The sequence below is a fragment of the Pseudochaenichthys georgianus genome, chromosome 15 (assembly GCF_902827115.2).
Source record: "Pseudochaenichthys georgianus chromosome 15, fPseGeo1.2, whole genome shotgun sequence".
Classification (NCBI taxonomy): domain Eukaryota; kingdom Metazoa; phylum Chordata; class Actinopteri; order Perciformes; family Channichthyidae; genus Pseudochaenichthys; species Pseudochaenichthys georgianus.
In genome coordinates, this window is record NC_047517.1 from 31,574,616 (window position 1) to 31,820,754 (window position 246,139).

The following is a 246,139-nucleotide window of genomic DNA, read 5'->3' on the forward strand; positions in this document are numbered from 1 at the left end:
TATTTCATCAGCAGCAGCTGTCAGTCTCTCGTTCACAAACGCTCTGAGAAGCAGCGGAGAAGACATGTTTAAAATGTTTAATGTTAGTGTGGAAGATTGTCACAAAGACTAGAAGAAAGGTTTTTTTACAGTCGATTTCCTACGGATGTAACGACAAACCACAGAAGAAGAATGCTTCCCATGGATGCAGCTGCCCCCTGCAGGACAACATGTGTCATTACCTCTAGTGTCGTTTACCAGACGAGGGCTTTTACTTTGAAATTACTACCGAGAGTTTCGCCCCGTTTACTAAAATTAAAAAGCAACACAACAAACCTCTGAGTCGCCTTTCTTGTAAATGTTTTGTATTTAAAAGTGATACGAAGGTACACTGACTCGTATCGTTTAGCTAAAACTAATGATTTCGCGAAAGGTATAAACCGTTTTAAAGAAGTTTGAGCTTTCTCGTACACCGTAGATAACCCGGAAATAACATAAATGACCCCAACCCATGCCCCAATCCTAAATCGTCTCTTGTCAGATTTGTGTCCTTTTTTTTACATTTTATCGTCGGAAAGTGAAATCTATTCATCACATATAGAAGGTAAGGTAAGCTATACACATGTGATTCACTATTGTATGTCTGTTTTATGTATTTAATTATGCCATTTTAAAGCTGCCCTTGGACTGTACCGTTAGCAGTTTAGCTAGCTTCACATTGTACCTCAACCAGATTGTTAATGTTCGCAAACATTAAGCATTATTCTGCTCTAAAACAGGATCATTGTCGCTGTCATTTTGAGGTCATATACTGAATGAGTTCGTACCAGGACCTATTGGATATAAAGTATAATTTAGACGATATAATGATGACAGTGTGAATGTTTTAGCATTTTACTTGACATTAGCAGAGGTGGAAAAGGTACTCAGATCTTGTACTTAAGTCAAAGTAGAAGTACCAGAGTTTAGGAATAGTCTGGTACAAGTAAAAGTCCTGCAATCAAAATGTCACTCAAGTAAAAAAAGTATTAGCATCAAAATATACTCAAAGTACCAAAAGTAAACGTACTTATGATGCAGATTAGCCCATTTAGAATAATATATTATATGTTTTGATTATTATTATTGATGCATTCATGTGCAGCTAATTTTAATTACTTTGTATGCTGCAGGGTGGCTAGAATGAAGGTCCAGGGGAAACTAAAGACTTTTAAGTACTGTTTATGTTTCACATTGTTAATCCAAATCTGTAAAGGTATTAAAGGTCACCTATTATGCAAAATCCACTTGTTCATGTCTCTTCTACATCAACATGTGTCCCCTCTGTGTAAAGAGATTCTGGAAGTTTCAGGAAAAAAGATTCTCTCTCTTTTTGTCCTGATCCATTTCTATAAAAACCTGTCTGAAAATGAGCTGATCAGATTTTGGCCACTTTATGATGTCATAACGATGTTCTGTCTTGTGTAACCATCAGCCAATCACCAACCAAGTTACCAAGGTATTTTAATTAAAATACTCAATAGTGTCAACTTATTTTGTAAAGCAGATTCATCGTTTTTGAAAATATTTGATATATTGATGTGGCGAATTTATGGTAAAAAATCTGCTTATTTATTCTCCCATTACAATAATTTGGAGTTGTCTTTATTTTAGTCCATCTGGTGAAGTACATTTAGAACCTTAATTTGTGTAGGTTTATACTTGGTCTTCTGACTCCTGGGGAAATATATGACTCTACCTGCTAGATGCTGCATTATGTACAATGGCTAGTTGCCTTTTTTTAAAACCTTATTTGATGAAAACTGCTCCCTGCTGGCTTTGAAAACGAGAGATTAGAGGGGACCAGTACATGCCATAAAACCAAAAGTGTGCATCTGTGGTAGGGCTGCTCGATTATGGCAAAAATCATAATCACGATCATTTCGGTCAATATTGATATCACGATTATTAAATACGATTACTCATTGACTTTGAAAACATCAATTTATTGAACTTAAAAAAAAATAAAAAAAATAATTTGAACTATTGTTTTAACAGTTGATTACCCTGAACTTGAACTCAACTGCAAAGTATTCAGCTGAAGCCACATCTTTTTCAACTTCCCCACGGCATTTTTCATATAGGGCAGGCAGTGCAGATCTGGTGAAATGATGCCGAGATGGCATCGCGTAACGCTTGTCCATAATGTTAGCCAGTTGCTTAAACCCCTGGTTGCTAACCGTGCTAACTGGGCACATGTCTGTCTATATCTATGTAGAATGTGATGGCATGTGTTATATCTTTGTGTCTTTGCGAGCTGGTTGAGTAGGCCGTTGCACTGTAAAGCGCAACTGAAATGATGACGTTTAAAAAAAAAGCGGGCCGAACCAGCCGTCTGTGATTGTCCAGAACACACAGGTGGCCAGTCCACCCCTGCTGCACTGTACCTTTTTTTGTTCCAAGTCTGACTCCTTAAACCCAAAGTATTTCCAAACAGCGGAATTCGTTTTACCTTCCTTGGTCACAAGTTGCTCTTGGTCTGCCATCTGCCAGCGCTGAACTCACAAAAACTATTGTCACTCACAACCTGGCCGAGGGGGCTTTTAGGGAGGGGCGAAAGCGCACGCAGCAAAATAATCGTTTTATTTCGATTACGTTGTTTTCGTAATCGTTGCAAGCCAAAATCGAGATTAAAATACGATTAATTGCACAGCCCTAATCTGTGGGTTTGTCTCTCAAAAGCTGGATCCCCTTTCACACAGTCATGTGACCCATTGTTAATAATAAATACTGATTATAACAGCTGTCAACTGTTTTATGGTTACACTGTTTACACAATAACCCTCGTAACCCTGGGGATATGAAGCTGTTGATGCTCTGAAATGTATTAAAATCCATGACTCAGTGTGCCACAGGTCAACTATTAGTCACTGAGCATGGAGCTATATTTGGAAAAGAGTGTTGAGAGGGAATAGATGATACCCTTTGTCTTTGTGCGTTAACATTATTCGATCAGTTGAACTTTCACATTAATCTATAATCTAATCTTACATCACTTCACTCGGCTCTCATGGCATTATTTGCCACACGGTCTTTATTAGAACACAGTGGAGTGGGTAAGATCTTGAAATAGGTACATCTATACCTTAAATCAAGAAACGATTTTGAATTGAATCGTGACGTCAAGAATCAAATCAAAATCAAATAGTGAGATACTGAAAGATTCACACCCCCAGTGAATGGCTTGAACATACACTAACATGTTACTATGGTGACACTGTTAAGTTATATTTCTGTTCGTGGTTTAGAGCGACAAAAATCAAGCTGAAGAAATGGTCTCATTTCTCTTTAAGTGCAAATTTTATGCACAACACGAAGGTCTCCGCACCCTAATGACCCACGGGGGGGGGGGGGGGGGGGGGGGTTCTTCCTTTTTTTTCAGAGCGCTGTGCCCTGATGCTTCTTGATCAACATCTCATCACTCTTGTACTTTTTGTAGCACATTACACCTCAATCACTCTTAAGTGCAGGCTGAATCTCACTCCCCTTTTTTCTCAGTAAGGAGAGCGGGGTGATTTAGCCTCGGGTTGTAAATTCATGCAGCCTTGATTGTTCTGTACAGAGTTCGATCTGAAGCTCCTGTGGTTTCGGGGGTTAAAATGCTGCTGACCATGTACCACAGTGTTCCCGGTTCAAATCCAGCTGTGAACACTTGTTGCTGCTCTCTCTCCCTCATTTCCTTTCACTGCTCCACTGTCACCATCTATTAAAGGCGTAATATCTCAGGCTCCTGCTACTGCTGGCTCACTGTCATGATTTACTCGGACAATGTAACAAAGCCATTGTTAATGTTATTACTAACACCTGTGCTTTTCCTATTGCGAGTCAAACTGTCTGCTGTGTAAGTGCCTTTTAATACTGAAGGCTTCTATATATTTATTCATCTATAAATCTGCAGATGGTTTTGGAATTAAGTGTTTGGTTTATAAAAGGACAAAAGGTGAAACATGTCCTCAATTTCTTAAACTCCAAGATTGTTTTGTCTGTGAAAAGGAAAAGGAAAGCAGACGACATCTGTATTTGAGATGCTGATTTCAGAATCTTTGGCCATGTTTGCATCAAAGATTCCTTCACTTCTTCTGTACAGTTGTTGTGCTTATTCTGGGTAAATGTCTAGAACCACTTTCATTAAAGCCATCACTGATTTCTTAAAAACTATTTTCCCTTTTTCAGAAATAACTTGCCACCATGTTCCTCACCCTGATGCTTCTGCGGAACAGCATCCCTGGGAAGCAGTGGATTGGAAAGCATCGTCGTCCACGGGCGGTAACGTGGCAGATGACACGCAACACGGTGAAGCACCTGGAGCGTGAGCGGGAGAACGAGTACTGGATCAGCCGGCCGTACATGACCCCGGAGCAGGAGTACTGCCACGCCGTGGAGCGCAGAGCCCAGAACTGGATCAAGATCAAAGAGGCAAAGTTCTGCAATTTCCCCCAACACAAGCGCATCGCGGATCATCTGAGTCACCTCAATGTCACCAAGACGTGGTCAAGTTAATGCGAGCGGAGATGGGACTGTCTTCACGATGTGACATATCGTGTGTTTGTGCAAGAAAGCTGGGTGTCATGGAATCAAGACTTTGCATGTCAGTTGAAAAGGCACCATGAAAAGTCAAGACTCCATCCGCCTCCGTGAAACAAATGTGTAATCTTTTTGTGTTTTTTGTTTTTGTATCAGTCTGAATCTACCCTGCAACAGGACTGTAATAGCTCCACACTCAGTGATGCTCATTGGATAAAAACTGCTTAACATTAACACACCTGATCTGTGGGTCCTTCTTTCGGCTCTTGTTAAATAAATGGGCTTTCAAGTCTCCATAATTATACGAACTACTCAAGTGTGTTGCATGAGATAAATGTAGGAGGAATTGTGTAAGAAGTGTGGGGAGGTTGGGGCAAAATTGTCATTTTATTTTTTACTAAGGGTCATTTCACTTTAATAGATTTGTTCTTACTGCCAGTAAGCCAATTGTAGCTGAAACTAGACTGTTTAATCCCTTTTTGAAGTTAGAAGATCCAATACATTTTCCTTATTGGATTCTCAAAGTAATACTATTGGCGTTGTGGGGAGCTAACGTATGTTTAGAAGAGATAAGCAATGCTGTGATTATAATAGTCTTTACTTTAAGTGCAATGTGCAGGATTTTGACCCTCAATGACAACCTTAGTTTTACTCATGCATGATATTGTGTCGATAGCTTGTCAGATAACAGTTATTGCCATTACATTACCCCTTTTGCGTTACAACACTTATACATAACTACAGGAAGTTGATTATCCCGCTTTTACTTTCATAACCTTTTTAAGGTTTTTGAAAGCTAGTAGGCATTGGCACCATTTAAAACACACCTCCTAGCTTTCCAGTACACTTACTTGGGTATCAGCCTTTAAATAGAGCCTTGAGAATTGGTCTATTTTGTCTTTTATTGATAATGCTTAATCACTGTATGATAACACAAGGGAAATATCCCTTTCCATTGCTGGACCTAAACCAATATGTGCACAATACGAAGTTTAAAAACGACATCATTGCTCATATTTTTTTGTATTGCTTTTACAGTAGGACAATCATGCATTATCCTGTGCTTCTCTGCAGCACACAGAGCCTGATGGTGTAGCCATCCAGTCTGATTTACACCACCTGCAACATCCGGTGAACCCAGTGAACAAACTGATGGGACATAAAAACACAGCTGTAAGATTATTCTTTTGTTGCAAAGAGTATTTTTAGGGTGTGATGTTTTGAAGGATATATTGTCACCAGGAGTTTATTTGACGTACGTCTTAGTATGGGCACTGCAGGGTCCAACGTATTTGAACAGGATTAATGAGCATGTGAAAACGTGTGGTCTTTTAAAAATGCCAATTCTACTGCAGGAAATACAAATCCTAATTTCTCGGTTTTGCTGCACCTTTGGGATTTCAAGAACCTGAATGTAAGAGACTAATCCATGAAAAATTAACTAACAATCCTCCTGGGTGCTCTGCAGGAAGCTTTCCTGACAGTTTTTCTGTTTCATAGAGTTTGGTACACTCTACTGAAAATGTTAAACACAGTTTTAATCTGCTTTTCCGTGCCTGAATCCTGCACACTGTCATTTAAGAGATTAATTGTTAGTTAGACGAGGTTTTCGAGGTTTAGGGACTGAAATATTGTGTCACATTTCGCTGGAAATAATCGACAATTTGCAGTCATTTCCTCCTCTGTTGTCTTTGGATTTTTCCTCCTGCCCACCGGTCTTCAAGAAATTGAAGGTTTGCATCAGCCTCTTAAAACCAGAAACACAAAACAGAAGAACACAAAAAGAATAAAGAGGTGATATAGTTGACAAGCATAACAATCCATCATCGTGTTTTCCTTTTTCTACGACATACAAGATCCTTAATTTTGAATATGGAAATATCAGCAACATTTAGACCAAGTTTCAAAAAGGTAAATGCACAAAGGTTACTTAGTAGATTTGTGATTTGAACAATATATAATCCAATGTTTTTGAATCAAACTCTTAATCTATAAAGTAATATCTGTAATTGTTCAGATCTGCAATCGTGTGTAGTAAAGTATACAATATTCCCCTCGTAATGCTCGTGTAGCAGGTGCATACAGTGATAGAAAAGGACAACATGAGTAAAAGTAACTCAATATCTTTCTTTTTTATTTGCCTTAGTAAGAAATTATTTCATCACAAGGCATACAAAACAAAATAAACACTTACATATATAAACTAACTACACAACAGTCAACAAATGAGGAAAATAAAAACAAATAAAGAAACATTAACTTATAAGAACAGCTTTACACATAATGGGTACAACACTAATCCTCATGCGTATATTAATCGTCAGATCTGACCACATTGTCATTGTAAATATCAAAGTCTTACAGTACAGTACATTTATTTTAAAGGAGTCAGTGAATTAGTAGTCAACCCCTTGTTTCCTCCGGCAGATGGCGCTGCAGGTCGTGGTTGGGGCTCCATGCAGTGGAGCAGAGCCCCGACCCCTCCTGCGCGCTGCACCCGCCCAGGCGTTGTTTTCGTCTCCTGGATGATGAGGTGCGTAAAAAGGCGCCAACGCACCGGGCTGAGGAGGCACACACACACATCTCCTCTGCAAGAGCATCCACGCAGCGCCTCAGGACTTCAGAGACCATGAAGACCAGCGGCAGCTCGAGGAGTACAGATTCACCTGCAGACGACTGAGTGAAGAGGCAGCATGGCGGGGGGTCGGAGGGGACTTGTGGCCCCGCAGAATACTTTTTTGGAGAATATTGTGAGACGGTCCAACGGTAAGGATGAGGATTAATATGCTACCTTGAAATTAAAGTTAAAACTGTAAAACTAAATATATATGGTGCATAGATATGTGCATGGATTGCTCGTCAGCCTGTCTAGAGAAGCCACTTAACTAATTAACGAAATTAGAACAACGATGGAGGCTAATTAGCGATCGAGCCATTACCTTCATGCGCATTTAAAAGTTCGTTATAAACAAAAACTTCAGTGTTAACACATTTCCATTCATTCTAGTTAAAATATTCAGTGCGTTTTCTGACAAATCTCCTGTTCCCAATACGGAGTCTACGAAGCCAGTACAATTCAGACATTAGACATTAGAGGTAGCCTTCTACTGATTACATAAAGCCACTGGAAGCCTTCATTAAACAATGAAATGGACCAGAAATATGCAAACATAATCATGTGTAATACTTATTTATCTCTAAAACAAGTTATGTCAGAGATCAGCTTGTGCAAAGACACTAATCCATTTGTTTTTATTCACCACGATTTCCCCCTAGGCTATTGGTGTAAATGAAACTATTAAGCTTTTGTTCATATTGTCTTAGATCAGCTAATGCTTTATTAACTATCCCAAGATAAAGGGGTTGGATCTATTAGGGGAAATGGATGAGAATGGTTGAATTGTTTTCACTGTATTGGATTTTATCTTAATTCATAAAAAAAAGCAGTTTGAAGCACACATTTCAGACCTTTGTTAAAACCAGTGGATACAACATATCACAGAAGGTAGGCTAACCACAATGATGCGTTACTCATGTAACATATGTTTATTTATATACTTTATTGTTCACATGTTAATGTTTTTCTTATAACTTGTTTTGTACCTGAGATGCATGGGATTCATTTATTGGCCAATTGGTGCACAATATGGGGTTCAGAATGTGAAGCAGATATACTACCTATGATAGCTGAAATTTAGCAAACTTTGATAGAAATCTTGCAGTGATTTTGGAAATATGAGTGTCGGTAATCCTTTGGCTATGTATTATAAGATCAATCTGAAGTGACAGGACCTACTGGAGAGTTATGACACTGGACAGCTAGCTGTGAAACTAAACCAGCACACCGTGTGCGTTTCTGTCACGAACAACGAGACAATTATGGACACACACCAGCTCATTGGCTATGATTTCCCTTTTTAATGGGCTATAGTCAAAAATAGGTTTGGAGGTTCTTTCCTATAATGTATAATCGTGTCCCGCAGAGGTATGCCACACAAACTTGTGTGTGTTTGTGTATACACGTTTGCTCCACATATCTCCATTAAAATGTGTTATGACAGAAGGGAACAACGTTTGCGGAAAGGGTGAATATGTCTCTAGAGCCAGGCTTTCTTTAGATGAACAGTGTGAGAATCTGAATCCCTAAAGTGAATAATAAATAAATAATAAAAGAAAGGAAAATGTAACCTTTAAAAATAAAAGCACATGCATATGTTTTTCCTATGACCTTGGTCTCTCCCAAGCTAGAAACAAAAGAGCTAAGGCTATAATCTGCAGGATGCCACTGAGACACAGTGGATTGACACAATTGACTTGTGAGAGACCCAGCGGTGGGTGGGCGTTCACAGACGATGAGATGTTCCTTTATTCCTTTCTTTCAATGTTCAAAATTATAGCGCTTACTTTTCTGTCTCTATTTTGGATTTTCATTTTGGCTCTATTAGGTCACCGCCTAAATGTAACTCTACATTAAAACAGAAGTTTGTTGTTACATAATTGTATGTCTTTATGTATTGGAGGAAATGCATATAGGTGCAACTTTTAGCAATAATGATAACTTTGTTCCATTATAGTGTTTGTGAATAAGGCCAGTAAACTAACCTGGGCAATTTAACATTAATTTCACCCATCTTTAGGTTATCAGCACATTGGATGGGTGTTATCAATGGTTATCAGCCTCATATGGGTAACAAGGAGCCTGCTGCACCTGCTAGTAGGTTTGGACTGAATGGTGGAAAGCAGTAACAAAAGCCATTTAAAGTCTCTATCTATAACTAAATTATGTCATTAATCAATTTGTTTTATTATTTTCCACATCTAAAGGCCAGACTTCCAGCCATGGTGTTCGTGTCCAGTATGAAACCCAAACTTAATTTGTTGTGACTCATTACAATGAACTCTAAGCAATTAGAATGATAAGTAACAACTGAATACAGTCGGACATTTGGCCGTATTCAGTTTTTGACCACCTAACATGCTGTTTGTCTCAGTGAAATCCGCAAAACCTACATCTTGTGGGTCTTGTTAATCCTATGTAGCTATATGGTGATGTTTATTCAGAGGTGGAAATGTTGAAAGGTAAGGAGCAGCAGGAGAATGTCAGTAGGAAGATAATGAAGGCAGTTCATTTTGCCGGTGAAGCAACAACTATGATGGCTCCAGTTGTGCACTATCCTGTGGTTCTGCTACTGCATATCCACAAGGGACCCTTTAAATTCAATTACACCTGCATTTACTAACTGTGGCAACTTTAGGGTTGCCTTAAAGTTGCAAACACAACATTGACATCTCACCTTTTAAGTTGACAAAGCAATATTGGCATTCATTGAATTTGTGTGTCTTGCCAAATTCAAGTCAAATATTCACTCAATTTCAGCTGTGTTTTGGCTCTCTTACCACTCCTAAGGGAAATATCTTTCTCTTCTCTGTCTCTTTAGCTGATAAATGCTTCAATATGTTTACCAGCTTGTCACTTACTGTCCCTGACTGCAGTTTGCTGCTGAGCAGGTAGGGTACAGTGAGATTTAAAGCCTTTTTTCACTGAAAAGAGCTTCCTGCTGCAGCCAAAAATAACCCCATGGGTGCAAGAGTGAACCAAACAGTTAAGTTGCGGCCCAACAGCTAAACAGTGAGTTGAAAAAGCTAATTAAATACATATTATGTTGATTTACATTGATTCAAATGACTAAGTTTTGTAGTTATATGAACTTTGTAGCTCTATGGAGAATTTTTGCTTTGCTTAGCTGATTATTTTGGCCTTTCCAGCATCAAAATGGCCGACAAACAAAGTTAGCGACTACATTAGCTTAAGGCGGCTGAATATTAGCGGCTAAAGAACAAAGTTTCTCTCAGAAGTTGGTAAGAAAGCTATAAGAAGAGTGCATATAAGACCTACATTCATCTGTTGGCCAGAAAGATGATTTCAAATGAATGCCAAGTTTCACCAAGTGTGCTGCATGTAGTATCTGTATGCTAATGCGTTAGCCACAACAAATAATGCTAGCTGTGTGTCAGCTTGTTTCTGAGTTGATCTGCCCCTTAGTGGCTCAAAAATTATAAATGCATCCTTAATTATCATAAGTCTACCTTAATAGTAACACTTATTTCTGTTGAGCTTACGGTTTTTTACGAAACAGCTGTTATTCTCACGTTAGCGTAGCGATAAACAGTGAGGATTGCCAATTCACAGTGTTGTGTTTATGTTTTTGGTTGACATGTCCATTATTTTTTGTCTGACACTCAACCAATATTTCTCACTGTAATCTTTTAACCTTCTTTCTTTTTCAAATATTTCAGTTTGGACACTGTCACATAAACAGACAGGTACTATACAGTTTAGTTTGGTGTGCTGCTTATGTTTTCTTGACAGTATCTTTCTCTTTGTAATGTACCACTAAATGTTCTATACCAAATGATGTTAATTTACCAAACACTTAACTAATTAGACATGTTAAGATTAATAAATAATTTGTTTAAATGATATGCAACACAGCAAATCCAGGGCTAATTATAGTACTGGAGCTTTGGACTTTCTTCAAGTTTAACATTCATCTGATCATTGTAAAATAATACGTTGGCATGGAACGTCTCGTGCTTCATTTGTCGTCAGTTTTCTCATGCTTGTATTTGTCATTTCAAAGTGTTTTTATTTTGTGTTGACTGAATATTTTCTGTGCATTCACATGTAATATGGGAAATGCTATTTCTATGTGTTTTGTGCAAGTTGTTTTTAACTCCTTCTCTTTCAATCCCAGCTTTGGGAATTTCCATGCAGGTTTTATTATTTTTTTGGTTTTACCCCCAGTCATCATCACATTTACTTTCCCATTTAAAGCCAGTACATTTTCCCTTTGTTTTCCTTTTATTTGCCAATTTTATGTGAATGGATATTAGATCGTTTAACTTTTAGATATTTTTAAATGTCAAAAATAATCCTGGAAATCAATCTACATTTTTTATCCCAGGAATGAACATACACAAATAAGTTATGCACATTTTGGAATTGAATGGCATTTATTTGATAAGAAATATCAAAATGGCAAAAAGCTGATTAATTTGTCCATGAAGTCTTGCACAATTGTCCTTTAAAGTACCACTATACTGCATTAAAAGAATGTTACATTTTAAGCTTTAGTATTTTCATGTCTAAATTACACTCATAATCAGTTGCATATTTTTACAAAGCAAAAACTGAACAGTGGAATTATTTGCATATTTGTTTCAATCATACTTAATCCAAAAAGCCAGTAACCAAAACCGCTGGCATTTTCCTTTTAGTTCATGAATAATGACATTTAAGAACAAATTGGAGTTTAAGTAATGACACAGAGTAACAATAGTTGATGTTAATTATAAAAATGCTTAGTTTTTGAGAAAGGCTGAAGCAAAATACAAATGATTCAATGATCACTTAGGTTTATTAACATTTTCGACCATTCATATCTTTGCTTGAAGGCTTTGCTAACATTTGAATATGCAAAATGTGCCATATGATAATTAATGTACTCTGTTTTCATGACATTTAAAAATCGATGACCACGGCTATAAATATTTGTAGACTATCCTGTCCAATAATGGAAACCTAATTACTTCATACTATCAGCAATAACTCAGACTATTTATCACAAACACAAGTACTCACTTGTTTCTCCCACACACTTCTGAAACGGCGAGCTAAATTACTCTCAGTCTACATGGGAAATGTAGAATCCCAAGATGTTCCTTCAAAAATGAACAAGGAAATACTAATAAAAAACGTCAGGTAGCAGATGTACGGATGTTTACTACATAATAACACAAATCTGTTTGGCCTACATTTGTGTGCCAGTGCCCCATGTGGAGTGTGTAATGTGCCGTAGACTATCATGGACATTAATGAAACTCTTTGAAGTGTGAGGGAAACATTACAAAGCAAATGTGCATTTAAAGACATTTATTAAATAAACATTCAGCAGTATGAAGGAAAGTTAAATCATTAGTTTTGAAAATGAGGAATTTGTCTCAAGAATCTGTGAAATATTATTTTCAACAATAACACATTTTTTTATGCCCCAATGTTTGCTGTTTAGTTATGTCCCGTCATTCTTTGAAAACTCTTGCAATGTTTATTTAGTTGCAGCTCCACAAAATCTTTGATTTTAGATTGAAAAACCCTTTCCCTACCCAAAACTACTTTGATATTGTTGAGTTTTTAGGAAATACTGCAACCCTTCAAGTGTATTCACCCTTCATTCCTGTTCACTTCTAAACAGATACCAACTTTGTCCTGGGAAACGCTCAGATAGTAGACTGGCCCATCGTCTACAGCAACGATGGTTTCTGCAAGCTGTCGGGGTATCACAGAGCAGAGGTGATGCAGAAAAGCAGCACCTGCAGGTAGGAACAATGTTTATAGTTCACAGAAACTGATGAGAGAGCATATAAAACACAACTTATAAAGTAAAGTTTACCAAAGACTTACTATACGATACTAACCCTTTTTATATTTCGCTATATTAGATATAAGTTCAAGATTAGCCAGTGACATTATAAGAAGTTGTTTTGGCTAACCTCAAGCTGTCTTTAATCTAGATGAGCCTCATCTTGGCTGGCAAAGCTAAAATAATCATGCTATTAGTGAAGTTATACAACAGTGTCAGAGAGAGGATGACTTTTTCTACAAGTTTTTTTTTATCTTAAAAGTGCCTGCAGTAAAACTCTGTGTGGAGGTTTCATTTAGATCCCTGTATCACATATAGAAATAGATTCTTGCTGCAGTGTTAGGTTTCTTCTGAGAATTCAATAGGTTTATGTGTGCCACTGTAGAGGCCATTTTCAAAGCTATGTATCTTTTTGAGTGTGTTTGTATTTGCACTTCTTAACACCAGGCGGAGCATCCTTATTTAGAGGTAATTGGGAGAGAGAGTTATTCGAGGATGATAACCGGGTGCAGGTGTGTGCAGCTCTTCACTTTGCTCCAAGTTCCCTGTGCCAGTGCGTGTTTCATGTCCGTGGGTTTGAATCCTCTATGGAATATTTTGGCTTATTTTAAGAGAAAGGGATATGATGCTGAAAGTTCTCATTGCACAAGTGCAGTGTTTTCAGTTTTTCATGTGATTCTCGTGCATAATGCCGTATTAATTATCACAATGAATGGTGAGCTTAGGTATGATGTTCACCCTGTACATCATGTGAGATCAGTGTGTTGACATGGTGATATTTGATGATGAGCATTAAACACAAAATACAGCTGATGTGGATGTTATTAGTTTAGCAGTTCTTTAGCATTATGATGATGGTACCAGATAAAAAAGCTAACAATGCGGCAGGAATGATTCTGAGAACCTGGAAATTAGTAAAAAATGTTGCACTTTCTGTACCCTTGTTTTGAAGTCAATGGTTTTTTTTAATGGGTTTTGTTGAAGCTTTTAAGTGTCTTAAAAAAGGCGTTTGCTATGAGACTAGAAAAAAGTCATAATGCCGAACAGTAGTCAATCTTGATCTCAGTGGTGACGTTGAAGGCACAAAGTGTAGTTCATTCATAGCCTAAAAATGATAGTGTTCTTTTGTGAAAATGATTTGCTGAACAAAATAATTTCAATATTGAAAATGTTTGTTTCCAACAGAGAGCAATCATCCAAAGTTAAAATCACAATAAAGTATTCTATATTGAAAATAACGAGAATACCACTCACAATAAGAGTTAATACCATCATTTCAGTAAGACAGTTAATTAGTCTTTATTTATTTCAAAGAAAGAAACCAGATGAGTAAAACCGTAATCTGTGATGTAATCAGGTTGTAACAAACTGAAACTGCTGGCTGACAGCGTCCCGGGTGCTCTCTCCAAAACTACTCACATAAAGCAATACAAGGGAATCTAAAATGAGTAGTCTACTTATTCAAGTGAGTAAATTGTGGTCTATTTTGTTTATTGTGCTGGTAAAAGCATGACAGTAAGCACTATATTAATAGGATCACATGGAAACAGTTGGTGCTGCCAGGATCCGTGGGAGATTTCTTGTGTTGTGGGAGATGGCGTTTGTCACAGCCAGCACTGCGGCTATTACTGATTTAGACCCCCGGGTCCCCGAGCATAAGCTTCAGAAGACTTGCCAATACAAATATTGAACAGAGTGTGTGAAGATTAATTTTAGTATTATTTTTAGGTTGCTGTGTGGATCACCGTCTTGTGTTTGTAAGAGGAAGGGAACATACGTAAGCTCTATTGACTGTAATTGAGATCCAAAAGAAAAATATTTATACTTTTTTTTCTATATAATAATAATAATAATAATAATTCCTTACATTTATTATAGCGCTTTTCCAGTGCTCAAAGCGCTTTACAGATACACATTACACATATTTTTTATACATGCAATGGTCACTGTGGACAATACCCACAGGAGCAAGTTCAGGTGAAGTGTCTTGCCCAAGGACACAACGGCTTTACAGACGCAGCAGCGGCGGGTTTCACCCCTTGATCTGATGATCATTGCACAGCGCACTGCGCCACACCGTCCATCTTCACGCCTCGAAGTCATCGAGGCGCTTTTACAAGTACACATTGATATTATACATGTACTGTGGACAATACCCACAGGAGCAAATCCGGGTGAAGTGTCTTGCCCAAGGACACAACGGCCTGACGCAGTGGCGGCAGGAGCGGGTTTCGAACTGGAGTTCCCCAGCACCCCCCCTGATCTGATGATCAGATGCACAGACCACTGCGCCACCCATCCCAAAATTGTTTTGAATGTGTAAATATCACCATACACTTCAGCAAATTACAGTTTACTTTGCAGCAAGGCACATAGGCCCTTGACATTGTGTTGGAGAGCACATTCAATGACAGTGAATACAATCAGAAAACAATCATATTTTATTGATAAGCTCCAGACCTTAAAATGAATTAGTATTAAAGATTCCATTTTCTTTCAATTTTGAATCAAGCTAAATTCTCCAAATTACATCCGCCTCTGTTTTGAAATATATTTTGGTTCCTTTCAGACAAAGGTTTATTATGTGTTATACCTATTTGTCCTAAACATGTTGAACAGTAACTAAGTACTTTTACTGAGTACCATTTTGAGGTAGTAAAAGATCTTCTTCCAACACTGAATGTGGGTTATTTATAAGTAGGTTTAATAGGTATAATTAACCACTTTTATTATTAAAATACACCTCTATTCCATGCAATTATTTGGTCTTTTTGAAAAACGTTATAAGTAACCGCAATAATACAGACATCTGACATGAGTGTGCGCTTCCAGCAGAGCCTCATCATGATTGTTAATCATACAAAATTGAAATAACATAGATATACAGTAAACTGTTTGTATCAAAGAATAATAGTACAAAGAAATATGTAGAAACACAGATGCATAATGAAAACAACAAAATCTACATATTTCTATCTACAATTATCTCAGTGATGGATTTTCAAATCTAATTTATAAGAGAAAAATACTAATCGGTGAAAATCATAATCTTTACCAGAGTAACATGATGTTTCCCTTTATCAGCCGGTGCATCTGTCAACACTATGAGTACATCATATTTTGAAAGAGATACGTTTTCAACACGGGTAGTAAATGTTGACCATGTTTTGCCATTTTTCTGTGAAGTACTGAAATCTCCTCCCAATTCAATATAAACTCATACTGGATCCACTGGTTATAGGAGGGCTCATTTATCTCAGTGAAACAATACAAGAGGGTGCCATTGCATTTTTAAGGAGGCAAGAAAACATTTGGTCTTTCTTTTTACTGTCAAAAAAACATCTCCATGAGTTTGATAACGAGGCCATAAAACATTCAGAGTGTGGATGTTTCTGAGGATGACTCGAACTCAATCTCCCCAGAGAGTTAAAGTCTAATATCTCTTCCTCTTCTGTTGCAGATGTGTGTGGATCAAAGATGTTTTTTCCTCCCCAACTGCTCTGTCTCTTCTCAATTATTTATATAATTCTTTACTGGATCCCGTAAACATACAGGGACAAACCTGTGGGAATTGTTCGCGCATGACGAGAAAGTCATTTGAAGAATCGTGTTTTTGTTTTGTTCTCTTTCTTTGAAGAAGGACATTCATCAGTGATATTACACCAAGCACGGTCTGAAGAGCCTGTGCAGCGTCAGGATGTGGTCTCATTAAATGTAGCCGTCCTTTTTTTTATTTCATAACAAACTCAGAGTTATATTTAGATCCTGCTGGAACAGGCTGCTACTGAGGGTGGCGGTAACAAGCAAAGTGAGATGAATGTCTCCGCACCGTGCTTTAATGTGCTCATGGATGCTTGACCCATCTTCAGGTCTAATTTGTTTTTTAGAGGTGCTTTCGCTAATTAGACTTCAGGCTGAATTTTGCTTTTATTATGCCATCAGGATACATTTCATTGAGTTTTAACCCACCTCTACTTCATATTTAACACAGTATAACTCTGCGATATGTGTCTATAAAGGTCTATACATAGCACTGTCTGCACAATTTAAGTATAACTATAAATGGCGAATGTTGGGAAAGCATCCAGAAAAATATTAGAGGAAAACGTAGATAAGACATGAAAAGGTGTCATCAAAGAAAGAAAAGAACGGAAACAAAGTACCACAGTGTATCCAGGGAATACTTGACGTCTAACACAATATGATAATCACTCATTCGGGCATTTCTCGCCACATTACAGAGTGGGCACGCTTGTCCAATGTGCCGTCGCCTATTAAATATTTAAATTGTTATATCCCTTTGTGTCTTCCAGCTTCATGTACGGGGAGCTCACGGACAAGGACACGACGGAAAAAGTGCGACTAACATTTGAGAATTATGAGATGAATTCGTTTGAAATACTGATGTATAAAAAGAACAGTAAGTCGCCATATGTGAGGAAACTAGGAAAATGTGAAGTTTTCCTCCACTCTCTTGTCATGCAAATGTATTCCGCGCTCCTGTAACGTAGTTCAAAGGAAGCCCAGCACATTTCTACCTCTGTAGAAATGTGCTAATTGGTCCAGAGCCAAACCTTCCTTTTGAATAAATATAGATGTGTGTTTCCATCTTCCCCTTCTGCTTGCAGGTGTTACAGGAAAACACGGGCAGCTTTAAAAGTCCCTTTGCAAACTGTGCAATACTTTTTTGTACTGTTCGTGAACTCACTGTTATTTCCTCTAGCGGTGTGGTACAGATCATGCCCTGAAGCTCTTATTTAATGTGGCCCCATTATGCTCATTTTCAGGTTTCACATTAGTATGTTGTGCCTCCACTGTGAAGCTCTTCATGATTCTCATACTGCCTGTGCTGCAGCACCTCTTTTCACCCTCTGTCTGAAACCAGAGCCCAGTCTGCTCTGATTGGGTAGCTGGCTTGCTCTGTTGTGATTGGTCAACCGCTTAGATATGTCCCGCCCCATAGCCACGAATATGTATATCAAGTGTATACAGTTAGTTGGAGCGCTAGCCAATAGAAGCGCGAGTGTTACATAGTGATTTTTAACGAAAGTAAACAAAGTAGTCCAATGGAGGCGTTTCAGGCAGGGGGGGAGTGTGTGGGAGAGAAACTCCCTCTGAAGGGAACTTTGGGACTTAACATCTATAAAAACACTCTTCAGAAATGCCAAAAAGCAACAAATAGGGCCGCTTTAATAAGAGAAGAACCATGTGTTTGTATATTCCTGTTTAGTATTGTCAATTTCTGTTCCACCTTTCCAAATCTGTCATGTTCTATAACCCTGTTGATTTAAAAATAAAAACAAATGAATATAAAAATAAGCAGATGATGCAGCTGAATATATATTTCTGTTATTTTTATGCTTTCAGGAACGCCGGTTTGGTTTTTTGTGAAGATTGCTCCAATACGAAACGAACAAGAGAAGGTGGTCCTGTTTCTTTGTACGTTCAGTGACATCACAGCCTTTAAACAGCCCATTGAAGACGATTCCTCTAAAGGTGAGAGTCAACAGGATTCACTCGTGTAACTTCATGCCTTTTATCAGAAGAGGTCGCTCTGAATCTCCCAATGAAAGTTATATCCACTCCATTGGGATTTAAATATGTAAAATGCATTTATATGAACACTTCATGGCCCCTTCAATCCTTTAAAACTACATTTGCGAGAGGTAGAGGTAAAGTTTTGTTGGCCACCGATCATCATCCAACCCTGTGCATTGTGCATCTGCTCGGGGGAAACACCCACTCAGTGAAATACACAGCCATCATGATGGTTTTCAGCACAAAATGACTCACTGGACCGTAAAAGTGTTGCAGCCAAAACAGAACACGGATCAGTACAACTAAAAACAGGCCACAGTGACAGAAACAGGTTGTGGAATTTAATGAAATGGAGATTGTAGTTCAGCATCAACAGGTAGCTGCTGTCGAGGCTGTTGCACTCTCTCTCTCTCTCTCTCTCTCTCTCTCTCTCTCTCTCTCTCTCTCTCTCTCTCTCTCTCTCTCTCTCTTACACGGGCCATCGCCTGCAAGCAAAACTAACAAGCACCGGTTTGTGCTGCCTGAATAGAGAGTGGGCCTGAAGTGAGGCAAACACAACACATCACATACACCAGGTTAGGACTCTTTTTTAAATCATGGAGGCAATCTCTTTTTCTTAATAACAGATTTCCTGCTTAGTCAAACATTTTAAGGAAAAGGACATTTGTATATAAGATTGCAAAAAACACAAAAAAATGAAAACTAGCTGAAAGACACATATACAGCTTCATTGAGCTAATTGGAAACTGCCTTTAATCTCCTAAAGAAAGATTAACGATATGCATTGAATGAAAAGAGTGATGTCTCCGGTTCTGCTGAAGTGATTTGGATCATTTGTTTTAAACTGGCAATGAAAATGTGACAGGAATGCAATGCTAAATTGGTTGCCTGGTCTTTTTGTACAATCAGTCAACATTATTTGAATACACCAGAAAAATAGATATATATCACAGGGTTATTTTATTTTTATTTTTTTATTTATCCTTTATTTATCCAGGAATGTCCCATTGAGATACAAGATCTCTTCTTCCAGGGAGTCCTGACCAACACGGCACACAACAAGTTTCAACATAAAACAATGATTTATGATTTATGACCTTGATACAAAGGCAAATAAAGGTGTGGAGTAGAATAGAAGCTTGTAAATAAAACCTTGATGGATTTTCACAGGTCCTTGTTAAAGACTTATTACTGCTCTACTAAACATTAACACTTAACATAAACAAGATCAGTTACAGAACATGCTTTTTAAGAAGCTTAATTTAAGGTAATTTACAGATGCATCACTGTCTTTTCTCTCCTTCCACAAATCGTGTAGCTCGAGCGAATGTAAAATACCAGAAACTATTTAAAAGTCATATCGTAATATTGTGGATACTGTCTGTGCTTCTGATCCTCAGGCTGGGGAAAGTTTGCCCGACTGACTCGAGCGCTCACCAGCAGCAGAGGAGTCCTCCAGCAGCTGCAGCCCACAGTGCACAAAGGAGAAAATGTCCACAAGCACTCCCGCTTAGCTGAGGTACATACATGAGATTTTTTATTTATCACTTGATTCCGGTAAAACAAATACTGTTATCTGTTTTATGACCTATAAATATTCATGTTGCACTGTTGGAGGAGCCTGTGTTTTTCATTGCCATATCTACACTGTAGCTAGTTGCTACTGTGCACATGACAATAACTCCTTGAATCGTTTAATAAGGACACTTAGTCCAGAACCAAGGTTTTTTGATATCATAAACACTTCTGTCCATAGTGTGTGTTGCACTCCTGAGCTCTGTGAAGTGTCACCACCTAAATACTGTATATTAATAGCACATACATCTGTTTATAGTCCAGATATTTATATATAATTATAAGAATATATCGGTTCCTGACATCAACAAAGCATCTGTTAAATAGCACGACTGGTAGGTTTAAAAAATATAAACAGTATTTTTGCCTCTTGTTGTTTATATTTAACAATGATAATAATAATACATGACACTTATGTGACATGACGCTTTGACAGAGAATAGCGCAAAAACGAAGAAAATACATAAAGAGACAAACAAACACAGAAAAGGGGGGGGGGGTGGTCAGTGGTTGAATGCGGTGTTGAACAGGTGGGTTTTGAGTTTTTGAATGCGGTGAGGGAGGAAGAGTATGTAGGGGTAGGGAATTTCATAGGGTGGGATTTAGTCACGTGTCTGTTTTTGTAAGTATTCCTGACTCACTGTCTTTCGGCAGGTACTGCAGCTTGGCTCAGAAATCCTACCTCAGTACAAACAGGAGACCCCCAAAACCCCTCCCCACATCATCCTGCACTACTGCCTCTTCAAGACCACGTGGGACTGGGTCATCCTCATCCTCACCTTCTACACGGCCATCATGGTGCCCTACAACGTCTCCTTCAAGACCAAGCAGAACAACGTGACCTGGCTGGTGGTGGACAGCATCGTGGACGTCATCTTCCTCGTGGACATCGTTTTAAACTTCCACACAACGTTCGTGGGCCCCGCCGGCGAGGTCATCTCGGACCCCAAGCTGATCCGCATGAACTACCTGAAGACCTGGTTCGTTATCGACCTGCTGTCCTGCCTGCCGTACGACGTCATCAACGCCTTCGAGAACGTGGACGAGGTGAGTGCTGAGTTTGGGCTGAGCGAGTATTTGATTTTTACTCCAAGAAAGAAAGACGTGATGGTTTTATATGTCCTTCATGCCGAATATCTGCTAGTTACAGCTTCTCTGACGGGAGGATTTGCTGCTTTTCTTTATTTTAGATGATTGAAACTGAATATTTTATGGTTTTCAGACTTTCGCTCAGACATAAAAAGTCATTTGAATTCAAGTTTGGGAAAATGTGAGCTGGCATTACTCTGAGATATTAAGCAGATGTATTGATATGGAGCAAGTTTTCTGATTGAGTTGATCGCAACAATTTTGATAATTGATTATTTGTCTAGCCATTTTCTAAGCAATAAGGCCAATCATGTCTTATTAAATACAATACAAATAGTTTTTTATTTATCACTGTAAATGTAAAATATCTTTGGGCTTTAGACTTCAATACAATACAATTTGAAGAAGTCAACATAAAATGAGGTCAATAGCAAACTGCATTTTACGATTACTGTTTAACATTTTTTTTTTTTTTTATCCCAACACAATGGAGAGGCTCTTCTTCTGCTCTGTCTGCTCAGTTGTTTTGCAACCTAATTGAGACAGAGCTACAGTCCTAGAGGGGATCATTTGTGAGGTGACTGACAGGTTATTAGGTTTCCATGCAGACGCACAACCAGACGTAATGACAGCGACAATCAGACCCTGTTCTCTGGTTGTTTTATTACAGTGACAGTGGAAAAACGAGGTAGGAATGAGCAACATAATAATATGCTTGTTTGTGAATTCTTAAATGTTGGGCTGTAATGAGGAGTGTTTGCTGGAGAGCCATCACAGGATCTTGAGATAATTGGCACATTTTAATTGGGGAGCGTTACATTATTAAACAGAGGCGACGTTCAGACCTCGGCTGATGCCCTAAAACCATTAACACCTAACGACAGCTGACAAAAGGGCCGAGTCAGGATTAAAGCTGATGTTTGTTGTGGCGTGTGCTGCAGTGGGTTGTGCGTAGGTGTTGGGGTCAGGGGGTCACAGGTTCAAACCCCACTGCAGTCAGCATGTCGTTGTGTCCCTGAGACACTTCACCCCGAATTGCTCCTGTGGGGATTGCCCACAGTATTGAGTATGTAAGTCGCTTTGGATAAAAGCGTCTAACATGTGACATGTCATGTCATGTAATGTAATGTAATGTTGTGTTACCATAACTTTTGACTAGATACATTACAGTACACACACTTGTGAGAAAAAGGGTGTTGAGGTTTGCTGTAAGTCTACATTTCCTAAGGCAAAAAGGAAGAAAACATGTATTAGTTGTTTATTTATGACATACTATTGCTTACATGCATTTGCGTCATCAATATTTAAAAATATTGTATGTGTTGTATGCTGATAAAATCTATTTATAATATTTTTAACTAGTTGGCACATTAGATCTCCAGCTGAGTCTGATGGAAATGACCCCTTAGTATGCAACCTTAGCTTATACTGGCATTTTAAACTAAATAAATTACAGTTTTACAATTTTCTTTTATGAAAACTGAAAGTCTACATTTCTCAAGCCAAAGAGAAGAAAACATGTATTTGTTTTTGATTTATGACTAACATTGCTTGCCTTGATTCGTGTCTGTTTACCCACTGAAACAATTAGTCATTTAAGTGATTTGTTGATTAAGGAATCAGTTAATTTAAATTGTTGATTGTTTTGTGTTCATCTAGCCAAAAGGCCAAACATGAATGGATCACAAATGCATTAATGTTATACACAAAGTAGGGAAACTATTTTACGTGTGTTGAGAAAATGTATGTACAAAATATTTAGCTGGTACGTACATATCTCCAGCTGCGTCTGATTGAATATATTACTAGATACATTCAAATGTTACCATATTCTTATGAGGAAAAAGAGTTTGTGTCACTTTGCCAAAAGTCTAAATTTCCCCTAGCGAAAAAAATGAAAACATGTATTCGTTTATTTGTGACATTATAATGCTTGCCTGCACTTGTGTCCTCAATATTTTTGAATATTCTGTGTTGTATGTTGATATCATAAAATCCATGTTCTAAATATTTAGCTGGTACGTAAAAAAAATTCTCCATCTGCCTCTGATGGAAAATATTCTGTACAGCTTCTGAATCAGATCGAAATGTTCACATAAACATTGATTAAATGGAGCCTCGGGGTCCTGCACTTGCTGGTTTTCATTCTAATAATGCATCATTGTGTGCCTGTGTGTGCTTCAGTGTCTCATGATGTGTGTGTATTGTTGTGTCTGAGTGAAATGCTGTGAAAGCATTAAACGACGTGGTCGGTCACACAGCGAGCAGCACAGTGTGTGTCGGCTCTCAGGGGCTATCCGGTTGCACTACGTAATATGAAATGCTGTTGTGAAGCTTCAATACAAAACAAAAAATAAGTGGTTTGTCGGTGGGCTGCAGGCACTGAGTTGTGTTTGGAGGTCCAGCATGTTGTTGCCTTTCTAGTCTTTCAGCGCTTCAGCATCCTAAACGCTGACAAAGTGAAGCGGTGACCAGAAGCAGTTAGTGCTCAGCAGGAGGGAAAAACAACAAGCTTTAGTGATTTCAAAAGATAACGCTGGTGTTATTTGATATTTTTAGCATGCAAACAAAAATAAATTCAATAATAAGTAGATGTTAAAGTGAGCTTAAAGGGGCCCTGTTATGCTAAGTTTCAGGTTCAGAGTTGCATTGAAAAGCAAATGGGCTACTTTCCTCCATGAAACATTCGGCGAGCTTATTTTTTTAACTGTCGCCTAACCTGCATTGTTTACACCCATATGTTCTTCTACTCTTCTCTTCCTGCCTTTGCTGGTGCAATACTTCATATTGTGACATTACCACCCCTAATAAGAAAGAAAGTACAAAAGCTTTGCCACAAGTTTGTTAAAAACCCTAGAGAAATCCTACAAAATAAAATAAAATATTATACTGTACAATTCATTTTCACCAAACTAGAGCTAACTGCCATCCATCATGCTTTGCTAGATAAAGATCCCCTTTATAGCAAATGAGAAGTAAACAGTGAGTAAGCGGACAATCTGTCACAGGCCCGTTGTAGTTCATTCTTGGCAGAAGTGTAGACAGCAAACCACTTCTCTTATCAGGTTTAGTGTGAGGAGCTACAGTACCTGGCACGAAAGAAAATTGCGGCCATGGCATTGTTTCTGAGCTGGAAATATGGCCTTTGTGATGAAATAATAAGTCACCCAGCCCAACACGGTAGCTGCTAAATGTTTTGTTGACAGCATCGCAGGGAACATTAAGCAATATCAGGATTTGGATACTCAGAAAAGAAGTGTTAGCAGTATGTATTGTTGGAGTTTTTAAATATATACATTTAAATAAAAGAGAATGCATCAGCTTTATCCCATATCATGTATTGGCTATTTAGACTTGATGCTATCAGGCATACTATATTGTGTTTACTCACTGAAACAACAATATTAAGGTGCTATTTTTTCCTCATACATACTTCACCCTCTGTCCGAAACCAGAGCCCAGTCTGCTCTGATTGGTTAGCTGGCCGGCTCTGTTGTGATGTCCCGCCCCTAAGCCTATATGTAAAATGTGTTGGCGCGCTATCCGATGGAAGCGCAAATGTTACTTATTACGATGCAGACCATTTGCATGCACTCCTATATGACACACGACAGGAAAGCAAACCCTACAAAGCATAATAGGGTCCCTTTAATTAGAAATTAACAATTCTGCGACTGATAGTTTCTTGCATCCCGACACTTCACATTACAGCGTCTTACTATTTCTTTACTGAGAGGGTCACGTGTATAATTAGCCTTTTATAACATTATGAACACATTAGCTGTGAGCCAACATGAAAGATGACCATCCACTTCCAGGATAATTTTCCAGTCTCTGCAACAACTCAGTGACTCCAATTTGCTCCAAATTGCTTTGAGGCGATCCGTGGCCTGGGTAAATGAGAGCGGGTAAACAATCGGCTGTGTTATTAAAGCGGGAGCCCCAACATTTTGCCGCAGCTACAGACCTTAACGACTGACATGAATAACTTTGATGGCTGTTTTCCCCCCCAACAGGTTTCCAAATAGGGAAGGGGAGATCATTAACGAGGAGCGGCTGTCAAAGTTGTTCTTGGCTATCTTAAAGCGTCACCTCGAGACTGACTGAAGCTCGCTGTTATCGTGTCAGCTTCTAATGAGTGATAACCTAAAACAACAAACAACCCGCTTCATGTTGCCGCTGACAACGAGTCAGTGCATGCTTTGGTCACACTGCTCATGCTCAAACACAGATCTCTTCATTTGAAGCCTTTTATTGAATATTGATTTTGTTTATTCATCGCTTACCACTGATCAAGTGTCTTCTCTCTTACTTGTGCTTCGTTTTTGTTTTTTCTTCTTTTTCATCCGTTCTGTTTGCATGGCCCCCCACCTCTTCCTCTTCTGCCTGTATTCATGCATGGGACGTGATGGGAAGAATTGGAACCACCAAGCTGTCACTCAAGTAGGCTCCAGTTTGATTAGAATATGATTATGAACAGTTTTGTGTTTTATTTCACATGCTCACTTGATGAACACCTTACATTTACTCTCCATCACGCTTTGATAGTCCCACATTTCCTCTTGCACCCACATTTCAGCTGTGGCGCCCGATGAGAGTATGACAGCAGAAGCATCAATGCATGAAATAAGTGTCACGAGAGCAAGTTAAGATTTGCGCTGCTTGTTTTTTTTTCCTGTTAAAGCTTTTCATTGCCAGCAGATAACATCTATCAGATAATGTTCTAGTACAATTTGAAAGTAGCGTTATTAAATCTGCATGAGAGCTGATTCAGTCCTCACGTCAGCACTAACAAACATGTCATTTGTGACAAATGTACTGCGGCAACAGATTCCAAAGTAAGAGCCATCCAGGCATTAGAATTGGATTTATTAGAAGGAGTCTAATAATACGGCATATTTTTTAACTTTTTTTATCAGCTAACTAATTGGGTGTCAGTAGCTTAAATGTATGACCTCTCATTATGATGTTTAAATTGGACATTATAAAACACATAATCAATTTCTCAAGTTCAAAAAACAATCCCACTTTAGATCACTTAGTTATCTTATCGAGTAAAAGTAAAAATGCATGACTTAGGTAATGGTACCTTTTCTAATATAAGTCAGGTCATTACATTTCTTAAAGGAGTGCTTTGGCATTTTGGGGGATATGCTTATTCACTGTTTTGGTGCGAGAAGGAAAAGATTAAATATATATAAAATATCTGATTTCTGGGCAAGTCATGAGTCCATTCGTTTAGCAAAACGAGTGTAATGAAAGGGAATCAAACATGTGGCCCCGTTGAAACACCAATTGTTTGTGCATGAATGAAAATTAATTATAATGTTTTCTGCACTCTAATTCGAGATATCAAATAATATGGAGCATATTGATGAACTGTCCTCAGTTTGATTACTGCCCTTTTAGCCTAGCTTAGTTAGCAGGGGGAAACAAATGGCTCCTACATCACATCCCATAAAATCGCAACACTGTTCCCCAATCTCTGTATGTTGTATAAACTAACGCTGGAGGGTGTATCTTCAAACCTCCTGCTGGCAATTGCTCTACATTAAGAGAACGATTGCTCACCTATCACTTAGCAACAAAGCATATTTCCCAGATTGTCAAACAACGCCTTTAATAACATTTATTTTAGGCTACATGAACTTCTATCCCACCTGGTGTTTGCAGCAGTACTCTTAAAGTCGATGGCTCTGGTAATCGAGTTGCGTTGCAGCTCAGGCCTGTAAAGTGATTTTGAAGAAGCCGAGGTGTCTAGCAGGCAGCGAGATCAGATCAAGTGACAGCAAGCGCTGCAGTTGTACTCGCATTGCAGACCACAGCACATTAGCAAATCAATACCCTTCCCAACGCACGCACGCGCACACACACACACACACACACACACACACACACACACACACACACACACACACACACACACACACACACACAGAAAACTGATGGGACTGCAATTGTCTGTTTGAGTGGGTGTTTCAATATATTCATTTGAGCTGAGTAGGCATTTATCTGCCGGTTATGTAAGCGCCAGAAGTTGTAAAATATCATCACATTGCAGAGAAATGTTTTCAAGATGAACTCAGCATATTTTGAATCTTAATATATTGTGTACTTCATCGTCTTGAATCTTGTTTCCATATTCTGTGTTTGCTGTTCAAATCACATCTGCTGTAGTTTCGCACATTTTCACCAGATTCTATCAAATGTGTTTTTGTTTCACTTCATCACTTCATACATTATGTTCACAGCGTGTTTCATTGCTTCTTTATCTTGATGAAAAGAGATCATTTGGAGTTAAATCAGATTAGTGTTATTAATTAACAGTTGTCCTTTTATGCGTATGCTGCTAAATCTGAAAAAAACCCAGCATATTTTATTTTGTCTACTATGTTAGATGTCTTGTAAAGTATTTTTTGCTCATTGTTTTAATCCCAATGGTAAATGGCCCGGTCAGAGCAGCAAAGTCACTCAATAATAGTGAAACAAAGAAGAACATACGCACACACAAACAGGTAGAGGGGCACAATAGAAGAATAAAAACATACATAACTACACCAGCAAACTAAAACCGGTTTTAAACTGTATAAAAGCATTTAATACATTTGTAATACCATACTATATTTTAAGGGTTAATAATGTATAGATATAATATATATATGAACAGTTATGACTCCTCCTGGTTACTCTCATCTGTAGTTACATGACACAGGTACTGGATTATTTATAATTACCAACCAAACACTTAAGGCTAATTTATAAATGTCTTTACAGCTGCGTCAAACTACTTTATAGTGTGTTATCAACTCTTAATATACTGTAAGGCTTACATGCCAAATAAAGCGACTTAAAGTTGTATATCTGAGCAACATCATTTTGGTTTAATTAATATACCTCCAGGTGTTGGACAGACACAGAAAGAAAAATCTCAAGTATTTTAAATATACAGTATATGTTACACTTATATACACACAAATATAAGTTTTGTTTCTGATTTTCTCTCTGCCTCTCCGCTGTGAATGGTGTTCCAGGGGATCAGCAGTCTGTTCAGCTCTCTGAAGGTGATCCGACTGCTGCGTCTGGGGCGGGTCGCTCGTAAACTGGATCACTACATCGAGTACGGGGCGGCGGTACTGGTGCTGCTGGTCTGTGTTTTTGGACTGGCCGCTCACTGGCTGGCCTGCATCTGGTATGTTCATGACATTTATTTATTTAAGATAAAATGGACCTTTATTAATCCCCTCGGGGAAATTCAGTAGTTTAACAGCAACAGGGTAAGATTGAAAAACAGGACAGCACAGATTAATACAATTAAGGATCAAATCAAAGATACAAATTAAAAATGATAACTAACTATAAAATAAGAAATGAATTAAAATGCACATATATACATATTTGGTCATGTGCAAATATTATTTACATGTGTGTGTGTGTGTGAAAACAGTGTGTATTTGACTTCTTACCAATGGTGGAGGAAGTACTCAGATATTTTATTTAAATATGCAACCCATGTCCCTGGGCTTCGGCCCCGCTGTGGTTTGATTCTGACCCTCTTTCAACACTGTTCCCCAAACATTTCCTTACTGTAAGTACAGACATTTACTTATCAATCAATCAATCAATCAATCAATCAATCAATCAATCAATCAATCAATCAATCAATCAATCAATCAATCAATCACCTCCTGCTATAAGAGAGATATAATATTCAGTATAGATAATGCACTTTATATTCAATACAGGGATTTCTAGTTTTCATTATACTGTTGTCAGAAAGGAATCAAAAACGTATAAGGATAGTTACGGTACGTGTGCAAATACATTTCATAACACATGAAAGACTGCTACGTTCTAATAGCGTAGCCAATTAATATAATGAGGCAATTGATAAGGCTAAGTAATGCATTCATTAGCACTAAACATGCTTGTTTTTACACATCAAACTGTATGTTTTGGTACCTTACAGAAACAGTTTTAAAGGTTTCAAGGGAATCAGTTTTCCCTCATTAATATGTAAATGTTGGCGTGCAGGCCTCAGTCTAATCCGATCATCTACTCATCAGGGGGCACGTAGAGTGGAGGCAGCATACGTTGATTTATTATGTTTATGGGAATGTCTAAACACAGACAGATGAAGATGCCACCATGAAAACGTAATGACGTGCATACATAAAAACAAGGGAAATGTGCTTGATAGATGACCATAAATACATTTTCTTTGCAGATGGCCGTTTATGTTCATTGTGTGACGTTCTTCCAACTACGCTCACATACAAACAGTTGACCCATCCCTCATAAACAAAGATTACAAGACATATTAGAGTAAAATATTCATGACCACAACATTATGTGCATCTATCAGATGTTAAAACAAGTTAATATGCAACATTGGATGTGGTTAACAAACTGGGCTCCAACAAGAGGCTCTGACAAATATCATAAACATTGAATAAATCAAACTTTAATAAATTAAGCCGGTGAAAACCTCAGACTCAGATTCAAATAAAAATAGCTCCTGAATCTTTCTCTCAAGGTGGCTTCTGTGGTTGGCATGGACACAAGCCCAGCGACAGCGGTGTTGAGAGGAGAAGCGTCAGCAGGATTAATCATGAACACTAAGATATGAATTAAGAACATCGAAATCCTGCCACACAGAATTGTGGTTATTTTCTCTTCTTTTTATGTTGCTTTTTTCACAAGCAATACTGTTGAATATTACGTCTTCAGGCCCCTACAATTGACTTCAAATAATCTGATGAGTGAAATATGTCTTGCAGCTAATAGACATGCCACCTGTGAGAGAGAAACACGTTGGACAGATGTGTTTGTCAAACACCTGAGAGTATTTCCTGTTGAGCCTCCCACAGCATTTAGTTCTTCTGTAGACTTGTATACACTAAGTAGAACATTTCATTAAATATATTTCGCTAATGCTTTTATTAAAAAATAAATAATAATAAGTGTATATGTGCCAAGGTGGATTGTGAACCAATGAGATGTAGTCTTTTTGACAGAAGAGCAAACACCGGACACCTAGTTGACCCTTCTTCATATTAAGGGAGTAGCAAGATGATTGACAGTATAGTAATTGTGAAATTCTTTAAAAAAGAGCTTTGTTCAAGTTGTAGTTATGTTTATTGTATTGGCTTTAACTTTTTATGCTTCTGTTGTCATTGTTGTTTGAAACATGGATAACTTGTCTTCTCACTGCAAACTAAATCTACACATGAGTACAAATAAATGACCCTGAACCTGAACCTGAATGCATCTCTAACACATAACTCATTATTGGTTTCCTGATCACTTCTGGCTCTCCAGGTTCAGCATCGGTGACTACGAGGTAATCGATGAAGAAACAAACTACGTGCGGATGGACAGCTGGCTCTACATCCTGGCAGAGTCGGTGGGAAACCCGTACCGCTTCAACGTCAGCGGCTCAGGGAAGTGGGAGGGCGGGCCGAACAAAGACTCGGTGTACATCACCTCGCTCTACTTCACCATGACCAGCCTCACCAGCATCGGCTTCGGAAACATCGCCCCGACAACAGACGGAGAGAAAATCTTTGCAGTGGCCATGATGATGATTGGATGTGAGTGGAGGCGTTTTATCTTTCATCCAATGTAGCAGATACATGATGCATGAGAAGTTAAATATGCTCTTTAAAGCCACATTCCACTGAGGTAGATGAATAAATGAATTATGAATTGAGCCATCGAAGTTCAGAAAATAGAACTTTACAGATGATTAGCTGAGCAGTATTTCTAACTCTCCTCTAAACCTGAATATGCTGCTAAATTTGAATGGAGCTCAATGCCAGAACTATTTCATTTACAATTTCATAGGCCTGTGTTTACTTTCACTGCCTACTAGCTACTGTACAGCATACATAACAGGAGCATTTCAAAGAGGCCCTATTATGCTTTTTGGGGGTTTTCCCTTTCCTGAAGTGTGTTATATGTGGTCTCATCACATAGGAGCGCAATTTCATGTTGCTATTTTCCACGGGTGCATTTGTTTTTCTGGGTCTGGCAAAAGCAGATTGCTTTCTATTCTCAATCCCACAAAGCTTTGATTGACTGATTGAGTTGTCAGTGAACACAACACCAGACTTATTTAAATCAGTGACTATATCAAAGATGTTGGCATGTTTGAAACAGCTACTGCATCACTGATGTGACCATTTTTACAGAACAACTCCTACTGTAGCTTTAGAAAAACTGAAGCATTATAGAGAAATACACTGACTTAATATATGGCACATTCATTCAATGTCAAATTGAGAAAGCTGTCATGGGTTTTAAGAACTTACGTTTAGCTTGTACCAGTTTATTTTTCAGTCTCATCTACACTGCTGTCATCTCCAGTCCGTCCACTTTGATAATTTGACATATACAGTTCAGCAGGAGCTTTTTTATTCTTGCCTACATTAGACTCATTACATCAGACTCCTGTGTGACAATGTGCTGAATAATTAAGGTTTTTCTGGAGCGTAATGCATCGCTCAAACGATGCAGACAAAGCGGTCTGAAATGTCACAAAAAAGCTGTTGAAACAGTGAATAAGACAGCTCCTCCCCAGAGTATTAGAGGAGCATTTTAAACATATTCTGTCGCCTAATGGCTGTTTTTAAGATGTATATGTGTTAAAAGTTATAAATAGGAACAAAAGAGTTATCAAAAACAGTAATATATCTGAGGAAAAATGACATTTAAAATATGAACAATGTCTGTTTATGTCACCTAAGAATTAGCCAGTTTTGCTGTAGGCATGGTTAACAATATCTGGATAACAATTCAGTTAAAAAACCTTCTGCCTCTAACAAAAAAACAGAAATGAAGCAGGCAGATTCTCACAGCTTGCCCTTCTTTCCACATCTCAATATTAATCATTTATATGGCATCTTCTGCGTGTGCAGCGCGTGTATTTATGTGTGACTGAACGCGGCGGCGAGCAACACCTCGAAGCAATAACTGACCGGAGGATACATTTTGCACAGTGCTCCCTGCGATCCCGATGCAATCACTCCTCACCTCCCTTCTACTTTTTTCAGCCCTGAGAAAAGAGCATGATTTCCCCCCCCCCCTCTATCCCCCCCTCTATCTTTTGGCTGCTCAGGTTTATGAATACACTCTCGTGGGAGAACTGGCAAAACTCATCTGCAGACTTGTCTAAGTGTAAATCTCTCATTGTGAGATAAAAATCTGAATATTTAAATGTATTTTTCTCTCAAAACGCAGACTGCTTCGGGAGGGTTCAGTTGTAGATGCTATCTACTGTAGTCTATGGCTGTTCTCTATGAAATATGGATGCTCTGATACTGAGCTATTTTTACCACAAGCGCTGGATCGGTGCTGGCAGTAGAAGATCACAGTGTGACGAGGGATTGGGGAGAAGGGGGGGGGGCTGTACATATGTCCTGTTTCTATGGTTACTGTTGGCCTGGGGGTGGAGTTTCTGACAACTGATTTGTAACTGCCCCTCGAACAAGCCAGCTGTTGGATGCCCAGCACGATGAAGTTCTGTACGTCAGCAAGTAAAGGGCGCTGTTGTGGAGAAGATGAAGCACCACTCCACGGGCCCATTAAGTTTCCTTTGTTATAACATCATGTGATTTTTCAGAGAAGTGCGCAACGCCGTCTGTGCACCGGCTCGAGTCGTCGAAAAACTTTGGCAACTTTGATATTTACTCTTTTTTTCCTGTAGTGAGTTGATTAGGTTTTCGTGCACGTAAATGGTCTGCAAAGGCTACAATCACAAAGTTTATCGAACATTGTGACATCATCATGTAACCCTCGTACTCCTTTTGGCTAGCGCTCCATCAGATTGATAGTGATGGCATGAGGGGCAGGACATCTCTAAGCGGATGACCGATCACAACAGAGCCGGCCAGTTAACCAATCAGAGCAGACTGGGCTCTGGTTTCAGACAGAGGGTGAAAGAGGTGCTGCAGCACAGGCAGTATGAGAAGAATTAAGAGCTTTTTGAACAATAAAGCGTGGAGACATACATGTCACAGCAGAGGCACAAGGAACATATGTAAACCTGGAAATGAGCATAATAGGGCCCTTTTAAGGTCCATTGGCGAATGAATATATTTATCTAAGGTGCGTACAATATATATTGAACCACAACATAAAGCTTTTTTTAAAAACGTTTTGTCCAAGCCATGCACCATGTTCCCTGTTTCCAGCCTTAATGCTAAGGTAACGAGCCTAATGTTTAAAATATGAGTGTTAAAAAATCTACTTATCTAACAAAATAATATAATGGGATGTCTCAAATGTGAAACATTTGTTTGTTAGTAAGTAAGTCAAACTTTATTTATATAGGCAAGGCAAGGCAAGTTTATTTATATAGCACTTTTCAACACAAGGCAATTCAAAGTGCTTTACAAAAAATGAAAGACATTAAGACTTAAAAAAGAAAAGCTAATAAAATAAACATTAAAAGAAAAAAATACATGGATAAAAGTTACAGTGCAGTTTAAGATATGAATAGTTCAATTAAAAGCAGCGACAAAAAGAAAAGTCTTCTTGCTGGATTTAAAAGTAGTCAGAGTTGCAGCGGACCTGCAGGTTTCTGGGAGTTGGTTCCAGATATTTGGATCATAATAACTGAACGCTGCTTTACCATGTTTAGTTCTGACTCTGGGGACAGAAAGCTGACCAGTCCCTGAAGACCTGAGAGATCTGGATGGCACCCTTCTCAACACGGATGTACAAAGTGCTTTACAGTACAGTACACAGGACACAATTCAAAGTACAACTATAAAATGTAGAATAAAAGGCATAAAACAACAGAAGGTAACACATAGGATAAAACACGAATGAAAGACAGCTACTAACTCACCTCCTCCGGTGACCCAAAGGCCTGTCGGAAAAGGTGGGTCTTTAACTGCCCCTTAAAAATCTCTATTGAGGCAGAGGCTCTTAGTTTCTGGGGGAGTTCGTTCCAAAGCCTTGGGGCCACCGCCTCAAAGGCACGGTCCCCCTTAGTCTTTAGCCTGGTTCGGGGCACCCTTAGGAGGCCTTGCTCAGAGGACCTCAGGGCCCGGGTTGTGCTGTGAGGGTGGATAAGGTCATTAATGTAGGCTGGGGCTTGGCCATGGACAGCTGTATATGTGAAGACCAGTACTTTGAATTGGGTTCTGAGATGGACAGGGAGCCAGTGCAGGGCAGAAAGGATCGGAGTGATGTGGCATGTTTTTTTGGACCGAGTCAGTAATCTGTATGTATAAGTATGATTTGTTTCATGTTAGAGCATTTTAATTTAAAGCATTACAGCCAATTTTGACATGTGTTAATAGCTTGACTTTAAAACAATGTATACAAATGCAGCGTGGTTGGTGTAACCTGGATAGTATAGAACAATTATGATATATAGTGTATTATTCCACTTGCTCTGGGCTGCAGGACTACAACAATCCTCTGCCGTTGATGCTCTCTGAACGTCAAAATAAATGAAAGCCATTTTTCATTGTTAATCTGTTTTTTAAATCAGGTCAGGTTGTACTCAAGCAGCCTATTATAAAAAGCAGACAGTGCTTGAGCTCAACGTCGCATTCATCGAAAAACTTGGGCATCCTCAAGAAGAAATCATGTTAGATTTAATTGGCTCTGACCTTTTTAAATAACCTGTCTTGATCTGTTAACCTGCTAAATTGTGATGCCTGCGGATGGGTTACAAACGAGCAAATTCTTCGTGTTTAGATCAAGAAAATCATATAACACTAGAAGGCTTGATAGCATGGCTGTACAAGTGATGGGGATGAAAGGATGAAACCTGCCGTCATCCTCGTCCGTGAGGAGCACTTTTTAATTAGCATTATTCCCTGTGCAGTTCTTCAACTCTTTGATTGTGCACTGTGAAATAAACAAACGCTCACACGCACAAATGCATGCACAGGTTACTGTCATCATCCGAGGATAATTGAAACGTGTGTCTGGCATGTTTCCTCTCCGTCCTTCGGGCTAATTAGAGCTGCAGAGCCGAGAGAATACTACACTCTCGCTGCAGACATCTGATCGCTTTGATCCGCACGCGCCAGCTGTTGCACCAGCTCAACCACCTCAGATGCACTGCTGTGCTCTTCCTTTATTCCTTCTATCACTTTGAGACATCCTTATGTATTACAACTGCATGGCGGTGGAGGTTTCTGCACATCAATACAGAGCTGTAGTTATAGATTTTACCCTTGGCGAGAGTTTTGTGGAATTTGTTAGAAGGCAATGATGAGAAGTAATTGTTAATATCCCACTGGATTGATCCAAGTGCTCACCACATAAAATAATATTACTGTAAGTCTTAAGGCACATTTAGTCTGATATATTATTATTAGATGTAGTTTATATTTCAAGGCCAACAGTGCAGCGTTGCAAAGATTTGTACATTTGAATGTGCATGAACCACAAATTGGAGGAATATATATTTTGTCGCTGTCAACCACGTTTTGGGAGACTTTGTGTCCATGTAAAACAGTTATTTAATTTTTTTAAACCTTCATTTGGAGTTTTTTTTCCTTGGGAAGCTCGAATATTTTTTTTTTTAATTGTTCTGCAGTCTTATGTGACCCTGGGTTTATAAGCCTCTTAATAAACATTTCAAATTCCCACAGGATGATTTGGAAAAATGAATACTTGAAGAAAATAATTGACCTTAGTCGGGCTGAGCCAAACACTGAATCCCTACAACACATATCCAGTGTCTATCAGATCTTTAAATGGACAATAAATTGCATTTTCACATATTTTCCTTTTCACATTTCTTTTATGGCACACAATCCAATCCAATCCAATCCAATCCAATCCAATCAACAAAGTGCTGTACATCAACAACTGTATAAAAACATAGCATAAATACATAAAAACAGACGGGACATGACACAAATGTAATACACGAGACAATGAAACCAGATCAGAAGCCACCGACTGAAAAACTCTCCTACAGTATATGATGTAAAAACAATACAAAACACTAGTAAGGTAACAAATAAATAAATAAAAACCACATTTAACAGCACAAGTGTAACCTGGTATGTACAGTAAAAGCCAGGGGAAATAAGTGGGTTTTTAAACGAGATTTAAAGACAGGCAGAGTTGGAGCAAGTCTAACCTGGAGGGGTAATTCGTTCCATAACTTTGGAGCTGCAACAGCAAAAGCTCTATCTCCCCGATGCGTTCGCCTCGATTTTGGGACTTCCAGAAGGAGTCTGTCAGCCGACCTCAGTGATCGTGTGGGTGTGTATGGTTTTAAATGATCTGCCAGGTACGGTGGGGCTAAAGCGTTCAGGGCCTTGTATGCGAATAGCAACATTTTAAACTGTATTCTAAATTGGACTGGTAGCGCCAGTGTAAAGAGGCCACTACAGTCAACCATTCTTCATGAAGTCAACTCAATACAAACAGCTAATAAATCATATGATTTCATATAAAAATCAGAATTTTACTTTCCTTCTTTGTATTTCCCCAGCCCTTCTTTACGCCACCATCTTTGGTAATGTGACAACAATCTTCCAGCAGATGTACGCCAACACAAATCGCTACCACGAGATGATTAACAGCGTGCGGGACTTCCTCAAACTCTACCAGGTGCCCAAGGGCTTGAGTGAAAGAGTTATGGACTACATCGCCTCCACCTGGTCCATGTCTCGGGGCATAGACACTGAAAAGGTACGTCAGACTGCGACTTCTTTACTGGTCCTACTGCAGCCGGTGATTACTGGTTGTTTCCTAATTTTCCTGATGTTTTAAAAAAAAATGTTTTAAAGGTTTTTACATCCATTTGGGATTGAAATATCTAAGTTATAACTGCACGTAAAACCACAACAACTTTCTGGATTGAGTTTCCTTTGTTTAAACATTTTCAGATTTGTTGAGAAGTGAGCAATGCCATCTGTAGCATCTCTACTGTAGCTCAACGTAGCATTCATCAAAAAACGTTGGCAACTTTGAAATAAAATGTGTCCTACTTAAGGTCCATTGGGGATGACATATGTTCATCTTAATTGCTAAACATATACTCTGCTCTTAAAATCACTATGCAAGTTATTATTGTACTTTTTAACTTTTGGTCGAAGCAAGGCTAAGTCTTTCCCCCTGTTTCCAGCTATTATGCTAAGATAAGCTAACCAGCTAAATGTTTAATGTGACATTTGAGTAGTATTAATCTACTTTTGTGTTTTTTCTTGTGTTGTACTAACATCATGAGAAAAGCATGATAGCAGTGATACCCATTTTTCAGTTGTTCTATGCTAGTAAACCTAAAAACCTCACCAGAAATTAAAGTCATTTTTCATTGCTTATTTGTTTTTTCCTAAAACAGGTCAGGTTATTCTTAGGCAAACTTTAGCAGCCTATCATGAAAATCAGACAGTGGTATGGCATTTATTATGGCACAGTAACCATCCATCCTACTGAATTCAGATGATGCCAAAATTATTTGAGTGTGTGGAAATTAACCGTTTAAATCTGGCAGCAGATAAATTGAACTGGCGCCGCTCTGATTGATTCGAAGCCAGAAAGCATTCATAACGCTGCGTACCATTTAAATCCACCTGTCCAAAATCCAATCATGGAAAAAGTTGTATTATTTCACCTCAAATTTGAACCATCACTTGTAACAAGGTCTGGATTTTGTCATGGGGAAATCTGTAGTCAAAATCAAACTGTGATAATTATTGTGTCTCCTTTATATCTTGCACTGCATCTATGTTTTATTTATTTGTCTGGCTTCCGGCTACACTAAAGGGTCTAAAAATGGCGAATAATCCCTCTCTGCTTGACATTCATCTTCAAAGAGATTTGTTTCAGCTCTGCCACAGCCTGCCACCCTGGTGATTAGTAGGTGTGCTTAAACAACATTCTGCCACTCTGTGACACTCAGCACAGAGGAGGTGGGCGTGTGACCTTTATATGAAATGATACAAATTATTCATACTGGACATTCTTACTTGAGACCAAACCAATGGGTAAGTGGACTTCTAATGAAGTATTTCCTAAAGCAACTGAAAAAGAAAGAAGCTCCAAATCAGCTAGTTGAAAACACACCTAAGTTGTGACAGTTAATTAATTATTTATTTAAAAACAGCAATACTAACTTCTGAAAAACTTGCGTGCAGATACTGCAGACATTAATTGGAGACTTCAGGGTGCATTTGTTAAATGAACTTCAAGGGCCCTATTATTCATATTAGTATGTAGTGTCTCTACTGTGACATGTCTCTATGCTTTAATGTTCAAAAAGCTCTTTAATTTTCTCATGCTGCCTGTGCTGCAGTACTTTTTTCAGGGTGTTTCTCAATGTCGAGGACGCTTCCTTGGTAGCACATTTCTTCAGAGTCACTTGCTTCAGAAGCGAGGCAAGAATACTTCCTAGCCTCGGAAAACGAAGAATTGTGGAGCAGGTGTGCGTCATATGAGAGACCCCGCCTTAAATGGAGCGTGATTTCCGCCAAAGATTTGGAAATTGGTCCGTGCGCAAAGCATTGTGGGGATTTTAAGACCGCGGAGTCTACATATGTGCAGCCTCGAAATTTCTCGCTACGAAGTACGCTGGCCTCGGTAGAATTCCAATTATGCTGGACATTGGAACAGTCCTTCGGCGGCACTCAATGACGTAGTATGCTTGAGATAGTGGCTCTGGAGCAGCCTTACTCAACATTGAGAAACACCCTCTCTGTATGAAACCAGAGTCTGAAACCAGAGCTCAGTCTGCTCTGATTGGTTAGCTGGCTGGCTCTGTTGTGATTGGTCAACCGCTTAGAGATGTCCTGCACCTTAGCCTATCACGTACAATGTGTTGGAGCGCTAGCCATAAAAGGGCAAGTGTTACCGATGTCCCTTTGTTACTGAAGTAAACAAAGGAGTCCAGTGGGCATTTCAGGCACGGGGGTGGGGGACCAGACTAGGGTTGCCAGAAACTGACCATGATCAAAATCGATTATTCGGCAGCCCTGGCGAATAATAATAGATTAATCCCCCCCCCCCCAGGGAGAGGAACAAAAAAAACTCAGACAAAAGGAATTCCGTTGTTTTCTTTACTGGAGCATGTTTTACAGTACAAACAAAATAAATGACAAATAAACCAACATCAACATGATGTTGGTTTATTTTTTGTTATTTTCTAAAGTGCCTGCCATTGCCTTTTATTTGGAGATGCGCTATGCACGCACAATGTATTTATTGCAATGCTGCCATTATTAAATACAGGCTGCAGCTTGTATTAATAATAGCAGCATTGCAATAAATATTATTATAGCAATTTATTTATTGCAATGCTATTATTAATACAGGCTGTAGCCTGTATTAATAATAATAGCAGCATTGCAATAAATAAATTGCGCGCGCATCTTCAAATGGATGCACTCAAAATGCATTGTTGAGGTTGAGCTGTGATAGACCAACGTCTTTTCGCAGAGCTTGCATTTAACTTCCTTTGCACTTGTAAGTTCGAAGTAGTTCCACGAGGAGGAACTCTTTTTACCTGCTGCTTTGTTCATCTTTAGTCGCACGTGTGAGGGAGAGTGGGGGCGGGGGCGGTGTGTAGCGTGCTGCAGCAGCAGTCTGCTCTGCACGCAGGCTTCCTCCAAGTTTACAGTAAAACAAACTGGTGGTGTGACCAATGGCCAATTACAATTATTAATACTATTATTAGCATTAGTCTATATTTTGGTTGAAACTAAGCCATACAAAAATTAAAAAATACATAAATAATAATAAAAAAATATATAAATAAAATCGATTTTTAAAAATAATATTCGATTATGGAGACTGTAACGAATATTCGAATAATCGAATAATCACTGGCATCCCTAGACCAGACCAGACCATTTACTTCTACAAGTAAACTCTGAACATTTAGATTTATTATATATGTACTGGAAAAGAGTATCCAGAGACACATGACATGTTTAACCCTCCTGTTGTCTTCGGGTCAAATCTGACCGATTTACTACTTTCATCAATCATAACTTTTTGGTTTTAGATTCGATTGCATTAAGGCTTTATGAAATCCTTTACAGTAGACATTAAACATTGAACATGAAATTGCTGATCACCACTTTTATTGAATTTTGGATGATTTAGTCAACTTTGTAACACCCATTGTGTTCCCGGTCTCTCTCACACACACACACACACACACACACACACACACACACACACACACACACACACACACACACACACACACACACACACACACACACACACACACACACACACACACACACACACACACACACACACACACACACACACACACACACACACACACACACACACACACACACACACACACACACACACACTCTAGATGTCCCTTATGTGCCCAATCCCCCCATGTCAATCACACATGGCACTCACAAACACACACAGAACAATTTGACACATTTCCCGCTCTTACAGTATGTGCCCATCCCCCCACATGGATCACACCTGGCACACGCAATACATGTTCAGTATCTATTCTTTGTATATTTACTGCAGTTTTTCATGTATAACTGTAGTCTGAGTTTGAAAGGGTGTTGAATGAAATTTGGTGATGATTAATGTTTTTTGTGTTAATGTAATAGCAGTTAAAACAGGACCGGTCAAATTGACCGTGAACACCAAAGTAAGGGGGGGAAAACGAAGACAATAGGAGGGTTAAGATTCAAACAGCTCTTGTAAGTAATATAACTTTGTGATATAAAGTACATAACATATATTTTTACCTCTTTATGACTGTAAACAGAATAAAAGAAGTCAACATTTTTTACTGCAAAATCCCAATAGGAGCACAGGGCTTCTTCTCTGCTCAGCTGTTATAAACAAGGCAATTAAAGAAAGAAATGCTGTTATATTTCATTTTAGTGAACCTGTAAAAAAGTGCACACTGGCCAGGAAAAATATTATCAACTATATCACCAACAAACCAAAACCCATTACTGTAAATGGACTGCATTTATATAGCACTTTTCCAGTCTTTACACTTACACACTTCGTGCCATCGGGAGCAACTTGGGGTTGAATATCTTAAGGATACATTGAACCATCCTTATCATTTCTTTTTTTATGCATGCTTAGGTAACATTAAGCTGTCTTTGGCTCTTTTCTGCTGTCACAATGTCAATGTCCGCTCTGTGGGACTAATAAAGGTATTCTGATTCTGATCCTCCCTCACAGTTGCAGCCTCTTGCAAGTGTTTAGTATAAAGAAATGTGTAAAAATGTCCGTTGATTTCTCCCAATCTCAGTGAAGTAACAGGCAGAACACCCACATATTGTACATGTGAGATTTGTTTGAGATTTTGTTTTGTTTTTGACTGAGAAATAAAAGTCTGATTCTACCATAATAGCGATGTGATGCCCCACGTGAAGTTTTCCTTCTCTAAATTAAGTCATGGCAACAGATCATAACTCTATGATCGCCTAATGGGACAATAACAAGTATTCAAGGCTTTCATTGTCATTCGTACATAGCTACAGTGTAGTTATGTCGATGATAATCTTAGGTCCCAGGCTCCTCCAACAGTGCAACACAATAAAACGGATCAAATAGTGCAAGTAAATACAATAAACAATGCACGATTTTCTTTGAGCTCTTAAATATAACTCATTATTATCTGATGAGAGACAAATCATCACACAGCTCTCTCTCTCTACTCTTCAGGTGTTGCAGATTTGTCCGAAAGACATGAGGGCAGATATCTGTGTTCATCTCAACCGGAAAGTTTTTAAAGAGCACCCGGCTTTCCGCCTGGCCAGCGACGGGTGTCTCAGAGCGCTGGCCATGGAGTTTCAGACCATCCACTGCGCCCCTGGGGACCTGATCTACCACGCCGGGGAGAGCGTGGACAGCCTCTGCTTCGTGGTGTCGGGGTCACTGGAGGTTATACAGGATGATGAGGTGGTGGCAATTTTAGGTGAGTTAACATTTCATGCTGTGAGACTTTTCAGCATTTATGGCATAATCAATAATGCAATTCAGCACTTATGTTTATTTAATGAAAGAGGCGGACACCTTCTATTCCCCCAGCTGTCCTGCCCTAGATCTGCTCAAGTTTCAGAGTATAAAGTTATCTGATTAAAAAACAAAAAAAAAGTGACAGTGAAGCAGAGATCTAGGATGCAGATGTTCTGCTGCTACAGTACCTCACTGATGTCTAAATGTGTTATCTTCAACAGCAGAAAAAATAGCAGTGATGATGTCGGAGAGAAAAACATTCAGTCAAACTGTCCACGCACGGGCACACTGTTTTGCATCATAGTTACAACATTTTTGATGCTTAAAATACGCCTTTTCTTCCTTTACATGCTGTTTCGGGAAAACAGCTCTTTGGTGTTGCTGAGTCATACATTCAGGATTTGAACAAAAATATGTTTGTCACAGTTTCAGAATCTGCTCGGAAACATTTTGAATACAGACTGGATTATAAATACATAGACACATACCACAGACCCGGCGGCAGACACACATCTGTGGGCGGGCATTTGATTTACCAGGTCTGGCCCACCCCGACACTTACATTTCCCGGGAAATCTGAATTGTCAACGAGGGGGAGGGCGGTAGTTAGACGCTCGTGATTTGTCAACGGGGGGGGGGCGGCGCGTTCGTGAATTGTTGTTACGGAAAGAGAGGGGTTTTAGGTTGCCATAAGGCTGTTGACGGTCTTATTATACATCGGTTTTGTGGCACATTTGTAACGCTGTGCCTTGCTGTCACTGAGGAACTGCACACTGCTAAAGCAGCCTCCCTCTCCTCTGTCATCATCCTTTTGGACCTGTCTGCTGCATTCGACACGGTGAATCATCAGATCCTCCTTCGCACCCTCCAAGAACTTGGAGTTTCAGGCTCTGCACTTTTCCTCTTCACCTCATACCTCAAAGACCGCACCTACAGGGTTACTTGGAGAGGGTCGGAGTCCGACCCTTGTCAATTAACTACAGGGGTCCCTCAGGGCTCTGTTCTTGGTCCCCTCCTCTTCTCCTTGTACACAAACTCGCTCGGATCTGTCATTAGCCCGCATGGTTTTTCATACCACTGCTACTTGATGAAACCCAATTAATCCTGTCCTTTCCCCGCTCAGAGACCCAGGTCGTCGCACGCATCTCTGCTTGTCTAGCTGACATCTCTCAGTGGATGGCTGCTCACCACCTCAAGCTCAACCTTGACAAGACTGAACTGCTTTTCCTTCCGGGAAAAGATTGTCCCACTCTTGACCTAACAATCAACATCGGCACCTCTGTTGTTTCCCCGACTCAGACTGCAAGGAATCTGGGTGTGACCCTAGATAACAACCTGTCCTTCACTGAAAACATCGCTGCTACAACCCGCTGCTGCAGATACACGCTTTACAACATCAGGAGGATACGTCCCCAGCTGACCCAGAAAGCGACGCAGGTTCTGGTCCAGGCTCTCGTCATCTCACGCCTAGACTACTGCAACTCCCTCCTGGCTGGTCTACCTGCATGTGCCATCCGACCTCTGCAGCTCATCCAGAATGCAGCGGCTCGTCTGGTCTTAAACCTTCCTAAATTCTCCCACGCCGCTCCTCCGCTCCCTTCACTGGCTTCCAGTAACTGCTAGAATCCACTTCAAGACAATGGTACTTGCATACCATGCTGCGAATGGATCTGGCCCTTCCTACATCCAGGACATGGTTAAACCGTACACCCCAGCACGTGCACTCTGCTCTGCATCAATCAAACGGCTCGCTGCACCCTCACTGCGAAGGGGACCCAAGTTCCCATCAGCAAAAACACGTGGGTTTGCTATCCTGGCTCCAAAATGGTGGAATGAGCTCCCCATTGACATCAGGACAGCAGATAGCTTTTCAACTCCACTTCGAGCAATAGAACTATTAACAAAGCACTTATATACTAATAAAGCACTGGCTTATCTAAAGCCAGTTGAGTAGCACTTGAAATGTTTTTTCTCTATGAAACCTGATGTATTTTGTTGGTCGAACGCACTTATTGTAAGTCGCTTTGGATAAAAGCGTCAGCTAAATGCAATGTAATGTAATGTAATGTGCGCAAGCACACAGGCAAACTTGAGCGCACACAGGGGTGAGAGTGAGAGAGAGAGTGAGAGAGAGAGAGTGTGAGAGAGAGAGAGAGTGTGAGAGAGAGAGAGAGTGAGAGAGAGAGAGTGAGAGAGTGAGAGAGAGAGAGAGTGAGAGAGAGAGAGAGAGAGAGAGAGAGAGAGAGAGAGAGAGAGAGAGAGAGAGAGAGAGAGAGAGAGAGAGAGTCAATTTCTCTTCAAAATATAATTGATTGCCAGCCTCCCTTGTCGCTGGCTTGCTAGCTTGTTGGTAACGTAACTGATTTCTTCGAATGTGCCTGCATCTGGCACTGAGTTGCCATATTCCTTTTGTGAGCTCTTTTTGTTCGTGAACCACTTCCTGATATCCATTGTTGCAGATAAATATAAATGATAATATCCAGACTAACCTAGCAGGAGTAAACTGACAGGCTGCTGTGCCACATCTCACTTAAAAAAAAAACAACACACGACTCAACCCAGTGAAAAACCACTCTCGCGCGCAGACTTTCATTCAGACTTTCATTCAGAATTTGATATTAAACTCATCTTTAAACATAGTTTAATACAAAATAAATATTAGGACAAAGCCCTGCAAATAACAACAATAAACATAATAATAAAAACATTTAAATGTTTTATTCAGCCCTGATTAAAACAGCAGGCCCAAATCCTGGATGGGCATCTAAAATAAGACACAAACTGATAACAGTATAATTATCATTAGCCGGTTCTAATGCATATTGATAAGTAAAGAATACAAATAATTGCTAACTGTTTTGACCTTTCTACATCTTTCTTTATCAGTATTCAGAGGACATGTTTGTTTGTTTGTAGCCTTTATTTAACCAGGTGAAAGCCCCTTGAGATCAAAAGATCTCTTTTTCAAGGGTGACCTGCAGAAATAACAATTTCCCATGTCTACACTGGCTAAATCACAGCACAGTATTGTCGTCTTGGCAGTTTTGTCTAATCTAATACTGTCCTCAGTCTGCTCGACACACAGGAGATCTAAGTGTTATTTATCATTAGCACCATCTGGATAGCAGTCAACGTGTTATTGCTTTTGCAACTTTTTTAAATTTTGTATTGTAATCAGATGTTTTCAGTCATGTAAAAAATTAATTCATAAATATTTTCACACTGTGTGAGAAGCTGTTGATTTTGTTGATTACATTGAATCATAACACTTCATGTTTATAAGTTATAGTAAAAAATATCTCTCTGGAAGTCTCACTTGAGTGGTCGATTGCGACTGTGTTGCTAATGCTTTATGAGTCTGTTGTAGTTTATAATACAGTCTATGGTTGTAAGCCATTAATAAAAACAACTTTCAGGTTGCCAGGTTGTAAAAATACCCTCCTTTAGCATGGCACTAGATTTTTCTGAGATGTGTTGACAAAGGAACGAGCTAGCAAAAGGAAGCATATTTTATTAAACCTGGCAACCCTAGAGTACAGTAAGTGACCATTCCTCATTAGATAGTGTTAAAACCTGCTGGTATAACGTCCCCTTTATTTCCTCCCAAAGGACACATTTGTGTTATATTAAAGGAATTGCCGCTTCAAAAAAGGAAAATCACCAAAGACACAGATTTACAAAAAAAACAGCAGGTTGTGAAATAAGTTTCTTTTTACTCAGAAAATAAAAAATTGCCTTAAGAACTGCAGATGGTATTTATCACAACCTGGGCCACCCAAGATGTCTTTTAATAAAAGGCATGATGTATAATGCTAAAGTAAATGGTTTGTCAATGCTAGTCGTATGTATTAATCTCCTTTTTGCTAGTACCTAGTTTGAACTCTTTCTCTCTCTGCAGGTAAGGGAGATGTATTCGGGGATGTTTTCTGGAAAGAAGTGACTCTCGCTCAGGCCTGTGCTAACGTCCGAGCTCTGACCTACTGCGATCTCCACGTCATTAAACGCGACGCCCTGCAGAAGGTGCTGGAGTTTTACACCGCCTTTTCAAACCACTTCTCCAGGAACCTGCTGCTCACTTACAATCTGCGAAAGAGGGTGAGTGAATTTTAAAATAACACCAAGAAAGAACAAATTAGAATTCACTCAGTTCAGCATTGGGCTTTACACAATTCTTTTCAATATCTGGAGACTTCTGCTCTCTTTCAACTACAGCTATTTTCAAAATACTTGTTAGAGAAAAAAAGCAAGAAAAAATGGCAACTACAGAAAGGTAGTAAACATTCTGCTTTTCAATTAAAGTTAATTAGATTTCCTACTCAGTTTGATCTGTTACTGTGCCTCTGATCAGACCATTATTTTTAATGAAGAGCTTGAACTTTAAGTTGATGTCCTGCATCTCGTTTTTATTTGGTGTCATGACTCATAATTGCTGCACTGCTTTTTGCACTGTGCGTCCCAAAGGTCACATAGTAATATGTGTGGGGGAGTGCAATGACTGCCTGTCTTTCTACAGTTTCTACAGGACCAGCTTTTTTCTTTCTCTCTATGTTTAGCTTTAATGGCTGCCTCTTCTCATGTTAAAGGAAGGAGACTAACATTATGTGAAATACGTTTGTTGCTAAGAGTTAGGCTAGAAGATTTATAACTGCTCTTTTGTTTGTCAGTTAAATATGAAGCTGCAGCTAGGAAAAAGCTTAGCTTAGCACCAAGACTGAAAGCAGGTGGAAACAGCCAGCACGGCTTTGTCCAAATGTACAAAAATCCACATACCACCATTTTGGAAAAACTCAAGCAGGGAAAAGCTAACTGCCTCATAACTTACAAGCGACAGCAACGTAACTTCAAATGACGGCAGCACTGATCATTGATTTTCTGTAACTTTCCAAGTCTGTTCGTTTTCTTTTCCATTAACCACTCTATAATCACTGCAAGAGCCCAAACCGTTTTCCTGTTAGTGGTTACTCCATTTGTCTTCTTCTGCTGTCCAGCACTCTGTCTTTTAACCTCTTTCCTTCTCCTGCCTTCTTTTCCTTTTCTTTACTGGGGACAGTTCACCCATCATGAATCCAAAGTGTTGTGCTCTATACAAATATAAATATGAATATTCAAAAAGTATTCCACAGTGTTTTCTGATGGACACTAATGTTTGTTGTCCACAGCTGATATTGAATTTATCTGATTTTTTTGTGCGGATTGATAGACCGTCTCTTGATCCTCCTTAGCGACGGTCTGTTCTTCTTAGCAACAGTTTGTAAGTGAGAATTAACAACATCTGAAATGTCCAAATTGACCAATCCGAATCAATTATTCAACTAAGCCGTGTAATAAAAAGTGTTATAGATCTTATTATGAAAGAAAAGCAACAAGACAAAAGGTGGCTTCTACCAGAAAGATTGAACACACCGTTTTAGAAAAAAGGTACATTTGATAGATTTAATACCAAAAATGAAAACAAATCTAGCTGGGCTCATACACAACACATGCAAAAACACAGTTCCATTAAACAGCCATTTTTTATAGCCACTCTTCATATCCTTTAACCAGAAATTAACATCTGTGATCAACAACTCAAGTGTGGCTACCAATCGTTACCGCATGCATAAGCAGGTTAGGCTGCCCCAGAGAGAACAAGTCAGATTGAATTGCCTGCATATGAAGAGGCAATCTCATCTGCTGCATTAAAGTCTCGATTCACCAGGGTCCCACTCTACTGCAGGGAAATCCAGAGATGGATTAAATAAGGAGCCTAACGCTGCCTTCAAGGAGCTTGTGAGGTTGTGTGTACGTCCTGGGAAATCCGACACACGATATGTTCGACATTCAAGTCGTTCGAGTTATGAGAACAGTGTTGCTATGAGGCTGAGAAGGAGAATAGATGTTGTCGGGCCTTTTTAGAAATGATGAATGATTTTGTATTTATTGCATTTCAGTGCCTTGCCCGGTATCTAAAAATGGGTATTTTTCTTGTTCCATTTTCTATCAAAAAACTTCCACTTAATAAGTTGGTTGTTCAAACACTAGACTCTTCTCAAGAACATATCAGTCAGATATCCTCCGTTGGCTTTTATGTATAGCTGAAACATTTATCTTTTACAGTTGTCTTTTAAATGTTTATAATATTTAAAATTAAATAATTAAACCCTGAAATATCGATATTGGCCTCACTGACCACTTTATTGTGTGTGCACTTAATGTGAAGCTACAGCCTGTTAGCTCAGCAAGGTTGTAAACTTAAATGTATTTTTGCTGAACCTGTTGTTGATCATTGCGCCCCCTACTGGCAGGTTAAGAGCAGTCAGTTGTTAATGGCGGAAAAAAAGCTTAAAAAGCTTACAACACAAGTGTCCATTAGCAGTTGTGTGTTAAGCTAACAGTCTAACAGTGTGTGTGTTTACCCACGAAAGCCAGAGGCAGGATATGAACTTTCCCTCTGTGTTGTGGGAATAACCTCTTTAAAGGAGACATTTACACATTTTGAAACATTGGCTTGTCTTCCTCACGATCTGTAGAATCAGTGAGATGAATACACCTGTTTATCTAACTCATTTTTTTCTGTTTTATACTTCAAGAGATTAAATTGACTTAAGGCCCTCCAATGCTTGTATGCTTGCATTATATAAAAGAAAGTAAGAGATGGTTTTTGTCATTGTGCTTTACTCATAATATCTTTAAATCCTTTTGTAGATTGTCTTCCGAAAGATCAGTGATGTGAAACGTGAGGAGGAGGAGCGACAGAGACGTAAAAATGAAGCCCCTCTGAACTTGCCACCAGATCACCCTGTAAGGAAACTCTTCCAGCGCTTTCGGCAGCAGAAGGAGTCGCGGCAGGAACCTGAAAAACTGGCGGACCATGACATCGAGAAGGGCCCTGTGTACGTGGACATCCCGATTGCCAAAGCAGCCGTCACAACCACCAGCATCGTCACGGTGACAGAGAGCCCAGCAACACCTTCATCTTCTATGCCTTCATCTTCAACAGCACTCAACTGCACTCCCTCAGACAAGGCGAAGCTGCAGGTGCCGGTCCTCGTCTCTCTTATCGGGGGCCGGGTCTCAGAACCGGTCAAAGTCAAAGGCTGGGGTCGCTTCAAGGAGTCCATGGCCAAACCTGACAATTGGAACAAAGTGTCCAAAGCCGAATCCATGGAGACTTTACCAGAACGGGCCAAGGTGCACGAGTCACAAACGTCTCTAAAGAAGACAGACTCTTGTGACAGCGGCATCACAAAAAGTGATCTGCGCCTGGACAAAGTGGGCGAGTTTCACATTACGCCCCTGGACCGGAGTCCCTTGCAGCCTCCGGAGACCAGGCACGCCTTCTACACCATCCCGGAGCAGACGCTACAGGCCTCGCTCCTGGAGATCAAACTGGAGCTGAAGGACGACCTCAAGAACCTGAACGTTCGAATGTCCGGCCTGGAGGCGCAGCTCACAGAAGCACTTCAACTCCTCAAATCGAGGAGATCAAATGCTGACTCTCCACAGCCACTTTTTGACATTTCTCGACCTGCTTCACCAGAACTGGACAAAGAAGACATCTTCTCTTGAAGGAAGGTACGTTAACAAATCAGGTTGACTCTGAATCAGCTGGAATCCAGTAATATCCAGATTACTTGGATAGGCTGCAATGGATGCACCATTTAAGTTATCAGGCAACAGTGTGGTCTTCAAGACGCACCGGCCTTTTATCATAGGGGTGTACCCGACCGTTTACAAGGCAACATCGTGTGGAAAAGTCGCGGGTGTATCCCAGAACTTGTCGGAGAAAAACCGAAAGATCGGGAGGTCATTCAAACACTGACAGCTCTATGTCTGTACATAAGTTTGGTTTATTTTTCCATCGCACTATAATGGAAAAATAGCTTGAGCGGTTTGATATTATCTCAATTTTGAGAGCGTCAGTGGAAGACCAACGTTATATCTCTGTTTTGAAATGAGTAGAAACAGCATGACCCACTGGTTTGTTATTGCATCATTTGTATGGGTTTCTTTGCATGTCACATAAAGTAGGCGCGTGTCTCTAAATTGCAGATGGTGCATATTTAATTAATTAAGGCCACAGCGTGAGCCATTTGCATTATTTCACCATGACAGCGGGAAAGCACAGTCTTTCCAGATGTTGTAACAGGCGCAAGGTAATTTCCTCCAGCAATTGATGAACTCTTCTTATTAAATCAACTGCCAGGATCATTTTGAATAATTCAACAGATAACTCTGGCCGAGCAATCAGATTTTCAAAGACGTCTTTTAGCAGAGCTAACAATTCCTATAAACCATGGGAGGATGAATGGCACCACATGATCCATCTTTTCTGATATCTTGTATTTGTTTTTCTTGTGTACAAACACACATGTATGTACTGTATGAGAGCCATGAACTTCTAGCTTTGTTGATGCATAATGTGATGCAGATGGTACTGATAATGGCTGTGGCCCTTCCCTTATTTTAAAAACTGTAAAGTTATGAATGCTCTTTTGCACAATATTTCTTAAATAAAATGTATTTATTGCTAAAATATACGTGCAGGTTTGTTCATGTAAGCAAACACAAAAGTCATTGGAAACTGTTATATTGATGAATTTTCTGGGGTACATTTTCCCATTTGTTGCACCAGTTAGCATGCATGATTACTTTGTGTCTCTCTTCACATTCACTGGAGGAAAAACACATCATCCCATGATGCCACCAGACACAAGTTGACTATATTTAAGGAACAAAGATGGTGAAAATGTTCCGGCTATGTGTTTGCAGTGCAGGTGATTTGTCTTTGTATTTGAAGCCAATATTTGGAGAGAACATCTACTTGCGTCCGGCTTACACGAACTTAACGTTCCCTAAATGTGCATTAAAACTTGGCGACAACCGAAAACACCAGACTGCTCCTGCTTACACAGTGTCTCACCAACAATGTTCAACTACAAGTCATTTCATGTATGAATAAAGGAAACAGCAGGATTCTAAAGAGATAATATACCACTTTTTGTTCTTTATCAAACATTTTACTGTTTTGGGTAATTATTCAAAAACAGACTTTTAATTAACTGAAATACACCCAGGCATTGTTTTCCAGTCATGATAAATAACATTGTTTAGGAAAAAGTATACATGTCGACAGCAAGTGGGGGCGAAATGTCATGTATTTTTCTTTAAATTGTAATTTTTGTTTAACATTTGAACACAATGCAATTTCACCACAAAGGAAAAAGGTATTAACAGAGCAACACACTTATACAGAAAACAAACTGGATAGCATTTATATTTAAATTATTATTTTGTCCGTTACGGAAACCTTTCAAGTCCAGACAAAAGATACATTTCTAGTAAAAGTGAGTTCTGTCTTCAAGCAATAATAATAATTGTGCATATTAAAGGACAATTTGAATGCTAAAATATACGTTAAGGCTCTTTAAAATTGTGTTTTCTGTTTATAAAATCAATAATAATTGTGCATATTTTACTGATACAGAATAATTTTAGGGTTAAAACAGCAGTTCAGGCTCTTTAGCTTTGAATAATGGAAGAAAGTCTAATAATATTCAGTAAATATGACTCGCTTTTGCAGTTTTATTCACACCAGAATAACATAATTGAAAGTCTGGAACTTTACCGTCTATACCGTCTTACACAAGGCAAAAATATAACCATCATTCTATATTATTTATTATTCATATTGATAATTTATGTTCCCTGTGAGACTTTTCTCTTATCAAGACCGGACAAGCTGAGACAGCACGACTCAGAGAGAAAATACGCTGTTTTGTTTTTCTCCAGCACATTCTGTGGCTCCATTTCCATCAAAAATTCAGCTTACTTAAAAATGCATGGGCATGTCATCACAGAAGTGAGAAAGCATTTGGTTTAGAGCCAGTGTTTGTCTTTATAGGTCTGCTTTGACAAAGAGTTTTGGTGGTAGAGAGACGGTTTGATTCAGAGAGGGAAAAGTACTAAAATATTTTTGCTGTGACCTCTCTATCACAGAGAATTCATAAAGCTGCTGATAACACCAGTTCAGAAATCAAACAAGAAATAAAAGGGCATACAGTGTCTGTGAGGAATTCAGTCACATATCAAACGTATGTAATGCTAGACAGTCTTTATCTCAAATTTGACATCAATAAATCTACAAATGTGGTAAAAAGGGACTTCTTCAGTTATTGGGATTACAATGGCACTTAATTCAGACACACAGTGACATGAAACAGACACATTTAAATCAGTATTATACTATGGTGAAACATTTTTACAATTTTTAAATTGAAAAAACTAAATTATTTTAAGTGTTAATTTTTTGGGTTTAATATTACATTTTTTCAAATCCATTATTGTTATGCAGATAAAGTGTTTACTGTTGTATTTACAGTCATGCTATGTGTATGGTAATACAAAAACATAAAAACACACAACACTAGCCTACAAACTAAAAAAAACACAACAACAAAAACAGTATAAAAACAATCTTTGAGAAATGTAGAAATGTAACATTTTTCATAAAAATGAGGTGGGTTTGAAGTTATATCTGAACGACTTGGCATTAATAAAATCTAGCACATCAAATGCATTACACACACTACAAGCCAAGCACATTGTGCAGCACATCAACGTTTTTAGAATTACATGAAGGTACAGTATTGTTGGACATTCTGGGACGTCCATATTTGTTAACAATAGCTCTGGAGCAAGGCGTTGGCTAGCTCATTCGCATAAATAAGCTGGGAAAACGCTTAGCATTGCTCAAAGTTCAAAAGCACCCACCAACACATCTAAAGCTCATTAATTAACACACTTTATCTGACTCTGTAAATCCAAAATATAAAAGTTATGTGTTGGTAAGCGTTTATAAACTTTGGACAAAGCCAGGCTAGCTGTTTCCCACTACTTCCTGTCTTTATGCTAAGCTAAGTGTATTAACATACCGTTCTAGCTCCGTATAATGCAAGAGGGAAATAAAGTTTCACATCTAACTCTCAAGGCATGTGAAGATATGTCAAACCAATCCTTCAAAAATAATGACTTTCTAGGGCAAGTTAGTTTTCTTAGTCAGAAGACAGTGTAGAAAGTGAGTTAAAGCTTTCTCTTTTTCTGAAATTAGTGAATAGTAGGCGATGCATGAAAGCTCGGGACACACTTTGAGTCAGGATATTTTGAAATATTTTACAACAGTTAAACCACAACTGTTTAAAATAAAGTAAAACTAATGAAAAATGTTTTAGCTTGCTCTGACTTTTCATAATATACCAACAACAATGAGGTGCTGAATGTCATTTCAATATTATTTTTGTGATTCAACCATATTGAACCTGCATGGAAAAGAATATCTAATTTGTATAACAAATGACAATTTAATTGTTTTCTTAGAAGTTAGTAAAAGTGGGATATTTTCATATTAGCTAAAATAGTTTACTTCACTAATGACACTTGTGAATGACACCTGATAATATTTGTGAAGTTCAAGACACAAACAATGAATTTTAACGTTCTGTTCTGTGACTTACTGTATTATTCTATTATAACGATGCATTAAAACTGTAAATTCCCAATTCTTTAAGTAACATTTTACAGTATCAAACAATAACTGAACCAGATAAAACAGATTCTTCACAATATAACAAGTCAAAAAGATGAAAGGTGTTCCAGCTAGAAATCTGATTTTGTACCACTATTTGAATGCAGCCCTGCAACAAAGATATGGCATGTTGAGAGAACTTCCACCTACACTTGTTTTCGAAAGGCTGAATGTTTTTTTTACAAATACTATAAATATACATAACTAAAATGGGATGTAGGTGCACTCTAAAACTCAGAGACAAGATCCTTGAAAGCAATATGTAGTTCTGTGCTGTAACAAACAAAGGTCCAAGTCGTAAGGAGAACTATGAGAAACCTTTTACAGTATACTGTACTACGACTTCATTACATTTACCCTTAACATATTAAACCTTTGATTGCTACTGAAAAGCATGTAACACTGTGCCTTCATAATATTGCCCCGTACTCCTTATCAAGGCCTGCAGTGAGAAAATTACTCCTTTGAAACAATTTGAACACAGAACTATTTTTGTGGTCAGCAATAGGAAGCTGCCTGGTTATAAAAACCTTACACATAAATATATATATGCACAAATAATATTGCAATGTTTAGATTCTTATGAAAGAGAAACATTTTGTGTATGGTTTATGTAATATGCTCAAACACATCAAATGATGAGAAATGTATTTATTCAAGCACAATGGGAACTCTTTGTTATGAAATGTGACACACTGTACTATTCATAATAAATATTTTATACACTGTAGCCTGTCTTTTGTCTTTGGGGAGTGCATGCATCCATTTATCCGTCAGTCTTTGTCTTTCAGCTCCCCTGCCACTGAGAGCTGGGAAAGTGAAACTCAGCAGGTGTTTTTCTCCCGCTGATCTTCTCACGTCAGATTAACCTCGCAGTTTCGTGCTAATTTAAGAGGATTCGTTGCTGAACCCCGCTTACATTGATCCTACTTATGTGCCACAGATATGATAATCCCAGGAGAACAGAAATCAACTAATGGAGACACTCGAGGCTCGCCACAAACAAGATGGTCCAGATTTAGTAAGATTTAAGTAAGTAATATTGTATTTATAGTATATAACACCAGGTTTATAGATAAATGAATGGAGGACACAAATACAAAAGACGCAAATTAATTACAGCTCCTACACAGGGATAAGATAAGATAAGATGTACTTTATGAATCCCAATTTGGGAAATGTTTTTGTTGCAGCAGCATAAAACAAAACAAGGAATTGCACATAACAAATTAAAAGAATATAAATAGAACAATTCTAAAATAGAAACATCACAAAATAGAACCAGCATTAGAGAATAAAACAAATATACAGATGACCGTGAAGATAACAAATCTATAAACTGTCTGACAAATAAAAACACTATTGAAGGGCCAATTTTCTGTTAACAGAATATACACAATATAAGTAGGATATTATTTACATCAAGTGTGCATGGGGATCACGTAGACATGGGATTTGAGAGTTGTTTTATTAAAAACGATTTTTCTTGGGCCACCAAAAAGTGCCTATGTTGACGCAACTGTGTTAGATAGGGGAAGACAGAGGGGATGACATGTGGCAAATTGTTCCCTGTTGGATTCAAACCCTGTCCCTCCACATTGGGACCGAGCCCCAGTACATGGGCTGCCCGCTCTACCATCTGAGCTATGCGGCGGCCCTTGGATCGTTTTTTTAAAGCAGACTCAGCTGATCTAACAGAGGGGAGGGAGACAGTTCCAGTGGCATGGGGCCCTTACGGCAAATGTGCAATCATACTTGGATTTAGGGATGTCTGAAGTTTAAGTTCTAGTCAAAGATCAAATCTACGTTTCTCATGGAGGAAGAAGAAACATTAGGAGCCAGAGGGCCGATGTAGGACTTCAGTTATTATATCTTCGGACCGTGTATTAAAAATGATGATTGTAAAGAGAACATAATGATAAATTGCTCTTTAAATAATAATGTATTGAGAGCCAAAAGAGAATAGTTCAATTGTAGGCGTCAGTAGCTCAGTCTGTTGAAACTTGGCTATTAAAACTGTAGCAGTGCAGACTTGTAGCTGGAGTACTGCCAGTTTGCCTCCTGGGTGCTGCCGAGGGGTCCTTGAGCAGGGCACCAACTGCTCCCGTACACCGAACCATTGGCAGCCTCTTCGCTCTGACACCTGTTACGGTTAGGGCCGTACGGTGTGTATTTGGTGATGCCATGTAAAATAACATCAGATCGAAACACATCTTAATCTTGGTTAAGATATCAGCTCTTTGTTGTGACCGGGTGCCACGGGTGGCACTTGACATGATCATGTGTCAGTTATCTAATTGCATATCAGTTATCACTGGGCATGTATCTTTAAAACTGTAAGTACGCATATTGTTCAGTTAAAGTATTGGCAGTGGAGACATTGCTCTCTATTTGCTGTGTGCCTCTTCTGCAAAAGATGAGACTCTGAAGGACAACCCTTGTTGACCAGTTATTGCAAGAATTTCAACCACAATGCTTTATTCCTGCTGATCAAGATTACAATTACAGACCTTTGCAGGAAGGACAGTTCACAGATACACACAGGAACATAGAAACATTGGGAACAGTCAATTGTTGTTGCTGCAATAATAATAAGAGGGCCACAGGCAACATGAGTGTGTTGTTAATGATGAATCAGTCAGTAATGATTTAAAAAACACTCGATCTGAAATGTATCTCCTTGGATGCCTTGCCCTGGAGATGTTTGCTTTTCAAACTGTTCACTGAATAGTAAGAGGATCAGATAGTTTTTGCCACATCACACTTTCTAAGCTCAAAAGACCAAAAACAACAACACAGATAAGCCTTTCAAAGCAGCTTTCGGTTACTTACCCAGACATGGAGTTTGTCTTCAAAACTGTTGACTATTTAGCCATCCCCCACTGGATTACAGACTCAATTATTTATTCTGCTCTGAATTTAAATGTGAAAGCTTTTAAAATGTGTAACTTGTCGTCAAAGCTGTTCATTATGTTCTGTTGGGGTGAAACTAAACTGAATTGGTAGAAATTAAGTTAAAGGATTTTGCAACCATCACATCAATTCATAATCACTGGGGACAGCCTCAACCTAATGACTCTGAACAGAACTGCCAATTCATATTAAATTAAACTGCAGATTCTCTTCTCGACTCATAGATCTTTTGGTGTATAATCATATAAATATACAGTAACAATGTCAGTGTAGTTGATCAAATTCAGTTTACAATAATAAAGCAGAAAAAAACCATTTCAAAAATAGTTAACGATTATTTTCCTGTCGATCGTCTAATTGGTTAATTGACTCTATTCAGGCTTTACCCCTCAATTGTTTAGCATCAATTTCAACCTCTCTTAAAAGGAAAGACTTGTGATATTCTTTTCTTTTTTTATGTCTATGAATCCCAGCTCTAACCCTTTACTTAAGCTAGTTGTCATGCCTCAGTTTCTCAAGTACAGGGCAGTAGGTTAACCCCTTTAAAATACCCCACAACATTCCTGACTTGTTTGGACATAAACACAGCTGGGACATGAACATGTGAATTAATCGTTTCATCAGGTACAGGATGGTTATCCGTCATAAGATAGATGGATGGATATATATATATAATGACTAGGCATTAAACAGTTGAAAAAAAATAGAAGCGTTGTGTTGTTTTTTCCTTTTCTGCATTCCAGTGGATAAATGTCATCTATCATTGTTACTGTGCTGAAAGAAAAGTTAGTAGTCCATCAGAAGTGTTTAGAAAATACATCTATACATATTAGTGTCATCCTACTTTACTTAAATTGCATCTGTAAGTGGAATAATGACATTGATCAGGTTCCCTGCTGCTCTATTCAGCATTCTGTGCCTTTTGTTTACCTCTGAATAAACAAACGCTTTAGTGGCGAGATGGAGGATGGTAAATTAGAAATGAGCATTTCTCCGGCTTACCGCACCACTAAGCAATACTTTATCAAAGTCATATAACCAAACAGATTTAGGGTCCATATTTGAATTTACAGTTTCTTTGAATAAGTGATTCAGTGTAGTTTATTGTGTAGAAAACATGCTTTGACACTGTCAGGGCTCATATTGGAAATGCCCTGAATTTGAGTCAATTACATTTTCCACGAAACTCCTCAGAGAGAATCCGCAGTGATCCTTTAAGTCTTAGCTTACAGGCAGATTGTGCACGGCCTTGCATGTTGTAAAAGTGTCTGCTCAGCTGCACTTCAGCCAGGTTTAGGACGCTCTGTGGAGGAGAGCCAGGTGTGCCACAGAGCCTCTGTCTGGTGAGGACAAGGCTCCGGACTCAGCAGGTCGCATTCGGGGGATTCTGCCTCCGATACAAAGTCAAGGTGACTCATGGTGGGCGAGAAGTCCACTCCAGTCCAATCTGAGCAAAGCAGTAGAGGAAAGCCAGCATAGGCAGGGCAATGGTGGACCAACCTGAAATGTAAAGAAAACAAATGTACTCATATAATTAATTTGTAAATGATTAGACGGCTATGCACAGATGCTTTTTGGGGGTTACTAATTTAAAGAGCATTAAAAAATACGAGATAATTGCAAAATTAGGTAATCAGTTTATCCGGTTTTATTATTTATCGGTAAGCGTTTGATTAAAATGAATTTTTGAATTATTGTCTTGCAGCAAATGAGATAAAATGATCAAGAAAGCAGTCGTTTCAGATTGAATAATACAAACAAAACCTGTTCTATTCATTTTTGTAGACTACTTATGTTTCAACCTAGGAAGAGTTTAGTAACTGGTGGAATAACCCTGATTAACAATCTTTCATTATTGTTGGCCTCCTCTTCATTTGTTTGTCACATTGCTGTTGTCTGACTTTTTGCCACTCCTGGCAAAACAAATTCAAGCAGCTCGGCTTTGTTTAATGGCGTCTTACCATCCATTGTTGTCAGGGGTTTAGAGAACACAAACATTTTCATTTTACTCAAACATATATCTATCAATAGTAAAACCAGATAAGTGATACATTTGCGGTGGTCTCTCCAGAGCTGTATTTCACAATAGCTTCACCGACAGGCAGTAGTAGTTTGCCTAGTTATCCCGGCTCTTCTGTGTTGTTTTACAGTTATTCCTTTTTTCTATTTATAGCAGCGTCTTGGTTGGTCGAGCTGGCAGGTACAGTAAGCACAGCTGTCTGCGCCTCCTCCTAAACTGGCTTGCCTCCAGATTATCCCAGCAGCTTGCACCTGCACCCACAATGCTTTTCAATGGTCTATTCTTTTCCATTCATGTCAAAATCTCATTCACATACACACAGGCTGCTTTGTGCACAGCTGTACTGTCCAGCTCCTGTCTGCGGGAGAGAAAGGTTACACCGGCTGAGCCTAGAGAAGCATCTTTTCCCCTATGCATCTTTTTGTGCTGGAGGAAAGCTTTGTGCTGTGAAGTACTGCTACAACACAGACCTAAGTATGCATAACAATAGCATACTTTTTTTTTGACATTTTACATGTTCATAAGGAATTTGTAATATTATGCATTTCTGATATCTAAATAAATCATACAACGCCTTTTAGTTTGTGGCCCTTCAGGTGTTTTATATTTGCATATGTTTCATTAAAGCCCTCAGTGTTCAATATATTGTCCATCCATCTGATTTAAAGCTAACAGAGAAAGCAGAACTTTAAGAAAAAGCACACACAACTAGTAAAATGTGAGAACCTTGTGGTCACAAATGAGAAATCGTAGGATCTACTTGACCTTTTGGAACAAGTTTTTGCTGCTGCTAATTACTCAATCCTGGCAAAGACAGTGAAAACAATTACATCTCCTTCAGACTCATGTTACTTTGACTCTAATCAACCACTGCTGTAATTAAACCAGTTTCTCTGCCACTTGATTAACAGAGTGCTTCGTGTTCATGTGAGGGGGAAAGACCACGTGCAGAGGCAACTCAAAACTAATATCAAACTGCTAAGTGATCAGAAGGACTGTGCTACTTGGTATATTTTACATTATAATAGCCTGAGAAAACAAGGACTTGCAAATAAGTAAATGTGAGGTTTCCTTTGCCATTTGAGTCTCTGTTTGTCTGACTTATCATCTGTAATTTGGGATGAATCGACATTAATCATTTTTCATCTGTTCATGTTTCCTCCAGGAAGAACTGTGTTTGCTTTAGTGACCCATGCTTTTTCATCCTTTGGCATCATCAGGTCAATGTTGTAATTTCACTGTTTATACATCCTGTATATGTACACAAGACAAATGACACACCCATCACCCTTAGCTGGATTTCATGTTTAGTGCTAGTAGCTAATGCTAGCCTTTAAACCACTAATTTATGAACAAAAAGTAATAAAAGCGCTTCTCAACAGTCTGCATAAAAACGTTTTAATTCTAGCTTTCAAAATGTGCTGTTATGATTCACACTTTGTATTTAATACTACACACTGTCTACTAGTATGATACCATTTTAACAACTCTGTGACCCAGCATTATGTCTCTAAAATAATCACACATTGGGGCTTCTGGGTGGTATGTGAAATAACAAACCCATATCCTTACAAACATATAATTTAATCATGTGTACTTGTAAAAGCGCCTCGATGACTTCGAGGCGTGAAGATGGACGGTGTGGCGCAGTGCGCTGTGCAATGATCATCAGATCAAGGGGTGAAACCCGCCGCTGCTGCGTCTGTAAAGCCGTTGTGTCCTTGGGCAAGACACTTCACCTGAACTTGCTCCTGTGGGTATTGTCCACAGTACATGACCATTGCATGTATGTGTAATGTGTATTTGTGAAGCGCTTTGAGCATCTGGAAAAGCGCTATAATAAATATAAGGAATTATTATATAATACTATAAAGACCATTTTTCTTAGATGGTGAAAGAAACATTTATCACCAGAGAAGTCAAAGAGTGCATTTATGCTACTGCCTGCACCAGTATAAATCGCAGACAGGCTGATTTAAAAGCATTGATCTCATGTTAATGAAGCAAACCAGCGCTAGCCCTCGGTGGGATATTATGCAAACAAGTAATGGCTACAGGCATTTCTGGTGGATCCATTACAGTTCAATTTAAAAGTATAAAATCTGTACTGAGGGAAAAGAAACACGATTAATAAGTGGTTTGTTCAATGGTCTTTTTAAATATTTTAAATAAGCATCAGGCATTGCCCTTTTTGGATCTTTATTTTTGTATTTGAAATGGTCCAAATGATCTCCTTAAAGGCAAACGGAGATTCACAGTTTAGTTTCTAGGTCTAACTCTGAATAATTTACAATAGAGATGGTATTTTATAACACCCTGCTCCTATTTTTAGGTTTCTCTTAACTTATTTACATCAAGTCTACAGGAAGAAGCATAATGTTCCACACAATTTGCTGTGAGGCTGAAAAAAAACTAAACTGCTGACTGGAATATGATCTGCTTCGGGCTGTTTAGGCATCATTTGGAGAGGCCCAAAGACTGTACGACATTAACAGAACATAAATGCTAACGCTGTTCTGGGTCTGCTGGATGTGTAAACAGACAAACACCAACTTTATAAAAGTGTTTACAGCTTGTTTCACTTCCCCTGTTGCCAAAAAAACGTAAGTCTGCTTTAGAAATGACTAAACTAAGAATTCAGCATTAAATAAGAGTTATTGTTGATACGTTTATATCACTCTATTATACGGTGAAGTATCAGCACTGACTCCGTCCCCGACCCAGCGGCGTCTGCAGCTCAGACTGCTTATCACGAGGAGGCAGGCTTTCAGGAGGGCCTGCCATCTCGCTTTAGGTACCAAATGAGCCAAATAAAGACACAGCGGGTGAAACAGGGACTGGCACAACCACTTCGCAGATGTCTCTCCATCAGGAGAGTTCGCCCATACAGAGGCACAATTAGTCCCAGTACAACCCGAGCCTCAACATCCACTGAAAACACTGCGTAATATCGTCACTTTTTAATCGGTGTATGTATAAACTACATGTATGCGAGTTGTCTCTTATTTTAACCATACTATTTTTAGCTGCTTTCACTACTGAAGGAGAAGTTGAAATGTACTACAATACAACTCACAGTACCTTAAAACATTTAGAAACACATTAGGGTCCCACAATATGAAGTTTTTATTTTAACATTTAACATAGAAACCTTTCAATGTTTAACCAATATTATTTTTTCATTGGTGACTTTTGATTTTTGTTTAATTTTCATGGAAATATTTGCCTTTAATTCAGCAACATATTTGTTGAATACATATTTGTTGTATCATAGAATCATAAAGAGATCAAGTCAAATCAAGCAATCTGATTGGTTCTTAGCCGTGATATACTGAGAGTATACCACGGGTAGAATTGTAAGTTACTTTTCACAACAAGTCAGTATCCCTCCGCGTCTGCGAAAAACAGTATACCGTTGGGCTGAAAAGCAAACTGCCTGCAGTTTGCTTTTCAGACTGGAGCAAGAAAGCATCGGGCCGAACCACGCCCCTTAGCTGTGATATAATGAGCATATACCACGGCCTGTCGTGAGCTATTGCTTAATTATAATCAAGCAATATAGTTATTGCGACACTCAACCAAGTTGTCGAATATTTTCCCCTTGACGTGCAATCTAAAGAATTTTATAAATGCCAAAATCCTGCTTACTAAAAAGCACATAGAGTTGTAAAAGCTTTGTGGAAGTGGATTTACCTTGAATGAAGACACGCTTCCAGAAGATTCTGCCAACGTGTATCCCCCCGAGGAACACCAGATTAGAGAGGATGAGCATGGCGGTGGAGAAGGCAGAGAGAAGGGCAATGCAACGCCTCTCCATCGCCGGAGAGACATTTAGCTCCTGGGAAATCAGTAAACAACAAAGTGAGAAACAAAAGATTTGCAACGTAAATCTGAGAAACTGAGAGCCGTAAAGTACTAATGAACTCTGCAACCATAAACTAGAAGAATTACAATGTGCCTTCAGACTTCATTAGAGGCCAAAGAAGCAAGAATAGCCTGAACATTTATATTGTTAATGAATTGGAAACAGACTTTAACTCACATTAATGTTGGCCGTACATGCCAATTAGATATGACAGTCTCTCGTCTGTACTTACTGCAGCAGCTCCAGGCATTATCTCATCAGTTTACATGACCCCTTTATTTCTAGCTACAGGAAATGTTTCATCATGCTCACACATCTGAACCGTCAGACTTGAATTGGAATCCAAACTCACAACAATGGAGTGAATGTAAGATGAGGCAAAGACAGACTTCAGTGTGTTTTCCACCACAACTCCGGCCCAATTCATCAGGGCCCAGTATCGCAAGTAGTCATGGCCGCCGTGCCACAGGCAGACGAACCCGAACGCAAGGCCAGTGGATAACATTTGGTAAAGAAGACCGTGGCGAGAACCTCCCAGCGGCACGTAGATGTATCTGGAAACATGAGTACATAGCAGTAAAGAATACATCTCTAAACACAATCAGAATCAAGCAATAGCTCTTTAAAGGACCCCCATTATATTATTTTTCAAAAATACATTATAGGTAGGGCTGCTCGATTATGGCAAAAAAAATCATAATCTCAATTATTTGCGTCAATAATTGATATCACGATTATTAAAAACGATTATCCATTTACTTTGAAAACATCCATTTATTGAAAAAATAAAAAAAAAATGTGAACAGTATGTTTTTAACAGTTGATTACCCTGAACTTTAAGTATAATTCAACTGAAAAACCAATAAAATAAATTAAAAATTAAATTAAAAAAAATTATATTAAAAAATAAAATAAAAAAGATAATCGTTTTATTTCGATTATGTTGTTTTAAAATCGTTGCATGCCAAAATCATAATTGCAATTAAAATACGATTAATTAAGCAGCCCTAATTATAGGTGTCAGATAGATCTCTGAAGTGTTTGGCTCGAAATACCAAACGGATCACGTGGACGGTGTTACCTTGGCTGGTTATTGGCTAATGGTTACACAACCCCAAAAAACCTTGTGACATCACGAAGTGGCCAAAAACTGATCAGCTACTTTTCAGACAGGTTTTTATATTGATAGATCAGGACCAAAAGAGAGAGGATCTTTTTCCTGAAACTTTCTGAGTCTCTCAACACAGAGCGGACACACATAAAAGACATGAAAAAGTGCATAATAGGTGACCTTTAAAGTAATGACCTGGCCAACACAAGGCAAGGCAATTTCTTGTATACAGCACACTTCAAGGCAATTCAAAGTGCTTCACAAAAATGAACAACATTTACATAAGAAAAACATAATGCAATAGTAACTCTTTATAAAATGACAGCCATTAAAAACCAATATAATAAAATAAAACAAGCTAGAATAAGATGGGTATACAATACAAGAATAAGAGTTACGATGCAGTGTAAGATATACAAAGTCTTGGGTTTAATCAAAAGCAGCGGCAAAAGAGAAGTCTTCAGCCTGGATTTCAAAGAAGTGAGAGTTGCAGCGGACTTGCACTTTAGTTTGTTCCAGATGTATGGAGTATAATCACTGAACGATGTTTGGTTTTGACTCTGGGGACAACAAGCCGACCAGTGCCAGAAGACCTGAGAGGTTTGGATGCTTAATACTGTAGCAGAAGATCAGAAATGAAAGGGAAAAAAACAGGGATGGTAACAGACAGATCTTTTGTGAGGGCAGGACACACATACTAGAGAAGTGAAGTTGTAAATGGCCCCACATTGCACCAAAGAATTGCAAAGAATACTCATGTTCATGCCATGTTCTTTGGTTTTTGGTCATCATTGCTTTGACGTGTGGTGCTAAAATAGAGGCACTTGGACCAATTTGCACCAAAACCATGACACATAGTTAACCCATTTTCTTTGTCAAATTGATTGTTGTCTTCCATAACTCTAGTGAGGTCTTGTTTTGGTTGGGTAATGTCTGATTTCAACATATTGGTTAAAAAAAACAAGCAAATATATATCTCATAACCCACTACTGTGGTTTAAATGAGATTACACTTCATGCGTTGATAAAAATAGCCCACATGATGCGTATAATATCCCATCAATCAGTAAAGATTGTGGTGCATGCTGTGAAGAGAAATGGCCTCAGATATTGAGAGAAGCTCCTCTGTTTCATGCTGAATCACTCCAGCACACTTAGAACCAAACGTCACGTTACAGTATGTCTTGCTGCTGAGCTGGGAACTAATTATCTCAGCCACCCTGTGGATAATCAATGTTCCTGACTGAAAGATGAGCCAGCATTTTCTGAGCCTTAAATAGAGTGGCTAGCTTGGATGCAGGATGAAAGTAGAAACAGATGGAGAGGAACCAGAGTGTTAGGGCAAGAGCAAACTGAATACCTAAACACACTGAGAACCCATCCGTCTATCTAAATTAGCGAGATGTAGATGGGTCCTAAACAGATGGTAATCAAACGTTGAGCATTTGGAGATGTACATGAATGTGTGAGTGAGTAATCCATTTGTTATGTAACACTTTACTATTTCAAGCAGATGGTGCAGACAACATGCAGACAAGGTTCAGAGACTGGCAGGAGGAATTAGTCGTGCAACTGTTATTGTCACTGTCTGTGCTCTAATAGAGAAACACAGTGTACTTTGTTCCTTGCTTTAAAGGGCAATAATTATGCTAATATGTCTAGTTCATGCATGTATTCTGGGATTGCACTAGAACATCTTTATAAGCTTGTATATGTTGACAAAACACATTATTTGTCTCTTTCTGTCTGAATGTACCTGTGTCCACCCCTCCGTCTGAACACTCTGTTTTAATGGCTGCCTCTTAAAGCCCCCCTCCTGGAAAAGCCCAGTCTGTGGTCCGTGATTGGCTCTATGAAAAAAAATATGGTGCGTCTTTGGAAAAGGCAGTTGCTAAGTCGTGGGTGGAAATACTTACATGTGAGGCGGTCTATTCTAATGAGCGTGTATGCGACATATGAGGGGGGAAAATCTAAATATGTATCGCGTGTTAAAGGGGCCATATTATGCTCATTTTCAGGTTCATATTTGTTTTTTTGCCTCTTCTGTGACATGTCTCCACGCTTTAATGTCCAAAAAGCTCTTTATTTTTCTCGTACTGCTGCAGCACCTCTTTCACCCTCCGTCTGAAACCAGAGCCCAGTCTGCTCTGATAGGTTAGCTAACTGGCTCGTTGGTGATTGGTCAACCGCTCAGAGATGTCCCGCCCATTAGCCTATCATGTACAATGTGTTGAAGAGCTAGCCAGGAACATGGGTGTTATGTAGTGATGTCACTATGTTACATAAACAAAAAGTCCAATGGAGGCATGTGTGTGGGAGAGAAATGTAGCCGTTACAGACCATCACCAAGCACAAAAACCCACTACAGGTAAGGGAAAACACAATATCCCATTTAAAATCCCTTTTTTTCTGACTCCAATATTACACAGAGGTGAGGTTTTATGATATAAAGTTGTTACAGTGAGAATTAACAGAAGCTTTAGCTGTAATCAAAACATTAATAAGAACCAGGTAATAATTTGTGAAGAAAACTATCACATGATTTTTGGTGCTCCTCAATATTTGTGCTCCAGGTCAAATGTAGCCCACTTCCTAGACTGAGTTTGGTCATTTTGTCATAACATGTCCCATGTAATGAAAAAGTGACTTTTAGCAATGTTTTGTCATCTTTAAGTGCAATCATACCCCTTCCAGGCTCAATCCAAGCCTCCACTTATTCATTTTCACATATTTTCTCCCAGATCTCCTCATTTATAGCAGCAATAACTCCACCATTAAGAGCTCTTTAGTTGTCTGGTAAGTGTTTGAAACAGAGAACCTGAGCAGAATAGATGCAGAAAGCCTTCAGGAATGGTGAAGAATGAGCCACTTAGCTGCCCAGGGAGACGGGGTGACAGTGAGTCATGTAGAGCACATCATTTAACACCTACGCTCTCATCTAGCGCTCTTCAGACAATTTCGACAGAATTTCAGAACTCCATTAAAACCTCTTTAAAAGCGCTTTCACTCGAAGGAACGTCGGGGCATTGTGTCATGTGTATCATTTTGCATCAGCAGTTGCATAATTGCAAGTGATGCCATTAGGCGGGAGTTCAAATGGAAACTAGCATTTGCAATTTACATTTGAGGGTTTTTTGCCGATTAATTGGAGCCTTTTTAGCCATCTGATATGCTGAATTGAATACTAAACTCATCTTTACCTTCTGAAGAGCAGGTGTACATGTACGTCATAAGTGTCAACACTAAAACTAATTAGCAAACACAAACCGAGACAAGGGAACATTTTACACCGGATAGCACTGTGTTTTCTGACAAGCGTGCAACTGTGGCATCGCCTTGATGTAGCAACCTGCCTCTAGCAAGCGGACCATAACCTCCCAATAGGCTGCGTTTATCCAAGTGTGCATCATTAAAAAGCAGACAAACTAATAACAGCGTTGTTTAAATTACAAGTGCGCAAACACACAATGCTCCCATTACGTATGCACATATTAAACAAGGAGGCATTTCTCCAGGGTGCGGAAACGGTAACACAAGAGAAGAACTATTCACCAACAACAGCCAACCTCATAATCATGAGAAAGCCTTCATGCAAATGAGGCGTCCTCGTCCATTAGGATAAAACATGCAGGCAGGCAGCTGGAGAGTGGCACCTTTTTAAAGGTTATTCAACTGACAAGTTCAATGCCCCGCAGGAAACAAGCTCTTAATAGTAAGTGTGCGATTAATAACACATACAGTATGAGTAAACACAAGCTAGATATGCAGATAGACGGATAGATAGACAGAGATAGATAGATAGACGGATAGATAGACGGATAGATAGAGATAGATAGATAGACAGATAGATAGACAGATAGATAGATAGAGATAGATAGATAGATAGATATACAGATAGATAGACAGATAGATAGATGGATATATATGTAGATAGACAGATAGATAGACGGATAGATAGATAGATATATAGACAGATAGATAGACAGATAGATATGTAGATAGATGGATATATAGATAGATGGATAGATAGACGGATAGATAGATAGACAGATAGATAGACAGATATATAGACGGATAGATAGATAGACAGATAGATAGACGGATAGATAGACGGATATATATGTAGATAGACAGATAGATAGATGGATAGATAGATAGACGGATAGACAGATAGATAGAAGCTAGATATAGACAGACATACCGACATACAGCTAGATACTGTAGAAGGATACTATAGATCAGGGGTGTCAAACTCAATTTCATCACGGGCCACATCAGCATTATGGTTGCACTCAAAGGGCCGGTTGTAACTTTAAGACTATATAAAAATACATATATAAATATTTTATATATTTAAAATAATGTATTATATTACTTTATTGGATAGGGTAAAAGCTTCATAGATAACTACGTCTGAAAGAAGAAGTCTAGGGCAAATAAGTGCAAGTCTCTTCAGTGAGAATGTCACAAAATTATTTTAAAAGAAAAGCCAAATTCTGAAAAAAAAGTTACAGTTAAAAAGAAAAAATCTAATGTAAGATGCATTGTGGGACATGTAGTTTATGGACATCGTGAATCTGTAAATCGGCCTGTAACCGTATAATAAACATATTACATTCTTTCAGAGCTCTTGCGGGCCACATGAAATGAAGTCGCGGGCCGGATTTGGCTCCCGGGCCTTGAGTTTGACACCCCTGCTATAGATGGATAGATTTTTAGAAACTAGATACAGATAGACAGATATATTGATATATAGATATAAGAAAAGATTGATAGAAAGGTAGATATAGAAGACAGAAAAACCGACAGATAGACAGACAGATAGACAGATAGAGGGATAGATAGATTATTCAAGAGTTGTTATTTGATTTAGATAGCATTTTTACATTTTAAGTAGTCATTAACATCTGAATTAGTCTGTCCACCACTCATGAAGTGCCTCTTACCTGATGAGCCATCGATACAGACCGGTGTCAAAGTGCCTGAGAGTGAAAAAAAGAAAAGAAAAGAGAAATGAATATTGAGTCTCACATTTACATAATAATAAAGCACCGAGTGAGAAACACCTGAGAACTGGGCCTTATATAAACATACAGTATGTGTGCATGCTCTTTGTCATTAAGATGATTAGACAAAGTGTGTTTTTGTGTTGTGCTGCAAGTAAACTGAGGCTGTTTGCGAATTATGTCAGTGGACAGCTTTATGCATTCCATCAATGTTGTCAACATTGACCAGCTCAGCACACGGGGCGGATTGGAGTGCATCGGTGTCAGCATATTGGTCGATCCGCATTCTTACTGCAAAACCGAATGCACTGCCTTCCATCTCAATTGTATGTGCTCTGAGTTAAGAGAGCAGTTCCTCAATGTTAATGACTAAAGGAACAGAGGATGATTGCTGCAAGAAAGTCTTTCCTGCATGGTAATTGCAAACCATAAGGGAGACTGATTTTTCTCACAGTTTCTCACTTGCTTGCAAGCGTTTTGAGCACCAGGAAAAGCACTTTATAAATGTAATGTATTATTTTTATTACAGCAGCACTGAAACAGAAACAGCTTTATTGCCAGGTAGGTTGACACGTAAGAGGAATTTGACTGCATAATGTTATGGTATCAAAGGAAGTCTGCATTTACTTCCATGTTGGTTCAGTCTAAGCCTTGTTCATACACTTGGTCAGTTGCCAGTTTATTATCATTTTAAAAAGGATGTTTATTTAACTTTAATACAAATGTATCATCCACATTTTCAAATTCACTGTGTGCTATATAGCTTCACTATTATATTTCGGAGGATGTAGTTTGTGATACAGTTAAGCTGTAATATATTATACTAAGAGACATTTGAGTTATTTAGCATCCTCTAATAAATGTAATTAGGGTGGACAATGTAATAGAAACAGCTGTCAGTTTAATGAAATACAGTTCAACAGCTCCACAAACTGAAGCATAAATGATCATGCATTTTAATAAAGTTATATTCAAGGTAGGATGTTGTATTACAGTCGACTGGTTTTATTGTATTCAATGAGCTGGTAATGGTGTATATTACACCATAGTTCACAGTGTGTCACCTATTTTCTGTGTGCTAAATATTTAAACACAAATGACACAAAATGTTCCCCATATGTTTTACCTGACTGACCTGAATACTATTTAAAGCAGTGTCTTCGCTGTCTCTTGCTGATTAAGGTACTTTGTCCCAATATAACAAGCAGTACTGCAATGTGTGTGTTCCTTTAACTTGAGCAAGTGCGACCCCTTCAGCATGAACCAGGCATCGTCCTTCGCTTGGAAGTGAACGTGTTAAATGAGCTTCATCACATTTTACAATTACCATGACATTTACTTTTAAAGACGTAGGTGGGACAGAAATAACTGTGTATGTTGTGTGTGTTTCGACAATCTCATGCTTAATGAGTGTAGCATAAAGGAGGGACAGAAAACGTGGAAAATAGCCCTTTTCAACCTGCACAGGAAGGGGAGGAGATACATCAGACACACCTGTGAGCAGAGGGAAGGGAAACATCTAGCAAAAGCATGGAGGAGATCAGAAAGTAAGGAGAGCAAGGAGATAACTACGTTTTAGTTTCTGGAGATCTCCGCTTATCCAAATGACTAAAAGTGACATATATAAAAGTAGGGTAACAGTTATTCTATGTAGCAGCTGGATTTCCTGGGATTATAATGTAGTTATCCTGGAGCAGGTTTGGATTAAGCTTTTCTAACTCCCTCTTTGACCTGCTGTTGGACCTAAAGTAAGGTATGTCTCCTTCCTGTCTCCAGACTTCTCATATTCTCCTGCTTCATGTTAATGTGCCCTCAGCCTAATTGCATCTATTTTTGCCCTTTCCCTGCTCATGGCTCCATGGACAGTTTATTTAATTAAGGGACAATTGATTTCCGCCTCATTTGAAGTCGGTTTTTCGTTGATTTAATGGACAAGAGGCTCACAACTGTTTGACATTTCATTTATTTCGATTATTATGTGGTTTAATGGAGAAATATTAAGTTAAAAATGTCCGTTTCCTTTTTATCTCGTCTACTTCTGTAAAAGGCTACCAAGGTGATCTCTCCAAACGATTTCAATCAATAGTTTTGAATGGCCTAGGACTATTCTGATGTCTGGAGCCCAATTCTTACTTTGAATATTCAAGTAAAACCAAGACAACAATATAATTAGCTTGACCTAATTTTTTTACTGAGAAGATCACAGAATATTTTCCTTTTTGTCCCACATTTTAAGTGGCAATCTATTTGGCGATTATTCATTTTTTTAACACAAATGTTTTTCTTTTCATGATTTACTTTCTAGACTACTTAGCTGTTTTTACTTAACAAAAAACAACATCATGTAGCCTTCAAATGTAGGACCAACCCCAGCAAAAAACAAACCATTTTAGCTTGAGTCTGAAAGAATGATATAATGTTCCTGGTGTAGAGGTGACCTACAGTATTGTTCTGATTGCCAGTAATGACAAAATGACACAATTATCGGGGCCCTGTCTGAATCTTATTGCAAAAGCACAGTGAGCACTTGAGGCTCTTGACATTTCCTTTTCCTCAAGAATACCAAGCATGCTAGCTCTCCTGTCGCTGAGGGAATGCTGCGGGACCAATATAATAGCACATTTATGTCAGGGGTAACTAGACTTGTTTCTGCAGCTTGATCTTACCTCCACATCCCTGTGAAACTGTACATGATGCTGACACAGCCAGGGAGCTTTGGGGGAACTAGTTGATCCATAGAAGCCAGCATGGATGGAAAGCCGAACAGAACCAGATACTTCACAAAGAAAAACTGGACAAGGGCCAGCGCCAGACCACCTGTGAGAGGGGGGAAAGTAATGTTTATTATGTAAATGATCAAGAACAGTGCTCTTTAAGGATAGGGATAGTTGTATACTAAGAAAAATAAACAATGACTGTCAAACTGCTCAGCTCACTTGATTAATTATTGAAGTCTATTGTATTGGTTGGCAATGGGAACAGCAGCTGATGTACTATGTGCTACATTTGAAACCCTAATGAATACTTATCCATAAATAAATTATAATTGTATGAGAGTTCCTCAGATGCTTTTCAGACTGCAAACCACTACTGTGGACTTTATTTTAGAATAAACTGGGCCGTATAACCCAAAATCACTATATTTGCGTGAAACGACTTTTAAAATAATACACCCTCTATTATAAGAAAGGGAAACCCTTGTTTTAATAAGGAAAAAAGGGAGGAAATCTCAGGAAGAGCAAAAAAGGAGGGATCAATAGGTAGAACTTGGCAAACAAAAGATTGTGCTGATATGTAATAGCTGCTGAGAACAGTTATGCTGAATTGCAAAAAGGAGGCCAGTAAATTATAACGATTCAGATTCTATACCTGTTTATGGCGACGAGGGGGCAGACAGTACAACGGCGAGTGAGTAAATCACTGTATTAATTCGTGGATAAGTAATAAAACTTGAAAATCCCAGAGGAGCTTCACATCTAAAATAGGATCAACACAAGACTGTGCATGCAGAGTATTTACGACCACAGCGTCCTCCTGAGTAAATCACTTAAAGGTCACATGTCATGGCCATTTCTACTGATCATAATTCCATTGTTGAGGTCTACGAGAATAGATTTATATTGTGCAATTTTCCAAACTCACATTGGTTTCTCATACAGCATCTCTGTGTAGTATGTGTATTCACTCGCTGTCCTAAACGGCTTGTTATTTCTTACATTTTGGAAACAACAATGTAAAATCAAAAAAATACATTATCAACAAACACCTATTCTGTAACTTTATTTAAATATTAACACAATCACACCACAGAGCATGACAACTCAAATCAAGACCATTAAGTAAAACTCTTATCGGCATATCTGACTCTTAAAGCCAACTAAACACTTTGGGGTAAGGGGGAGTAACATGTTTTAAATTCTGCACCTTCAAAACATCTGTCTCAAGTGGCTGGTAAACATTAAAGCTAAAAGCAATGTACATAGCAGCCAAACATACACACGGCATAAACACTTACCCAAGGCCCAGGGAGGGAGGATCTCTAAGTATGTCTCATTAGATTGGATGGAGTGCATGTACATAACATGGATCATGTATTCCGCGAGGCACCACCACAGTATGATTCGTCCTGATCTGAGCACCAAGTAAATGACACCAGATTTGTCCCCGTCGCACTCCTCAGCAGGCCTTTGCATCTGCAAATGCAGAAAGTGAGTTGTTGTTAAAAGTTGCTGGTTGCATCTTCACTACAAAAAGAACAACACCAGGTTTTTAAAAAGAGCAACCATGTAGTATGAATATAAATCTACTCCAAAATTGGGTATAAAAACAAGCAGGCATAAAAAGTTAGTATTATAACAGTGGATCAAATGAAGGGTTAGCTATTCCTCTTCAAATCTGGTAAAAATGTACGTTTCAATTTTCATAAATGGCCCACCACTGATTGTCTATGTTTTTAAAAAGGTGACCTGAGATCACCTGCACTTAGGAGCAGCAATCAGCCGCCTCCAGACAGTAACAAGAGGCAATTTCAACAGTATAATTTGCTTTTGTTTACACTCTTACCTGCTCAGTGTAGTCTCTGTACGAGATAATGGGTCCATTGTAGAAAAAAGGATGATAGAAGGTGTATGAAAACAACCAGCCGAGCTGCACAGCTCCACCACCGTCTGCAGGGCTCCAGCAATGCTCCAGGCTGAAGCTGATGAGGCGAAGTCCACAGACAGCGACACTGAAGACGAGCAGATAGTACTCCTCCTCGGTCTTATACCAGCCTCTCTGTGTAACAAAGAGGAAGGCCGATTATTTGTTATCACATTCCCAGGGAATCCTTATATAATAGTGACAGTCTGACACTAAATGTAGATATGCTTTTAAAAATAGTTCTTATATGCTTATAGATATGACACATTAAAAGGGGAACATTAGCAGATTACAGCATAAAACTGGTAATGAAGATCTGTCAAGACCTACTAATAAGCATATGATTGAGACACATTTTAATTAGGTCTGCTTAACAGCATTGGGAATTGTGGTTAAACACAGGACTCAGTCTGTGTGCAATCGTGTTTGAGCAAAGGAGGCAGATCTTTTGAAGCATTTACAGGTCTGTCAGGTCTATTTCACATTTACAACCATTGTAGCATAGTTGCTGGCTATAACCATGTTGATGTGTCAGCTAATGTGCAGTTAAAGGGTATTTATAGGATTGTTCTACACCTTCCCAAGTCAATTCAAACAGTGTTTACCTTCCAGCTGTAAATACAGTAATTGGGCAGTCAATCAGCTCATAGATCCTTACATAACATGTATCATGTATCATGCAAATCAAAACCGGAGGAAGATAAAACAACCCTAAATGTACTAAGATAAAAAATAACCAGTGTTCATAATAACAGATAAATTAAGACATACATTGAATTGAGTCCTATAGTCAAATTTAAACTGAATTCAAATATTGTTTTGTCAGTCAATTATCATTGTTGTGTGTTTACATGCGTTAATCCTCAGATATTACTGGAAATACCAAGTGTAGTATCCTTTCAATAAAATGCACTTAACTTTTGTCTTATAACCGTATTCTTGTTATTGTGTGCCCTCTTGTGTTCTTTGAAAATATGACATGCAGTGAAGATTAATGGTAGATGAAACAGTTGGTATGCATGATCAAATTTAAAATAAAAAATGGACAGTATCGTTGCAACAAAGAAATGGTAAGTTCAAGTGAATTTGATCAAGACATATGACAGACTTTGCACCCTATCTTTATAGCTTATTTTTTGTAGTAGATTCACATCATATTTTAATACGTTTTATCCTTTTAAGGACCGACTGTATTTTTCCTTCATTACAAGTAAAATAGTAAAGACACATTTAAATGTTTCTGCTATGTAAAGATGATTTTTAGATGTCATCCGTCCAAAATCAGGAACAAATAATATCCATTTGACATGCAGCCTACCTGGATCTCTTGTAGTGGATGGATGTGAAGTGTGGAGAGCAGCAGAAGGTTGCAGCACCATGACAGAGCAGGCTTTTGTAATTGGGCCAGTGAAAACGACAGGCCCACATGTACCAGCAGCACGATCACACCTTTAATCCCCAACACACTGCTGGCTGCTAAGAGGCCATATATGGTGAGTGCTGGCACCCTAAGCTGTAAAAGAAAACCGTAAAAAAAGGATGTTGCATTGAGTCATCTCTTCCCTGATAGCAATATTCCACTTCACAGTTCGGTAGAACTTTCCTACCTTGGGATTAAAGATGCTGGTCAATCTTGATATCACGCCATGACCAATTAGAGTCCACAGCAAAGACTTCTTAGCCCATTCAGTCCAGAAACTCCACTCAAAGTCAGAAAGGTCCTGACAAAAAAAATACTTAATTATGGCACTCTAAATCACACCTTAATTACTTTTATTAAATGAATGAATGCCTTTCAAAAACTTGAAAAACTAAACTGAAACACACTTTAAAAGGCTTTCCGTGACACATAATAGTTTGTCTCACTATAAACTCAAAACAAACAGTGAGATGCACAATAATGTGGGTAAAGATCGGGCTTTAGATCAGTCATTTCAACATTGAACTTACCCTTTTAAAACCCTTGACAAGGCCTTTTTCCAACTGGAATCCTCTCTCTAATCCTGCTTCATGATCTGAGGTACAAACCAGGAAATAACAGTTTATATTTTCTTAAACTTTTAAAGTTCATTGAACCATCATACAGATGTCTGTCCATACCTTACCTTTGGAGAACCTGTGCAGTTGGTAGAAAGAGTAGAGATGTGAGCCTAAGGACAGCACCCAATATGCAAGGATCTCTGTCCTTGGCAGAGGCGCCAGTTGAGCCTTTGATTTAGATGTCATCAGGGGAAATCGCTGCTATAGTGCACCTATAATGAAGAGAGTCAATTTATATCCCGTACAAACATTAATTAGCACTAACAAAAAGAAACATACAATATATCACATAAATGTGGTATTGAAATCTGTTTTTTCTTTCTAGAAAAAAAAAAAGTTGAAAACTCGATCAAACTGAAACTGGTATTCTTTAATACATTAAACAATTTACGATTATATTTCCCTTTTTTTTTAACATTAGCAGCATCAACCGGAAACTCTGGGAACATTTCTCAACATCAAAAACAAACTGAGGTAAAATTGCATTATAGCCATATTAGGTAGGTAGTTAGATGTAATGGTAGATTATGTTACACTTTTAATACAAGTTATAAAATGTTAAATGGTTTCTGCTGTTGACACAAGTAGCCAATGGCTACATAAACCTGTATAAGATTAATGTGCTGTGTGTACAGTGGTGGAATGCACATTTTATATAGGCTACTTGTATTTTACTTAAGTAAAATGAATACTAATCCATGCAATTTATTATTTTAACCCACTAGGCAGATATATATTTAGAGGAAATAAAGCACTTTTCAGTCCATAACACTTATTTAGTAACTTAGGTTATGTGCAGATTGTTTCATGTATATGAACTAACTAATATGAATATTATTGTTATAGATTACAGAAACGTTAGTTTAAAACAGTCCACCATTTTCAGCTGCTGCATCTGTACTACTTTTGGTATTTTAAGTACATTTTGGCGCCAACACTGGTTCTTTATAATAACATTATTACTACAGTACTTTTACATTGTATTGTTGCATTACTTGACTTTTTCCACCACTGATATGTATAATTGTCATCGTTAAGTACAGCATCGTCGGGAATATGCCAACCGGTTGGCATGGCAATCACTGCCGTTGCTAGGTAACACTGCACCCAGCGGTTGCTGCTGACTACGACGTACTAGTTTACACGGGTAAAATAAAGTAGCGTTAACTGTTCGCTACCGATTCCACTGTTATCGTTTCTGGGCATTTTATTGGCGTTTGAGAGAATTACGACACCACTTAAACCTAGTCGGCGTGTGTCTTCATGTTGTTGTGCTAATTTGACCATTATTTGTATTCCCAGTTTGTTACTGCGGTGAGCTGAAAACTTCCGTAAACTCTCCAGTTGGAATGGCAGTTAGCTGACGTTAGCTAAGCTAGCTAATCACGTTAACAAGTTGCAGTGTTACCTGATACTACTGCACCGCTGTCCATCGCAGTGCTGTAAAGTGTAAACAGCACTGTCTGAAAGCGCTTGGACCAGAGGAACATAACGTTAGAACAATCCGACATCCAACATTCAGAGGTAATGATTTCTTCTTCTTTTTCCTTGATTTATGCCATGCAACAACTTTTTAGAGCATGACCGCCCCCATCTGTGCAGGAGTGGCTTCATTATGCCAGGAAAAACATGCTGTAGTCAGTGGTTAAAAAACTCAGATATTGTCCTTTACTCAGTGTGGTGACAAATAACTAAGTACATTTACTCAAGTACTGGACTTAAGCACACATTTGAGGTACTTGTACTTTACCCGACTATTGTCAGTTGTTACTGCTTCATACTTCCACTCTACTACATTTGGGAAGCAATTAGATGTATTGTTCATATTTGTTTACTAGTTTCTTTATAAATTCAGATTTTGACACACAATAGTAAACAATTTTACAAAAATTAAATATCATTATTATTAATATAACCATCAAAAATTATATTTAAATAACTAAAACCATGAGTGGGTTAACAGAAAATGTATTGGCAGAAATTCTGCTAACATTATTTATACAGTTCTAGCTTCTTGAATGTGAAGATTTATTTTAAAATGTGTTTTGTTTTCTCTGCAATGAGTACTTTTACTTCAAATACTTCAATTACATTTTCATAATCATACCTGCAGTGCTGCACCACCACACCCCTTCCCGCTGCCTCCGCTCATCAGAAGCCAACCTCCTATCCATCCCCACCCACATCAATCACCGGACCTGGGGGGACAGAGCCTTCTCCGTCGCTGCCCTCTCCCTCTGGAACTCACTCCCACAACCCATCAGAGACTGCACTGACCTCACCACCTTCAAAAAACTCACCTCTTCAATCAGGCTTTTAATGTGTGATTGTTTTTGTATTATTTAACTTTAACTTTAACTATATATTTATTTGTTGTTTCTTCCTTTTCTTTTCTCTTCACTATACAGTATCTGTAAAGCGTCTTTGAGCACCTGTAAAAGCGCTAACAAATTAAATCTATTATTATTATTATTAAATACTTGTACTTAAGTACCATTCTCGATGAAGTACTTTTACTCAAGTAAGGAATCTGAATACTTTTTCCACCACTGCTTTAAGAAATACTTAGATTTTAACTCAATGATGCCTATTTAGTCATACAAAATTAAAAATGTATAAGGATCCTACAACTATATTTAAAAAATAGTTAATAAAATTGGTAAGGATTTTTACATAAAACCATTTCTTTTGATATTTTATTCACTCGACAAGATAATTGTTTCAGTTTTAAAGGGTTTATTGTGGAGAAAGTGTTGGTAAGGTAGGGTGAATGATCAGCATCATCATTGTAGGGTTATCACAGTTCCACAAATAAACAGAAATCCCTAACAACAAAAAGACCCTGCATGGTAAATAACAAATGTGACATGACTGTGCTCAACAGTAAAATAGCCTAAATATATCCTTCATACTTCATTAATTCTTTCAAAATCTGCAACTTCTCCCCACAAACAAAACTTTTCTGACAAATCAATTGTTTTTACTAAACGTATAGACTTAAATAAACGTTATGTTTCATCCTCACACAAGCTTTTTTATTTGCCTTAAAACCACGTACAGAGCAAAAAAGAAACATGACCACATTTCATATACACTTTCAGTTATCCACACCGAGGGATCAAATTCATGAATATAAGAGTTAACTGTAAGCTCTTCTGTTGTGTACAAGCTTAACGTGTTTGCAAGCATTCATGCAACGTCAGTGTTATCACAGTATGGATGTTTCTTCACAGCTCTTCGGTCTCTCCATCGAAGGGCACGGCATCTGTCTCCATATGAATGCTGCCCGGCTCACCGTTGCCCACCCAGCCGATAGGAGTGCGGTTGAAGGAAGGCCGGCAGCCGATTTCATGCTGGTACACCATCGCGGGTTCAGGCTCCTCTTTGGCCTCAGCTTCTGGCATCTGGAATTTCAAGAACTGATTGGCCTTGTCGAAACCGCCAAACGGCATGGCAGACCTAGCAAAGCAAGGTGAGAGGATTATTGAAGCCTCTTCTTTTCGAAGAACACCTAAAAAGTCAGGCCTGGCGGGACGTACCTGTTGAAGCTTTTGTACTTGCGCAAATCCTTTGGATCACAAGGACCAGCCATTCCCCCTTTCATAGTCGCTACCAGAATTTCATCCCCCTTCATGGCCTTCTCCCATGGCGACACGTACGACTTCAAAATACGCATCGTCTTAGATGCATCATCACTTCCACCTCCTGTGAAGAAAATATCCACGACTAGAGCATAAGACACTCTCAGCTTAGTTGGTAACATTAAATAAAGTTTTACAAATATGTTCATAGATTTGGGCTGGTTTCAGTAATATTTGTGATGTTGAACAAAAAAGTCTCTCCAAGAGTTTGGAAATGTTTGACTATGAAACAGAATCTTTCTACAATAAAAAAACAAACATGGTACCTACCTTTAAGTGGAGACCACACACTGTCTCCTTCTCCACCTTCTTTCCCATGGTCGCCCCCACCCTGTCCACCTGCCCCTGCTCCGTCTCCTGCTCCTGCTCCTGCACCTGTTCCTGCACCTGCTCCTGCACCTTTGCTTCCAGGCTTGGGAGGAGGCACTGGAGCTCCTCCTTTGCCGTGCATCCCTACAAAATTCAGTCCAACCTGTTTGCTTACAAAATGTCCACCAACATTTATGATGTCACCTCTCATCTGACCTCCCAGAGAGGGAACAAACTTCTGGAGGTCGTCCTGAAAGAAAAATCATGGATATATTAACCACGTGACATCATTTACTAGGTTTTATCTTATAAAAGTTAACCCTGGAAAGGCTTTACTGAGAACTCTCAGTGAGCATTGTAGGCTTTATCTTCTGCCAGTCAATCTGAATATGTATCGAGCTGGTTTGATTGATCAATAATTATCTAAGGGTTTTAAGATCAACTTTAAAACAAAAAAAAATCAAGTACATTTTTGCTGTCCTACTATTATGTTTCTTTCAGACAGCTACTTTATAATATGAATTAAAACAAGTATTTAATTAGGACAGATTAATGTTGTAAAGTGACAAGAATGTGTGTTTCTTCAAACATTGCAATACGTTTCTCTGTTGAATGTTGTGTGTGCTATTCAAATTGTGTCGTATATTTATAAATCTTTTTTAATTAATTGGATTTTGTCATCCCCTTAAATTTTAATCTCACCATAGCCTCACTGCTGAAGATGTCAGGGTTGTTCTCGTAGATGAACCTATCCACTCTCTTCTGCCTCATCCTGAACATCTTGGAACCTTTGTTGTTCTGCAGGGAAAGCTCCTCCAGCATGATGTCTTTGGGAGACCTGATCTTTGTTCCCAGGTCCAGCTCGGCCTCTGGATCTGACTCATACTCTAGGTAAGGAACATTTGAATAAGTGTTACATTTACAAATGTCTTAATGTGGAACTAAATGTTGCCAAGTAGTCTGGGTGTCTCTGTAGTGATATGCAAAACACAAACAAAAAGTATTTTAAGACATCATTTTATGTTAACATGAAAAAGCTGCAGTTAGCATATGGAAAATGTAACTTTATGCCAACCTTACCATCCTGAGTGATATGTGTTAGGTCGGTTATGATCTTGGCGAGATTTTTCCGCTTGTTCGGCGGGGCAGGTTTTCCCAGAGGCATGACTGGAGGGTCAGGAAAGACAGGGAGTTAGCAGTAACAATATTATGGTTCCAAATGATCAAATGTAATGTCAGCGATAGAGCGTTATCAAAGTGAAGCTCTTTCCCAAGAAACAAAATAAAAGTAGCTTCTCAAGAAAACATTTAGTTATTTAGCAATCAATTTAATATGAATAACATTGTTTCTATTTCAATATGTGTGTTTCCATGTAGCAACTTGAGGAACCCGTGCTCAATGTCATTTATCCTATTCGAAGGAAAAAATTGACGGTAATGGGACTAAATCTGTGTAGGTACAGGTTCACTCAAAGGTTAAAATTAAATAACGGGAGTGTTTATATATTTCGTTTCTAGATGCATTCCACTCAATAAAAAAAAAAGAACATACTGCTTTACTTCCTTGACCATAGTACAAACGTATCTAGATCCCTCTTTAGTCGCACCACCTACAGCAGGGCTATTCAATTGGCGGCCCGCGGGCCAAATCCGGCCCCGGGGTGATATTTACTGGCCCTTGGAGTATCATGTTAAAAAGTAATCTACTTCTGTTTTTTTAGGGGGTTTTTGTTGAGTTTTTTTTAAAAAGTGCCTTTATTCCAGAGAGGGTGTTAAATTGAGAGATAGAGACGAAGACATTGCCTGAAAACTTCGGCGGGCTCGGGTTTCGAACCCACCTACTAGCTACTGTAGTGACAACTCCTGTCATTTATTGCATCTGCGTGAATGATTAGATAATTTCACCTAAATTAAATCAAATGAAATGATGTTGATGGTTAAATTAGCTTCACATGTAGGCCTACTGAGTTCTGAACTTGCCATTTAGATCTAGAAAGGGGGCTATGCTGTTTGATTTAATTAAACACAATATACGCACTCCACTCTGCTGTTGTAGTATTTACTGTATCTGAAGCTCTTAATATGACTGCTCATATTTCAAGCCATCTTTTTCCCGGCCCCTTGCTTTGGATCATTTTCATCAACCGGCCCCATTCCAAACTAATTGAATAGTTACCTACAGCATCAACAACCCCTAAAAGTGAATCTACAGGATCTTAATGTATCAGACACGCACACCGTTCAGAGGGGCCCTGCTCCTTTTTCAAGTTCAAGGGAGATGTCATTGCCCTCAGATTCCCCACGTTCCCAAGTGAAAGAAATGTCTGCTCCAAAGGAAACCTATAGCTGAATGTTTGTTTCAGATCTGTTTGGGAACAAGACCTGTACACAGACGAGACAACATTAACCAAATCAAAATGTGCTAGTGCCATTCTACGGCAGTAGAGGTAAAGGCCTCATGATCATAAAATAGCATCTGATCATATTCCCAAATCTGCGGCCTGCATGGGAACATGTAGAAGGGGCAATTGAGGGCATTACTTTACACTCGCATATGACGCGATATCGCTCACCATTAAATCCCTATAACTTTAACAACCATATTTCTTACAACCTGTGGATCCTTCCTTTTCTAAGGATATTCATCTGGTGTTATACATTATAGTTTATTTTTTTACAGTTGTTTGTCTTCTTATCGGATAGGCACCTTCAGCTCATAACAGTTTCTTTAAGACCCAGTCGTGTAGCAAAACATCACATCTACTGACTGTAACTCAACCCACTGCAGCTATTGCTATTTTTAACTGCTGTTTCAAGCCAAGACATTTAAGCGACATGTAATGCCGTCATTTGGCTAATAAATAGGCTTGACACAATCCTAAGGACACAACTCAAACCTCCCGAAAACAATTCTCAGTGAATGTTTGGACCGCTCTCAAAACACAAGTGATAGAACGAGTTGCTGCAACTGTTAATGTGAAGGGTTCTGGACACTGTTATAGTTGCCTTAAATAATTTCTAACTTAGCCTTGCGCTCAGATGTACCTCCCCCCCGTTAGAGATTGGTAACACCATATCAAATCTTAGCAACGCCCACCAAGAGGGATGGTCAGCACATTCACCCATTCCTCTGGTCATTTTAAGACGTACGATGAAAATGTAAAAGCAGCAAAGTGACTCCTTTTCTCTTAATCATTTGTGAAATCAAAAATATTTCAATCAAAAGCGAGCTATAATCTGGTCACTGAGTTGTTGAGCTCCTCTTAGATTAGATTCTCCGAGCTCAGCTGCTCAAACCACACCATTTATGATTGGGAACATCTTAATTGCCTCTCTCCATTTTTGTAGTAGCCAGAATCCAAATCCAAGTTGTATTAGTAGAACAAAGAACACCGATGGGATGCAAATCCACTCACCGGGTTATTGTTGCAATCCTGGGAGGAGAGACAGACCTATAAATACCAAACAGAGAAGAGGAGACTCAGGGCCCGATGCTGGGGATCTGGATCACACGTTTACAAATCCCTTAGTGCCTCTGAACCTACGTATGGCTAGACCCAGTTCCAGGGAAGTGCAAAACCCACCCTTCACTCAGATGACAGATCTTTCAGAGGGATGGGGGTGTGGGTAGCAGCAGTGTTGGTGTCAAGACGGGAGGAGGAGGAGGTTAGGATAGGGCTTGGGGGGGCAGAGGCAGGGGGGAGTAGTCTCTGTTGGCCAGCTGAAAGTGCTGATGGGGGGAACAAAATCATTCTCACAGATGGTTCAGAAGCCTATATTTAGTAGCAAATAACGAGGGGAACAGAACTCAGCTATAAGATCACCTCAAAGGACTCTGGGGGCTGTTTAGTGGTACACACAAGTACACAGTGCAACGTTAATGTGTGTATATTAAGACCCTGACAGTTTGTGTTTCAAAATGAGGGTTGGCCTCTTTACTCCCTGCATTTCTCCAACCTGACAGTAGATTGTCACATTTTCAGTTTCTTTGAAGCGTTAACTTACTGGACATGATGGGCATGTGACAAATACATTTCAGAAACTCTAACAACGTTGGCATGGCTTGATCAGATTGTGCAAGTGAATGCAAGGCACTGAGCATCATAAGACCAATAACCAATGTAGGCAACACACGTCTTGTCCTGCAATATTCTTTGTTACGTGTTCATAATAGAAGCATTTCAAAATCTGCAACCTGAATGCAGAAAGAATTTCAAAACTTGATTGGCAATGATGTGTCCACATTTCCTCAGCAGTACCCTTTGCCCATTCGCCCTAGGACATTCCTACAAGAGGGACAATAACTTCTGTTACCTCAAAGCTAGCAATGTATTCTACACCACTATTTAATTTGCTAATTTCTGTATATTCCTATGATATTAGAAAAACAAATTTTAATTCGAAAAATAATGCATAACCCATATTTCAATGAAGTATCATATATTATTGTTTACTTCTAAAATGTCATGTTTATATACTTTATATTTCAGAATTTTTAGATCTTTTCAAAACATCTTAATATTTTTTTAATCAGTTCAGTTAAGTAGAAATTACGTATTTTCTTCTATAAATAGTCCCTATATAGAGCCCTGTGAGTACGCAGGTTGGGAACAAGATGCCTTTCTGACTGCATGCTCAGACATGACTCCGCAGCACCACTCTGTGGCAGATGTTAAATCATGGAAACGTGACTTCTGAAAAAGACCACTCCATGACTTACGCTCCTGAATTAGGTCCTAAAATGGCAGGCTCTTCACCTAAGACCCCACCCAGGGACTTATGGACTTTCATATACCATACAAAGGTGCGTGAAGAATCTATTCCGCTCAACACAGATTGAAGTTGAAGGTTTCAAATTGTTTTTATTCTTGAACAAATACAAGCAATTGGAGGCTCTTAGGCCCCTATTTTCTGAGGTAATAAACTGAAGTGGATTATTAAGTCAAATATAGACTAACAACACATAGATGTCGTGTGATTTAAAAAAACTGATGGATCCAGTTTCACTTTTGCTCGGGACATGGTGTTGCATAACGCTGCCTTTAAGCCTGAATTGTCTACAGAAAACCTATTCCAGGTTACTATTCACAAAAATGCATCTGTAACTATCAGGGTCAGTTCTCCATTAAAAAAACATGAGACTGAATCAAAAAGTGAGGGGAGTAACGTCAATTTAAGATGAATTTGAGTAAAGGCAATCTGATTTCTTTACTTTAAGTATGTTGTAGGTAACTCCTCTCTCTCTCTCTCTCTCTCTCTCTATATATATATATATATATCAATTCACGCACATTACCTGACCTTTTACCCCAACAATGTGGCCCAGCCTGATGTCATGATCTTCTAAATAAAGAACTAAAAACAAACCTAAGTATTAGGCTCACCTGGCTTGTCAGAAGGCAGAAAGCCTTGTTGCTTTATGAAACGCTAATCCCAATTTATAAATCTATCACCTGAACACTGTGTAACATTTATTTAGTCATGTGCAGAATGTCTCTCAGGTGGTTATTGTGTTTTGACCCTTTAAATGTATAGTTCAACATACATCATTCATTCTTTTAGTCTTTTATTAAAACTGATTTACATGTAACAGTTTCATTAATATTATCATTTACTGCATGCATGTACTGTACACAAAAATAAAAGGGCAGTATCACACAATTGCAGCAGAGGGCAGTGTAAAATAAGAAATGTTAGACAACCAGAGGGCTTTCAAATCTATTTGTATTCCTCTAAAAATGTCTCGTCTCCTAGTCAGTATAATCTTCTAAGCATCAATAACATTTAATCAAGTTATATTTAATCAACCACATTTAGAAGCATACATTTATCATATTTTACACCTCAAAATAACTATGTCCACATTTTCCATGGCCATACTAGTATGAGAACAAAAAGGAAGCTAAAGAGAAAATATATTTTAAAAGTGATAAAAAATAAACAAAAGTATCTTCCAAAGAATTCCACAACTGAAAACAACAAATACATTCCTTTGTTCCTTACTTGTTTAAATTAGCATACCTAGTCTTTCAAGGTATATAGCCATTACAGAAACCATTGTTAATAAAAAGACACAAGTTTGTGCCTCAGTTTCTTTAAATCAAAAACATCATGTACCAAACGTTCCTGTCCTTCTGCTGTTAACTTCTTAAGGCTGTGGGATTTCCTAACTATGTACAAATCAACCATGAATCCCAATAACAAATGGACTTATGACCACATCCGTTATCTGCCCTACCTACAGTATATACTGCCTGAACCCTTCTCCACAGCCTCTTCTTTCTTGAACCCTTTTATACATTCTGGTGCCTGTCATTCAGTTAACTTCCCCTTGCACCACATCAGATTAAATCATAATTAAACAAAACCAAATACACATTCCTTCATCTGTGTTATTTGTTTAATAAAGTTAAGAATTGACATATAAAGATCACACGGTAACTAATGAGGCTCTGGTGTGCCTAATGGAAGCTATGATATCCAGTGACAAGTGTACATTCATTGACAGCCAGGGCACTTGTTGAATGTGACCCATGCTGAAAAGATGGCATTTATCTCTGGCTATAGTGAGCAGAGGTGTTTGACACAACCTTGCTTAAAGAGCAGACGTTCACATATTGTTTCAATGTGAAAATCAAGGAGTTTACATTTTTTTTTTTACAATTTTCAGCTGGTCATGCATTATTTAAACCCCTGTACAAGTAGGCATTATTGTTGTTTTTTTTCAATGCTGCAAAAAAACAGGGGTAAAAATACATTTTTGGGCACATCATTGAGTAGGACATGCACTGAAAAACAGAATTAAATGTTCAAAGTTAGATAAAATAAATAAGCCTGCAACCTTTGCTTTATGATCCCCCATCTGTCGACATACTACAACATTTTTCTCAGTGATTTTAATCCTATTGTCAGAATCGCAATAATTCATTTTCAACATCTTTCAGACATTTCAAGTTTCAAAGAATATTTCAGTACAGGCTCTGTTTAGATCTGCTAAATAAGTAGAAAGAGATCTCCAGAAACCTTACACAAACCTCCCCCAGGACAGGCATATGGTTGACTCTACAGCATACATTATATGCCATTATACTCTATTGTATTATTGTCACTCGGATATATGTGTGATTAAATGTGTTAGCAGCAAAAATAAACTTGTTAAGCAGCATTTTGAAAAGGAAAAAGATGTGTATAACCTCATTATTCAAGTTCTAACTTCAACGGCTTCTTGATTTCTGGACTTGAATGTTACTTAATTACTTTTACAGCTGAATTTGAGACTTAAGTAAGCTCATGTTTATTTATTCGTCACTATTGATCAATGCATTGCCCATAGTAAGTTGTCAAAGCCTTAGCACAACCCAAAACCCCAAAATATTCAATTAACAATGACTTTAGAAGAGAACAACTGAATATTGTCACACAGAACTAATGGATGTTTGGTATTTTTAACTTAAACTATGAAAGAATTTGTGTATCACAGAAGGATGTCATAGTGACTGATTTCCTGGTTTTCACATTGCCCCTGGCCTCCAGACATGGGGCTTAATGCCTCCCTTGGTGGCAACAAAACGTGGTTTGGGTGCCTGAACTGGGGCGGGCTTGAGTGACGGCAAAGAGGCAAGAAAACTGAGATCAGGAGCGCTCTGGAACTGCTTGGCTGACTGGAGCCCACTGGTGTATGATACTGGCATGTAAGGTGTAGGGACTGCAGGGGGCAAAGGGTGTTGAATAGGGGCGGCAGAGAACGTTGGGAGGCCAGGCAGTCCAAATGGTTGGGAGGGTGTTGAAGCTGGCATTTGGGCACTGAATGGTGCTGGGTTTGGAGCAAAAGGAGCAGGAGGTGGGGAGATCATACTGGAATAAGAAAAACGTTCTCCAAGGCTAGTGGCCGAGCGGGGTGCAATGACCTGGGGAGCTAGAGATGGAGCAGACATTGGTGTTGGTGTGGAGAATCGTTTGACCTCAAAAACACGAGCTGTTTTGATGGGGATCTGCTTAGGGGGAGATAATGAGCTGCCCACCATTGTTGCTGTTGTGCAGTTACCGTACTGCAGCTGCTGCCTCTGGGCCTGGTAAGAAGGCATGGCTGAAATATTAGCATCACTGCCCCCATAGTTGAACATGGCAGAATTGAGCTGGTAGGGCTGCCTTCTCATGACATCCAGAGCTTTGATGCCCTCTCTTTGGGGGGCACCTCTACCCATGCTTTCTGGATTGCTTGTATTCCTTTGAGGCCCTGTAGGGATAGAGGGGGCCAGGAGTGGGTTGTAACCAATGGGTGGAGGAGCACGGACATTTGGGGAGTATTTCCACTGAGACGCAAGTGAAGGATTGTTGGAGAAGTCAAGGGATTGGGCTGCATTGTGCGAGGCCACTACCTGCTGGTAAGGCATCTCAGGTGGGTTATCAACTACATACATACCCATCCGGCTCTGTCTGCGAGCAAACAGCTCGGCCCCCTTACCCCCTGCTTGAAGAAACTGTGGGGCTTCATGGATGACCCTAGGCTTGGGTGCAACTGGAGGAGGTGCTTTTCCCATGCCAGCCTCACCACTCCTCTCCTCCTCTCCTGCATCGTCAAAGGTATCGTCAGGCGGTGGTTGGACATATTTGTGTCGGGTGGACCTGTCATCCAGGTTCTGCACCATACACAACAACTCAGGATTGGGGGAGTGTTTCTTGACCTCTGGCACATTGAACATAGGTTTGGGTTTGCCACCACGGCGTCGAAAGTCGTTTAATATTCCTGTGCGACCTAATGGACCAGGAACTGGGGTTGGAGCTACAGCTTCTGGCTGATAGACAACCGACACTGGGGCCATGGGATATTGAAGTGGACTTGGCTGAGCAACTGGAACTTGAAGTGGAGGCGCTAGGGCAACTGGGTTAGGTGAACCAGGGTATTGATATGCAAGAGGAGCTGGGGCTGAAGCCATTGGTGCTTGTTGAGCTGTGGGCATTGAGGGCACATACACTGGGACCCCAGCTACAAATGGAGCTTGGGAAGCTGCAGTTATTGCTGGTGATGAGTGCATTTTCTCTTCAGAGGTGGAAACGGCTGGATGGTAATAGTTAACAGGAACCTGTGGTGTTAAGGGAAAGGGACCTTGAGGTACAAAGGATGGCTGAATAAACACTGGTGGTGGGCCAGGGGGGAAATATGATGTGGCATTCATGGCTAGTTCAGAGGCAGTGGAGAATTGTGATGGCATGAAAGCAGCTGAGGCAGGACGCTGGCTCGTCTTTGTGACAGAAGGTCGGAACGCTACAGGGGCAGTTGCCGCTCGAATGCTGATAAAGCCAGGAGTAAAAGGACGAGCAGTTCTATTGAGAACATTACTTGATGGTTGTTCTGGTAATGGTGTTTCTGTTGGTGGTGCAGGTTTGTTCAGAACAGTCACTGAGGCGGTGGCTGGTTTGAGGGCCACAGGTGGAGGGGACATGGTAGCTGTACTAATGGCCGAGTAGGATGGGTCCCCATTAGACATGCTATAGGTTGCAACTTGACCTGGAGCCTGAGCCTGATTTAGCTGAATGGCTCTTAGGCCAGGTGGTATCATCTGCTGAGGCTGGAGGTCTGGCTGCATCTGTGGTTGAAACTGTGAATGCAACTGATATGCCTGAACCTGCCCTTGGACTTGAGACTGTGGAGGAGCCTGAGGTTGTGCCGCCTCTACCTTCTTGGCATGCTCAGCAGCCCTCTTTCTCTGCTGCTCAAACAACTGGGCGCCCTTGCCTGTAGTGTGACTCAACCCTGGACTTGAAGCATCCTCTGCCCTATCCACACGACCTTCAGTGCCTGCAGTTGCCCTCTTCTCCAGCATATCCAAGTAATCACTATCCCAAGTTGGGTCAGGAACTGCAGAGAAGCCATCCTCATCAAACTCTGATTCGCTGCCAGGGAATACCCCATCCTCCTCTTGCGAGTCCTCACACCTGTCCTCGTCCACACTACCAAAACTGGTGAGTGTGTACTTCTTGGAGCGCTGACGCCTCTTTTTGAACATCAGCACCCCTTTGGAGTGGGGGTTGGGAGCATCAGTCAATAGGGACGCAATTGTTCGACACTTGCTTTTGGCTTCTTTTACATGCTTGTCTTGCAGATTATCCCCTCGGTTCAGTTCTGCAAGATATGAAAGCCATAGCTTTTAGGAGCTGTTACACAATAACATGTCATTAGTACTAGTAAGGTCAGATACATTAGATTAAATATTTAAAAAGAACTGAATCTGAAATGAGCATGTAAACCTGTCTTGACCACCATGCCTTCAACAGGCATTCATCCCCTAACGTGCAACAGAAGCACTTCCTGGAAAATGCCCTGCATGCCTTCAGCTTCTCACATTAGCTGGGGTGAAGGATACATTCGCACATTATTAGTCTTATGTACTCTGACATCCAACCTAGCGAGGACTACCGGCAAGCTAGTGGAAAGTTGCATGTTGTAGGTGACTGGAAGGAGAACTTCAAAGTGTAGTCACAACATATCTTTGAACTTGTTATGGTATTAAGAAGATTATCATAGATATCCTAGTTATGTTACCCTAGTATGAACTGCCACATGAAGGGAGTTCCTAATTTGTCTAGGACAGGGTTCCTAAGTAGGACATTAGAATGTTAAACCTTCTCTCGTGGCAAGAGAGATTTACAGGAATACATATATTTAAGTTCTTAAAACAGCCCACTGCCTTCAAATAGCCCTGCTCTGTCCTTTTTCTTGGTGCTCGTTATGGATGATAGACTGCATGACACGATGTAAGAAGAAAATGTAACGAGTTGTATAGTAAAATAAAGGACAGTGGCAATAGAAAACAGAAAAAGAGAAGAGAAAATGAGAGTATGCTTTGCTACTTGATACCTAAAAGCAGCTGTAAATGCCCTTCAGTACTCCTAGAATGATCGCTGGGGTTTTCCACACATAACTGAAGGTACAATTAGTAAACCATACCATTCAATGCCCTTTTGCCAGACTAAGCTTAGGTTGACACCATTTATGAATGTTTGGTTAGAATGTGGTTGACTGATCAAATGACAGTATGACACCGTAGTTTCTCTGATTAGGACAATCAAAGAAATTTGATTGCCATTATTCCTAATGGCAATATAATAAATGTTAATCAATTACATTTTTTGGGAATCAATGGTGAATCTTCTTTAAAACAAGGCGCTATCTAGCTCTACGATGGGGTTTAATAGGGAGTGTTTTGTGAACTATAAATGTACTTAAATGTACTTTAAGCTGAAGACTTTTCTTTTTGTCGCTGCTGGCTGAAGACTTTTCTTTTTTTCTTTTTGTCGCTGCTTTTAATTGAACTATTCATATCTTAAACTGCACTGTAACTTTTATCCATGTACTTTTTCTTGTAATGTTTAATTGAACTATTCATATTTTAGACTGCACTGTAACTTTTTTCCATGTATTTTTCCTTAATGTTTATTTTATTAGCTTTTCTTTGTTTAATGCTTAATGTCTTTCATTTTTTTTTGTAAAGCACTTTGAATTGCCTTGCGTTGAAAAGTGCTATATAAATAAACTTGCCTTGCTTCTTACTTACTTTTAATTCTTGAACCAAACAATGTTACTTATCTGGAATGTGTACTTAATTGAGGAAACTATGTGATGCACACTCGGTCATGATTTTTCCTCAGCCATACTTACTAGCTTGTTTGGCCTTTTCCATGTACGTGGTTGTCAGCTCCTCATCAATGGGGTTATTCACAGGACCCACCATGGGTACAAGCTGGCTGCGGGATCCCAGCAGAAGTGCCTCTTTTGCCCTCGCAGGGCATACCAGTGGCACTAGAAAGCCACTGTCCTCCTCTTGTACTCCATCCCGTGTCCCCTGGTCATCTGCTGAGGAGATGATGGAGGAGGTCTCAGTGGATGTCTGGGAGGACCACAGTCCTGGAACAGGGGGCTGGTAAATCACCTCCCTCCGTGCCACCCCCGGTAACCCTCGTTCTCCATCTCCCCCACGTCCATCCAACAAATGAGGATAAGCATGTGTATCTGGAGCGCTGTCATAGCCACTCATCTCTGATGTCTCCCCGCCCTCTGGGGAAGCTCGTCCTGATGGTTTTCCTGGGTTGGGGTTGTTGGGGCTGCGCCGTTTCTGCCTTCTCTGCCTTTCATAGCCGGCCACATCTGCATCACTGTCAGTCTCACCGTAGTAAGCCTCACTACCAGGTGGAGATGTCAAACCACTGGTTATGGAGGAGTGGCTACGGTGGATTTCACGGACGGGTGCATGGTGTGGGTGGTTGGGCGACATGGCACGCAAAGCAGCACGGTACTCTTTGTCTATACGGGGAGATGGGGCACGGGTCACAAGCACCACGGACTGAAAACCAGCTGGCACCCTGCAAACAATTACAGGGTTTAAAATATTGATGGGGCCATAGTTAGATGTCTTATATGTACTTGCCTAAATCCTACAGTAAGTATGATCTTAGCACAAGCAGAAGAAACATTTGTTTGGAAAGATATTTGATGCAATCTCAAACTATTACAATGGGGGGGGGAATGATGGGTAGTCACTAGAAAGAGTTGTTTTGTTTTGTTCCTCTGACCTTTTGACCCGGATGTGTAATATCCCAGAGGAGCTGTCGATGAGATCCATGGCCTGGGCATGAGATAGCGTTCCACATGGCTGATCATTGATAGACACCAGTTCATCAGCCTCCCGAAGCCCAGCCCTGCATGCCTTGCTGCGTTTACGCACCTGAACAAGTAAATAAAGGCACAATTTCAAACATTAGCATAGACGACAAAACTCTAAACAAAACATTTTTTTAAGGGGTATATCAAAATAATGTTGGGCATATGGTAGATCCTTTTTTTCGTTTGAGGCATGATTAAGATCAATCTCATGTCTCGGGACTTGTAATTAAGGCCAAGTTTTGGTTTGAAAAGCTGTTATGTACAGTAGTTATTTAAAGAGGATATAAAGAGAACTGCTACAAACACAAACACTTCTTTATTTTGTTTAGCCTTTGTAGCTGAAAGGATAGAAAGAAAGCCTGACAAAGCTATGCTGATGTCTTGTCTTGGCTTGTGACGGTGACTGACAGAAAGCAGCTTTTGTCCTGACAGCTTGAACTTGCTGCAAAGATATGCCACATATTGCAGCTTGAGTAGGGCACTCGTTCACACTTTAACTGGGAAAGGCCAGCCAGCAGCCATCTTCATTTGGTGCTTTGCTATTTGTGCCGGAGGTCTTTCAGGACCATGGCGTAATGCCCACCCTAAATTGCAGGTCCGTGCAAACCCTGTCAACATAAATTAAACAATCAATTCAAACCGATATTTAACAATTTTCAAAGAAATTGACGACAGTGTTGAATGCACTGTGAGGGCACTGCTATGTGGAAATTAGCATTGTATGTTAAATTCAATAAGGAAATGTTCAGGTCGACCAAGTAAGTTTTCTTTCCAGCTATTCTGGTTTGCCTGTAATGAAATCCCACATCCACATTTAGCTAAGCCTTTGAAAGTGGCCTGTGTCTGCATAATCATTCAGTCAGTCACCTTGTGGTTGCAAGTCATAACAGTTATAATGCCCTTACACACACACACACACACACACACACACACACACACACACACACACACACACACACACACACACACACACACACACACACACACACACACACACACACACACACACACACACACACACACACACACACACACACACACACACACACACACACACACACACACACACACACACACACACACACACACACACACACACACACACACACACACGGTCTGATACACAAATACACACGGGCTGATACACAAATACACAAACTAAACACACGGACACGCGCATGAAGACCCACAGGCACAAACCCAGGTCTGACACACTGGCTCTTTCAGTAAAGCCTCAAACTGCTCCGCACCTGTCAGGGATGGTGTAGTATAAGACCTGACAAGATTACACTTTCCTGCTCTCAGGGGTGAAGAAGCACTCTGTTTTGGATGGTCATACAGAAGCAGCTGTTGTCCAGCACCATGAAGTTAATATAGTGTCCTCCTGTGGCTCTGTGTACATATTACCATATTCTGCATTTGAGTTCTGAGCTGAAACATTTTGAGTTCTGAGCTGAAACATTTTGAGTTCTGAGCTGAAACACACACCTTGGCTGAGCCCGTGACATGCTGCTTCTTAACCAAAAATAGCCACCTGTAAAAGTAGTTCTGCTCAGTCAACAATTATTGAAAGTGTGTGTGAATATATGCTTTGTGTCATACAGGTGCATCTGTGCAGGTGTACTGAAACATGAACTACCATAACTATCAATAAGATCTCTTTATATAAAGATGTCTTAGAGGTGAGAGTTGGCCAATGACTTTTGAAACGGGAATGATAAGGTTGATCCAGGAGCAATGGCTTTTCCTATTTTTCCGTCAACCTGTTAAGCTTTCTCTCTCAGAAGTACTATTATTTGCTGCTAATTAATACTTTAATCCAGTATACATTTCCCCTTGCGCTTACATGTTAATATTTGCTTTCTCAAATGGAGATCAAAATTCAAACCTGGACTGCTTCGTTGGTGCCAAATGTGGGGACCAAAGTAATTTGCTTATGGTAGTAAAATTAGCTGAGAGTTATAAGGTTAAATATTTCCTTTGCATAATATTCTATTTCAGAGAATGTCTTTAAACAAGTTGATATCAAAGTTCTTGTATTTAATCTTGGAAAGCATTATGGTTTTAGAATCTTACATCACAGACACCAATGTAGCTTGAGTCTGGCCTGGACTATATAGATTTAAACTGGTCCAGACTTGCATGACATGCATTGCTCACCTGTGAGGTGTCTAGTGTTACAACAGTGTTTCCAGATCAATCTCAGGTAACCTGCCAGCTCTAACATGACCGAGCATGGCTGGAGTGATTTGAGTTTCTTAGTTACGTAGTGGAAACTAGCTTTTTGAGTACTGCTTATGATCACTGGGGAATGATGTGTAGTATTGAATTAGCTCCCCACAAACAATGACCTTAATATTCCTGAAATCTCTGCTATAATGTGCATATTTCACTGCTCAAATCATAACTGAAAAACAGCCAGGAAGTAGCTAAAAGTTTCAATTATCCATTTCGAAAATACACATTTTCAGGTTTATATGACTCTAATGTCAAGACAAATGTAAACTTCATGCTTTTAACAGGAGAAGCAGCTTTCAGTCGAAGATATGCCACAAGGTTGCCCTCCGCTCCCAGCTGAACTGGACGTTTAAAGTTCAACCAATCAATAAATCATTGGTGCGCCTCTGCATGAAGACCGATCTCAAACAAGTCTCACATTCAGGCCCCACACCAACCTGCATGGCAGCCAATATTCCATTCCAACTTTGTTCATAGTTTTTTAAATCTCCACCTAATATATCCCAGCCGATGCTTCACTTCTCTCTATAGAAACTGATGAATATAACAGTTTTATTCTTTCCATTTAGCAAACCATGAAATGACATATTCAGTCTGACGTGCTGATTACCTTGGCCACCTGCAGTGGTGTCTGATGTTCCACACCTCCCTGGAGACGAAAGCCCCATGGCGCTCCACCGGACAATGTAATTATCACTTCCTCTGCAACCATTGTTCTGCTCTCTATGTCTTTTTTTAGCTTTTCTTCTTTTTCTTGGTTATTTTCCACTCTTCTTTGGTTTTTGTATTTTGTCTGGGGGGCCCTCAGTATGTTGGCCCCATATTCAGCGGTCAGGGCCCCCTCAAAGAGCTCTGACGTGCTCTTTTTCCTGCCTCACTGTCCGGACGCTGACTTCTCTGTGAGTCCAGCTCTAAGGCCAATGCTCACACCTGAACACAATCACATGCACACACACTTCTGTGCGCCCACCCATACACAGAGTGGGCCGACCATCATAGCCAAAGCAGAAGGAGAGGGAGAGAGAGAAATATGATGGGAGGGGGGGGTCTGGGTCTGCTTACAGTGAGGAATGCCTACCCCAAACGAGCGAGGGGAGGGTCCAACGCAACACTTGTCCTGTCACTCAGACCTATGCCACTGGGTCGCTGATAGCCCATCCAAAAATAGGGCACCACCACCACCTCCGCCGCTTTGCCTGCTCGTCTGCAGCCCAAGGGAAAGTTAACATTCAGAACGTCCAAATGGCAATGTTCCATATCAGGCTTTACAACATTCAAGTCATGATTAACCTTTAGTAGGGTCAAAGTAAATCTCAGGGCTGTGACATGCAATGAAAGAAAATATCGCTCTTGGTCGTAACATTCAAATATCCTTCAATTTACACCAAGGGGGGCCTACTAAAATGAATGATGTAGGCAATTCATGGATTGACATTGGTGCCGGTTCACCTGCTGAGGCTGATGTGTTTCCTGCCAGATCTTTTTGAACTAATTACATTCTAAGCTGTCATCATGGAGCCTTTAGGATACATACGTATGCAAGCTCTGGATGAACGGCTTGCTACACTCAAATATGTCTAAATCCACAGTGACAAGTACTATGAAACAACATGCTTGCAAATGATGATGTTTCTCGTTATAGGCAGATGCTGATTCGTCCCACAACCCATTTACATTTATCCACATTCTTACAACAAGCCAAACTCTTAGTCGTGGTGGCAGATGTGGACACTATGACAAAGACATTTAAGCTAGGCACAAAACTAAAAGTCTACATCCAGGCCTGCAGCAGTGATGAGATTATACTAAATGCTCTAAATTACTATTGCTAACCAGATGTTGTGTTTTTTCATTTAAATATGTATTTATAAAAATCAACAAACACCTCAATCTCCCCTGCACACTTAGTGTCAGCATTCACTTCCTTTAATTATGTTGTATTTTCCATTTGTGCATTGACAGGCCTTTAAACCTGTTGATAGCGGCTAGATCATCCCCTAGCTGGAAAGGCAACGCTGCCATTATCAATGCTGCAAGAGGTTACCAATGATAGCTGAACCCTTTGGCAGCTTCGCTCTGCAGCTGTCTCTAGACCTCAGGATAGTAACCAAGATCAGTCCTGGGTCAGATATTCGCAGAAAATGTCACCCTGTCTTCCTTAATATGATATCTAACAGTTAAAGCAATTGCCCAGCCACACACATACTACATATCCAGTTTATATCACATTGGTATATACACAGGGATAGTGAAGTATCAGATATATATCTGGACAAACATGTTGCTGAAGATCAGTTGTGCCAACTACTCCCCCTAGTGGTTAAAGGTAGACTCACTGTCGGCCTCCTTGAGCATTTACATCTCTTTTTACTGCTCAGACATTACACTCTTTAAGTAGTAACTAGTAGCTTTTCATCCTTTAGTTGTTGAACGTTCTTTCAACAGATTTTAAAGAAGCCTCTCATCTTTTGTGTTGGATGTTTTACTTTAACAGTCAACAGTCACATTAAAACAGTTACTAAATCAGCCTACTATCACCTAAAGAATATATCTAGGATTAAAAGACTAATGTCACAGCAGGATTTGGAAAAACTTGTCCATGCTTTTATCTTCAGTAGACTAGACTACTGCAATGGTGTCTTCACAGGTCTCACTAAAAGATCTATTAAGAAGCTGCAGCTGATTCAGAACGCCGCTGCTCGAGTCCTCACTAACACTAAGAAAGTGGATCACATCACTCCTGTTCTGAAGTCTTTACACTGGCTTCCTGTGTGTCAAAGAATAGATTTCAAAATACTGCTGCTGGTTTATAAAGCACTGAATGGTCTAGGTCCAAAATACATTTCTGACCTCCTGCTAAATGATGAACCATCCAGATCTCTCAGGTCTTCAGGGACTGGTCAGCTTTCTGTCCCCAGAGTCAGAACTAAACATGGAGAAGCAGCGTTCAGTTATTATGCTCCAAATATCTGGAACAAACTCCCAGAAACCTGCAGGTCCGCTGCAACTCTGACTACTTTTAAATCCAGGCTGAAGACTTTTATTTTTGTCGCTGCTTTTAATTGAACTATTCATATCTTAAACTGCACTGTAACTTTTATCCATGTATTTTTTCTTTTAATGTTTATTTTATTAGCTTTTCTTTTTAATGACTGATTTTAAAAGCCATTTTCTTAATGTCTTTCATTTTTTGTAAAGCACTTTGAATTGCCTTGTGTTGAAAAGTGCTATATAAATAAACTTGCCTTGCCTTTAAACCAACTTTTACACTACATGAAAATCAGTTTTCAGGATGCACATACACTAGCCTGCATGTCACCACATGCACAGATCATATCTGCCTAACATGTTTTCAGACATGAAGAAACACGTCTGCAACAGTGTTTAAGCTCAACAAAGACTTAAAGGTAGGTAATTCACTTCAGAAACACGTGTTGTTATATTCCATGGAATGCTCTTAACATCCCGATAGCAATGAATATATTAAATGCTTTGACAATAAATACATTTATTTTTTTCGGCTGCGTACTTTCAATTTCTAGCGCACTCGAGCTGGTTTCTCCAAAATGACATGCCCTACCTTTAAGTGAAGTTTTGGTTGCAAATTCTAAAATGTCAAACACTAGATTAAAGTGAGTTTACAGACATTTCTAAAATCATCGATTCCCACAGTCCAAAAAACCAAATTGAATTTCCTCCTAATTCAGTTTAGAGAAACTTTCTGAGTCTGAAATCAAAAAATATTTACCAATGCCAGCAGAGACATTTAAACTCTAACAATGAACAGACTATATTCAATAACATACTACTGCAGCTAAACCAAATACAACGTGTTGTTTTATGTCAGCGACTGTTTCTCTGTCAAACTAAACTAAGACACTGCATTGCAGAGAGCAGGAAGAGGTCTGCCAAGTCATTCTGCCCTCACAGAAGTTGGCTGTCTTTCAAGAAAAGTAAAAAGGTCAACATCCATCAGCCTCATGGCATTCCCCTGTGGCTCCATTATGTTTTTCCACTCCATATGCTTTCTATTGTGGCATCAACATGAATTAAAGTAGTGTGGAAGGGTTCAGCGATGACGGATGTGGCTTTAACACAGGAACTAGCAGAAGCTGAGTGTTTTTTCCAGTGAACATGGGCAAACTGTTAAGTGAGGCTTGATCCTTCTCATGTTCCCCTTGTTAATCAGTTTGTGTCAGACTATCTTTCCTCTCAATGTTTTCTCTTACATTTGTCTTTCTCTGCCTTTTGCACCATTTTCACTATGAAGAGCATCCGACGCTTTCTTCTCTCTCTTTATCTCTCTGTCTCTCATTTGTCTGTTTAATGACTCGTCTGTTGGGCAACTTGCCTTTCCAAGATGACCCTGACAGACAGGTTTGTTAAGCGGCAGTGGGCACAGACCCAGTGCCCTTTACTGAGGCATCTTTGCCAGCCTGGTAGACACTGCCAACCCTGCCCACTGGGTCGGTGAGGTGAAAACGAGACTGAAATATTAGTATGTCAATAATAATATAAGCTGAGCATTTTTTTTAAACGTATAGGTAACAGTTGTAAATAGAATCGGGGTCCTCCATGGCATATTTATTGTTGTATTCCCCCTCTTTCTAGCTATCAATCTGCATGCAATACACCTTAAATCCTCATGGTGGTACCCTCCACTGACTGTACCACATTCATACTGCACACACACTGAACTTGTGTGATCCCTTTCATTTTTGATGAGTCAAAGCTAGCACTCACCCTCCTCAGGGGAATGTTTGATCGGATGGAACAACCCAAGGAGCTGTAAGGTGGAGGGGAAAAAGTGTACCAAAAGTTTGTGAGTTAGTTTGACACAAGGCCGCCACCATCCTCTGTGTGGGAGGTTTGATTGATGTGAGGACACTGGGTGTGTCCCCCACCCCCTCAGTTTCATGTTGTCAATCTTTCACTGAGTAAGGTGAGGAGAATGGAGAGTGGATTGAGTTTCAGCTGGCTGGAAGATGATCCTCAAGTATTTCAGCAAAGCCACGGCCTCCGTCTGCGTCACCTTCAGGGCCGATGGGAACTGTTAGCGTGATGTCTCAGAGTTCGGTCTAGACTCAGGTCACACTGTCTGTGTGTGTGCTTATTTGTATGTCAGTAGTATATCGTTTTAGATGATCAAACAGTAAAGGAAATTCTCAAGTCTCATAATCTTAAATTAATATAAAAAATGGCTCTTTGTTTTTCAATGTTATAATAGGCAAGTCCTTTTCAGATCCACGTTAACACAAACACACACATGCTCAAACACACACAGTCCCACACTTAAACTCCAGCCAAACAGAGTGGCTCCAGACTGAGTGAGTCACTAATTCATCGTCATGAATAAATCACATTCACTGCTACTCTCTTGTACTCTGCAACACTGCCTTTTCTAAAACACTAATACGCACCAACACACACACATTGTACACCCTGTACAAATTACGCACTGGGCTACAGCAGGTTGCATCCTTTGCCCTACACACTGACAACTTTGCTTCACTGTAAAGTGCGTTAGTGGATAACCGAGTGTCCTCAAAAAGCCTTTCTTTCAAACTTTTTTAATGTTTCTTTTCTTTTTTATTACAGTGAAGCTTTTCATTCTGCCATCTGCTGACAACACAGTACACAATCATAGTAAAACATAATCTATAACATGAGTTTTCGCTTGTATCACTTTTCCCTTTTTGACCCTGACAGACAGTTGATAAACACAATACCTTGCTCTCTGCACTCCTCAAGAAGCCATTTGTCACTTGTACAGCCCCCCCTCTCTCCTTCCCTCTCTTAGCAGTAAAGAGGAGTTCATGTCACCCTGCATGTCCCTAAGGCAAACTGATGGCTACACCCAGAGACCCAGATGAACACACAGGGCAAGACAAAGTGACTGCTCCTTTTATGCCACTTTGTTTATGCTGTACTCTCTCATCTTCTTGCAAATGATGCCTTCCCCGTCTCACTGTAATCCTTCTTCCTTCCCCCCTTTACAGCATCCCTCTTGTCATTTTTACTTACTGCTTAATTTCTCTTTTTTTTCCTTTTACTGCCTCTTTTTCTCTCATTTATTCAGTCTCATGTTCCTCATGTTTCAGCCAATTTTTTTATCTAATCCACTCCCCACTCCTCATAAAATGTATCCCCCCTCCTTATCTCATTGTTATGTTTCCCTCCCTTGCCATATATCAAATCTCTCCAGCATACGCCTCCATTCTCACTGTGTGCAAAAAGCCTGTTAAATTTCCCACAGGGTAAAGCAACAACAAAGTAGGAAATGGATGTGTATGTATCAGAGGCATTGATTTCCTCTCATTATAATGGGAAGGAGATGGCAGTGAGGTGAAGGCTAAAAGGGCTTTGGTCGATACATTCTCATCACAGAACACCGGATGTTCCTCCCTAGTCGGATCAGTTGTATTGCCCGGCACACGCAGTAATTGTCAGCGGGTGACTCTACTAATTGAGCAGTATCAGGCAACAAAAGACAGATGACGGGGGTTATTTTTCATCAGGGATTTCCAGTATAGTTTGGAATATGCAGTACGGGAAATCACAGTGGAAGTACAAGCTGTGGTTCCTATAATATAATTGTAATAGGAGCGGCAATCCCAGTATGGACTTGATGAGTAACTTGTTCACTTTTAAGGAGTTTTTAAGAAAAATCGTTAACCTTCGGACAGGCAAGAGATCAACAAATGAACTGAATTAAATGCCAAACTATTATTTTAAGGCCCGTCTGTTATCGGTGCATTTATGCACTAAAGCTGTTTTACTTTGCCATCATGAAATGTTAAACTCCCTCCTGTAATGTTGGCAGTGAATACAGATTGAGTTTGTGTTTTATAATGTCCGGCTATACTGTAGACAGTATAGTGTATATACAGTATACAGTACCTGTCTGGTGTGTGTGTGTGTGTGTGTGTGTGTGTGTGTGTGTGTGTGTGTGTGTGTGTGTGTGTGTGTGTGTGTGTGTGTGTGTGTGTGTGTGTGTGTGTGTGTGTGTGTGTGTGTGTGTGTGTGTGTGTGTGTGTGTGTGTGTGTGTGTGTGTGTGTGTGTTGCCCAGGTCTTCCCAGCCATGGTGTGAGGCGCCTGTAAATACAGAGGAATGTAGCAGGGTACTGCAAAAAGGAAAGACTCTCTCTCTCTCTCTCACATACTCACACATGCATTACCTCCACCACCTTCTTGCCCATCTTAGAGACAGCATTTTGTCTCCACCCACCACAGAAGCTGGCACAAGCTCAACCCCATCTCACAAAACCAGGAATATGCCCCAGAACAAAAATGACGACTCTCACTTAATGGGCAGATAAGACCTTCGGACGAGCTCCTCGGACACACAGATCTGGCCATTTTCTGCACTCGCGATCTGGAATGAGATTCACGGACTGCTGACGAAGCAGAAAAGAAAACAGACAAAATCAGACTTAAGTAGATATCTGGAGATGAGGGGAGGCTTCTGCTCTGTGCTGTTCCTGGTGATTGGGGGGACCTTGCTTAGTGGTTGCCTGGGTAAACACAAGTCTACGGATGGCAGTTTTGGCAGAGATGGGGTGAAAAGAGCCAGGCCCCCCCACCTCATCTTCATCATGGTGGATGACCAGGGTTACGGAGACATTGGCTACCATGGCTCAGACATCCACACTCCTGTGTTGGATAAGCTGGCAGCAGAGGGGGTCAAACTGGAAAACTACTACGTGCAGCCTATCTGCTCCCCCTCTCGCAGTCAACTCATGACAGGGCGGTGAGTAACTACCTCATTCTTACAATAATATTACGATGTGAAAAGGATTCAGTTACCGCATCTACTCTCGTATGATGGGATTATGCGCAGGATTTATAGGCTTTTTGTCTTTTGTTTACATCTCTAATGGTCTATTCAGTAATGGATGGGCCGCTTTCAGAACAAGAAAGGCCGTCAAATAAAAGCACCAACAGTAGTTACAAGATCAGATACTCAATTATTTATCCTGTCTAATCACTACAACAAAATATACTCAGATTCATGGAGGGAGATAGAAGAAACAAAGAGAGAATTCCCACTTAATGGAAGAAAAACTTTATTTTAAGTCTCATTTCTACAAATAGTTAGATCAAGATGTTTTGTTTTGTTTACTTTACAGTGTGTATACTGCTGGAGAGGTATATCACTGACAGCTGTCTCACATCATTACATAATCGGACTGATCTTTACGAGTTTCAACAAAACCCACAGTAAAATAAATCATAGCTCTTTGCAAAGCACCTTGTACATTTCAGTCTGTTCTGTTGTTTGATGTGAGTTTTTGTTATCTCTGCTGATTACTGGACAAATGGCAACATGAACAACACCAACATATGTTCAGTGCAGATTAAAGAGCTTGAGGCATCTTGCAGGTAGAAAGGTACAACAAAAAAGATCATAACAGTGTACTTTTATTTATATATAACATTAGTCTGTAACTCCTATTGTCTTGAGGCTGTGTAACAATATTAGTCAAGGATGCAATATTTCTTGAATCATTTCCGAAATGTCCCACTATTGTGTTGTACATATCTTATCAAGACACTTGCCACTTGTCTTACCAGCTACCAAATTCACACCGGACTCCAGCACTCGATCATCCGATCACGTCAACCTCTCTGCCTGCCTGCGGACGTCCCCACCCTCCCAGAGCGCCTGGTGGAAGCAGGATACGCCACGCACATGGTGGGGAAATGGCACCTGGGCTTCTGCAGGCCGAGCTGCCTGCCGACCGGTCGGGGCTTCCAGAGCTTCATGGGAACTCTGACTGGCAGCGGAGACCACTTCACCTACCGGAGCTGTGACGGAGCGCAGGCTTGTGGATTCGACCTGCATGAAGGAGACAAGCCTGCCTGGAAGATGGCTGGCAACTACTCCACCCTGCTCTACGTAGACAGGTGAGCATCAAGATCAAATGTTGATCCCATGTCTGTGATGCATTATAATTATACTTATAATGTGTTGTTATTCGCCTATAGAACTGTATAATAAAAGTACTCATAATTGTTCATAATGCTTCTATAAACTGCTATATAATTTGTATTTATGATCGCTTATAACTATGATTATACAGTGCTAGGAGCTAATTGTATCTCAGTATGTTTATAATGCATTATGAACATGCGCATCCTAAAAGTGTCACCAACAACGTATAAAACCTTCCCCTGTTCCCTCTGTTTTACCAGAGTGAAGCAGATCCTGAGGAGCCACGACCCCCTCAAACCGCTCTTCCTCTATCTGTCCTTTCAGTCCCCTCATACACCCCTGCAGGTACCAGATCACTTTCTGCATCACTATGACTCTCAGGGCAATCGTCTCCGGCGTCACTACGCAGCCATGCTGAGCTGCCTGGACGAAGGCGTTGGAAAAGTAGTTCAGGAACTGAAGACGAGTGGGCTTTACCAAAACTCAGTACTGATCTACTCCTCTGATAACGGAGGGCAGCCACTCTCTGGGGGGAGCAACTGGCCGCTAAAAGGTGGGAAAGGAACCTACTGGGAGGGGGGCATCAGGGCTGTGGGCTTCGTCCACAGTCCCCTCCTGAAGAAGAAGGGTGTAGTCAGCAGAGCACTGATCCATGTTTCAGACTGGTTCCCTACATTACTGGGGCTAGCCTGGGCCCCGCAGTCCAACCACAGCCTAGACGGTCACGATGTGTGGGAGACCATCAGCAAGGGCTGGCCTTCCCCTCGCACTGAGATCCTTTTCAACATTGACCCAGTCTCCAGGAAGCCCGGGGAGCCATATGACAAGGCGTTGGTACTCAATGGATTTGGGATCTGGGACACAGCCGTAAGGGCAGCCATAAGAGTTGGAGACTGGAAGCTTTTGACAGGAAATGTGGGTGACGGGGACTGGATCCCCCCACACGCTCTTCCCGGTGGTCCAGAGCGATGGCAGAAACTGGAGAAGCGCCGCAATGAGGTGGGGAAGTCAGTTTGGCTGTTTAATATCACCTCTGACCCCTACGAGAGGTCCGACCTAGCAGAGGTTCATCCAGAGGTGGTGAAACATCTGCTGACTCGGCTGGCAGAGTACAACCTGACAGCTGTGATGCCTAGGAACCCACCAGACGATCCCATGGCTGACCCTGAGCTCCATGGAGGGGTGTGGAGCCCCTGGCTGGGCCTGGAGGGACAGGAGGGGGAGAATGGAAAGGGGGATGGCAGAATAGAAAAGATGATGAAGATTAAACACTGCAAAGTATGCAAACTAAAAGCCCTGTTCAGAAAGGTGACCTCACGCCTGGAGAGGAAAACATTGTTCTCCTAAACATCTCATCCAGAATCAATTATTAAATGTTTCAGTATGCTTCAAATGAATTTGAACACATCTAAAGGTAAAAATGTGAAAAACAGTTTTGAATGGCCACAATCAGGGGGCAACAAATGATGCGTTGGGACACAATCTATCAAATGGATAAAATGATAGGCAGTTAGTAGATAGTCTCTCCTCAAAGGCAATCATGGGGTGTTCTTTGGTTTTGTACGATTTTGGAAAGTTGCAAGAACCAGTGGACACTTTACAACAGGGGTGTCAAACTCAATTTCACCATGGGCCACATCAGCATTATGGTTGCACTTAAAGGGCCGGTTGTAACTTTAAGACTATATAAAAATGCATAAATAAATATGTTATATATATAAAATAATGTTATTGCCTCTGCATTGGATTATTATCGGACAGGGTAATAACTTCATAATTAACTACGTCTGAAAGCAGAAGTCTAGGAAAAATAATTGCAAGTCTCTTCAGTGAGCATGTCACAAAATGATTTAAAAAGAAAAAAGTGAAATCTTGAAATAAAAGTAATTCTGAGAAAAAAGTCAAATGAGAGATGCATTGTGGGACATGTAGTTTGTGTGCTTCTGTAAATCAGCCTGTAACCGTTCTTTGCAAGCTCTTGTGGGGCCGCATAAAATGAAGTCGCGGGCTGGATTTGGCCCCCGGGCCTTGAGTTTGACACCCCTGCTTTACAACATCATACATTTGTTGGAGCAGGGTTTTCTGATGGTTTCCAATAATCTAATTCCTTATTTGAAGCATATGGAAGGCTTTACCAGGAGGATCTGAAATGGAAAAGGTGGATGGAGACACAAACAAAAAACCAGACAAGCCTGCAGGTCAGATAGACGAGATAGAGCCACGATCAAATACTGAAAGTCGGCAGATAAACAGGCAGCCTGATAGAAAAGCAAACAGGGCTGAGCAGGCGGACTCACTCAGTGTCCTGCAGCCAAACTAAAGCAGGGTGACTTTCAGCCATCGTAACACAGCGTTGGGAGCAATGTGTGTGTCATTGTGCATATATGCCAGTATCCATGAATAGTTTGAATAATACAAATAGAGTTTGTGCCTTTGGAAATGAGGCCTGAAGAAATGGAGGATGACTTCTCAATGTCTCATCATTCTGACACAAAGACGCCTGCGAGGGGCTGTTTTGGTCAAATGTCATCTTGACTTTTTTGTTTAGGGGCTATACTATTCACTTCTGAGATTGAAAGACCTCTGACCGCAACACGATATCCAACAGAGGTCAGTGGCTGATACTATCATGTAACCTGATTTAAATAATCTAAATAAAACCATGTAAGCAAAAGGCTGGCTCTGTTGTGATTGGTCAACCACTTAGGAGATGTCGCTACCCGTAGCCTATCGAGTACAATGTGTTGGAGCACTATAAAAGCTCAAGTGTTACATTTTGATGTCACTATGTTACAGAAGAAAACAAAGGATTCCAATGGTGGCGTTTCAGGCAGGAGGGGGGTGTGGGGGAGAGAAACTCCCTGTGGCGTGACCTTTGCAGCCTACTTAAATGCACAAAAACACACTACAGAAAATGGGAAATCCAAAAAGGGAAAAATGTTCAATGCTTTATTAGTTGACCACTCTTAAGGTTAGGAAGACATTGTGATAATGCATAATAAATGAGCTCCCCACTCCCCTGTTGGCACTGAACATTGCAAATGGACTTGGATCGTGGCGTGCAGACTCATCCAATATGAAAGTAATTGTTAGGTTCACTGTTCTGGGAAAGCCGCCGTTTTGGGCTCATGCTGTTTAATTGGGCGTGATGTATCTGTCTGCTGGAGATGCTGCTGCTGTGCTGTAGCTTAACAGAAATGAATCATAGGCGGTGCTGCTTGGTCGCTAACGACACGTAAACACAGTAAACAGCCTCAACATTGATCTGATTGTTTCTGATAGCAGCAGCTCATTCCAGCCTTTAGCTGTGTGTTTCAATACGTGTGTGTGGATGGAGACGTGTTTCTGAGTGAGTGTCGGCAGCAATCCCACACACTGTAGCAACAGCGCTGTAGATATCTCCCTAACGGCCTAATAATGAATATTCAACTGTCCTTCTTATTGCTTCCTCCTCCCTCCCCGCATGTATCCCTCAGCTCTTTGCTCATTCCCTCTGCACACCACCCCCCTTGTCTTTCTCACTCATTTTGCTCCTCGTCCTACTCACTTGTTTGTGCTCATGGAAGATCGAGTTAGAAGCATTATCCATGTTTTTGCTCAGAGCTCTGCAGTGTACAGTTAAATAAAAAGAGTGGAGGGGAAAAGAGAGAGTTCCCCAGGGGGGGGGGGGGGGCTGTAATGTCTGAAGTGCTTGGAGATATGATTAAAATATCTTGTTCTTTCATAAAATCCTTTTTGTATACATAACACACAACGATTCGTTTTTGGGAATGATATATTAACAAAAGCCTTTTAGACCTTGTACTTATAATTGTGAACATTTCTTAATGGACATTCCTTTTTTCATCAAACAAGCGGATAGTTCTCTCAGTCAGCCAAAGAGTGATGCACAAAGAAAAGGAAACAAACAAACAAACAAACAAACAAACAAACAAACAAACAAACAAACAGATATCATGTTCACTATATTCGGTTTGGAAAGGTTACAGAAATGATATAGACTTGTGCGTCGTAGAAACCATAGCATAACAAAAGCACAGAGATAGAACGTGTCCACACTTAGAGACACACTGCCCTAGCAATGCAAGAGCAGTTTCTCAAATACCAGGAGAAACTCTATGTCAGTGACCTCCATCCATCTTTATGAGCAGTACTGGAAATCAAACAACTGGAGGCTTTCTTTCCCAAAGAGTCTCCATCTGCACATAGTTCATGACTTATATGACATCACTCCAAGGAGCATTGAAGCTGAAGGCGCTTTGTTCACCTCGCATATATATATATATATATATATATGTGTATGCAACAGACACACACAGAAAATACCTCACACGGTGTAAAGTAGTGATGAGATTTGATGAGACTGCTTTGGGTTAACAGTCGAAATGTTGCTCAGGGACGCTCAGAGCCCCGTACATGTGACAATCGTTAGATGCCCACACATCTGATTCCCAGTATACAGTGATGGCCCGCAGAAATAAGGCACCGTCAGAAGATATAAATCACGGAGGAGGTGTAACACACACACACACACACACAAACACACAGTGCTTTCCAGTACGTGGGAGGGAGCTGTCATATCCACTGTTGGATAATCAGTGGAAGGTAAGGCTAACTCTCTCTAGATATTTGCTGAAGTCGTGAACACAATGGGCTCAAGAAACTTGTTTTATTATCTTCAGATGGACATTGTGTTCCAGACATAGCAAAGCCACATTTCTCATTCGGTGAGACAGGGTGGTTTCAATTACGCAATGGGGACACATTTGCTTTAGATTCTTGCACCGTAAATGGGAGCCCATTAAATGCTGGATGTGCTATGAAATGCTTATTTGGGACCAAGTTAGTAATTGACAGAGGAAGGTATTAGACCCATTCTAATGTACTCTCTGTGACATACTATTCCCAAACTGTTGAACCGAAGGAGCTGTTTCAGGGCAGATCAACAGCAGATAGGAAGTGTTGACCTCTGGGCGTTGTGCTTGGTATTGACAGTGGTCACTCCCTGACACACACACACACACACACACACACACACACACACACACACACACACACACACACACACACACACACACACACACACACACACACACACACACACACACACACACACACACACACACACACACACACACACACACACACACACACACACACACACACACACACACACATACACATACACATACACACATCTCAAAACCATAACAGTCGAGTGATGTTACTGGTCAGTGAGAGCAGGGAGAGGCTTGTCCAAAGATACGTAGAGCAGCCGAGAGCCAAGTTGAAAACATTCCTGCAGAATGAGTCACTCCCCTTCGGCCTGTGTGGCTCCACAACACTGCTGTTAAAGTTTCATCGCTGCGAGGAAGTTCACAAATAGTCAATTGTGTGCATTAGAGACGTTATTATGAGCAGCATGTTCGTTTTTCTTGTGGGACAATTAACAACCTTATTATTCTCACTATAGATGATGACCTCACATAATCAATGTAATGTACAGTATGTAACTCAACATAACAATTGAGCAATGTCTCGGGGGTTTTGGGGATTTTAGCTCTTTATTCAGCCATGCCTGGACGGTTTATTCTTCAAATGTTAAATAATGCAGTGTCATGTGATGAGGTTGTACAGTACAAACAGAAAGACAATACAGCGAGTTATTACTAATAAGAGGCAATTACTTCATCAAAATGAAGCCTGTTGGTGCTATGTGGGTGGTAGAGGAGGATGATACTGAATCACTGATCACTTTATATCTTATGTATGACTTCTTTAAAATTCTTTAAATACAGCAGAGATTGCAAGATTACTCACAGTTAGGCTGAAGAAAATGTCTTTAAAGTACATTATATTCCCTCTTTCCTAATCATTCCTTTTCTATGGTAGTTTGTCATTCTCAGGCTTCTAACATACTTACTTGAAATACTCAGAGTTAGACATTTAACAGACCTCATAGGGGTTGTGTTGTTCTTGTGACACAGGATTTCCAGTAGACACTGCTTCATTTTCATGGTATACAAGTCTGAAAGCTTGAGAATGGCCCTATTACCGCCCACCCTTCAACCTGCCACTGCAGCCTGTCCAAGACTCCTGTGACGGGCACATCACCAAGAAACATAGCAATTCAGCAATTAATACCTGCTGCACCCTCGCTCGTTAGGCTTTCAAACGAAGCGACTCCCTGCAATTATGTCAGAGACTGGTCGCACTGCTCCTGTGCTCACTGCAAACACTCATTAAGTGCCGGCAACATTGTTCCAGATATAGACTCACAGCTCAGCGGCAAGAAGAGAAAGGAGGAAAAGAAAGGAGATGCACATGTTTGCATTTTCACATATTGAAGGGCTTAGGGCTCTTTTATTTAGGTAAAAGATAGAAAAGTTGCCCAATGTTTGTCTGTTTTATATTGAAATGCACATTACCTTTTAGTACTGTCAATTGCACTGTTTAGCAATGCTGGCAACAGGGAACAGGACCAACATGCATACACAGGAATAGTAGAAAGTGACGGGTGTTTTTGATCATACATTTGAAACTAACATGGATGAGAAGTCCTTAAACCTGGTTCCACAAACCTCAGTCGATATTGCCTATTTACACCCCAAACCACAGATATAAATTATTTTTTATTTATGTCTCGAGCCGGTTAATTAAAGTCCAATATTCACTTTTGTTGATGCTCCATTTTGGGTCTCCTCCAACTCCTGAGGGGTGACTCTTTAGCTGCTAAATGTTATGTTCACCAGCTAGAGGCTTAATTAGTCTGTTGCATTGTTTGCGTACAGTGGGTTTATAAAGATAAACGGAAACAATGTGAAGCAAAAACACTAAACCTCAAATGTTCATAAGAGTGTCTTAAAATTGCTCAAAGCTTGTGTGAAATTTGAACATGTGCGAGAGCAGTACAACTCCATCTGCATTTTAACATAATGTAATATAATGTTACCAATATACTGTTTCATCATATTGGACTAACTAAATATGTCTATCTTAAATCATGTGTAGATTAATCATTGCTGTATCTGACCCAAAAATAAATGTATGAATGTGAGAGACACAGTAAGCACATCACTGGAGAGTGCAGCTGTAATCACCCACACACACACATACACACTTAAACATGGTGCCAAGAGGATATATTAATACCCTTCATGAGATATTCATGAAAGCTCAGATAAACCTTTACAGTGCAGCAGGCTGTTACATAACACATATAATTCCCTGTCTCTTATACAATAATGCTCCATCTTACAGTTAAAATCCCTAAAACTGCACACGAGTCAGATCGAAGCCTCGACTCCCTGAAACAGACTCTACTCTGGTTACTGTGTGGTGAAAGTGAGAAGATACAAAACATGTATTTCAATGATAAAGCTTTGTCAGCACTATGGAGGCAGATTCACTGTTAATAGATAAAAAGTGAGGTATGTGCATTTTTCAGTAACGGTGAAAGCCTATACAAATTCAAGATCATTTTTCTGCTAATTTAACGTTTTTAAGATGTAGCTGTGCAATCATAATCTGTGGAATCAAGCGTTTTTCCATATACAGTATATCCTCAGTCTGATGTCACATTGCAATGAATACATTTGATCCACCTTTAAAAATAAATATGTACAATTGTTTTGATAGCACACTGAATGCGTCTTTTTTTATGATTATTGTCATTTGCAGGTTTCTGTTATATATTTGAAACATCATTTCGTTGTTGATTATGAATTACCATGAGTAATAAACAGCAGAAGTGTTCAAATTATATACACTACTATTGTATCCTGGTTCAACATTTTCAGCTGTGACTAACGCTCCTTTTTTTACTAGGCCCAGATTAGGAAATGAAAACCATAATACAGTGAGCATGCAGCTCATTGCTCTGTGCCAATATTAAAATATTGCGGCATCACATCTCACTACATGGTCTTCGAAGGATGCTGCTCTTTTCAGCTGTTCTGGAGTCAGCTTTACCTTTGTGCACATATGTTGAATATGAAGGGAGAGAGGGTGAAACTGAACTTGGATCTGTGGCTTCTGCTACACCAGAAAAGATCTCGCGTGGTTTACATCCCACCTACACCACTACTGCCAAAGAGGAGAAAGCAGAAAGAAGTCTCACTCTGTCATTGTTTTCTTGTTAGAGAATTCCAGCATTTAACAAACTGATAAAAATGTGTGTGTTTTACGATCACATGCTATGAATAACAGACCAATGAAAGCAGTACAGATTATAGACCCTTGATGAGTTAATAACATATTTAAATCAATAAAATCATTTAAAAATCAATATTTGGTGTCAAATTGTTGGTTTCTTTAAGTAGCTGTATGCAGTAGGTTTAAGACTTGGTTTAAGACTAAAAACTGTTTTATTTGCACATTTCTGATTCTGATCTAAGACGAAACATAGCAAGCATGCATGCTGCAAACATCAAAATGGTTTGAGTAAAACAAAACAAAATCAATATAGCAATATGGTTAACGCCCACCTTTGGAATTTCAATTTCCAATTATTATTTTTAAACACAGTGTGACTCATTATCTTAATAGAGGATCTTCGTTACTACAGCTCCCCCCACCCCCTCTCCTCCCTCCCACTCCCTGCTCTTCTCTCTGAGCTCGAGCCTCTCTTCCCCTCTCTGCTTCACGAGTTCTCCTCCCGAAACCTGCGCGAGACGGCAACTGAAGCGCGAGTCTATTCCCCCCTCTCTCCCCAGTCAACATGTCTACAGTTCCACTTTCGACCAGATTCACTGACGAATATCAGCTGTTTGAGGAACTCGGAAAGTAAGCGATCGCCACCGCCGCTGCTCTTGTTGCATTCTGTCTGTGTGTGTGTATCCGTGTGTGTGTGCACGTTTTTCTCCTCTGCTGCTGCCATTGTGCGCGTTTACTTCAGTGTTGACAAGGCAGGAGAGGGCTGTCAAAAAAACAGGGAAGCGTAGGAGAGCAACATTAAGCTGTAGGCAGGTTCATGTTAGCGCTTAAAAGGCTTGTATTTAATCCTCAATGTGCATTTAAAGCTGTATTGCCCCATTGTGGCTCTCTGTGTAACCCGAAAGGTGTGAAACATCCGCGTTTAGGACCAACTTGTTTGTCAATTAACTGCAGGTCGAAAACTCGCTTTGCACGCAGCCGTAGCCTGGTGGCGTCCTCGTTGCTCCTGTTCAATCATTCAGCTGTTTTTGTGCATTTCTAAGCAGACTGCAGGGTTACTGTGTCAAAAAGAAAACAAGGCTCTGCTGCATACAAGACTACACATATTGGTTTTGCGCATCGCACATGTACTGCGTCCCGGATTAGGACACATAGGTTACAGTGCAGCCTCTTTGTAACATCTAATCTCTGTGTGTGGTTTATAGAGCAGCTCCACCTTCCCACACAGCATGGGTTTAAAGGAGGCGTCTGTGCAAAAAAAATGGACAAGAAGATACAGTTGAATGTTGAATGTTTCAGTTTATTCTCCTTTACTCACGTCTGCCTGTGAGCTAATAACTGTGTCCTTTCACCATGAATAAAGCCCCCCCTCTCCTCTGCCAAGCACTAGTAGCCAGGACCTCTTCTCAGATCTCATACACAGAATATCAGACTGATTCAATTATGCATTTGGCTTCCTTTCCCCTCTCTTTAGGTGCATGCCCTTAGTGGGTGTCAGGTTCATGCACTTTCCCCTGAGACACACAGATTTGTGTTATGTTTGAAGTGGTTTCACTGATCTGTCATCTTTTTTTCTTCTGCTCCAGGGGTGCCTTTTCTATCGTCCGCCGATGCAGCAAGAAGTCCACCGGTCAGGAGTATGCTGCGAAAATTATCAACACGAAAAAGCTGTCAGCCAGAGGTTAGTACAGTGGATATTCACTCGGTGTGGCTCGGCAGATCACTCGAGGAGTCACATGAATGTATGCACACTGAAAGCTGCTGTCCACTCCGCTGTAGCTGCTCAGATGTCAGTTCAGCTGCAGGTTTGCTACGTTATTTCCTGAAAAGCTGCAAACCAGGCGCTCTTTCCTCCTTCTGTCAGCAGCGATTCCTCAAAAGCCACTTGGCAGAGCTGCTGTGGTTAAAGTTGCAAAGCTTCAGAGGGCTTTACCAGCTGTCTGCAACATGTGTTGGTTTGTTATGGTTATCAGTGGTCACCAGCTTGACCGTTAGCCTAACATATTCTCCACTCACACAGCAGCACCTAGGATAAAGGTGCATTCACATGCTCCTCTGATGATGTGGAAACAACGCTACAAATAAGATGAGTTGGGCTACAGTATATTGGGTGACATAGCATGCACCTATAGAGAAATATCAACCATAAATATTTTAACTTTTCCACTGCAGTGGCGATTCTTCTGTGATCTTGTGCAATGTTTATATACCGTTACTGTAACATCAAACACATATACCTGTTGCTTAGAGAGTTACACCACAAGTTGTTTATGCTATAACTTTTCTATCTTATCTTGGTATCTATGAGGACACCAAATAACTCCCCCAATCGAATATCATTTTGCAAATAACACGAGCATAGAAATGTACATGGACTATTATTATTAACATATTTATTGCCTCAACCCAACATTGACTTTTGTCAGCCATGTTTATCGGATGGAGCGTTTGGGGAATTTTCCGAGTTGGGAACTCATTTTTCTGAGTTCTTTCAACCACATAAATGCAACATGATACGATCACGCATGATAGCCACATTTACAGAGTGACTCCACGTTCAACTTCGACCTTCTGTACTTACCCTTACGTGTGAGCGCACACTTGGCGCCGTGTTTGGATCTCTCTTGCATTCAAGAAGCTGATTGGATGTGTGACTCAAGATGATTATTATACAGCCTCCAGGGAGGCGTGTGGCGCAGTGGGTAGAGCCTTGGTGTTGGCATCAGGGGGTCACAGGTTCAAACCCCACTGCAGTCAGCATGTCGTTGTGTCCCTGAGACACTTCACCCCAAATTGCTCCTGTGGGGATTGCCCACAGTATTGAGTATGTAAGTCGCTTTGGATAAAAAGCGTCTAACAAGTGACATGTAATACACGATTAGCATAAATTGGGGTTAACTATTCCTGTTTAATGAGGTAATATATCCAGCTAGGACTGTCACTTCAAAACATTTTCAAAAAAATGGGTTGTATTCAAAAACTTTGATGTCCTAAATTGTAAACAATTACTTCAGACATAAACAGGAAACTAGAAAATTACACGGCGTGTGTGTGTGTTCACATCCAGCAGTTAAACTCATGTTGAAATATCACCACCTGTGCTGCAATATTTGCGGCAGATTTGTTTTCATTGTCGTGTGTGTGTGTGTGTGTGTGTGTGTGTGTGTGTGTGTGTGTGTGTGTGTGTGTGTGTGTGTGTGTGTGTGTGTGTGTGTGTGTGTGTGTGTGTGTGTGTGTGTGTGTGTGTGTGTGTGTGTGTGTGTGTGTGTGTGTGTGTGTGTGTGTGTGTGTGTGTGTGTGTGTGTGTGTGTGTGTGTGTGTGTGTGTGTGTGTGTGTGTGTGTGTGTGTGTGTGTGTGTGTGTGTGTGTGTGTGTGTGTGTGTGTGTGTGTGTGTGTGTGTGTGTGTGTCAAAAGGTTGAGTGATGATATGAAGTGCACATCGGGGCCAGTTCTGGACTGACAGGGCGGCTCTTTTCCCCGGGGGATGCAGGCTGAAGTGCTCCAACGCCCCTTCCCCTCCGTTCTCTGTAAACAAAGGATTGATTTGAGGAAAGATCTTAAAAACCCTTCTCAGCAGGCGATTGGATCTTGTGTGTGTGTGGGTGCGTGTGTGTGAAGGGCAATATTGGCAGTGGTCTGGAGCTATAGTAACCCGGCAACAGCAGGGGTGAAACTCTTCATCCCATAGGCTGTCTGGCAGAGAGACCGTGTGTGTTTCTCTGCATCGTGGTCACAATTATCACACAAGCACACACACATAGACGACTGCTCTTTTCTCGCTCAAAGCACAGTTACACACATTCTTCTCTCACTTACTGAACGGTTCTCACACTTAACGACAAGGCCTGTCTGAATACAGTCTCATATTGTGAAATGCACGCATCACATTGGTCTCTCCCTCAGTGCAACATCCTGAAATGTGCTGTTGCAGCCAATGTGTTTTTGACACGCACAAGAAGCATGTTCTCACTGCCTGAAACCCCCCACCCCCCACGCTTACACCCACGCATCATGCCAGTAGTGAAAGAAAGGCAAAGAGAAATGAGTCACTGTGCCTTCTGTTAAAGACCCATTATGGTTTATAACATCTTCCTTCTAATTTTTATAGTTCGGGATATTGTTTCTTTAGGTCATGGTAATGTTGTTCTCATCAAGTTCATTGCTAAGATCTGGGATGAGGCAAGAAGGACGAGCGTTCCTTATTACCCAAAACATCTGTTGCCCTATCAATCAATACACTTTCTGCAGTTTTGTGCCTATGGCCCTTCACTTAATTTGATTCAAAGATCCTAGCTATTATATAATCACTTTAAAACTGTCAGTTGTCAACATCAGCCACAGTGTCCTCAGTGCTGCGTAAATATTCTTTAATCTGGATTAATCGTTTTCCTTTTATAATATTCTCCGTTCATTTGATCACTATTTATCCTTTCCAATTTGAAATGTGTTGCAGCAATATGTTCGCACATCTGTTGCAATCACTTCAGGTGCATTGTTCTCACAGCTGATAAGAAATGATGGCCCAAAAACAGAGACTACACAACCCAAATAAAAAAACAGGTAATTTAATGTAACACAGCAATGTGGATTATGTTGTCTCCATGCACGTACAAACAAACAGATGTTCACAAATGCTTTAAAGGTACATCCACACACATCTCTGCCTGTTTGCATACACTACACATACTATAGTATCGTGTGTGTGTGTGTGTGTGTGTGTGTGTGTGTGTGTGTGTGTGTGTGTGTGTGTGTGTGTGTGTGTGTGTGTGTGTGTGTGTGTGTGTGTGTGTGTGTGTGTGTGTGTGTGTGTGTGTGTGTGTGTGTGTGTGTGTGTGTGTGTGTGTGTGTGTGTGTGTGTGTGTGTGTGTGTGTGTGTGTGTGTGTGTGTGTTGTGTGTGTGTGTGTGTGTGTGTGTGTGTGTGTGTGTGTGTGTGTGTGTGTGTGTGTGTGTGTGTGTGTGTGTGTGTGTGTGTGTGAGATTAAGCCCTTTTCCTCTGTGGCTCGGGGAGGGCACATTGGCTGGCGGTGAGGTCAGCGATTATGGCTGGGTCATGTTGCGTCACATCCATGCGCAAGTCACTCAAGCAGATTCTCACACACGGTCTGTCACTTCCACTGACATTCGCACACGCGTGCATCGACTCAGACACATTGTTAAGAACACACTGCATTAAGCAACTGTTGCAAATTAAAGGCCATCGACTAAAAGTCCTTTTTTTTCTAATACCAATGCTTTTTCTCATTAATGTACCTTGATAGTATTTTTCCTGTAAAAGTCAGTTTTGTTGGTAAAATCTTAAAAAGTGTTAGAGATTACACTGAATGGGTTAATGTTTGAGCATGGCGTGAAAGAATGGGATCCAGAACTGTTCAGATTAAACATAAGCGAACTGAAAAAAGCATAGAAATCAGCAGCCATCTCAAAATCATAAAAATACATCATAGTTAATATTGCGCTTGATATGCAGAACTTAATGTAAAACACTTTTAAATTGAGTGTTGTATTTACTGATGGGGCAAATTATTGATCTTAATCTTCTGATACCTGCTACTCATGCTGTATGTGTTAATGTTACTACAGTACAAAGGTATTGATACTGAAAGTGACTTTGTTATCAGATTACAGAAGTAGATAATGACTATTATTGTTAGCCTGAAGCAACAGTGACTGCCTGATAGCATTTCTGTGAAAGAGAAGTTAAGAAGGGAAGTGTGTTCTTAAGATTATGTGAACTTGTGTTTTGCAGACTGAAGAGGGGGAGATAGTGATACAGTCCTTTTCTGTGGCTTTTGTGATGATCCATGACATCTGTTCATCTTGTGTAGATGGTTTGACACAAAGATAAAGTACCAGCAAACAGTGGTTTGGTTTGAAGAAAGATCATTTATAATCATGTTTGTTACAGTAGCTCATCTCATTGAATAAAAACCAAACCTTGCATATTGACACATTAGCTAGTCTGTAATTGCTTTTGCCCTCTCAGCTTTCTCAGTCTGCCACTTTCCATTTATGGAGCTCACGGTCATCACCACTTCTTCACATGTTGTGCTTTTACTGCATCCACTGAGGAAGAGGTTCTAATAATAGTTATTGTAAATAAAACAAAAACATACCAGTGGGTTTTCAACATTGAAAAAACACTCAATCACATATGGCTAACATTTAGAAGACATTCAGCAGTTTAAAAATGGGGATTACTTTATCATTCAGAAGTGAGAAAATGTTCTCGCTTTCTGTTCTGTTTTTAGACTACAAATCAATCAATCAATCAATCAATCAATCAATCAATCAATCAATCAATCAATCAATCAATCAATCAATCAATCAATCAATGTTTATTTATATAGCCCAATATCACAAATGTTATATTTGTCTCAGTGGACTTCACAGTGTGTACAGAATATCAGTATGACAATACGACACCCTCTGTCCTTAGACCCTCTGTCCTTAGATCCTCTGTCCTTAGACCCTCACATCGTACAAGGAAAAACTTCCAGAGAAAACCCCACAGTTTAAAGGGGAACATGGGAGAACCTCAGGGAGAGCAACAGAGGAGGGATCCCTCTCCCAGGACGGACAGACGTGCGATAGATGCCGTGTGTAAATAGGTAGATAGGTAGATAGGTAGATCAAATGTTTGGAAATGGTAGATCAAATGGTAGATCAAATGTTTGGAAATGCTTGTGTCTATAATAAGAAGATGAATCCACGAGGATGTCAACAATCCTGTGGGAGCCCTCAGGGAAGTAGTATGATGAGTCAGGCAGGACCGCAGCAACAGGATCAGCCACAACTCAGGATCCCGGTGTAGATAGACACCAAGATAAACTCCTAAGGAAACTTTGGCTTTTTAATTGCTAAATATTTAACTATGTCACCAGCTTTTCTTAAAATGATGATCGTGAAACTTAATATAAAGGAGATGCCGGTTCAGATAAGAATCCATCAGATAACTCTGTGAGGCAGATAGCCTGTATATAAGTTCAGCTTTTACTGATTTATTTCTAAATTATTTAAGTTCTCCCTCTGTTTCCATACATCACCTGAGACGATGAACCGTTTCCATATTTATATTTAAAAATGTAAACATGTTCCAGCTTTGTTGTACTGGCACTTCTCACATTTTTTCATGTAAACATTTACATTATTCACATGAACTAAACAATACATTATGTTATGTCTAACAACTTTAGTGTCCAAAACCGAAGTCTTCCTATACGGATATGACACTTCATAGCCTGAAGCAAGTTGTGTATTTCTAAGTTGGCCTTTTCTTTTTAGTTGCAGGATTCCCTCTGTACATCTGAAACATTCCTATTAGTTGTTTTCGACAAACACCATGAGCCAGCCATTAGATTCATCTGGTACAAGCTCAAGGGACTGTGTTGACAGAGTTGCTAAAGGTACCAGTAAGTAGATAAAATACAAGAAAGTGAGTCTGGTTTTAGTTAAATAAGTAAAACCTTACAGTCGTTTAAAAGACTGTCTGACTATACAACTCAACACTACATCTGGGCTGTTCACTTTCTGAATTATCTACGAGGAATGTGTACTAGCATGTTTTTGATTGACAGATATGATCCAAGTGCAACCTGGATTAGCTTTTTTTTTTTACTGAAGCCATCGTCATCAACTTTAGAAACATCGAAGAAATATTATCAACAGAGGCTGAGTGCTGCCAGAAAGTGGCTCTTGAACACATAGCAAAGACTTCAGCCAACTGTCATGTACGTTCTTTACCTGCGTGAGAGGAAATATCTCTCCGTACTTGCTGGATTTGTCATAACCACAAAACATACAGTAGAGCTGCAGATTTACAAGCCGTCAATCTGATATATACATTAAACCTAAGCCTCGTTTACAATCCGTTTCACACTGATCTTGCTCGCCACTAAGCTCATTCCAGATGGCCATGTTGTTGTGAAAATATCCGTGTATTAATCAGATGAGATGAGGATAAAAGATAGAAAGTCTCTGGTTTCCTGGTGTACTTCATGTACATTTTTCGTTTTGTGGACAGATTCGCCTTAAGCTGAACAGCCAGTCAGAATGATTCCTCTCACAAACGGACTCCGCCACCGATTTAAAAATGCTAAATCGGCTGAAATAACATCAACCGGTGCCTATGGTGCAGGAAACACCTCATGAAAAGTTGGTGACACACATCAATTACCCAACAGATCCCTCGGTGAATCAAGGCCTTAATACTTAATATTTGATTGAAAATCAGTTAATTAAATTCCGGCACTGCATTGAATGTAGGTCACCCACGTTTTGGCAGAGCTCAGAGCCGAATACACAATCACTGTAGTCATGCAGTTGCGTAGTAAATGGAGGAAAATAGACCTGAAGTGCCACGTTGAAAACGCAAGCTATGACGCGCGCCCTGTAGAGACGACTGGATTGGTTGAAATTGGGGCTTATCTGTTCCGTCAGACTCATGTTAGAACACTTTAATGCTTTTTGTAGGATACACCGTTGACTGAGATCTAGCTTTGGCTGTTTGTTTTTATTTTTAGCCACAATTATGTGTCACCTATTGTCTCAAACTGTGAAGTGAGAGTATTTTTACCCTGTTATTAAATAAGGCCTTGTGATGTCAGGGAAAGAGAGAAAAAGAGGGGGGGGGTGGAGGCTGGCAGCACTTGTCCCACTGTTGAATTATTGAGGTACAAGACTGTTCTACTCTCACTGAACATGGACACGAGCAGAGGAGTGGACCCTTGGACTCCTTTTCTTTCATTGCCTCACCTTCCTGCTCAGAGACTGCACCGACCCCCCCACTTTCAAAACACTGACCAAAACACACCTCTTCAGACTGGCTTTTAATTTGTGAATTATGTTGTGTTGCTGTTTTAATATTTATTATTTTATTTATTTTATCAAACCACTGTAAAGCGTCTTTGAGCACCAGAAAAAGCGCTTTGAAATTAAATGTATTATTATTTCATATTCCCTCAGCCTCACTCCCTTCCTTTCGTGTCTCTTTTGCCACTTCCTCTTTCTAGTCATTTCCTGCAAGGCTGACACTTCTCAGGCTATGCAGACTCATAACTTGTGTGTGTGTGTGTGTGTGTGTGTGTGTGTGTGTGTGTGTGTGTGTGTGTGTGTTGTGTGTGTGTGTGTGTGTGTGTGTGTGTGTGTGTTGTGTGTGTGTGTGTGTGTGTGTGTGTGTGTGTGTGTGTGTGTGTGTGTGGGTGTGTGTGTGTGTGTGTGTGTGTGTGTGTGTGTGGTGTGTGTGTGTGGTGTGTGTGTGTGTGTGTGTGTGTGTGTGTGTGTGTGGTGTGTGTGTGTGTGTGTGTGTGTGTGTGTGTGTGTGTGTGTGTGTGTGTGTGTGTGTGTGTGTGTGTGTGTTTTCAAGCTTTTGGTGGGCTTGCGGTGCTCCCGCTGGAGGCTGATTGACAGAGAGCGGATAGAGTAGCAGTGCAGCGCGGTGAATGTTTAATGGGACCAACTGTGAATATTTGATGAGAGGGAGAGTCATATGGAAAGAGAAAGATGAAGATATGTAGAGAGAGTGAGACGGTCAGGGTCTCCAAAGCAGAAGTAGTACAGTGTAACACTACTGTAATTAGTGTTATCCTTTCCACAGCATGTAGCCCTTCCTCTTTCCTTATCGAGCGTTTGAAACAACACACTGTTTTGTGTGTGTGTGTGTGTGTGTGTGAAGGTTCAGTGTGTTATTCCAGGACTCACTTCATTATCTGCCCTGTTTTTCTCTGTCATCTGCTTATCGTTATGCCCCTGTCCCAAGCATATGGCACCATGTGGAAGCCAACTTGAATACAAATGTAATCAGCCATATACTGTAGTGATGGACAAGGACACAAAATGCAATTTTATTTTAAATTTTTTATTTTTAAGTGAGTATAACTGCAACAAAAACAAAGATGCAAGTAAAAAGTCACAGCAAGGCTTGTTTTATCACACCACAGCCAGAAACTGGTCATATTTGAGGAGCTATAACCAGTTAATTGTTTGCTTTAAAAACAGCATTATCCATTAGTTTATTATAAAAGAATGGTTTTAGTTTCACTTCCTGTTATTTGAGCTGTTTACCAAAAGCCAAACTAGTTGAAACTGCAGTCAAAAATTCCTTGTTTTGCTCAACCAACAACCCAAAAATGATTGCCAATATTCAAGGGTCATTTATTGTTATCCTGCTATCACACAAGGAAAATTACCATTGATAACATTCTAAGGATTAGCTTTTGGTCAATCGAGTGTCGTCGATTTATCCTGACAAAAAAAAAAGTACATTTAGCCCTACTGTGTTTACACTCATTCTGCCTGTGCTTATCACTCCATGGAAAGTAGTGAGTCGTTTTAAAGGGACCGCTGCCTGTTAACATTTGATTACATTACATTAGAGGATCTCAGGTGTGTGTGGACACACATTAGTGTGTTTGAGTCATGCTGGAGGTCTTTATTCATCACATGTGCAGCTCTCAGAGTATCATTGACTGAAATACATTGCACAGACTCCAGTGTGCAGATTCTCATATTTTTACTTCCATTGCTTTTATCTTGCGCAATAAACATTCTCATTTCCTAATAGCTCGTTGTCACCCTTTATTCTGCAACCGTAAAGTAAGCAGACGTTGTTGAATGCACTGTCTGTGTTTCTGTCGATTCACACACATCAAACTCACAGTAAGTTGTCAGATGGGTGTAGTAATTACACTCTACAGGTGAGCAAGGTGTGAAGTAATGCTGTTCTCCAAATGGAAAGGGTTTATATTAAGCTTATTTATTGCGACAGTTGGAAGATTGAAAAAGCAATAAAGCAAGGCGCGCACACATGGGAGAGGCATCCAGCAATAATTGTGTGTGTGTGTGTGTGCGTGCGTGCGTACGTACGTGCGTACGTACGTGTGTACGTGTGTGTACGAGGACAGAGTTCAATAAGATAACATTTGGTGGACCACCTGCCAAGAAGCTCAATTTGCTAAATACAAAGTATCATCTTGTGTGTGTGTGTGTGTGTGTGGTGTGTGTGTGTGTGTGTGTGTGTGTGTGTGTGTGTGTGTGTGTGTGTGTGTGTGTGTGTGTGTGTGTGTGTGTGTGTGTGTGTGTGTGTGTGTGTGTGTGTGTGTGTGTGTGTTGGTGTGTGTGTGTGTGTGTGTGTGTGTGGTGTGTGGTGTGTGTGTGTGTGTGTGTGTGTGTGTGTGTGTGTGTGTGTGTGTGTGTGTGTGTGGTGTGTGTGTGTGTGCGCAATACTCTCACCCTACACCAACTGTCTCAACATTTTTAATCTTTTAGTCTGTTGCCTTCACTTTTCCACATTGTTGTATATGTCTTTATAATGCTATGGTAACACGTGCAAACATTCCCTGCATCTGATCTCAATTTACCTCCAGTATTTTTTGAGAGGGTAGATTTGTAAAGGGTGGATTAACGGCTAACTTGTTTGGTGCGGTTAAAACAAACTCTTGTTGTGTTTTTTCCCTTTTTAGTTTTGTTTGTTTGGGCTGGTATAAAAACGTTATCGACAAAACAGCCAGACAGAGATCACATGTAATAGAGGGTCTCCGAAGTTTCAGTAAAGTGTATCCATGTAAGGAAGGAAGTGTGTAAGGAAGGAGGCATTAAAGAAAAAAGGAAGAAAATCAGGAGGGAAGATGGTAAGGAAGTTAGTAAGTAGGGACTTAAGTAAGTTATCTAGACAGAGTAAGGTTATCAATTGTTTAAACTACTCCTAAGTATACTTATTTTGCATTTGAATTATTAATCTTTCCATATATCTGATTTACTCCCTTTTTTCTATATTTTAAATAATCATTAATACATTCCTGAAATCATGAACAGTTACTATGACCAGCAGTGTGTGTAAGTGTGTGTCTCTGCAGCTCCTCTGACATGCCAGAGCATAATCCAGTCCTGATCACACACTCATTCTCACGCTGTCAATCAAGCAGCCTGTCTCCATGGAAACGCCTATCTTGCATGCATCTCATCATTCGTCACACTTGAAAGCTAAGATTACATACACTTGGTCACCACACATATTCGCTGGGTGTCGAGTACAATGAATCGTGACAAAGTGCAATTCAATGTGTGTATCCCTAGGACTCTCGGGTGTCGGTCGGGAAAAATATATTTTTTTTAGAGAATGTCTTAAATATGACTTTTGGTTTACTTTTGTTTTGAAGGGTTTCATCTGGCAGCAGCCACTAGTCCCATCAGTGGTTACATAACAGAATAAATGCCAGAGTAGGAATATCGTATCTCAGGCCTCTATCAGTCATTAGCTTATATGAGTTTGATGAATAAAAAACCCAGTTTTTCTTGGCCCATGTGAGTTGTCTCAGTCTCAGTCTGTTAACTAGGGTTGGGGAGTAGTACAAAGCCTTTCCTGGCTCTCTATTGTCAAATATGTTTGATGCATTGTGGGAGTTGTAGGCACCTGGTTGTGAAAGGATGGGTCGGACGATAAATTATAGCTTCTGAGCAGCCACTGTCAAACCAACAACCATATATTTAACAGTGGCGAACCGTCAGGGCCTTCAAGGTATTCAGAGAATACCCTGGAACACTTGGATAAAACAAACAAAAAATCGATTTAATTATATAAATAAAATGTATGTAAAAGGAATAAATGAGAATGGTATATCTGTGTTGTTGATCTGTAATATTACAGTGTTACGTTGATTTGTTTGTCCTTCTCGGTCCATGCACTACGCATTTCAGTGGTTTTGTGTTAGAAAAAAAAGCAACCAATCAGATATTTTTCTGGGTAGAATAGTCTTCAACCAAGGCATTCTTTATCCTTGATAGAATACCCTGGCCATTGCACTGAATGAGAGCATACCTTTGGATTGACAGTTTGATCAACCAATCATATATTCAGGGATGCAAACTTGTCACCTTTCGGCGAGATTCGCCGTTTTGAATCCAACATAGGTCGTTTGTGTGATTCAGGTAGATCTGCAATAAAAATATGTTTTGGGTTATGGGGGGGGGGGGTCTGGGACCCGGAGTAATCTGCGGCCGCGAGCTGTTATGTGTCATCATGACACGTATGGTGTTCTTTTTTATATATATTATAATGAATGTTCGAGTCTTCCTGCCTGTCGGCTCTGCTGCTCCGCGAAGATGGTCTAGCTTCAGCAGCTACATTACCTACGGGTGCGTTCGTTAATATTAACTGTGTGGTCTGGAGTCACTGTGGCACAGACTGGACCGCTGGTGAACAGCTGTTAGAACGGGGCGTTCAGGTGTTCAGAGCAGAGCTCCCTGTCGGAGCGGCAGAGCGTGATGTGAAGTGAAAAATGTTTCTGTCGCAATATTATTTAAGGAATCGTTGAGCTAGCAACAGCGGTAATTAAAGTTTAAAAGTCTCAAAAATGCTACAACTGCTGTCACAAACTAGATGAATGTGAAGTATTTTTTTAAAGGAGGATGAAAGCGTAATTAAGGAGCACTATTGGAGTGACTTTGATGGTTATTGGACTCAGGATTAATTCATTTGGATTCCCGCTTATCCAGAAAAGCCCAGTTTGGTAAAATGATAATCTCGATTATTTGGGTCAATCAATGATATCACGATTATTAAAAATGATTATCCATTTACTTTGGAAACATCCATTTATTGAAAAAAAAAATGTGAACAGGTCAAGATGATATTGTTGCGGAATTGTTGCGAGTACGAGCTGCATATTTCCAAACACTGTTTCTACTTTATTTAACTTTTACTACATCACTCTCCTGCTCTTATTTCACTGTCAGCTCCTAAGTGTATTACTTAAAGGTGGGGTAGGTAATTTTGGAGAAACCAGCTCGAGCGCGCTAGAATTTGAAAATACACAAATACAATCTGCCACTTCCTTACAGAGCCCCTCCTCCAACACACACGAACGCGCACATGACCAATGAGGGCACAAGATAAGTTTGTGCACAGATACGGCTTCCACAGATGAACATTTTTTATGGATTTTTTGTCAAAGCACTTCAGATATTCATTGCTATCGGAATACAACAAAAAGTGTATCTCGAGCCGGTTTCTCAAACTTACCTACCCCACCTTTAACGGACTGTTCTGTGTCCAACATGCACTTTGCATATGTGATAATTGTATTGGTGTGTGCTTTCGACTGTTATATAATGATACATGCAGAATCGGGAAACTACAGCGTCATGCTCTTGATGCAAAGAACAACACACACACATGAAAGCTTAAGCACAGACATCATGGTGATCTCACTACATATTTGTTCACCTTTTGTTGAATAAGCACCCTTTTATATTTCTTTACACAAGGCAAATATTTATCCAAAAGAATGTTTGACCAGCACTCTCACTTACGTCTGTCTATAGTTTCCCTTTAACAATGGACACCTGCCTGCTGGCCAACTAAAACCATTTGATAATCTCCACTAAAAGATGCTCTGCAGCTTTAACAACAGTTTGTAGTGTCCCAGTATAATTGTTCAATGGAGACGAGTGTATGGCTTCATCATTTAGTTGAAGTGTGTACTCCTGTTGAGTACACAAAGCACTGGACTCGACTGGCACACCACCAACACAGTTTGAGCGTTTGTTTCTGCTTCCAAGGTAACAATCAAAACAGCCTTTCAAAATAAAAGTCTTCTCACAGTAGTCCTATTGAGGGCAGACTGGCTTAACACATTTCGGGCATTCGCCTGAGCAGCGGAGCAGATCCATTAGTTAATTAGCTATTTTCAAATGTTAACTTTCTGTCATAAAGTCCTTGCAATAATGTGATTATATTTGTAAATGAGATGCTGAATATCATTTTGACTATTATTAGCAACTAATGAAAGCAAGTATTAAAGGAATAATGTGTTTCTGGCCTAGTTTTTAAGTTGGTCAGTCCCAACACCTAACTGATCGTTTATTAAAGATAGCTTTCTGCTGTCAATCAGTCGGGACAATCCAGATTTAGAAACATAACCAGACGCCCATGGGTAGGTTTTATGAAGGCCTTAGTGCAATGAAGACAACCTCCACTTAAACAGCATTGAATTGTAATTATAAAATGAGCTGCAACATGAACTTAGTAGTTTGATGTCAGGACTTTTTCCAATGACTCATCTCATTTTTTATTAAAAAAACAGTAACTTGGCATCATATTTTTCTCCTTATTTTGGTAAGATTAGCTGCATGTTTTGGTATGAATTCAGATAATCCAGTACTTGCCTTTAACTTTTTGTATTTTATTTATGTATCTTATTTAATCCGGCTGTCTTATTGACTATATAAATGTTTCCAGGTTGTCTGCAAATATTAGTTTAAGTCAACATTCCTTTTTGCATGCATTACCAAGCATTTACATTTTTAGAAATCTAAACAACCAAGCAATTACTCTTAATGAAAATAAAAGCAAACACTAGTCATCTATATCTCCGGATAGATGCCATGATATACTTTACATGTGAGCATAAAATTAATTTCAACCTGTGCTTAAATTAAAACAAATTTGTCAGAGGAAAGTATAATAATTAGTGGTGCACCCAAAAAATATATTGTATATTATCGGGGCTATTAATACTTTTATCGGGTTTATCGGGATGACGTCATAATTCCTAATATCGGACCGATAATTATCGATAATATACAATATATTTTTTTGGGTAAAAAAAAAAAGAAAAAAATACTGCGGTGTGGGTGGATTGGGGTGAGGGGCGCTTGTTTTTCACTCGGCTCCTCCCGTTTTGCCAGTACTGTGGTATTAGTGGTTTAGGAAGAGGGGAGTTCTTCACCAATCCAGCGCTCCCTAACTCATGCCTGGCTGTGACGTAAATGGCGTGCGGCCGTGAAGCCAGGACAGTAAACAAACATGTCGTCGGTGGTATGCGACTATTTCAAAGTTTCAGAGTTAGATAGTTCGCTTGCTATTTGTATTAACAAATGCAATGCAGAAGTTCCACGAGGAGGGAAGAAGGCAACGAGCTATAATACTTCCAAACTGATTAGTCACCTGAAACATCGCCATCGCTACGATGGTGTGTTAAAAGCGTACGAAGACGCCTGCGCTGCTAAACTAGCGGCGAATCCAAAGCCAGCTGCGAAGGCACCGGGGCTTTTATCTATCGACGAGGCTTTTGAAAAAGGCAAGAACTTTATTTGGGAAAATAAATATGGTCACTTTGAAGAGTCAAAACTGTTCTTGGCTTTGTTTTGTTCATAGTAGTAATGCTCATGTCATTTGCTCACTACTAGTCTTTTTTTACCACCAGGTGTGCAAAAACTACAGGTACATTTAATATGTATATATTATATTATTATCGGTATCGGTATCGGTCTTGAGAAGCAGGAAGTTATCGGTATCGGTCTTGAGAAGCAGGAAGTTATCGGTATCGGTTTCAAAAAACCGATATCGTGGATCCCTATGGCTCACACAGCTCATTGCTTACACAAAGCGTTGTAACCCTGTGTTTTCTCAAGTTAAGCCAATACAACATTACATCCTTTGTGCTAAGACAACAGAAGGACTTGTCCAACAAGCTCCAAAACAAATATCAACGTTATACATGCTTGCTAGTTGGAGCAATCCAGGCACCTAAAAAGTAATGTCATTATTTGTCTTTGAGTTGGATTAACTTGCAGAGGCTGTATATCCGCCTCTCAGCTGTCAGACATGATCTCCGTCAGCTGTCACTCTGAACATAGCTCTACTGGCTGCATTAACTTTGTGTCGTATCTGGATGTTTGTTCATGTGTCCCTTCATGTTCTACATAAAGTACTGGCAGTTTCTACACACAATGGGAGCCATTATCCCTTCTCTCAGGGAATAACCGAGAGATCAGTCGGTGTGTGTGTGTGTGTGTGTGTGTGTTTGATCACCTCTCAGAGCCGGTCATTGTCAGGGTTGAAGCCTGTCTCGCTGCACAGCCGCTCATCAGTGAGTATTTATCACTAAGCGAGGATCAAGGCTGCTCTCTGACACATGAAGGGTGGGAACCCGGGCTCTGTTATTTATGTGCAGGAGCAAAGGTGCCAGTATTTGCCTCCAGGTCTATTCTTAGAACTCATTTGGGTGGAATTATAATGACACGTTTTTTTTTTTACATTCCTCCTGCCAAGTTCTTGTCTGAGCTGCAGGAATAAACAGGCAGCATTGTTGGGAACGTTTCTGTCATACCTTGAATTCTACAGAAATATCAGCTATTCAAATATAGCCACACACAAACAAATGATAGGTGGTGTTATTAAACAGCCAAGTAAGGAAATTGAACATTTTAAAACCTTGCTCAATGTCTGACTCTCCCTCAACGTTTTAATATAAGTTGCTCTGAATAAAGGATGTTTGCCATAAAAGTAATAACTATTATAGAAGGCAAAGATATCTTGACCCCTGCTTCAAAAAGTGAATTAATTCATTTTCTTAACGAGACATGAAGTTATGTTTTCTAAAATACAGTTCAACACCATGGCATGCTTCTGTCTACAGTAATACAGAAGATGATTGACGCAAAGCATGCTAGTGCTAAAATAGCTTTCTCTATTAGTAAAAAATAAATAAACTTAACTCATGAACTTAGTCCTTTCTCGACCTAATGAACTGAGCATTGTCCTGATGTAAGGGAGCAACAGGCTGATCGCTCACACAGCTCTAATACTGATAATAATATAATAATACTTTAAATGCACCTAATGACATGTGGCACGGCGAGCTGGCAGCGTGGTTGTGATGAAGTTAATTTACCGTTAATCTCATGATGTTTTAGCCTAGCCACAGTGTAGAGGTGACGAGGAGAAAACTAGACTTGTAGCAAAGTAAGAAACCAAAAGGTGGCTGCTGTTTATTTGTAGATGTGTTAACACTTTTGAGAACGTTGTGATGTCCCTTTTTCACTTCCACAAGTGAAATGACTGTCCGTCTTTTACATGAAGACAGACTTCCGCTTTTCAGATCCATTATTTAAAAGGACAGTGTTTTAGTTTGGAGGACAAAAATAATGCTGTTTTTTTTCTTCTATTTAGATCTAATGATTAATAAGGATCACAAGGGATTCCATAAAATACAAGAAAAACACAAAAAACTCTTCACTTAATTTCTTCACTTTCATCGGGGGAGCGTTTGGTCTCTTGATCCAACTATTTTGTCCTGGACACAATTTCTTGAACTCTATGGATTGCCCTGGTGATTCTCTTTTATTCCAGTGCTACTAAAACGTCCACATCTCCATTTGTCCAACACTTATTGTCCCTTATTTTGGTTTCGTCAAAAACTCCAGGGACTTACGGATTGGTTAGCCCCTCCCAGCCCTGTTTTGTGTATCCCAGCATATGTCTTGATTATCCCAAAACAGCAGTGACCTATAACCCATGTTAGCTGGTGTGTTGTTCATACACATGATGCAAATACTCCCCTAGAAACACATCACTCATTGAAAGGGCATTTACTTTAGAAAATGCTGTATGCCTGACAGGAAAAAACATACTCTGTCCAGAAACCTGCAGCAAGCCTGATGTTGTCTCAGCAGGTCAGCTGGGGTCAGATTATTATAACACTCCCTGCCAGCCACACCCAAACTGCCTGGAGACCGTTTGGTAACACTTTACATAGAGTTAAAAAAAACTATACTGTAATGTCTTAATAATTTGAAAACTAGATATAAAGATTTCTTTAGACTCTTGTGAAAAAAATGTATGTTTGATACACATTTAAGAGACTTAAAATATAATTACATTTCATTTGAAAGCACGTCTGTGCCTCAGTACGGCCTCATAGAGCCGTTAGCATGGCTGCGGACACTTATTTCTATTTTTTTCTGTTTTTGTACGTCTTTTCCATCTCTTTGCTGAGTTGTGGGCGTCATTAGATCTGACTCTGGGGTCCAGTAGAGCAGAACGGTGGTCCGTCTCTGTCGGATTATCACACTGCAGAAAAGACGAGGGAAGTTGCTTGTCGGTCGGGGGGAAACGTTTACAGTTCTTGACAATTTGGTGTTAGTCTAAACAGCTTTTAATAGTTGAATACAAGTAAAAAATAGAAATACCAAACTTTGACATTATTACCTACAGATTTAAGATTGTAAATATTTTTGTTTATACCTGCGGGAAATTGGATTTTGGAACAGCTGGTCCATTTTAGAATAAAATCAATAAATAAAAACATATTTATATAAACATAGAGAACTTAAAATGTGCACTTGGTACTACAATACATGATGGCAATAAATATGTAAAATGTGTATATTTATTTATGTCTATTAATAATGATATTAATGCTGAAAATAGAGTATTTAGAATATTTCTTTATGAAAATGCAATATATTAATAATCCTAAATGATATGAGTCGGAGCAGAGCTTAATAATGAATGCGAAGTAATAATAATAATGCATTTTATTTATATAGCTTTTTTTAATGCATGGTTAATCATTCCTCATCATCTCTAGTCCTTCTGGTGATTTCATCGTTATGCGTTTGTCTCTGATCGGCGACCTGATCCTCAGCGCTGACCCCAGACTGACCTCTCAGTGACGCAGCGTCTCACTCCACTCACTTGTTGATGGAGCAATGTCTGACAGGAGGTGGAAATGATCAGTGTCAGAAAATGCCTCAACTTTCTCTTTCTATGTACGCCTCCATCTGTCTCTGTTCCTCTGCCTCTCTCTCTCTGTGTCTCTGCTCGGTGGAGCGGGGCGGGTCAGTGTGATTCAGGGCTGTAAGCCGGAGAAGGATTGGATCTATTTTTAGTTATGTCTGCTCTCTGGGCCACGCTGACCCGCAGTCTCTGTCTGCCGTTTTTTTTTTTATGTTTCTGTCAGGCTGTCATTCATTTATCTCATATCAGTTTGTCATCCTTTTGTCCTGTACCCTCGCATAGCAGGATACTTCTCTCTAGTGTTTAACAGGCTCTACATCCCTGAAGTTCTCCTGCAGCAGCATTTGTGAGGCGCTCACACACAACTTGTTTCTATAAAATGTTCATCCAGCCATCCTCCTTTTTTCTGGATGAGTGTACAGTATATTTCCTATGGTTACCCACACATTGAGCCTGATTAAAGAGGCAACTAAGAGTATGTACCTTTTTTGTATTAATCAGTCAATTGATTTGTGTATAAAATGCCAGAATTATGACATAGGTCAATTTAAGATACTTGTGTTCAATTAATGATAATAATAATGTTTTTAATGTCTCAATGTTTCCAGCCAAAGATTTATATCACAGCTATATAAAATAAAGAGAAAACCAATATTGGAGCCTTGATAAGTTACTTTATTGACATTCTAAATTGTTGTTGACAACGTTTCTGTTGACATGAGCAGATACAGTAGTACAATAAGTGTATTGAACTCTGTTTTCTATCAACAGAACATTGAATTACATGTCTTATCAAATGCCAAACCAGCTTCTAAATTGAGCGAATTTGCTGCTTTCTTTTGTCTTATACGAGTGTAAACTGAGTATTTTTCAGTTTTTGACTTTGTCTGGGTCTTGGAAAATTTCATTTTGCTAATCACTCACCCTCATATGTTTGCAGCTCTGTGTTCATTTTTCTTTCATTTTGGCAATTTTTCTTTTTTTACTTTGGTCAGAGACACTCCTCGTTTCATCCACTGTGTTTGTTTATGAGAAAACTCATGGAATAGGGCTGTCAAAGAGTTGTGTGTGTGTCCTTGGTTGTGTTGTTTTTGCGTGTGTGTGCAGGTAGGAAACAGAGCTGAGAGAGCCAAGCTTTTAGTCGTGCTCTCAGCGCTGTTCTCATTGACTTGTCTGGAAAGTCACTAAAGGCATAACATGGAATCACTACTAGGTTACCTAATGGCTTTGCTCGAAAGAAAAAGACCAGAGTTGGGTGTAATAATATTACTTTTGTCGGTAACGGAGTAGTGTAACGCGCTACTTTTATAATTCAGTAATCACACTAGTTACTAACATTGCCTCGACACGCGTTACTTACTAAAAATCAGTCATAATCACACTGACAGACAAGAGGGGTTTCCGCCGCAGGTTTATATGTACGTAATCTGCGCGTCCACATCTCCACGTGCAGTGCTGCGTAAACATGGCTGAGTCAGCGATAACTTTCGAGGGGTGGAGGTATGCCCATTATTTTGAGTTTGTCCGAAGAATAGACAGGAATGTGACGGTGAGGTGCAAACTGTGTCCAGGTCAGAAGCTGTTATCCACTGCGGTAAACACCACGTCAAACCTCAACACACACCTGCAAAGAACACATGCTAAAGTGAAGCTACCGCACACGCTATTTGTTGTTTGTTTATGTTTATATCACGTAGTCTGTTCGTCTTCTCTGTCTTCCGGTTGTTGCCTGTTTTGAATGACGAATACACACTACCGCCACCTGCTGGTAAGGAGAGTTATTGCCACTCACGCATGCACAGTTCGTACGTGCTCGGCGAGTAAAGTAACGAGTTACTTTATGTAGAGAGTAACGAAGTAGTGTAATATACTTAAAAACTTAAAAGTAATATGTAATATATTACATTTTTTTAGTAACGACCCCATCTCTGAAAAAGACACACACACACACACACACACACACACACACACACACACACACACACACACACACACACACACACACACACACACACACACACACACACACACACACACACACACACACACACACACACACACACACACACACACACACACACACACACACACACACACACACACACACACACACACACACACTTCAGCAACTGTAAAGCACGGATGCACTCTAATGCAATACGGTAGCTAAAGTGTAAGTATAATTTTAAAAGGGAAAAAGCCACACCTGTATAAGGTTAATGGAACCTGTAAACTGATTGCATATACTTTAATTGCCCTTTATTATATAATATGATTCAATAATAATCTGTATCGTAACGGGTGTAAGGTGCATGCAACACATTTAACAAAAGCAGCCATGCATGAGTGGCTTTATGATGAGGTCTTTTCAAAATGGAGAAGCTGCTCTGTGTGCGCTGGTTGTGTCAGCCGCTCATCATGCTAATAACCGGCCCTGCTTACGCTGCAGGTTGCCATGTCGGCTCCTATCAGCAGATGGAGAACGGTACATACCGACCGCGGCCTTTTGTTGACGCCGCTCTTTCTCTGACAGTGTTGGATATTTAAACAGACTGGTGGTGGCAGTTATAACCTGTGGCATGCATACTGTAAATAATGTTTTGCTATTACTGATAAAACTCAATAGTGTTTCTTTCATTGGCACTGCTTCAGGCTTATTTGGGTTACTGGAAGTTAGGTGCAACTAGAAGTAGAAGAAGATGAAGCCATGTGTTTTTTACACAAAATAACCACTTCTCACCAAATAACAATGTCCGTATTCTGGCTCTTTTTGTGTTCGTCCAATGTTTACTCTGTGCTCTGTTAGTTGGCATTTATTGTCAAGAATTGTTGTTTCCTTTCCCCCTAGGCAGAAGTTAATTGATGTACTTGGGTGTGGGGGGTGGATCATTTTTCAAACTCTGGATGTGGGCTGAAAGAAGCCATTTATCCCTCGATCCATCCATCTGATCAGAGTTTCTAGATGAGGTCGTAAAAAGGGGAAGGCAGAATGGATAAATGAACATGTGTCGCGCCTTCGCTCATCACTCAATCCAATTGGGCTAATATAAGTGCTGTGTTGCGCTTTTCTTTTCTTTGGGAAGCTTTAAAAGGGATGCATGCTTGTAGGTGGGGATTGTAAAGGCAGGCTGTTATTTGAATCACTATCTAAAATATCAAAACACTTTCACTCCATTTCTTCCTTTATAATTAGCATTGTAGAAACCTCAATGATGATCTAAAAGGTTCAAATCTGCCTATTTTCAAAAGAAATTCACTTTCAAAATGCTTTTAAAAAGTTCTCCAGTTAGCGTCCAAAACATTGTTGTTTTGGTTTGAAATGTAGAGTGTAAGACTCCCTCCCTGTAGCCACTTAATAATGTTATTAAGCTCTTAACATTGGGAAATGTAACAGTGTATTAGGTACACATAGCTCAAAGTAATATAAGTCATGATGCAACAGTCCTACTTTCATAAAGTGGATGTTCAGTTTTTGTTCAGCTATTGTATTGCATTACAATGAGAGACGTTTAAGTCATTTGGCCTGGTTATCAACAACTTGGGGGACGGTGCAAGATGTAGGTTACTTGTTACAGTACTAGTACCTAGTTTCGGATTTTTTTTTATTAACTCACTGTATTTTTGGTGGATTTATTTTGGTTTGTTGAAGCTCAGCCTTCATTTCATTTTATTTGCTGTACTTTGAGGGCCTTAAAAGCCTAATAGTATGTGATGTGTGATGTCTGGGCTTGATAATAAACATACCCTTTCTGTTGGTCTGTATAGAGAAGAACATTATATTTTAGAACGATAAACACTGCTATTTTTAACGGTGTTAACTTCTGTGTTTGACCCCGATCAGCTCCTGTTAAGCTGCAGTCATTTTGTCTTGTTTTTATTCTTTTCTATATTAATTGTTCTTTTGAAGCCTGTACTTATTCTCTCATCTTTCTATTGAAACTCCTCATTCAGTTTCGAGTTTCTCTAAGCAGCCGGCTGCCAAAACTGTCTGCCATGTGTCAAGCATAATAAAGCCGTCATCTCGGGCCGGCTTTGAAAAATAGGCCTATTTTAGCAGGATGATCTAACTTCTAAGAATACATGCAGACAAAAGACAAAATAGCCCATTATGGCTCTGAGAAGAAGGTTGAAGAATGTCTGCAGGATGCTTTGATTTCTCATTCTGTGAACAAGCTGGTCAGATGTGTGTGTAATGTCTAAGCAAAAGTAGAATATTGAACTAAACAGGATGGACCTATGTTTTCAGAGACATGCAGGATACAAGCTGCAGCTGATTGGCTTACAGCTGAGGGTCACAGGTTCCTGTGGGTCACACTGAGGATAGCAGTCGTAAGCCTCCCTGTGTTTTCCTGCAGGAACTTGTTGGCGGTGAAGGATTCGATAGGAAGTCAATGCACAAACCTTTATGCCGCTAACTATTTTAAAGCTAATATAAATCTGTCAATGCCTGAGTCTTCTAAAAATTCTAGCACACTCAAGCTGGTTTCTCCAAAATTACCTACCCCACTTTTAAGGTGAGCATACTGGTGAGCATACTAGATCAATAGTAGAAAAGGTCCCTCACTCTGGATAAGGTCAACCGTATCACTATAGTCAGTGTTCGTGCAAAAGACTGCATTTGCTGTTAAGGAAGGAAGTATTTCATCTTCACTTTTCCTTCCAGTTCCTGTTGTTGCAGCAGTCCAGGGATTAGAACAAACTGAAGCCTTCTCTAACCTTCGGGTTAGCTCCAACGTATTGGCTGGTGTCTTTGATTTCATTAGTCCAAGTTAGTTGTTAGTTGTCTTTGTGAAGGATTTCTGGTTTTGACCTGCGTACTGTGTACCTCCAAGTGATTGATGGCTCTGCCTCCAGTCTAGAACAGCAAAACATGTGTATATCACCTCAACTCGATTTCTTTCAACTTTATTTTGCTAACTCCCTCAATGAATCAACAAACATCACTGCAGTTTGGTGACTCACCAGGGTTGAACTTTGCCAGTAAAAATATGTTCCCATAACGAGTTTCAACAAGTCAACCACTTTCTCTTCTTTTTCCCTTTCCCAAAAGGTCTCATTGCATCATTATTGAATGTTCTTTGAAACCATTCATCGTTTGCTCTAGAAAGGGACCGATTGTCAGAAATGACTATTGCCATGTTGAAAATTATTTCTAGTCACCGTACCAATTGATATCTGTAATCTGTCATGAGCGACTATGGATGTCCAGTGTCTTTCCCGCTAGGTCACGCACGGAAACAAACAAAAACAGTGCACCCACGTAAGCGTCTCATCTGTCCCCTGAGACCAGCTGCTGGTGGGTGGGAGTGTGTCCAGTACGAACCTCACCTCTTACACCCTGCAACCTGCCATCCGCTGCAGATATCTACTGTATCAACACACACACACACACACACACACACACACACACACACACACACACACACACACACACACACACACACACACACACACACACACACACACACACACACACACACACACACACACACACACACACACACACACACACACACACACACACACACACACACACACACACACACACACACACACACACACACACACACACACACACACACACATCCTCCCCTCGCCATTAGAATCATTAACTGGACACTGATTATATTAAGGCCGGACCCACAAGACTAATTCCACTAAGTGCAAAAAGCTTGTGCTAGAGTTTGTGTGTATTTGTGTGTGTGTAGTATATAAATGTTCGTCCACAGTTTTGGCTTCTAAGCTTGTGCTACTTGCTGTGTGTCGAACCTTTTTGACATTGTATCTCTCCTGTCGCTCCTTTAGCTCAAGTCTATTTGATGTTGGTCTTAAAATAGCAGGTTTCAACGAAAACTATCGTGGATATAATCGAAGAGAAAAGGATAGAGTGTGTGTTATGCATCATACAGTGAGATACGTTTCAAAGAAAAATAATTAATAAATTCATAGTTGCTTGTGCAAGGATTTCCAAAAACATTGTAGTATTTATTAGTACCACATCTGATACAAGTTGTGTAGAATACGGTGTTTCCAGAAGTTGCAAAAGTGCTATTGAACCACATTAACTGCTGTCAGATTTAGTTGTGTAAATGCAGCACTTTTTTATTGCCTATTTTTGTGTTGGCTTTGTGTTATTGTGTATACCTCCTCAGTGAGTTTTCGCTAGTGTTTTGTTAACTGTAGCTAAAATGCTGGACAAAAACAGAATGTTTTGTTTCTCTTTTTGTTACTGAAATCTTGTCCTTAATGTTTCCTCTCTATCTTTTCTGTCCTCAGATCACCAGAAACTGGACCGGGAGGCACGGATTTGTCGTCTGCTGAAACATCCAAACATAGGTAAGTCATTTCCCAATGAGACGAAGGGCTTTGTTAGTTCAGAACAACTTTAAAAAGTATGTTTGATTTACCTCTGACCACAATAAAACCAAATATGTGTATAGGATTTGAAGTGATAACTGAAAAACATGGATTGTATTTCTCTAATTTAAGATCTTGTTTGTTATGTGCTGCTTTAAACGCAAATGGCAGACATAAAGCACTGGAACAATCATTGCGTTTGACCTTATTTAACGACTGTGGTCTCTTAATAAGTCGTCCCATTACCATAATAACCTCATGGTGGTGGACTCTCATAAAGCTGATGAAACAATGTTAAGTAGCGGTTATAGAAAGTCAGGGATCTCCAGCTGTGACACACAGTTTATGGTGAAGGTACTTTTCAAACTATTAAAGCCTTATTGCCACCATTTGCTCATTCCTTCTACTCATTTTCATTTCATTTTCATTTCAAACCTTTATTTATACAGATAAAATCCCACACATCAAGTCCAATCTGAACTTTCTGAAGGATATTTCCATTGTGAAAAAGTGCATTAATTTGCTAAGAAATCATAAGAGACATTATTTATAACTCCAGAACTGGCTTAATAATCATCGTATCATCTTCAATAATAAAGTTATCCAGTGATGTGTGTCTATACATCCATGTAATACTGCAAACAGGTCGTGCTATCAACCAATTCTAATAGTTTAATTTGCCAAACATTTCCGTGTAGCCAAAGACACACTTTAGGATGTCAATGTCATTGAACGTTGTACATCTGTGTTAGGCTTAAGTTTCATACTTTTTAATTGGATTCACCAAATGCAAAAGTGTGTGTGTGTGTGTGTGTGTGTGTGTGTGTGTGTGTGTGTGTGTGTGTGTGTGTGTGTGTGTGTGTGTGTGTGTGTGTGTGTGTGTGTGTGTGTGTGTGTGTGTGTGTGTGTGTGTGTGTGTGTGTGTGTGTGTGTGTGTGTGTGTGTGTGTGTGTGTGTGTGTGTGTGTGTGTGTGTGTGTGTGTGTGTGTGTGTGTGTGTGTGTGTGTGTGTGTGTGTGTGTGTGTGTGTGTGTGTGTGTGTGTGTGTGTGTGTGTGTGTGTGTGTGTGTGTGTGTGTGTGTGTGTGTGTGTGTGTGTGTGTAAAACCCAGACAATGGCCAGTGGCCTCTTGAGGAAGGAAGGAAATGGCAAGGCGTCTTTGTGGCAGAGCCGCCAAGTATCTTATCATAGAGTCATGTGCCCTGTGCAACCTAGACTATCTTAAAAGCATAATAGGTATGGTTTCACTCTCGCTTTCTTCTTCATCCCACCTGATTCCTGCTTCCTCATCGTCCTATTCTTCCCTTTCTTTTTCAACCTCAGCTGCTCTTTTCTTATCCTATTCTCAAGGGGAGAGCCTGTCAAGTTTTCTATTCTCTAAATGTAAGCCCTCTGAAGCAAGAAGAGAGTAATATCCAACGTTTTCAGGTCTAATTTTAAACACCGTCCTTCACCCACCTTGGCACCGGCGGGTTTTTAACATATCTGTGAACGGTATAGCACAGGGTTCTTACGGTCATTAAGAACCTGGAAAAGTCATGAAAATTCAAAATGTAAATTCCAGGCCCTGGAAAAGTTATGGAAAACAATATTTTCCCCAACGTTTTGGAAAAGTCATGGAAATGTAACTAAAGTTGCATCAAATATAATTTATATTTTATCTAATCGTCGAAATAGTAATACTATAATGATGATAATAAATACTGTATCATATGAAACATAAAATGGCATTTAACTGTCGAGGTATTTTGCTGGTGAGAGATTTTAGTTGCTTTAGCGTGTAGAAGCTAGTAAGCCTACTATTTGATTTGTTTTAGATAGGAACAACATGTTTCATATGCAGACCTTATTTTCCTGTTCCATGTTAAAATAAACCATTTTCAGTGGTACCGCTGAGAAAGAGTAAGAATTGTTTTGGTCATGGAAAATTCGGTAAAGGTCATGGAGAAGTCATTGAAAATCATTGGTGAAAAAGTGTATGAACCCTGATGGCATTTAAAGATGAGCTGCTGGGAAAGAAATCTGTTGGTTAAATGTGTCTTTGTCGGCAAAAACTCATCCTGTGTGAAGACAAAGGAGGCTTTCACCCCTCTGTGTACACACTGTTGAAGAGAGGGGTTGTGATGTTTCCTGCCTGCCTTTGTGCTCCTTCAACAGAGAGAAAACCTAAAAGAAAATGACTCGTATCACATTAATTATAAATGATTACAATATGGCAAACACTCAGTCAACTTTTTGATCCAAGGGCTGATTCATGGTTGCCAACAGGCCAGGTGGCACTCTTCAGAAACCTGCTGTCCAGCCCTGGAGTGGATACTTTCAGATAAACGGGGATAAAGGCTGTGCTCCTGGAAGCCATGTAACCTATAGAGGACTGTGTATTACATTACATGTTACTTGTTAGACGCTGTTATCCAAAGCGACTTACATACTCAATACTACGCCACACGTCTAGTGTATCACTTGACCTTGTGTGTGTTTGTTGTGATTGTGAATGGATGTACAATACTAACAATGTGCAGACTTGTGTTGAGTGTGTTTATTCTTCTGTGTCCCCCTCTGGCTGATGATCAATGATGCATTTATTGTCTGCTAAACTAAAGAGAAATAACCATTAAGAGCTTGTAAAAAACCAAACGAAGGCTAAAAGCTACTTTTAAACAAATGACACAGTCCGTTTTTGCAGCACAATACAAGTAGATGTGTTGATTTACGTAAACAAAAAGTACATTTCTTAACCCCATCAAATATAATAGCAGCTGAAATGGTGGAACTCAATTAAAAAGATAAAGCGTAATAACTCTGCAAACTTTACAGACTTACATAAATGACTAAACTAAACATGCAGACCATTTGAAATAAAGCTGGACCCACAAAGTTGTTATTAAACTGTTTGACAAGTTACAATGTCAAGGTCGTCTTAAATTGATTTGAAGCTGAAGTCTCTCTCGCTCTGTTTGTTTTCGTCCTCACTAGTACGACTCCACGACAGCATCTCAGAGGAAGGCTTCCATTACCTTGTCTTTGACCTGTAAGTAAAACACACACACACACACACACACACACACACACACACACACACACACACACACACACACACACACACACACACACACACACACACACACACACACACACACACACACACACACACACACACACACACACACACACACACACACACACACACACACACACACACACACACACACACACACACACACACACACACACACACACACACACACACACACACACACACACACACACACACAGGTTAAAGCCAGAGTATTGCTCCAGGATGAATTGCTTCACCCGAGCAACGAGCTCACAAATGTCACCCTCTACAGCAGTACAGTGTATCAGCGTTTCCACTGCGCTGCCATGATGGAAATGTTTAGTATACTCTTACCCCTATCTCCTATTTTAAAAGTGATCGCTCAAAGGTGTTCGATTATATTTGCAACTTCACAACAGTAGCTAAAATGTTTTTCATTTAGAAATTAATGTAAAGGGAAGAATTGTGAGGGACAAGCTTCCTTTTATAATATGAATAGCTCAAGGGAACAATATAAGAGAAATACTGTTTTAAAAAAAATCAATATGCTCTATCGTGTAACATTTACTTTATCATCTGATGAAAATGTTAAATCTTTCCCATGAAAACAAGTGTGTTAAATTCAAGTTTTACTAAAATAAAATGTTTCTTACTGTTGCATCCACCTAACTGCACATTCACTTACGTGTTTCACGTAAGTATAATATCGTGTGCAGAGAGTAGGGTAGAATACAGCAATAATGAATAAAGTTTAAAAAGATAATGCTATTGCTAAAATGTTTGAGTTCAACTCTAGTTTATGTTGGTGTAGCAGTCCATCAGTATTGTATCTGAGGTACACATAAACAAGCATGCAAGTGAGTCATGTGGAGGCTTGTGTTATCAGCAACCAGTCAAGTAGCCTCTGAGAGCAGCAGAGAGAGAACATGTTTCTCATGAACACTGAACATAACGGACATATGAGAACGTGTCATCACTTACAAAAGGAAAATAACCTATTGTAAAAGTGTAGACAAAGACAAAACGGGAAGAAAGACAGTATTCTCTTTATGTGGGAGAAAGAGAGAAATCAAATGTATTTTTTATCTGTGTGCAGGGTCACTGGAGGAGAGCTGTTTGAGGACATTGTTGCCAGAGAGTATTACAGCGAGGCAGATGCCAGGTAAAGTATCTCATCATGCTAATGTGTGAACATGTTAGATAGTGCATGTTATTTGTTTCTTGCAAATTAAGCCTTAAAGGTGGGGTAGGTAAGTTTCAGAAACCGGCTCGAGATACACTTGTTGTTATATTCCATGGAATTCTCTTAACATCCCGATAGCAATGAATATCTTAAGTGCTTTGACAAAAAATCCATAAAAAAACGTCATCTGTGGAAGCCGTAGTACTGTAAAAAGCACGACCACTCATTTTAGCCGGCTCGGCTAAAGTAATTGGATGGCCTACCTGCCTGTCAGCCTTCCATCGGGGCACAAACTTATCTTGTGCCCTCATTGGTCCTGTGCGCGTTCGTGTGTGTTGGAGGAGGGGCTCTGTAAGGAAGTTGCAGATTTTCTCCAGTTGTGTATTTTCAAATTCTAGCGATCTCGAGCCGGTTTCTCAAATTTACCTACCCCACCTTTAAGTGGCTGCTGAAGAAAAATCCGCAGCTGCGTTATGAAAGGATCAAATTCTTCTGCCATTTGAATCTGCGTTAAAGTACTTTGTGCTTTGGTTGCAGGAGACATGCTTTTGGTTTCTGTCAGTTCCCTAAAGGTTGTTTATTTTCCACTCAAGGCTTTTACATTTGATTCTATAAATAAATAATGACAAAGTTGAAACATTATTTTGGGCATGTAGTCAGACGTTGCGGTTTGGTTTTTGTACTGCAGCACATTACTTGCCTGGAGTTAAAGCAGAACAATTCTCTAGCAGATTTTGGTCGGTTATGTGTTCAGTATTGACTCAAGCACCAAAATACAATTACATAAGGTAAAAGTATTTCTATCCTTAAGGGAGAAAGGACAGCAGCAACACAGTCTGAGAAACAAGGAGAATAACCAATGTGTGCAATCCACATTTATTATTTTTGTACACGTCAGTAGCTTCTGTTTTGATTCTGTCTGGCAGAGAGAACACCGCTCTCTTTACATCTGTCTCTGTTTACCCTCCTGACCCTCACTTCACCTTTAGTGGTGTCAAACTCATTTCACTTTAAAGGAAGACCGCTAAATTGTACCGTGTGTCAGACCAGCAAAATTGCTGAGCTTTGGACAACCTTACATAAGATACCCCCCCCCCACTGCCTCAACAACACACGCTGCTCCACTTCACACACATCCATTCTCAATCAAATGCACCAAACTTCTCCCACAGACACCACTTATTCTCCTGTGCACCTAAAGGCAAAACACAGTGTTGCAGGGATTCGTTCACATTCAACCACACACAATGTGAGTGAAGTAACGCTGGTACAGAACTAGTGCCTACGAAGGAATGGTCATGACATTTCATAAATCATCGTCAAAGAGAGGGGGGGGAGATAGGATGTCTTTTAGATTTGGAGGAAATGTCTCAAAGGCCTCTCCTTGAAGACGGAAATAAGTAAGAGTGCTAGAGAGAGAATTATGAAATTGTGTTTTCTCACCTCTACACACCCAGCCAATAAGAGTGGGATGTGGGTGTGATTATCGTTTTGTCTTTTTTAGAAAGTTACAGAAATGGTCAGAAACAGCCCCCACAATCTGTCTATTTCTTCTTTCCTTGCACGTCTTCCTCTTCCCAGTTCATAAAAAGCGTATAGGATTACATCGCATTTTGGATTTCAGAAAGTCTCTCAAATGCTCTACTACATGTATTACCCCAAAACATTTTCACAAAAACCTATGACGACGGCATTGAATCGATTTAAAATGTTTGAATCTCCTCATGTTTGTCAGCTCTCCGTTGTCATGTAGCTGCTGTGGACTGACAGATGTGTCTCTCCTCTGTTTCCCGTCCTTCTCTGTCTCCTGCAGCCACTGCATCAATCAGATCCTGGAGAGCGTCAGCCACATCCACCAGCATGACATTGTGCACAGGGACCTCAAGGTGAGTTATCACATACCAGTGGTGAGCACTATCTATTGTTGCACAAAAGACGAGAGGCATTGTGGAAATTCACAGCAGGTCTTAAACGCACGCAATGCTGCAGACGTCATGCTGTGACGTCAAGAACAAATTAACAGGCGCATCATTCGTCCCTCTCTTCACCTGCTTAACGTATTCCCATGATCCTCTACGTCTGTACCTCCTCCCTTTCACCCCCCCCTTGTTCCCCCTTTTTCTTCTGCTCACTTTCCCCCTCCTGCACTGCTGAGGAGTGACGAGTGCAGACCAGCAGCTATTAATAGCGGGTCGTAGATGAGACGACGACCAGTGACGATTTCCCTCGCAGCTCCTGTTCACCTCTTCAGAAACCAAGAGCCCTCTGACCTCCTCAGCTGTGTGCTTTCATTTGAATAATACGCCTCGATAGGATTTGAACACCTGGATGATTGCATTCATTTTATTGCCAGTTCAGAGCCATTACTTTAATAGTTTACTTTACAATCTGGTCTATTACTTTTATGTGATAGAGCAACATGACACCATTACTCTAGCAGACAAACACAATCGGAAAAGAGACGATCTGTTTTGTGTTTGAGCGGCGTAAATGGACCTGCTTTGCTTGTCATTGATTTTTTCCCGCCTCCAAGACTTTTCAAAGACAAGCATGATGATCGATGATATACGGACAGAGGACAGAAATACATTACCAGCACATTACTTGTTAATTTACAACTCTATTGATATGTATTCAAACTGCATCAATGCTACATCTTTCAGTGGATGGAGCTGCCTAAAAACAAAAAGTCATGTTTATGAATATTTTACTCAATATATTACATTTATTGTATTTCATTGCATGCATTTGCAAATGTTTTTGTCGAAAGCGAATTACAATAAGTGCATTATGCACACTAAGCAGCATGTATCTGTCTTTTAGCAGCCTATGAAGCCATTGTACACCGCCCAGCACAAAAAAACAGCTGATGAAGCATTTAGCATTTAGCATTTAGCTGATGAAGCATTTAGCAAACCAGAGCTAAAAGGAGTTCATAGTGGAATGAGATGTTCTGAGGTGATCAGAAACACCTCTAAATTAGCACTAATGGTTCTCGGTATCTGCTGGATGTCAACAGAGGCAACTCTTTGCCAACATGTTTTCAACTGTATACGTTGTTTTATCTCCGCTCCCGTCAATGTAGTAAAAAAGACAACTTTTAGGGGTTAGATTATTTGCTGTTGAACAAACCATCCCATCATCTTGCAGCTAAAAAAGCACCATCTGATGTTTGTCCAAGAATTTCCTGGAGATGAATCTGCTAAAAGTGACATCTGTATCGTAGCCAGGATATTTCTAATAACGGCAGCTAATTGTGTCACGGGGAGGTGTGACCTCACACATGCGTGCATCGTATCTCATCCTCGCTGCAGGAATTAGAGAGAAAGAGTTGAGTGCTGTTGGCTGGTGGCAGGCTGAGTTGCCATGGTAACTGTAGGGTGAGGTCACCCGGCTGCTGCAGCGCCAGCGTAGGGACTCATTATGCCACCTCACATCTATCTGTCTCTATCTGTCTCCCTCTCTTTCTTCCCTCTGCTGCTTTGACTCCAGCTCTGTCCCCGTGCAGTCCTTCCCCTTTTCTCTCCATTTCCCATTGTTTCAGCTCTGATAGAGGGGGACGAGTGAGTGAGGGAGGGAGGAGGGAGGGATGGATGGAACGATGGATAACTAGATATAGAGAGAGACTGACGGATGAGAAGAAACAGACAACGAGCTCAGAGACGATGTCGGACATCTGTCAGCATTCGATATGATGAGGATGGCAAAGCACTGCAAGGACTTTAACCCTCAGAACAGACCTCAGGCCTGCCAGTTGGGACTAGTAATTTAGAGGATAGGGCAAAGAAAAGCCTTTATTTTCCCTTATTGACTTCATTAACACCTGGTTTGTTCAACTGGACACCTGGAGAGATTCAATCTTCATTCTGCCTGACTCGTAAACATAAGTAAATAATCAAAGATGGTGGGAAGAGCTGGTGCACAAACTATTTCTGAAGTCTCAGAAAGCAATTCACAATACTCTCGAGAGACCCTTAAAGGTTGCAGGCCGCGGGTCAGGGAGTAGGGCGCAGAATATCGCTTTAGCCATATTGCATTCAGGTTTTGTTTTTGTTGGTGGAGCGTAACAGAAGAAAACTACACTCTGAAATACACTTGGACCTATCATTCATAATTTAGTGAGGGCATTTTTAGTTTTAAGTTCCATTAGTTAAAAAAATCATTTCCTTTCATTTCTAACTAAGCATTTGTTTCATTTTAGCAGAAATGTGTAAATAATTTACCACAAGTACTGTACTTTTGGCTTTGCATACTTTCCTATGGCTAACTATCATCAGTGGTAAAACTTGCAAGCACTAGCTCAGCTGCCACAGTTGGTCATGTGACCTCGTCTTGCTCGTCGTTACTCAAAAGTCTCCCAACACTAAGTAGCTCTATGGGATCTTTTCCCTTGCTGAAGAAGCCTTCTTCAGCTGTCGCTTTTTGAGGCAGCTTGAGAGGAGGTGAGGCAGGATTAAGTGACCTTTCAGCAGATGTCTTTTCTCAAGACCGGGGTGTCACTGTTTAAATTGCATTTCCACCTGGCTGAGATACAATCTTAGTGTAAGCCAGACAATCTCCAGCTGAAAATGATAGCAGTGGAACTCCAAAAAAAATATATAAAAACACAAAATCGACAATCACGAAGCAGCTGTCTAGCCGCTTGAAACGCCTCCATTGGACTCCTTGCTTTACTTCCCTAAATGATGACGTCACTATGTAACCATTGCACATATTGGCTAGCTTTACAACGCATTGTGTGTGATAGGCTAAGGGACAATACATCTCTATAGTATCAGCTATAATAGATATTGTGAAAAAGACGTAAAGTAAGTGCATTTTAACAAGCCGTGCATCCATAATCTGTCGCTGACCTCGCACCAAATGACTCTTAACCTGGCGCGTTTCCTCGATTTCTCTCCCTCTCATCTTTTCATTAAGCGACAGGAATTATGATTTAACGAGGCGCAAATGAGGGAACCTGTTAAACTAAATCACAGTTAATATGCGCTGTTTCTTTTCCAATTCCTGACTGTTGCATGATTGTGTGATCAGAAGGACAGTGTAGAAAAGGATGGCGTTAAATACGGTGACAGCTGAGGGAAAAGGTCTTTCCTTCAGGGGAAAGCCTCTGGCCTGCTTGACCAAATCATGCCTCATTACTGCTGTAGATGTCATCTAGCTCCTGCAGCTCCGACAGTCATGCAGACATTTCCTACAGGGGGGTACATGATTCTTTCTTTTGCCCCTCATTATTTTCCTCTTAGCCTATAATTGTGCTACAACTCACTTTGTACTATGCACACTGTTAAGAGTTTGTCCAAGGATACACATTTCATCTATGGTCTCTTTTAATGCTGGCCTAAAAAAACACCATGTAATTAACTCATGATGGGCATCTGTCTCTACGTTTTTACATTCTACAGAAAAACATACTTAAAGAGGAATTTAAACTTCCAACAGCCTGAGTGAAAATATTTCCTCCTAAAAATCGTTTTCTCTCTGCGTGTTTCAGCCGGAGAACCTGCTCCTGGCCAGCAAGATGAAGGGAGCGGCGGTGAAGCTGGCAGACTTCGGTCTTGCCATCGAGGTTCAGGCGGAGCAACAGGCATGGTTTGGTAAGATAAAACGTTCTACTACCAACTTAAATATTTCACCTTATTGTTTTTACATATTCCATAGTTTACACTTCCATCGCTACGGTTTGCTTCAAGAAGGATATCAAAATAACTGCTTAAGAAAGAACTAAACTAGTGACAATATGCTGTGTTTTTGTTACCGTATCAGTGAAATAAAGCAATTAAGAGCGAACAGAATAGCAAATAATTTAAGAAAAAAAGTAATGAATAGCCATTTGTCCCAAAGTAAATAAACACTTTATTTACTTGTCAAACAACAATTTTGTGTTTATAGTTTGGTTATTGATGTGAATATATGTTTACCATTCAAAAAGATAGAGGATATGACTTGCTTGTTTAATAAGGGTAAAACCCTTAAAGGTGGGGTAGGTAAGTTTGAGAAACCGTCTCGAGATCGCTAGAATTTGAAAATACACAACCGGAGAAAATCTGCCACTTCCTTATAGAGCCCCTCCTCCAACACACATGAACGCGCACATGACCAATGAGGGCACGAGATAAGTTTGTGCCCCGATGGAAGGCTGACAGGCTGACAGGCCATTTTTTTATGGATTTTTTTTCAAAGCACTTAAGATATTCATTGCTATCGGGATGTTAAGAGCATTCCATGGAATATAACACAAAGTGTATCTCGAGCCGGTTTCTGAAACTTACCTACCCCACCTTTAAAGGAGGATACATGTTGAAATAATGTCAATATGCTCATTTAGGCTATTCAAGCGGGTGATACAGAGATCAGAAGAGCTTACCCATAGTCTTGCTTGAGTCGTGCTGTCCTAAATGTTTTTCCTTTGACTGATTTCACACCAGTATACTTGTTTTTCTCGCAGGCTTTGCAGGAACTCCGGGGTATTTGTCCCCAGAGGTGTTGAGAAAGGACCCGTACGGCAAGCCAGTGGACATCTGGGCCTGTGGTCAGTTCTACTTTCTGTCTGTTTGTATGCTGCTGCATTCATATCTTACTCCATCTTTGTTTAGGATTTATTTGCAATATGTTAATAAATGTGTTTTTGTTGTAAGGTGTGATCCTGTACATCTTGTTGGTGGGATATCCTCCCTTCTGGGACGAGGACCAACACAAACTGTACCAGCAAATCAAGGCCGGAGCGTATGACGTGAGTACTCCTCTCCTGTTCTTATAGTTTCCTTCCTCTGTGTCTGTTTTTGTAAGCTGCACGTGTGTTGTTTGTGCGCTGAAGTTCAAAGCAGTTCACCTGGAAGCTGACATAATTATGAATAATTCAGTGTAGTGTTGTGGAAATGCACACATCATTTGTTTACGGTAAAAATGGAGAAAGTTAAGAGCATAACTGGGGAAGAAAAGGAGTTAAATATAAAAGCCCCATTTCCCCCTAAGACTGAGGTTACAGTAAGTCTACTGTTTGATACTTCAAGTTATTAATTGTACATTTTATTTATATTAAAAAAAAGATAATTTTAGCTTTAATAAATGCCTTTCTTTTACAAAGCTCATATTCTCAGGCTCATCCTTTTGTTGGCTGACTAAGTGTGTTTCTTTTTGAATCCATGAAGATGAGAGTCTGTTGGAGAGCTCCATCTGTTTTCATGAAACTTGAATTACAAGACATAATCATAATTAATGTGAATGAGAAAACAAACACGACGAAGCCTTGGGATGAGCCCTACAGGACACCTTCAGTTCAAGTCTCGTCAAATTACACTCCGAATTCTGTCATGCAAGTCATTTAGAAATGTAATTTTAGTTTTTAATTGCTTGCTGCTTGTTATTGCATGATTTTCATCTAGCTGTAGAAAAAAGTCCTACACCATGAGAGAGCGATAGGCTTATTTATCAGATCTTGTCCTAGTCCTCTGGGAGATAGGAATGTATTACCCGTATTAAGTTCCATAATTGGAAGCAACCACATCTAATGAATGTGCATAATATGGGCATTGATACCAAGTGACTGTGACAAGCACTTGTAATAATATCCAGCATCATCACTGTCATGCAGAGGCCTTCAATCTCATGTTTCTTTCTTTTTGTCAGTAATTGACAACTGACTCTTTAATGTTTGAAGTAAATGTCTTTTGACAACTTGCTTTGAATTTGAGAAGCTTACATGTTTACGGGCACTTTATGCTCCTTGAATAGAGGGATTAGGGTGGCTGGTGAACGTGAAGGAGATAAAACTACTCTGACTTTGAAAGCTGCCTTCACACGATGCGCGATAAAACAATACAATTGTCGCTTAGCACAAAAGTTAATTTGCAAGTTTAGGTTTTAAGAAGTTCAAATGTATTGAACAAAAAGGAAAAGTCCCTGTCTGCTATTTGGTGTTGACTGTGTTTAAGCACATCTGCACAGACAGGTCTCTCGAGGCTCTACTTCCTTTAGATGTAAACTACATTTCGTTGTCTTAGTACTTGTACTCTGTGCAATGACAATAAAGTTGAATCTTAATATTAATCTTACTTCCTGTAACAATTCTTAAATAATTCTTAATTTTACTAAAGTGACATCGCAAGTGCAATCCAATGGTTCACTCTCTATAATAAAATAAATATTGGCACTAACTCAAGAACAATTTCTTCACTTCTGTGACTCAAACATATTATTTATGTTTTTTAAATTTATTTGTATACAGTATGAGAAATATAAAGCTGTTTTTGGAGCATTAAATCATGTGAACATTTCACAGTAGAGGCTCAAATACTAATATGAACCTGAAAATGAGCAGGGCCCCTTTAAGCCAGTTGTTTCAGAATAAAATGCTCATCGAAAGCCTGATCGCCGTGATGAGGATTCTTAACGTCTTTCCGCTTCAGTTTCCCTCTCCAGAGTGGGACACAGTGACCCCAGAGGCCAAGAACCTGATCAATCAGATGTTGACCATTAACCCCGCCAAGAGGATCACCGCCGACCAGGCCATCAATCACCCCTGGGTCTGCGTAAGTCACTCTGCTCGCCTTCACAATACATCCTTTCCAGTGTAAAATATAGCACACATGGTTTGGATCACCTCTCACACACTTACACATACTCCCAGATTGACATTGCAAAATATATAGTAAGTATTTAACTATATAAGTATTTCATGTTTAACTCTCTTTTCAAACCAAAACACATCTACAGTAATACCTCAATGAGTTTTACATTATGTACGCTAGCAGAATTTTAGCTTCATGAAAAATAAAACACTGAATTCTCTGGATTCATTTATATTTAATGACGTTATGTTTATCTGTAATGTTGTTTCCTCTCCTCTCCAAACAGCAACGCTCCACCGTGGCCTCCATGATTCACCGTCAAGAGACTGTGGAGTGTCTGCGCAAGTTCAACGCCAGGAGGAAACTGAAAGTGAGTGAGGAGCAGAGGTGGGAAGTAGTGGAGTACAAATACTTCCTTTCTGTACTTAAGTACATTTTTCTGGTATCAGTACTCTACTCCACGATGCCTTTTTTTACTTTTACTTCTTACATTTTTAACACAAATACCTGAACTTTCTACTTCTTACTTTTTCCAAACAGCTGGTTCCTTTAGTCTGAATGTGTGTCTGGTGGCGTGATCATTATCATTTAGAGTCATTGCGTGCCTATTGGTTTGAACACGATCCGTGTATCCATCACTTCCTGGTCTTCTCTAAAGAAGAGGGACCAATGGAAACGTTGTCATGTTGCCGTCTTTCAGCATCGAAACATTCATTAGCTAACAATGACATTATTGTTCTATTAATATAAAGGGAGGTCAGGTACTCTTTAAAGCAGCTGCTAGCTATGGGTACTTTTTACTGAAGTACATTTCAAAGCCTCTTTACTTTTACTTGAGTAAAGAAGTTTACTCAGTACTTTTACAAGAGTATTTTTAAATACAAGTATCTGTACTTCTACTTGAGTAAAGGACGTGTGTACTTTTACCATCTGTGGTGAGGACACAATCTTTCACACACATCAACATTAAACAAATCCTTCTATTTGTGTGTCTCTCCAGGGAGCGATCCTCACAACAATGCTGGTGTCCAGGAACTTTTCAGGTGAGCTCTGGCAGTGAAATGAATCACACATCAAGAGACAACAAACTGATACGGCCCAAAGACCTCAGACCGAAGTGCTGTTGATAATATAATAATCATTTCAATGAAGCCATGCAAAAAAACCACCTGGATGAAGAGAGACTGAGGTTTTGTGTCGGAAAACTACTTTGTCCTGTCATTATATTGAAAAATAATACCTATATTTAAAGTTTAATACACTTTATAGGCAACCACTTATCTGACATCTAATAGAGGCCTAATGATACAAATGGCTGTTCTTCTTCTTCTGACCGCACATTATGATCTGCTTGTCAGCTCTGTCTGCAGTCTTGATTTGGCACTTCAGGCGTTTGGCTTGGATTTCCTCCTCGTCAGCAGTTTGCTCACCGAAACACAGCTCGCTTTTGATTGAACATCCAATTTGTGGCTAGACGGTGGCCTAGTGGGCTAATGCATTAATGCTATTTGGACCCGTGTTGATTTGCTTTCATGTCAGTAAAGCAGCTCCTGTGGATTACAACCAATTATTCTCAGGTCAAGATTGATCTAGACTGAAGAGAGGCAGACGAGCCAGACCTCTAAATTACTTTAAACAACACTGCAGGCAAGTTCATCAAGTTGATGTCCACGGAAATAAGATTAAATCATGCAGGTGTTTTGATGCTGAGCACATTTCCCTTCTGCTGCCTGACTTCATCCTAATTGAAACACAATCTTGTCTTCAGTATGCGCGCTTGACCCAAACACTTTCCGTAAACATCCATTTGTTCTCATTCTTCTCCAACACTCTATAAATTTAAGAGTATCTGAGAAATTGAAAAGGCTCTCAAGCTTTAGTGAAGCTCGCGTCCTAGCTATGCCTCCACATTGAATCCCTCTCTGTCCAATAGTGGGACGGCAGCATACCAGCCCTGCCGCTACTACCAGCACGGCCGCAATGGCACAGGAAGGTACGTCTGCTTGAGGGGGCGTTGGAGTCGGGCGCTGCCAACTCTGTGCTCAGGCTGTTGGCATGTGGCCTGGGCAGCTTGAACCCCTCCACCTGCTGCCTGCTGCCTGCACACTGATCAACCACTTTTGAATGGTGGTCATTGCACTGGGGCATCTAACACAAACACAAACAAACATGTAAAGGCAAACGAAGCTCAGCTCTTGACCTCTCAGTACTGCTGCGTGTTGCGATGCTCTAATGAACAGAGCTTCCCTTCAGGACGGGCTATTTCATTTCCTGTGTCCAGCACAACGGCCATTTAACTGACACCCCGCATGACCCTCTGACATCCAACGAACGCAGCTGCCACTCAGCAAAGCTCTGTTTACACATCACTAACACAACTTGGATGCAAATCTTATCCTTTATGCATTTTAACCTCTACTGATCCAACATATGAAAAGGTACACCAGGCTTTAACCTCAGTAACACTTCAAGTTTACCTCCTTTAATTTAGTTTGTGTCCACAGCACTGGCCTGATGCCCAGTCGATGCCTGCCTGTGCTCGCTGCAACCTCACCTCCGCATGGCTCTGGCACTAACAGCGAGCCAAGCATGTGTATGGGCTACAACACGGAGCTATATGCTAACCTGCATGGGAAGCTGTTTAATCGCTATGCACAGTTATTGATTTTCTTTGTCCCCTCTCTCCTGCCTGCCAAGTTGTGTTTGTGTGAACAGAGAGAAAGACTTAAAGGCATCAGTATGCTTCAAAGTGTGTGCAGGAGCAGTGTTTAAGGGGAGTGGGTGCTACGCTAAGGTGTTAATAATGGCCTTGTTTTATCACAATGGTTAAATGTCTTGATTTACATGCAGAGTAAAAGTGAAGAAGTTGTTTTTTTTATTTTGCAAAGATGTCCAGCCTTTAATATTTCTGCTCACTCTGATACCCGTTGGGAATGCACACCTTGACACCTTTAAAAGTGGATGCTGCATGTTTAAAAGCCACCGTCATTGCACGAACCCACCACCTCTGTTAACATGCCGTTCAACACACAGTAATAGCCTGCCAGGTGTGTGTGTGCCTGCAGTTGTCATCTTCCGTTTTCAGTTGTGTATTTCTTGTAGACGTTGAGATGCGGATATTAAACACGTTACTGTTTTCTTGCCTTTTCATTGCCCTCCTTCCTACTTTATAAATGGAAGGTAAGGGAGGATCATTGGTACATGACTTACCCAAATATGAGTGTTAATACAGTCACATAAAGTGTGTGTGTTTTTAATCTGTGTGTGTGCATGTGTGACGTTGTATTCACTTGTGTCTGGTTATAACTGTGTGGACAGGTTTAGAAGCAGAAGCACATAGTGTTATGTTGTGTGATCAATTGTAGCCCAATATAAAGTTTAATTTCACATGAACTATTTAGATGACATTACATTGTGCTGTCAAGAGTGAGATATACTACTTTTTGTGTGTCCTGTTTGTCAACCTGCAACTTTTGACACATCTTTGGTTTAGTTGAAGGTATTAGCTGTACACACTGGAGTCAAAATACATTTTCCTTGGTGATACTCACCTATTTCAGCAAGGAAGTGCAAACATCTGGTTGTTAAAAGCTTCGCATGGACTTGAACTACTCTAATTAATCATTTAATTAATTGAATTCATGTTTCTGTGGAAAACCCTTAGGTGGGAGCCCTTATCTGCTCTGAGAAATGTTGACAATATGGAGTAGGACTTTACCTGAAATAAAGCGAGGTCTGATAGCTAGGGTGTCAAAGAAAATACGAGTTATCTTACTTTAAATAATGAAACCTTCTCCAAGTTAACTTTAATATTTTCCCAATTCTTACAATCGTGTCTCTCTTTTTCAGCGTGCAAATCCTTACTAAACAAAAAGACGGACGGTGTGAAGGTGAGTCCTCGGACCCATGAGGGTTTTGTTTGATTTTCTACTTCTGTCTTTCTCTTCCTCTCTTCTGCCGTCTCCCTTTTGGCCTGTCATCCTAACTTCTCTCTAATAGCATGTATTGTCTTCTATATTATGAACTAATGAAACCAACTGTTGGATAACCTCTGTGCTCTGGTGCTTCATACGTGAGATTAAAGCCAAAGTAAAGGACACAACAAAGACAAGAGACACTTGTAAAATGTTTTGATTTTTACTTCCAGGTCTTTTCTCTGATTCACAGCGATCCGAGTGAGCGTCTTGTCTCACTTTGTTTTGATCGACAGTCAGCGTCAATGCATGCAGTGAAGCGCCATGATCAACAAATAAGATGCTCATTACATACAGGAATTTAAACAATAACTGAAACAATATACAAATAAACTGCACAAACAATGATTTAAACCCTTTAGTTGTCCTTTCAAAATGCACTCGTTAAATTGTTTTTGCAGCTGATTCTTTCTCTTAGTGTCCCTGTCTCATCTCTGTTCCTGTGTAAGCTTGTGCCGCTGTTTTGCTTTTCTCTCTTTGTGGGATAAATCTGGCAGCTTCACTCGTTTACTATTTTGATTAGTCTCCTTGTTTCCCTATGAACCCTTATTCTTTTCCTCCTTTCCATTGCTGTCTGTCAGAAAAGGAAGTCCAGCTCGAGTGTTTGTTTGATGGTGAGATCGGCTCTGTCGTTTCCGTTCATTTTTCATTCTTTGTCTCTCTTCGTCTTTTCGAGTCTCCCCCCCCCCCCCCCCCCCCCCGGTCCTCTCCTCCCTCCTCTCTTTTCTTGTCACCTTTTGGGCAGAGAAGCTAGAGGCATTGTCTTTGACAGTTTACGTCTTGTCCAATTTGTGTTGGATTTCCATCCAACATCCCTTCATCTCCTCCTGCATAAGCGCCACCAACACCATTGCAACTCCTGACAAACACCAAACACACTCATCCCCTTTCCGTATCCGACTTCTGATGTCTAAGATCAGACATGTTGGCTTGCTTACCAACATCCCTAACCATCACAGAACAGAGGGACATTCTAATCACCTTAAACATCAAAATACGATCATCTTCAATTATTGCATTATGTATTGTTCTCTCATTATTTTTCATTTGAGTTACTTTTTTCTCTCCCTCTACCTGTAAATAAAACAGCTGTCTTGGTAACTTGCAGATTGTCTAACTAGTGACAGTTCAGTCATTTTCAAATGATAAAAGTTTTATAATCACAAGCAGCCAACGAGGAACCAAAGTAACTTACATTTAAATACTGTACGATCCTGCTCTGAATCTATTCTGGTAAACACCCTTCTTGTAGCTTTTACTGGAAAACATAAACTCAGGGAGATGTCATTCTTTAAAACATAGTCTGCAGTTACCGTACTTTTCGGACTATAAAGCGCACCTGCATATAAGCCGCAGCAGCTAAATTGTCCGTCTGTCTTGCTTTCGTTCTGTCTCTCGGTTCCACTTTTAATTTGGCGCGCTACCTCACTCTTTTCCGGCCTCCAGCTTTTGCTGTTGGAGCCCGCTTAAAGGTGGCGGGCGCGGACCGGTCATAGAGCCCATAGAGTTCAAGGTGGTTAATTTTACCTGTAAAATCCATAGATTTAGGAGGTTCCCTAGTGGCCGTTAGCTGAACAAAAAAAATGGGGAAAAAAGTCGCGGTTTATAGTCCGAAAAGTACGGTAGTTTAGATCTGGTATTCTGTAAAAGGTAATTTACATTATCTTTCTTGAACACTTTGCTCCAATTGTTTCATCAGCAATTGAAGTCAATAGATGTTATTTAAGAGGAGAATAAGATTGTGACTTCCCGTTATATCTGACTCATAATTTCAAAGCTGCCGAAAATGAACAACACACAACCAAGTCTGAGTAGCGTCTTCATATTGCTGATGTTTACATTAAGACTGCGGATAAATCTGGTGAAATATATCCGGCTTATTTTCTCTTCTTGAAGTAACTGCAGTTTGCCTTGTCGGTGTTAGTGGAGCACATTAGTTTTTCTGTTAGAAGATGTTCCTAGTTGGCCAGGGAGGACACCAAATACTTATTTAAAGTGTCACTGGGGTATTAGCTCATCTCAGGGTTAGAAAAAAACGGCTTAAAATCCTCCCAGCACTTTGCTCATAACATAAAGAGCACGTCCATACCTTTGATCTTTTTGCGGGAATACTGATTGCATTCAAAAAGCTTCTCGTTCTTCTTTCCCGTTAGTAAACCCGAGTGAAGGGAGAGTCCAGCTGAAACTGTTTTTCTTCTATGACCTAAATCTACAATGTGCTCCAGATAAACCCCTATTCTATTCAAAACAGCATAACACTAAGTGTTTTAGTGTGCAAGGAATACCAAGTGACAGATGACGTCTGCACATTTCAATACATGATTAAAAGGTCACGGATGAAGCTTTAAAATGATCATTATGAAACGGCTTCTATCTTTTTGTTAGATACTCTCTCCCTGTTTTTCAAACTCTACATGTTTACAGATTTTCTGTAAATTCCACTTTTACATCATTTAGGTTATTTGACAGACTTGATAAAGCTTCTCCAGAGCTTCAGATATTATTCAACTGCTTTGACCGGCTGACTCGTACTAACCATGGCTAAGTTGTCTACTAACAAGATTCAAGGCTTTTATTGTGATTCGTACGTAGCTACAGTGGAGTTATGTCGATGACAATCTTAGGCCCCAGGCTCCTCCAACAGTGCAACACAATAAAACAGATGGAATAGTGCAAGTAAATACAAATAGAATAGAAATAGTGCAATAAGAGTCTTTACACAAGTGATAAATAATGTTTAAGTTGCAAACAGGTGAATGTACACGATCCTGCAGTAATTGCATCGATATGACAGATTGTTAAAATCACCACAACGATTGTAGTGAAAAATAATGTATTGATATTTACTTTTACACATTTTAAATACATCTTGATAACTTTAAAATCATGGCTTTCAACGTATCCGTTAATTATCAGATCGCAGCCAGTGAGCCCGACAATACACCGTTTCATTTATTTAAAATATATGCTTAATATACTCTAGTTTATCAATGTGAAGCGCTGCAGAGAGAGTTGTTCATTCACTGAGTCTGTTTTGTAACAGATTGCAGGGACCTGTCTAAAGGTTTAGGGCGAACTAATATGTCGCTGTTTAGCTAAAGTAGTTTGGTGTGTCAAATATTAGGGCTTTAGTTTGCATTAGATAATGAAACAAAATGCAACCATACAGTACATGACTTACACATTCAATCACTTTCCTCTAGCATTGGAGGAAAGCCTGTCATCAAGGCCTTTCACTGCATGCAAAGACCTGGACTGCCAACCATTATTCTAACTTATGTTCTGAGTCGGTTATGTTTTCTTTTGGCTGTGCTTCTGCCAGAAATAGTTGACAGATTTCTGGTGCTCGTTTCAGATACAAACCTGTGATTTGTATTTTTATCCCAGCATATGTTGATATACTTATTTGTAAAAGTGCTGGGAATATACTTAACAATCTTATATTACGTTCATTGTCCTTAAAATGCATGTGCTGACTAACTGTTCTGTATTTTTAGGAGAGCCCTTCACTCCTAGCGATACACATATTTAACAAAATACTCATTTCAGCTAAACAAGTTAGAAAGTGAGTACGCTCACATTATTGTTGGAGCGGACACTTTGCTCCGGATAACCAAAAGATAATTTTGAAGCTAAAACTGCATTTTTAAGTGCATAAGGCAGCAGGGTGCAGGTGATAGATAAAGATATTCAGATAAATCTGTTTATCATTGCTCCCTGATTGTGACGTTTTCAACTCTACACACGTACAACTCGTTGGATGTGTATACTGGCCGTGTAATTGCTCAATTCCTGCTTTCCACCTGAGGTTCCCAGAGGCTGGTTTACAATCTGAGCCCGGTGGAAGCATCATTCTGTGTTGTGTTTCTCTGCCCCAGTCGCAGGGCACCAACAGTAAAAACAGTGTAGTAAGCAGCAGCAGCACCAAAGACAGCAGCATGTCATCTACAGCACCAATGGTACCTCATCTCTATTTGGTTTCTCTCACGTTGCTTTCTTTTTTAACCGCATCATGTCATTGTGTTCACCTTTTTCAATGTTAAGTTCTGTCTCTTCATCTTCTCGTGTCACACTCCATGTTAAGTGAATTATGTTCTCGTCCTTCATCTCCTGCCTCTTTGCTTCTGTCGTAAGCACCAACTGTGATGGTGGATTTGATGACTTTAAAATGGAACAACTGCTTTGTGCCTTTGGGTGTCCCTCCTGGCTTGTGTTTTACCCAGACCTCCCGTGTATATAGGTATACATTTACTCTGTGAGCTGCGCTGACAGGTAGACAAATGACTTTCATTTTGCAGTGCAACAGCAGGCACTTAAAGCTGGCTCTGTTCAGCCACTTCCTGGTGACATCAGGGTGATTGTTTGCCTTTCAGGAACAACAGGTTTATGGCAATTTCTTGGAAAGCACAGCTCACTAAAGGTTGAAGCTTTATCCACCATTAAAAATGGATCTTTTACAAATTGCTTTTTGATATGTGAATTGTAAACAAGGAGGACTTCTGGGTAAAGCAGGAGCCGGAGTCACTGAGGGGTTGTTATTGTATGAGGAAGAAGCCCCTGTGTTTATATATGTGATGGAATTACGTCATTTATATAACAAACTTGAAATGACTGTGGGTCCGTCCAGAGGTGTGACAGAATGGTGTACACAGCTCAGAGTATGTGAATAAATAACTAAAGAAATATTTTCTTTTTGAAGGTAGAAAGATTTAGTCTAATAATATAACACTCAGTCTGGAATTAACTGCTACATCTGTACAATTGTAAGATGGCCGTTGCTCATGGTAGGAAATGACCCTATTTACACATATGGACAGTTAGATGAGAGGAACACACCCGTGCAGAAAAGGATAAATGTACCCATTATTTTCTATATTATGGCTTTGCTGAATTCTGCTCACCAGTAAATGCTAGTAAGTTAAATGCCAAACTGGCCAAATTGAGAACAGTTAGTCAAAAAATGGCTAGTGTAGATTCCCATATGTTATTGAAGGGTTGATTTTTTGTTTCTGGATGTTTGTATCGACTGACTAATCCAGAATACCTCACTTTTTTCATTTTTAAACGATGGATAACTGGGAGCTCTTGAGTTGTCTTTGTGCAGAATGTTTCTGTGTCAGTCACGGGTGAGGAAGAGGAGTGGTTACACAAACACACAGTCACAAGGTTCTTTATTTAGTCATAGGAACATAGCTACAGTGTTGTTATGCCGATGAAAATCTTGTGTCACACACGTAAAGCAGTTTATGCTATTCATCTGGAAGGTTGTGATGGGTAAAGATTCACATTGTCATAACACTTAAGGGTTTGTGGATTCAGACTAACCAGGATTGCGAATGCCAGTTATCTAGATTTAAGATGTGATGTAGTATAATATTATATAGTTTTGTGTGTATTTACTAGCTGTTTACGTTTATTATGTAGCATCGTTTAAAAGTATTATTATTTTTGGAGTGCTTGCTACCTCAGTTAATTTATGCACCAGGGTTTTCATATACTTTATCTCAAAGTGGGTTAAATATGCGAGCTTCCTAGATATAACTTCCTCTTTGATATCGAAGCAAACTGCATTTCAACACAGTTAAAAACCTAAGGCGACATTATAGCGTCTTACCATCTGCACTCACAGTTACCTGAACACTCAGAAACCCTCCTCCTCAGCCATGGCTCTGTCTGGTGAATATCCAGGAGCTTGTTTAAGTGTTCATGGCATGCATTGTGGGAGAACACACCTCCTTTAAGGCCACTCTGCTGGGGACAGACTGACACTGAGCACCTTGACATCCACACTCACCATAAATGCTCCACAGCCTCTGCACTGTAGCTCCTGTGCTTTGTCTTGGTGTGCGCACATGCGTCTGTTTTGTATATTTGTCGTCATTGTACGTGTTGGTATTCCCCGGCATCTCCTCCCCCCCCCCCCCCCCCCATTCCCTCCCTGCATGTTAAAGTGTCTCCTACCTCCCCCCAGGAAGCCCAGACAACTGTTGTACACAACCCAGCTGACGGCACCAAGGTAAGCCCCTCCTCTCCCACCTCCAGCCCCCCCGCTGCTCACACCTGCAGGGGACTGCTGGAGGATTTTCTCTAAACACACTAAACCATGCAACGCTGTCAAAACAAACGACTCTCTGTGCTTCATTGTGCAACTTATTATTCTTTCGCTTCCTATTCACTCAAATAGAGGTGAATCCTGTGAACATTTCAAATCTGGAAACACAATTAAATCGATGTTAAGGTGCCCAATTATTGAGCCACTGCAAATAACGTAGAGTTTCATAGTTTTTTTTATTTGTATTAATACATTTAAAAAATGTTGCTCTTCCATTTAAGAATAAGGAATTGGGACAAGTGAATTTAAAAGACACGCATCACTTTTCAATTCTATTTTAAATTGTTTATTCATTTAAAAGAATATCATAAGAACATATACAGTAAGTATGAATACGGTGGTGTTACCCTTCAGATCAATACTACACTCTGACCAACCACCACGCTGCTTACGCTGTAATGTTGGTGTGCACGCTTGCAAATGAAGGAACAAATACACAACTTTTTTCCAGTCACACACTGACATGCACTTGCACACTCCTTCCTGATACAATTACCCACACGACTTCAAATTGCTCACACACTCTGCTGCTCTTGTGTGTGTGCGGCTGCCCTCGCTGCTGTGCTGGCTGGTTTGTGCTCCTGGGAGGGAGTCGTCCATCTGTCCGTGTTCTGTGTGTCCGTTTGGCCAAAGCTTCCTCAACCCTGTCTCACTTGCACATAATAAAATGTTTTGTTTTGCTGTTGCTCTCTCTTCCCCACCCTCCCTGTCTGACAGGGCTCCTCAGAGAGCTGCAACAACACAGAAGAGGAGGAGATGAAAGGTAGGAAAGGTACTTGTCCAACTTTCACCTTCTCTGCATGCCTCTTTTTGATCACTGTGTATGTTGTCTTTTAAACTGCAGATCTTAATAAGCAAACATAAACATACATTTGAGTTGAGGCTTCAGGTTACTGTCCACTCTGCTTCAATCAGGGCAGTAGAGGCGAAGAGATCCAGATAGTTTAGTGCATGAAAACAGACGGATGCTTTACAGGAAAGACAAATGTGAGGTGAAGGATATAAAGACCCTGCATGTAAGCGGACTAATAACAGTGATGTTATCTGTATTAGGGCTGCTCAATTAATCGTATTTTAATCGCGAGTACGATTATGGCTGTCAACGATTACCAAAGCAACGTATTCGAAATAATACGATTATTTTTTTTTTTTCAGTTGAATTATACTTAAAGTTCAGGGTAATCAACTGTTAAAAACACACTGTTCAATTTTTTGAAAAAAATTTTCTCCAATAAATGGATGTTTTCAAAGTCAATGAATAATCGCAATTATAATTATTGACCCAAATAATCGAGATTATGATTTTTGCCATAATCGAGCATCCCTAATCTGCATTCACATCTTGTGCAATTGCTCAAAAGCTAAACCTCTTGCCTCCCTGTCGGTGTGCTCGAGTGTGTGCCAGCATCACACGCCACAACCTTCAGTTGAGCGCTCTCTGCTCGGGGATGACCCTTTCAGGTCATCAGGTGAAGTAGGACAGATCTGCCTCTGGAAAAGTAGTTAATCCAGTTATTTAAGTTGCTTAATGTGGATTAACAGGCACTTGATTTTATAGTGGATCATCTCTGACATGCAATCGGGAGGCAGTTGTGCTGTGTGTCTCTCCAAGGTTGATTACACTTATGTATGTAATTTGGTTTTGATTAAATCATCTGGGAAATGATTCGATTGCTCTTGTGTTCTCTGAAACACAAACTCTGTGAGGATGCATCAGCTCCTCCATGTGTGAACGCACAGTGAAGTCACAGGGTCGCGGAAAGGTCTGTTAAATGAAGCACATAATGTCACAAAATCTTCGATGGCGGCTCACACATTTCCTGCAGCCTGTCGCACCAGCCGAGCGCATATGAACACAAACGGCTACATAGTTACTTTCACATTAAACTCCTCACATAGATCCCTTGCACGATTTCTACTTTACCTTTAATGTAAGTAAGTCAACCAAACATTGTCTGCTTTTTAACTGAATGTATCATTCAATAAATCAATGTTTTACACACATATATTCAAAATGGTGGATTGAATACTTCCCTTTTTAAAATCTGGCTTTATTTGACTTGAAATGAACAAACTAGTGATGTAACTGCTTTGACAAGATTTAAAAGTAAAAGTGGGGTACAGCCTGTTAGTTACACAATAGAGCAGTAGTCACATCATGTGCTGATAAACTAACAATAACCACATCAATTGTTGAGTCACATTCTGTAACTCGTAAAGTGTCATACTCTTTGTTACGGTGAAACCTGTTTTCACTCCCTCACTACTTAAACTAAATGTGTGTTTGATGAGAGCTGGTGCAACAGGCAGCTGATCTCTGTGTGGCCTCGATGCTCGGGCATTCTTCTCCTCAGAGGTGAGGGGATCTTGGAGGTTTCGCTACATGTGTTTTGCTTTTCAAGTTTTTTTGTTTCCTACTTTCTGGAGTCTGAACCATCGACCTGTGGGTGTGCAGCTGCGTCTTCAGTGTGTTGGGATTTACAATAAGATACTATCATGTGGAATCAAGGATGTTGGTGGATGCAGACATTTTGATCATTTGAAGCAAACATGAAATCTCAGATCTCAAAAGTGAGGGTTTGCACACTGCTTTGTTGGTTTTAAATGGAATACTTCTGAATCTTTCTTAGACAAAACCTGCCATTTGAAGATGTCTCATCACGCTGTGGGGATTTGTCATTAGGCTGTGATTAACAATTATTCCATTTTGTCTTTTCACATTTGCAGAATACAAAGCTTGGTATCATTTCCCCCAGCCTAAGGCGATGACTTTGAGAAAGCAGCACTTTTCATGTTTTAAATGCTGCTATTATCAAAAGTTGTACCATGTTGATGTATCAATGAACTAAAGAGTTGCAGCTTACATGTACTTCTGTAGTGAGATGCTCCCTGTCAGTGTGCATCTGTTTGTGTTGATGTATTTGTCTTGTGATGGGGCAGTGTCTGCCTGCGAGTCCTCTACTTCAAGCAGTGTGACGTTAAGCCAGTGCAGCACTCTTGAGGACCAGAGCCAGTTACTGCAGTACCCCGCAGCACCCAGCTGTAAGTCAGCAGCAGCTTCCCTCTAAACACATCTATACTGCAAGCAAAACCAGACAGTGGGTCATACAAAGGCTCCTTCTCTCTTCTCCCCTCCTGTGCTGCCATCTTCTGGCCCCGGGCCTGACTGCACCGACTGTTCCTCCTCCACACTGAGGCCCAGTTCCATTTAGCCCCTGCACCCGCTCCATACCCACTTACACCTTGTTGGCGCTTTTTCAAGGAGGGTCTGCCACATCAAGTGCCTTTCTAAACCACTTAGTGAAGAGTGGGTTATCAAACCCTCCAGCAGTGAGTCTGCATCGCATGAGTAGGTGCAACGGTGTTTGTGTCCCTCATGGAACAAGCTGTGTAAAAGTAGTTCCACGCAAACATTAACAAGTGAACTACGTGACAAAATTGACATTTCATACAGATTTTTATACAGATTAGTTATTTTGCCTAAGACCATATACCCTTGTCTAGTCCGTGGACATGTGCAGCTGATTGTAACGTTCTTTACAGGGACAATGCACATTAATCAACAACAGCACTTGAGTCCATCATGTAAACGTGCCAGATTTAGCCATTGAGGCTGATAAACCTTAGTGAGAGGAAAAAATGCCACTAAAGATGTTTTTAAGTTTTACTTAAGAGATACTGATTAGAAAACATCGTTATGAACATTTCTTGTTTCTACTGGAGAGAGCATAAATCGACCAAATGCTTGCCACTGTAATTCAAATCCTCCACCTTTTAAATAAGGAGCCTCATTGAGTGCAAGGGTGTATGGGTCTGTTTGGAATTGGGCCTTTTGAGTACCATGACTTCAATTTCCCACTTTTACTTCTCTACACATAAACAATGTTAAATTCCATGTATATAGTTGTGTTCATGGCGTCTCAGCTCTGCTAAATATGACTTTATTTCACTGGGATGCCTGCCTGCAGTGTGCCCCCCGCAGGACGCTGCTAACAGCTCAGAGTCCGCTCTGCCGCCCCCTGCAGGCAGCAGCCGCACCCTGCAGCACAGTAAGTGCAGGCATGTTGTGCAGTGCTTGTGCGAAAGGCTCCTGAAGCAGTGTTCATAGTCAGTTTAACTTTCACCTGATGGCAGAAGGTTTGAGGACTTATGAACACAGAGTTACATGCAGGTGTGGTGGATCTGCTAGCTGGCTTTACTGGCTCAGCAGCTGCATGTTAAGTATAAAATAAACACTGGTCTAGTGGTTTATTACTCTGTAGATCAATACCCAACCCCAAATAAAAAAAATCTAAATATGGGACGCAAAGGCTGAATATTGACTGTTGTATGTTACGCCAATAATAGTTTTATGAAATGTATTCACGGCATCAGATACTCTTGATGCTGTGTGCAACATGGAGCGCGTGGTGTGTTTTTGTACAGGGTGATTTCAAAATGTCATTGTCATTATTACCAGAGGGCTCTGTGCTGAACTCATTTCAAATGTCAGTCAGTTTGGAGAGAGAGAGAGAGAGAGACTGTAGGAGCAGCGTTAGTGTTCAACCTTCAAAGTGACTTCTGTCAGACTTAAACCTCCTCTTGTGTTCCCCTCCTCCTCTCTCTCTGTCCTCAGCTCGTAAACAGGAGATAATAAAGATGACGGAGCAGCTGATTGAAGCCATCAACAATGGAGATTTTGAGGCTTACACGTAAGTTTGCAAATGCAATTAAGCAATACAAGTCATCATGTTGTCAGTGCTTTGTTGAGAGCATTTTGACCTCTACATTCTTCATTTCAGAAAACACGTTTTGTATAAAGGTTATTTATGTTTTCCTCTCTCAGGAGAATCTGTGACCCTGGACTGACTTCCTTTGAACCGGAGGCTCTTGGAAACCTGGTGGAGGGCATGGACTTTCACAAGTTCTACTTTGATAACCGTAAGTTACTCAGTGTTGCATTTATTTTATTTCTAAAATATCTGGGAACATTACAGATTAATAAGAGAAAGGCACCCCGTGGAGTTTTCCTACACAGATCTTTTATTGAAAGCTCTTAGTTGAGTTATTCTGACTTGAAAGCATGGTGTATCCTTCAGACCTAACCAGTCAATTATCTTTCTATAACTTTAAGGTTCATTTGAGACTAAAGCCTATCCAAACGTTATGCTGTATTTTGGGGGAAACGTGTGTAAAATGATAAATGAGACATGATGAATGTACTTTTAAATATCACTTACTTGTTTGAAGCTGCCAACATGTGTCACTTATGGCATCTATAATATGCTAAACGATCTCAAATGTGGATACTTAGCTACCCATCGACACCTGACCTCTGTTTACAAACAGCTGAACTTCCCATTCCCACCCCCACAGTGCTGAGTAAAAACAGCAAGCCCGTGCACACCACCATCCTGAACCCCCACGTGCACCTGATCGGGGAGGAGGCCGCCTGCATCGCCTACATCCGCCTCACGCAGTTCATGGACGCTCAGGGCCGGCCGCGCTCCTGCCAGTCGGAGGAGACGCGGGTCTGGCACCGCCGCGACGCCAAGTGGCTCAACGTGCACTTCCACTGCTCCGGAGCGCCAGCTGCCCCGCTGCAGTGAGCCGACACCAGGCCCAGGTACATCACACCTCGTTATCATCACTATCTATCATGTGATCAACAGTTTCACACCGTGTGCAAGGAGTGTGGCAGACCAGGAGTTCTCAGTACTACGACTTTATAAAGACTTTTTATTGCATGCTAGGAATATTTTCTTATGTACTTTTTTTCTACGCCATACGTTATGATAATTTTGATGCTCCTGTGTTTTTTGTGACAGAGTGTGCTTGACTTGTTATTACTATATATATTGAATTTTTGCAATTGCAATGTATACTATTATTTAAACGAATGTTATGACATATTAGTGTTTCTTATTTATAACATGCTTTAACCAACTTTCTACGACATGGCATTTTTCATTTTATTATTAATTATGTATGGCAGGCTACTCTGCACATTTTTAAGAACATTATGGCCTTCTATTATATGGTGCCTTCACACCGTTGTAATTATTAATTGTTTGAAAGTTTTAAATAACACCAACACAATTCCTGTGTTCTCCATTGAATTGAATGCAACATTTTCAGCTACATATATCTCTAAAACCATTATTTTAGTTCTAGTTTTAAATAACTTTCCCACTGACGTTTCCTTTCCTCTCTCTCTAGCTTTGCCTGAAACTCTAAAGCTGTTTGGAGCGTTTTATTCTCTGCGGTCGGATTTGTGCCTGGATCCTGGCGGGGAAGAGAGGCAGCTTGGAGAGTTGTAAAATCACAAAAGTGGGGAAAAAGGGTGATTATATTAAAAAGTAAAAAAAATTAAATATATTTCAAAAGCTTGACTAAATGACCGCCCAACACGATCCAGTCAATCCTCGCTAGGGGGGGGGGCCCAGCTGACGCTCCTGCAGGTGGTGCATGCTCGGGGGGGACACGGGGTGAAGCTGTCCCGTCTCCCATGGCCTTTATTTCCCTGTATCTGTTATGTCTGCTGTCTGGAAAAGTATTACAAATATATATATCTAACTGAAAAACAAGTACACTCACCACATATTGAACAGAACTGGGGCGATGAGAGTAATATCTGGAAATGTGATTTATATTTTGTCTGAGAGCAGCAGAACGTCTACTTGAATAGAAGTTTGTTTGACAGGTTTATGAGGGTTGGTTTTATGGGAGCAACTTATATCTACTTAATATCCGAATTTATCATCCATTTAAGTGTCAGGTTTGAGCGTCTGTACACCATGTTGTGAGGCGTTGAGATTCGTTACTGAATGGACCTTTGTTTTGATTTTGTGTTTTTGTATCATGTGTTATGAAGCTGTTTTTACCTGTATTTTAAAGTGTTGAAAAAGGATCATTTTTAATCAAAAGGGGGGTTTTATTTAATAGAAGTGTGTGTGTATAAACAAATATTTATATTAGGAAAAAAGGGGATGTACTGTACGTTTATTTAGGGTGAGGGGAGTTAAGCATGAGTGGGTTTTTGTCTCTGCTTTGAGGTCTCGAGGGTGTACGGTATATACACACACAAGTACTCACTCCAGTGCATGCACGCGCGCACACACACACACTCTGAGGGTCCAGCCGTTAGGGTTGAGCCTCTCGAGCTTTAGACACACGAGGCCAGCTCATCCTGAAGTTGCAGAAGGTCTAAAGCTCCTCACATCTCTGAACTACCTAACCTGAAAGCACCGAGGCACTCTCTCTCTTTATCGTTATTTTGTGTGTCTTTGACGTGAAGCATGAACTAGTTGATCGAACGGCCTGTACTGTTTTTGCACAGACACTTATGACTCGATGCTGTTGTGTTCACTCTTCCTGATCCTTCCTGCAACTTCAGGTTCCGCTCGCCTGACTCCTTCCCGTCCCTCCGCCTCTCTACTTCTATCATTCCTGCCTCTTATACTTACTCCACGTCCCCATTACTGTCCGAGTAGCACCTCGTCGTGTGATGATGATGTCACCCTTATGCCTGTCTCTTGTTCTGACCGTATTCTTGAAAAAAACGTGTGTCGTCCGTCTTGGCTTGCTGTACTTCTGTGTGAAGTCATGGAAATATTTTAAAAAGCATGTTCAAAAGGGAATGGAGCCGAGGGATTGGACAAAAAAAAGGCATGATGATTTGGCGGGGCTCTGGGACCTTCGCTGATGGCAATCAATGGATTTGGTCCCTTTTTGTCACAGTTTTTGTTGTAAAATGTCGTAGTTGTTAGTGTGTTGGTGTTGATATTTTTATTTTAGCCAGATATATAAAAAGAGGGGATTTGGAATAAAGGAAGCTGAGACTGCCACAAACTTTTTTTTACTGCCCGTTGCTCCTCACATGCTGAACTCTCGAGATAAACATACTTAATAACAGAGGAACTCACAACATCATACAAGCACATGAGATAAAAGTGTCTCCCTCCAAAGAGGAGAAAACATATCTCCATGTCAGTCGTTGAACACTGTTTTTTCACTGTGTCGTACAAACTTGTGAGTGTCTTTCTACGCTGCTCTGTAGTAACTCACGATCACGCTTCAATCACACACCGTGGTAAACACTGACAGATGAGCATATTTAAAAAGATGAATCATAGTGAGGCCTGTCCTCCTGTGGACAGGCCTGTGCTTCTGACTGATGTGACATATCTGACATGCCATGACCACTGTGTCCCTCACAAACACACACACATTTCTGCGTCATAACAGGGATGCTTTGTAAATCTGTTAGTAGATCTGTTGTGCTGTGGCCCAGGTGTGTGTTGATGCCACCAAATCTGACTAAATGCTTTTCTTTCATTGTGGATGTTTGATTGGAAAATGAAGATGCAGTTACACTTTACGGGTTATCTTACAGAGGCGAAACTGATATTGGGGAACAAATAGATTCATAGTCAAGTTTGCCGAAGTATTTGGACAGCTGGATTTAGTTTAAATGTACACTTAAGATGATGGATATGGAGCAAATCATTGACTATCGATCTGAGAGTGATCAATGTATAACTCGCAGACTTTTGGCAAATAAAAACCAAACATTTCTCTTAAAAATATCAGAATCTTTGAACCTATAAAAAACAAAACTGCCCCAATTGAATATAAAAAATGTCCATTCATACCACATCAATTCAGATATAAGATTTACATTTAGTAGGACTTTTATTTCACACTTGTTAATTTACTTATTAAAGTTACATAACTACCTATGTTTCCGTAGAGAACTACAGAGTGGCCTCCCTGCTTCAGCTGAAGATCCATTGCAACATTTCACCATTGACTTTTAAAGCTTGCTGATGTAAATAGAAAATGTGACCAAATATAGACTTACCTTCACACAGAGTAAAGACTTTGATAAACTCCTTTTAGTTAAAATACTTTGGCAAATACGCAATATGTTAGATTCAAACAGTACCTGAGGAAAATGTTGAAACGGGATTATTAAAACCACAATGTTAAACAACACTATATATGCAGTTCTACAAATGGAAGAAATATGCATGTGTACTTTCTGGTAATTTTTCACTGTTTACTCAATAAAGAAATGGAAATCTATGTTACTTGCATCCTCGAGGTTATGAAATGGTTCCGTCTGAGATATCAAAACAAAGTGATGTTATGTCACATTAAAATTGTTAGCGAAAGCCTTAGCTTGTACTACGTGAGTAAAATGCATTGTAACCTTAAACTGAAGGGGCTACACGTGTGTGTCTATACTTTGAGTTTCAATGGATGCTGGATTTTTTTTTTGCATGACCATACGGTTAATAAACATACATTTAAAATATCACGTATTTGTTTGAATGGTTGTTCTTCATAGGTGTTATTAATCGAAACATTGAAGAGTATTTAATAAAAATAACATTTCAATATTGGTGTTGGTTTCTCTCTCGTCGCAGCTTATTGTTATGGATGCAGTAATAAACATTCAATGGTGGTTGATAATTACTGTTTATATATATTTGATATTTAGCATTTACTGTACTGTATGTATACATTTGTATTTTAATAGTAAGGAAAAAAAACGCTATTTAATGTTACGTTTTCAATATGAGTGTATTCAACACTGGAATACCAATTAATGCATTCGTTGACATGTTGATGACTTTGCAAACACGCATGTCATTTATCAACAGTATTTGCTTAAATATTGTTAATATTTAAACCCTTTTATCCCAGAAAAACATTATTTGAATGTTTAAAGATCGTCTTTCAAACTTAGTCCCGAGGTTTCCTTTCAAACCGTCTGTTATATCTGCTGTAGCTGCAGTACTGACAGTCACCTATAGGTGGAGCCAAACACCAAGCAAATCAACCTAAAGACTTTAATCCTGTTGTAAAACACTCGGCTGCACTAACATACTGCATGTGTATTAAAAACGGTTGGCAGTGTTCAATAGCTTCCATGTCATGTGACCAAATGACTCAACCAATGCAGGATTATATCGATACACTGGATAAATTAGAAACGCTTCTATTTTAAATGAATATTGTTTACATTATTTGCAATAGCTTCCATGTCATGTGGAACCACATGTGCTACCAAATCAATGCAGGATTGTATTACTACCTGTAGTATAAACAAACAATTACAAGTTAATTCTCCATTTCCCCAAAGGGAACTACAAAGTCCTCCATTTAGTGCAACAGTGAAAAGATATAAGAAGATTGTGCCGCTTTCATCCACCATTTTCACTCCTTTAAGGGTGTGAATGTTACCCCTTTAAAACAGGAGAAACTTCTGCCAGGGTTCCTGAAAATAAAATGATATTTGGGTCTGTATGTTGTGGGTTTAGCATTAAGACATTCATACAAAAAAAGAGCACACTTTAGGCTTGATGATTTTTAATTACATCAAATGGATTTATGTAAAAAGTGGAAAAGGAGGAAAACACTGGGTTTCATCACCATCATGTTCAACATGTTCAACACAGCTACAGAAGTCTGCACGTTCTGGGTCAAAGGTCACCGTACGGAGGGCCTTCTCAGGAAGTACAAATACCGTACTGTGGAGGTATGGAGTTAGCAGGAAGTGTGCTTTTACGGTTTCCTTTTCAAAGCAGGATGGGAAGCGATACATGACATGTAGTGTGATTTACCGACATATGACGATATCTGATATAAGCTAAGATGAACAGTGTGTAGGATGTGTTTCAGGGCCTCCAGCTGTTTATAGGTCACCTGACACACTCCCATGATGAGTCTTTTTTTCTCTCAGATCACATGACCTTCACTCATGATTGGCAGGCAACAGACGCCATCACACAGCTGCTATGGCTTCCTGTCCAAGTCCATTTGGCATCCTTTCAAATAACCTCCCCTGACGTTGTCCTCTTCTTTGATTGGACAAAGATTGGCTGATTGTTTGCTCCATGCAGATTGTGATTTTCAGCATTTTTAGCAGGTTGGTGCTGACATGCTTTTAAAAATGTTCTTTACAAGCCTTAACGAATGTTATCCTTTCTTGTCCATGCTGCATATTTACAAACACACATTTTGTGATCATGGCATTGGGCAGGAGAAGGTCCTACTGACTTAAAAGTTGCACAGAAAATCCAAAATGGAGTCACATCAGTCTGGTTTAAGATTGCCCTTTTGGCTGTTGTGTGAACATTGGCACTTAGTCTCAGTCCGTAGTGCACATCTAGCAATCCGTCACACTGAAGGACACATGGCAGTGCAATCTGCCACAGCTTTAGTCTTTACAGAAGATCAAAACTGTCACAGCAACATTTTCTAGTATTTTTTCTGTTTCCTTGATTCAAGGAAAAAAAAACCCAAACAGAGAAGGAAGCCACTTTTCTCTAATCAAATGTCCTGGGTTAAAATAAAACAAAAAAAGGAGGGAAACAGGGATATACAATCTTTTCTCACTGTAGACGGTCTCAGCAGAATAACTCTACAAGGCTTCAGACTCACAGCTCCAAGGCCACCTTTCTCTCTGAGTCCCAGGCAAGCAAAGAGTGGAAAGAGTAAGAGTAGAAAGGAAAAGGAGAGAGATTACGAAGTAAAGAGGCAGCGTTGAAAGAAAACACAAAGTAAAAAAGGAGAGAAAAAGATTAAAGTCAGAAATTGTAACAGTCTGCAGTGATATACAAGAGAAGGAAGCAGCCAGCCTGGGTCTACATGCACTGTGGAGGAAACAAGAAGGGGGAAGGATTTCAGCGCGACACCGAAGCCATGCAGCAACAACAAGCAGCCTGACAACAGCAAAGGGACTATTTTCTTTGTTCACCAGCAGGAAACACTCAGCAGTCACCTTCACCAACAACACATCGGAAGCATCACGGAGGAGGGATACGTGAGGTGGTGTGGGGGGGGCTCCTCTCGTTGGGGGACTTCGGGACACAAACAGGCAAAGCGTTCAGCGACATGGGTAAACGGCCCATATGCCATGCAGACCCCCATCAGGGTCCCATCGGGGTCCCATAAGGCGGCGTTTGGCACCACAGGGACAGTGGACAGGACAGTGAGGAAGAGGAGGAGGGGGATGAGGTTTGTGCTTAGCAGGGGAAGCAAGTGCACGGCAGGATGGACGACATCTGTTACACCATGTTTTAGGTTCCCATGGAGACAAGACTGAACCCCCCACCCCATTTCTCCCGCTCGAGCAGCACTCACTCACCAAGCGCTCACAGCATGGTAGCAGTTTAGCTTTGCTGCGGCTCCCCGCTCCTGCTTTTAGACTTTCTGCCCTCCACATCTGTAGGACAAAGGCAACGTTTATGTTACATCTGAAGACAGTGACGAGAAATCTTCATTTACTTCATACCGGAATATAATTCAGATTAATATATAAATACATCAAAGCAACTTCAAAACAGAGTACAGAAGCAGAAATAAATAAGGATCTAGAGGTGAACAGTTCTACTCTTTTTGGCACAGAAAGCAGTGCTCGTCTTTGATTATAATTTAAGGGTTACTACAATCTGTACAAGATCTCGTCTAAAATACATGATCAAATATTATCCATATGTGTGGTGCGTCAGGGTGAGTCAATACAACATTTCAGATGCCAAAAGAAATGATGTACGCTTCATTCACAAAACAATCTGACCATTGAAAACTCAACTCTACTTTTCTCTTCTCTCAACTATTCCCTCTACTACTTCCTGTGACTATAAAGAGCTGAATACAAGTCAAATATAACCCCCCCCCCTGGTCCTCCACTGCTTTCACTCTCAGCTTTCTCTTCACCAGCTACACCTTCCCTCAGATCATTTTGGGAATGAAGCTTCATCATTTTGTCACCAGCCCAAGATGAATGACCATCAGATTAAAACCCACAGAGATCAGGTTAATATCAAACAAAAGAAAATACAGAAAAGGTGTCAAAAAAACAAAACCAACCGTACACACCGTCAATATATATAAAAAAAAAAAAAAAGTACACATGATAACCATTTTGATCACAGCAATCAAAATGAGCGTCGGACAAAACAAAGCCGTGCAATTTAGTGAATGATGCAACCGAGTTAAAAAGCAGTGAAGAAGACAGAAACCCAAACAGCATCAGTGACAGAAAGTGGAAGCGAATGTATTATCCCACACATTGAAAAATGTGGCCCACAATGCTTTGTTTTATTGGACATTAAGATGATTTGGTAAACAGAAACTCTGAGTCTTGATGCATTAACCCCAGACTGCAGATAATAGCAGAGTGTTAACGGATTGGATGAGGAAACAATAATATGGCTGTAAGATGAAAGAACATTCATCAAAGTCCCACCCCGGAGAATAAGGCAGAAAACAAAAACAACAGCGATTCACCAATCAGCACCAAACAGAAAAAGAACAAAAACAAAAACGCCACACAGAAATAGTGCTCCAATAAATACATGCAGAGGAGGATTTGTAATTCATCCATTATTCATTCTCCCCCTCTTTTCATTAAGTCTGGGGGGGAAAGATCAGCGAGCCGGACCCCCACCTCGTTCACACACACCCGTACTCATACCACAGAGACTGGTTGTCCTCTGCATTCAGTGACTGCTCCAAATTATTCTCACCACTGGGATCAAGGCCCTCGTTAATTTCTGTCACACTGGCTGGGCTGGATCTCATCTGGCCATTTGATTGGCTGTGAGGCTCGTTTTGGGAGGGGATAGGAGGAGGAGGAGGAGGAGGAGGAGGAGAGTGTGTTTTATTCGTAACAGGGGGCCCGCTGATGTTGCTGACTAGGGAGGGGTTTAGAGACAGGAAGGGGTGGGTTAGGCACGCCGACTCACTAAAGATGGAGTCCATGAACACGGACTCTACAGTGAAGGAGGGGCCGAGGAAGGACTCGAGGGTGGAGAGGTCGGGGTCCTCCAAGCTATGGCAAGGTAAGCTGAGTGACTTGGGCATGGTGGTGGTAAGGGGTCCCTTTAGGTCGGTGCTGGAGGGGTGGTACTCACTGGGTGTGGGCTGGGAGCGGACCCCAGCCTTAGTGGAGGCGCCGTTGGGAGACGTATCCACGGAGATGGGGGACCGGCTGTCCTTGGAGAGCAGGTCGTGGAGGCTGGTGCGCCGCGTGGAGCCCTCGGCGGTGGAGATGACGCTGCTGGCGCGGGGCAGGGTGGACGAGGCGGAGTCCAGGAGTCCCGACACGGACGTCGCTTTGCCCTGCGACGACAGGGAGGAGCGGAGGGGCACGGAGCCCCTCACCCGGGTGCTCTCAGCCTTACGCAGCGTGGGGCGGCCCGGCTGACCGGAGGATCTCGGAGGACGGTCGGAGCTGACGGGCGCCGCTTTCCCGCTGGCGGAGCGGAGGATGCCCCGGGCCTTCGTGACAGGACGCTCCTTCTGCACATGCTCAGAAGAGGTGGAGAGGCGGGGGGAGTCCTCAGTGAGGTTCTCCTGACTGCCAGACTGCAGGAGAGAGCAAACAAACAGCATGAAGAACAGGAGCATTACATATTCCATACTAGGTCTTTTTATCTTTTCTAAATGTATCAGCATGCTATGTTTCAATTCAGAACTGTTTCACCCAAAAAATGATTAAAACATAATTCTATGATTGTGATGGTTTTCCAGGAAATGTGTTTTCTTTACTGCTCAATGACAGTTTCTTGAATATCTTTGACATGTGAACAAACGGCACATGTTATGAAGTAATCCAGGGCTTGAGAAAACACTGACATTTTCAACAACATTTTTTTATATATTTAAAAAAGGTTAATACAAAATAAAAAAGGGATCTAGCACTACATAAATGGTTGCCTTTATTTCCATAAAAGATTTGTTGACTTCACGTCACAAAATATCCAGCAACATAACACGAGTTATATCCGAGTCGGACCCTCACCTCTGCAGGATCGATGCCCTCGTCCAGGAACTGCTGCAGGGACAGCACCTCGCAGGCTGGGGACCCCGTCTTCCTGCCGGGGGTCTGTCCCGGGTCAAGGGGCCTCCTCAGCTGCAGGGGGCTCTGGTGGGAGGTTCTGGAGGAGCAGGGCTGCTGCACCGGGCTGCTGCCGCTGCTGGACCACACCTCCTGGTCCAGACTCAGGCTGAACTCCCCGCTGCTCTCACTGTGGGGCCGGCTCAGGCTGCCATTCAACGTGCCTGGGGGGGAGGGGGGAGGGGGGGGGGGGTGGTTAGAAATCATCTTTGGTCTATATTGACCTTTATTTTTCACCACTAGCAAGTAAGAAGCGCTCCTTTACTACACTGCAGAAGGGACCACAAAGTATACAGTAAAGTGTACTGTATACTGCTTTGATCTCTTTGTGAGCCGACATAACTCAAATGTGTTGTAGCTCTCCGATAGCTCATTTGTGACAGTCCATTCATCGATAAGCTGCCTTTTACAAGTAGAGCAACACTTTCATAGAATATTACATACATTTGTGGTGCAGGAAACATTTGAATACATTGTTCTAACTGATAGCCCATGTAAACCCCTGGCCATCCATCACTGATGACTTGATAATTAGAGAAAAGAGGGAGGCTTCAGGAGAGTGATGACATTTCAGAAAGCTGGAAAACCTACATTAAATATTAACAGTGCATGTTTCAAAGATGCATGACATTACGCATTTGGATTTTTGCAAAACAAATTACATTTCTGTGAAAGAAAGGGCACTTAATATTGCCAGAATTCAGATTTGATCATCCATTTCCTTAACGTTTAAAATACGGTCAAAGGGACATTTTCAAAGGAGGAAACATTGAAGTAGGATTTGAGTGAACACATGAAAGGAAAAGGGACAACAAGAAGTGAAGAAGGGTGGCAAGAATACTTAGTTTAGAGGAGGAAGAGGAAGAAGGAGTAAAGGGAAGGAGGAGCATACCTTTGCCCTCCAGAGGAGAAGTGAGGTGGGAGTTATTGTTACTATTACTACTGATGGTCCTGTTGCTATGGAGACTGGGGGGTCTTGAGGCTGGGTAAGGGATGAGAGGGAACACACACAACCACACACAATTAGGATGTATAAATATACACATGCACTAACACAGAGTAGGTACAGCTAGCGGTTGGAGGAGCGTCTCCTGCGGGGCGGCAGATGGCTCCTGCCAGGCGGAGGATCAGAGCCAACATGTCCGCTCGGTAAACAAAGAAACAACTGACAGAGAGGACAGGGACGCCCAAAACCAAGGGCAACGCCACCTCAGAGGGAACTGATAGAGACCGTACACTCAAATCCAGCACCGGACACTTTTGTAAACGATGCTATGGACAGTCTTGCACTAATGTCAATTCTCAAAGATATTGAAGTGATTGTTATTTTGTATATATTGATTGTTGTGCTTTTATTTAGGTCTTAATGTGTGCGTATGTATAAATGTGTCTTTTGATTGTGTATATACAGTGTATAGGATATACATATTGTTATATATATTTGTCTTTGTATTCGGGATTTTGGGAAACGATATTTAGATCTTTCCGTCTGTACACACAAAGTGAAAGATTGACAATAAAGTTGACTTTGACTGATTAACAGATGAGGAAAGAGGATTAATCAAACATTAATCATGATGACCCTGAAATAAATAAGCATGATTGACTGCGATATTGAAGTTTAAAAGTCGTGCTCTGCTCGTCTGCAGTACGGAACAGAAATGCACTGAATTCAGATAAAGAAGATTATATTTATTTTGAAGCAAATATCTGTTCATTACTAGGAATGGTGCACAATTTGAAAGTGAGGGCTGTGCTCTTTTGATTTAGGTTTGGAACATGTGTATGTATATTTTGAGTCTAGGAGAAGCAGTTGAATCTGTCTTCTTTTGATATACATATTTGTACATAAACAGGAAGTTAGAGACACAAGGAAGAGAAAGCAGTCCTCCAGTTTATTTAATTGAGGAAAGGTTTAAGTATTTATTTTATTGTGATCTCGGTATTGAGCAGAATACTCATGGTGATCTTTGTGGCTATAATCGTGCAGCCCTACAATAGAGTAAGATTAGGGATACAAAAGCAGACATGGAGGAATAGGTGAACCTGAGGAGGAGGAATTGAGAAGGATGAAAGAAAAGAATGGGAAAACTGTGAACTGTGTTTTATGGATAGTTTTAGCCAGAAACCCAGAACTGCAAAACCATTTGTAACTGGTTGTATGGACATTGGTGACACGATCACATCAGTGAACCAGCCCATTGCAGCCCAGAGGGGGATTCAGTGCAGAGAAGTGGTCCCTACAGAAGCTACAGGGCACTCGGCACAAAACACTCAGGAGAACAGGAGTACGACACAGAAACAGAGCACAGATGCCCACAGTGCATAACAGGTGAAGTTTCATGTGTTTTTAAAACACTCTGAAACCAGAGAGCAACAATCGATATCTGAAACTACCATCGAGAATTTAAAACATAATAACATCTCTGAAAGATGACCTAATGGCTGATACATTATTATTAATGTCTGGTGCGTGTCTGTAATGGATGAAAGGAAACTCTCACTCAGAGTGGTAATGGAAAATGGGTCTTACAACAATGTATTCGATTTTAGAAATGCATTCTGGGAACTCAGCACTTAAGTGTACCATCAGCGCCGAACCTGAGTTCTACGTATGTCCTGGGGAGTCAGTTTAAAGATGGATTAATAGATTACATACAATATTTTAATGCAAAGTAGAAGTAAGTCTGCCCACATTAAACCTTGTGCCTCACTGGAAAATGTTCGGCTTTTTTATTTTTCATTTTGTCTGCGTTAATGCACATGGCATAAATGCTGACAAGGGTCTGTTTTATGCCCAAGTTCATTCTGAACCACTATAATAATTTGATCATACATGTGTATCCAAAATACATATGAACATACACTGTTCATATGTAAACATGCATTATGCGAACAATCTGACCTTTTAAAGGGTCTACATTCCGAATACAAAGGAAAATGGTTTAGTTATTATAAGGACTTATATAAATATATTATCGCAGTTTTTTAATGAAATGGTCGTCCTCTAAGAACATCAGAGCAGCAGATTAACATAGTGAATTAGTTAAATTAAGAGTAACTAAATACATATATATTATACAATGAATATAAATAGAAATGCATTGAAACTAAAACTGTATTTTCAGAGAGGTTAGAAATGTATGTCAGTGGTTTGGTGGATGTTTAACAACTGGGTCATCAGAGCGGGCAGACCTGGTGAAGAGTTGCAGATGAACTGCTCCGGATCATTCTAAAGCCTGAATTAGAGTCAGTCCTACTTTCAATGGAGGCTGATCTCTCCCTCTCCCTTTTTTTTTGCTCTCCAATAAAATTGCTTTTCCAACTGTAGATCAAGCTCAACCGACGCACATGAAGGAAGCCTAAAGATTAGCATTGGGACGGCTGACCTGCTTTTTTAGGCTAATCAGTCATTTCACATTGCTCCTTTAGAGAGGCTGCTACAACTACACATCACTTTTCTTATTTCATGTCATGTCAAGACTTACCTTGAATCTTGGGGTCATCTAAGGAGCCGGCGACATCCTCACATGAAGCATTATCTGTTGAGACACAGAAGAGAGTGATGCTACAGCTGCTTTTTTCTCTCAGATCTGACAATATATCACCACCTTCATATGAATCGTCACGCATGAGTCCAATCTGCATAAAATGGAGAAAATAAATAACTATGTGCAATATATATATATATATATATATGCCGTTAATAACTGTGCAATATATACCTGGCTGCTAAATCCTCAGAACTGTTACAGGATGTGTATTTTGTAAATTGTGTAATTTTTATTATAATTCTTTTTGATCTATAATATTTGTGTATGCATGCTTCTTCGGTAACATTGAGCTGTCTTTGGCTCTTTTCTGCTGTAACAATGTAAAGTTCCTCTCAGTGGGACTAATAAAGGTATTCTGATTCTGAACTAACTCCCGAAATGTGTTAAAAAAGCCCAATACATGAAGAATCTCAACATGTCGATTTGTCTCTACCCTCGCATGAATAAACCCATCATCCTGACCTTTGACCTGGAGGCGGAGCTTGGCCCTGCTCTGCCTGGCGGTGGGCAGGGTGAGCGTGGAGTAGTCGATGGCGTTTGTGGAGAAGGCGAGTTCCTTCATGCTCCGCCCGCTACGCCGGTTGCTCCCCGCCGTGTCTCTGTCTCCGGCCTCAGCTCCGTCCAGGTGGTCGATGCTGCTCGCCCACTCAGCGCCGGGACCACCCGCCACCGCCATGGTCTGCAGCAGGTCGTTCATGGCTGGGTGTGCAGCAGAGGAACAGATATTAGGAGAGGAACATCCACTTCAAAACATACTTTACCTATTGCTTTTAACTTTTCGTCATAGAGACAATTTGTTTCCCTTAAGGGAGGTAAAATGGCTCAGATTAAGGCAACCATTTGATAAAAAGCCCTTATACAGGCTACTAGAGCGAGCAAATTATATCCCAAAAAATCTAAATTATTATAAGGTCAACTTAATTATTCCATGAAAAAATGTTAACATCCACTTCAAGTCATACTTTAGCTAGTGCTAACTTTTACTTTTCGTCATAGAGACAAGTTGTTTCCCCTTAGGGGATGTAAAATGGATCAGATTAAGGCAACCATTTCATAAAAAGCCCTTATTGGACCTCATACAGGCTACAAGTCAATCCTACTCCTAACAAATCTAAATGATGTTAACTTAAAAAAAAAAAAATGGTATAGCGTAATACATTCAAGGGATGTGCAAACATATTATATTTCACCCAAAGTGCACAAAGATGGCAGCTGCAACTTTTTTTTTTAAACAGGTGATCCATCACCTTAAGAGGCCACTGTCTTTATGCACTTTGTTTACTGAGCTGTGTGCGACGGTAGAGAAGCATGAAGGCATGCAAAGCTGCTCTGAGATCTGAGCGAAAACCATGAAACTCCATGTCAGCAGAATAAGATCTGAAATGCAGCACACTGACTGGAAGAAAAGAGAGAGAGAGAGAGAGAGAGAGAGAGAGAGAGAGAGAGAGAGAGAGAGAGAGAGAGAGAGAGAGAGAGAGAGAGAGAGAGAGAGCCAGCACCATTACTCCTCTACTTCATGCGTCTTTCTTTCTTTTTACATTTGAAACTTGCGGTTTTGTAATAATATATTGTTGTAAATTTTAATGAATTGTATTGGCAATATTGTTCACCTGACATTCATGCCAATAAAGCATATTGAATTGAATTGAATTGAGAGAGAGAGAGAGAGAGAGAGAGAGAGAACAAAGAGAGAGAGACTAAGGGCTCCATTTCAAGTCCTCCATGGTGAGTGAGAGCAGAGGCGATCAGGCGGTTGATGATTTGATTTTTTTTTTTTTAAGTCATGCTGTAATCGAAGATGGAGGCAAACACACCACAGGCACATGAAAGGCAAACCAGCCACACACACACACAAGCCTTTCATTTGGTTTACACAAAGAAAAATAAACAACAGAGCACATGACAAAGCTGCCCAATAAATTGCCTTTTGCATAGTTATTCCCACAATGACCAAACTATAAGAGTTAAGGCTGTAATAGATGAAACGTAACGCACTACAACACACACATCTACAGGAAGAGGAGATGCTAACTTTAACATCAGTTTTTGCATTGGAGTTTACCAATACATTCAGTTGTGTACATCTTAGCGCAACACAAGTTTGTGCTATTCATTTGCTAAAAGTGAGAATAAAGGGACACACTGGTGACACCTGATAAAAGCTGAGAGCAGATACTCTACAGGAGTGAGTGGAGGCGGCAGGAGGTAACGGAGGGGTTAATAGGCAAAAATGTAAAGGACAAGTCACTGATGTCGGCAGGGTATGCATGGGGGTGAGGTGACAATACAACACATTTTAAACTTAAATCTTATGCAGCCGTATCTAAATACTACACGATAATATCACCACTGCAAAATGCTCTTCCGTAAATATTACATGGAAGTGTGTTGCCTGCCGGCCTGAGTAGCTTTAAGAGCTGTGGCTGAAACTGACACTCTCACTGTAAGTGTCACGCCCCCACACTGCAGCCACCGTGAAATCAGTGACTGTTCCTTCTTTGTTTCTGCTTGTGTGGCGATGGGAGGAGGAGGAGGAGGAGGAGGAGGAGGAGGAGGACTAGCGTGGCGGCTAACGGAGGTCTTACACATGGAGCGCCGGTAGATGGCCTTGGCCTTGTCTTTGTCCTTGGATCTGTTCCTCATGAAAGGCAACCTTTTTAAAGCTGTCAAGAGCGCAGCCAGAGACAGACAGACAGACAGACAGACAGACAGACAGACAGACAGACAGACAGACAGACAGACAGGGAACAGACAGACAGACAGGGAACAGACAGACAGACAGGGAACAGACAGACAGACAGGGAACAGACAGACAGACAGACAGACAGACAGACAGACAGGGAACAGACAGACAGACAGACAGACAGACAGACAGACAACGACAGAACGAGCCCGAGGGAGGTGGAGGGAAGAAAAAAAAAGAAAAAGGAGGGCAGAACAGAGGGATGTGGTTAACGTTTGCACAAAGAGAGATGCAGAGAGAGAGCTGAGCCCCTGGACACTCAACTGGACAATAGACAAACAATGCAATGCACAGTATCACTATAAGGTTTAACAGCAGGGGATTATGTTAATATAAAGCATTGTTGATTTATCATTAGTCACAATACATGCTGGTGTAGGACCTTATGTTGTCCCAGAAATAAAAGATATGACTGTCAATCTATGATGGATTAATGCCACTGATGATAATCTGAGGGCATATTAAATCAAGAACACCCTTTCAAAGAACAATGAACTCCTAAATATGAATAATTGTAGTCATTGGAATGTAAAAATGTTTTAAAATATGCTAAATAAATAAAATGGATCTACTCAACCAAAACCTGTATTAACAGAAATGCACAGATGCCCAAGTCTTTTAATGGTAGGGCAATCACTGCTGTTGATTCTGGCATCATGTCGGCTTACATGTTTGGGACATACAGTATGTAAACATTACGGGCAATATCAAGGTCAGCTAAAGTGTTCGTGGTCATATCCATATCACATGACGAGGGATTATTGGACAGGTCTATTTATTATCAAGTGTAAGGTATTTTTAATCTTCCAGTACACTACCTTCTTTGTATATCATGCACAAACATGAGTAATGCTAGATTTGGTTAATGGGCTGAAAAATAAGTACCATTAAAAGCAGATTTACACTTTTAACTTTCCCAATAAGGTCGTGTTCAGCGTCACAAACTTCAGTTTTGTTATACTATTTTGTAAATGCTTGTTCAAGAGCTTTTTAGTTGGACTGAAACACATCCCACAGACTTATTTAATACCTGTATAATCCTTTAAAAAAAAAAAAAGAGCAGACTTTTATACAAAGACAGATTATGCAAACAAACACAAAAATATAAAACACTAACACACTTGCGCACATTTCTCCTGCACACAACAACAATAATCACTCATGGTTATGGTCATGAGTGTTGCATTCTGCATTACATACTGTACACAACAACACATCTGTCAACACATTACCAGCTACATGACACACGGAGGATGGATATATTAAAGGGTGCAATCAGGAGTGAAAAGGTCAACGGGCACCTGAACAGCATCAGGGACGACTGCAGTGTTTTTACAGAAAGAGAAATTATCATACTTCGGTACATGTCTTTGTTTTATACAAGTACCTACATTAAAGTGCGTTTCTTACCGCCACCATGTTCTGATCCCTAGGGGTAAAAAACGAACTTGTGCCGAGTTTAATAGCTTCTTGATTATACAAAACGCATATACAGTATAATGATAATAATACTTTTGTTTGCATTTTGTAAATTGTGTAACTTGCTGCTGTTAAATACCATCAAACTATGTGCAATATATACATATGCCATTAATAACTGTAATATATACCTGGCTGCTAAATCCTAACTGTTACAGGATTTGTATTTTGAAAAGTATGTAACTTTTTATTTTTAATTTATTTGTATTACATCATAACTTAGTACTTTTTTTAACAAATGTAACATTAAGCTGTCTGAGGCTCTTTCCTGCTGTAACGATGCAAATGTCCCCTCTGTGGGACTAATAAAGGTATTCTGATTCTGATAAATCTACACAACTTTCTAAAGAAGTTAACCCACTCATTTCTATGAAATCGTAAACCCCACTAGTCCATGTACAACTTTCTTTATTCCGCATCTTCTAGCTATTCCAGACATCCAGGATGTTGACCCCACCTGCACTGCCTGGAAGTCAGCCATGTTGCATTGCACCTTTTAATAGCTTGGATGCTACGTTAGAGTGCTTTTCTCTGTTATCTACAGGTGAACTGCACAGATCAGCAGGTTGACACGACTGTAACTGAGAGCTAAGGAGCTTAAAAGCTGTTGGAGAAGCAGTTAATACTGGACCTGAGCCAAAATATACCTTTTCCAATATGTGAGCCACATCGGAAGCGCTTGATTCAGTTTGACACCAGAACACTGTTAATTCCCAGATTATCATAGCACTGCTGTAACATTATCACAGTCAGACAGACAGCCAAAGAAAAGGTTTTTACCAAAGTGATGGGTAAAAGGGCACAGAAATCAAGCGCTCTCTGGTGTGTCACACAGGAAACACATGTTTTCTCCAAACAGGTCCAAAATTGAGAGTCAACCCTGTGGTTCTGTGCAGCTCAACCGTGACCTCTAGGACATCTGAGTGACACAGACAATGGACTCACGATAACATGCCCCGAGAGACGTGACTGTCGGTTCACAATCCCCGCCCACCCTACCCATCCGCAGCATACCATTGGTTGAACCCTGCCCAGCTTGGGCATGGGCCTGCTGCCCTCTCCTCCCTTTGCAGAGAGAGAGAGAAGCAGAGGAGCAGTTAGGGGAGGAAAGACCCATTCAACCACTCAACCAGGACACAATTAATCAAACCAACACACACACACAACACAAGAATCAGTGGGTTTTGTGGGTGCGTGATTATGTGTCTGTGAAAGTATTCAGGATCCCATGAACGTAGTAGTTTGCAGTAGTCTGAGTATTTGATCAGATGTACATTTACTGTACATTGTTTGGAAGGATGAGTATCTGGGAGTTTGTAACCTGCAGGTCCGCTGCAACTCTGACTACTTTTAAATCCAGGCTTAAGACTTTTCTTTTTGCCGCTGCTTTTAATTGATATATTCATATCTTAAACTGCACTGTAACTTTTATTATCTTTGCTTTTTATCTTTGCTTTTAAATGAGTGTTTCTAGATATCATTTTATAATATGTTTCTTAATGCTCTTAATGTCTTTCATTTTTGTAAAGCACTTTGAATTGCCTTGTGTTGAAAGGTGCTATATAAATAAACTTGCCTTGTATCTGTTTGTATAAAGTGTCTTTTTGTTTATCTCGAGCAACCAGAAACAAGGTCCCTCAGTAGTGGTTGTATCCGTCACTACCCTGACTTTGAAACTTGAGTCTCCATCTGTGTGTGAGTGTGTGCTTGGACTCACTGCTGCTCTTCTTCTGTGTGAGTGTGTCGTCCAGCGAGTTGGAGCCAGAGCCGATGGACGAGCTGTCCTGGCAGTCCGGAGGAAGCGTCAGGAAACCGTCGCCATACTCTGAACGAGAGGGAGTCAGCGTGAGAGAGCGCATCCTGTCCCGGCTCTTCGGCTTGATCAACTTCTTCATCTTCAAAGTGATCCAGTTTCCACGCCTACAAAAGAGATACAAGACACAGCAAGACACAGACCATAAGGAAATCAGGGAAATAAAGTCCATATATATTGATATTAAAAAACATTAAGGCTGGGTTTTAAAATGTCTGATTTGTTCCATAAAGGCACTTCCAAATCTTCCTATACACTGTATGTGACCCGCTCTATCGAAATCAGTCGGAAGTCGCAACGGCTCATTTCAAAATTAACGTGGATTTGTGTAAAAAAAAAGAAGAAAAAAAAAAAAAAAAGGTGTTTTGTTTGATTTTAAACAAACAAAGTCTTTCCAAAATCACACGATGAATATATTTTTGAAGCTTGACAGCTCTCACTCACTCCCTGCCCTTCCGCAGCGCCGCTTCCCCTACCTCCGGCTGAAATTATGAATGTAAGGCGTATAGTAATCATAGATAACACGGCAGGGTCCGTTACAGTTTGGTTTCATCTGATTTCAAATAAACAAAGTCTTGGCTTTCAGAATAGTAAACTTGTTTCGGCAAATTCAGATGATAAATACAACTTTGAAGCTTGTGACGGCATAATTACAAGCAGAGAACGGAGTGACTTGACGTCACTGCAGGCATAACAACAGCCGGACACACACACACACACACACACACACACACACACACACACACACACACACACACACACACACACACACACACACACACACACACACACACACACACACACACACACACACACACACACACACACACACACACACACACACACACACACACACACACACACACACACACACACACACACACACACACACACACACACACACACACACACACGAGCTTCCCCCAGACCAGTAATCCAAACGAAAATATCTTCCCTCCGTAGTATTTTGATCATGTGCTAAAAACCAATCAGACCGATGGATTCCAGAGAAGAGGAAACTTTGAAGGCCTTTTCCACAAAGCTAGAAAGCTAGGAATCTCCTCTTTCGAACAGTGTATACAACTCAAAATGTGTCTTCGTGTCAATGCGACTGATTTCGATGGAGCAGGTCACATATGATAAAAAATATGTTGCCGTATAAAGCTATTTAAAGCTCTGCAGGCTATAAATATTTGATGCATCTCTTCCTGAAGCTGCAGTTTGAGTGTTTTCGCCCCGGGATCAGAGTCAACAAGCAAACAGAATTTTGAACATCAGAGTCTGCTATGATACTGTGACTTCTTTGAGTCACTCAGCGTCATTTTTACTTTAAAAGGATTCTCAAATCATTTTTAGTTCATTGAAACAAAATAACTAGAATTTTAGAAGTTTTTTTTGTCAAATAACAGTCAGTCATGTCTTTATTGAAGCTTCCTTTCACCTGCGTGGGGGCGAGGGGTCGTAGAACTTGTACTGGTCCATGATCTTCTCCTCCAGCTTCTCTTTCTGTCTCCTCAGCTCATTCAGCTTGTCTCTGATTGGAGGAAAACAGAAAAATCAGTCAGTAAGACATACAAAAATGAAAATGCAAACAAAATGTCAATGCAACAAATTAGATTTAATCGTCTCATTATTAAATTCATTGCTGGATTTAGATTTTTTTTATTGACAGGGATATCTGTTAGTTTAAAAAAAATACTCATCATCAGGGCCTTACATGTATTGTCTCTGCTCTACATGGTACAGGTCCTTGCTCTCCATGGTTTGCTCCAGCAGTGTGCGGTTCTGCAGCATCAGAGTCTGGATCTGGTCCAACAGATGGCGATTCTCCTCCTCTAGGTTTCCTTTTACCTGGCTCAACAACTAGCACACACACATGCACACACACACACACACACACACACACACACACACACACACACACACACACACACACACACACACACATTGAAGTTTAAAACAGAGGCTTAGACAGTTGGATCAACAACAAATATGATGCATCAAAAGGGATTACGCAACCACAACACTGCTGGTTTAAGAAGTTGTCTAACTAAATACGAAATGTTAAGAGAGGCCAAAACACAGCTGGTTTTATAAATAACAAATAAAGGGAAACTCCTAAATATAGAGAAGAGATGAGACGTGAAGAGAACAGATGAGAAGAGACATGAAGAAAAAGGGAAGAGATGAGAAAAGTCGGATCAACAACAAATATGACAACAAAAAGGATTAAGCAACCACAACACAGCTTAAGAAGTTGTCTTTCTAAATATGACACATTAAAAGAGTTGAAGACAGCTGGCTTTTAAAGTGACACGTAAAGGGGAACTCTTAAATAGAGCAGACATGAGACTCGAAGTATAAGAGAAGATAAGAGTAGTGTGTGTCTCCTCACCTCACACTGGTTGGTCAGCTTGGTGGAGGTGATGTCCAGCTGCTGGTACTGCTCCTTCAGTTTAGAGAACTCGGCCTCCAGCTTGGTCTGCTCCAGCTTGGCGCTGTTCAGCTGGGTCTTTGCGTTCTTATGGTCCAGCTGGAGGTTGTCGTTGTCCTTCACCAGCTGACGATGGGTATTATTCAGCCTGAGTGAGGAGAGAGCAAGGGGAATACTCAATATAATGACATTTGCATGTAGAAACATAAGGTGTATTGATTCACTTGTTTTTCACAAGTTTGAACAGTAAGATAACAAATACTGATGATCTGACCTATCATGTTCTTCTTTGAGCAGTTTGAACTGGTCAGCTGTGGATCGGTGCGTTTGATTCTCCAGCGCCATTTTCTCCTGCTGCTCCTTCAGATTTTTCTCCAGATCCTCCAGCTCTCCCTTCCTCTGCATGAGCTGCTTGTACCTGCACAGACACAACACACACATTACAAACCGTGACATGACTTGCAAAAAGAAAGATTTATGATTGTTTAATACTGCCTTAAGAAGACAATGTTAAAAGGGGGTGAAAGTAGATTATGAGTGAGACTTGTAATGGGCTAAAGCCTAAACCCAGTCTCACTTGTCCTCCAGGTCCCTGTGCTGCTGCTCCAGGCTCTTGTGGGAGGTCTTCAGGCCGCCATGCTTTCCGATCAGGGCTTCGTACTCGGACGCCTGCCTCTCGTGGAGCGCTGCCAGCTTCTCGTGGTCTCGGAGGAGAAGCTCGTAGGTGGACCTCAGGTCCTCTTTGTCCTTCAGAGCTCCTTCTCGCTCCCCCTCCACGCTGCTCTGCTGGGTCTGCAGCTGGGCATTCTGGGCCATGAGGGCGCCACTCTTCGAGCTCAGGGTGGAGTTCTCCACCTAAAGGACAGGATGGAAGATACATTTAGAGACGGATTCAAGATTCAAACATTCAAACGCTTTATTGTGCACAGTAGCTATAGTGTGGATATGGCAATGAATCTTAGGTCTCAGGCTCCTCCAACAATGCAAAATAAGTATATATAAGACATAAAACTTGAAATTCACTCATGCTCGTAACAAGGTAACACAAACAATAAGACAGGCCAAAGCAAACGTTTTCATCAATATAATTGAAGGTGCGAAAGGTAACAGAAAAAAGTTTGGCAAATCTTAAATAAACTATTAGGTAAACAAACCAAACAGGAAAATAATGTACTAGAATTAAAAATCAATGATGCCCTGATAAAAGACCCTGCAGTGTTGGCCAACTCTCTAAATGACTATTTCATAAATAGTGCTCTGGACATTACAAAGCTCTTCCCGCCATCTGAGGTCTCACCTAGCCCGACTGTGGATACACACCCCGTTTTGACCTGGAGGAAATCACAGAGGTTGAGGTAAAACATATAATTTTAGGGTTAAGAGGTTCTAAGGCTAGGGATGCAGATGATTTAGACACCAACTTTATAAAAACACATATCGACGGTCTAATACAACCAATTACTATGTTAGCAAATCAATCTATCAGCACAAGGGAAGTTCCATCATCCTGGAAGGTTGCCACGGTGACACCGATCTTTAAATCTGGGGATAAGGCAATAATGTCCAATTACAGACCAATCAGCATCCTCCCCTGTGTTTCCAAGGTAGCTGAGAAATGGGTGTCAAAACTAATCACCAAACATTTAGACAAAGGTTTCGCTCCACTCCACCCAATGCAGTTTGGTTTTCGTGCTCACCACTCCACTGAGACAGCTAACTGCGTCTTTGTGGAAAAGGTTAAATGTATGTTGGACACGAGCCCATATGTAGGTGCTGTCTTCCTTGATCTCAGGAAGGCTTTTGACACTGTTGACCACCAAGTGCTTCTTACAAAGCTGACGTATTTCAATTTTTCGGCAGATTCAATACAGTGGGTTAAGTCTTACTTATCGAACAGAAAACAGTGTGTTTTGGTCAACGGAGCCAAATCCCCCTACCTTGTGAACCCTGTTGGGGTTCCACAAGGTTCCATTATTGGACCACTACTGTTTTCTCTGTACATTAATGACTTGCCTAATGTATGTCCTGAGTTGAATGTGCAAATGTATGCCGATGATGCGGTCATCTTTGTACATGGGAAAAACACTGAAATGATCTCATCCTGTCTCTCAAATGCTTCGGACAAGGTTCAACACTGGCTGAACAACATTTGCTTACAGTTAAACGTAAAAAAACCAGTATGCATGATGTTCAGTAAACGACCAGTCAAAACCGAAGGATCCAACGTGTTTTTAAACGGAGCAGAAATAGAACTAGTCTCCCACTTCAAGTATCTTGGAGTCATAATGGACTCGACCTTGACTTTTAAGAAACATATTAAGAAAATATCCAATACTATTAAATCCAACTTGCAAAATGTTAAACAAATTAGACCTTTCTTAACTGTCAATGCTGCAAAGTCATACCTCCACTGCATGATTCTATCCCACATTGAATACTGTTTTACAAACTGGTTGTTTGCTTGTGCCACAAACCTGAAACCCATAGAACAGCTGCACAAGAGAGCTATCAAGGTGTTTGACAGAAAGCCTTATTCATACCACCACTGTCCCATCCTTGAAAAACACAATTTCTTGAGTTTTGACAATTGTCTTTTAAAAGTATGTGTTTTTTTTTTTAAATGTTTACATGGACTGCCCCCCCCCCTCCCTTAGGGGAATTCATCCACAAAAAACACGCTGGACGCTGCACTAGGTCAGAAACCAGAGGAGACTGTGAAGTCCACCGCACACGGACCACTTTTAGACAAAATGTCCTCTCCATTAAAGGCAGCTCATTGTGGAATAGCCTCCCAACTGAGATACGGGATTGTCCCACTCTCAATAGCTTCAAAGGTCAACTCAAAGAATGGTTGAGAAACAAACATCCGTGCGATCACCGCTAAATGAACTTTAACACAGGGGTATCTCCTCTTGCACTTTAGGTAGCTCTTGTATCCTCTCTTGCACTTTATATGTTGTTGCTGCTATATTGTATTACCATGTCATAAATACTTCTTTCTTGCACCTTTTGCATATCATGTATTTTGTTTTTGCTATGTTTGTAAAATGTAATATTTTATGTTTTATGTGAGGGACTGCGGATGGAAATTAGCTCAAAGCTAAATCTGTCACTGTTACGCTTGATACATTTGAATGTTTTAAGTGTTCATTACTGTGCATTGTCCCTGCCAAATACACGATTAAATAAATGAAAAATGAAAAATCTCGCAAGACCAAAGTGCAAGTAACGCAGATGAAGCAAACTATTTACATGTCAAAAGAAAATAAATACAAGAGGCTAAATGTTGAGAGAATGTTGTAAGTGATAAAGTAAATGCAAAATGCTATATACATGTTAATCGAATAAGATAAACAAGAACAGAATACAAATTCAATTAAAATGTTATACTTTACAGTGAAATGAAATACTGCAAACCGATGATTGCTATGGATGTGAAAAGGAGCATGAAGATGATTGGGGAAAAAAGGAGGATATCACAGAGAATAGAAGTAAAGAATGATATGGATAAAAAAAAAATACAACTTGGCTCTCGGAGAATTGAACAGAGGAGATGAAGGAGAAAAGGGGGAGGGGTCGGAGTGGAGAAAAGTAACACTGAGCAGTTTAAAATAAAGATTCTCCTATCAAAATGTTGTCAGCTGTTTTGACTTATTGAAAGAAAATGTGTTCCTATAATCAAAACCCAAAAGGAAAAAAATGTGAAGTAAAAGGAGATGTTGTTCCTCTTTTGGTCCACAGGGGGCGCTGTGTCTGTTCAGTTTGATGTGAACTCCCTGTTCATAACACCAACTGTTTCTTCTCATGTTTCCTTTGTGGTCGCAGAGGTTTCCTGGTCTCCAATCCCTCTTCAATCATCACTAGTGTGTGTATGTACACTCTGACACACACACATTATGTCCAGGTGCTGACATACTCTCTGTATCTTTAAACAGAGACAGCTTTTTACCTCCACTACACACACACCTGCGCTCACACACACATCAAGAGGCGTAGGCTAACACCCACAGCAACAGATAGAAGCTTCTGTACGGTCAGTGTAAATCCTGTCGCCCATAAGCAGGGTTTGAGTGACCGCCAAACAAGTCTAAATCCATAGCAGGAGCTGAGCACCGTGGCAACGCAACTGTGTGAATGTTGAAAGAAGGCGTGATAGCTTTGCATTGTGTAATTAATATTGAGAATTGTTCATTGGTTTTGTTTAAAGTAGTGTTCTAAAATACTTCAAGAGAATGTTATGCTACTAAACTGACGGTTTTAGGAGCAATTATTAACCTAATATATGTCAGATTTATGTATTTATCACAATTGTCTATAGTGCATGTATCTGAGACATAAACATGTGTATATTTGTTTGGATTATCTTTGTTTTCACAATCAAGTGTGGTATGTAGTATTTAAAGCCTAGAACATTATGATTTGTGATTTTGGTCTATATTAATAAAAACTATATTATTATTATTTATCATTATTCTTGTTATAACTATTGTATTATAATTTTTTTACAATTATTGTTGTTATAAATTGACAAATTATTTGTTTTCATAATGGAATTAAAAACACGTTTAAATCATCTTATTTAGAAATAAAAATTGATTTTACAATTACATTTCTGTCTGCTAATGAAGATCATCCAGTATAATTGAAAGGCCTTGGATCAGCTACTAATGTATATACGTGAGGTGAAATGGTTTTTATCAACAACTGTTTCCAAAGCCAATCATTAACATCAATGACTTTAAGGAGTTATTGTCCAAGTTGGCTTCAAAGTTGATCTTTAGAGAACATTTACATTTCACCTATATTTGCATGACAGCTGTAAAAGTCTATAAGCTGATGCAGATGGTGACAGAACGCTTCCTTCCCTCTGCAGTGTGACCAACGCAACTGTGTGAATGTTGAAAGAAGGCGTGATAGCTTTGCATTGTGTAATTAATATTGAGAATTGTTCATTGGTTTTGTTTAAAGTAGTGTTCTAAAATACTTCAAGAGAATGTTATGCTACTAAACTGACGGTTTTAGGAGCAATTATTAACCTAATATATGTCAGATTTATGTATTTATCACAATTGTCTATAGTGCATGTATCTCTGAGACATAAACATGTGTATATTTGTTTGGATTATCTTTGTTTTCACAATCAAGTGTGGTATGTAGTATTTAAAGCCTAGAACATTATGATTTGTGATTTTGGTCTATATTAATAAAAACTATATTATTATTATTTATCATTATTCTTGTTATAACTATTGTATTATAATTTTTTTACAATTATTGTTGTTATAAATTGACAAATTATTTGTTTTCATAATGGAATTAAAAACACGTTTAAATCATCTTATTTAGAAATAAAAATTGATTTTACAATTACATTTCTGTCTGCTAATGAAGATCATCCAGTATAATTGAAAGGCCTTGGATCAGCTACTAATGTATATACGTGAGGTGAAATGGTTTTTATCAACAACTGTTTCCAAAGCCAATCATTAACATCAATGACTTTAAGGAGTTATTGTCCAAGTTGGCTTCAAAGTTGATCTTTAGAGAACATTTACATTTCACCTATATTTGCATGACAGCTGTAAAAGTCTATAAGCTGATGCAGATGGTGACAGAACGCTTCCTTCCCTCTGCAGTGTGTGTGTGTGGTGTGTGTGTGTGTGTGTGTGTGTGTGTGTGTGTGTGTGTGTGTGTGTGTGTGTGTGTGTGTGTGTGTGTGTGTGTGTGTGTGTGTGTGTGTGTGTGGTGTGTGTGTGTGTGTGTGTGTGTGTGTGTGTGTGTGTGTGTGTGTGTGTGTGTGTGGGTGTGTGTGTGTGTGTGTGTGTGTGTGTGTGTGTGTGTGTGTGTGTGTGTGTGGGGTTACCTGCAGCTTGGCGTTCTGAGTCTGCAGTGACGTGTTGTTCTCCTGGAGAGACGCAGTCTGCCTCTGCACCGCCACTATCTGAGCCTGCAGGTTGGAGCTCTGAGTCTCCAGTTGTTTGAGCTGGCTCCTCAGCGCCGCCTTCTCAGCCTGCAGCGTGGCATTCTGGGAAAAACAGATGACAGATATACATAAAGACATTCAGAGAAAACTGAAAAATCAAAAAGGTATATGTTTTTTTTATTCATATCGGCATTCCTGATGTGTGCTAACTTACGTTCCTCTCCACCTCAATGAGTCTGTCTTTGACCTTCAGCAGCTCTCTGGTGGTTTCATGACTCTCTTTCTCCCATTTACTGACAGCCTGAGGGGCTTCCCCTCCTCTCGGGGGGGAGCTCTGCACCATCCTCTCCTCCTCCTCCCTCTGACGCAGCGCCTCGTAGTTTTTCTTTACCTGAAAGTAGAGACATAGGAGTAAACATTTAACTTTTTTGTGCCCATTCAGTACAATATAATATAATTCCAAGATGGCTAATATTGAAATACTGCTACTGGGTTGAATGTGAAGCTAATAAACGATAAAAACAGACTTCACTAATAAAACATGGCATGAGTAATGGTTATGTACAAAGCAGACGGGATCCTTTATGGTGTCACAGCTGAAACAGATTTGATCTACTGAAGCTTAAACTTTTCCCTACAAGCTTTTGGCTTTAATATGTTTTGTGTCGGCAAGTTCAAAACACAAACGCCTCCTTAAAGGACAGCAGACATCCTCCACTCCTATCCTGCCGCCTCATGAATAGATAAACTGGCGATAGAAGTGGAAAAGTGGATGAATAAATAATGTATCGGCCTTCGGAAGCCCTCTGTGTTTTTAGTGTTTTGGACTGCGGGGGAAAGATTTTAGGACACGTTGTTCTCAAGTGGACGGGCTGGAGGATTGATGATGTTTGGTTTCCTGAACCTTTGAAAGAACATCCATAACATTCATCAGCTGCAACTTGTATAGATATATATACACATCAATATTCTAATTACTTGTATATAGACTATTCTGCACTATATGTTTCTGTGTATCTGTGTATTGTGTTGCACTGTTGGAGGAGCCTGTGAACTAAGATTGTCATTGTCAGCTACACTGTAGCTACAGTATGTACACATGCCAATAAAAGCCTTGAATCTTTGATGGATGTATGCGTTTAAATACTGGGTCTTCAATAAGTCATAAATCCTGTATGTGTGTGTATGCTTTCTTTGATTAAGAGTATGGATTTGTGAGCTGACCGTCTTGAGCTCCTGGCGTAGCTGCTGGTTGAGGTTGGAGGACTCCTGCAGTCTGGCCTCTAGCGCTGCGATCTTCTCCTCTTTGATCTCCAGAGATGATTTCAGTGTCGACTCCAGTTTTGTTTCCAGGAGCCTAAACCTGAAAATAAATAATGAGGTTAGCAGCGCGTGTGTGTGTGTGCGCGCGCGTGCGTGCGTGCGTGCGTGCGTGCGTGCGTGTGTGTGTGTGTGTGTCGTCACAGCCACAGTAAAGCAACACCAAGACTCCTTGGCAACAGTGTAGGTTGGAGGTTAGGAGATATTGACCCACAAAACTCCCACAGGATGATTCTGCAATAGACTCAAATTAAGTAAAGATTTCGACTCCTGATATGAATTGGGCCATAGGGCTCTTATATTTGGACTGTATCGTTTACCGTACTTTTTGGACTATAAACCGCGACTTTTTCCCCCATTTTCTTTGTACAGCTAACGGCCACTAGGGAACCTCCTAAATCTATGGATTTTACAGGTAAAATTAACCACCTTTAACCCTATGGGCTCTATGACCGGTCCGCGCCCGCCACCTTTAAGCGGCGGGCTCCAGCAGGAAAAGCTGGAGGCCGGAAAAGAGTGAGACAGGTAGCGCGCCAAAGTAAAAGTGGAACCGAGAGACAGAACGAGAGCAAGACAGACGGACAATTTAGCTGCTGCGGCTGATATGCAGGTGTGCTTTATAGTCCGAAAAGTACGGTACTTTTAATCATTCTGATCCACAAATGATTGATTGTTCATGTCAGTTTTAAGATCTCTCATTACAGAAAACATGAACATTTACTTGGGTAAATCTGGGTGAAATGGTACAGTACCTGTCGTCAGAACCCTCGTCATGCAGCAGCCTTTCCTTGTTCAGGCCAATCTTCTCCAGCTCATGAGTGAGTTTCTCCAGGTCATTATGCATCTGCTGAGTCCGCAGCTTCTCACTCACAAGCTCCTAAAACACACATACGCACACATTTAGCAACTCTCAGAATTGGGCTACTTTCCATTTATTCATAGAAACAAAAAGATGTGTGATGCTAATGGGAGAATCAAGACAGAGAAAACAAGCTTGCTTTTCCAGGGTTATCATTAAGTGCCTATTCATTTACATTAATAATCATCCATGTTGAGTGTTTCCCAAATTAAACCCCGTCAATAAATTCCCACTAAACCAGAATTTAGTATAAAAATAATAACAAAGAGGCAATTGTAATCCATTTCTTCAATTGCCATAAACAACTTTAAACGTAACGTGTTTTCGTCACAAAACAAAGGATTATGACATAAATCTGGAAGCATATGAAGCATAAGAAAGATATTAGCATTTATTTTATTCTCACCTCTCTGAGGTTGTTGAGGGTCTTCTTATCGATGTTGCTGATTTTGACCAGCTCCTTGTTCTCCCTCTCCAGGTCTTTGACTCTCGTGCACGAGTCCCTGAAGAAGATCATCTCCTTCCCCATCGTCCGATTCTCTTTCTCCAAGGTGACGATGCGCTGGTTGTCGTCGTCCAGCTTGGAGTCTCGGATCTCGGCCTGCTGCCTCAGCCGCTTGTTCTCCTTCTCCAGGTACTTCTTGTCTTTCTCCAGCTGGCAGCTCTCCTGCTCCAGACACTTGTTCTGAGGGATAATGGAGCGTGATGCAGAGGAGATGGATCAGTGATGCGATTCACTTGTCTAAATGCCTTGGAAACACACATTTGGCTAAAAGTGAAACAGATTAATTGAGAGGGCCAAAAATCAATGTTGACAAATAATCTGGGATAATCTCACACTGTTGGGAAACATGCTTTTCATCAGGGGGGGCTAAATGAGCGGCAGTACTGCCCAGGTGCCAAATAACAGACTTTAACATGTAACATTTTTTAGACCGCTGCATCACAAACACTCTTTCTCGCTGCCTCAACTACGTGTTTGGGACAATCTGATTGACCTCATTCTGTCCATCCTAAAAAAGCCGCTGAAGCTGTGTCATTATATAACCTACAGCTTTCCCACTTGATGTAATTTTTTAACACTGACTCGAAGCTTTGCTTGCCATTTCCCACACTTCAGCTCAGAAACGCCGCTGAATGGTTCCGTTTGGTTGGTTTGTTTTGCCTACCTCCTGCTCCAGCTGCTCCAGGCGCTTGCTGGAGATCTTGAGCTCCTCCAGGTTGCGTTGGAGGCTTTGATTCTCAGTCTCCACCTCCTGCAGCTCAGCCTCCAACTGGAGAATCTTCTTGCTGCTGTTCTCTAAAGCCTTCTGCAGGCGCTGGTTCTCTGTATCTAGGCCCTGGTAACTCACCTGGGAGAGGAAAAGACAGATCAGGATATTAAAAGCATTCATGAACTAATTGCGCTACTCCCCGATGCCATTATATGCCAGATTCTGTTAGAACTTAGCTGTAAAAGATCATTTGTTATTGAAAGTAATTTACAAAAATGTAAAGTGTAGAGTAACTCTACTGCTGATCATCTGCTTGACCTTGTGTAAGGAGTCGGACAGTTGTCTTTGTTAAGGACCAGGTCACTTTTACACTCTGATTGAAAACACAAGCAGTCGTCTGCCTTTTATTTCTCAAAGAAAGCTTCTTCCAACAAACAATAACATTTATTTTAGCTGCTCTCAGTGACAGAAATACCCGCCGTATCTCTGGCTGCGCTGAAGTCTTACCTCTAATCTCTCCGTCTTTTTGGACGAGGCTTTGAGCAGCTCCAGGCTGCGCTTCAGCTGGCTCCTCTCGCTCTCCAGCTCCCTGTTTTCCGCCTCCAGCTGAGCGGCCTTTGCTCCCGATGACCGGAGACTCTCCGCCAAGCGCCGAACCTCCAGGTTTTCATGCTCCAGCTGGGAGTTTTCCTTTTCCAGAGCCTCCAGCTGGAAGGCCATGTTCTTCAGAGTATCCAGCTTCTTCTTCAGACGACGGCCCTCTGCCCCCAGCTCTGAGTTCTCCTTCTCCAAAGAACACACCTACACACACGTAAAAGATGATTGATAACAGTGAGTAGAGCTTTATGTCAGTCAACACTGAGCTGGTCATGTGGATGTGTTGGCAGCCAAACACTCTACTTCATTAAATGCATTATAAGATAAAGCTTTAATGGTTAATATAAACTCACTACAGATGTTGCTGTCGTATACAATTCCATGTAATACAGGAGTAAAAAAGGGTGTCAATGATCTAGGGTTCATTCACTATTATGCATTAGAAACCTCAAATGTGTTCTTAGGTAGGCTGACAGGTATACCCAATATTCAGAGAAACAAATTCAACTCTAAATATAGGGTGATATGCACCAGAGAAATATATATTATATGTTAAAATGAGAGTTAACAATTCAGTTTCCATGTTACAGATATATTTAATGACTTATTCTGGAGAGTCATTTATATTCCACATGTGATCTGATAATATGTAACAACTGTTCTCAAAGTTAAACCATTTGGATCAACTGACTCTTACTGATTAACAAAGCAAACAGACACGGTGACGTAATACAAAACCAGGCGGAAAACTAAATGCACCGCACCTTTTCACAGGTGATTGTAAGACTGGAAATCTTCTTCTGCAGGCTCTCCTTGTCCTTCTCCAGCCTCTGAATCTGGATCTCCAGCTCTTCTGCTCTCTCTCCTTTCTCCTTCACCACTTCAAGCTCCTTTCCTGCATAGATGGAGTACAAGCAACAAGAGTGTTGGTCCTGTGATTTCGTACTGACAAAACGAGGACCTTGATGTATGGAAAAGAAAGCTTTTAAAGTCATATAATATTAATGCACTCACGTAGTTGTTTCCTTTCAAACTCCATCTTATTGAGTTTGGCGGTGGTCTCGCAGATGGACTCGTGGAGAACTCGATTCTCTTTCTCCACGTCCTTCACCCGGGCCTCAGCTCCGACCTGGGAGCGCTGACGCAGAGACGACACCGTCTGACCCAGGTGTTTGTTCTCCTGCTCCAGACCCTTCAGCTGGACCACAGACGGCAGAGGTTCAATCAGGAACACGGGTTATGTTTAAGAAGGTGATTGATGCGAGTGAAAAATGTTCCGTGACTTTATTTAAAAATAATTCAGCTTGTGGCGATATGAGCTGCTGCTTGGAGAGAGAGTAAAGACTTAAAAGAGGCTCTGCTTGAAATATTCATTTTGTTTTTTACATGACAAACTAAAAAAGGTCAGAATTAAAAAGTATCATGCAGCAGCTTTTGAAGATAATTAAAAACAATAGCTTATTTGCATATTATGTCTTCCGGGAACGGCACTGCATTAGTTACATCTCATTTAGTTTACAACCAACTGGATAAATTGCCAACGGTAATCTGTGAGCGCGGCGGGTTGCGTTTTCTCTGCCTCATCAAAACCGGATTTTAGAAATCAGATGGTTAAACTCATCAAAGGTGTCGGATTCGGGTCCAACGGCTCCAAAGCCCCCGCAGACACACAGCGTGCGACAGCATCTAGGACACAGAGTGCCCGAAGTCTGTACTGTCAATAAAACATAATGGCAGTTCCACTCAAGCAGTTTTTTGAGCCAAATGCAGATACATTGCGTAAGGATTGCTCTCAGGAAAACTCTGTAAAAACTTCAGTACATTATTCTGCTTAGTCATCTTCTTGGAGCTTCCTGGAAACAGAATCAATGATGATTTTGTGGAGCGAGCAGCGTGTATGACGCACAGTCTCAAAGCCCTGTTTGTCTGAGTGTTCAACTATATGTTTGTTCTATATACAGACTGAAACGTAACTATTTAAGAGCACATGAATGCTTAATGTGATTATAGTCATTCTTAGAAAATGGCCTACTCAGTTAATAATCATTCAGCAAAAATAATTCAGTCAGGGAAAAAGGCCTGCAAGTAATTACCACTTGAAAATAAACAACCTGGTTTTCGGGAGAACTTCCCAAATGAAATAATGATGAATGTGTGTGTGTGTGTGTGTGTGTGTGTGTGTGTGTGTGTGTGTGTGTGTGTGTGTGTGTGTGTGTGTGTGTGTGTGTGTGTGTGTGTGTGTGTGTGTGTGTGTGTGTGTGTGTGTGTGTGTGTGTGTGTGTGTGTGTGTGTGTGTGTGTGTGTGTGTGTGTGTGTGTGTGTGTGTGTGCGTGCGTGTGTGTGTATGTGTGCGTGTACCTGTCTCTCAGAGTTTTCCATGAGTGTTTCCAGAGTCTTCTCCAGTAAAGCCTTCTCCTTCATCAGGTCAGTACTGAGGGACTCTGCGCTGCGGAGCGAGTCTCGGTCTGAGGTCAGTTCACTCACCAACTGCTCCAGCTGTAAACAATTATTAAAGTAACATTTTAAAACAGATTCACTAACTTCATTTGGTTTTAGTTTTCTGATTGTTGTGCATGGCCACACTGATGGTGGCTCTGTAATGACGATCACATTTGTACACGTGACTCCCAGTCACGAAGAAGCTTGTGCAATTATTAATCCATGATACAAACACATCATATATAATATATACCACCTCATTCTGTCATGACTCTGCACACAAACACACACACACGTTATTGCAGGCACACACACATGAAATGGGACCATTTCTCTTGTTCAACTCTAACAGGAGCTGCATTCACATTTTAATGTGTTTTGGCTTAGGACCTCGAGTCAAATAAATAAATGTCTCACTCTGGGTTTTCCCTTTGTTAGAAAACACAATTTCATGCTTTTTTATCCCGAAGGCACAGAGAGAGGCTTATGTTTCTGAAAATAGCTGAGAGGCTTCTCTTAGCGAGGGCCATTTGGATGTCAAGACTGGAAGAGAGAAGGCAATGCGGGGCTCTCTGGATTTATAGCTTTGCTTTCAGCCTCCTATCCACCCTTCTCTATACGTTCTCCTACCTTCTCTTTTTTATTTCTTACTGTCGCTGTGGGAAAAGGCCGAAAGTCAAGTGTTAGGTGATTTATTAAAGAGGACTGCTGGTCCAATATGCTAATCTTAGTGGGGGCCCTGAGGAGGGGCAGTACATTACACCATGGCTGTAATTGAATTGAAACAATTATTATTTAATAATAATGACTCCTAAACTTGTTTTCTCTTTAGGATTATGAAAGTACATTCCTATAACCTTTAAATAACAAAGCTTAACGTACATCAAGTTGAGAAATTATTTATTTTGTATCATCTGCAAAAAGTATAAGCAGCATTATGTAAGAGCCATATGGGAGATCAGTGATGTACATTTGAAAAAAGCATTGGACCGAGAATGAAGCCTTGAAGCACTCCTCTCAGAATAGTATCGAAAACAATCTTGACATAATGATGGATGTGTTTGATGCAAGTGACCAAAACAATCTAAAGATTAAACTGTTTTGGAAAGGACATTTTAGTATTTCTGTGTTTATAAATGTCCCATTTTCTCAAACAAGCATTACAAATGAAAAACCACCTATATACAAAGTCTATTTTCTTACTTTGTGGTTCAACCTCTGGTTCTCCTGGCTGGCTTTGGACAGTTTGGTCACGGTGTCCTGACTGGCTGCTCCTCTCAGCTCCTCCACAGTCTTCAGCAGGCTCTGGTTGTCTTTCTCCAGCTTCAACAGGCGGCTGGAGGTCAGCTCATTCACCTCCTCGCCCAGAGACTTCTGAGGGGCTGAGGCAAGAAAAGTGGATTCTGCAATGAGTTTAAGCTAGATGTGCGTAAAAGACTGTCTAATATGGTCAGTACATATTCTACTCATATTCTACTATTCTAAAAGGGAAACGAATAAAAGCAGTGTGCAAAAGAAAAGGCTTTCTCTAGAATCAGTTTAAGACTTAGTGATATGATTGCAGTGTGTCTGAGCTTGAACAGGAAAAGGAAATGCAGCCAAAAAGAAGCAATAGCTTAAAAAAAACATTAACAAACCGACATGAGACCACTGTGGGAACAATTAAGCAACCCCCCCCCCCGGCTCTGACCTGGTGGTCTTCTTCCAACACACACAATCAATGATTTAACACATGTCCACATATACATTAAAGTTGTGTTAAGATTGTTGGTGTTCAAAGGCAAAATCAAAGAAAAATAAGTCGGTCAAAAATAAAGTTGTAAGATCTAACTTCACAAGTCTTAAGCCTTCGAAGTGACATTTTAACAAACACACAACACAGTCTTTATCCGATCCCTGACCAGTTAAACCTCTTAAAAGCTTTTATGATCCAGACGCACAGATTATCCTCCAAGAGCCACTGAATATTAATTACAGGTCTTAACCAAGTGGAAAGAAGACCCAGTGGAGGCTGGCATATGCAAAATGGTCATTGGGATGAATCCAGGGCCAGGAGCCAAGGAGCAACACCTGCTGGCCTTCTGGAGCCTTAAGCATGACCCACATTGATCCATGTAATCCTTGTTCTCGTTCTCTGGCATCAACAGGTTCCTTGGCTCCATATTCTCCTTACCTTCGGTGAGATCTGGGGTCTTGGACAGTTGCTCCAGCTCCCAGCCCAGGTGCAGGGACTCGTCCATGCTCTGTTTCTGAGCCATCTCCAGCACCAGGTTCTCCTCCAGCAGCTCCTCCATGCGTTTACGGTCCATGTCCCGCTCCTGGAGATAACAGAGAGATTAATGGTGTGTTCAGATCATTGTAATGTATATTTTAACTGTACTATGTATTATTTGATTGACCTATACTTAAATCATGTTTTATAATTGTTTGTGTGATAGAGATTATGCAATGTTTTTAGTGTTTGTTGATTGTTGTGTACCTGCCTAAGGACTGCAGATGGAAATTAGCTATTAGCTCAAATCTGGCATAATTAATCTCTTCTCTTTTCTGAGATTAATGTATTTGTATGCATGGTCCTTGTTGAAATAAATACATAATAATAATAATAAACAAACGTTGAACACTCGACTGCGGAAAGGACTGCTCCATTCCCTTATTGTCTACTACTGATTTTCTTTCCCTCCTATAATGACCCCGATTTATTTTTAAACCCAGGCTCGTATACCCTCTATGAAAACCAGAATCTCACCATCTCCAGGTCATGGATCTTGGAATTCAGCTGCAGACTCTCTTTCTCCAGGAGGTGCAGTTTGTCGGAGCGCTGCCTGCTAGCATCCAGCTGCTCCTCCAACATGCTCTTAGTTTCCAACATGACCTGGTTGTCCTCCTTCAGCTCCTACAGAAACCACCACATCAGCAGAGAGTACACGTTAAACAACAAAACATACACACTGCAGCTAGTACAAGAAATCGTTTTGAAAATGTCCTCTGATGTTTATCATGTATGTATCCGTACTACGACTAGAATCAGTAATAACAGTATTTAAAGTAACAGAAATAAGCAGCAAATACAGGGATGTGTAGAATAATTCAGTCAAATTTACAAATATAAAGTTGATATTCAAATGGTGTAGATACTATTCATGCATGGTCAGCAAACAGTTGCAAAAACATCCCCTTGATAATTCAAAAATATACATATTTATGGGTGAAAACCTTTTATTTTTTTATTTCTGAACTGAAAAACACTTGCATCATGAGATTATGCAGTGTGGAGAGTAGCTGGTGTCTTGCATTTGGATCTAATGTTGCTTATATGACGTGATATGAAGTCAAATTGACTTGCATATTTATTTTATGTCGACTAAATGAAGCTTAAGTGTCCTGGCTGGGGTCCTCTTGGCTTAGTGTAAAAAGTAATGCTTCACGTGCGCAGTGTGTACCTCGACTCTGGCCTTGTAAAACTCGATGTCGTGAAGCCTCTCCCTGTATCGGCTCAGCTCGCTCTCTAGCTTGTCGACACGGATCGCCTTCTCTCTGAGCGCGTCCAGCTCGTCGCGGTATGCCCGAGCCGACCGAGCGTCCGACATCAACTGGTAGCTCTGCAGGAGTCAAACAGTATGAACATGTGGAAACGATGACTCATAACAGCATATCTTAGTATAGCATGCACAGATATACGAACCATTAGTGAAAAGCAACAGATGCTTTTACAAGTGAGTGGACTGTAATATTGTATGACAGGTAGATAATCTATGAGCAACTAAGTCTTGCCGGTTACATAAACAGATAAAAGGTCAGAACAAACTCGCCACGCTATTAATTATCACAAGCACGCTTCCCCCCCCCCCCCCTCACACACACATACACATGAACACTAACTCCCTGAACTCAGCCACCTTTTTTACAGCATATACTTTGCTAGCCTGCCAGTCAGCCTGCCGCCTCGTTCAAATCAAAAGCCATAGGAGGCTGTTTCGAGACTAAAGATAGCTGTAATAGCCTCTAATGAGCTAAGTCACTAGCTCGCTGATTAAGTCTGGCAGCACTGCTGAAACAAAGTACTTTGAAAGAGGAGGGTTCGGCAGGTGAAGGTGAGATCAGGTCATATTAATGTGTGTGTGTTGTTTAGGTGTGTGAGGATCTGTGACATGTGGTGTTACCTCCTGCTGAAGCTTCTTGAGCTCGCCTTCACTGTTATCCAGCTCCTGCCTCGTGTCCAAAAGATGCTCGCTCTTCTCCTCTCTGAAAAATAAGGAAAGGGGGAATTAAACAAGGAGAACAATGGAAAGAGGTCGTAGATTGTAACCTAGATAGAGGAAGGATAGAAGGAGTTCTAGAAAGTACTTTTTTTTTAGCATGCATGCTTCCCAATTAAATACCAACACGGACAATCCTTTAGGGCCGTTTCCATTTCAAAGCTTGCCACTAAATCCTTTAGTGGAAGTGACCCACTGACAACGTTATTGAATAATTATATTTACCATAAACTGTCTTAATATCATCAACATTGTGTCTTAATTTGTCAAAATGTAAGAGATTAATTGCAGGTAGTTTTATCATTGTAATTGCGGTATCATTAAAAAAAAAGAAGGAGGCTACTCAATACAAAAACAACGGTTAGTATTTAAAAAGGCATACACAACATCACATTAGGCATAATAGACCATTGTCCAAGTTATAAAAATAGCTCACATGTTTATTTCAAGACTTCAATAAAACACATTTTCATGTACAAAATAGCCGATTGTGTCCGGTGAGTCTGAGCGGTGACGGTCAGGACACAAAGTCTTTCCTGTGTCCTGCCCTGAATTCAGCTACTGATAAACAAACTCTTTCTGCTGAACATCACCCCCAGCATCACACACACCATGACAAACAGAGAGGAGAAAGACAGCCGTTAAAGTCAACTGAAGAAAAGATGGTACCCTGTGACTACTTCAGGGGTAAACGTATGCAAATCCACCCCTGAGGCTCAAAGCCCTCATCTTCCTTTACTCAGTCAGATAAGATCATAGACGTAGTGACGCAAGTTATACATCTGGTTGTCCGAGTTGTACAAAACAGAGAATCAAAAGTGTCCGTCTTTCACCCTTAATAATAGGTTCTGCTATTTGCTATCCAACACTGTCCTGTGTCCGTGTGTTTAAGTGACAGTGAGATAGGGAAGCCTGACATTTGCTGTGTGTGTGTGTGTGTGTGTGTGTGTGTGTGTGTGTGTGTGTGTGTGTGTGTGTGTGTGTGTGTGTGTGTGTGTGTGTGTGTGTGTGTGTGTGTGTGTGGTGTGTGTGTGTGTGTGTGTGTGTGTGTGTGTGTGTGTGTGTGTGTGTGTGTGTGTGTGTGTGTGTGTGTGTGTGTGTGTGTGTGTGTGTGTGTGTGTGTGTGTAAATTCTCCAGGCTTCTACCATCGGGGCAGAGTGTGTCACACTGCTCTGAAGAAAAGAAGACTGCATTCCTGAGATGCTGTCTCGTGTTTGCGCATTACACCGCTCCACTGAACATCTGATGGAGTATTTGATTGCAGCTCTCTGGAGACTCCGGGTGCATCTCAATAAGGAAATGGCACCTTTTCTTCCCTCGTTACTTTCATTTCACTCCTCCTTCCTCCCACAGCTGAGGGTGTTTAGGGAAATAGAGTCGACATGCAGGCAGGATGTTCCTTTACCCATGTCTGTGTTTGTGTCTTAAGTTAACCCCCTCCCCCTCTTGCAGCCTCTCCCCGTCTTCCCCCCAAAACTCCAGTCACTGAAATCACAAACACCTGTCAACTCCAGCATGGCAGATTAGCGTTGGGCTCATATTATGGATGCAGCTGGCTTATGTCTGGCTTATGTCAATGGAAAGCACAGACAAACAATTGCATGCATTGTTGCGTTTGAAAAGCAAAGCCGCAAACAGCAACATGTATTCCTCGTCTACTACATGTCTAAATGGTATGCCTCCTACCCTAATCCTAATGCTTTTATTAGACACATGTTTGGCCCTCTATACCCAAGATGCCTAAAATGTGAAATGATTATAACAAATGCGTTTGTAAGCTATTAAATATGACCTGAACAGCAAATATATAACTTTCCATGTGGAAGTGACTCACGTTTGTCTACAGAATACACTATAAACAAACACGCATGCACACAAATCTACAAACACAGCTTGTGGGATCAACATTACCACATTTCCTCTGTAATATTTGTAATTGTTTCTTAACTAAAACAGTATGTCAAGGAACAGCAGATTGTAAATAACTAAACGCCACAGAAAATGAAGGATAAACAAAAATCCAACTTTTAAATAAATAAATAACATTTAATTGATTACTCCTGCAGGTCCATGTGTTGGTTGAGTAATAATTACGATAGAGTGGACTGTTTAATTCAGTAACGAAGAAAACACCAATTCCAGCATAAAAGCACATTCACTCAGAGGATTAGGATCATTAGGATTTGTAGCAGGTAATAATCAACTGGTATTCAAGTTGTATTCAAACTCATATGGGCTATTAGTAACAGAAAATAGGTGATTATTTGAATTAAATCACTGGTCATAAATATACACTGTTTCCACAACCCATGTTAACTTGTCACTTTAACCTATTCCGCACTTTATAACTTAGATGATGACCAAATATGTATGCTGACAGTTATTTTACTCTTATTTTTATTCATCTCCTATTTTCATCGTCTTTTATTATTATTATTATCATTATTTCCTTGATTTTATGTTATTTATTTTAGATTTTATTGATCTGTGTGAATCTTTGCTGTACTGTTTGTTCACGCTTACCCTGTTGCTGCTTTGTACAACTGAATTTCCCCTCAGGGATTAATAAAGGTTCATCTTATCTTATTTGCTACAATCTGCTATTCAATTTTTTATTGAGTCAGTCTGAGCTTGAACAGGAAAAGGAAATGCAGCCAAAAAGAGGCAGTAGCTTAACAAAAACATTAACAAACAGACCAGAGACCACTGTGGGAACAATTAAGCAACCCTCCCCGGCTCTGACCTGGTGTTCTTCCAAAACACACACATAACGAGGAGACAATATCTGTTTATGTTCACTGGGACACATTCAACACTGTCCTCTGCCTATGGAAGAAACTGCCATCATGTGACCAGTATCTGACAGCTTGGACTGACTTAAAGCCCTTGTTGTCCCTTTTTGTCTCTTGTCTGGCCCATCACATAAACTAGTAAACAATTCCATGGCAACCAACACACAATATAACTCATTGGCTAGTCGGGTTCTGTTTTGTTACCCTGTTTAGGCCCTAAGAAATTATCATGGAGGCCTAGCTCAAGGACGTTTAAGGGAAATGTCTACAGTGATGAATGTCAAGAACCACCATTAACGAGTTCAGGCAATATGCAGTGTTTTCATGTGACTGAGCAGAGGGTGATCTGCACTCCTTCAGGGTTACGACCAAATGTTGAAAAAAACCATAATTCTTGTTTGCATTAAGCACTCACACATGCCACTGTTGGACAAAGACAGAAGAATATCTCCGGCAGAATGATCAAAGACCTTTTTTCCACATCCTTAAGATCACCAGGAGCTTAAATTAACATAAAGGTGACTTCTTGAGAAACAACTTCAACATGTCAAGTTATAAATGGCTGTTTAATCTTGAAATTCACTCAAGAGACCAAAAGTAGGAACTACGCATTATCAGATGGGAGACATACCCTCATTAAATTCAAGATTAGTTTCAGTGGGGATTTATTGTGAAGAGGATAGACTGACTAAAACAACATCTCTGGCAAAGCATTCAGTATTGACTACTACCTCATGATGCCAGCCAGTCTGATAGATTAGATGTAATGCGTGTGCAACTTTTAAATACTTCCCCCTTTCTTGCTCCCTTTTTTCCAACTCATCCGTGTTGACCATTAAGCCTTTGTCTGCCAAGGGATTATAGCACTTCGGAAAGGAAGCTGTATTATTCATGGCAAGAACTTAACAGGCCTCACAGGGTCTGTGAGTGGCCTTTTACTCGTGTGACTGTGCATGTTGTGTGGTGCAGAATGACATCATCAACAACATCGTCTTATGTGAGTAATACAGATGCAGAGGAAGTGGACTGCTGGTATTCATGCCTTTCCTCTACATCCTTACTGTTGTTCTTCAAGCGTCATGTTTGAGGCTTAAATACAGTCATTAAAATACAGAAAAACAACTATGACCATAAAGTCATTGAGAGTTCCTGCAAGAACCCTGATGAATAATCACATCCTGCTTAAACCAAGGCCTTTAAAAAACCTAAAACTTTGATAACTTTCCAGATGTTTTAACATTGTATAATTAAAAATGAGTCGGTTCTAAAAAAAAAAATCAAGAAACAATTTAAAGTAAAAAATTACACTCAAAGCGATGAACCCCTATGACTAGTACGCCAACTTTGAAAAGTAAAGCTCCTTGTCTGAATGCTTCTTCTAAGGGACTTAGTTCACTATCATTATCTAATAAAAAGTATAATACAATAAACAACTACGCCAAAGATTGAACAAAAAGCCTAATGACAGTCCCGCAATTTCTGTTGATGTCTACAACCATATCAGCCAAGTCCAAACATTGAGGGCCAAATGAACTATGTAATAACTTTGATCTCTCATGGGAAGCAGCAAACAAGGTAAGGGTAAATAGCTATGGCCTCATTCCAGCAAATGACCTTTTGTGCTTGTGGTTTGTGTTCTTCATATTTCCTTTTTTACTGTATTCTGTCCCCTTTGTTCTCCATTCTGTTATCTAGCTGATAAAGCCGTGGTACTCACAGTTCCTGTCGAAGGCGTCTGATCTTGGCTTTGGCATCAGCCAGCTCCACAGAGAGGTGCTGCCGGCTCTCGGTCCTCCTCATCCCGGGCGAGTCACCAGGAGACTGGGTCTGACAGGAAGCCAGAGGGGAGAGCTGCACACAGTCTCTCTCCTGGGTCAACTCCACTATAGTCTGCAGGGAAAGACGAAGGAAAGAATGGGCAGGAGGTGAGATATCTAGACATGAGTACAATTAATAGAATCAGTTGGACAGTTTTATTCCACAGGCCATAAGACTGTTAAACACCTGAACTAAGAACATCCGTGACATTCAACCGTTTGTAACTTACAAATTATGCATCACTTGTACAGAGACTCTAATGCAGGGGTTCTCAAAGTGCGGCCCGCGGGCCAATGTCGGCCCTCGGAAATGTTTCTGGCGGCCCGCGATAGTTAATGTGACACGCTGAAATGCATGCGTTATATTTTAATCCTCCATGGTTGTATCTAGTAAGAATTAGAATGGAATTTAAGAATGGTAAAACTGCGCCCCCTGGGTTGTCATTCCTAAATTATGAATGACAGCTTGTGGAAAGTTTGCTAGACTACTGGTTGCATGGCAACTAGGCATCTCGCGAGTTGCGGTAATTGGTTAGTACAATAAAGAAAGGATTTGTTTTGGAATTATTTTGTGTTCCGTTTTTTCTTGGGCGGCCCTCAATCCAATATTGGGTACCTAAATTGGCCCTCACTCATCAAAACTTTGAGAACCCCTGCTCTAATGGCACTACTTCTCTTCTATTCTATTGTATTGCATTTACTTGCACTATTTTATCTGTTTTATTGTGTTGCTCTGTTGGAGGAGCCTGTGACCTAAGATTCTCATCGACATAACTACACTGTAGCTATGCACGAATGACAATAAAAGCCTTGCATCTTGAATTTTGAGGTTCAGAAATATATTTGAATATGTATTTAGGGTCATCTGTACAACGCAAAGCAGTATTACAGTGGCTACCATTCTGATTCAACAATTGGACTTCATGCAAAGAAGAATGGATCCATGGATTCACCCAAAGCCCCCGCACCATCCAAAATTAGAACCCAACGCATTAGGGCAAAAAGTACATGCACAGTCCCACACACAGACTATTCTGATCTACTGCCCGTGACAGGAAATGGGATTTTAATTGAGAACGGCTGGACTCCACAGTGATAACCTGGAGGCTATTAGAACCCTTCACACACACACACAAAACACACACACACAGACAAAGATCAGCTATATCAGTTGTGGGCATCTGCACCGTTTCGGTTGGAAACTCATTTAATGACGTAAATACTCCAAGTTAAACACACACACACCATCTATGAGACAGTTAACAGTTTCAACCCTTCCTTCCTGAGGCTGGTCCTGTGTGGTAACGGTAAAAAAATGAAAAGTTTCCACATAACCCTGACTAGAAGCTCTGTGACAAACCTCCAATAACACACAAAGAGAATAATTAAAATACAATGTACCACTTCCCTAGATTCCTGCTTCTTCTATTGTACAGGTTTTTTTTTGCAGTTTGGCTTATGGGGCTTAAAATATAAAAGGAGTTTCCAACACTGCTTAATAATTCTATATTACCTCCAGCTGTGTGTCCCTCTCGTCCACCAGGCGTTTGAGGTGGAAAGCCAGGTTTCTGGAGAGGCTGTCCAGGTCTTCAGGAGGCATTTCCCCACTTTCCAACCACTGCATGTCCACTACGTTCTCCTGATTATGGGTGACCTAAAATCACAAACATCATATCAACGATCACCATTTAGATTTAGTCCTTGGATATAGAGAAGTTGCATTCATGACACTTTATCAGAATGGTGCATTTTTATGAATTGTAAGCAAAACTATTCCACTATGAGCATACTGTACATTAGAGTGGAGCCAAAGAAGGTATATTATATCCTCATTTTGTAATAATTGTGTTTATTATGAAGGAGAAATACCTCTTGGATGTGGGATGCTATGGCAGCTTTGGTGTCAAAGTCCAGAGTCTGGATACACTCGATGTACTCTTCCTTTTTCTCACACTGTAAACAGAAGTAAGTGGGAGGAGGGAAGAAGAGAAGAGAGGAATAATTATATTTTTCAGATAAAGAGTTATGCGGGTTAGTAGATCAACACCACAGACGCAAGACAGAAGCTGATCTGATTTATGTTTCCAAGGAGCAGTCGTATTTAGGAAAGCAGTCTTCAAACAAAACTTTATCTCGTGGATCAGACATAGATCACTTTCCTCGGTTGTTGGCAGAAGACAAAATAAGAACAAGACGCTGTAATACAGATGTAAGCTCCTCTTTAAAGGTGTGTTAATTCCTACTTGGCAACAGGTTCTGCCGAGTTTACTGTGGGAATATTAAGTCAGTGTTACTCGCATGAATGCAACTGTAGTGTCTTTTTGCTAAAACAATAGGGCTGGTGAAAGGTCAACGCCCTTGTTGGAAATACAGTGAGTGAGAGCTGCATGGTGCTTTGTCACGAGACAGGAAAGGTCTGACACGTTATGTATTACAAAGCATTCGCAGTACTAAATAGTTTGTGTTCTTTCATTTTGCCAAAGGGAGCAAAGAAAGGAAGGCAGGATGAACCAAATAAAGACTTGACAGAGCTTTTTAGCAGGTTCAGTTTAAGACATAGGTAGGAAATATTATGGGGGGAATCATTAACTGAATTTTGAACAAATAATAACACGCACACAATGTCTCTGAGTTTGATTGCCATTGTTATGAACTTGCTCCTTGAAACCCGAATTACATATACAGATGTGAAGTGTAAGTGAACTGAAATGATCTCTTACCTGGACAGCACACCCTAGTAGAAGCAGCAACAGTTTTTTCACCTCTTCCAGACCTTGTTCTAAAGAAGAAGAAATCACAAATATAGAGTATTATGACAAAAGCCAAACCACTTTTAAGTATGCCTGCAAGGACACAATGACTGTCAAAACCAGACACATTTGCAAGAATGTGATTCAGTCACGTTTCTGTTTTGTCTCTTACATTCTGTTCGACCAACTTTTGTGGTTTAAGAATGAAGTAACACAACACAGAGGTTGATGACACAAATCCATTGATAGTGGTAGAAACATTTGCCTGAAGTACAGATCTGTTGATTGGAGGAAGGCGATAACCGACATTATTGTATCTGTTAAGCCTTTTTGCAATGACATTTTACAAAATGCAATGAACTAAAACACTGCATCTTTTTCAGTTACAGCATTACAATTATCGAAGTTTTAGCATTATGTATACTAGACAGATGGAGTCATTTTTATCTGTCTGCTCTGGCACAAGTTCAAAAATAACTTTCCCATAACAAAAAACAGTCAAGATTTAGTATGTAACGGGAGAGGAGACACTTTTGAAAATGTATGCACCTATCCCACACTTACTATACTTGGGCATACCAATTAACTAAATTCTTAGGTAGTTACAGTTTTCCCCTAATAAAAACACCCTTATCTTGTAACGTTACCACAATGTTTTCCACATGTCAGGGCATATTGTCAGAAAGGGCTGAAACCCACAAACAGCTGCTAGCATGCTCAACAGGCCTGAGCTCATCTATGGGATTTGTTGCAGAACAATAGCAAACCAGGTGGTGGGGTGTGTGTGTGTGTGTGTGTGTGTGTGTGTGTGTGTGTGTGTGTGTGTGTGTGTGTGTGTGTGTGTGTGTGTGTGTGTGTGTGTGTGTGTGTGTGTGTGTGTGTGTGTGTGTGTGTGTGTGTGTGTGTGTGTGTGTGTGTGTGTGTGGACTAGCATTACTATACTTGTGGGGACCTAAATATGTTTACATAGTCACGTGTGGGGACTCACCTCCCTTATGGGGACAAATTGGAGGTCCCCATGAGGGGGATCATTAATTTTAGGGTGAAGACTTGGTTAGGTTTAGGATTAGGGTAAGGTTAAGGGTAAGGGTAAGGCGTGTGTTGGTTATGGTTAAGGTTAGGATAAGTCTCTAGGAAATGCATGTAAGTCAATATAATGTCCCCTGAAGTGATGAAAACATGGTGTGTGTGTGTGTGTGTGTGTGTGTGTGTGTGTGTGTGTGTGTGTGTGTGTGTGTGTGTGTGTGTGTGTGTTGCACTTAGTGGCATATGCATGTTTTTGCAGTTTGGAGTAGGGTGTGTGTGTGTGTGTGTGTGTATGTGTGTGTGTGTATGTGTGTGTGCGTGCGTGCGTGCGTGCGTGCCTGCGTAGGTGCGTGTGTGCGTGATAAGCCAGCTCATCATGTAGCCCAGGGGGTATTGACTGCTAACACTGTCCGGCTTCACTAGTGATAACTCCAGATTAGTGACAGCGTGTTTTCTGTGAGGGGTGGTCTGTTTGCCTCCCAGTTTAATGGGCCAATCATCACAGCAGGAGCAGCTAAATTACAGGCACACAGGAAGACAATCTATGACGTTACGCTTTGTTCGACTGGAAACCTAATGAATTTACATGAAAATCAAATGGGATGAACAAAAACTTCTTAGCGTTATCGCAACATGCTGGAAAAACAAATCTGATTGTCTGTGTAAAGCATCGTTTTAAAAACACATGGATAACCAACCAGTTCCTTAGGGAATGCTCCTTATTGCAAAACAGAGGATATCCATCAATTGTACAGAAGCCTCCCGACAAGCAAATCAATCTCTCATTCCTCTTCAATCAATAGACACACAAGTCAATGCGTTATTGAACAATAGGAACCTCCACATGGTCATAATGTGGCAGGTTGAATTATCATACTTTATGGGTGAGACCAATATTATACGCATGACAATTAATACTTCATTATAGTTCCCAGCCAGGACAAACATTGATAATAGAAAGAGACCTGCAGTGCTGTTCTCTGGACCGATACTCTGTACTTTTGGCCGTAGCCCAATCAGTGATGTCACAGCGTGTTTTGCCCTACAGCTGGTAGAAGAGGAGGCCGTCTGCAGCATGTTTCCTCTGCGTGCGATTTCACTGTTGATGTACCCGTTAAGACTGGCCAACGTTTGGATGATTCAAATAAATATGGACTTACATTTGTTCTGTAATGCAGCCAATAAAATATGGTGAATATTGTTTATCTAGGTCACAGGGACACTTTCCAGCAGTTGGGTAGGACACCACAGGAAATGTAATACAAACAAAACTGTCATTATTTACTCTAAAGGTCGGCATGGGTGCTGAAGTGCAGTATTTAAAAGATATACTCAAACGTGAAAGCATGTCAGATGGTCTAACAGGATTTGAAACCCCTCCCCTCACACCTTTTAAACATTGTAGCAGTGTCAACGTTTCTGCAACTTTCCATTCCCGACAATAACTATTATTTTGTTGATGCACCCCTCTTACACTAAGGGGGTACTATTCGCAGTCAAAAGCACCAAAAGGAAGTCAAGTCGTACAATGCTGTGGAAACACAGCTTTAATTAAAATACTGCAGCTGCAAAGTACAGATTGTACCAGGTAACACCCAGAAATAAAAAGGCATTATGGGTATTAAATGGGAGACTGTGAAAAGCTCAAATGTAGACGTGTTTCGTGCATGCTATCTATCCACTTTGAAAACTATGCATTCCTGGTACAGTGGAATCAGGAAGATGACACTATTTTTGTGCTTAGTCAGACAATTGGCAATCAGCACCTGGTGATAAAAGAAGAAATACTTAGCATATAAAGAGAATGTGTGGGCATGAAGGGATGACGGAGGATAAAACTTAATTCTCCCAGCTGCAGGGCTTAATCGTGCACTATTAGAGCAGTAGGGACCTATTCCAGTCAGGGGAGGGATTTAGCTCAGCACATCTACTAAAGCGTAGTACGAGAGATAAGCCCCCCCACAGGTTACATTATTTATAAGGCTAGAGAGGGAGAACAAGGGGGAGAAACAGTAAAGGGAGAGATGATAGAAAAAGAGACAAAAGAGGGAAAGCACCACAGAGCACAAGCCGCAAACACAAGGAAGGGATATGGAAAAAAAAATACAGAAAATAGCAAAGATAAAGAATGATGGAGGAAAGAAAGAGGCAACTGTGGAAATAGAAAACAGAAATATCCCTCCAGCAGCAAGACAGCTTTAAGGAGGGCCATCTCTCTGCTAGCCTCACATGTCCTACCTCCTACTCTTCCTCCCTTCTTATACACACACACTTGCATCCATCCATTTATTCTCTGCAACATCCACCCATCCTCCCATCCTTCCTTCCTTCCTTCAACATTGTTACAAATCATTCACCCTTCCCAAGTGTTTGGATTTGCTCATGGAGGCTCTTCACCTCCCGCCCTTCCTCCCTGCTTTCTCATCCCAGCAGGAAACAAGAAGTCAGACGGACAGTGACTAACCCTTCTTCCTGCAATGCCATTGTGAATCTGTGTGTGAGGATGTGAGTGAAGAAGCAGAAACAAAATAACGTGTGGCTGGGCAATCAACTGCCACAAGCCCGTCTGCTGCCGTGATGAATGGAGTCATTCAGGACCCGATGACTTGCATGTCAGCGGTGAAACTGGTACAAGCAATCTGATATTGCTTTGACAGCGTGCCAGAGTATATTCAGCCCATCTCACTGGAGCAGAGGACAGAGTTGGCTGAACCTTGTTTTCACATTATTCCTGGGCATTTGTGCTTTATAAGACAAGATGGAGTGTCAAGAGCATCAATACAGAAGGCCTGGAGCTGAGGTCAGTGTCAGGAGCACTGAAGAAAATGATCAAATACAATATCATATACCGGACCAATTGGCATTTTGCACTGTTTATCTTTGTTGTTTCATTCACATTGACCAACCCAGCACTTACATTGTCTCAGTTACACACACACACACAATTCACAGTCCTTACCACACAAACAATTCTGTATTTTATTTTCTTACTTATGGAGACACTAGACATCACAACACTGTGAAAACACACCAAACATTCGCCTGCACACTTCAAATACTAGTTTGGGGGGGAAATACGAGAAATCAGGCCTGCTTTCTTGGCTAGACAAGTTTCTCCTTTGCACACACTCACATCAAGCCTCTCAGTTAATGTTCTCCGACAGCTGTCAACAGTTCGCATCCTGTTGTGGCTGCTGGTTAAAACAGTTCTGCTCGTTGGGAAGTTCTCTCATCTAAAACCCTGAAATGTGTTAATGGCAATCTGTCAACTGTGCAGTGTTGTCCTTCAGTAGCAGTATTGGATATGTTTTTTTTTTTAAACACTGTCGACTGTCACTGTTGACTTGAGTGAAGCAAACCAGTAAATGCTTCCGAAATTAAGAGAGTACCACATAGTCCAGAACACATTTTGAGGGCAAAGTGTTCACAATATCAAACAAAATCACAGCTGAAAATGTACAGGCTTTATGACAGACTAAACAAAAAAGGAGGAGTTTCTGTGTGTGTGTGTTTGTGTGTGCGTGTGTGCATCTCACATGCCTATATGCAGACTAAGGTAAATGGGGAGCCTGGGGGGGTACTACAGTGCCTTCCCACTGTTCACTGTGTAGAAATGAACCCTCCCCCATCCACCAACCAAACACTCTGAGTGTGTGTGTGGGTAGGTGTGTGTGTGTGTGTGTGTGTGTGTGTGTGTGTGTGTGTGTGTGTGTGTGTGTGTGTGTGTGTGTGTGTGCACGTGCACATAAGAGTCGTACCCTGCCCCCTAATGAGAGCATAATAAAAGACACATGCCCAAAGACTTTCAGCTGGCAGCCGCAGAGACTCCAGCGCTGCTCTGACTGACTGACTGATGATCCCACATCCAGAGGGTAAAGGGCAAAGGAAACCCTGAGGAATTTAGTCTAATGATTTCTGCCCGAGCTGCCCTCTACTCTTGTCTGCGTTGAATTCACTTTAGTATTCACTTAATATTCCCTTCAGACGTGGGTAAGGCTGTGGTAGATCTTCAGAAATCTACTAACGGTAGACAATATTTTGCGAGTTCACGAAAGAATCTTCCTGGCATCACAATGACTAGACTGGATAATATAATAGGAAGCAGCATTGTGAGGAATGAATCCAATGCCAAAAGAATGCTGTTTGAGAGTTGGGAAGAATGCTGCCGATGATCGCCATCACCAGTAGTTTTTGCTTAGAATGACGTTTCAAAAATACTTGAGAAAAATGTTTTACCTCTAAGGTAAATTAACAACAAAGTTATCCTTGCATGAAAAAGAAACACAGTCTGTGTGTACATCCCTGTAGCCTGTTTTTCATATACATACCCTTCATGCCTGTTGAACTGTATCAAAATTAATACCAACAAATAAAATAAATGGCTGTGGTGAAAGTGTGACGAAGGCAGCTGAGGGAGGACAGGGATTTAGAAACCATTGAATGCGTTTAAAAGCGTTCAGATATTCGTAAACAAGGTCTGCCAGCTAAGCCTGGAAACAGTTTACCTTGAAAAGATTACATTTGCAGAGATAAACAAAGGCTTTGAATATTCGTGAGGACACGCTTTCCCAAAAAGTAAAAAGAGCTAATCCAATGACCTAGCCATAGTTTTAGCCAAAGTTTTACACTTGGGGCTATTGTGCTAATAATTGATCTAAGCATGCTGGGTGGCAGGAAGCTTTGTCGCATCAAATGTTTTATTTATTCGATACAATCCTCTTTTCCATTTCCACAGCCGCCACGATCTCATATGATGGCATGACACTAATTATCTCATCCCTTTAGTGGCTACATTAAAGTCATTATGGAAAATCAGGTAGCACTTGCGGCTACAGAAGTCAAGGTGCTCAAAAATGCTTTCATGAAATGCAAAAAATGGACACTGCATTACTGTTGCTTTCAGGCTGCTTGGACTTATCAAATAGCACATCCAGGCTCAGTGGATCAAAGCTCTGCTGCAGAATCGTTACATTTATTAACAGATCTTTCTCCGTGGGTCTTTTTTAAGCCATTGCAGGTCAATTTAACATTCTGGTTTACTTTTTGACGTTCTCGTTAAGGGCATCGTGGCACTGGAAAGCGATGTCAACAGTGTTTTATAGTCAGGCTCAACATTGTTACTGGGTCGAAACTTCATCCAATCAATTGGACAAATGGCAATAGTGTGATTATGCTGCTCACTCTTAGGAATGACTTTAAAACTGTTGAGCTGAGCGATGATTACATTTGCAGGACATACAGTAAATATGTGTCATAGAGAAGTTAGTTTAATTGGTCGCTAAATGACCTGACTCAGATTAAAGTAGAGTAATGCTTTTCATTGACTGTTCTGCTCCTGCATCGATGTTAAAAGTCACCAAAGAGAATTACTTATCCCTATAATTGCATTCCTTGAGAATGGTATGAAATAAAAAATCCTGTCAGAAGATGAAGTGGGCTTTAGAATTAGGGCTTATTAGTGCAAAGAGCTTCGTTCAACCTCGTAAACTGTAAACGTGCTGTTGCCACTGTCTGATCTTACACTTAAAGAACATCTGCCATCTCAAACATGCCTCAGAGGAACACATGGAGCCATCTTTAGAATCAAACGTGTGCCTTCCTAGAAACATTACTTTGAGTGACCACATGAAGTCATTTTCCTTTACTGTTTTTTTTAAGCCTCTGAAAATCCACACAAGTGTTTCAAGTTATTCTGGCTGATTAGTAGGTCAGAGCTTTGATGGACATTTACGAGGTAACAAATCTCCATCCAGCAATATTAATGATAAAGTGTAATTTGTCCCAACCTAACAGGTAAAGTTAACCGGAACCTCGGGAAGGTGTCAATAAATTACAGTCCACACACTCCCAGAGTCCTGTCAAGGAACTAATCAGCCAGATTAACTGAAAACGCCTGTGTGGGTGTTCAGAGGTTTTACAGACTAGTGTCAATGGGGACAACATGTAGGTTTTGTCCTTGAAGACATGCTGTTAATCACCTTAATCAAAACAGCATTATTCAATTCCTCTGTGAAGTCCCTTCCAACTCTGCCATTAAGTCTAAGTCGCATGAAAACATCACACTAAACTCTTAATTAAAAGATGTCTAAAGATGCTAATTAAATGATAAAAACTAAAATGTGGGTTTCCTCCTTGTGAACTGGCACAGCCTTGGTGAAAGCATCAGTGTGTGTATAACGTCGTGGTTGTTTTGTTTGGTACATTGACACTTACCAGACAGAGGGTTTTTGCCCAGAATCAGCACGTTTGGTAAAGGCATCATCACCAGCTGCTGGAGGGTTTCCTGTTACACAAAGGAATAGAAAAGAAAGTCAGGCAGAGGAATCACTATTTGGCATTTTGTAAAGTGTTGCAGAACTTGAAGAGCTGGGGTTTTCAGTGCACATCCGCATCCGAGACAGCTTTCATCCCTACTGTAAATTATAAACACTTTACAACGATCACTACGGCCTTTGACAGCGTAATGCCATCTCATAAAAGACAGTTGTACAGTCTTGAGTGTACAATCTTTCTTGTACACTCAAGAAAGATTATCAAGAGAGCCAAGGTGACTTCAAATAAGCGGTATCAATCTACTTTAGTCGAGAATGTGGTGGGTTCATGGGTATTACTGTGTGTGTGTGTGTGTGTGTGTGTGTGTGTGTGTGTGTGTGTGTGTGTGTGTGTGTGTGTGTGTGTGTGTGTGTGTGTGTGTGTGTGTCTACGAAAGTGACAGTGGTATTTATGCGAGGTAAATTGATGGTGTGGATTTTGCCGCAGGGCCCCCTCCATTCACGTGTCAATCATTAAAACAAAATGAAAGCATGCGCTGCAGTTTACAGCACTCATGCAGACATATGCAGCAGTATGCACACACACACACACACACACACACACACATATATACAGATACTCAGTGGGTAAGGCTCAATTATGGTGATGTTTTGGTTCGAGTCAGATCTTCAAATGATGGGCACTGCAACAGTGCACGACACGCTACAAGCAGTAAAAAAACGTTGTTACATTCATGTCTTGTCTACATAATTATATATAAATCTTACTTGGAGGTTATGAGACGTCAGCAGCCTGCCAAAATATTGTTGCAGTCATAACCTTTTGAGCAGTATGAACCAAGTAGTGATGAAAAGAAAGCCTGGTTTCTTCAAGCAGAAAGGACATGGAGGTCAGCCAACTTCAATATTTGATGTCCACCTGATGGCAGAGAACGGTTCGAACTCATGTGACCCGGCAGATTGACTATTCTATTCAGGTTAATGCTGATGTTCTGCTAAATGGGCTTATACAGGGACGTGGTTATGCAGAAGCCCCACCCCACCCTGCCTTCTTAACCATCTGCTCTATACATATTGCATTACCTCAGCATGTAGGTAAAAGGGGGGGTAGGAAATCTGACATAATTTGCTGGTTTTGATTTGTTCGAAATGAAGCCACATCTGTGAATATTCTAAGAATACTTGAAAGCAGCAACCAGCTAAATTAACCAGGAGCTGATTTCCAAACTGTATCCCTAAAATACATTCTGTACATTTAGAATTTTCCAGAAAGTCCCATAGTAAAAGCAGAAGGGCTTCAGGGCTAGAAATAAGGTAAGTATAACAGAAGTCAGAAAGAGGAAACCGTACAGAATATTATGTGGAAAGCAATATATAATCTGTCCCGCCTGTAGAAAGATGCTCACCTTAAATGAATTAGCCCCTAACATGATGATTACAACCATAGTCAAGATTACCATAATGATGCATGTGCAGTTTACCTAAATGCAAACAATTGATGTATTTTAAATCATAGGTTAAATGCCTCTAAACTCCCAAGCGGTTGGTTTTCTAAAAAGTCAAATTTGCATTCTTCCTTCCAAGCTTTTTCTCGCAACAACATGATTCAGTTCCTCTTTTATCCCTTCTGTGTTTGTACACAATATGCTTTGTATTTAAAGAACCAACATGTGTCATTATTTCTCCGTGTCAAGGGAAATGTATTCAGTATAGTTGCAAACACAACTTCACCTACATACTCCTTATCAACATCTGTCGTCGTCTCAACCTGTGTTGGCCATTTCATTTTTCTGAAGAGGCAGGAGATAGGAGTATAGAGTGTGACATATAGACGATAGGACCTGTATACAGAAGATGTTGTGTATCATACTGCATTGTAAACATGTATGGTTGGCTCAGGTTTTGCAGTTAACTCAAAGTACCTGAGCTTCAAACACTTGCAGGTTTTCCCTTTAGCAAACCTTTGATGGATTGAAATCATTGAGTAGACGACAAATGCTTTAACACACAGAGAAGCATCTACGATCCGAGGTGAAGGTCGAAGTTGAGGTCACACTGAAGGTCAGTCACAGATAATAGGGTAAAGGCTTGGTTGCCATGGTTTCTCTGTCATGGTGATAAGAGCACTGATCCCAATGTGCCCTTCTGTCTATCTCTCGGTTTACCCTTGGGTTTTGGGCATGAGGGAGTGAGGTTATGGTGTGTTACGACGGTGTGCCATTTCCAAAGCTTTCAATAGATAATTAATGGGAGTATTAACTTCGGGATATTATATTCAGAGTGGATGACGGCAGCCTTCATTTCCCGTCACCTGTTCTACCAGTAAAGTAATATGTATGCATGGTGATGGCAAAAGCAAAAAATAGAACAATATTATATGGTGACTCTGATACTGATGATGACTAACGCTGTAATCAGGCAGTTCCAGCCATAATGTCTGAGACAGATTGACTCGACAAGCGTCAGACCCAATATTGAGTAAGACAGACAGCCACAGTTGGTGCCTCACAGAGAGGCATTTGGTGCGCCAATGCAGCATGTTGAACTTGTGACAGGAACTATGGGCAGAATGAGCTAAATCTACATAAAAGAAAACCATTGAGCCAAAACATCGCCCTAATATCTAGTGTTTGAAACATCTTAGTTGTGTCTTGAATCAGTTGCTGAGAGAAACTTATAAACGCTGGCAGTAAGCAGAAGAGGGTTGGTTGCATACATCTTGAAGGCTTCTACAAACTGCTTTTAGATTTGTAGAAAGTCACGAGTCATCACAGAGAAGAGCTCCCAACTGGATCTTAACTTTAGAAACAGCAAATGCTTTCTCTCCTTCCACAACCACCTGTCCCACTTCTGAACACGTCTGCCCGTCAACACATGCTCACACCTGTCAATGGCAGCATGTGTCTGCTGTTCAAGCACAACATTTTAGGCTGTAAATATTTTTCCTCTTTTCCTACAACCCAATCATTGACACCAAGTTCATTACACCATGTTAACATTGCTAGGAATTCCAAATAGCTTAACTTCAGTGTAGGCATCAGTTTAAGAGATTTCAAAGCAATGATCTGTATTGTGCAGAGTCATGAGCTTAGCGCAACACTATGCCCATTCAGTAACACATCCCTTTCCTTCACAAGGGTCCATTGAACTGATCGTTAGTCATTGCATTCCTCTGATCTGCCCTGGTGTTAGGCTGGAGCATCACTGGCTTTTCATGTTTTATCTCTCATTTTGTATCTGTATCTGATTTTATAATATACACAAACCAGATTGTAGCACGACAGTACTAATGCAGACTAGAGTGCTTAGAGTTAATAGAGCTAATATCATTGTGTCTTTCCTGCAGGGCACCATCACCGCCTTATCTCTGAATAAAGCAGTTTGCAGCGCATCGTCTATCTTTTATACCATATGGAGAGGGACATTAAACTACAAACTGTAATGTTCTGACAAAAAAGAAATCTAAAGATATTAAATAGCTTGTCGATTAAACCTTGCCCAAATAATATCTGCCAATGAAGGCATGCAACTCCAGCCCACCTGATTTGTATCCCGTTGATAACAGTCAAGTAGTGCATGTGTATAAAAGGACAGTATTTTTGCAATATGTGGTTAATAACGTGCTTTGAGGATTAGCTGCAGGCTAATAAACTACAGTATAGCATTACGCCTCCTGGATTAGCTGGTGAAGGCTTAGCTCTCATAAATAAAACATGATGGACACTGAAGGAGGGGGACCAGCCACCACACACTGATCATGTCATGGCGATGTGCTATATACTGTCAGGCAGGCATGTGCACACACACACGCTCGCACTGCTTTGAAATGGAAAGCTTTACTGTAGCCGTGACAGCAGGAACGACCTTGGCTCAGTCACGATGTCACTCTCCAATATTCACAATCTAATCATATCCAATTCACACATTGGGAACGGGGAAAAGGCGGTCATTTAAATGTTCAAAAAGATACAATATTCACACAGAGGGGGAGTGAGTGATAATGGATAAGAAAACATGCAGTGGGAAAGGGAAGACGGGGAGAAAGAGCTTTGATTCAAACACTTCTCACTCCAGGCACGCAGGGCTGAGCTGCCTCCTCCTTTCCTCCTCCCCTTCTCATCATCTTTCCTTCCCCCCCATCCCCCTATCCTGACACTTATTGCTGTATTATTGATTCCTGTAGGACTCACAGCTCCTCAACACTGGTTCATATTCCATCCCACAGAGACATTACTACCAGACTAATAGTTGCTTAAAGGGGAGCTTGTCAAACACAACAGTATTTACTCATTCAATATCTGTTTTGGTGTGTATTGGTATGTGTAGATGAGCAGAGCAATAAAGTCTTTATACAATCTGTAGGTCTGTTACAAATGGCCATTGAAGTATATGAGTGCTTTATCCAGCCTGTTATGTCCAGGAAGTTCATTTGGAAAAATCTTAGACATGGCGAGTTAAAACCTAAGCAAACATTATATGCAAGAGATATGCTAAAGAGGCAGATCTACAAGAAGACATAAAGGATGTTGGGATTCGAAGACTGCTCTATTGTCTTATACTAGATTTGGGCTGAATGGACGTCTGCTGAGAACAGAGATACAATTCTGCTGATCCATCAGTAGCCTGGAAGATGTTCATTCTCACACACATAAACACACACATCTGCAAATGCAATAGTTGGCAAGAGCTGTGCTAATGTAAATTGTGCATGTGCTTTTAGTCGATAGGGAGGTGTGTAAGTTTGTGCAGTATTGTACAACTCCTTCCCATCCATCCACCCAGGCACAAGTTCCGCTACCGGCACAGCTATAACAGGGAACTAATTGTGCTGCCAGTGTGTGAAAGTGTGTGTGTGTAGAAATGCTGCCTGAACCCCTGAAAGCCTGAATCACACCCATTCTACAGACATGGTGTGTTACCATAGAAACGAGGAGATGGGTTTATTCGCCCCATGCTAGTGACACACACACACACACACACACACACACACACACACACACACACACACACTTCTCTCCCGCTGAAAAGCTGCATAGATTATGAACTTGAAAAGGTTATTACCACCAACAATAGGAAGGAGCACGCTTCCTCTTTCACTCGCATCACTCACACACAGACACACATCCATACACAAAGAAACCACTTAACACTAGATCTCACTACATCCCCTCGAACTGAATCAATGCAGGAGCTTGTCCTGCTGTTCAGCACTGTAACAAACCCACATGAACACAAAAGGGGTTTGCGTACTGCAGCTCAACAACCCTCTCTAATGGCTTCCTGGATGGTTTTTTTCTTTTAGATGTAAAACCTTGTTATAATTCAAAATGTGGGTGGAAGGAATTATTTCATACTTGTTTTCCTTTTGTTTAGAATCAAACCACTATGATTTTCAGAGGGATGACAAGCAAAAAGGAAGTCAAATGTTTAATCAACGAGGATAAAATAAGCACGACTAAATGACAACGAGGCTAAATCTCCTTGACTGAGAAAATAATTACCGTTTAATAACCTAGTCGAATATGGGTAAAACAAAAGTGTTCATTAATTTATGTTTCCTTTGACAATACACTCAATACAAATGTAAAATGTAAATGTCTATGTAACCCAGCAGAATGACAAAAGTAGAGTACAAAATGATGAATTATGGGGGATTCAGAATGTCTATTAATCATCACAAGAATCCTACTTCAGTACAAGGCTAGCGTGCTTGTTTTACTCATCATTAGTTAGATTCAACCCAGCAATACAATGCAACAGTTGCTTTTGGCTCAACAGTAGCCTCCCCTGAAAACAGCAGCAGTTTGGGTCCACAGTCTGCCAGATGGACGCATCATCTCTTACATGAGGAGGAGGAGGAGAAACGAGCCATTAGATCCCCGTTTCTTTTGTTCTCCGCTCTTATCTATCAGCTAGAGTGCTTTTTACAACATGCCCCTGAGGCTGTGCGAGCGGACGGGTTGATCCTCTCATAGGTGGAGCCAGGTGGGCTGGGGAAGCCTGACCCCAAAACCCCCGCCAACCACCCCATAACCCCCGGGCTCTGCTCCACACTGCAAAAGCTCACACAACCACACACACATGTCATTCAGTTCAAGTCAGTGCCATTATGACTCTCCTTGAGGCCTCTTCAAATTAAATTGGATTGTTTTACTGATTGTTCTTTAAATTCTAATCTACAGTTTTTAAACTACGTTTAATTAACTTAATGACTTTGTTGCACTTAACAATTGTGTATTGGTTTTAGCTAATGACGATTTACAGCAAATGTGTTTTCTTGCTACAACCTGGATGTAACAATAAAACAGTGTTTCTTATAAGAATATACAGCGTAAACACACTTAAGAAATAATTTTAAAAGCTGGATTTGATTCATGTTTGCCCACAGAGCAGTGACACCTGCAGATATAATTCACATGCTCTAGTGAGGTGATGGAAAAGAAGAACCCTGCTTCTGGCTTCCCCTTAATACAGCAGCTGAGTTGGCGCCTATAAATAGCTCCCTTTCCGCATATGGGAACCAACTCTACATCATAACTGCCGCAAATTCCCCTCCACTTTATCTCAAGGCACACGAACAAACGCACAAAGTAAGCGCTTGCAGAAATGTTTGTACACTGAATTATTTCGGTAAACCAATGCTCAGTTCCTACTTGAGGCTGTGATTATATGATGTGACTGCCGAGTGGTTCTGGGTGTAAACTGGAACACCATCGACATGAAGGCCTCTTGAGATGAAAACAGTGGGGATGACTGTGGGCAAATATGTCTCAGAATAAGTCATGTTTTTGTCTACAGTAAAGCGGCTAACCTGTGGCATTAATGACACTTTTACTATAATACTTCCCTTGTTGTTTAGAATAAGGAAAAAGTACAAGGTATGACTGTGCAGAACATTATTAAAGTAGAAACATTTTTGATTTTAATAAATCAATTTTAGCCTCTTAATCAGGATTAATTAATCTAAGTGTATTGTTTGGATGCTCCTTAACTTCATGAGTAATCGATATGAGCCTTAAGTAGCACTGAATTATGAATATTCCTTGTTAACTAATCCTGCATTGCTACCATTCACACTATTAACAGCTTCTCATAAACTAAAACAAATATGGTTTAAGGGACAGAACAAGAGATTAAGTGAAACTAATTTTATAGTTTGAGCCATCTAACTTAGTTATATTACCTTACTCCATTTCATTACGTTGTTTAACTGCCTGCTACTTATGTGATTGTGTAAAAACCTAGCTAGTATGCTAGTTGCTACACCATCATCAACAGGATATTTAGACTAGCTGGCATGCGAGTCTGCATGACAACACATTCAGCCTGCAGCTACGAGCACATGCCCTAATAAACTGATTTACCCTTTACTGAGGCTAAAATAAGCAGCAAGACAATGAGTCAAGTCAAGAATAGGGAAATCAGACTTCAATAACGAACATAAACAAAACATGTTTGTTATTTTTATATCCTTCAACTAGATCTCAGTCAAAAAATACAGCTGCCTTCAGGCTTAAGCTGCCATAACAACAACCATGGAGCAATCTTGTATCCAATATTTATGAAGACAAAAACAACCATTTATAGCTACAGTATGTTGCAGCTGACCCTTGTGCATGTATGAATGTAAGTGAGAGAGAGGCTAACAGTGTGTACTGCATCTGTGTTTGTGTTTCAGCTTCACTCTGGCCCAGTAACAGAGCATCTTTGTGAGGCTTGAGGTCAAGAAGGAAAAAGCCAAACGTTTAAACCCCAAGCCAGGCACCAGTTGGATACGCTGAAAACTGGGAAGAACATTTAACAAAAATATTCTCAGGATGGTCTAAACATAATCTTTAGAATACTCTAGAGTGCATGATAACCTATTTTACATTACCTATTCCCAGAGTGTTGCCAAATAACCTTGCAAAGCTTTGGGGCCAGGCTCGCTCAGCATGAATGGTGCCCTCTGTCACCCTTTAAACAGTCAAAACAGAGCTCCCTGCCTTTAGACACACCCCAAGCCAAAGCAGTGGCCAACAGAGAACAGAAATGCTCTTATTTCCAAATGGACTTCTAAAGCTGTTGCTTAGAAGTGTGGGAGCAGCAGAGAAAATGTCGACACAACAGCATAATCATTGGGAAACCTCTACTGGAGCATATTTTCCAATAAAACTGCAAATCAACTAAAAGTAGCACCATCTCATCAATTTGATTCCGTAGTATTTACATTGAATTTCACCAGATGCCCTCTAAGCCCAAATGTCATAAACCAGGATAAAGGGATTCACTTCACAAGCTTTAAGAAAAGCACAAAGAATTGTGTTCAGCTGCTGAAGATCCATGTTACATCCCGCTGGAGAATGCCAAACCAAGGCCACTAAATTAAAAGGAGGCCCAGTATATATTTGGACTGACCACCAGAGAAATGAAAACCTTCAGTGTACTCTCCTGTGCCGAAATGACCAAGAGAACAGAACATTTAAAGGCGGACTCAAGAAAAAGAAAAGGATAATTGCCAACATGAACATTTCCCCTCACTCTTGGTTAGAAACTGTTACTACATGTCATCATGTCTGTTTCAATGCAGCATTAAACATGCACGCTCATACAGACAAGCACATACATGCTTACAGCAGTTCAGCCTTGATCTGTTCAGCAGATTCTGTCTGGAGCCTGTCTAGAGATACACACACACACACACACACACACACACACACACACACACACACACACACACACACACACACACACACACACACACACACACACACACACACACACACACACACACACACACACACACACACACACACACACACACACACACACACACACACACACACACACACACACACACACACACACACACACACACACACACACACACACACACACACACACACACACACACACACACACACACACACACACACACACACACACACACACACACACACACACACACACACACACACACACACAGCCCTCGAGAGCTATGAAATGAAAACCATTATTATTGAAGATCTTGTGTTGCGCCAATTCACAATCTCTGCACAAAGTCAATCTCAATGAGTTTCCCATGTGGAAACACCAACTATAGGGTTACATCTTGTACAGAAGTCAAGGGGAAGAGAGACTGAGTGGAAAAATGGTTAAGATGAGGGATGGGGGAGGAAAGGGACAAAAGAAGGACCCAGGAAACATCCTCAACGCTCTGCCTCTGGAGGTTCACGAAGGTTAATGAATTACTCGTCTTTTAACACCAAAGAAACCTTTGGGAGGAGGGCAACATTTGTATTGAATTTGAGCCCTTGCTGACTTGCCAGACACTCTTAATGAAATATATAGCTTGTATAGAAGAGTCAACACACCAGTATGGATTCTTCAGTTAGACATTGGAGTGAATTAACTTGAGATACCGGATTAAAATGTTCTTTTTTCTTTTTATGCTCCAATGAGGTAACACGATGACCGTTTGCTCGGTTGATATACAGTCATAGCCTTACCTAGAGAGTGGTTACTAACCTGGGTGTAATTTAATTTAAGAGTCCCAAGTGAGATCAATTTATTGAATCACAGGAAGCAACCAACCATACAAGGCTTCCACTTACTCTAAGTCCTCCTTCAAAGTGCTGAGTAGTACAGTAAATTGAAGACCTGCAAAGTCCATTAGTCTAAGACCTGAATGGTTCCGTCTTCATCCATATGGCTGTGGAAATCTGATGCCATTAAGCCACAAAACAACCACAGGAAAGGGAGACCACAGCAAACCCATATATCAAAGCCACTTCTCCTCCACATTACCTAAATAGGAATTGGCTCCTTTTGACTAGAGCAGCAACTGTGTGTGAGTAGGTACCATGTGGTCCATAAATAAGTGTTTAGACCCATTTTAGTGCTGTTAAGTGTGTTTTCATAAAGTTAAGCACAGAGCACTGCTAAACGACACTTTAATGTTAAAGTCGTTGTTCAGACTTTACAAACAAAGACTAAAACTAAAAACGTGCCAGCGTCAAAATAGTTCCAATTTATGACAAAACAAGACCACACAAATGAATGAAGGCCTGCTAGATAGCCTTCCTTTTGGTCTCTAGCGCATACGAACACAAATAAGATGGCAGTTGATATGTCCTGGTCACGCACACTTGATCTTTGCTTGAACCTTAAAGCCTTCCTCTGATCATTACTAATCTTAGATAGTGGCTTCGCTTGGATTTGATTAGAAGCAGCATTGATTGTAGTTGTAAAATAACCACAACTCTAAATCTCATCACTGATAGTCTATTACTGATAGTCTACTACTTGGAAATCAAAGATAGAGAGGGAGATTAAAGGGAAATACTTAAAGAACTATTTGGCATGGCACACTTCAAAACAGGCAAGTCCTTTTTTCCTAAGAACCATATTAAGATACAATCGGTCTTTTGACAGGCACACAGCAAGCACAGCACTGATCTATAGAGGGTTTAACCTGTAGGTGATCTCTGGTCTGAGCCCGCAAACACCGGTGGCGAAACAACTGTGTGACCAGAAGGTTAACAGAGCGATGCTGCGACACACAGATGAACAGAAACACCACAGACGAACAAGAGATTCATTGTTTGCTGACAAAATCCCCCGAAACTTAAAACTAAAATACACAGTATGGGTTAAATGTCTGCAAAACAAATAAATACTGCCCTTAACTTGTGTTTTAAAAAACTACACACGTTTACTCGCATTCTGTTGACATGACGTTTTTTCAGAGCTATTGAGACTTTAACTTCACGACAAAACAATGACTAAGAATGCATACAATTTAATATTTTGAGTTAACAACAAAGGTATTATTGCATAAACCTGCAGGATCCAAACGGCCCTGTCACAAAGATGGTCCCAGTTAATGTCCTTAACCTTTCCCCATCATCTCGTCATCCTTGACCCCTGAAGCTAATGGCTCAAATCACTGAGTCAAAGAACGATAATTCTGCCAGCCATTTGAGGCGGCCTAGAGGGGCTTTTGAAGGCTTTGAAGGATAAAGTCTATACAAAAGGCTGATTGTTTAAATAAGCTCATGAGTGATTAACACGGTGTCTCGGACCAAGGCAAACCAGATGTAATAGAACAATTAACCAACAAATGGCACTCTTCACTTGACTTCTGGGGCTAAATGTAAAATAGATACAGCCGATTTATTAACAGTCATAAAAACGCTAGGCTTATTCAAGAAATATCATATGACGTGAAAATGTGTTCATCAGGTTCAAAGCCTTTCAAATTCACAATTTCTCCATTTCTTAATGAGTAATGTCAAACTGTTATGTGTCATCAGACAGCCACAGCCCCTGAGCATCTGGGTCAAAAAGTGAAATCTGTGTGTGGGAAATCTTTGTGTCAGTAAGTGCGGCTGCTTTGCTGCGATAACATTCCTAAACGCACTGCAATGTCGCAGCAGCAAGCTGGGTCACGCTCGATTCCTGCTTATCATTAACACAGGTGAGACACTGTTGCAGCAGCGTAATGAATCATTGTCGCTCTGGACTGTTTACTTTTGCTAAGCTTACAGTTTTCATAACTGGATTAACCGTTACACACAGTGAAGAACTGACACTGTGCATTCAAGCAATACTGTCTGACAGCAGATTTTTTTTTACGGGGCGTGGTTTGCAATCCGCCCAGCCAATCAGACATAGGAACCGTTTAAGTACCTGCTCTCTAGCAAGGACGGAAAAGGGGGTAAAAAAGGTTCTGATTAACTAATTTTAGTTCTGGCTCTTTTTGGTGTGCACGCGACATTTCGGAACTATATTGGAACTAAAGTGGGAAAAGTACTGCGGTGTGAACGCGGCATGGTCATTTGACATTTGGTTGCAATGCCATATTTGTTTTGATCCGTGTTGAAATACTTGTATTTGGTAGAACACCAGCAGAAACCACCACATGTTGTTAATCTTTCACCTTACATTTCAAAAGACCCAACATCGATAACACAATGCTACAATAATTCACTCGTCTTGGAGATGACATTAATTTGCACAATGTAAAGACCCTTACCGGGCTTTGTTTTAGCCGGTTTATCAGAATTCCAGGTCATGCGTCGACCTAGCATATTACATATAGATATAGTCCTATGATGGATCGTGCATTTGGATTAAACCAACTATTGGCATCTAGCCTTGGATATGGGCTTAATACTCTACATATACAAGCAAATCAACCATGTACTGGCTATATCTGCACACTGGAGATATGGTACAGTGATGCTCTAGACTAGAGTACAAGAGGACGACAGCACAATATTTTCCTCACGAGCAGCATAACTCCCACCTGCACTTACAGCTCTCCATAAGTCACTAAATCTGCATTAAAGTGCAGCATGAGAGGACTGTGGGGCTCACTTTCTGAGTTATCAAAGAGCCCATTTTGGATCTTCCCTCCATGTTTAGTCCCCCACACACCCACCTCTTCCATTTCCTCTTTGGGTCTCAATCATTTCCTTTTGGTAAAGATAAATTGTGGCGAGAGCATGTTTCAGGGCCAGATAAGCCGATACCATGCAATGCAGTGAACACAGACAGAACATGAGATAAGACTTCACTACATGAGAGTTCCATCACCTTCACATCGCTCTGCTATAGGCTTCTACATCGGTCTTGTAGGCATTAAGGTTATGCTGTGTGATTGTTTTTCGTAGTTTTGGTCTATTTCTGGGACCCCTCGGGGGGGATTTGAAGGGGGAATTTGCTGCACAAGATGCTTTTTGAATAAGAGAAAAGTATTGTCATGTGTGTCACATTCCTGCTGTCTCTGTAGATTTAATAGGCCCTCCCAGGCATCTGGATGGGTGTCATAATACCACATCACACACAGACACACACACATCGGGAAATATATCTCTGTTTATACTGCAGAGTACTGTATTTATGTGGCACATGCATTCAGTTCTGTATGCAAGTCAAAGCTTTTTCCACTAACCTGAGGGGTAAAGCCACCACAGCTCAGGCATAGGGATACATACTGTACGCATCAAGGGTTTAACTTCACTTAAAGCTATACTTCAGCAGAACTCCACGCTTTCACATGTTTATGCAAGTTATCCATCATTATTTTAACCAGCAATTGTGCAAAGAACAGCTTTCAACCTTCACTTTTGATCAAGCACAAAGAAGAACATGTGATATCTGACTTTGCAGATTGTTCAGCAGAAGGAAATCTTACCTGATAGTAGTCTTTAATCTGCCTGATGAGAATAGAAAGGTTCTGGATGCGCAGTGTCGGGTCATTATTCACCTTCTTGTTGGTCCTCTGCACTGTGGCCGTGGGATTTCTGTGGGAAAATAGCATTTGCTTGTTAGATCTGTTTGTAGTAAAGCATGTCAGCTGTGGATGTAGACGGACATATTTTAAAAGTAATGTCGGTCACTAGGCTTGTGTGAAACCACTTTGTTTCAGTTTGACACCATGTTGCTTTATGTGATAGAACAATCGTGTGTTTGGCTAAAATCATGAGCAGCACAGCAACAATGGACCCTTGTCTAAGTAAGGTCAGTGCCATAACCGTGTTAAAAGGAAGCAGACACACTCAATGCAGAGAAAAATAGAACCGCCGCCCCTTAACTCTAGTGGCACCAATGCTTCTCAAGCGTTTAAATCTAATTCTTCGGTGAGTTGAATCCAATTGAAACATCTTTAACACATTAACATTTTAATGCTACAAATGGAGACGAAATTATTCAAGAAATCCTCTGGTGACTACTTCAAACTACCGAGTAGGCTTTCATTAGCATGGTTAAGGGAGCATTTCAGTTATTCTCTGACCTTTAACAATGTTCCCCATTTCATATTTCTAAATGAAAGAGAACAAGTATCTTATTTGAATATAGAGCCTGTGATTTTATCTGACTGTTTGTTGCCCAAGGGACATTACAAGGAGCATGTGCGACAGCTGATGATATCACGGGTGTCAACATGTTTTAGGGAGCCTTGTAGACATTCCACAAATTCACACAGTACCATCTCCCCAGTCGCTGCCATCTACAACAATACAAACTACCATTTGCATATCGATGGAAATGACTCAAACCCAAACCTCATTCCATCTCAAACCTCTTTTAAAACACAGGAACACACAAGATATTGGTTTAGGTGGTTTGTGTGTCTGTCATTCTCTTTGGATGTTTGATATTTCAACTGTCTGCCAGGAACATGGTCAGTACTAATCAGCAGCAAGCATGCATTTCTCAGCATATAAATCCCCATGCTTTAACAGGGGGGTTTTATGTCAGGGCATCTTAACTGCTGCTTTTGAAAGTCTCAGTAATATCGATAACAAACTTGTTCAAGTGGCAGATTTGTTACACTTTGTAAGTTAACCTGTTTAGCCCTGAGCCTCTTTTTCAGGTTTCAGGCTCGAAAATGACATGCCCAGAACAAATGACTATCTTCACTTCTAAAAAGGGTTAAATTAATAATTTTTTTTCTCAAAGCAATGATACACCTGTGAGTTGGATGTAGAACAGTCGGAATCAATATAGATGTTTTTATTTTAAAGTAAATTCAGATTGAACATAGTAAAACAATCTAGTTTGTGCAGATCCGATGAAGTATACAATATTTCTACTGTGAGTTATGTGCTAAGTGCGTTGGCACTCTTTCGCTTAGTGCTAATTCAGAGGCTCGGCGTTCGCCCCGTCTACACTACAGGCATCGAAAAATGCTTTCAACGCTATGCCCATTCATTTGAATGGGGTGACGTAGAAGATTTTGAATCTTCGCCGAACTGCATTGTGGGGAGCATGGCATGGCTTTGCAAGCATCGTGAGCATCAAAAGTTGAGCAATGCTCAACTTTTGATGCTCCCGATGCTCCCGATGCTGGCATCAGCCAATCAAATCCTGTTTATGCAAATCCCGCCAGTACAAGCGCTAGCCAATCAAACCGCGTGCAAGCTGGGAGAGCCAGACCGCAGTTCATTTCCTCATATTCCAAATGAGGAATTACGGTAGCAAATCACCCGGTTCTATACGACCAGAACTATATTTACCGGGATACAAACCGGAGGAACCAGGCATGGAGGGAGGTGGCAGAGACAGTGGGTGAAACTGGTAGGTTTTCGCCTGTTTGGGGATTTTATATCCAGTTTACTTCATTTTAACATTGCTATTGCTTTGTATGCCGGGGGCGGGCAGGAGATTCCCGATTGGTTGTTGGTCGCGAGAAATCGCCAAGCCTCAGACACGCCCAGCTTCAAGATTTTTTGATGCCTGTAGTGTAGACGGGCCGTTAGACTTGTGTTTTGTTTCGGTAAAAATAGTTCATATCGTCAGGTAGCTGAGTTTATTCCCGTTAAGTGGGTATGACACATTCATAGTTTGTTAAATGTTAAGAAGCCCTCAGACGCTGTTTCTTGCAAGATGTTGCCGGCGGGGGCACCATGGCTTAACCGGTTAAAAAGACTTATCCCAAGTGAGACCTGGGGCGTTAATGTGAAATCTTCTGATCCCCCTGAGGGGCATTCCTACTTCCCTGAAGAGAGGTGGTGACAAAGCAGCAACCCTAGAGCTGATCATGTTTCACCAAGTAATAAGGAGACACTTTTAATAGTGGACACTTGTTGTCATACTCTGCATGCTTCAAATATCTGTGGCTCTGGGATCCGAAACAATTTGTAGTTCAGCATAATTGACAATTATACATTGTCAGATATAAAGTTAAATAACGTGTTTCTATTTGAATAAATATATATATTTTTGTAGCTGCATTTGACTGTTTAGATTGTTAGGCACATGGATGTGGAACACATTTGCACAGTCAATGTCAACATTTGTTTACCTTAAAACAAGCTCATGAGGGATAAGTAGCAAAATCCCATCCACCCTCCCTAAAAACTCTGTAATAACTAATTCATGTTACATTTCCTGTGTGAAAAAACAACATAACTCATGTTCTTGACATTTGTCGAGCTTCACACCAACATTATAAATTAGCAGCTTTTTTTTCCTGATATGCTCTTCAGACTTCAAAGCATGTACACCCTATGACCTATATATGAGGGTCAACATGCTCCAAGTAGGGGGGAGGAGACTCGTGAATGTATGCATGCATGCAGTGTGTAGCACATGTGTAGTCATGCATATGTGTGCATGTCTGCATCTGCGCTCTTGCACTCCAGAATAGCTCGTCTGCTCGGGCTAGCAGCTCCATAAAGCTTAATCGTGAAATACCATGAAGAGAGTATATAAATCAGGATCTTCTTTTATTATGCATCTTGTTCCGTTCTGAGTGAGGAGGTCAAAGGTGAAGGATTCTTTATTTTCCTCAAAGACATTCGGCTGGGTGGATGCTTGCAGTCACAGGGGACTTCTGGTTGAATGACTCTTCCTAATCACTTCAACATGCTACTGCCCCGTTTCTAGAAATAAGCAAGCATCTGCTGAATCAGTGTGTTATCTTTTCATGTTCTCACTTAACCAAACATGTATGTATTTGGTGCTTACGTATCTTAACTCCTAAATAAAACTCTGATATAATAATAATGATATCATACACCCAAAAAGGGGCATGTCTCTTAAATCAAACGGCTGCAGTATGGATGTGTTAAATAGTCTTTTGATCAGCCTCCACCCTGATAAACACACGCCCACACACACCCACACAAATCATGCTAATCAGGAGGACACAGGGTTCTTTTTAATACTGGTCTAAATGAACAGTCATGTGACCTGCCATCTCCCCCCTCGACACACACTCAGCCCCTTTCGTGGTCCATAGTAGGGGGTCTATTTAACCCGTTAATTAAAAAGCACAGCGGAGGCTGTAATCCTGTCAGGGCGAGGAGGGTGGTGTCGCAAATGCGGGGTGTGTGTGTGTGTGTGTGTGTGTGTGTGTGTGTGTGTGTGTGTGTGTGTGTGTGTGTGTGTGTGTGTGTGTGTGTGTGTGTGTGTGTGTGTGTGTGTGTGTGTGTGTGTGTGTGTGTGTGTGTGTGTGTGTGTGTGTGTGTGTGTGTGTGTGTGAGAAAGAGACTGAAAGACAGAAAATCTAAAAGGAAAGGGATGCTCATTCACACATTCCTTCACCATAAGACTGAGCCAAGAACATGTCCACCACAATAACATGAGCGTGTCGAGTCCACTACACACACCACCGCTCATTTCTCCAGCTCTGATGCCACACATGCAAGCACGCGACAGTCCGACCCCTCCTGTGGATCAGCAGGCGAATAAATACAGGGATTTAGAGCGCGATCAGGGGTCAAAATCCCCCTTATTGCCTCCCTCCATGTTCCTGCTGATACAGTAAACTTAAGACTTTAAATAGACAAATGGATTAGCCATAGACTGAACAGCCAGCAAGCCAGACAGAAAGTGAGCAAGTGAGCCAGACGGCCAGTCAATAAGCAGTCCGTCGCTGCTGTTGATCGCCATGGAGAGCCTAGGGCCACCGGGCTTTCTCCTCTCATCTCCTGGCTTTGATTGGCTGGGTAGGTTAGAGAGTGTTGTTAACCTATATATGACAGGCTACATTACAGTCAGCATGGGCAGCCAGCCACACACACACACACAAAGAACAAAAATGCAGACAACATTTGGCCACGTGTTAGGGATAGAGCTTATGAGCTGTACTGTCCAAACACAGCGGGGGAGTGTGTGTTTTTGACTGTGTGAGGCGAGGTGACACACACACACAAACAGGAAGCTAAATAGCTACAGTAAGAGGAATCTGGGGGGATGAGCTTATTAGCAGCAGTGATAAACGTCAGCAGTTCAGTTTAGGATAGTTATGTCGGTCTGTTCGATTACATCCAAATACAACAATAAAAAACTGTCTAAGCAAAGATACATTTAACAAAGATTGTTTTGTTTGTCAAGTTTCCACATTAAGCCAAAAGAAAGAATTACTGGGACGTGATTTATCATATTGAAAGAATTCACAGGATTTTGGGTTCAAATGGTCAGAATACCTCAACTATGCATGCACATGTCATGCATAGTTGCGTGTGCACAACATCCACATGGCAGGAGTAATTCAAGAGAGTAATGGCTCAGTAAATCAAATTAAGAGTAACTCAAGAGTACAACCTTATTCTAAGCAAGATCATTTTGTTTGAATGTTTACACACCAGTTTCAATAATTGTAATTCAGCCTTAACCTTGTTACAAACAAACCTTGTTATACTGGAGTCCTTGCTAACACACGCCTTTCCAAATGCAAGCTACAGTAGGCACAAACAGGCCGGCTATCCAGGAATTTTGTCAACTGAATGAATCTCAAATCAGTGGAGGTTTCATAAAGCATATGTTACGATGGCACCATTGATTTACTTCAGAATTAGGACAATAATGCATAATATATAAGGATACCACATCAAAAATATATCTTTTGTAATACACAGGGTACACAGGGTTCTCCTAGTTTACAAAACATCACTCATTAGTCGTTAGCATGGCAGATATTTTCTTTGTATTTCGCTAATGTACAATATTTCTACATCCTGTTCTCTGCATCCTCCACCCTTTTCCCATGAGAGCCATAGCATACAAACAGCCCAGGCAGTGAGGATCTGAACATTGGTATGTGGTTCCCTTCACCCTATTTCCTTGTCTTGGCTTTTCTTGACTTGTTTCTCTCCTGTCTTTGTTTTCTGTTTCCACAGGGCCTCTTCCCATTCCTCTCATCTAGCATTGTATCCATAGGGACTGCTGCTAAACCCATTCCTGTCAAACTGGATGTGATCTGATGCATTACTTTGCACAAGCTCTGAGTCCATAAATCATTGATGCGATTCAATGTCTCAAATAACAGGCACATTTGCGTGTTTTATAATGGCTTAGACAGTACACCAAACAATTCCTTTAGTACAACAACAGAGTCACGTTAAACTGAATAACTTCCTCTTTTTATAACAGACATGTTGTACTTGGTCACAGATTAATTTTGCAGTGCTGTTAATTCTCAATGTTAAGCTTCTGTTAATGAAACTCAAAACGTCCTGCAGATGCTTTACTGCAAAAGTCTTGGAGGGAACAGACGGGATTATGCCCCCTGAGCCACTGAAGGACCTGAAACATGAAGCAGATGGAGGAAGTATCGAGTTTGCATTAACAGCAAACAGCAGCTAATCGAATTAAATATAAAGCAGGGAAATGGGGAATACTAAATATACACCTGTCTCTAACAAGGTCACCGGCCCAATTTCAATATCTATTGCTCGACACATGCTGGAAAATGGTGCAGCGCAGAAATCCCAACTAATCCTGGGGATGTTCCTTTAAATGTCGATCACTAAGTCAGTTTGAGTCTGATTTGCGAGGGCATAGAAACTAAGAGGAGAGCTAACAGAGTCTAAAATCCTTAAATGGTCTTTAACGTGTCCTTGGTAGTGGGATTTTGAGTGCCTCACATTAACACAGCCTTGTTAAATGTGTTGTCTTCTCAAGGTCACAGCTGCTGTTTCCTGTCTGACTTGATATACATCCTCATGCGCCTGTGAGGCTGGCATGACACAGAGATGATTATGAGAGATGCCAGATTAATGTGTGTTTCTACACTTTGATGAGGAGGGCTGCAGACCCCACAGTCCAGGTAGCAGCAGTAGGAGAAGCGAACAGACTGACAGCCCAGCAGCAGCTCTGCCTGCCTCTTTCCTCTAGTCCAGCAGGAATCCCAACTATGTCTGCTGTAACTCGCCCTAGAGACAGCAACAAAGGCTCCAACATGCGGCTCAAAGAAAACACGGGAGGGAGAGAGAGTAGGAGAGTTGAGGCATGGACAGAAAGGGAGACACAAAGATGAGAAGGAAAAAATACTTGGCAGCGTTGAGTCTTTGAAGGGCAAAAACCAGTAGAAAGAAAACGCCCATGATTTTTCTAGAATCAGAGGAAATGTCTTATTTTTGCCCAAACAATAGTCTAAAATCAAAAGATATGTTGTGTACATGACAAAGAAAAGGGGAACATTGTTTCATTTGAAAAGCAAGAACCATAATAAAATTGTTTTACCTAACAATATAGCAGCACATTCATTTTCGTTGCAGCTCGATTCCAATCTTTCATAAATGTAATTAACTAGGATAAATCATGTCTTGTGTTTGATTACAGATTGGTTGAAAAGGCTACATAACAATATCGTAATGAATGATACTGAATGCCTAAAGGTCTTAAATGTTTTCCCCTCACTTGATGCAAGATTACATTCATTAAAAAAGGAAGAGAGCTGACTCGTACGTTTCTTTAAAATGTGGCCTTTTATAAAATGTGCCTGTTATAATAGAAAAGCGTTGCCAGATGGTACGTTAACTCTACTAAATGAAGAAAGCCATAAAAAGAAAGCCATGAGCCAGTGTACAGTAGCCTCCATGTGTCGGTATAACAATTACCATGATGCATCTGATAGTGTACGACAAAAGACCAACTGGGTCCTGGGCTTAAACCAACACACCTCATTCAGTGTCGTCCCCGAAAAGCAAAACTCTTCTAAAAAGCTCATTGGTCGATTTCAGCGAGTGTTTGTGTATTCTGCATGATGTGTCGACAAGTCAATTCTGTCATGAAAGGAAGTGATGACAGACAAAGTCCTGTGTATGTGAGGCTTCTCGTGGATTAACTGTAAACAGGCCTTGAGAGAAAAATAGACTTTCAAATCCTCATTCAGTATTAAAAGATCCATACTCACTGACTCATAGGTTTACTTCATGATAGAAAACCACTGGCAAGCGCCCGTCTGCGTGTTATTAGCAGAAAACATACGCAAATGAAAATACTGGAAGGGAAAGTTACCTTGACATACTTAATACTCTCTCAGATGTGCAGCCATTCATACAGATTAACAGACATGCACAGATCTGTCTTAGTACTCAAGCTAACAGAAACATTAACCTGTACAACATCCCTGACCGCATTCTTTTCATTATGCACTTTTTAACTCTTTATACTCTCAATTTCTTTGCTCAAAATAGCTCGTTTTCAGGGTCACACAACATTACAGCGCAACAAAGTGCAAGTTATGAACCCCAAAAAAGAAAATGACTGGCTATGGAGGTTATGTAAAAATCAAGGACACTTTAAAATCGCCTTGTCTCTGGTAAAAGTGTATCTAACTCTGTCCAAACAGCCCGTGGAGGACAGACTGACTGGTTCACCAAACAGGCCAAAGAGCCAGCATGACACGGTTGGCAGGGAATCAGATAATTGAATCGGACAGTTGTCACTCTGACAAAACTTGAATTGGCTCCCCTCTTGCTGGGCGGGAAAACTAATTGGTTTGACAGCACTGAGGAGGCAATCTAATTGGCTAGGTAATGTCAGTCAAAATAGGGCGGGTTGGGAGGGGGGGGGGGTGCCATCTGGGTGTCGGCAAACGGTTAGATAATCCTGCGGTCTCTCTTCTTCTTCTCTCTCCGTGCTCTCCCATGCTGTTCGGATGACAACTGCTGCCAGCCTGTCTGCCATGTCGGCACTAAAGCCATACAGAAACACTCACACAGCAACACTTTGGCTTATAGTGCCACAGCTGAAAGCAACGGTAAAAATGGTCGTGTTTCTTCAGCCAGACGCCTGCATGTGTGAGAAAGTAAGAGAAAAATATTTTGAAGTAAAATCACTCGAATGTGGTTTTTTGCACACATAACTGCACGCTTACTTTTATCTCATAAAGACTGTATATCTTTGAAGTGTTATCATTCACTCTGAAGTGTCTCTACTTACTTTCTTTAATGAAAGTGTTAACCGTGCTTAACTATGTCTCCCAAATGTAAACAGAAGCTACTGAAGGGAGGTGAATCACAAGCAGTGCAATGCCGAAAAACTCCCTACTAAATATTTTAAGTTGTCAGATCAGAGGGGCTGAGGAAAACACTACATTTGTTTTTATGTTTTTGGGAGCCCAGGAATTCAAATGAATGCATTCCGTGTTAATAATCACCTGCATTCCCTCAAAGGACTGGAACAACTCACCTGTGGTTTCTAAGCTACTTTTAATGAGTTACAGTGTCAGAAAGAGAAGAACACATTTTGGATCATGTGGCATGTTTCAACCAGAATTTGCTATGACGTTTTAAAAATGAATACAAAAGATATAACATAATGTCTTTGATAACTGTCATCATCCAAAGCTGTTTTGATGTGTATAACATACATTTTTGCTCATAATAAAGTATATTGTAGTTCAGTCATTTTACTGGAGACCACCACGCGGTGCTTGTAAAGTGAGATGCAGACAAAAAGCACCATCATACAGTAACGTCTGACCAACACTGTCGGCCTTTTGTGTGGGAGGGTGGCCGGGCAGGACGACTACCAACAGCTGCCTCAGTCCAAAAGAAAATGCACAGAAGAAAAACACCCCCATATACACACACTCCCACGCAGACACAGTAGCCTACAGAAAAGCACGCACACAAATATAAACACAGAGAACTGGCTGTGGCAATCCCCGACATCCTGTCAGGCGATCACTAAGCCAGTCACGGTTAATTTCACTCAGCGCTGGCTGTTCTGTGTAGCAGAACTCAAAACACAACAGAAAGTCCAAACAGAAATCTTTCCGAATGCCTGGTCTTCAAACTAAATATGTACGGAGGAGTGGGTCATGTGGCTCTGCAAACCCGGGTTCAAATGTGGCTCCTTCATGCCAGCCTTTCCTCTCTCAATGCATGTCTTCTCGTGTAAGGTTTTCAACCGTTTTGTCAAATCCTTTTCTGCCTCACTCATGCTTCCAACCCTTCCCCCTCAAATCCTTCCGGTTGCTTTCCGCTATATACTGTCCCATAGGGGGAAATGCTCTAAAAATACTGCTGACTTCTTCATCGTTTAGTAGGATGTGTGTGGAATAGAAAATATGCCCTTGTCCAAATGAACCTGCACTGGCCTCCTTAAACACCTTTCTGTTTAGGAGGATTCCTCTAGGAGTTGAGACACAGCCTGGCAGAGGAGGAGGAAAAACAAGCATGCTACAGAGAGGAGGAAAAGGTTGTTGTTGAAACAGCTTAGCGAAGTGATGAAACCAAGCAGTAGGAGAGCGAGGACAGTGGCAGAGGGCAGAGCAGGAGGAAGAGGGCACCAAACAGAGACATTACAGGGCCAGTCGAGGTTAATCAGCTCCTCATGCACTCCTCCAAGCAAGAGATTAACCCTTCTAAAAAAAAAAAATCACGCTGAGGTACACTGCACATATAGAAACACAGAGACACGCTTCCCCTCACTATGAGAAATACTCCCAATCCTAGAAGAGATACTGAAGCGAGATTACACAAGCAGTTGCCTTAAAGAACTGCAACACACTATAATCTCCTCTGAGGTGAGAATCAATTCCACTGGGAACAAGCTTGCTGTAATGCTCCTTTGACAGCAACTAGGAGGAGTAAATGCTGACAGTGTGGAGTGTGGCATTAGCGGAAAATGTGAAAAATTGCCCTGCAAGCGGGAAGTAGCAGCCGTAAACCAGACAAAGGAATGGAAAGCTGTCATGCTATATGTTAGGAGGAGACTGGAAATACAGACAGATTCAGACAGGCTACTAATGCCTCATCTTCTCTCTCTTCGATCTGCCAAAGCATCCCCCTTCCTTTAACTGGAATAAAAAACAAACAAATGTGAATCTGTGCAGGCCTGCTGCATTATGAAGGATGTGCATTGCTGTGTAATCTGCATCCAGATTCTGCGCTGCATCCAATGTTTGTCTGCTTAAGGCTACTATTTCTATTTAAATCTGCAGCACAGCAGGATATGCGAGCTGTGTAGCATCCAGGGGCGGAGTGTCTTCCAACAGGCTGCAGATGACAGTCTAGGCTAGGATGACTGGAAAAACAGAGCTACTGGAAGTTGTGGAGCTGCTTGCTGCCTCCATGAGTCACAGATGAGTAAAAACAAACACAGCTTCCAGGGATACTGACAATAACTGTCTGCACATATTTCTGACTGTGTGACCCATGTTTGCCCTTAATACAGGGTCCCTTTGTGTGTAGCCTACATTCACTCCAGCAGACAATTTCAAGTGCTGGACACTAGAGGCTGGAGTTTTTGAAGAAATGATTAATGTGGGGATCACCCAAATAAAACCCTAAGGGTGTCAATTGTTGTCTCTGGTCAACACCCAAAGACCCTTTACATTGGGCAAACAAACTACATATATATTTACTTATCTAACTATCAAATATGCCTTTTTTTATTGCTGTAGTATCTATTAGCATGGTGGGTTTTAGGGGGCAAAGCAAAGGTTCTCATATATGCTCTCATTTGGCCAATCATGTTACAGAATGGTGGTGCAGGGGACATACATTAACCAAAATGTTACTGAATATGTGTTAAATTACTTACATCTCAAGCATTATCTCGTTCAGGTAAATCCCATCCACTAATTCGATATATTCCGATAATTGGGTGCCATCGGTCAGTGTCGCCTGGCCGACTGTCTTCACCTGGAAATAAATTAGACAATGCAGATAGGTGTAAAGATAATCAATAGGAATGCCTTCACAGGACAGTGCTAGTAATGAGTGAGCTTAATACACATGTTAATATTTAATTAGCTCACCCAGCAGACCAGAGGCGTGAGCATAAACTGCTCCAGCGAAGGCGTGAAAACCTCGCTTTCCATATTTTCCACAGACACTGGCGCCGCTTAGAAACTGTGCGCTCCTTGGGAGGAATACGTGTTTATTTTGAATCCACTCATGTAGTTGATTCAATTAAATCGAATCTCATTTTGGCTGCTGGAAAACCGGGTCCCTGTGGGGTTTCTTCCTTGGAAATATTCAGGGAGGTAGAAGAGGAAGAAAAAAAACGTTAATCCACAATCTTCTCGACACGACCCAGCTGTTTCAGATGTCAACGGCTGGGCTTGGCTACCTCATGGGAAGAAAAATAAATCCCATTTCGTTGTTTCATGAGACCTGAGACAGGTATGGTTTGATGCAGGGCTGTGAAAAAATAATCGTTCCTGCCAAAAGGTCTCATTAAGAGGAATCTACCTTGACGGGGAAATATTCATCCGACACGAATCATTAAAGGGAATATCCAGTGCGAAAAGAATCCTGACGTTTAAAGTCCTGGTTTTAGTCCTCTTATTTATGTAAAGTCATTTCTGACCGGGTTCTCGTCTATCCCCTCTGTCTGCCTCCGTTCAAATGCAGCATAGTAATGAACAGAGAGGGAGGATGACTGGAGGACACTTAGCACCGCCTCCCTCTCCTCTGCATCTCCCTCCGCCTCTTTCACTCCAAAAGAAAAATAGGGCATTGATCAAAGCATCCCTTTTCCATTTTCCATTAATGTGTTCCTACAACAACAAAAAACGGGCATCTAGAAAAGTATTTGAAGAGCTGTGTTGGAAAGTAGAAGGAAATGTTTTTGAGGTATGGTTCAGATATAAATTGGAAGGGAATACGTTTTGGTGCAGCTCTAGTACTTTAATTTATATGCAAAGACATTCTTGATATTTTCTGCTAATTGTATGTAGGTTGAAAATACTGAGGGTCCATCCATGCACAACTTCAGTCTGTATTTACAGCAAACAGGACATTAATGCATCAAGAAAAGTAGACTGCTGACACCTGGTGGGTAATGTACAAATATACTGATGTAAATGTACAGTACATTTTTAGTTTGTGTGCTAAAATAAAGAGACACTCTCTAAACCAGGGGTGTCAAACTAAAATACACTATGGGCCAAAATGTTAAAATGGGTACTAGTCGAGGGCCGGACTGGTTCAATGTTTATTGCAAAACTTATTGAAATGAACTTATTGCACATATTAAACCTGGAACTAACAAAGCTTAAATGATGGCCAACATTAAACATTAAATAATCAGTTGCATTAATTTCTTATGGCTCTATCTGCAGCTTTTCCCCGAGTCATTTCTTATGATTACATTTTTCCACAGGCCAACAACAGCTTCAACAAAACTATTTCCCTCAAAGAAAAAACCAAACATGCCCTGTTGTCGCAAGAGAAAAAGTGCAGAAGGAAACATCCATGGAAACTCAGTGTGCTGCGCTGTGATGCTAGTTCAAGCAGATACTTGGCATCTCATCTTGGGTGCAAGTTCATCAATGTTTGGGCTCAGGCTCTGAGCGGAGGAAACCCTCAGGATGGAGTGAAGGTGTGCGTGCAATATACCGGCGGGCCAGATCTAATAGTAATTAAAAATTATCCTGCGGGCCAAAATTAAATCCACCAAGGGCCTGATTTGGCCCCCGGGCCTTGAGTTTGACACATGTGCTCTAAAGTATATAATGCAGGATCTAAAGGAAATACTAAATGAATTAAATTCTGATCATTTATAGGTTAAAATATTCAGTTGACAATAGGCCTGAAACAATAGGTTGATTAATTGATCAGGAGAAAATTAGTCTGCAACTGTTTCAATAACCTTTCAATCATTTAAGACATTTTAAAACAAAAAAGCCAACATCTACAAAGTTCCATCGTATCCAGTGGAAATGCTAACTTTGTGTTTTACATATTATTGTTACCCTTATATGTTTTGACAAAACAATAATATTCAAGATATTATTTTAGTCTTTAAGAAATCTTGATTGTTATTTCTCAGCCCTGGTTGTAACGCTAGAAAAAGTGTATGTGTGTGTTTACTATGAACTATTCCATGATACTCAAGATATATAATCTAATTAAAAGCATTTGTGACAATTAAAACTATTAGAAGTTCAGAAATGGGATCCTGTATGCCTCTTTTAACCACACAAAAATATCATAGTCAAATGCAGTATTAAACCAGTAAAAAAGAATTACTCAGTCGACTATTTCTTTTAGCTGTATGAGCAACAAGGTAGGGACAATAAATAGATAAATCCAGACCCACAGTCATTCACCATGCAGCTATAGGAGACACCTTATCAACATTTGATGAATGGCTAGGTGTGAATAGGGAGCAGAGGCCGTGTGACCAAATAGCCAATTAAAACACAATCGCTGATTTGGGAGCTGGGGACCTGGGTCACCTCTCAGGAACAAATGGTTTATTGTATGCTTTCGTTAAACTGATGATAAGCACATTTCAGCAGCAGCTCTCCTGAAGAAGCATGCGGTTCTCATTTGCATTTAGAATAACGGTCACTGCCGTTGGTGCTTCAGCTTCCGGCCATACATTATGAGATCCTAACTGAACCTGTTGTGTCTCTTTTTCTGAAAAACCTGTTTGACTGGAGGGCTTTGAGCGCAATAAATGCTCATCAGTAGGTTACAACATAAAGTGTGGTTGTTTGGCGTAAGATCTGACATGTTGGCACTGCAACTTGGACTTACAAAATATATAAACCCTAGATTCACAAGAATCAAACCTTCCATTTGTCAAAAAGAATTAGAAAAAATCTTAAACATGACTTGTATTAAGTATTTCAGTATAATTTAGCAAATGTGCAACAATCGAAGTATGAAGTTTGGAAAAGGTTCTCCTTAATAGTGTTTTGGTAATACGGGGTGTTCAGGTAACACTTAAAGACTTTGTTATGGAACGCAAAGCAGAGTAGGGGGCTAGTACACCCTCCTGAGGGTCCGATCGTGGATGTCATGCGAGCATAACATGGTGAAAACAATCAGTCTAAATTAACAATCGGGACGGAAATGTTCGGATTTCCAAAGGGAGGTTCTGTGAATAAATAAAAAATCAAGAACCGAAATAATTGAACTATTCATATCTTAGACTGCAATGTAACTTTTATCTTTTAATGTTTATTTTATTAGCTTTTCTTTTTAATGACTGATTTTAAATGCCATTTTCTTAATGTCTTTCATTTTTTGTTTTTCTTTTAATGTTTCTTTTATTATCTTTTACTGTTTTTAAATGCCTTTGTCTGAATGTCTTTCATTTTTGTAAAGCACCTTGAATTACCTGGTGCTGAAAGGTGCTATATAAATAAACTTGCCTTGCCTAGTTTTATTTATTGAGAGTTGTACATCAAAAAACCCATTTAATCTGCTGCATCGGGTGTGGATGTGGTTTTGATAGATTCAATTGACAGTGATCTGGCAACAAAAGCAAATAGTCGAACATCTGTCATCA

The 246,139-nt window shown here is 40.4% G+C and overlaps 9 protein-coding genes across 38 annotated transcripts in view; 4 read left to right on the forward strand and 5 right to left on the reverse strand.

Moving 5' to 3' along the window:
- LOC117459984 (zinc finger and SCAN domain-containing protein 10-like) overlaps nt 1-2,755 on the reverse strand; it is a 5,734-nt gene extending 2,979 nt beyond the window's left edge. Inside the window, exons 1-2 of one of the 3 annotated variants that reach the window (XR_004553582.2) lie at nt 2,471-2,755; nt 1-43 (exon numbers count right to left, since the gene is read on the reverse strand). The exon at nt 1-43 is cut by the window's left edge and continues 121 nt beyond it. Coding sequence is in view for 1 of the 3 variants with exons in the window: in XM_034101171.2 (XP_033957062.1) it covers nt 1-43; nt 130-182 (96 nt within the window). In the remaining 2 variants the exon portion in view is untranslated. Of the gene's footprint in view, nt 44-129; nt 185-2,405 lie in introns of those variants that run through there. The other 2 variants (XR_004553583.2, XM_034101171.2) reach the window with 2 other exon arrangements.
- Nucleotides 448-4,846, forward strand: mrpl57 (mitochondrial ribosomal protein L57). 2 transcript variants are annotated; one of them, XM_034101173.2, is made up of 2 exons: nt 448-588; nt 4,192-4,846. In XM_034101173.2, exon 2 carries the CDS (start codon nt 4,207-4,209, stop codon nt 4,516-4,518), a length of 312 nt encoding a protein of 103 aa, XP_033957064.1. In that variant the 5' UTR covers nt 448-588; nt 4,192-4,206; the 3' UTR covers nt 4,519-4,846. The 2 variants fall into 2 exon arrangements, with proteins under 2 accessions (XP_033957064.1, XP_033957063.1); XM_034101172.2 differs by having other exon boundaries at nt 448-583.
- A 2,274-nt stretch (nt 4,847-7,120) lies between these two features.
- On the forward strand, nt 7,121-54,356 carry kcnh1a (potassium voltage-gated channel, subfamily H (eag-related), member 1a). 2 transcript variants are annotated; one of them, XM_034101492.1, is made up of 12 exons: nt 7,121-7,308; nt 12,795-12,918; nt 17,276-17,382; nt 18,330-18,458; nt 19,901-20,019; nt 20,730-21,122; nt 28,196-28,353; nt 30,483-30,754; nt 36,634-36,833; nt 41,814-42,066; nt 46,006-46,202; nt 48,792-54,356. In XM_034101492.1, exons 1-12 carry the CDS (start codon nt 7,236-7,238, stop codon nt 49,653-49,655), a joined length of 2,889 nt encoding a protein of 962 aa, XP_033957383.1. In that variant the 5' UTR covers nt 7,121-7,235; the 3' UTR covers nt 49,656-54,356. The 2 variants fall into 2 exon arrangements, with proteins under 2 accessions (XP_033957383.1, XP_033957384.1); XM_034101493.1 differs by having other exon boundaries at nt 20,739-21,122.
- A 1,763-nt stretch (nt 54,357-56,119) lies between these two features.
- Nucleotides 56,120-76,764, reverse strand: hhat (hedgehog acyltransferase). The gene is made up of 12 exons (XM_034101386.2): nt 76,675-76,764; nt 75,332-75,478; nt 75,177-75,241; nt 74,834-74,947; nt 74,545-74,739; nt 73,149-73,361; nt 72,601-72,778; nt 71,252-71,402; nt 68,526-68,561; nt 62,821-63,022; nt 62,297-62,441; nt 56,120-58,083 (listed from the first exon to the last, which is right to left on the reverse strand). Exons 2-12 carry the CDS (start codon nt 75,450-75,452, stop codon nt 57,998-58,000), a joined length of 1,506 nt encoding a protein of 501 aa, XP_033957277.1. The 5' UTR covers nt 75,453-75,478; nt 76,675-76,764; the 3' UTR covers nt 56,120-57,997.
- A 1,218-nt stretch (nt 76,765-77,982) lies between these two features.
- On the reverse strand, nt 77,983-82,872 carry myoz1a (myozenin 1a). The gene is made up of 6 exons (XM_034100057.2): nt 82,633-82,872; nt 80,297-80,383; nt 79,919-80,103; nt 79,178-79,466; nt 78,806-78,971; nt 77,983-78,725 (listed from the first exon to the last, which is right to left on the reverse strand). The coding sequence occupies exons 2-6, from the start codon at nt 80,379-80,381 to the stop codon at nt 78,494-78,496; spliced, it is 957 nt and encodes a 318-aa protein (XP_033955948.1). The 5' UTR covers nt 80,382-80,383; nt 82,633-82,872; the 3' UTR covers nt 77,983-78,493.
- Nucleotides 82,873-84,769: 1,897 nt separating this feature from the next.
- On the reverse strand, nt 84,770-95,104 carry synpo2la (synaptopodin 2-like a). Its single transcript, XM_034101221.2, has 4 exons — nt 94,726-95,104; nt 91,787-91,938; nt 90,876-91,576; nt 84,770-89,339 (listed from the first exon to the last, which is right to left on the reverse strand). Exons 1-4 carry the CDS (start codon nt 94,825-94,827, stop codon nt 86,728-86,730), a joined length of 3,567 nt encoding a protein of 1,188 aa, XP_033957112.1. The 5' UTR covers nt 94,828-95,104; the 3' UTR covers nt 84,770-86,727.
- A 6,217-nt stretch (nt 95,105-101,321) lies between these two features.
- LOC117460049 (arylsulfatase I) lies at nt 101,322-105,664 on the forward strand. Its single transcript, XM_034101267.2, has 3 exons — nt 101,322-101,866; nt 102,691-103,023; nt 103,312-105,664. The coding sequence occupies exons 1-3, from the start codon at nt 101,568-101,570 to the stop codon at nt 104,396-104,398; spliced, it is 1,719 nt and encodes a 572-aa protein (XP_033957158.1). The 5' UTR covers nt 101,322-101,567; the 3' UTR covers nt 104,399-105,664.
- Nucleotides 105,665-111,655: 5,991 nt separating this feature from the next.
- camk2g2 (calcium/calmodulin-dependent protein kinase (CaM kinase) II gamma 2) lies at nt 111,656-169,277 on the forward strand. 22 transcript variants are annotated; one of them, XM_034100703.2, is made up of 23 exons: nt 111,656-111,835; nt 112,792-112,886; nt 137,000-137,059; nt 140,056-140,110; nt 141,234-141,299; nt 143,134-143,206; nt 146,815-146,917; nt 147,769-147,852; nt 147,959-148,053; nt 149,729-149,851; nt 150,177-150,260; nt 150,891-150,933; nt 151,824-151,883; nt 153,740-153,780; nt 157,743-157,823; nt 159,836-159,880; nt 160,694-160,748; nt 162,917-163,018; nt 163,945-164,025; nt 164,592-164,667; nt 164,802-164,896; nt 165,332-165,581; nt 166,175-169,277. In XM_034100703.2, the coding sequence occupies exons 1-22, from the start codon at nt 111,771-111,773 to the stop codon at nt 165,562-165,564; spliced, it is 1,815 nt and encodes a 604-aa protein (XP_033956594.1). In that variant the 5' UTR covers nt 111,656-111,770; the 3' UTR covers nt 165,565-165,581; nt 166,175-169,277. The 22 variants fall into 22 exon arrangements, with proteins under 22 accessions (XP_033956594.1, XP_033956595.1, XP_033956602.1 ...); XM_034100704.2 differs by having other exon boundaries at nt 160,694-160,739; XM_034100711.2 differs by lacking the exons at nt 157,743-157,823; nt 159,836-159,880 and adding an exon at nt 154,446-154,478.
- Nucleotides 169,278-170,315: 1,038 nt separating this feature from the next.
- On the reverse strand, nt 170,316-243,238 carry ccdc88ab (coiled-coil domain containing 88Ab). 5 transcript variants are annotated; one of them, XM_034100412.2, is made up of 38 exons: nt 242,652-243,238; nt 242,435-242,535; nt 231,342-231,450; nt 218,103-218,172; nt 210,834-210,892; nt 209,983-210,066; nt 209,627-209,767; nt 208,014-208,186; nt 203,408-203,489; nt 202,688-202,846; nt 201,994-202,140; nt 201,418-201,562; nt 200,448-200,626; nt 199,164-199,301; nt 197,820-198,003; nt 197,570-197,700; nt 196,716-197,009; nt 196,164-196,346; nt 195,401-195,679; nt 194,888-195,012; nt 194,040-194,178; nt 193,030-193,206; nt 192,756-192,917; nt 187,470-187,747; nt 187,167-187,310; nt 186,854-187,040; nt 186,176-186,321; nt 185,900-185,992; nt 184,363-184,565; nt 183,660-183,710; nt 181,009-181,086; nt 178,886-179,122; nt 178,358-178,411; nt 175,762-175,851; nt 174,774-175,033; nt 173,884-174,337; nt 172,113-172,190; nt 170,316-171,428 (listed from the first exon to the last, which is right to left on the reverse strand). In XM_034100412.2, the coding sequence occupies exons 1-37, from the start codon at nt 242,712-242,714 to the stop codon at nt 172,138-172,140; spliced, it is 5,652 nt and encodes a 1,883-aa protein (XP_033956303.1). In that variant the 5' UTR covers nt 242,715-243,238; the 3' UTR covers nt 170,316-171,428; nt 172,113-172,137. The 5 variants fall into 5 exon arrangements, with proteins under 5 accessions (XP_033956303.1, XP_033956301.1, XP_033956298.1 ...); XM_034100410.2 differs by having other exon boundaries at nt 170,316-172,190; XM_034100407.2 differs by having other exon boundaries at nt 170,316-174,337.
- Nucleotides 243,239-246,139: the final 2,901 nt, after the last annotated feature.

Coding starts and splice junctions, on each gene's coding strand:
- mrpl57 (XM_034101173.2), top strand. CDS start 4,207: ATGTTCCTCACCCTGATGCTTCTGCGGAACAGCATCCCTGGGAAGCAG.
- LOC117460049 (XM_034101267.2), top strand. CDS start 101,568: ATGAGGGGAGGCTTCTGCTCTGTGCTGTTCCTGGTGATTGGGGGGACC. Junction 101,867..102,690: donor AGTCAACTCATGACAGGGCG/GTGAGTAACTAC, acceptor TTGTCTTACCAG/CTACCAAATTCACACCGGAC. Junction 103,024..103,311: donor ACCCTGCTCTACGTAGACAG/GTGAGCATCAAG, acceptor CTGTTTTACCAG/AGTGAAGCAGATCCTGAGGA.
- hhat (XM_034101386.2), bottom strand. CDS start 75,452: ATGACATCTAAATCAAAGGCTCAACTGGCGCCTCTGCCAAGGACAGAG. Junction 74,740..74,833: donor CCAGCATCTTTAATCCCAAG/GTAGGAAAGTTC, acceptor TTTCTTTTACAG/CTTAGGGTGCCAGCACTCAC. Junction 63,023..68,525: donor CTGTATCGATGGCTCATCAG/GTAAGAGGCACT, acceptor TCATGTTTCCAG/ATACATCTACGTGCCGCTGG.
- camk2g2 (XM_034100703.2), top strand. CDS start 111,771: ATGTCTACAGTTCCACTTTCGACCAGATTCACTGACGAATATCAGCTG. Junction 112,887..136,999: donor GAAAAAGCTGTCAGCCAGAG/GTTAGTACAGTG, acceptor TTCTGTCCTCAG/ATCACCAGAAACTGGACCGG. Junction 141,300..143,133: donor TACAGCGAGGCAGATGCCAG/GTAAAGTATCTC, acceptor TGTCTCCTGCAG/CCACTGCATCAATCAGATCC.
- synpo2la (XM_034101221.2), bottom strand. CDS start 94,827: ATGGTTGCAGAGGAAGTGATAATTACATTGTCCGGTGGAGCGCCATGG. Junction 91,939..94,725: donor CACCACTGCAGGTGGCCAAG/GTAATCAGCACG, acceptor TTACTTGTTCAG/GTGCGTAAACGCAGCAAGGC. Junction 91,577..91,786: donor TTACACATCCGGGTCAAAAG/GTCAGAGGAACA, acceptor AATTGTTTGCAG/GGTGCCAGCTGGTTTTCAGT.
- myoz1a (XM_034100057.2), bottom strand. CDS start 80,381: ATGCCTCTGGGAAAACCTGCCCCGCCGAACAAGCGGAAAAATCTCGCC. Junction 80,104..80,296: donor AACACATATCACTCAGGATG/GTAAGGTTGGCA, acceptor TTCCTTACCTAG/AGTATGAGTCAGATCCAGAG. Junction 78,726..78,805: donor AAGTACAAAAGCTTCAACAG/GTACGTCCCGCC, acceptor TTGCTTTGCTAG/GTCTGCCATGCCGTTTGGCG.
- ccdc88ab (XM_034100407.2), bottom strand. CDS start 242,714: ATGGAAAGCGAGGTTTTCACGCCTTCGCTGGAGCAGTTTATGCTCACG. Junction 242,536..242,651: donor TCACGCCTCTGGTCTGCTGG/GTGAGCTAATTA, acceptor ATTTATTTCCAG/GTGAAGACAGTCGGCCAGGC. Junction 186,322..186,853: donor AGCTGACCAACCAGTGTGAG/GTGAGGAGACAC, acceptor TGTGTGTGCTAG/TTGTTGAGCCAGGTAAAAGG.
- kcnh1a (XM_034101492.1), top strand. CDS start 7,236: ATGGCGGGGGGTCGGAGGGGACTTGTGGCCCCGCAGAATACTTTTTTG. Junction 12,919..17,275: donor CAGAAAAGCAGCACCTGCAG/GTAGGAACAATG, acceptor TGTGTCTTCCAG/CTTCATGTACGGGGAGCTCA. Junction 42,067..46,005: donor TGAGGTGGTGGCAATTTTAG/GTGAGTTAACAT, acceptor CTCTCTCTGCAG/GTAAGGGAGATGTATTCGGG.